This window comes from Pipistrellus hanaki (genome assembly GCF_964339955.1).
Source record: "Pipistrellus hanaki genome assembly, chromosome: 4".
Taxonomy (NCBI): domain Eukaryota; kingdom Metazoa; phylum Chordata; class Mammalia; order Chiroptera; family Vespertilionidae; genus Pipistrellus; species Pipistrellus hanaki.
This window is the reverse complement of record NC_140506.1, coordinates 68,471,910-68,760,267: the sequence shown is the minus strand read 5'-3', so window position 1 is coordinate 68,760,267 and position 288,358 is coordinate 68,471,910. Positions and strand designations below refer to the sequence as shown.

Below are 288,358 nucleotides of genomic sequence, written 5' to 3'. Positions count from 1 at the left end.
GTTATTGTATATTAGATTTTCTGGACTGTTTTCTAAATTTATCTCCTTTTACCTATTTTCTGTCTTTTTGTTATATTTTCTGAGCTATTTCTCTAACTTTATTTTCAATTTTTCCACTGAGTTTTTCATTTGGCCATCATCTTTTTTAATCTCCAAAAAAATATGTTTGTTATCTGAATGCCTTTTTTTCTAACCTCTAACCCAATGGTCCTCAACCTTTCTAATGCCGCGGCCCTTTAATACAGTTCCTCATGTTGTGGTGACCCCCAACCATAAAATTATTTTTGTTGCTACTTCATAACTGTAATTTTGCTACTGTTAATGAATCGTAATGTAAATATCTGTGTTTTCCAATGGTCTTAGGCTCTGCAGCAGGGACCCACAAGTTGAAAAACAGTAGCAGGGTTGCCTATTTCTCAATTTGAGCATGTTGTGTCAACATTTTTAATGTTCAGTCCTACCTGTGTACCCTGTGACTGCCTACATACACGAATTTGGTGGCAATGTCTGTAAGCACAGCCTGGGCCCCAGGAGGATCAGAGAACCAAAGGTGCTTGAAGATGAGAGACCATTCAATTAAGATAGTACATGTCATCATATTTAGGGGTTATTTCTTTTCCACATTTTGCTGTAATTAGTGCAGATATTCTTTTTCTTAAAATGTTTTTATTGGTTTTAGAGAGTGGATGGGAGAGAGAAATAGAAACATCAATGCATGTTTTTGAGCAAATTTTCCTCAGTTCAGATAATCTATTCTGGAAAGTAGGAATGCTAGATTAAATTATAATCCTATATAATAAAAGTGTAACATGCAAATCAACTGAACAGCGGAATGGCCCATCAGCAGGGGCAGGGCTGGCAGCACCAGGCAAGCCAAGGCACGTGCCAGTGGGCAGAGGAAGGAGATGGCGATGGGGAGGTTGGGGAGGGATGGCAGGGACCAGTGGCAACAGATGGGCGATGAGGATGAGAGGGGTGGGCCGGTCACTCAGCTTCTGGCACTGTCCCCCAATTGGTCTGCCCAGTTGCCTCCCTTAGAGGGAGGCCACCAGCAGGGCAATGTGGGGCAGGGCAATGGGGGGGCAGGGCAAGCAGGTGACAATCCTCTGATTGGCCTGCCTGGTTGCCTCCCACAGAGTGAGAACAGACTGCAGCTTAGGCCCACTCCCCACTGCAGCAGATTTGAACATCCCCTGAGGGCTCCCGAACTGTGATAGGGCACAGGCCGGGCTGAGGTCGCCTCCCCAACCCCCCAGAGTGCACTAATTGTCACGTACCTGGCCTCTAGTTTCAAAATATTACCACAAATGTCAGTGACAAAGTTACTATGAAATAACTATAAATTCTTGGAAGGCAAACTCAAAGTAATTTATTTCCCACAGAATCTTGATGAGTTGTAGTTAGTAATTTATGAAGATATTCCTGAACTAGAACATTGTAGTCCAGTGAATAATAACCAAGTAGCAAAAAATATTGAAAAATGGCTTATAAAATAGCTCAGAAAATAACTTTTAGGAACTTTCCAGGTAAAGGTGACTTGGGGAAATTATGGAATCATGCCATGAGGCCCTGAGAGTTTTAGTCTTTTGTTTTCAGTGTATTTACAATTATTTAATGAATTAACTACAATAATTTATGTCTTGACTCTTATTTACATATTTAACTAAAGACTGTATCTAAAAGGAGAAATTTTCTTGGTGTTACTTCTAATTGAAAATATATTCATGGAGTTTGGAATATTTTCTTACTGACCAATATTTCTGATTTACATTAGTCCACATTTGTTAGTGGTCAAAGAACGACTTCTCTGAGATAAGAACTAGCATTAGTTTTAAAATATGTCTATCATCCTTTCCTCCAGCCCAGATAAGACCAAGTTTACTGCTATTTGGGGTTTTTTCCAGATCCCATGTTGCCCAGAGAGGACAAGATCTTTTCTCTGAGAGCTCACATAAAATATAATTCGAATTTGTGTTTATATCACCCACATAAGTATCCTTCAAATAAATGAGGAAGCTTAACCTTCAAGCATCAAAGTAATTATCATTTTAATTTCTCTATGAGACAATAGGTTCTTTCACATTCTAAATACCTGCCCTGTTTTCTCTCAAACACATAGCAGATTGGCATCATAGAAAGGAGAGTGTTATGGGCTAAATTATGTACCCTAAAATTCATGTGTTAAAGGTTTACCTAAGACCTAAAACCTCTGGATGTGACCATATTTAGATATGCTTTTAAAGAGGTAATTAAATAAAATGAGGTCATGAGGATAAGCCCTAATCCCATATGACTAGTGTCCTTATAAAAAGAAGAGATTAGGAAGCAGACAAGTTACAAAGAAAAAACCATGTGACTACCAAGGAGAAGAAGACAACCATCTTCCAGCCAAGGAGAGAAGCCTCAGAAGAAAGCAACCCTGCCAACATCTCGATCTCAAACATCTATCCGTCTATCCTGTGGAATTAGGAGAAAGTCCGTTTCTGTTGTTTAAGCCCTTCAGTCTGTGGCACTTTGTTATGCAGTCCTAGCAGACTAATACAGAGGATAAGTCTTAGGTTCTTAGGTTCATGGCCCAGCCCTGCTCTTGACTTGAACAAATGACTTAAACCACCAAAACCAGTTTGGCTCAGTGGTAGAGCATCCGTCTGTGGACTGAAAGATCCCAGGTTCGATTCCGGTCAGGGGCATGTACGTTGGTTGCAGCACATCCCCAATAGGGGGTGTGCAAGAGGCAGCTGGTTGATGTTTCTCTCTCATGGATGTTTCTAGCTCTCTATCTCTCTCCCTTCCTCTCTGTAAAAAATCAATAAAATATATATTTTTAAAAATGACTTATACCCTCAAAATATCAGATGTATTTCCCAAAAAGGGATATAATGCTTTCAACAAAACCTCCTAACAGTTTTATGGTTTTAAATTCTGCGACTACAATGTCTCCTGCCTTGTCCCTAAATCTATATTCAAAGTCATCTGCCGCCTCATGTCGAACAGGCATCTCAGATTTAATGTAGCCAAAACAGCACTCCTAGTCTTCTCCACAAACACGCAATTCTCCTCTGTAAGTAGAAACTCTAACATTCTATTTGCGAGGGTCAAATTCTGGGAGTCTTGCCTGACTCCTCTTTTTCTGATGCTCCACATCAAATTTCACTGCCAAACCCTGTCAGCTGTCTCTACCTTCAAAACATGCCCACGTTCATGAATTGAAAGATCGATTAAACTGAATATAAAGTACAGAAATTGACCTACTTTAAACTGACAAAAAATAATACAGTGAACACAAAGGACAAATAAAAAATGTCAAGACAATATTTGAAACATAATCTCAGATAAAGGGCTAATATCCCTGATATACAACGAATTTTTTGGAATAAAAATCTTGTAGATAGCTAGGCAAGAGATATGAACAGATGATTCACAAAAGGAATCTAAAAATGCCTCTTCAACATATGAAAAGATGTTGCATTTCATAAGTAGAGTGCAAATTAAAACTATACTGACATAGTATTTCTCACTCACCGGACTGGCAGAAATTCAAAAGCTTGACAATACCGCCTTTTGGTGAGTGTGGGGAAGCAGGCACACTCCTCCATTGCTGTTTAGGAAGTAAAATGATGTCATCCCAAGAAGGGCAATGACATTAACTAACAACATGACATACAAATTCACTGTTGACCCAGCGTCTCACAGCTAGGGTTTTGTCCTGAAGATACACGTTCATTGGTACAAATACACATGCACAAAGTTATTCATTTGCAGCATTGCTTGTAAGTGTAAAACATTGAAAATTTCCTCAATGCTTAAGCAAAGGAAATTTTTTGGATAAATTATTGAACTACACAGTGAAATACTGTACAGCTATTTTAAAAAATGAGGAAGCTCTCTATGAACCGATAATTTTCAAGAGATATTATTAAGTGTAAAAAGCAAAGTGCAAAGGACCATACATAGAATGCCAAAATTTTCATAATAAAGAAGAGAAAACAAGAAAATACGCATCTGTTTTCTTCATTACAAAAAAAGAAATCAAACAAAAAACACAAGAACAACATACCCAGAAAAGAAAGAAGTTGATCACCAACAAGAGAAATGGTGTTAGAACAGATAGAAGAGATGACATCTCTCCAAGAATATCACTGAGTAGTTTTGATTTTTTGAAGCCTTTTTGAAAATCAAATCAAATCAAATAGGACAGAAAAATTGACACTGAAAGCAAACTGAAACAAATGAATCATTCAGTAGCTCAAATGAAATACCTCACAGAAGGGAAGGAAGCAAAGAAGGAAGGGAAGAAGGAAAGGGGTTTCCAGATATAGTAAGAAGAAAAAGGACACCTAAGTTATATGTGAACCTCAGATAAATAACAAATAATTTTTAGTATTAGGATGTCCCATGCTTACACCCCCATCCTCTCTTCACTCCTTCCTTATCTCTATAGCCTCACCTTATACTCCTCACTCACTCAGCTCCTGACACGTGGACCTTTCTGCCAATCATTAGATATGCCAGGCAGCTCCCACCTCAGGCCTTTGCACATGCTTACAGAGGTCACTATTATTGAGAGATTTTGTCTTCCTACCACACTCCTTTTTTCCTCTTTGACATATTTGCTTTTTCTAGCATTTATTAGAACATACATATAAAATAAAAAAGATAATATGTTAATTGACCCTCACAACCTCACATAAGATGGCTGCCTCCATGTGGTCAAAGATGGCCACCACAAGATGGCCATCAGGGGAAAATAGTTGTGGGCGATCAGGCCAGCTGGGGAGGGCAGTTAAGGGCAACCAGACAAGCAGGGGAGGGCAGTTGGGGGGTACCAGGCCAGCAGCGGAAGGCAGTTAGGGGGAACCAGGCTGGCAGGGGCGGGCAGTTGAGGGCAATTGGGCCAGTAGGGGAGCAGTTAAGCATTGATCAGGCTATCAGGGGAGTGGATAGGAGGAAATCAGGCAGGCAGGCAAGTGGTTGGGAGCCAGCAGTCCCAGATTATAAGAGGAATCAGGCCTAAATGGGCAGTCAGGCATTCCCTGAGGGGTCCCAGATTGAAGAGGGTGCAGGCTGGACTGAGGGACCCCCCCCCCCACACACACACACACACACATGCAAAAATGCACGAATTTTGTACACCAGGCCTCTAGTATCTGTACAAAATATAGGTAGTGTATGTGTGTGTGTGGTGTATTTGATGAATGAAGGAATTACTCGTATTGTTGAGCCAGTTGAATGAGTACAGATATGAAGCCCCTGACACTGAGCAAATGTTATTTCTCATTCCTCACTCCCCCGTCTTTATGTGTAGAGATTTCCTCTTTGTAGCCTAGAACCTAAAAACCAGTCAAGAAATTCTGCGAAAATAGTGCAACAAGAGGTTTTCTGCCCTCAAGCTCTTTGCAATTCATTAACTCTGCTTCTAGAGCCTTGAGGAGCTATATTTCTTCCAACTACTGCTCTTCCATATAAAATGGTAATCCCTGGATCATTTTGCTCTTTTCCCCTGTACAAGGGTGTGAAGGTTAGCAAACTCTTCTGTTGATGTAAAATGCATTTAGAAGCAGCATCTAAGGCAATATAAGAGTGAAGATGAATTGAAGTTATTTATATTCAGTAAAGAGGTGTTAGAGAAGTAAGGCAAGAAAAATGCGTCTCTCCAGCAGGGATGCTTTATGCGTGGTTAAGAAATACCCATGAGCCACCAACCACCAACTGAGATTACAGCCTCACATCTTCCCAGAAGCAGCTGGGCCTGGCCACAGGCAGGATAATGAGATATATGCCTACAATTATATATACATATATAAACAATTAACCTTAGCATTAAAGTGATAATGGGTACGTAAACATTCAATTTATTTTTATTTTACAATTTACTCTTGTTTAAATTTGAATTACAGAGAAGCACCTTAATCTTTTCTGGTCTTCAACATCATTTTGCCCTTTTCTAGACAAACATTCAGCTTATTTGCAAATGCAAATTCCATCCTCCGCTGGTCAAAACCTTACCTTTCCCAGTAGTATCTTCTCCTCTAACCCAACAGAGAAACTAGAGTATTTTGAAGCTCCTACCAGCTGGAGAGAATCATGGCATTATTCCAAAATAAAAATGCTCAGCCTCGTAACTTTATTTGAGGGTGGGGATCAGAAATGGTAAAGAAAAAGCACTGACATTTGATTCCTTCGATATACAGATATAGATATAGCTTGTGTTGACACCCTTGGTGTAAGTCTCTGTTGAAATATAATCATAGGGGTTTGTAAGTGGTACGACCGACTCCAGCGGCATTGTATCCACATAATGGGACTGAACCATCACCACAGCTTTTTTTAAAGGATCTTATTTTCACTGATAGTTTGGTTACTCAATGTCATTGTCCTAAAAGTCATTGTAAATCTAATAAATACAAATTTAACAAAAGTTTGAACCATGATCTTCATGATTTAAAGATTTAACTTTTAATCTTTTTATAATAGACTATGTCCAGGCAATTAATTTGGGTTGTCCATAATAATGGCTTCTCTTTCCAACTCAAATGAGTTTTTATATCATTTAATAACAGCGTTTTTCATACTGCTAGTCATGAAATCAGTTTAGTGGGACATAATAAGTAATTTCTTAATAAAATAGGTAGAAAATGTCAGAGTATATCGATAGAGAGGGAAATTATTTTTAGAAAACTTTTGCCTCAGAAATATGTAACTGTCTCTACAGTCTGACTAGGCGTTGGGCTCACTATAAGATGTCCTTACTGTGGCTTGCAATAAAAAAATATAAAAAAAAGTTGTGGCTATACTACTTGCACTTACATAAGCAATTAGAAGATGCCCATGAAAAGAAAATCTAATTCTTATATTAACTGAAAAAAGAAAGACACCAGTAATTATAAATGTATCTCAAGAAAAACAGATATTTTCCTATAAAGAAAATATGTTTCTGACTTCTTAAAAATTAAATCCCTAACTATAAAAGCTGAAGGGTGGGGGAAAAACATACTTACTTAAATAAACTTTTAAACTAAGATTTATGATGACCGGACTTTGTGGCCATTTTGATGACTAATTTGAGACTTTTTATTATAGTAAAATGCAGATAAATTTGTTGTGATTTAACAATATTAAAAGAGGCCCTTTCCAGGGCTTATTTCATTATGACAAAATCCATGATGCATCCTAAGTGGGGGAGTGACATCTCTGGCATCATGGTGGGTGATATCAAAGGTGGGTACTTGATTGGGGCTGCCCTGGCCGTTACCCTTGTCTGGAACCTTCAGCGGCTGCATGTGCTGTGATTCTTCAGAGAATCAGGCCATGGAGGAGAACAGTTTGAATGTGCATGGAAGTCCATGTCAGCAGAAAAAGAATCCAGCCTGGAGGCTGCTCTGGGATTAAATAAAAAATCTGAGAAATTGCCCATGTGGATTTACCCTAGGGATACTCTAGGGGCATTAATTAATTTCCTGTTGGCCCAGGGTGTTCCTTGAGACCCACAGAGATGACCCCCAGACTTCTAACACAGCCTTGTGTGTTGGGGGCCATCGCCTCTGCCAGCCTGGGATACAGTGTTCTGACGGCAACCATTCACCTATTTTGTCCTCATTTGCCAGCATTTTGGGAACACATTTGTCCTTATCTCACACCAAGAAACCCTTTTGTTGAATGCCACCTTTTTTTTTAAAAAAAAGAAATAGAAAATTGGCATGGAATGTGGTACATTAGTAAGAAATATACAGTTGACAGAAGTATCTGCATCTTGATTTAATGCTTTTGGGAAAAGTCTTGGTGTGAAAATTAATCTTGTCCATTAATAAAAATATTTGAAACTCATTGACCAGCCTCTGGAAAACTTGACAAGTCATTTCAAAATGGCACAGACTATAAATGGGAAATAGAAAATGTTGGGTTTTTTTTTTTTTTTGCTGGGAAGGACTCCAAAAAAAGTAAAACACTCCTAAAATTTATTTCACTGTATCTAGATAGTTTTGCTCTCATTCTCTCTTGCAAACAGTCGTATAAGTTTAAAAGCTAAGTTCCTAAGGCCCAAACTCAATAAATAAACCTTCACCAGAGAGAGCCCCGTGAGACAAGATGGTGTAAATATTAGAATTATAACAGTGGTTGCCGGTACAGTTTCACGTGTTTCTCCTGAGAACAGGGCCTCTTGCTGTAGGGCTTCCTGGAGTCCTGGTGTTGGAAAGAAAGCCCAGCTTGACAGCCACAGGGCATGTTTACTATGGTGAACGGAACAATGGCTCCCAAAGATGTCCACCTCCGAACCTCTAGAACCCATGAATATGTGAGTTTACGTCGCGAAATGGATGTTGCAGAGCTGATTACGTTAGGACCTTGAGATGGGAAGAGTATCCCGACTTATGAAAGGGACACAGGAGGAGTCAGGCAGAGAGAGAAAAGACGAGGAAAGGGGATCTCCCCTTAAGACCTCCATCGGACACAGCCTGGCCGATACCTTGAGTGTACGCCCAGTAAGACTGACTTCTGAATTCTGACCTCCTGAAGAGTAACAGAATAAGTCTATCTTGTATTAGTCACTAGGTCTGTGGTATTTACAGAAGCAATAGGAAATTAATTCATTTACTAAACTCCTAAAAGAGGGGTGGGGGACAAAGAACGGGAGTCCCCTCTATCATTTTTACTTTGGGGAGAATGTGTTTGGTCCTTAGAACAGCTACAAGGTTACCACACTCCAATCCCAACCCCATGTACACCTTTGCCTGAGCACGTGTTCATCAGTTGGGAGTTATTTATTCTCTTTTAAAGTATCTTTTTTATTGATTTTAGAGAGGAATGGAGAGAGAAACATTGGTGAGAGGAAGAAAGAAACTTTGATCAGCTGCCTCCTGCATGCCCCCTCTATCCCCTACTAGGGATCCAGCCCACAACCAGGCATGTGCCCTACCAGGAATCAAACTGGTGACCTTTGGATACATGAGACAACACTCAACCAACTGAGCCACATCAGCTGGGGCAGAAAATAGAGTATGCAAAATTTTCTTACTCACCCAAATAACCAGAAAGTTTTCATGACAAAAAAGTTCTTGACATAATATCTCAGAAAAAGTACAGTTTTAGAGAGATAGAAATACATAACAAACTGCATAAGTACAGGTACTACATTTACTAGAACATATGTAAACTACTGAAATTTTACTAGAACATATGTAAACTACTGAAATTTTATAAATACACTAGAGGCCCGGTACAGGAAATTCGTGCACTCAGGGGGGTCCCTCAGCCCAGCCTGCGCTCTCGCTCAGTCCAGGAGCCCTTGGGGGATGTCTGACTGCCAGCTTAGGCCTGCTCCTCACAGGGAACAGGCCTAAGCCGGCAGTCAGACATCCTTATTGCTGCCATGGAGGTGGGAGAGGCTCCCGCCACTGCTGCTGCATTCGCCAGCTGTAAGCCTGGCTCAGGGCTTCTGGCTGAGTAGCGCTCCCCCTGTGAGAGCACACTAACCACAAGGGGCAGCTCCTGCATTGAGAGTTTGCCCCCTGATGGTCAGTGCATGTCATAACAACCAGTCATTTTGCTGTTCAGTCGATTTGAATATTAGCCTTTTATTTTATAGGATCAGGCTCCCATGAATGCTATCTTAATTTCCAGGATTTCTCAGATTCATCTTTGCTTACTTTGGTTCACTTAGAGGTTTTTAAAGCAGGGGGGGTGGGGGGGGAGGAAGAAAAAAAAAAAAAAAAGAGGATAGATTCTCACTGTTTCTCTTTTTAGATCTCTCTACCCATATTACCCAGTTATTTTCTTTATTGGGTCATGTTTACTACTTTCTTTGGACAGAATGGGGTGATTCAGTTGAAGTCCAAACTGATCACACCTCAGCAAACTTAGCTAACTTAAATCGAAACTTGTTAAAATATTTTCTCCATCATTAAAATTTCAATAACAAACCTATGCTATCAGAGACAGTTATTTTCCAAATGCTATTTCTTCCTTTCTATTTTAGAATTTATCACTAAATAAAGACCCTTCTCAGCATCTTATTCACTAATATTAATGCCGCTTCAAACTAGGAAGGGTATGCTATAAATGCCATATGCTTTTGATCATCTATTAATGTTGGACTTTCACATCCTCCCTCCCCCCCCAAAAAAAAAACATATTAAGAAGGAAAGTGAATATCAAATTCTCTAGGGTTTGATATTTTTGCAATTATCTCAATAAGGCAGATATTTCTTTAGGTTCAGTAAAAGGGCTCAAAAAACATAAAGAGAAATCCTGTAAAGTCAAATTTGCATAAATTCGAGAGCTTGCAGTTACTACTTCATCTTATCCTGGCTGTAGGTTTCTTTTTTGGAGGGTGAGTTGGCCCCAGTGTAAAACACAGCTGGAGGTACAGAGAGTTCACACATGAGAGCAGTCACCCTAAACACTTGCAAATAAGCAAGGGCCATGCAGCAAGCTGGCAGTGAAGTGAGAAACAGCCCCTCAGAGAAAGGTCAAGAGATGATGTGTTGTGAAAAATCTCCAGGGAACCGTCACTTTCTTAAAAGGAAAATGACAAAAGTGATAAGTTCCAGAGAATCTAAAAACAAGGGATGAAGGGAGAAAAACATAGAGGAGAACCACCTGCCTTCTTCCTCTGAAAAGCCATTCAAGGTCATTTCCGGGGACCCTTCAGGAGCTCTCCCCTAAAGAACAGAAGAAGAAACCCTTGTCCCAGATTATGGTTAACCTGGAAGAGGCACCTCCTGGTGGGTGAAGCTGAGAAGACAGAGGTCCTGGTTCTCTGAGCTGGCAGCCCAGGGCCCCAGTCTTACTACCCATGCTCCTTGAGGACTCTTTCAGTATTAAACACATACCACCTCCATATGGTCTCCTGGGCAATAATAAGCAAGCTTAAATCCTCATACACAACACACAGACACACAGGCACACTTCGGCACGCATACACACTCACACATGCAATAAAGTCAATAAGACATTTCCAATTGGGGGCAACTTGCCATGTCACAGGCAGGAGATCCTCTTTGTCTCCTCTTTCCCCCCATTTTTTTCTTTTGTCCTCTTCCATTTCCCTGCTCCCCTCAGTGAGCTTTAACGGTATAGGGGACCATGCAAAGCACGTATTTGCACCGCTGACAATATTCTGCGATTGAAGAGTTCTCAAGCCTTACCCCGTACTGTGCTTCTGGGTCTTTTGAGAAACAATGCACCACCTCAAGTCAGAGAGCCCTGATTTGGAATCCAATGTAAACTGAAACCGAGAAAAGTTCTGAATGTTTTTCAAATAAATATGCAAACCCCTCTTCCAACCAGTTCCTCTAGCCTCAAAGAGATAGACTTGAAAAGCTTCTCTTTAGAGAGTAAAATATGTACTCTCTGTCCAACGATGAAAATGCTTTGCTTTAAATATCTCCAAATTTGGAGCATATAAAATATACAGATATTCATCATTTAACTACTCTAAGGTAACTTTATATATTTTGGGCTTTAATCGTTTCTTTTAAAAGCCTTTTTAAAGATACTTGTTTTTGGGAAAGCACTAAAATGCAATGTCATTCTGCAACAGCAGTTTCCCATCAAGTGCTCTTTACTTTAAGTTGTAAAAACAGTGCTGATTGCAGGGCCACAGGCTGCTGAAGAGCTCTCTGCATCATAAAAGCATTCAGAGCCTCATTTGTTATTATCTAAATTATATCTCCTGCCTTCGATAGTGGCAAATTGTAAACCAAACAATTTCCTTTCCTATCTATACCAATAGATATTGTAATAAAATATTTCAGAAGTTTTCTGAAATGTATGATTTGGTGGATTCCTAATCTAAAACAAATCTTTTTGTCTCCCAACACCCTCCCCCCCCCCCCCCCTCCAACAAAGGCCAACTGTGTGCCTGCCTCAAGAGCTTTGTCCCACTCTGCCACCTAGAATAGCACTGAAAGAGATCAGACAAATGACAGAGGTGCAAGCGGGTCTGAATTTCATCACCGAAGAGCAAAGCTCTGCGGCACCACGACTGTTGTTTCTCACATTGCATCATGCAGAGGCATGTGTGTCTCCCTCCTGGGAAATAACAAATAAGCTTTGGAGAGACAAGCCAACTAGTGTTCACCGAGCTAACCCCGCAGTCTGTCACAGTCAGAGCTAACGTAATTTGCCTAATATCAAAGTTTCTGTCAGTTTTAAAATTGAATTCGAGGTCCAAATTCCCTTAGCGGTGACCACAATGGCTTCAGCCAAGTGAGAACGGGGAGCCAGTGGCATTTCTGTCATCTGAAACGGAGGGTCGGAGTGTGAGAACATGATTTCCTGATTCCACTGCAAAAAAGAGGATCGACTCTTGGGGTGGATGCAAGACGTGATATTTGAAGGGTTAAGCTCATAATGAAGGGAAACAAATGAAAAATGTACTCAGCTGACTCTTTGGACTGGGAAGGACTTCAGTTAGAGTCTCCTATACTCGCATGTGTAGTGTTTGGTAGAAGACAGTTGTGCTGGATTTGATATCGGTCTATGTCTAGTTCCTTACAACTGTTGGCATATTCTGGACTGAATTTATGCACTAAATATGTTTTTTAAAAAAATTCAAAGGATTTGAGTTTTGCCATTATTTTGTAAACTCTTTTTTATTGGGTTTATTGGCATGGGAAAATATAAGCTTTATAGGCTTTTACATGGTCCAAAAATGTCCCTTCTGTCATGTGCTTACAGACCTTGTCACTCCCTATCAAGCGGTGGAATCTGTGTCCCTTCCCCTTGACACTGGTGCCCCTGACAAACAGGAGCTATGATACGCTATTTTTGTTGTTTTAAGCCACTAAGTTTTGGAGTAATGTGTTATACAATTATTAGTTAACAGGGGGAAAAAAACTTTTACCTTGTACTTAATTAAGGACCTCTTCAATAAGGGCCTTGCAGTGGGTCTGCATCATCTTTTCTCCCTCCATGTCTCTCCTTCCATGTCAGAACAACCAAGTACTCGTTCTCCCAGGTGGGAGGAATGGTGGATGCTGAGGGCCCAGAGCTGTGTCCCTTTCCAGGCACTGCCCTCAGGGACATAGGCTAAGGCTTTGGTTCCAACAGTATCAGCTCAACCTCTTCCTTTGCTCAGTCTTGCTTCCCTCACTCCCTTTCAGGTTATTCCTGAGTGTCTGCCTTTGTAACCTACAGCACACGAATCTCTGTTTCAAGGGCAGTTTCCAAATAGCCTGAACAGGCCTCAAGCAAAGGCTAATTGCCATCGGAAAAAAAGGTGAAGTCATCTCTGAGATACTGTAATTCCCTGGGGGCCCCAGGAGACAGCAATAACAATTAGAGATACACTGATTCCTGCAATGACATAAAAAAAAAAAAATCTAATCAACTGATTATTACATAGACAGGTAATTTCCCTGACAGTCTTTAAGGTATCCTTTACTCATTCTGACACTTTCAGGACATGATCGAATTTGTCTGAACAAAACTATTTTGGTCTTAGGAAGTGTTGACATTATGATGTTTCAGAAGAGAGTGTGTTTAAAATAAAACACTGTAGCCCTGGCCAGTGTGGCTCAGTTGGTTGAGTGTCCTCCCATGCACTGAGAGGTGGCCGGTTCGATTCCTGGTCAGGGCACATGTCCCAGCGGTAGGCTCAATCCCCAGAGGGGGGCCTACAGGAGGCAGCCAATTGATGTTTCTCTCATCAATGTTTCTCTTTCTCCTTCCTTCTCTCTCTAAATTCGACAAAAACATACTTTAAAAAATTAAAAAAATATTTTATTACCATTAGCAATGGAACAATTGAAACAAGACCACAACCCATTCCTAAATCTTAGTCCTGGATATATAGCAGAAATTGAGTTAATATCTGCATGTTTTAGAAAAAAAAAAAAAAACTTTTTACTTATGAGATTTATATATAAAGATTTTTATAAAGCTTATGAGATTTAAAGGTACCTAGTTACATTTTTCCTGAAAGAAAATTGTTTCATTTTTCTTATTTGCTGTTTCATCTCTTATTTTATTCAACAGTCATCTTCCAGAGTGATTTATTTCTTCACAAAAACTGTAGGGGACAGGGAGAGACAGAGTTCAGAGATTATTGCTGGAGGCTGATGGTAGGGGACAGTGCAGTGATTTAAAGCACAGGACATTATTTTCAAACCAGGTCCTATTTTCTCCTTCAGGCATTTTATAATTAATTCAGGCAAGCTTCAAGCTTGTTTTCTCACTTGACTATCCTGTGTTTGCAGGCTCTTCTATACCTGACATGAACTCAGTTCCCATCAGAAACGACTGATTTCTCCTTTTTCCCAAAGTCCTCCTGAGGCCATTACATCAGCACTAAACACAAGAGGCAGGCTTCCCAATAATCTGCACAGCGTCTTATTGAATTGTTCTATACCGCATTACCAGCTTGGGAAGCAGAACTAGGTACCATTCTTTTTGACATTCAAATTAAGTTACCCTACCCTGCAGTCCACCTGTGGAGGAAAGTATTTCTTCCATCCCTGAGGTCTTCATTCCCAAAAGAGGTCTTGACATTCAGAGGTGCTTACTCAGTCCAATGGGTCTGTTTTGATTACCAACTCTTCAGAAGAGAAAATGGAACAAACACACTACTCTGTTAGAGTACTAGTCCCTTTAAGCTGCTATGACAAAAATACTATATAGACTGTGAGGCTTAGATAACAAACATTTATTTCTCACAATACTGAAGGCTAAGAAGTCCAAGGCAAGGCCCTGGCAGATTTGTCTGCTGAGGGCCTTATTCCCAGCTCATAGATGGCCAAATTCTTGCTGTATCCCTGCTTGGTAGAAGTATCCCAAGGTTCTCTTTTATAAGGGCATTAATCCCATTTATAGGGGTTCTACCTTCAATATCTAATCATCCCCCACAAAGGCCCCATCTCCAAATATCACATTGGGGGTTAGGATTTCAACATATGAATTGTGGAGCTGGGGGTAATATAAACATTCAGTCTATAGCAGTCAATCTTCAGTTGTAGGGGCTGTTGTTACCACTATGCTAAAGCAGTCCTTACCTGCTGAGGAGCGGCACTGCACATCTGCCAGAGATGCTGAGCTCATAGGAGTTTCTCCCCATTCAGGAGAGCAGCATTGGTGCCTTGTGCACCTAAGATTGCTCTCAGCCCTACAGCTCTCTAGAGACACAGCTCTCTATCCTATCCACAAACTCAGTCACCATCCCAAGGTCACCCATGAGGCTACAGAAGCTGGGCCAGAGGTATCCAATCATCCACGGATGTTTCGCCCAGAATTGCATTCCTCCACCCAAACACCACTTACTATCAATACCATGGCCCAATGAGGGGAATCTCCTTGGGAAATGAGTACCTAGTGCTACCTAACTAGGGGCATCGGCGTAGCCCAGGACCCACAGAATCCGTGGTGCTGCCGACATAGCCCAGCTGCCTCAAAGCCAAGGGAAGGTCAGCACCACCCTGAGTCTCTCCTTCAGCTTCAGGGCTCGAGTTCCTGACCTGGCATGATCCTCAGCATTCTGACTGTCTCATCTCCAAAGCCTACCATCCGCAATCAAAACATAGACCCAATGTCCCAACACACACAGGCTTCATTTCACATTACATATCAGTCAGGGGAAGCAGGAGTCTTAAATAACATCACTACACGGCATTTCTCTGATTCAACTCCACTAGGTCTGGGCGACTCCTCCCCTCAAAAACCAGCTCCTTATGTCTAGGAATTTTCACCGGCTTCTCGGAGCACTTCTTTCAGTTTTCACTTCCCTCGGTATTCACAGCTACTACCGCTGCTCACCAGGGAGCTGTCTCTAGTCATGGCTGACCCCAAAGCGTGACTTCCAACTGTAACCCACCGTCTGTCACTGTTGACAATGCCCATGAGAGACACGGCCCTATGGGTGCATGCCAGAGTGCTGCCACTGTGGCTCCTACCTGGCCAGGACATGAACATATGGCAAGATCGCTGGTTGTTCCCAGCAAAGCTGGGCACACTAAGGGAGGTGTCTTCCATCAGTGCTGACTCTGAAGGCCTGGATTGCTGGCACCTCATCTCCAAGAGCACTTCAGCTTTTGCCTTATCTTACCTCAGCCCCTCCCTGGGACACAGGCCAACCCCCTGGGGGCAAACACCCATCCCCTCTGTGCTCCCTCGGAGCTCACTGTGCAATGCAGGAAGCATGACTCACTTGGCTTGCAGGGCCTTAGCCTCACAGGGCAAGGAGCCTGCGGGCCCGTCCGCTGGTTCTCCAGACAAGTTCGCACACGCCTGAACCCTGGGGCGAACACGGCTCAGCCTCTGCTACCAGCATGCAACTTCTGCTACCAGCATGTGGCCACATTTACTTCAGGGATTAGGCATGACGGATGGCTGTGGGCTCAGAGCCTCCAGGTAGAGGTTGTTTCAAGGAGGGGGTGCTGGGGCTCCTTCAGCAGGACTAAATTATACGCTAAGGATCAATGTGAGGGGTGGGAAGCCACCAGAAAGTTTCCTGAAGAGAAGGAGGTCGGTGTAAGGGCCACAGCTCAGTTATACTATCTTTATTTCTCTCCACGTTCATCACTGAATACCCCTTTATTTATCCTTTAGGGCTTACCTCTTCCCTCAACAACGAACACTATCGCTTTTATTTTGTGAAGAGAGAGACCCTCCAAGAGAGAAGATGTCTGTTTTATGATGACCTCCCCCGCCCCCCCCCCCCCCCCCCCCCCCCCCCCCCCCCCGTCCCAGGGATTTAGAGAACTGTAAGTTTCTTTGAGGGAAAAGTTTAAATTTCTAAAATTCATGCAAGGGGAACTGTCAGCTTTATTCCTAATTAATTAAGTCAATTAATTAGAATTAACTCCCACAAACACTGTCAAAAAGCAGATTAAGAGCTGGACATGCATTACGCTTTGACCTCTTGTTGCCGGTTGAGTACCTGGCAGGTTTGTGGAAAGTAGCTTGTGTGCTGATCCAACAGAAATGGGTATTAACTTGCAAGGAAGGAAGGTAGAGAGTTCAAGGACAATCTCAAGCCTTTAAAGTTTAGGACTTTGCATCTTTCTTTCCTTCCTCTGCTCCTATTTGCAAAGTTTCCTTCCTTTTTTCACACATGTGCTAATATATCTTAAAGCACTCCTCCGGTATCATCTTCTCATGGGGTGTGTCTGGGATGAATGACTACTTTGATATCTGTCTCATTTTAGTACCACCTCTCTCAGCTCACCTTACTTTTCTTTCAGATGCTGCAAAATTTCACTTTGATTCGGTTGCAAAGCCCCCAGTTTAGAGCTGGCACAGAGGAGGACAGAGCAAGTCACAGGCTGCAAGCATGGGATGCCCCCATTGGAAAAAAGGTAGCTTTGTCATGGTGGAGTACCAGGCTAGTGGGAGTGCCTACTATGCTCCTCCGGCCCTAAGCCTTTCCCATCAGGTTGACACAAGCTCAGGGCCTGAGATTTCCTCTCTGCTTTCCATTGTCTAGATTCCTCTGGGAAAAGGTAATCTCGAGCCTAAGCAATTATCATTCTTTTCTACCTTATGTGAGATGGGCTTGTTAGGCTCCTTTCCCGATGAGTAAGGGAAACAGGACACAGAGCAGCAACGTGTAAGAATGCTGGGCCTCCGGGGAGAGGTTTTTAAGAATTAAAAGAAGAGGAACACAGCTAGGTGAACTGGGAAGAAGGAACCAAACAAATGGAATAACTATTATGTACCATAACAACCCAATTAAATGAGGATTAAATCATTTCCCCAAAGTAGGTACATATTATTCTTGGATTTTTTTTAAACAGGAGAAAACTGCAGTTAAAGAAGTTAATAATTTGTCCCGTTACTGGCTATGGAGCCAAGATTCCAAGTCGGGACAGCCTAATCCCTCTGCTGTGGTGCCTCCCCGGAGTCCGATCCATCACTTGTATCACTTCCCCCGGGAAGCCGGAGCTGGTAGCGGCCCCACCACCCCTCAGCCTGGGCAGGATGGTCTCAGAGCTCCCTCTGCCGCGGCCTGGAACTGCCCCTGCTTCTTAACCTGCTGGCTGGGAGCTGCTGAGAGTCTAGCTGGATGTGTGTTAAACCAGATGCCTGTAATAATAATTAAAGATAAGTAGCATGATAATACCATATTAATATGGTATTGAGGGCTTGCGCTGTGCCAGACGTGATGCTGAGCGCTTTTCGGACACCGTGCCAGTGAGCAATGCCGTCACTGCTCATTGACATTTGACCATTGCCTTGGAACCGTAGCAGCAGGCGATCTCAGCGAGTGTTCAGTTCGTGGAACCGGCTCATTACCTGATCTAGAAACCAATTCTGCTTTATTTGTCTCTGCCCGTTAAACTCCCTCACCCGTTCCCTCCTGACCCTGAAATGCAATCTTAGGGATGTCTTTGGTTTTGAGGAACACCTAGACCATAAAAGTTTTCTCTGCTCACCTTCAAACTTCATTGAGTCCAGTCCTGCCCAGAATTCTCATAGAGGAACAACATTCCGAACTCACTCGGACTCCCCTCCCCATCACTCTGTGAGGGTCTGCTACACCTGGGATTCTGCCGGGAGGAAGGGGGAGTGAGGATGGGCCCCTCTGCTCTTGTCAGCTCCTCTCCCCCAGCTTGTTTCTGGCCTCCCTGCGATGGGCCCAGGGGTAAGTTTAGGGAAAAGGGGACAGGTGTAAGTTAGTGTCGGTGCCCTTTAAGTATGAGGAAATGTCTGAGGTTGGCTTTTATCCTTGTGGAGCAGTTCCTTGGAGAACCCAGCTGTGACCTCTGGCACAGTGACCCTGAGCAGGCAGTGCCTCACTCTGGCTGGCCACTCAGCACCCCTCAGCCTCTGGGCTTCAAACGCCATACCTCTGTTACCTGTAGGTCTCTCCTCTATCCCTCCATCCTCATGGATGGGCTTGCTCTCTGCTGGGAGGCCCATGTCTGATCCATGGAAAACAACGTCTGATCCATGGAAAACAATCACTTTTGCCTGCCATTTCTTTCTCTCCCCAGAAGACACCCTCTCCCTTTGCTCCACCAGCTCCTGGCTGACCGGGCCTTGGAGTCCAGCCTGAAGATGGTGTGTGCCCCATTAGGCTAAACTGCCTCAGTGGCTCCTGGAAGCTCCTCTTACTTGGCTTAAGGGGTAACACTCTCCCTTTCCCCCCAGTAAGATCTGGGGTGAGGAGGAAAGGGTGAAGTGCAATGGCACAGCTCTCCAAACTGCCTCCAAAGAAAACATCTCTGAACCCTGGTCAGTTTCACAGAGCCTGGCTCACTCCTTAGCACACCCCGCACATGCCAGTAAGGGTACACTTGAATAGTCTCACCCTTTCCTTCCACCACGGACACCTCCTGAGAAACTGTGCTTTGCAGCGACCAAAACTCCTTGTGTGGCCAAGCTCTTGAGTAGCAAATGGCACATGTGCTCTGACTCACATGTCAAGGTGGGTACAAACCCCCACTTCCCAGGAGAAGATTAGGCCACATTGGCTTTTCACATTTTTCTAAGCTATGTAACTGTTCTAGATTTTTTTTCACAGTTACCCCAGCACCCTTAACAATTTCCAGAATGTTATTATAATGGGACTGAAAACAATTTATAATCATTTTAAAGACCATTTAGAAATGTCTTAAAGAATCCCATGATCTCCATTAAACAAGCTTGAGTGGAGGTGGTAGAGGGCATAAAGGGAATAAAAGATGATGGAAAAAATTAAAGTAAATTTTTTAAAAATCCCACCCAGCCAGTGTGGTTAAGTGGTTGAGTGATTGACCTGTGAACCAGGAGGTCATAGTTCAATTCCCAGTCAGGGCACGTGCCCAGGTTGTGGATTTGATCCCCAGTAAAAGGCGTGCAGAAGATAGCTGATGCATGATTCAATCTCATCATTGATGTCTCCACCCCTCTCTCCCTCTCTCTGAAATCAATACAAATATTTATTTGTTTAAAAATCCCCTTCTAGCCCTAACTGGTTTGGCTCAGTTGATAGAGTGTCGGCCTGCAGACTTCAGGTCCCAGGTTTGATTCTGGTCAAGGGTATGTATTGTTAACGAAAAAAAACATTGAAACCTGTAAAGAATTTTTGTGAGTTTATTTGAGCCAATCTGTCGACATCTGTGGGGAAGAAGAACCTCAACGGATTGAGATAATGCTCCGGAGAATGGCGGTTACATTTCTATATTTATACATTGCAATCAAAGGAAAGGGACATAGGTGAGTTACATGAAATTCATTGGTGATAGATTAGGGAGGTGGGACAGAGGGAAGCGGGAAACCTCTGGGACGGGGTAAAAAGTTAAATGATGGACATGAGCTTCTTTCACTGAGATGGACACAGGATACTCTAACGTAATTAACAGTTGACAATTAACTTGATAACAATAACAATGAGGAAATGTCTCAAGGCCATTTGTTGTGCCCTGAGGGGTCCGGGGTAAAAAGGAAGTTACAAGTTACCCAGACGTCTCACAGATATGTTAACTTAGATGCAGGAAGGCAGAGGGGCTCAGTAAAAGATCAAAGTTGATCTTTGTCAGGTGAAATATCTGGGACATGACTACCTACTATATAACCTGTTAGACATTTAATTTTCAAACCGTCTTTTGTGGTTATCTTAGGTCTCTGGGTTTGCAAGACTGCCACGCAGGCCTTCCCTGAGCTTGTCAGGTCAGCATGTGGCTCTTTTCTTTCACAATACCTTGGTTGTGGGCACATCCCTAGTGGTGGTGGGGGGGGGGGGGGGGGGGGCGTGTAGGAGGCAGCTGATAAATGTTTCTAGCTCTCTATCCCTCTCCCTTCCTCTCTGTAAAAAGAAAATCAATAACATATATATATATATATATATATTTAAAAGCCCCTTCTAGTCTAGCCTTCTTCAAACTTTAAATACAACTACCTGAGGCTTTTATTTTTCTCTCTTCATTGATAATATGAAGCGCATATAATCTGGGAGAAATTTTCTCTGAAAAGAGGCATGGAGATAATATTTTCAATAAAATGTATTTTTCCTATTATTATCAATATTAAATACCTATTAATCCATCTCATAGTGTCTCCTAAAGTAATCACAGGTTAAAGAATAATGATCAAGTTGCAGCTTGAATTTTCCACATTCAATACCAATATATTTAGCCAAACTTTATTTTAAAAAAGAAAAAAAAATGCTTTGCATGTTGGCATTTGTTCATTGGCTCTTCTCATTTATTTTCAATGATTAATAGCAGTGTTTGTCAATATAATGAATATACACAATGACTCTCTTTTTTTTTTTTTTTTTTTTTTTTTTTACTGTGTAATACTGTTAAACACCAGTGTAACTATGATAAGATATAAAGCCAAAGCTACAGAGACCATAGCTAAAAGCACTTTTTAGAAGAGGACAGGACCCCTGTCTAGCATCCCGTATAAGCCAAGTTAGCTGCCTCTCTCACTTCTGCCTGGATGCAGGGATCTCAGAGGATTGTCAGTGTTCACCAGGGAGATGGCCTTTGTGAGGGAGAAGCTGTCCTGAGGCTGTGAGCTCCTCCAGGGCGGGGAGTGGATGCTTTACAAAATTCTTTTCCAAATACGGGATGCTTATCTTATCATTCTGAAATGCTATTTATTTACATCTTATCATTCTGCTTTACTTCTATTTCTGAAAACATTCCTCAGAGATGACAGAACCTCCATTGAACTGACAAAGAAGTCATAGGTGTGGGTTGTTTTTTTTAATTTATCTTTATTAAAGATAATTTAAAGTTGAAAGTAATACAGATGTTGTCTTTTCCTCCATTAACCCCCTTCTGGCCTTCCCCACCCCTGCTCCTCACCCCAGGCCTTCACCACACTATTGTGTGTATCCATGGGTTACGCTTATATGCATATAAATTCTTTGGTTAATCGCCTCCCACCCATCTACCCACCCTCACCTTCCTTCTGAGACTTAGGTGTTTTCTTTGGAGGTAGGTTGGAGTGCATGGTGCTCACACATTCAGACTTACACTGACTTTACAGGACTGGTATTTCTCACCACTAAGACCTCGAACCCAAGTTCTCTCTTCAGAACCTCCTTTCATCTCTCCATCACATTCCTCCCATCGAAGAATTCAACACTTTCAATGATCTTGTTCGTTTGTTATTGGTTCCCATGTTTATCTGCCTCCCTCGCTGATATTTAAATCCCAAGAGGACAGGGACCTTGACCTTGTTTGTGGCTGCTTCTCTGAGACCTAGAATATCATCTGGCACAGGTTAGACACCCAACAAAAGAAGCCCAACCACTGACCAGAGGGGCCTTGAACAAGTGACTCCACTGCTCCAGGCCTTGGTCTCTATCCTGGAGTCTCAGAGCTGCCCTAGGTATTTAAAGTTTATTCTAACTGTAAAAGAACATTAATATCCTTATATATGTGCCTTTTTCATAAATTCATGTTATTGGTAAAAGTAGGAAGAGTCCATCTCCTTCCAGGTCACCAATATTGTCTTTCAATTATAATATACTAGAGGCCCGATGCATGAATTCATGTACAGGTGGGGTCCCTCGCAGTGGCCTGAGTGGATTGGACTGCCTGCTTCTCCCGATCATCCAGCCCCCCTGCATCTGCCTTGGGCTCGCGCCCTGTCAGTCCTGATCAGGAGAGGCTTGTGCTGCCAGCCATGAGCCCTGGGTCTGGTGACCATCCCGAGGGAGGCTGGAGAAGGAGCTGGGACTTGATCAGCCCTCCAGGAGGGCAGTGGGTTTCCCTTGCCAGCCTGGGATTGGAATCCATCCCGCCGAAGTTCACGCTGGTTGTTGGGAGCCACCTGGCAAAGGGAAGCAGCCGGGATCGTGCTGGTGGCTGGGGTCTGTCAGTGCCTGGCCCATTCTCTGGAGATTGGACTGCAGGCTACTGAGGGAGGGAGTGGCTGCTGCCAGGCTGGTGGGCAGCCAGGACAGATCTGTCAGCTGAGTGGCACTCCTGCTGTGGGAGCACACTGATCACTAGAGGGCAGCTCTTGCATTGAGTGTCTGCTCCCTGGTGGTCAGTGCGCATCATAGCGACCAATCGTCCGGTCGTTTGGTTGTTCCGTCACTTAGGCTTTTACATATTTATAGATGTCCTCAGTCTAATGTCTCTAGTATCTGAGAGTAATCTTCATGTACAATTGATTCCTTCCCATTCGTTGGTTCCTATTCCTTAAACATTTTATTATAAGCTGCTGACATTTTTTTTTTTTTTAGAACTCCATGAGCAACCTTACAGTCCACGTCTGTGGCAGAAGGGAAGGGTTAAAGTCTGTGCTTAGGGAGTCCCTAGAGAAACCACAAAGACATCTATAAGATAGACAGAGAGACAAGGAAAGGCTTAAACAAGAACAGATCCACAGATTCAAGGTATAGCAGAAGAGAAAGACATGCCTGCTGATGCCTGGAAAGTCCAATAGGACTCATAGACATCATCAAAAGTGAGAGCATGTCAGGCCATCTTTAATTCTTATAACACTAACACAGGGACCTGATATAATAATACTTTGAGTTAAATAATAACAGCCTCTAAGAGAACATGAGGCTGACAAGTCATCATTTCACCCCTCAAGTAATAACCAGAAATTTCCGAAATGTTTTACAACAAATCACAACCATGTGAAGCAAAATGGCTTTGCTGAACATTCAGGGCCCCCAGGCCCGATGTGAGCCTTTTCACCTTAGAAATCAGTGCCTCCAAAAACTTGTTTCTAAATTAAAGAAAACATCAGCAAAGGAGTCAACTAACTTGGAGTCAGATTGTTCTTTAGGCACCTGCTAGAGTTTAGGGTCAATTTATTTACCAGCAGTAATCAGCTTTCTTATTTCCAGAGATCACCTTGCCTGGAGTTAATCTGTAGATAATCAGGATTAAGGAGTTGCAGTCTTAATAATATTTGGTTACCCCCACCTGTTTCTGTGGCAGGTATAATATGAAAACAATTATTTACTGCTAGTGGCCTGGTGCACAAATTTGTGCACATTGAAAGGAAATTAATTAGAAGAAATATTTTAATATTGCTATTCGCCCTTTCTCTATAATAGAAGTGTCAACCAAATTCACAATCAACAATGACAGATGGAAACATGCATGCAACTGGTGCCAGTGGAAATTTTATATATATCTTGCATGTGCGAGTCAACTTAGCCTTTTATACATATAGAATAAACTTGCTTAATTAGACCTACTTTCTGATTTAGCTAAACTTTTTCCAGCCCAATGAAGCACCCCAACTTCTCTTTCAGGTGACTGTCAAAAACACAGCAGTAAATATCAACATGAAGCAGATTATTATTATAGATCACACAGGGAAACAAAGGGTAAAATATTTAACTGCAGCAGCGTTTGACTATATTCTATGCAGTGAGAAAACCTTAAGTCATTTTTAAGGTTCACCACTTCTTACTTCTTTTCAATCGGGTCAAGTCTCTAAGCTTTTTAAATCTCTGTTTTCCAGCTAATGAAAAGAAAACAGATTTCCACCAAGTTTCCTATCTACCTACTCTAGGACTTTTTTTTTATTTTTTTTTTTATATATATATATATATATATATGTTTTATTGATTTTTTACAGAGAGGAAGAGAGAGGGATAGAGAGCTAGAAACATCTATGAGAGAGAAACATCGATCATCTCCTCCTGCACACCCCCCACTGGGGATGTGCCTGCAACCTAGGTACATGCCCCTGACCAGAATTGAGCCTGGGACCCTTCAGTCCTCAGGCCAACACTCCATCCACTGAGTCAAACTGGTTTCAGTGCTCTGGGACTTCTTGAGGATCAAATGAGATGAGGCATGGGAAAATGCTTCAAGACATTTGGTTAAAGTGTGAAATGTTTGCACCTGGCTAATAAAGCAAGTTGTGTTCCTGGGATGAAGAAACTGCAAGGAGGCTAGTCGCTAGGGAGAAGGAGCTGGGTGTTGCTATGTGATGTCATTACCCAGAGAGTAGGACACTTAGCATATTAGCCTTTTATATATAGAAATTTTCTTTGCTCCTCAGCTTTCTAAGCAAGATTCTCCAGCTGAACTGCTCAGTTTCCTATCCTTTGTCTCATGGTTAGGGTAGCAAGTAAATTAAAGAAAAAACTTAGACATTTCATTATTTACATGAAAGGAAGGAAATAAGTGAGGAAGGAAGGAATTAAAAAGGAAGAAAAGGCCAAGACCGGTTTGGCTCAATGGATAGAGCGTTGGCTTGGGGACTGGAGGGTCCCGGGTTCAATTCCGGTCAAGGGCATGTACCTTGGTTGCGGGCATATCCCCAGTAGGGGGTGTGCAAGAGGCAGCTGATCGATGACTCTCTCTCATCGATGTTTCTAACTCTCTATCTCTCTCCCTTCCTCTCTGTACAAAATCAATAAAATATATTTAAAAAAAATAAAAAATAAAAAATAAATAAATAAATAAAAAGGAAGAAAAGAAGGAGGAAGAAAGAAAAAGGAAAAAAGGAAAGGAAAAAAGAGAGGAAGGAAGGAAAGAAGGAAAAAGTTGAGCTCCTTGACAAGGAAACTTCTAGGAGCAACAAGGAGAGGAGGAAGCAAGCCAGAGAATGAAGAGCAATGAGGAGAAAGCCAGCAGGTCCTAGAGATGGATAGCGTCAGCTGGGAGAGGTTTGGAGGAGCAACTGCTGGGCAGTGTGAGCTTCACGGAGCTGAACAGATAAAGTGTTTTCAAGGCAGCCCTGGCTGGGTAGCTCAGTTGGTTGGAGTGTTGTCCTGTACAACAAAAAAATGCAGGTTTGATTCCTGGTCAGGGAACATACCTAGGTTGTAGTTCAATCCCAAGTGGGGGCATGTTCAGCGGCAATTGATATTTTCTTTTCTCTCTCAAAAAAAAAAAAAAAAAAAAAAAAAAAAAAAAAAAATTCCTTTGGTGAGGATTTTTAAAAAAGGTTTCAATTCTGTGTTACATGATGCAATCCCCCTTCAAACAACTTCACTATAGACTCACATTATTTTAAGACATGATAAATAGAAGTATTTCTTTTTTTTTTCTTAATCTTCACCCAAAGATAGTTTTTCCCACTGATTTTCAGACAGTGGAAGGGAAAGAAGGAAACATTGGTTGCCTTCAGTCCTCAGGCCAATGCTCTAACCACTGAGCAACCAGCCAGAGCCAGAAGTATTTCTTTTTATAAGTTATTGACTTAGACTAGACCTTAGAGCAGGAGACAATGTCCATGTTTGGTAGCATGAGAAAGGATCACATCATGGGATAATGGCATTGGAGGCTCTGCCCTTGAGAATGAAAAGTGACTGAAATGGCTCATCAGGAGTAAGACTAATGCGCACCACCTGACCCCCACTTGTGCCCTTCTCCTGCTCCTCTCCTCTCTGTTGGACATCAGGGCTCCCATTGGGCATCACTGCAGTGACTACTGAGCACGGCCACGTCTGTTGGCACCGCCACCACCTCAGACAGGCCCCAGAGGAAACACTCCTAGTACATGCAGCCATATCTGACATTGTGGGTTATTTACTTCTTTCCATAGCTCTTTCTATATTTTCCAAGTAAGCTGTCAAAACAAATTATATGTGTGTGTAGTCCTTTGACATATACACATTATTTTAAAAGAAAGCAAAGAAACCATCTTCCTAATTATACCAGTGATTCAACAATGGAGCGAGTCAATTCAATTATAGTTGCTTATAGAATCAATGTCTATGAATATTACCAAAAAAGTAAAATGAACAACCTTGACTTCAGTAATTTGGAAGTTAGAACTCTTAAAAGCATGAAAGTAGAGTGAACATCAACAGTCCTTAATGGTCTCATCCTCCTCTGTAGCAAGAGAATTCTCCTTCTCCCTATAGTTTCCTTCCTCACAATCCCTCTTTATGCTGCAGCCCAAAAGCTCTATGTCAACACACACTTTGGCCATGTTCAGAGACCTACACTGTCTCCTTATTACCTGCTGAGTTAAAGCTCTATTTCTCTGCTGTGTATTCAGGGCCTTCCATTCCCTGGCCACTTCACCTCTCAGGTCTCACCAACCTCAGCCAACATCCTCCACCCATTGCAGCCCCAGCCTTGTGTACATCCAGGCTACCTCTGCTTCTGCTGGTCTGAGACCCCATCTCCTACCTTCTTCTCACTGCACATGCCCACTACAAGGTCCAGCTCAGGTGACCCATCCTCTCATGCACTCTTTCAGTTGGCAATAGTCCATGCCATGCTAATAGATTCTGTCTCTGAATTCCTTTGAATTGTTGCTTGTATTATTTGTAATTTTGTTTTATTTTTTGGACTCTTCTTCACTACCTAGTTGTCTTGCACAATTTAGCCCTTTAACATTTCAGTATATTATACCAATACTATTTATGATGCTGCCATTGTAATATGGCAGGTCCCTCTACTAGTGCGCCTTACAGAGCATCTTTTAGCAAGGAAGCTTACCTTCAACACAGTCCATCAGGCCCTCGTGATCCATCAGAGATACTTCAGATTCCTATTTTAATCACCTTGGAAGGGACCTTTTACAAAGATTATAAAAAGATGATCAAAAAAAGCTAAGAAGCAATGGTTTCACATTATGAGCTATGGAGTAAAACACATTACTAAGCATGTATCGGGTAAGTATATGCTATTTCTTCGACTGAGTTGATCACTGGCTGACACTGGTGTGGTTCAGGCGTTCCCTTCACAAGCCTCCTTCGTCGGGATCTTGCTTGAGCCTTTGACAAGGGGAGGCAAAAGGACATGTTTATTTTTTGTTCCTGACTTCCTCTGTGTTTTGTTTCTTGGTCTGGTCATGTGCAGGCCAGGTCTTCTCTTTTTGGAAGGCCTGCTGTGTTGTTTTTGATTTTTTGGGTTTTTTTTTTTTTTTTTTTTTTGGGGGGGGGGGGTTGCATGTCTCGCACTTTTTATGTTCAGTGCTAAGCCACATCACAAACCTCAGATAATTCTAAGCCTCTTTCTACGTTTGCTCAGTTTGAATTCTCATTCCGAAAGGTGTCCTCGTGTGCGGATTAACACTGTGGACTCTGGAATCCCACAGCCTGACTCTCAGCAACAGCTGGGCCACTTCCCAGTCATGTACACTGGGGACATTTCTTAAACTCTCAGTGCCTCATCCATAAAAATAGGAACAATTAAGAGAACACACTTCATAAGATTGTGTGAGAGGTTAACCTATGTAAAGGGCTCATACAGAATGTGGCCTCCAGTGAGTGCTATTAGTCTTCATTCATAGGGCAGTCCTCAATGATTCTCTTTCTCTAACACAGCCATTGCTGTTGCTATTAGCTATTGTGAGGATCCATGTAAATCCTCAACATAGGAAGTCTGACACAGGACTTTGGAAAACCACTTGCTGTGCTTGCCTGAGAAAAATCTTCTCTCTGTGCTTTGGTGGGAAAAAGGGAGAAAAGAAATAGCAAGAATGAAGCCACTGCTATTGGTAAGAAGAGAACAGCTCTGGGCTGAGTGTCACCTCAAAGAGTTATTCCCTATTACTCTGCACCGGGGTCAGCAAACGTTTTCTGTCAAATATTTTCAGTTTTGCCTGACGTAAGGTCTCTGTGGTAATACTATACTCACCTCCGCCTCCGTGCAAGCAGCTGCAGCAATAGGCAAGCACACGGGCTTGGCTCTGTCCCAGTGCAACCTGATTTACAAAATCGGGAAAATGGCCCAACTTCACCCATAGGCCTTGTTTTGTGACCTCTGCTCTACCAGGGTCAACCCTGAATTTCCCAGCCAGTGGTTTCTTCCCACCAACTATGAGTAAGGAAGCCGGTCCCTCTGGGAGCCAGAAGAGGGGAGAGAAGCCAGTCCAAGAAAAAAGCCAACAAACTGGACAGTGGAGTTGAGAGAACTGCCGGGGACAAGAGGGCAGCACCTGGTGATACTATAAACTTTTGAACAAACTTCGCCGAAGCCTGCCCTACCTCGGGATTTTATGACTTTATAAGCTGGTAAATTCCCATCATAGTTTAAGCCAAGTTGAGCCGGGTTTCTTATCATGTACAAACCCAAATCGTCTGCTTGCGCAGCATGATTATGGCTGTATTAAACCCATCAGTGGACAGTTTCTGGTGGATGCTCTTGCTGTTCACTTTGTGTTTTATATTTAGTTAAAACTTTTTCCGACTTACTCAGAAAAGGAAATTTAACAACCAAAGCCCATTCCAAATGAATTCAGAGCCATTCATCTAAAAAATTCAGAATACTTTTGTCATTTCTAAAGTGCTTGGGAACATTATCTTTCAAGTATCTATTATTCCTATTTTACTCATAACGCTCTCTGGTATTTTGGTTATATTGCTTCTGGCTTGTAGGATCCCTTAACACTACCCCGTGTGGTTCAGGGCCCACTCAGGGTCCGGTTTCTGGAGAAGGCCACACACTAAAATGAAGAGACTGGAAAAGAGTTAATTTGGGAAAATGGGGGGCCAGGTGGGAGTCCACCTCTAGTGGGAAGACTACCACTAGGTTCTGGCCTTGCTATCCCTTTTATTGAGGCTATGGGATACACCCATTACCCTTAAGCAGGTTTGGGAGACACCCATAGCCCTTAGGCAGGTAATAAGCAGATTATCATATCAGTAAGGATTTACATGATTACAAGATGGGGAAGTTGCCTCAGTTACCATTGTCTCAATTACATAGGGAGTGGTTGGCTCTGACCTTTCAGAGCTTCAAGGTTGACCAGCTTTTTACATCTTTCTGTTAGTGAGACAATGATGGGTTTCCAGCACTGGCTCTTTGGTTATTTTTACGTAATAAAAACAACAAATTCCCCCATCAATCTACTATCCCTCAAAGGTGTAACTCTGGCTGGGAAGGACTCTTTTAAATAAGAACAAAGAGACACTTGCAGTGGCTTCAATAGTCACTTCTTCCTGTCAGATTTCTTTAGTGCCTCAGTCAGCCCTGGGCATGAAGCTGCAGGCTGCTGTGGCCACTGTTTTCTCTCTTGTCTGGAGCAGCCAGCATGGTGCAGGCCACTCAGGCAGTGTCTGAGAATCAAGTCCTCCTAGACCTAGAGGCTCTGAATCGTGAACACAGAAATGGTAAAGGCCTTACTCTTACTATTTACCCCAAAGAGAGGGACTTGCCTGTGAGGTCTCTTAGGGTTCCTCCTCACAGACACCCTCACACACACCCTGGGCCCACAGAATCTCACCGACTTCTTGTTACCACTGGAGACTTTAAGATAAAACGGTCTTCACTTTGCACATCGTTCCCGCACTGGCCAAACGTCAGTACTCAGCAGGTCCCAAATCCCAGATGGGCGGTGGCATTGGGCATCGGGTTTGATCAGGTTATGAGCTCAGTTCTCTGGCTGCTGTAACAAATTACCATCCGTGTAGAAGAATTGTAGGGTGAAGTAAGTCAGATGCCCTTGGGTGAATCCCCACACTAACTGCAGTCAAACTTTTGTTGAGCCCCCCTGGGTCCCCCCCTGGGTCCCCCCCTGGGTCCAGGCACTGTGCTACCTGCTGCTGGTGCAGACATGGGAGTGCGGCTTCCTTCTCCCTGGCACCCACAGTCTGACCCAACGGGTGCAGCACAGTGTGATAAGCAGGGTGGTAACGTTTTGTAAAAGGTAAAGTGTTAGTATAAAAGATGAAATTATCAGTTTGTTGTTGTTTTTTTTTTTTTTTTTTGGGGGGGGGGTAGGGGGGGGAAGGGTCACACAGAGAAAATAGAAAACAAGGTTAAGAATATGATCCTGGAGTCAGATTCACAGGGTCGGAACCTGGTTCTGCCATGCATGAGCTGGTGACTCCGAATTTATGCGTTTCCATTCCCCACGCGGAGGGATGACAGCGCCCACCTGTGGAAGGGACCATGCTGCACCCACTATGCAGCTTTGTCTTCATCATGCACTTCCTGGTTTCCTGCAGCGAGGAGGGACCACATGGCAGGTTGTGGCCAATAGCAAGTGGGGAGAGTGGTGGGATGCTGCTCAGAGGCCTGGCCCCCAAATATCCCTGCACTCCCCGCTTCTGCACACAAAGCCCTGGTGTTTGAGACAGTGACGAAAGGGGCTGGCAACCCTGCTTCCAGGTGAGCCTCTGGGAGCCCGCGTTCCAGATCCCACATGAGAGCGAGGAACAGTCCCGCTGCAGCCTGGGGCCGCTCATCACAGCAACTGGCCCATCCTCATCAGCACGCCACCCGCGGGAGCTGAAATGCTGCAGTGAGATTAAAAGTGTGTGAGAGAGGCGCCCTCAATAACCGGTAGCCACGATTCCTATCATCATCGCCATGATCTTCAGACAGGGCACGCTCCAGAGCTGGGGACTGAGAGGATTAGCTGGGTGGGTAGGAGGTGAGAGGCTGGAGTTTTGAGCAGAGAGGAAAAGATGGCAAAGGGAGGAAAAGGGGGAAGGTGAGAGACAATGGGGGAAAAAGAGGGGGCGAGGGAGAGAAATTGACACGGGTTGAAGAGAAGCAAGAGTTGTCTGGACTGTGGACAGAGCGGCTGCCCTGGCAATGCCTCCTTGTCCGCCCACGTCCGGCCTCCGAGCAGCTGGGCTGCGTGGCCAAGGCCGCTGCGCCTGCCCACAGCTGCTCAGAGCCTCCCCATGTGTCTCCCTCACCTGTTCTCCGTCCAGATGGAGCAGCTGAAGGCCTGGCGCTTTCATTTGTTTTAGCCCCACGGAAAGATCCTTCCTGGATACTTGTTTTTACTGTTTGAAATGTGTTTCTTTAATCACCTTCCGGTCACAGGAGCCGTCTAAGTGGAGGCAGGATCAGAGAGCTCCACAAAGCAGCCGCCAAGCACACAAAGGACAGAGGCGCTCTTTGTCTCCCCGGTGGTGCGGGAACAAAGGACAAATGCGAAGAAGAGGCTGCAGAGGACCTTTCCCTCCATGCCTCTCTGTGTAACACAAGTGTCTCTAGGCCGAGGGGCTCAACCTGTGGCCGCGGGACAACTTTTCTCTGTGCAAAGCCAGCCCGCTGGGAAGCTGAGGCAGCCTGGACCTCTTTAGCAGCATCACCACTCTGACAGAGTGGCCTCCTCCACAGAAGACCTGGACACGTAGAGCACCACCTGTCTGTCTCTTTGCTAAACTTACTACAGTTTACGAAGCTTTGGCGATAGTTATGGTATAGATTTTGCTTACGTGCTGAGAAGGAACCATGTTCACAACTGGGAGACAGACACAAGCTGACGGGACCAAATCAACCTCATTTGTTACAAAAATCTTATCCCACAGAAAGCACATGTCAAGAAAACAGAGCAGTTGATGTTTCCAGGAAAAAGGACCACCCGTGCCTGAACAACAGGAGATAAGTAAAACAAAGAAAACCAGATCCAGAGGGGGGAAATGTGGGCGCATGTGAAGTTCGTGAAACCCTTACAGTGAGATGTGCAGAGTTCTATCCTCCAATATTCTTCTGCCCCAGTCTTCCCCTGCTGCCTCCTGGAGTTGATGGTTTTCCAGATTGACTTGCCAATCAGCAAGCATTTGGGAGCAATGCCCCTTGCCAAAGGCCTCAGCTTAGCTCTAAAAGAGCCCCGTGTGTATGAATTAAAGCGCGTTAGCCGTCATGCCGTCTTCCTGCAGAGGAAATCATATCTACTTCTGTGTATCTGTGAATCAAAACCTACTCGTCTGTGGCACACTCCCAGACGTGCCCAAACAAACCCAGGCTGGCTTGGCTGGGACGAGGGCTAAGCACACAAAGAGATCTATTCATGCCTTTGGACCTATGAGAATCGTGCGGTCCGACCAAGGTCAACAAGATGATCTCAGCCTGATTTCAAAGGTTACCTTTTTTAAAAAAAATCCTCATCTGAGGACATGTTTTCATTGATTTGTGTAGAAAGAGACAAAGGGAGAAAGAGCCAGAGAAACAACGATCCCATATGTGCACCAACCAGGGGCTGAACCTGCAACCTAGGTGTGTGCCCTGACTGTGAATCGAACCTGCCACCCTTCAGGGATGGAAGGATGCTCACAGGTGAGGAAGGGCTCAGAGGTCACTTTTTTTTTTTCCTTTTTTAATATATTTTATTGATTTTTTTCAGAGAGGAGGAGAGAGGGATAGAGAGCTAAAAACGTCGATGAGAGAGAAACATCGACCAGCTGCCTCTTGCACACCCCCCACTGGGGATGTGCCCGCAACCAAGGTACATGCCCTTGACCGGAATCGAACCCGGGACCTTTCAGTCCGCAGACCGACGCTCTACCACTGAGCCAAACCGGTTTTGGCTCAAAGGTTACTTTTTTAAAGATACAGTTCACAACCTTTAAAACAAATACTCAAAAGATAAGAAATAAGCATAGGAGGACATGTACAATCTAATTGGTGGTCACATCTCTTTAAGATATGCATTTGGTGTGATATAGTAAATTGCCTGAAAAGTCTAATTTTTCAAAGAGCCACCTACCTATACTGCAGGATTTTACTCAGAGGATGCACTGTGGGAAACTCCCCGAAATGTCTATAAGTATTATTAATATTTAAATGCACAAATTTCTTCCATGTTTTAGCTGGCATAGTCTCTGGGGAAAGTTTTTGTTCCTTTTTATCCTTTAGCTTCCTTCTTTCTTTTGTTTCCTCTCTTTTCCTATTTCCTCTCTTTCCTACGTGCTTTGTTGTTGTTTTTATCCCCTTTTGATGAAGGGAAGGGAAATACTGTAGAAAGATGCTAACATTCATTGAGTCCCTACTTTGACAGCAAGCGTCTTCCAGGAGTTGTTGAGGAATCACAAGGATCCCTTCCCTCGGCTTCATCTGAAAAATCCTGCCATGCTTCCAGTGAACATGAGTTGGATTTTTAGAACATGTCTAACCGAGATGGATTTTTTTTAAGTAACAATGGCAATGTATGAAGTGCCATGTTTTCAGATGTCAAAGTCCTCTGGATGGCTTACTATATCCAGCCACGTCTAAAAAGCTGCCCCACCTCTGTGACTTGCAGAGCATACGTTTATTTTTTTATATAAAGTACACACACACACACACACACACACACACACACACAAGCATATACACCCCCCTCCCCCCCCAATGCATGTCCTTTCTTTTCATTCTGTAATTTGTAAGCAGAGTTTTATTGGCTGGTTGTTCGCTCTGTTTCTCTCCTTACAGGACTTAATTAGCCTCTGGAGTGAGATGCACCTCATTAAGCAGCCTGGACACGCAGCCTCTCTATCCTCTGAATACCATTCTCTGACCTTCCCCTGCTCCTCCTGCCCTCACCCACTGTCCAACGCGCTCCCCTGGCTGCAGGCCTCAACCCTCCATCTCACAGGGGCCGGGAGCAGAGACAGAGAACCCCGACCCAGGAAGGGGCCTGTAATTGCTTAGTGTTTTCCCAGAGGGGTCTTGTTTTTATTTCTTTATTGATTAAGGTATCACATATTTGTCCTCATCCCCCCATTCCCATCCCAAACCTCTTCCCATGCATGCCCCCACCCCCTGTTGTCCATGACCAATGGTTAGGCTTATATTATATGTATGCACACAAGTCCTTTGGTTGATCTCTCCCCCTTACCACCCCTTCCCCTACCTTCCCTCTGAGGTTTGACAGTCTGATCGATGCTTCCCTGTCTCCGGGTCTGTTTCTGTTCATCAGTTTATGTTGTTCATTATTTCCCCTCTACGAGTGAGATCATGTGATACTAGAAATACATTTATAAGAACGATCTTTATTTTTCTTTCAGATTCAACATCGATGGAACGGGACAGTGGCTTGAATGAAAGCAGGTTGGACTTATTTAAAGGATTGTGTGGAATCTTGAGAAAAGAATGGTGTCCCTTACATGCACCCGTATTTACCTGGACGTGGCCCATGCCCCCTGCATCCTTCCCAGGCGGCCTGAGCCCTTCCAGCCCACGGAGCTGGCCTCGCCTCGCAGCCCTGCTCTTCCGAAGGGCTGTGTGCATCCTCTCCCAGAGACCCCATTCGCTCTGCCCCAGGTTCTCCTACCAGGCAATTCCTTCCTCTCGCTTCATCGTGTTTCTCCCTAGAAAGAACGAGAAGTGTAGCCTTCCTCCCAATACGCTTTGCCCAAATGAACTTCTCAGTGCAAATGTTTCCCTTTTTACCAACACGGTACAAAGAGGAGGCGGCGGAAGAGATGATTTGGGGAAACTCATTTCCCCCCCGGGTGGGTGCAGACAGACCCTCAAGCTCCACAGGTGCGCTCCCTTGACCTTCTGTGGATAATAACAACTCACACCTGTTTGAGCTATTGGTTCACAAAAAAACAAAGAAACGGAGTATCTTATCCTCATCTGGTGAAAGGAAAGGGAGGCGCAGAAAGGTTAAGGGGAGCGCAGACCATGACCGCCTGAAAACCCATCCCTCCTTAACCAGACTCCAGGTGCCGCCCCCCCCCCCCCCCCCCCCCCGCTCGCCTTGGCATGCAGCCGCCAGTGCGCATGCTCGGCGAGCCGCGTGTTGCAGGTGGAACTCGTGGCCGCAGTCAAATCCTTGCTTATATGGAACCTGCGCTCAGCGCTTTTGCGAAGAGCAATTCATTTCAGGGCCGAGGCAGCTTGAGGCGGAGGTCCGTAACTGAGGCGGTTTGTGCAAGCACTGTCCTCGATGGAGCAGGTGTCCTCTGTTTCCCAGGACATCCCAAGGTAAGGGGGGGATCTCTAAGGAAGATACAGCACGGGACATCTCCTAAATGTGCCTGGAAGCAGAGCCCTTGCTCTGCCTGACACCTGGGAGATGCTCGCCTGGGCGGCCTGGTTGTGCCAGCTTTCCCCTGGTGTGCCTGTGAATTAGTTAGAAGGCTTTTCCTTTTTCTTTTCCCAGTTCCAGACCGAGCAGCTCCTCTGGGGACGCCGTGGGGAGAGAATGCCCGCAGAGTGAGGACAGGCCTGGGAGATTCCTGGAAGGCGATGCTCTGGGGTAAGGGAGTTCACCTCTCACTGCCTCGGGTTTCTCATCTGCAAAACGGGTCTGATATCTGCCTGGCGGTGTTATAGGATCAGAGAGGAAGCTAGTGCTTGGTCCAGGGCAGTGGTCGGCAAACTATTAGTCAACAGACCAAAAATATAAACCGTACGATTGAAATTTCTTTTGAGAGCCAAATTTTTTTAAACTTCTTCTAACGCCATTTCTTCAAAATAGACTCACCCAGGCCGTGGTATTTTGTGGAAGAGCCACACTCAAGGGGCCAAAGAGCCGCACGTGGCTCGCGAGCCGCAGTTTGCTGACCACGGGTACAGGGGATGTGCGTGGTCAGTGGCGGCTGTTATTTATTATCCTGCTACCTCTTACACGAAGTAGTCTCATCTTTGGCAGGTTTTTAACATCAGTGCAGCCTATTTCTTCCTCTGTTAAACTAGAATAAATATTCTTCTTCCTATAAAACCTAGCCCAGTGCCAGACACTCAATGGCTCCTCAATATGTGATGTAAATTTATCCTCCCGGCCCTCCCCTCCCCCTGGGAGCGCCCCTCCACCCACCAGCCCCCTCCCGGAGAAAACGCGGCGTTCCAAGGGCAGGACAGCGCACACTCTGTGCGAACCTTCCTTTGCCTTCCGTTTGAGCTCACTGCTTCCTCCTGGGTTCGCTAAGCTTATCCATCTAGTCTCACCCAGGCCGGCGAGGAGCTGGTGGTTGAGTTTCCATTTTTAGAGTCCAGAGCACACAGCACACTGTGATTGAAGATCCTCCCTGACATAACTCGGAAACTAACACAACTAATGTGCTCGCTGAGCCCCTCCTGCTGAAGGCTGTGTCTCTCGCAGGCAGGTGCTAATTATAGCTGACCTGATACCGCAGGCGGAGTCCCTGTAATTCTACTCCTTACAGAGTACCTGTCAGCGCTCACCAGGCTCAAATAGTTGTTCTTCCCTCCTTTTCCTCCCCCTGCCCCACGCCACCCCTGCCCCACAGCGCAGGACTGTGGGTGAGGGAAAACAGTGAGCCAGTTCTGCTTGTGTAAGTTCCAGCAGGGTCTCGGCACAGGGGGTCAGCCCCCTGAAGCAGAGCTGGTGGAAACGGGTTTGTTAGAGCTCCTTCGTGACACTTTGTTTCTGGGCCTTTCCATGGAGAGTCAAAAAAAAAAATGTCTGAACAGATTTTCTTTCTAAGCTTCCTGTAGATGTTAACATCTGGGTTTGATAGACACCTGTATGTACAAGCGGAGTGGTGCATTTTTATCCTGCAGCTTTGCCATCCAGGGCAAACATGATGCCCATACCAACGATTTATTTTTCAGGATTTGAAATAAAATGATGTGCAAAATTCGTCGAAGGTTTTACACATCACCCGGGGCATAGTAGGAGCCAGATAAGTGGTAGCTAAGACAAGGTAGTCATATAATTTTATTAAAAAAAAAAAAAAAAACCACCAAAAAAACCTGTTCTTTTTAGTTCCAACTTGTTTCCAGAATTGAAAGAAAAGTCTGAAAACACTACAAAGTGAAAGTTCCCAGGTTCCTTTTATTCGGGTGCAGAAATGGAGTTACTTGAGCAGAGTCGTGGGAAAGCTACCTTATTACAAGCCGTTCCGTGTGACCTTTGCTGCATTTGAAGACTGTTTATGAAGTTGATACCTAGACATTTTATGTGCAGCTGGTGCCCTCTAGTGGTGGGGGAAGTCTCTAGCCATGTATTGTTCCATTTTAAAGCCAAAGAATTCCACTCTCATTTATCCTATGCCGGATTTAAAAGGAGGGAAGAGAACGCAGAGAAGCTGGAAGGGAAGAAGGTGCTTTGGGGTTCCTTTGGAACTCCGAAGGCAAATCCCAGCAGGCATCGTTGGGCTTATAAAATAAGGGTTTTAAATGCCGGGGAGGTTTCACGTTTCTCCCATAAATGGGGACATTTGTCTGCCAGGTATCTCTGGGAACCTCCGTTGTGTGGGAACTGAGTTTTTCTGGTCTGCGTCAGATAATTCAGAAATGCTCCAAAATGCTCCAATAATTTCTCTTGGCTCTGAGAGACACTGGAGTAACGAGGCAGAGCACAACCGTTTCATAGTCTCTAGCCAGAATGGATAGAATAGGGCCCTCTTGCTAGCTGAAACTCCTTCAGGCCAGCAGAGGACCATAGATCTCCACCTAGGACTCCTCCTATACACACACCGTCCAAAGCCTTTCTTCCCATCAAACCAGCTCCTTGCCTGCAGGACCATCTTTGCTGATGGCCCCCACCTAGTCTCCGGGGCAGAGACCACAGTCACTCTGAGGTGGCATCATCACTTAGCTACGGGGCGTCTTCCATTCACCTGTCCCAGCAACCGCTACCTTAACCCAGGCTTTGATCCTTTCCCGTTGAGAATGTCTTTATATCTTCCAAGTTGGGTTCTCTCTCTCCTGCGAATTCATCTTTTGTGCTGTTGTTAGCTGTTTTTCTTAAAAAAACAACAAAACACACACACACACACACAAATGCTTTCTGATCTGGTGATCTCATGGAAAACTATAATAACATGAAATGACTGCAGCCCACTTCTTCAGCCTCTCCTCCTCTTCCCCACACTCTCAGCTTCCTGTCTCCCCTGTGCTTTGCCCTCTGTGTGGAGGGTTGCAGCGCCCTGGCTATCCTTCATCGCCTGCACATGCCGCCTTTTCTAGGAAGCATTCCCAGCATCCTAATGGCTCCCACCCATGATCCCGCACCATCTGCTTCAGCAGCAATGCCGGTCAGAGCGGTCTTGCTGTCATTTGCTTATGCATTGTCTCCACTTTGACCTCCACCAGAGCAAAACTCCAGGCTTGTTCTTTTATTTTTTATTTAAAAATTACTTTCTGTGTGAATGGTATACAACACTATACACAAAAATACTGTGCACACAGATTTGCTAAAACGAGAGCAGTATAACTGGACATGTTTTAACATTTGTATTGAGATACTAACATGCAACATTCATTTACAGTGTACAATAGAATGATTTGATAGTTGTATATATTGCAAAATAATCCTCACAATAAGTCTAGTTAACATTCATCACTATATGTAGTTGTTATTGTTTTTTCTTGTGATGAGAACTTTGAGATCTACCCGTTTAGCTTCTTTCATATATATGATACAGGATTGTGAACTTGGGTCACCATGCTGTTAGTTACATCTCTGTGACTTATTTTATAGCTGGAAGTTTGTTCCTCTTGATTCCCTTCACTCATTTCCCTCGCCCCCATTTCCTGCCTCTGGCAACCACCAATCTGGTCTCTGTATCTGTGAGCTCGGTTTTTAAGGTTTGTTTCTTCTTTAAGATTCCACATATAAGTGAGATCATATGTTATTTGTCTCTCTGACTTGTTTCACTAAGCATAACCGGCTTATTCTTTTCATATGTCCCAAAGTTGCCTGGCACGTAGCAGTACACATACACAGAAAGAAAAGGGAAGAAAAGGGGTTTTGGACAATCTTGAAGGACAGCTTCATTTTATCTGTAGCTCGGCAGCCAAAAAGAGCATGCATTTCAGCATCTGGTGGGACGCAGTGAGCCTTCCTGCCACCTCTCGCAAGCTGTGTGCCCTTAGACAAGTCATTAACCTTTTTGAGCATGTTTTTCACTGTAAAATGGGGATAATAGTGCCTTCTATACAAAGTGAACACTGGGTTAGGGAATGTGCGTAATGTGCCTAGAAGAACTCAGCAGGGAGATTTTTTATATCCATCGGACATGTAATGTACACATGGATATGATTGAGAGGAATTGATCTTCCTGGAGCAGCAGTGGAAACTCGGAAAATGTAGTTAATTGTCTCTCTGATCTCATGCTGAATATATCTATACTTTCCACCCTGACTCCATGTACCTTTTCACTTGCGTTTGGCATAGCATGATGATGATGTTTTTTTTAAACTAATGGAAGCTTACTCAAGGGGCGATTATTACTTCATGGAAATGTTCGTCTGCCATTCCTTCGTCTCATACCAAGAAGCAGGGGGAGGTGTGTTTTTACTACGAGGAAATTTAATCAGTTTTTCCCCCCCTCTCACCTTCCGTATATCCCTGGGGCCACGTCAGCTGAAAAAACAATAAAATCATACACTCAGACCTCTACTTCATCATCTTGTCTCAGAAACTCCCGCTGGCAGCACACATTGCACATACCCAAAGCGGGGTGTTCTGAAAGAGACAGACAGACTCCAGCTCCCCCTAATTTACTGCCCTCCTTCTCACAGCATCGGGTTCATAAACCATCGCCCGGGTGGCTGGCTGTCTCGCTGTCTTCAGGCTGAGCACGGGGGTTCGGGAAAGAGACAACACTTGCCAAGACCCTGCTGACAAGAATACTTGCCTACACCCTCTGAAAGCATTTAGCCCGGGCAAGGCAGCAGGGGAAAAAGGCCCAGCTTGCCAACAAACCATTACGCAAATCTAAAACTGGGGTATTAAGTTTTGCCCCGTAAGTGTTCTTTCCACGGCCAGCTCTGTTAATTGGTGCTTCGGCTTTAAACCTGCTTCAGCTTTTATGTTGGCAGAAGAGACTTAAGAATCTAATTAGTTATGTTTGTTAGAGAAGTTTGGAATTTTATTCCACCCGCTGTTTTCTTCTGAAATAAAACGGTGATAAGGATTCAAGTTAGGGGAAGACTTTTAAGCTATTGCATCTGGTCCTACTATATCACACAGTGTGGAGATTTATTTATCCTGGGCATACCAGCTCTGCAAAGGCAGACGGAATCATACTCTTTGGGGAAAAGGATGGATGAAACAGCCCAGTGATAGGAAGATAAAAGAGAATAATAGGTCATCTAAAAAGTGCACCTGGTGCTGGGGTGGGTTGGTTCATGTGAATGCTTTAAGATCTGTTTCTCGCCCTGGCCAGTGTTTCTCAGTGGTTAGAATGTCAGTCCAGCACCAAAGTCTTGGGTTTGATTCCCGGTCAAGGGCACATACCTTGATTGCAGGTTTGATCCCAGCCCTGGTCAGGGCACATGGGAGTCAACCTCTCAATCTCTCTCAATCTCTCAATCTCTCAATCTATCTCTCTCTCTCCCCGCCCCCTCCCTTTCTCCTTCCCTCCTTTGTTCCCTCTCTTCCCTCTTTCCCTCTCTTGTTCCCTCCCTTCCTCCCTGTCTCCACCCTTCTACCCCCAACCCATTTCCCCCTTCTACTCTCTCGTAAAAATCCATAGAAAAAATATCCTTGGGTGAGGATTAACAACAACAACAACAAAAAAAAACATACCAAAAACCTGTTTCTCAGTTTGTATAACATTGTGGGTCTCATCAGCACAAGCCCTGTTGGCTTTCAAAGCTGTACTTTTGGGGAGCTCTTCTCTTATCATGGGTCTTAAAAGTTGGGATGGCAGATAATGGGGTTCCAATTTTTTTTTCCTCAGGGAGTAGCTTGAGGTTGTGAATTCTCTCCCAATTTTGGGTCATGGCACAAGGGATGGGATTTAATATGAGATTTTCTCAGTCTCTCCTACCAGCTTCAATGTGGGGTTTTGTGGTGGTTTTTTTGTTTGTTTGTTTGTTTGTTTTTGTTTTGTTTTTCATTTGCCCATTTATAGTGTCACTCAGCTAGCTTTTGCTTTCTCTCTGTGGGATCCCTTTCCATGTCCCACGTGGTTCAGGATTCCTGTTCAGGGTTCCGTGTTCTGGAGAAGGCCGCACACAAATGAAGAGACTGGAAAAGAGTTAATTTGGGAAAATGGGGGCCCAGGGGGGAGTCCACCTCAAGGGGAGGACTACCCCCTGCTCTGGCCTTGGCTATCCCTTTTTATTGAGGCTGTGGGAAACACCCATAGCCTTTTGGCAGGAAATTCCAATCATAGACAATCAGCAAGAATTTACATGTGATTCACAGGTTAAAGTTGCTTCAACTACCACTGTCTCAACTAAACAAAGAGTTGATAGCTGTTTTGCTTTTTTTAGAGCCAGTAAGGTTGGCCAGCCTTCTGTGCTCCCTTTCCACATTTAACCGCCAGTGACAATGTTCATTTCCGGTACTCTCCCAAAGGAAATTGCTCCATATGTAGCTGTACTTTGGTGTGTCTCTGAGAGGAGGTCAGTTCAGGATCTATTATATGTCAACATTGCTTTTTTTAAAGTTTTATTTTATTATTTAAAGTATTATATATAGTAGTACATATGTCTCCTTTTTCATCCCATTGACCTCCTACCCCCTGGCACATGCCCTCACCCCCTATTGTCTGTGTCTGTTGGTTATGCTTATATGCATGCACATAAGTCCTTTGGTTGATCTCTTACCCCCACCTCCCACCACCACCCCGCTTTCCCACTGAAGTTTGACAGTCTGAACCAGAACATATTTTCAATTGCAGTTGACATATAGTATTGTATTAGTTTCAGGTATACAACATATAGATCAGACATTTATATAACTCATGAAGTGATCATCCAGATAAGCCTAGTACCACCTGGAACCATACACAGTTATTACAATACTTCTGACTATATTCCCGCTGTTGTATTTTACATCCCTATGACTGTTTTTATAACTGGAAATTTAGACTTCTTAATTCCTTCAATTTTTTTACCCAGCCCTCAATGCCCCTCCCATCTGGCAGCCTTCAGTTTGTTCTTTTTATCGATGAGTGTGTTTCTGTTTTGCTTTCCCCCCCCCCCCCCCCCAGATTCTACATATAAGTGAAATCATATATTTATCTTTGTCTGAATTTCATTTAGCATAGTATGCTTTAGGTTCATCTATGTTATTGCAAATGTCAAGATTTCATTCTTTTATATGGCTAATAGTTCATTGGATATATGTACCACTTCTTTATCCATTCATCTATTGAGGGACATATATTGGCTGTTGTAAATAATGTTACAGTGAACATAGGGATGCATATATCTTGTGGAATTGGTGTTTTGGATTTCTGTGGATAAAAACCCAGAAGAGGAATTTCTAGATATATGATAGTTATATTTTTAATTTTGGGGGAAACTATACTTACTGTTTTCAATAGTGACCGTACCAGTTTACAATCCCATCAACAGTACACAAGGGTTCCCTTTTCTTCAAATCTTTAACACTTGTTTTTGTTGACTTATTGATGATAGTCATTTTGACAGATGTGAGGTTATATCTCATTGTGGTTTTAATTTACATTTCCCTGTTTATTAGTGATGTTGAGCATCTTTTCATCTACCTGCTGGTCCCCTCTTTGGAAAATGTCTGTTCTCTGGCCATTTTTTTAATCATAGTATTTGTTTTTTTGGTGTTAAGTTGTATGAGTTTCTTTTTTAAAATCTTTTTGTATGAGTTTCTTATATATTTATTTTAAACTCTTGTCAAATGAATCACTGATGAATGTTTTCTCCCATTCAGTAAGTTGTTATTTCATTGGGTTGATAGTTTCCTTTGCTGTGCAGAAACTTTTTAGTTTGATGGAGTCCAATTTATAATTTTTCTTTTGCTTCTCTTGCTAGAGGAGACATCCAAAAAAAGTATTTCTAAGAGTGATGTCAAAGTTTATTGCCTATGTGTGTGGTTTGTTTTTTTCCTAGGATTTTTATAGGTTCAGGTATTACATTAAAATCTTTAATCCATTTTGAGTTTATTTTTCTATATAGTGTAAGAAAATGATCCAGTTTTATTCTTTTGCATGTCTGTCCAGTTTTTCCAACATCATTTATTGAAGAGAATGTCTTTACCTCATTGTATATCCTTGCCTTTTTTGTCATAGATTAATTGACCATATAAGCATGGGTTGCTTTTCTTTTCTTTTTTTCTGGGCTCTCTTTCTGTTCAATTGACCTCTATTCTGTTCCATTCTTCTGTCTGTTTTATGCCAGTATCTTGCTGTTTTGATTACTATAACCTTATAGTATTGTTTGATATCAGGTACCCTGTTTCCCCGAAAATAAGACAGTGTCTTATATTAATTTTTGCTCCCAAAAATGTGCTAGGTCTTATTTTCAGGGGATGTCTTATTTTTCCATGAAGAAGAATACAGTACACATTTATTGTTAACTGAAAATAAAGGAAATTTATTACCTGTATACGGCACGGTTTAGTATGGTAGTTGTCAACACAAACCAGACAAACTGTGAATCCTACAGTATCAAGAATTTACTCATTTATTCAATGACAATCATGTCATCATCTTCTGGAACATCATCATAACAATCCAATTCCTGAATTTCCTGGTGAATTTCTTGTGACTCCATTTCTTTCAGAATCAGTGGACCAAATCTCTCATGTTTAGCAATAGCACTGTCTTTAAATGAGTACTTCTTGTCAAGGTAGCCTGCTCGCAGTGCATTTGCAATGCAACTGTCAGTGATTTTCTCCCATGAATTCTTCACCCAAGTTACAACTTCTTGCAGTTTAGGTTTCACAAAGTTTCCACACTGATTTCTCTCCATTCTATTTTCAATGTAGTCATTAATTTCCATGCACAAATTATCTTTGAATGGCTTGTTTATTGCAATATCAAGAGTCTGGAGATAGGCCGCCATTCCTGCGGGAATCATTATCTGATCTATTTTTCTTTCGTGAAGAAATGTCTTCATGTCTTTAGTGTGGTGAGTGCTGGCTGCATCCCAGACTAGTAGACCTCTTTGGCTCCCTCGCATAACAAGCAACAGCATTAAATTGACCCACTTCCTTATAGCTGCTTGTGTGGCCCAGGCTTTTTCAGTTTCAAGAATAAAAACTCCCAAAACACGTTCAATCTTTTCCTTCTTGCCCTTAGAAATGATTAAAGGTGGGATTTTAGTGCCATCCAGACGAATTGCCAAAATACAGGAAACACGTGCACTTTCGTAAGCAGTGGAGGGAATGTACACTAAGGAGGCACCCTGCTGTTCAATTGTTGTTTGAGATGATTGGCCCATAAATACTGCAGTTTCATCCATAGCAATCATGTTGGAAAGATTGTATTTAGAGAAGTCAGCATCATCAATAAAGGACTTGAATGTGTTTGCTTAATAATTTGAGTATCTTCCAACCTAAACAATGTTGTACCAGTAGATCTTCTTAAAGACAGTTTACTTCGCTGAAGGAAATTATCCAGCCAGTGTTGTGATGCTTTGAAGTTTTCGGGGTCTATGTCAAACTGTGGTGCCATTGCAAGGGCAAATTCTTGAATCTGAACCCTATTCACAACCAAAGCCTTTGCTCTCCTGTCAACAACCCATCCAACCTCCTGTAGATAATTCCAAACTCTATTAGGTGCAAAACATCTTAGACAGTAAATAAAATAGTCAATATTATGTATTCTATTGAAGGCCCGGTGCACAAAATTCGTGTACTGAAGGGTGGGGGGGGTCCCCCTCAGCCTGGATTGCTAGAGGGTGCAGGCCAGGCCAAGGGACCCTACCAGTGCAAGATCAGGACCAGGGAGGGATGCGGGAGGTTGGCCAGTCCGGGAGGAACTGCAGGAGGGCTCCAGGGTGTGTCCGACTCATCTTGCTCAATCCCGATCAGCGGGACCCCAGCAGCAAGTTAACCTACTGGTTGGAGTGTCTGCCCCCTGGGTGTCAGTGCACATCACAGCAAGAGGTTAAGTGGCCTTAGCATATCATTAGCATATTACACTTCGATTGGTTGAATGGCCAACCAGACGACCAGACACTTATCATATTAGGCTTTTATTGTATAGGATAACTTGGCTTAATCATATGCCTATGGATTCAGCTCTAAAGCTAAGGGATCAGGAGGCTATTTTCTGCAACCATATTGGTATCCTTGGGTATTTCAAAACAGCTGGCAGAATTAGTTTTAGATGTTGAACTGGCATAGTAGAGTACCTAATGAGTGCCAGGTAAAACATGCCTTTGCTCACAGCATCATTTTTCTGTGCATCTGGCTTTGGGTAACATGGCACTATTTCTAGCAGACCAGAGTGCATTCTATCTGGCAACTGGACTTGAAAATTAGATATGTCTAAGTATGTAGCTGTAAAACCATTTGAAATGTATTACCCATTTCAATTTCCCATGTATTGCTTACATATTTTACATATAAAGGTGAAATATTTAATTAAAATGAAAAAAGAAAAAGAAATGATTGTTGTAAGAATTTCTTTAAATTTACTCTATTTTCTGACAGCATTCAAATTCAGAATTTTCTTTGAAAAATGGTTATCAGAAAATAATTTCTGTGTTGTGTCCTATGAGACACATTAACAAAGATAGTGAAGAGGTAGTAATTTTAACAGAGGAGACAGTAATTTTAAGCCATTTAAACAGAATTTTAATGTAATAATTAGTCTAGTTTTAGACCTTAGCTCTACCAACAAAATTAAATATCTTAAATTAGACATACTCAATCTGTAAGAAATAGTACAAGGGTCAAATTAATAAAATACATTACAATTTTTCATAGGGATACCTACATAATAAAATTGAGTCTGAATATAAAAAGTAAATAACCATTCTGGTTTATAATACTTTAGACCAAAACTTTTAAATATACCCAGATTCTTCTGATGAATAAGCTTGTTTTCAGTAATAGCAATTAACAAAATCTATGTCAGCCACTTAGTTAAGTATAAATATGTCACTGATCATATATAAAAACTAGAGGCCTGGTGCACGAAATTTGTTCATGGGGCCGGGGGGTGGGTGTCCCTCAGCCCAGCCTGTACCCTCTCCAATCTGGGACCCGATGTTCAACTGCCTGTATAGACCCGATCCCTAGGATCAGGTCTAAACCAGCAGTCAGACATCCCTCTCACAATCCAGGACTGCTGGCTCCTAACTGCTCACCTGCCTGCCTTCCTGATTGCCCCTAACCCCTTCTGCCTGCCAGCCTGGTCACCCCCTGATTGATGTCTAACTCCAATGCCAACCTGATTGATGTCTAACTGCTCCCCTGCCAGCCTGTTTGGCCCCAACTTCCCTCCTCTGCTGGCCTGGTCACCCCTAACTGCCCTCCCCTACAGGGTTGATTGCCTCCAACTGCCCTCCCTTGCAGACCTGGTCCCTCTCAACTGCCCTCCCTTGCAGGCCTGGTGCCTCCCAACTGCCCTCCCCTGTTGGCCATCTTGTGGTGGCCATCTTGTGTCCACATGGGAGCAGCCATCTTTGACCACATGGGGGCAGCTATTGTGTGTCGGAGTGATGGTCAATCTGCATATTAATCTTTTATTAGATAGGATAGAGGCCTGGTGCCCGGGTGAGGGCCAGCTGGTTTGCCCTGAAGGATGTCCCAGATCAGGGTGGGGGTCCCTTGGTGTGTTGGGTGGACATGGCAAGGGGCCTGTGGTGGTTTGCAGGCCAGCTACGCCCCTGGTGACCCAAGCAGAGGCCCTGGTATCTGGAATTTATTTACCTTCTACAATTGAAACTTTGTAGCCTGGAGCGGAGCCAAGCCTCCTGCTCACTCCGTGGCCGGCAGCCATTTCTGTTTGGATTTGTTTACCTTCTATAATTGAAACTTTGTAGCCTTGAGTGGAGGCCTAGGCCGGTAAGAGCAGGTGGAAAGCTTGGCTTCCTCCATTGCCTGGGAAACCCAAGCCTCCCTCCAGCTCTCTGTGGCTGTAGCCATCTTGGTTGGGTTTATGCATACTAGCTCTGATTGGCTGGATGGCATGGCTGGTGGGCATGGATGATGGGTATAGCAGAGTGATGGTTAATTTGCATATTACTCTTTTATTAGGAAGTTTTTTAGTGACTCACTGGCTTGAGTGTGTATATTAACTATTTTAGCCATTCATCTATTGATGGACACTTAGGCTTTTAGGTTGTTTCTATGTCTTGACTATTATAAATAACTAGAGGCCCTGTGCATGAAATTCGTGCACTCAGGGAGTCCCTCAGCCTGGCCTGCACCCTCTCGCAGTCTGGGAGCCCCCAGATCAATGCCCTGCAGAGGGAGGTCCCAGGGCTCTGCAATTGGTGGCAGCCAACACAGAGGGCGGCCCTGCCCACCCAGCCCAGGCTCTGTGATCTGTGCTGTGCAGAGGGCGGCCATGCCCACCCTGCTGGGGCTCTGGGATCAATTGCAGAGCAGAGGGAGGCCCTTCTTATTGGGCCGTGCCTCTTCCATTGATCCCTGCCCGCCCTGCTGGGGCTCTGTGGTCAATGCTGCGCAGAGCCCCACCCGGCAGGGCTCAGTGATGGCCCTCCCAGCCGTGGCAGCTTGGCTCGGCCTCACAATGGCGCTTTGTCCAGAGGTGGTAAGGAAGACATTAGGTCTATCTGGCCTAATTAGCATATTACCCCTTTATTAGTATAGAGCTTCGATGAACATGAGGGTGCAGATATCTATTCCACATAGTATTTTCAATATATTCCCACAAGTGGAACTGCTGGATCATATGGTAGTTCTATTTTTCATTTTTTTGAGGAAACTCCACACTGTTTCCAAGTGGCTGCACCAATTTACAATCCCACCGAGACTACACAAGGGTTCCCTTTTCTCCACATCCTTCCCCAGCATATGTTGTTGCCTGTAGTTTTGATATCTCATCATGGTTTCGATGTGCATTTCCCTAATGACTATGGGTGTTGAGCAACTTTTCATGTACCCAACGGCCATTTGTATGTCTTCTTTGGCAGAATGTAAATTCAGGTCTTTTGCCCATTTTTAATGGATTATCTTTTTTTTTTTTTTTGCCATTGAGTAATATGAGTTCTTCATATATTTTTAATATTTAACCCTCATCAGATACATGGTTTGTAAATACTTTTTTTTTTTTCCAATCAACAGGTTGTCTTTTCATTTTGTTCATTTTTGTTGTTGTCATAGATCATTGTTTTGATGTAGTTCCCCTTATTTTTTATTGTTTGTGCTTTAGGTGTTACATCCAAAAAAGTCATTTCCAGGAGCCATGTAATGGAGTTGTGTTTTTTTCTTATATTTTATTCTTGGAGTTTTATGATTTTGGGTGTTACATATAAGTTTTACTTGGTTTCCAGTTAATTTTTTGTGAGTGGTGTACGATAGGGGTCTAGGTTCATTCATTTACATGTGACTATTTGTCGGTAGTGTTCCTCAGCACCACTTGTTGAGGAAACTGTCTTCTCCATGTATTCTTGGCTCCCTTGTCAAATGTTAATTGGCTGTATATGCATGGGTCTATTTCTGGACTTTTCTGTTCCATTGGTCTTTGTGTCTTTTTATGCCAGTACTACACTGAAATTACTGTGGCTTTATAATATAGCTTGAAATCAAAAGTGTGATGCCTCCTGCTTTGTTCTTTTTCAGGGTTGCTTTATTCAGATAATGCATTGTTAGTGTATAGAAACACTAATTTTTGTGTTAATTTTCTGTCCTGCAACTTTACTGTATTGTTTGATTATCTCTAACAGTTCTTTTTTTGTGGGGTCGTTAGAATTTTCTATATATAAAATCATGTCATCTACAAATAAAGGTAATTTTACTTCTTCCTTTTTAATTCTAATGTTTTGGGTTTTTTTTTGGGGGGGGGTTTTCATTTTTCTTGTGTCCTCCTCTTCTCCCCACCATTGTTCTAAGACTTCCAGTATATGTTCAGTAACAGTTGTAAGAGTTGGCATCTTTGTCTTATTCCTAATCTTAGAGGAAAAGCTTTCAAACTTTCACTGTTGAGTATGAAATTAGCGGTGGGCTTGCCATATACAACCTTTATTATGTTAATGTATATTCCTTCTATACCTAATTTGTTCAGAGTTGTTTTTTTTTTAAAATATATTTTTATTGATTTCAGAGAAGAAGGGAGAGGGAGAAAGAGATAGAAACATCAATGATGAGAGAAAAATCATTGATCGGCTGCCTCCTGCATGCCCCCTACTGGGAAGTGAGCCCGGAATCCGGACATGTGCCCTTGACCAAAATTGAACCCGGGATCCTTCAGTCTACAGGCTGATGCTATAGCCATTGATCCAAATCAGCTACGGCAACTAACTTTTTTTGTTTTTGAGTTGTTGTATTTTTTTTTTATCATGAATAGATGTTGAATTTTCTCAAATGCTTCTATGTCTATTAAAAAAATCAATAGATTTTTTATTCTATTAATGTGATTTATCACATTGATTAATTTGCTTAGGTTAAACCATTCTTGCATTTCAGAGATAAATACCATTTAATTGCAGTGAATGACCTTTTCAATGTGCTGCTGAATTATGTTAGCAAGTATTTTACTGAGAATTTTTGCATCCATATTCATCAGGAAAATTGTCATTTCTGGTAGTGACTTTGTCTGGTTTTGGAATCAGGGTAAAACTGTTTTCCATAAAAGAAGTATTGGAGTGTTTGGTCCTCTTTGATTTTTTTTTTTTTAAAGGGTTTGAGAAGCATTGGTATTCTTCTTTAAATATTGGGCATAATTCACTAATCAAACCATCTGGTCTTGGGCTTTTCTTCACTGGGAGATTTATGATTACTGATTCAATATTTCTACTAATATTAGTCTGTTTATATTTTCTATTTTTTCTTGATTTGATCCTGGTAGGTTGTGTTTTTCTAAGAATTTTTTTTTCTAGGTTGTCCAGTTTGTTGGTCTATAGTTTTTCATAGTTAATAGCCTCTTAGGATCCTGTGTATTTGTGTGGTATTAGTTGTAATGTCTCCTTTTTTCATTTATAATTTTGTTGACTTAGGTCATCTCTCGTCTTCTTTTGGTTACTCTAGCTAAAGGTTTGCTAATTTTATCTTTTCAAAAAACGAACTTCCATTTCTTTCTGGTCTAATCTTTACCATTTCCTTCATCTGTTAACTTTGGGCTCAGTAGGTTTTGTTTGTTTGTTTGTTTTATTTCCTTAAGGCATGAAGTCAGGGTTGCTTTTTTCAGATAATGCATTGTTAGTGTATGAAGTCAGGTTGACATCTTTCTATTTTTTTAATGTAGGCAAAGTAGTTAAAAAAGTCTTAGAACTACTTTTGCTGTGTCTCATAAGTTGTGGTATCTGTGTTTCCATTTTTGTTTGTCTTTGGATACTTTTTTATTTCCTCCTTTAATTTCCTCTTTGATCCATTGCTTGTTCAGGAGCATGAATGCCAGGAAATCATAACATTTCAAGTTTGTCTCTTGCTAGTTTTTTGTTGTTCTTGTTTTTTAATTCATACTACTGGGGGCAGAGAAGATAGTAGTGTGATTTCTTAGTTTTGCTAAAACATGTTTTGTAGCCTAATAATATAGAGCCTATTTTAGCAAATGTCCCATGGACGCTTGAGAAGAATGTGTATTTGCTGGATAGAGTGTTCTGTGTATATATACATTTAAGGCCATTTGGCCTATTGCATTGTTCAATTCTACTGATTCCTTACTGATGCCATGTGGATGATCTACCTATTGTTAAGAGTAGGGTACTAAAATTTCTAATTATTATGTTGCTGTTTATTTCTCCTTTTAGTTCTATTAGTTTTTGCTTTGTGTAGTTAGGTGCATAAATACTTACATTTGTTATACCTTCCTGATGAATTGACTCTATTATTTTATAATGTTCTTCTTTGTCTCTTATTAAAGTCTCTGTTTAAAGTCTGTTTTGTCTTCTATAAGTATAGTTATACCTGCCTTTTTTGTTGTTGTAACCATTTGCTTGAAATGTCTTTTTTCATTCTATTTATAAATTTATACATTTACTATGGTGTGTCTCTTATAGGCAGCATATTATTGGATCTTTTTTCTTTTTATCCATGCAGCCACTTCATATCTTTTGATTGATTGGAAAATTTAATCTATTTAAAGTAATTTTGATGTATAAAGACTTACTATAGACATTTTCTTAATTCTTTTGTTTTGTAGATCCATATTCCTTTTTTCTTATCCTACTGTCCTTTTCTTCTTCTTCTTCTTTTTTTTTTAACTTTGTGTATTTTTAAAATTTTTAATTTAATTTTATTGATTTTCCACAGAGAGGAAGGGAGAGAGATAGAGAGCTAGAAATATCGATGAGAGAGAAACATCAACCAGCCGCCTCCTGCACACCCCCTACTGGGGATGTGCCGCAACCAATGTACTTGCCCTTGACTGGAATCGAACCTGGGACCTTTCAGTCCACAGACCAACACTCTATCCACTGAGCCAAGCCGGTTTCGGTGTCCTTTTTGTTTTTTAATACCTTTTGGAATCATTATGCTTTGACTTCTTTATCATGCTCTTTTGTGTAATTACCACAGGTTTTTCCCTCGTGGTTACCATAAGGCTTACATAAAATATCTTGAAGTTATAACACCCTATTTTAAACTGATAACAACTTAACTTCAATAGCATTCCTAAACTTTTAACCTACACTTCTCTCATTCACCTTTTAGGTTATTCATTTTATAATATACATATTTTTAAATACTTTATAACAAGTAAAATATTTACTTATGGTTATTTTTACATTTTAAATATTTTTTTCAAATTTTTATTTTTATTTTTCAATTATAGGTGACATACAATGATATATTAGTTTCAGATGTACAACTCAATGATGAGACATTTACATAACTTAAGAAGTAATCAGCTCCCAAAATCTGCTACTCACCTGGCACCATTCATAGTTATTAACAATATTATTGACTGTATTTCCTATGCTGCACTTTACATCCCCATGACTATTCTGTAATTACCAATTTGTACTTCTTACTCCCTTCACATTTTTCCACCCTGTTTATTCTCTGTATCTCTGTCTACTTATATGTGTTTGGGGGTTTTTCTGGCGTTTTTTTTTTTTGCTCCACATATAAGTGAAATTATATGGCATTTGTCTTTCTGTCTGTAATCTTATTCAGCACAATCCATGATGTTGCAGATGGCAAGATTTTTATTTGGTAATTGCTGAGTCATATTGCATTGTGTATATATACTACCTCTTTATCCATTCATCTATTGATGGGCAGAGGTTGTTTCCATATCTTTGCTATTGTAAATAATGCTGCAATAAACATATGGATAAATGTCTTTTTTATGTAGAATTTTGGGTTTCTTTGGATAAATACCCAGACATGCAATTGCTTATTTCTTTTTCTGAACTTTTGTTCTGTCCTTTCATTTGAGACATTTTTTTTTGGACTCATTTAGGCTGCTTCCCTGCGATTGTGTATTACCATATTTTTCTGACCATAAGACGCACTTTTTTCCCCCCAGAAGTGGGGGGAAAAAGTCCCTGCGTCTTATGGTCCAAATATAGCCTACACATATACTTTAAAAAAAAAGTTTTTTTACTTGCCCGGCTCTGTGTGCTTGCTGCAGCCACTGTCCATTCCTCCGTGCCCAGAGTGTCTGCCCCGCTCTGTAAACCCCGAGTGGTAGAGGAGTTCCCATGTATGGTAGTCAGCCTCCATGCCCTCGCTGCAGCCATATCTCCATGTCAGCCCAGGTGCGGTGTACGGTAACTGCGTAATCCAAACCGTAATCATCGCCTGTACCCCTTGCTGGCCCGTACTCCGTGCCCGGAAGAATGCTGCGTCTATTCCCCCAATCATTCCTCTCCGCCCTCTGTTGCCGTGCTTGACTACTGGGTAGGCGTACTGTAGATCTCAGCAGAACCTTTACCATAAATCTTCAACTTTATTCTAATTTATTACTGAAGTCTCTCGTTATTGTGTTTTACCGTACATTTTGTCTTTTGCTGACTGTATTTGTTAATAATGGTTCTAAATGGTTCTAAATGCTGCTGTTTACTTTACAGGGTTGATTACATGTGTTTATGACTGTGATGTTGGGTTTTAATGCACATAAAATATTTTAGGACACTATTTGTTTCAGAATCTTTTTTTCTTCATTTCCCTTTTCTAAAAACTGGTGCGTCTTATGGTCCGGTGCGTCTTATGGTCCGAAAAATACGGCATATAGAGCTGCTCTCAGTCCTGATAGTTTCCTAATGTGGCAGGTGTCCTCTAGGGCCCAGTGATGGATGGAGTGTCTGGTCATCCAAGCCAGGCTCTCCTGATGTGTTCACTGTGTGGATTGTGTACACCCTCCAGCTGTAGTTGCACCTTGATTGCTGTTTGCATATCAGTGGGAGGGATTTATCCCTAGGCCAATTACGTAGCTACAAGGACTGGTGGTGACTACTGTGGAGGAGCTACTGTGCAGGAAGCAGGACTCACTTCAACAGGGTTATAGTGCCCCATGAGTCTGCCCGTTAAGTGTGTTGTGTGGTACTCTGGTGTGGTCTGATGCTGTCCACCAGGGACTCTGGCTCTAGAGACTCCAGGGAGATAACAGGATAAGATCAGACCTTGCTCTTCTGGGGGCTACCCAGGATGAGCTATAAAGCAATCTGCAGATGGATGCTACTTATGGAGGCCAAGCTGTGAACTGAAGCTGGTTGCTACTAGTACTGTGCCTGGGGCCATTTAGAGAGAGGTATAGGACTCTCTGAGGCCAGAGGCTGCTTGTTTAGGGTTTGTGAGCCTTTGAGAGGTTTTAGGACAGGTCATTTGTATTGAAAAGCCACTACAAATGGCTTGGGTAGGCCTGTAGGTTGGATGGGACAAGGTCTCAGGAAATCACCAGTGCAGCGTGAACAGTTAGCCCAGTTAATGGAGACTCTGATATGGTGCCATATGCCGATTCTATTTTATTTTATTCTTTTGGGGGGGGGGGCCTGAGGGGGAGAGGGTCGGCAGTGAAGGAACAATGGCCTCTGCCAGTACTGTGGTCTGGGAGAAAGATGCCCCTCCAGTTCTTACCCTGATGTCAGACAATTTAGTTCCTCTATGTCCCTGGCATCTTTCCAGCTGCTGCCCCAGCACTGAAACTCAGAGCAAGTAAATCTGAATTAAGTCTGGCAAAGGTTTTTTTTTTGTTTTGTTTTTTTAAGAAATGCCTTAGACACCAGCAGGCCCTTATCTCACTCAGCCACAATCCCTGCTGATTTTCACAACCAGCAGTTATGGTGACTTATCTATCAGCACTGGAATCCAGGCCTGGGGTGTGTAGGGGTGGGGGAACTTAGGACATGGATGGACCTGGGATCCCTCATTCCTAAGGGGGTCTTCTGAAGCTGAGATAATCCTCCCAATTTTAACCATCACACATGGGAGTGGAACCAGCCCATTACATGTCCCTCCTATTAGTCTCTATGCAACTGCTTCATTTCCTTGGTTATAGGACTTTTCTATTCAGCCTGATTTCAGGTAATTCTGAATGATGGTGTTTCTGTTATTTGGTTGTAATTTTGATGTGGTATGGAAAGATGAAACTATCTTGACAGGAAGCTCCCATTTTATAAACTAGAGTTGTAAATGCATTATGTGTCACCATTACCATTTACAGAATCGAATCTTGACTATATATTTAATATTACCAATAAATTTCAGACTACTTTCTGTTTTTATAACGCTACTTAGCATCCACTTACTTACACCCAAAGAACTTCTTTAGCAGCATTTCTCACAAGGTAGGTCTCCCTCAGCTTTTGTTTGTTCAGGAGTCTACCCTGCTTTCATTTCTGAATAATGGCTTTGCTGGGTATAGATTCTTGGCTGAGTTTTTCTCTCAATATTTTGAATGTATCATCGGATCCTATCTTGGCCTAAAACATTTCTGTGTAGAAAACATCGATAGTCTCATGGAGATTCTCTTGTAATTTTTCTCTTGCTGCTTTCAGAATGATTTCTTATTCCTTAACGTTTCACAGTTTAATAATATGTCCCAATATATTCCTACCTGGGAGATATTATCAATCTATTTGGGGTCCTTTGGGTCTCATGGATTTCCATTTCTTTTCCCAGGTGGGGAAAGTTTTCAGTCATGATTGCTTTAGATATATTTACACACACACACACACACACACACACACACACACACAGACACACACACACACACACACCCCTTTATTGTTGCAAGTATTACAGATGTCTCATTTTTTCCCCATTGACCCCTTCTAGCCCACAACTGCTCCCCTCCCCAGACCTTCACCACACTATTGTCTGTGTCGATGGGTTATGCATGCATGAATACAAGTTCTTTGGTTAATCTCTTCCCACCCACTCAACACTCCTGCCTTCCCTCTGAGATTTGACAGTCTGTTTTATGCTTCTATACTTTAAATACACTTTCTGTTCCTTTCTCTTTCTTCTCCTTCTGGAATTCCCACAAGGCAGGTATTGTTCCTTTTGATGGTGTTCCATTATTTCCAGACTTTTTTTTTTCTTTTTGGTCCCCTGACTGGATAATTTCAAATGTCCTCTATTATAGGTTAGATTATTTCTTCTGCATTGTCAAGTCTGCTTTTGAAGCTTACTATTAAATTTTTCAATTCAGTCACTGTATTTTTCAACTCTAGGAATTGTTTGGGTTTTTTCTTTTTTGAGTTTCTGTTACTTAGTTGAACTTGTTTTGTTCATGCATTGTTTTCCTAATTCATTTAGTTGTCTATGTTCTTGTAATTCACTAAAGAAAATTATTCTGAAATTTTGTCTTCCAGTTCATAGATTTCCATTTCTTTAGGGTCAGTTATTGAAGCTCTATTAGTTTCCTTTGATGGTGTCATGTTTCCTGACTTCTCGTGATTCTTAGTTTCTTACTTTGGTATTTGTGCATTCGAGTAATAGAAGTCTGCTTTGGCCGAAATAGTTCTTCACCAGAAAGCTCAGTTGAGGGTTTCTGGGTGTGTCTACTGGTAACACCCTTGGGGGTAATAGAGAGGGTTATCAGAGTCTTATTTATGAGTAAGTCCACTCCTTGAGCTCTAAAGCCAGGAGAGGGGCAGAGATGTCACTGTGTGAAAACACTTGGGCAGAGAGTCAATCCAGTAGTCTTATCCAAGTGAAGTGAGAGGATGTGTTCCACAACTTACCTATGTTATCTGATCAGGCTTACTAGACATTCGGGACTGGATTCTATACTCAGTAGTAGAAGGGGCTATACATTAGCCTCCATGCCCTGGGTGGGGCCCAAAACATGCACAGCTTGTTGACTGGGGACTTGATCAGACAAGGGTATGCATTAAATTCCCTGGCCAGTCAAGGCCACCAGTTTTGCTCTGCAAATAGGGAAAGCCACTGGCTATGCTCTCTGTTCAGGTGCTGCTGTAAGTAGGGCTGCTGGATGGGCTTCACAGCTTCCCCTGTGCTCTGGTAAAGTTCCCTGGTTGGGTTATGTTTCTCACTTTACCTGGGCTGAAAATTGTATTCAGCAATGAGTGAGGTTACAAATTCGTTTCCCTGAATAGGCATTGAGAGAACCAACTCCAAAGCCAGAAAGATTCTGTTTATGGCCTGGACCCAAGCTGACCCATGCCTCGTTCCTGGCTAAACAGGTTTCCTGGTTTTGCTCTGCAGACTGTCAGCTCTGCGTGCTGGCCTCTCTGCTCTGGTGTTGATGGGCTACTTAGCTTTCCAGGTGTCCCACCAGGCTTTCTGCTTGGACAGGCCTGGAAGCTTCAGTGCATGGTGAGTAGGGATATTCTCAGCTCCAAGCAGCCTCCCAGGTTTTCCCAACCAGACCAGACTTTCTGGTGAGAAGTGAATTACCTCCCCTGACTGTGTGGAGAGGGTAACACTCCACACCCAGCACTGGCTTTGTTCTGTGCATTATCAACTGTACATTCTCACTCTGGACTCTGTTCAAGCATTGAACGGATACTCTGGCCTGCTTTTCTGTGCAGATGGAGCCAGGAGTTACACTCAGCAGTGAGCTGGACGATGACTCAGCTCCCCTGCCTAGATGAGAGCACATTAGGCTCCAGGGCTGGTTAGGCATATCTGCACCCGGCCAAGTCCCCTGGTCAGACTGTGCCACTCGCTTGGTTTTGCAGATGAACAAAGACACTGGTTTGGATAACTACTTAGGTGCTGCGGATAGGAACTCAGTATACCAAGATCCGAATGCTGGTTGTTGTAAGCCCATCCCCATTTCTCTGTTACAGGTTCCCAGTGGTTAAGTTGTGCAGATTCCTCTGCAATCTTCAGGAAGCGAAACAAATGGGTGCTCTTAAGTGTCCCCCAACTCCGGGAGAGCTGGATGTCCACCCTGAGCTTTTTCCCACTAAAGGAACCCATAGGTCCAGGGATTTACTTCTTGGCACAGTACTAGTCTGGCCTGGGGGGAGGGCAATGTGGTCAACATAGAGTCCGTCCTCATCTTTGATGCAGGAAGGTGCCCAACCTCATCCCCACGTTCTAGGATTCTCTCAGCGGTGTCTTGTAATTGAATAGCTGTTAGCTCTTCTTGCAGGGGAGCAAAGTCAGGAACAACCTGTCACCATCTTGGTGACATCATTCTCTTTAAAATATCTTAGGACATGCAGAATGAGTCAGGAAGCGTATTATAATAGTGGTTCTCAAAATACTTTAAAAGGTATTTTAAAAGTGCCTTGCTTGAAGAGTGGCTTAACAATTAGAACATTTCTGGCTTTAATCCTAAAAATTATACTCAAAGGTGAACCTAGTTTATGGTTTCCCAAATTTGGGAGAATATTCAAATATCATAGATATATTCTCATATTAGCAGCAAAGTAAAAAACATTTTTAAAAAAATAGGGGTTAAAAATAAGTTTTCCTTAAAAAAATCCTTAAAAAAATCCTATATAAAAACAAGTTTTCCTTAAAAAAATCCTATATAATAAAAGGCTAATATGCAAATCGACCACTGATCTAACAGCAGAAAAACTTGTTGCTATGACACACACTGATCACCAGGGAGTAGACGCTCAATGCAGGGGCTGCCTGTTAGTCAGTGCACTCCCACAAGGGGAGCGCTGCTCAGCCAGCAGCCAGGCTCACAGCTGGTGAGCACAGTAGCAGTGGCAGGAGCCTCTTCCTTCTCCGCAGCTGCACTAAGGATGTTTGACATGGGGAGTGGGCCTAAGTCGTCAGTTGGACATCTCCCGAGGGATCCCAGACTGTGAGAAGGCACAGGCCGGGCTGAGGGGTCTCACCCCTCCACCCCCGCCAAGTGCATGGTTTTGTGCACTAGGCCTCTAGTATATTATAAAATTAATAGTATATTAGAGCGAAGTCCTTCTGTTATTATGTGAATTAAGCTGAATTCAATAGTCGTAAGATTATGCACCCATAACTTCCTAAAGCAAATACCTAGGATATCCTGTTTTGGAAGAAAATGGTTTACGGTACAATTTCAACCTTTCTCATCTCACACATATAGTACTACATTACTAAAATTCTGTGGCACACCAAAAAGTGTTATATTTTTGCTGATCTGGCTACAAAAATAGGTATATTTTTTACTGCTTTAAATTCTTGACAACTTAAAAGATCTCCTTCATATGGCCTTGCTAATTTTCTTTCCAAAACTTTTTTTCTTCTCTAGTTAATTCTGAAAAAAAGATGTAACTATAAAAGGGCCTTTCCTGGGCATTCAATTAGTGATTTTCTAGTCTATTGACAGCACTATTTTTTTTTTCTTGCTAACAAAAACCCCATATCAATATTTCAGTGTCTTTTACAATACCCCTTCCTGTGCCAAATCAAAACAATAATCTCTCCTCCTGGGATTACTAGGCTCTAAATGGCAAATATAGCAACAACTAAAACTTTGTTTTAAAGATGACGGTGAAAGATAAATTAGATGCAGGTCTCTTCATGAACACAGGCCTATTAACTATCTCTAGTGCATCTTCTCCCCTAAATATTGTGAGTTCTATGAATGCAGAGTTAGCAACTCAGATATCTGAATGTTATAGGTTCCACTTGAAAGATGGTGAAGTTACTCTTCTATAGGAATTCTTGGTAGCCAGTTTAGACAAAGGAAAATGGGCCTTTCTAATATAATATTAATATGCATAAGCTTTAAAAAAATCACTGTACACTTCTGGGAAGTAAGCAGAGGTATTATTTATTTGTTCTATTTACATACTTACAAAATTGATTATTACCCAATACATCATCCTGCATAGAATCTTAAAAACCATATTCTGGGAGTAAAAACCTAAGTTTCTTAATAATTTACACATAACTCATCATCTAGAACCCCGGAAGTTTGGCTTCACAGAACAGGAATTCCTGTTAAGAATTTTTTCTAGTCAAGGAATAAAATAAATCCAACATCATATTAAAGTAATTTAGTTGACCCTGAGTATGTTACTAATTTGCATAATTTTTAATAGGTGTACATAGTACATGTTCATCTGTATGTATTACCTATTTAATATCTACTACCATTTTGTATATATTCACTTATCTCAAATTTCTTACCTCATTAATCCTTGAGAGAAAGAGGAACAGAGTGGGGAAGTAATAATAAGAGATCAGAAGAGAAAACCACTAGTATTTTTTAAAGCTTTCCAACTCCATAAATCTGCGGCACAGTTCAAGGTCCAGAGTTGCTGGACAAACTTAGTAATAGGAAGATCTTGAATTGAATAATCTGAGTACCTCTGTCAACTGAGGTTCATATTAAATTACTCTGCAGTTTTACCTGTTCTCTTTCACACTAATTAAAATGAAGACATGTGTAAGCTTATAAAATTCAGTTAGTAGTTACTGGAGCACTTCAGGAAAAATAAATAAGTCACAAACTCAACCAAAACAATAGCAGTCAAGGATCATGTGGAAGACAGGTTTTCTTTCCTAAGACGCTTGAGAGAGGAAAAGAGCCAACAGCTCCCAGTCCAACTCTAAGAAATGCTACAGTGGGAGAGGTAAGAAGATGAGCAGAAAGAGAAAGAACAGAGGGAAGTTAGATGGTGGGTAAAGGGAACCGCAGTCTTAAATTGTTGGTAAGCACCAAAACACCAACATTAGCAGACCGCCTTACTAATGCTGCTGTGGTGTGAGAGATAGAGTTACTTTTTGTAAAATTTCCCAGTAAATAAATGGGAAGTAGCAAAAGTATTTTAATTAGGAATACTTTCCTTCATCCATAATCATAATTAGTCATCAGGCCATCCCATGATAAAAGCTCCCTTTTCTAATAGTATTTTAAAAGGACAAATACAAATGGGGAGCTTGCTCAGTCTTCCCTACCACAATTTCTCTTATTCATGAAAGATGGAGAAGACATAGATGAGCTGTTCCATAAATACCAATAAAAAGGGAAAAAAAGTATTCTGTCCCTATTATTCCACAATTGGTTTCATCTCTTTTCTCTCATTACTTTGAATGACAGCTTGAATTTCACTGAATACTTAATTCATCTCAACCCCATGTAAAAAACTGCAAAAATATAAAGCAAATCTTACAAGTAATGACAGTGCAGGGATAAGAGCTTTAATTCCCTTTATAAGATTGTGCTAATTCTTTTAACTCTAAAAAAAAAACTGCATAGAAGAGTAAATAAATTACATTTATATAAGAAACTACTATATTAAGTGTTATTTAAACTTGCGTATATAGAGTTTAAAAGTGTAAGACAAACTATTTAATTCTGATTTATATAAAACACAAAAATGGTAAATATATTTGGAAGAAAAACTTTCACTAAGTACCAACGTAATGGACTAAATAAACCAGATTGCATATAAAAGTTTCTTTGAAAAGTTCCATTAAAAGTGAAGGCAGAATTCGACAAAGTTGGAAAAGTAGTGTTTAAGGCAAAAGTAAGTAACCTTAATTAAATAAGAAGCATACAATCCCATAAACAACAACCTTAATTAAATAAGAAGCATACAATCCCATAAACAACAAAGTGATTCCCTCCCAAAATTTCTTACAATGGAAAACATGAATGGAGTAAAAAATAATGGCTGTTGTCAGAATTTACTAGAAAATACTGAATAGCAGTATTAAGAAAATAACTCAAATGCTTCTCATTTAAAAACTCCAATAATTTGTCATTTAGTTGTCACATAACAATCAAAAAGTAAAATGTATTACCCTAATGTTAAGAGCATAAATCTGTAAGATGCCAGAACTTAAAAAAGAAAAGAAAAGAACATAGCAATACTCACACTATGTGTGTACATGATAACCAAAGAGAAAGTTATCCATTCTGTTGTTTGGCCCAAGTTAAAAATATGCAAACAAAATGTGCACCATCTCTCTACAGGTAGGTGTTTTTAGGGTAAATTGTTGAGCACACACTCAGCATCAGACCTGAGATCATGTGCACACACAAAAAAACTTCAAAAAATGATAGATTAATCTTGAATTAAAAGAAACAATGCTTTTAAAGAATATTCAAGGAGCATATCATTAACTGTGTTATGAAAAACAAAATAATCAAGTACACATCAAGTTAAATTTCTTAACATATGAATTTGTACTCTAAATCTGGTATCAAATTGTCCTATAAAAATACTTACATATTTGAGAACTATAGTACATGTAATTAAATGATCATAAAAGGATCTGTTTCATTTGCTGACATGACACCATGGCTTTTTAAAGGGAAAGGAAAAATTGCAGCCCTCAGAAAAATTACCAAAACTGCTGGATCACTGACGCTATCCAATTTCAGAAAGTAAAATGTCTTCTTTACCACCAAGCTCAAGGTGAGGCCATCTCAGAATCGAGGTAAGTCTCTCACACGGTCCTGGGGGGCAGGCGCTGTTTATACATGCCCGCTATAGCTTTGGCTGCGCTGTAGATCATCTGTCGCCGTGACATGCCAGTGAAAGCCAGGTGCCAGTCAGTCCGGCTGACATTTATTAAACTCTTTTCCAGGACTTCACCAACTGTCACCAAAAGGCCTGACCACCTCAGATTGTAGTCCTGGGGAGTTAGACTTTGAGCCTATGGAAAATGAAATTTATATTATTTATTAAACATTAAAAAAAATCATTGGAAATGGCTGAAAGTGACATTTCAAAGTTTCTCAGGTTGCTCTTCATACCGATGATAGATCCTGAGAAACAGATAATACTGCCAACCGTATAAAATTCCAAAGTTATGAAAGAACACGATATTGCACACAGCTAATTTGTTTAAAATATAATAGTCAAGGTCTTAAGTCTAATGACCATATCCAACCAAGCTCAGTGTCAGAGGGTCTACGTTCTACTTCTACATTCATTGTCATTTCAGGTTCATAGTAAAATTAGTACTAAAATAGAAACATTTTTTTAGTTTTGACATTCCTACCAGAAAGAAGGAAACTGCATGCATATTAGACTTTAATCCATTCAGAAAAGGATACTTAATTAATTTGTAGAAGAGTATCCCAGAAACTTTATGTGACTAAGGTAATGCCTATAAAATAATATGCAGTCCAGGATAGCATCATTAATACCTGACCCAACCTTCATCTGTTCCCACTCAAATTACATATTCACCCCACACAGAAATGAGAGAATAAGCCCATTGCTGAGTATCCAAGAATAAGGAAGATTTTCTGTTTTAGGCAGAGTCCAGATGAATATAGTTACGTTTTGTATTATAATTACCTGAGATGCTTTTTAAAAAAAAATTTTTTTTTTTTAGAAAACCACATTTTTTTAATACTCTACCTAAGACCCCTAGTTTGAAACTCCACAGCAGGTTCCCAGAGAAGGAGTACAACACTTAGGAGACTGAGCAACTGAGGAGCTTGCTTACTCCTCCCTACCACAGTGCCCACTGCATGATCAGTATCTCACTGGGTTTCAGAGAAGAGTAGTAGCAGATGGATCACAAAGATCTCCGGAGACACTGTCACAACTGTGCTGCTCACAGGTGACACGCATACCAAGCACCACGGATCTTGTGAAGCTGCAGATCCTGACTCAGGCCCTCTGGGTGAGGGCCCAAGAGACTGCAATTTTAACAAGGTCCCACGTGACACTTAAGGTGCTGGGTCTAGGATCACATTTTTAGAAACAAGATATTGATCTAGAAGCGAAACTCCAACATATGTGAGTTTTAATTGGGGGACAGAGGGCTAATTTATTTGTATAAATTTTTTCTAGACTTCATTAATATGCATGCTGATTGTAATTATAATCCCTAAAAGAGCTGACTTTCATTCCCTTAAGTAAAAAACTCCAAAAGTAAGGGAGAGCTGAATAGCAGGAATAAAAGGAAGACACATGCTTTGGTATCTTAGTTTTGAACCTCATGACAAAAAAAAAAAAAAAAAAAAAAAAATTAATGACAATAGAAACAAGGCAAAGTAAAAGACACTCTTTCACTATCACTCTTCAGAGTTAACCACATCAACAGCTTGTTGTGTATCTTTCTAGGCCTTTTGTTTTCTAGTAGTGTATATAGTTTTAAAGTATATATGTGTGCATATGTAAATATATGGATCATACCAGATACAGTATTTTTACTTGGCAATATGTTCTAAGTTTTGATATTAGTATATACAGTTTTGATGCTTTGTTTTTTGAGCATTATATCTTATTTTTTTCTAATATGTATTCCTAAAAATAAAATAAAAATTATCCTTCTGTAATGGATATTTAGCACAGGGGTCAGCAAACTTTTTCTGAAAAGGGCCAGATAGTGAAAAGTCTAAGCTTTGTGGGCAGGATGGTCTCTACAACTCAAGTACAAAAGCAGCATGTAAATAAATGGGCAGGAGTGTGTTCCAATAACATTTTACAGAACAGGCAGGTATGCCAGATATGGCCGCTTTTTTTGCTAACCCTGAAGCACCCTTATAATGACAAAGTTTCTAATGTCTATCATTCTAGAGCCTTTTGTCACAATAGTGAATAAAATGGTCATAGGGTGAAGAGGTTTCCAAGACACTCCTATATATTAGATTGAAATAATATAAATGCAAAGATAGGTAGAATTCTAAAAGCTCCATGTTTAAGAAGGTGTATGTAAATAAGCTGTGTCCCTCTACCTGGAAGCTTTATGAGAACAGGTATTCTGTCTGCTAGAGAACATTTTCCATACTTAGGATTTTATCAACAGGGTTTGGTTTTATAATCCTAACAGAGAATACAGTTAGAAGCACAGGAGTTGTAGGAAAATTGGTATATTTGAATGGGCTTTACATGAAATCATTGTGTTTCCTTTACCTGACTACTTTGGGGATGGACACTGTGTCTCACTGGGGAATGTTTCGTCTATCTAGTGTTGTAAAACAGAGGCATGTACATCGGCCTTGCAAGCACTTAATTAGACATGCTAAATGGGAATCGGTACAACTGCCTCAGCCCACACAGTACAGGATAGAAGCTGGAGTGATGTTAGGGGCAAAAATCTCCTGCCATAACCCTATGGGGCGTGTAGGCTGGGGCTAATGGCAAATACCTGTTGGGACTTTGGATCAGAGGAGTTCCATTTGCGGGGCATTTTCTACCTTGTTATTAGACATTCTTAATTGAAGCTACACTTATGACTGAAGGACATACAGTGATGCTGCTGCTGAAAAAATGCCCTAATGGGATGGCAGTGACCGGAACAACGAGCTTTCATAGTTCTATTTCCATACAATATTACGGAAGTGGTTTACACAGGATCATGCTGCCTAGGGAATGCAAGGAGGAGATGCAAGCAGAGTCTCTGTGCTCGTGGGACCAATTCCAGAGACACCTGAGGAGCTGCTGGAACCAACTGCTGCATGGACAGTGCCCTATGAACAGTCTCCCCTGGAAGCGCTCCTTGGTTTACAAATGGCAGCTCCAAGGTAAATAGACAACATCCCATTTGGAAGGCCACCACTAACTTAAAGTGAAAACAAATCAGCAGGGTGGGCTGAAGTGCATGCTGTTTTCCTAATAGTGAGGGAAAAACTGAACAGTGGTAAAATCCCCAATGTTTCATTTTCTACTGATTTACAGGCAGCGGCCTGGCCTATGGTCAGGCAGGAGAGCAATGGGAACCTAGCCTGTTAAAAGGATGCTCATATGGGCTGAGGGAAATACACTTGCTAGATTCGTATTGCTGCCTGCTCTTTGGACCAGCACAGTGGCCAAACCTTATGTCCCTTCCAAAGGTAGAAAAGTTTGGGTATAAATGGAGAGAAGGGAAAATAGTTGCTATGGGTAAGAGAATGAATAAATGGTTTATGGTTTATGTAATGAGGGAAATCAAATATTACATTAACAACTCAAAAGGTTCAGTGCAAGAGATGATAGATACTGTCTCTTAGCTTCATTATATATGCATGCCTTGTTTTATTTCACTTAACTTCCTGCTTTTTTTTTTTTTTTTTTTTACAAATTTAAGGTCTGTGGCAATCCTGAATCAAGCAAGTCTATCAGCACCATTTTTCCAAGAGGCTCAGATAATGGTGAGCACTTTTAAGATATGTGCACTGTTTTTTATAGACATACTGATATCATTACATACTTATTAGACTACAGTATTGTGTAAACATTACCTTTATATGCACAGAAAACATTGAGGTGGTCTGAAACCAAATGGCACTATCTCTGAGGCATGCTTGTACAGGTGCCTGAAGAGGTGAAGCCTATATTTCTGACATCACCTTTGTTTTGGGAACCTGAGCAGAGCTAATAGAAGCCTGCGAACCTGAGAGGCCCCACCCTGGGAGACATTTTCATATATGAAAGACTAGAAGTTATTAACAACTGAATGGGAGCTTTCATGACTGTATCTTTTATGACTGTTTGACTATAAGGGGCCTGTGTTTGAAGACCACAGTGATAGACTCAAATACATAGTCTTCATCCCAATTTTTGACAGAGCTCCCAAAAACTCTTGTAATTTCCTAAGTATTAAGAGCTATAAAGATGTATTTCCTAAGTATTAAGAGCTATAAAGATGTATTAGGTTAATGAGATGACTTTGGAAAGCTTCATTGAGGTGATTAATGTTGAATCATATGAAACTACCAATATTTGATTTTTTAAAAGACAGCAATTCCATATGGTCCAACCTAATTACTAAATCGACCATTTTGTCCAATTTTCCTAATTTATTGTTATAAATATGCATAATATTTGCTTGGAATCATCTTCATATTGGAGTTTAATGTTAACATCTACAAAAATGCTTTCTTGCACTTCTGAAAAGAAATTATAAGTAAAAGGTTCAATAACTTCAAAATTCTAAGCATCAATTCGTAGTCCCCATCTAAGCGGTAAACCTATTAAGAGAGCCACAAGTTGCTTTCAGGGATTCTATACACACATCTGCCAATTTATATGTGAGTACGTACATGTATTTTCTTGGGAGATGACATTTGACAATGTGCAAGAGTTCAAATGGGGTAGAAGTTTTATAAAACAGAGGAGAGGAAAAAGTAAAAAAAATGTCATTTAAGAGTAAAAAGACTCCAATGTAAATATGCACTTTTTTCTTGAACAAAATGAAATATAACTAAAATATAGAATCAAAATCATTATACATTTATGCCTCAGTATAGAAACGATGTGAATAGGTAAAGACATATGCCTTTCACTAAGGTTTCTACTTACCACCAAAGAGGAAAATCAAGACAAAGGTATTAGGGAAAATAAAGGAAAGGTGAATATGAAACCAGGAGAAAAGGTAAATCTCTTTTCATCTTAGGGTGAGGAAAATAGCGATTAACTATATAAATATACTACCTTTTCAAAGACAACAAAAAGAAGCTAAAAGGCTATTTCCAACAAAAAATATGCCCACATTTTTATTTTGAAACAATATTGAAAGCTTCCCAGAAGCATCTGAAAATGGAGAAAACTAACCTGTTGTACAAATTCCAAAGGCACTGGTGTGGCTTGTGTAAATGTTTCTAGGTGAATGCCATGGACAGGATCTTCAACTATCAAACAGCCAATATCAAACCATCTGCAACAGAATATGAGTTTCAAGTTATGTGCTAAATAAAAGGTATAAGTAATTATTTTGATAAAATATTAAGACTTCAAAAAGTAAATGTTTTTCTAATCAATTTTCAAGAAGACAATCCACAAAAACAATATATAAAATCCCCCTGTTGGCTTAATTCCAAGAGGAGAAAAATAATGAAGAACAATAATAAAAAAAATAATTGAAAATTATCATGGGAAGTTTTGTGTATTCACTGTTGTGCTAGTGAATACACATTAGAATATTCAAGGTCATCTTTGTTCTCTAAAATACTATCATGGTCCTAAACATGTCCCCTTCAACTCAAATTGCAATACCTATCATACCCACCAAACTTCTTCTATTTCTTTCACTATTAGCGCTGTTGGCTGAGGAAACTTTCGGTTCGCCTCCCTCTTCTTCCTACTAATCTCTCAACTTCACCTCCCTCCCTGCCCCAGGGAAAAAGAAAAACGGCAATCTCTACTGATCAAGTTCAAATAATGCACCAAATTTACTCATTTGAATTTGCAAATAGTTTGCCATGCATAATATTTTTAATATGCCACTTGAAAAAATATAGAACATTTTGTCTGCATAGCCAACTGGAAAAGTTACTAGCAAATTAAAAAATTAAAAAATAAGCTCATAGGGAATAACAAATCCTTTTCTCATTTCTGATAAATCCTTCACAATGAAAACTTTTTCCACTTAAAAGATATTTGTGCCCTCAGTGGATAGAGCGTTGACCTGCAGACTCAAGGGTCCCAGGTTGATTCTGGTCAAGGGCATATACTTGGTAGCGGGCACATCCCAGGAGGGGGTGTGCAAGAGGCAGCTGATAGATGACTCATCGATGTTTCTAACTCTCTATCCCTCTCCATTTCTCTCTGTAAGAAAAGGAATAAAATGTATAAAAAAAAGATACTTGTAAGTTGACTTAAAGTGAAGTCAACTATAACACCACCAACATTTTAATTAACCAGAATCATAAAACTACGAGATGGCCTATCATCACTAATCATCTAGAAAATGCAAACCCAAACCATATATAATATCACCTCATACCTGTTGAAATGGCTTTTATAAAAAAGGCAAGAAATAACAACCTTTGGCAAGGATATAGAGAAAAGGGGGAACAGTTACAAACTGTTGGTAGGCATATAAATTGGTACAGCTACTATGGAAAACAGTATAGACATGTCCCCAAAAAATGAAAAATATATGATCCTACAATCTATTTCTGAGTATTTATTAAAAAAATGTATGTACCCCTATGTTCACTGCAACATTATTTAAAAGAGCCCAGGTATGGAAGCAACGTTAAGTGTCCACTGAAGGATAAATGAGCAAAATGTGGTACACAGAAATATAATTCAGCCATAAAAAAGGACGTCTTGCCATTTATGACAAGGTACATGGACCTTGAGAGCACTATGCTAAGGGAACAGAAAGACAAATATTGTTATGATTTGACATATATGGAATCTAAAAACAGAACACAACATATGATGAGCAGATTGGTGCTTGCCAGAGGCTGGGTGAAGGGGATCAAAAGGTACAAACTTCAAGTTATAAAATAGGTCATGGGAATATAATGTATAACATGGTGACTATAATTAACCCTTTGCACTCCGAACCATTCTGGACATTGGCTAACAGCTACTCTCGACGCTACTTTGCGGCGGAAACGTGCATTTACAGACCCTCATATTATTTAGTATAATTTTGGAACCAAGTAACGTATTATAATGATATTAGACTTATATGAATTGGGTGACATCGAGGAATGTATATTTGCAAAGAAAACAATATTTTATTGTTTATAATTTTGTACAGTATGATAAGTTTTGAAACACTCCCCAATATGCATTGCAGGCTGATTAGTGCATGTTTGACAGTAATAAGTGGTTTGACGCCTGTCTCAAAAAGTTGCGTTGAAATAACTCAATTCCCCGTAATCACTAATAAACTGCAATGTCCCCTGAGAGGGGACATCTGAGTGATATGCTAGAATTCCGATGTCCCCTGAGAGGGGACAGCGGAGTGCAAAAGGTTAATACTGTATTGTATATCTGAAAGCTCCTGAGAAAGATCTTAAGAGTTCTCATTACAAGAAAAAACAAGACTCTTACTTGTCAGGAAGCAATTCTGCAATAAAGTTTTCTACTGACACAGCAACCTGCTTCTCATGGATCACTCCAGTTCGACGCAAGGTATCTATCCGTTCCTGGGCACCCTGAATAACAGTGTAGATTAGAAACCATTTCAAATTATTCATTACTAAGTATACTAATTTATGATTTATATAAGCAATATATGCATACATTTATGTAAGCTCACACACTCATTCACACAACATAGAAGACAAAAGGTGAAAAGTCCAATTGTGTTCCTCTCAGTACTCAGTTTCCAATTTGTATTATTGTTTTGGTTGCAACTATAAAATGGATTAGACATTCTATGTTCTAAATGGTTATTTACTAATATAAGAAAACTTTTTTTTAATGTTAACCTGGCAAGGAGCCCTCCCACAGAATAAATTTTTTTTTTATCAATCTCAGATTTTTAGTTGATTCTCTCAAATTTTCTCTAAGTAGGCAATCATATCAATAGTAAAAATGTTCATTCTTTCTTCTGATTAAATATAACCTTTTGTAACAGTTTTATTCAGGAATATTATCACCATTAATGAAACAAAATTATCACCATTAATGAAATAAAATTGAGGGGCTACAAACACTATGCAGATAAATCAAGATCATGAATTAAATAATCTTACAGAAAACTAAAAACTGGACCAATGAAAACAAGGTTGCTGTTTACTACTTTTATCTGAATCACCTCATAGTGATTATGAGTGATGTGTTAAAAGCAAGATAAAAACTTATTACTAAATAAAATTACTAAATAAAATTAGCCATAGTTAAATACCTATTTTTATTATAGATAGCAGAGCTTAATATAATAGTAAATGAGGTTAAGGGATTAATTCTGTGTTTTCCAATGGTCTTAGGCTCTACAGCAGCTGTTCTTAACCTAAGACCATTGGAAAACACAGATACTTACATTACGATTCATAACAGTAGCAAAATTACAGTTATGAAGCAGCAACGAAAATAATGTTATGGTTGGGGGTCACCACAACATGAGGAACTGTTATTAAAAGGGCAGTGGCATTAGAAAGGTTGAGAACCACTGTTCTAAATAAATGCTTGTAGGTATTAACTACATCTGTGTTTATAACATACAGGGTGGGGCAAAAGTAGATTTACATTATTCTTGTATTATTTTCCATTTACATTATTCTTGTATTATTTTCCATACGAACAAACTGTTTTGCATACACACCAACTGTAAAACTACTTTTACTTTTCCCCACCCTGTATTACTTATTCAACAATGGTCATAACTATGGCTGGCTTTTCAATAAAATTATATAGTACTATATTTTTCAGTTGTTGCCTTTTTTGGTGATTTTGCTGTTTTAAATGGCTCTAGGTATAATGTGGAAGTGCTGTCTAGTGTTCCTAAGCAAAGGAGACTGATGTACCTTATGGAGAAAGTATGTGTTAGAATAGCCTCATCCAGGCATGAATTTAGTGCTGTTAACTATGAGAGTTTAATGTTAATGAATATAATGAATAAAATATATACATTAAGGTGTATTTAAACAGAGCAAACATAAAACAAAGTTACTTATTAATTGGCAAAATGCTGTGATTAGAGGCTCCTAACCCTGAAGAAATACATACTAGTTAAATGTAAAGTATTATTAATAGTGATAGTAATAAAAAAGCTTATGGGATTTGAGGGCTGTTATCTCTTTAGTAATTGATTTTGATGTTAACATTGGGTTAAGAGTATCTTTTTTAGGACTTATTTCTTTTTGTGCTCTCTGCATGTGTGTATTCCCTCCCCCAATTAAAAACCTACCTTAGGTTTCTTTAAAAGTCCACTATATCTTCATAACACTACAGAGTTGTCTAATTAAAACCAAGCTGACTGTTTAAGCTGATCGTTTCATTATGTAAAAACCAACTGCTCCATACAGACCACAGGATTATTCCCAGAATTACGAAGCGATTACTGCTAGTTTCTATTCCTAGAAGGTCTTCCTTCTATCACTCACTTTTAATCCAGCTGCATAGCCCACGGGCTGGGGGGCGATATTGGACTGAACAGCTTCCCCCATAACCACAGCCAAGCCGAAGACCTCCTGGAAGGCGTCTCGGACAGCAGCCACTTTCACTTCTTTATTCGAGGTCACTACAATGTCCAGTTCACCTCCGGATTCTACAAACAGCAGGAAATTTCAATTCCAAATTAAAATAATGAAATTCTCAAAATTACCATAAGTTGACATTTCATTTGCATAATTACTAAGCTCACAGAACAATGCAAGATAGGCATCTTATTCCAACAAGAGCTTAGCACAGAACTACCAAATTTTCCTTAGTTTTAAAAGTGAGAACTAATGTATTATCTAAGGCACATGTGTCAAACACAAGGCCCGCGGGCCAAATCCAGCCCGCCAGGCCTTGCAATGTGGCCCGCACTGCGCTGTCATCACTGCACTCCGCTGTCAGTTTATGACATTGTCAGTTTATGACTGCTCAGTAAACCATTCGGCCCACGATTTAGGCTGGATTTTAGATTTTGGCCCCTTCTCTGATTGAGTTCGACACCCCTAATCTAAGGGAATCTATCTGCAAGCAGAGGATGGCACATACCTTCTAATGGTTCTGGTTATCACATCTGCCACAAATACAGCACCACACTCTAACCAGAAATAACAACTTTTGGCAAGTTCTGAATCCCATGAACTGCTGTTCCAGAACATATTATAGCTCCCCCTGATGACAGCGTGATAAAGTCAAACAGCTTGGGAGATGCTGCACACCGTATTTCTTTGTTGGAAATTTATAAGGTACATTAGCATAAAGATTCTGAGAAGTCCAACAATTAAAAATCATGACTGTAATTACAACCCAGTACTTCCATGCTTAATTTGTTCATGGAACACTTTTTTAGCATCTAATAACAGCTCCTAAAAGATGTTCCATAGATATCTATTTGAGAAATGATGTTAGGGCCATTATGAAAACATTTTCTATTATACTGCTCTACTAATTTAGTTTCATTTTCTGATTAAATTTTAGACATATTTATTGCATCTTAAAGGCTGTAAATCAAAATGGTTTTTCTACTGGTAATTACTAGAGACATAGCTATTACACACAAAATTCTAACACCTTTTGGAAGCCATAGTTGCCAATCCTTCAGCAATCCTAGGAATTAAGTATGTGACGATGCTATGGTTTTCCTAATATCTTCTGGAACAGTTGAAAATACTTTATAAATTTCTGAGTCTTTTTATTACGGATCCCTCCGCCTTTTTTTTATTAGACATTATTACTAAGACCTAAAAGCAATAGCTCACATAGGAGGGAAGAGGAAACGTATTTTTTTTCTCATTTTTTTCCTTCCATATGAGACATCGCTCTTGACTCTAGCTGAGGACTACTCCACTAAGCTTTCACTTAGTGTGGCCTTTTATCGAAAAGGGAGAACTAATTAAAAGAATGTGGAAAGCTAAACTGTGTTAAAATATATTAGAGCATTTCTAATAGCTCTTGTGCCTTTTTGATTCATTTAATAATTTTAAATGATTTCTAGAATATCTGAGTAAAAATATTGATTCCCTGTTTTATTAAGTAAGAATGGTCTTGCTTTTGCTGTCAAGACAGTGTTAGCTTTTCCACACTCAGTATTACTTTTCAAAGCTGATTAAGATTATATGTTGTTATCTAATAATATAAACTTTGTATCTCTTCCTCCACCCTTGAGGGTTTTCTTGTTTTCTGTTTTTTACTTTTTCTTGATGTCATGCAGACTACTGGCTTGAGAAATGGTCTTGGATTATAGTCCTAACTATCATTTTCTAGCTTCATTATCTTGCAGAAGTCACTGAACTTGTTTTATAGGAAAGTACCATCACCTCACAGGACTTGCTCTAAGAATACATAAAATAATGGCTCTCACAATCTAATACAGTACCCATTAAAACAGCAAGAGCTCCAAAAATAGGAGACTATCATGATGTGTTCATTGTCAAACTTAATTATTATGAATATGTAAAATCAATATGCATGATAGGGCCTGATTTCTAAGTCCTTTAGCAGATATAAACTCCAAAAATAATTAAGCTGATTTAATTCCTGACTCAAGGGAAGCAAAGTGGCTAGTTGTCAAAAATTGAATATGGGTTGAATCATATATCCAAGCTCTATGACCTAGGATAACTTAAATCTCTCTGAACCCAGGTTCCTCATCTAAAACCTGAGGAAAATAATACCTGACTGCAGAGCTCTCGGGAGAATCAGTGCCTGGCAGAGCAAGCATTTAATAAATGGTACTTCTTTGACATTTACTACATAGTAAACTACAAAGATAGTCAAGACTCATTAAAACTACTGACTTTTTGTTGCCATTAAAAATCCATATTCAGATACCTGGTACACAGCTTTGGCTTGTAAGTTACTTTAAACAGACCAATATCAGAATTGGTCACTGATATTGCTAAATGATTATATTTTTTCACATACTGGATATGTACATTAACCCTTTGCACTCCGCTGTCCCTCTCAGGGGACATCGGAATTCTAGCATATCACTCGGATGTCCCCTCTCAGGGGACATTGCAATTTATTAGTGATTACGGGGAACTGAGTTAATTCAACGCACGTTTCGCAAAGTAGCGTCGAGTAGCTGGTAGCCAGTGTCCAGAATGGTTCGGAGTAGCTGGTAGCCAATGTCCAGAATGGTTCAGAGTGCAAAGGGTTAAGAATTAAAGGGCATACTGTGTGTCTATGTCAACTGTCTGGAGGATTCTTAGTAATGAAGATTCAAAAATGGATAAAACAGCTTTCACAACAAACCCAGTAATCTACGGTATTATTAATAGATTAACTTCCTCTAAAAATGTTACTGAGTTAAACATAAATATACTTATTTAAAATACATAACTGAAGAAATGTCAAAACCAAATATAAACAAAGCATTACTTCAAATATCAACAGTAAATAAAGTGAAATAAAGCAAGTGATTAACCACATTTACACTTAAAATCAGTCAGTATGCACACTAGTAATTCATATGGTTTTACTCCTCCGAAGTTTATTCTGAGGAGTTTCAAAATGCATTCAATGGTGATAAAGAGATGAATTAAAAATACCAAGACTAAGATTTGACAATATAAGACTATTAAGAGGACATTAAAGAGGATTTCTACCGATTATAAGACCTATGGATTTCCAAGTAATGGCTGACATTAGCACATTCTTTTAAAATATATGGCAGATGCTAGTCTCTCTTAAGTACATACTGATATATGGAGCCATGCCGGGGTCCAGCGTTGTAATCATGCTTTCTACAGAATGTTTTGTTTTATCAAGCACAGTTTTCACCATAGGATTCCCAGCTACGCCCTGCATAAAACAAATTAACATATAAATACCCATTCTAAGCAAAGAAAACAATGATCACCCGCTAATGAAATAAATTATTTTTTTAGGTTTACAATGCATCACAGACCTGTACTTTGTAAAATATATAAAAAAACAACAAAACAAGGTTATATCAATGTTAAATTGCTATTAAATTTCAAAATGCTTACTCTCAATTTCTCTTATCTATCACAGACCCACAACAGACTGCAAACCACACTTTTAGTAGCACTAGTCTGGGACGTATGTATATTGTATCTACATATGTGTGCATGCATATATACTTAATTTCTATGTATATGTTATTTCATTTATTTATCTAAAAGACTAGGCAAAACTTGTCCATCAAGGTCCCAAATAAAGTTTGTAATCAGGTGTCTCCATAGACCCATACTTTGTTCCCTAATAAAAAAAATAAAAATAGTGAAAACATTTACGTATCTATTCCCCAAAGCAGCTACCTGATACTTGATTATAAAATATTCTGCTATGTTTCACCAGAGTCTCTTCTTTGTTCTAGGTCCTGTTTCTTTTGTTCATACCCAAATTCTCATTTTTAAGCCGGGCCTCTGGATTGTGTGGTTTTTTTCCAATTAGAATTAACACTCAATATTACATTAGTTTCGGGTCTACAGCATAGTGAACAGATCTTTACATAACTTACAAAGTGACCCCTCGATAGGCCTTGCACCATCGGATTCTTAAAACCGTGTATTAGAAATGAGGAGCCAGGTCCAAACGCCTCCTTCCTGTGCTGTACTTCTCCCAGGATAAAAGATTCCTGAGAGCAATGACTCAGATGGCATCTGGCTAACAACCATGATTCCCCCTCTTCCAGCCTACATTAAACTAAGGTGATTCAGGAAAAACGATGAGTTTGTTAACAGTGACATTTAAGACTGTCAACCAACCTTATGCTGAACATCAGAAGTTAGTCACAAAACCTGGAGAGTTAAACTGGGTATTCATCTGATAACTGACATGATGACATGCTTTTCACAATGCCCTAGCCAGCTTGGCTCAGTGGATAGAAAGTCAGCCTGCGGAATGGAGGGTCCCAGGTTGGATTCTGGCCAAGGGCATATGCCTGGGTTGCAGGCTCAATCCCCAGTAGGGGTTGTGCAGGAGGCAGCCAATCAATGATTCTCATCATTGATGTTTCTATCTCTCTCTCCTCCCTTCCTCTCTGAAATCAATAAAGAAATATATTTTTAAAAAGTTAAAAAAAAGTGATAGTCCTTATATAAAGAAAGCCTTTAAAAAGCAGAAAAACACCATCTTCATGAAACATGAAAAATGCAGTAAGTCAATCAACATATACTAACACCTAGAAATGTTTAATATATAACTGAACTGCAACCAAGCCGCTAGCAGAATATTAGTGGGGGGCTAGTGGGGGGGGGGGAGGGGTACTCGATGAAGCAATTCCAAATTTCACCAAGAAAAATAAATGGAAAAAATAGAAAAGAAAAAAATTTTTTTAAAAAAAGTATTGAATTTTTTTTTTACAGAGAGGAAGAGAGAGGGATAGAGTTAGAAACATCGATGAAAATCATCGATCAGCTGCCTCTTACACACCCCCTACTGGGGATGTGCCTGCAACCAATGTACATGCCCTTGATCGGTCCCCAGGCCGACGCTCTATCCACTGAGCCAAACTGGTTTTGGCAGAAAAAAAATTTTTTTAATGAAAAGAGAAATCAGCAAACTTATACAACCAAATACTGATGTATCTTTATGAATGCAGAGACCTGAAACTGACCTCCCTCACTCATCAACGAATCCTCTGCCATCCCCAGCTCAGCACGGAGTAGGCTTTCAATGAATATTAATATAATAGTTACAATAACTGAGGAAGTGTAGAACTATTGCAAGGTCAGGCAGAGCAGTGGAACAGAATGCAGAGCCCAGAAGCTGATACTAACCAGCAATTCAGTAACTGAGATAAAGGTGACATATCAAATCTCTGAGAGATTATGTTGGAACAGTCAATTAAGTGGTTAAAAAAAAATTAAAATTGACTTCTATGCCATATAATAAAATAGGTATAGCTACATTAAATTGGCAAGTGTAAAAAGAATTAAGAAGAAACCAAAGAAAAACATCATATATTAATAGTGGAAAAAGTCATTTTTATCATGAAAAAAAAAAAAAGAAAAAAAAGAAGACTGATAGAAATGAGTCCTGAAAATTTAGAAACTTTTCTGTAAAAAAACATTCTTACTACACTATCAGATCTTTTGAATTAAAAAAAATCATCCCCCCCCCCCCCCCCCTCCGAAACTGGTTTGGCTCAGTGGATAGAGCGCGGTCTGGGACTGAGGGGTCTCAGGTTCAATTCCAGTCAAGGCCATGTGCCTTGGTTGCGGGCACATCCCCAGTGGGGGTGAGCAGGACGGCAGCTGATCAATGTTTCTCTCTCATCGATGTTTCTAACTCTCTGTGCCCCTCCCTTCCTCTCTGTAAAAAAATCAATAAAATATATATTTTTAAAAATAGTGTTCATTTGCACATACATTGGGAATTAATCCTGATGAAACAGATGAATACAAAGATCTGCATATAAGAGCACTCATCATAGCTTTGTTGATAAGAATTACAATTAGAAAATGTCAAATCACATTAGCAAAATAAATATGGAAAATAAATGCAATGGCATGTAGGGCAAAGCAGCCAGAAAGAAAACATTTCTCAAGATATGCTATGGCTAGGAAGATATTCCTGATATACCATAGGTAAAGATAAACAAAAGACATCTCTACATGCCACTTCCCCAATTTGACTTTTATTTAAAAAGAGATTACCATCCACATAGATATGCACAAACAAAAGACAGAGGAACTGTAGAAAACTATAGTAAAGAGAATAAAAATCATTTTTTTCCTTTACACCATTTTGTATTTTCAAAATTCGCTCTAATGAATGCCTATTAGTTTCATAAAAGTTAAGCATGGTTTTTAAAGTGAATACAGCTCACCTTGATAAAACCCCAGATTCCACTAGCAGATGCTTCATCCTGATCTCTAACAATTCTGGGATCTTCTTGTTCCTCTGGGAAAGTAATGGCTGACGTGGTTTCAGTTCCTGGGGCCAGAGGTGTCAAACTGGCTTGCTGAGTAATGGGGGCTGGCAAAATACCTAGTTAATGGCAAAAATGTATAACATACGTAATTTATTCCACAAACAATTTCCTATAAAAAGAAGATGCAATATATGAGATGAGCAATTTGAAACAGCTTAAATAATGTGTCTGTACACTCAGGCATTTCAAGATAGAGTTATGAACGCAAAGAATCACCTGAAACTATTTTATAAAATACAAATGAAACAAAATTCAAAAAAACAAATTTCCTTTTTTTCATAGGCTTACACCAACTGTCCTGAAAATGGACAAATAAAATAACAATCAAAAACTACTTCATGCTCTGGCCAGCGGTTAAGAGTGCCAGCCCATGCCCAGAAGGGTCACAGGTTGGATTCCTGGCCATGGGCACATACCTGGGTTTCAGATTCACTCACCACTCTTGGTTAGGGGCATATGGGAGGGCACAAGCTGATATGTCTCTCTCACACCGATGTTTCCCTCTCTTACTCTCTCCCCCTCCCTCCCTTCCACTCTCTATGAAAAGCAATGGAAAAAATATCCTCAGGTGAGGATTAAAAACAACAACAAAAAATTACTTCACATTTACTCGATTTAGCACTTGGATGTGATCAGTATAAAAGATGTGATCTCTTTAGTGCATAAAAATCACTGGTGTAAGTACCCAAGCCCATCACATAAAAGCATATTAACAATTAGTACACTATCTCTATATCCTACTTTAACTAAAAAATTCACATATACATAAACATGGGTATAATACTTTTACTCTGCAAAAATATTTATTTGTAAAAGTTGATATGTAAAATTGGATAATAAAAATTATAGCAAAGTTGTTTCCTTTCCTAAAAAGAGAAATGATGGGCAGAAAATAACAAGGACAAAGTTTTAATATTGGTTTCTCACAACCATTCCAGAGAGGCCAATAGAAGGCATAGCTGACCTACAAAAAGAAATGACCCAATACCACCAATTTACAGCACACAGAAGCTTTTATTTGGTTTTAAATTTTTACCAGGCTAAATAAAACTACTCCTTGGACCACTCAGTCTGATAACTTTTTAAGTAAAGTTTTAAAAAATTCTTAAATTTCACCTTGATGTTTCTGGGTAAGTGCACAAAATATTAGAGCACAGTCCATATACTAATCATGTATGTACTACTATGTTTACAACATATAAAGATCATATACTAAGTTACATCACTTTATTTTAATAATTTAAGTAGCAAAAAAAACATGAGAATAGAAAACTCTGAAAGTCCAAGAAATGAGTTTAAAACATTAATGCAGAGAAACTGGAACCCTTATACATGGCTAGTAAGAGAGTTGCTTTGGAAAATAATCTGGTGGTTTTCCAAGTCAGCAATTCCATGCCTACGTACATATCCAAGATAAATGAAAATATGTCTACACAAAAACTTGTGCACAAATATTAATAGAAGAGGTATTCATAATAGCCAGAAAAGTAAAAACCACCACTGATGAACTGAACAACAAATTATGGTTACGCATTCAATGGCATATTACACAGCCATAAAAAGGAATGAAGTATTGACATAGCTACGTGGATACACCTTGAAAACATGCCAAGTGAAAAAGCCAGTTACAAAAGGCTGCATATTATAAGATTCCATTTACACAAAATGCCCAAAATAGGCAAACTCAGAGAGAGAGAAAGTAGATTAGTGGTTGCTTAGAGCTGTGAGGATTTGGGAGGAAGTAGGGAGTGACTGCAAATAGTTACGCCGTTTCTCTTTGGGGTGATTAAAAAGTTCTAAAATTGTGGTGACGGCTGCATAATTCTGCAAATACATTAATAAATTACACAGTATGCAAATTATATCTTATTATCATTTGAAAAACAAAACATTAGCTATAACCACTATTTCAAAGTATGAGTATGAGAGGATTACCCGTTACTGGAGGTGCAGAAAATGACGGCATCAGGGGTGTCTGGGGAGCTCTTCCTGCATGACCCCTTGTGATGTCATACGCTGATCCAACAGAAAACCCTGAAGTGGGAGGACTGGAAGGGGGCGCAGATGGGAGAGTACTCGGGGCAGAAGGTGAAGTTGGGAAGTGGGGTAGAGGAGGGTTACTGAAGGCGGCAGCAGTCGGTGGAGACACAGGAGGTGGTACAGCGGTAACAAGCGGTGGCGCAGACGGAACTGGTGAAGGAGGCACAAAAGGCAGTGATGCGGAAGGCCTCACAGGAGGAAGGGATGGCTGAGGGGTGGAGGATAAGTGTGGTGGCAGGGACTGCACAGAAGATACATTTGGAGAAGAAAAAGAACTGGTTGCAGCTAGGAAAAAGGGAAGAGAGGAAAAAAAAGACAAAATTGGAAACAATTTCACTTAAGTGTTTTTCACAAAAATTTTTCAAGACTTTTTTCTTGCAAAATGTTTAAATATAACAGACCACATCCCAAGATTTTAAAAATGTGTAATTTAAAATATACAACAAATACGACTTCCAACTCCCATAAGTAAAATAAGTTCTAATATATGCATTTTTTAAATTGTCACAGAAAAGAGAAGTCTCTTCACTATCCTTAAAACACACTGCATGCCGACAACGCCATGTACCTAGCGGAACGGGGGTGGAACACATCGCGGCGGCGGCGGCGGCCGTAGCAGCGGCAGCAGCCGTAGCAGCCAGTCCCGCCGCAGAATTCGGTGGAGGAGTTCCAGGTGGTGTTGTCTCTATTCCACTCTCTTCCATCATTTTCTTTTCAATTATGATATACTGTAAAATTATAAAAATGTAATAAGTATTACACAGTAGTCAAAGCATCTTTTTATAGCTTATATAGTCAGAGAATAATTTTAAAGAATAATCTTTCAGATGGGAGTTTCAGGCTTCTTAGGACATATTCCTAGAAGTGGGATCACTGGGTCAAATAGCAATTCCATTTTTAATTTTTTGAGGAAACTCCACACTGCTTTCCACAGTGGCTGTACCAGTCTGCATTCCCACCAACAGTGCACTAGGGTTCCCTTTTCTCCACATTCTTGCCAGCACTTGTTGTTTGTTGATCTGTAATACTTTCAACAACAAAGATAATAAAAAAAAATATATATACCAAAAACAAAAGAATAATCATTAACTTATTTCCAGATGAAGGGTCTGTCAAAATTCCTAAAAACAAAACAAAACACAGTATGGGAGAATGTTAAATAGGCAATCTGTGACATACTTATTACTGGGAAATAATTTTATGTTAACTAAGTAATTAATCATTATGATTTTATGTTAACTATAATTACTCATCCAATATATTTCAAATAGTAAATTACTCATTTACTTTCTGTCACATGCATGCATTTTATTTATTTTAAATCTATTTTTTTTTTACTGATTTCAGAAAGGGATAGGGAGATGGAAACATCAATGATGGGAATCATTGATCAGCTGCCTCTCACACGCCCCACAGTGGGGATAGAGCCTGCAACCCAGGCATGTGCCCTTGGCCAGCATCAAACCCAGGAACTCTACCCACTAAGCCAAACCAGCTAGGGTGATGCATTTTAGATTTACATTGGGTTCCAGGCAGTATTACATTTAAAATAAAAATCAGTATTTTTGCAACACCACTTCTCTCCCAATAAAGCATTGTATGTGGGCTACTCCTGTTAACATTGGAAAAAAAAATTGCTCAATTCTTGATTTCCTCATATTAATGGCTAAATGATATGTCAGGGTTTTAGAAAAGGTTAACTATAGCAAAAATTTCACGAGATACCAGAATCCTAACAGATGATAATGATGACAAAATATGGAAAAATTACAAAATTTCAAGCCTGTTTTCAGCATAAACTCAAAACTTCTAAATACACCAAATTTGTTTATGTTTTTACTCAGTTATCCTTCACGAAAGGTCAACTACTTGCCAAGCATTGTACTGGTGCCTCTGGAAAAACAATGGATGCAAAAACTGGATACTTACAGTCCAGAATAATACCAGTGTAGAAAGAACTGTAGACTGAGTCGTGTGCTCTGGGTGTAAAACAGTTTTGTATGACAGGAATAGGATTTTGACCTGAAGGTCAGGAAAGGGTTCCCCCAGGTTCTGAAGAATGTGCAGAATTTAATTAAGACAAAAAGAAAGTGAATGTATAGGAAGTATAAAGACCCTAATAAGGTGGAGGGAACAAGGCACATTCAAGAAACCCCATGTGGCACAAAACAGAAAAGAATGAGGACTGGAGACATAGGAGTGCATGCCAGGTTGAACCTTATAAGCCAGGTTAAGGAACTGAGTTTTTTTTTTGTTTTTTTTTTTTTATATTTTTAAAAATTAATTAGTGTTTTATTTTGTTAAAAATGTTTTTTAAAATTAATTTTTAGAGGGAGAGGGATGGGTAGAAACATCTATGAGAAAGAAACATCCATCGATCAGCTGTTTCCTGCATGCTCCCTACTAGGGATTGAGCCCACAATTCCAGCACGTGTCCTGACTGGGAATCAAACCGTGACCTCCTGGTTCAGGGTGGACGCTCAATTGCTCAATCGCTGAGCCACAGCAGCTGGGCAGCATTTTTTTTTCAAGGACAGAAAATCACTATAGGGCACTTAAGCTGGATGTGACATTGTTGTCTTTTAACATTTTTAAGAACTTTTAATTCACAAGAAGATGCAAAAATAGCCGGGACCGGTTTGGCTCAGTGGATAGAGCGTCGGCCTGCGGACTGAAAGGTCCCGGATTCGATTCCGGTCAGGGGCATGTACCTTGGTTGTGGGCACATTCCCAGTAGGGGGTGTGCAAGAGGCAGCTGATCGATGATTCTCTCTCATCGATGTTTCTAACTCTCTGTCCCTCTCAATTCCTCTCTGTGTAAAATCAATAAAATATATTAAAAATAAATAAATAAAATAAAACAGAGCTCATGAGTACCCTTAACCCAGCTCCTCCCAATAATATCGTCTTATATAATTCTAGTGCAATGATAAAACCTAGGAAATTAACATTGGTACAATACTAATAATCAAACTATAGACCTTATTTGGATTTCACCTGTTTTTATATTTGTGCACGTGTGTGAGTGTATGTATAGTTCTATGAAGTTGCATCATAAATGCCAACACAATCGATACAGAACTATTCTGTCACCCCCGGGTCACATCCTGTCACATGTTTCCACCAACCATAAGTCCTGACAAACATTTTCTCTAACATTTTCTCATTTTGTGAATATTACATAAATAGAATCGCACGCAGCATATCACACTTTGAGACTGGCTTTTTCCACTCAGCATAATGCTCTTGAAATCCATCAAATTGCTGGGTGTATCAATAGTTAGTTTTTTGTGTTTTTTTTTTTTTTTTTTTTTTTTTACTGCCGAATAGTGCTCCGTTTTATAAATGTACTTAGCTTTATCCATTTATCTCTTGAAAAACATTTAGACTGATTCCAGCTTTTGACAATTCATATTTGTGCTGAGAAGATTCTTTTGATGACAGTTGCAAATTGGGCCACAGGACAGTCAGAGTAAATGCAGAGAGACCATTAAGAAGGATACAGAAGTAGTTCAAACAGCAACACCCTAGACAACTAGGGAGGTGGGAAGAAGGTGATTCTGACACTCTTGGTTGTCAGAACTAGAAAGGTACTACTGGAATCCAGTAGAGAAAGGCTGGGGTACTGCGAAAAATCCTACAACACACAGGACAGCCCCCACAAGAAAAAAAAATACTTGGCCTCAAATATCAATAATGCCAAGGCTGAAAACCTTTGGCCTATACTAAAGTGGTGATAGTGGAGTTAGAGAAGAGTGGATTTAAGAAATGTTTAGGTGGTGGTGATGGACTGGATATGGGGCAATGACAGGGAGATATGTGACTTGCACAACTGGACAGAGATGGGTATCATTCACGTAGGGAACAATGGAAGAGGTATCTGCTTGGTACCTTTTCGTTATGTAGGTTAGGTTTATGTAGTGTTTATGTTGGGCATGCTGGATTTTAAGTCCCTTGAAACATCAAACGAAAGGCAATGACTTGGTTTGTAGCTTAGAAACCATGTAAGCGTAGGTTCCTTTATTTTACCTGGTCTCTAAAGTCATGTTCTGAGATGATTAAGAGAATGATTACAGAATCTGAGGTGATAAGAGAATATGATCCAACCGATCGCTGAAGAGGAGCCAGGTAGAAGACAAGGGTACAGAGAAGAACAAGAGATGACCAGAAAGATAGGAAGAAAACCAGGAAGACGGTGGTGTCCAACAGCCAGTGTGTTCCAAGGTAGAAACAGGCAAGAGTATTAAAATCTGCAGAAACAAAGAGGATGGTAACTAGAGTTCAATGGATTTGTTAAACAGGAGATGATGTTATGAGAGCCATTGCCATGGAAGGAATGGGGTAGAAGTCGATCTGAACTGGACTGAGGAGTGGGAGGCAAATATGCACGTCTCTTCCCAAAGCTCTCTCTTCTTCATCTTCCCATTTTCCTATTAGCCATTCCCTGTCCTACTACAGACACCACCGAATCCTTACAATGGCTAGTGGAAGTCAGACTTAAAGACGACCCTCATCCCCAACATGAACAAATGTGTTGGCATAAGAACTTGCACAATGACTACAACCCGTAGTATGGAATAATTACTAGTCCATTTATTTCAGCCTTCAGAAAGCTTTACTCTTTGAGAACCAGCTTAATGACAATATTGGGTAAATTTTGCATACATAAATGTAATAACCTTCTCCTACTAAAGAAAAGCTATTGTGGTAAAATAATAACAGTGAAGTGCCAAGAGTGGTTAAAGGTTCTAGTGCTCAAGCCTGGGCACAAAAAAGGAATATTTATGTATCAACATTAAAGTGGATGGCTACTTATACGGATACAAAAAAAAAAAAATCAATGGCATAATGGAGCTTTGATAACCGTAAAAGCACTAAAAGCCAATTATTGTTGATGCATTACAGGTGCAAGGGCTGGTTGGTCTCTACTACCAACGAGCGAGCGCCTGAGCAGGGTCTGAGTTTCCTCCTGTCTTTGCCTTCTCAGCTCCCGATCCCCAAATAAACTTCCACAAATGTTCCCTGAATTAAAATAGCGGCTGACATTAGAAAGACCGGGATGCCCAAATGTGCCATGTTCACAGAAATGTGCACGGTGTCTCTGAAGACTCCTCTGAATGACAAAAACTCTCTTGGAAATAAATCCTGCCAATGTGGGGTACAGGCTTACCCCTGCAAAGTTCGGGAAGTAGGTCCCAGGAGCTAACAAAGAGCAGAGGACCAAGCCCCCGGAGCAGCTTAGGCGCTGACCCGGGACCTGCGGAAAAATAAACTACTTCCTTCCCACGGCGCCCCGTGTGTGGACCCAGCAGAGGCGGGAGCAGCCGAAATTCTGCTCCGGGAGGCAGGGCCTCCGCACAGGCTCTGCCACGTCTCCAGGCCCCGCCGGGCGGGCTAAGGTCAGCGGCGCCCGCGGGCGGGTGTCTCCCGGGGCCCGAGCGCAGGAAGGGGGGGCCCCCGAGGCCAGGGCGCCCGCCCGGCACCTGGACGAGGGCAAAGCGCGGAACGAGCCCCCCGGGACGCGCACCGCAGCAGCACCGCAGCCCGCCGGGCGAAGCACACCGGCGCCCGGACTGCACCCCCAGGCTCCGCAGCCCGCGCTGGGGTGCTGGGGACGAAGGGACGAAAGGCCGCGGGGCTCCAGGGAGACCCCAGCCTCCGGGGGGCCGGCAGCCCGCCCACCGGCGCCCTCATCCGGGGCTGCCGCCGCCGTCCGCATGCACCCAGGTTGCTCCCAGGCTGACGCTCACCTGGGGGCCCGAGAAGCTGTCTGCGTGGCGGCTGAGAAGTGGGGGGACTGGGCGCTCAGGGAGTTAAGACTACGGCTTGGAGGAGACAAGGAGGAGGTACGGAGGTGCTCGCACCGCGCGTCCCCGCCTCCAAGATGGCCACGGAGGCGCACGCCCCTGCGCCTGCCACGTCGGCACGCCGCCCGGCCCCGCCCTGCTCGCGCCAGGCCACGCCCTCATCGCCGCGCCAGGCCCCGCCCCTCCCGCGCCAGGCCACGCCCACGGTCTCGCCACACTGCCCCGGCCCCGGCCCCGCCCCGTCGCGCCAGGCCACGCCCCATCCCACTCGCCGGGAGCCCCGCCCCAGGCCCACGTTAAACTCATCTGAGGATCTGGGTCCGAAAGTCCTGCCCGCCCAGGCGTGGTGCTGCCTTCTCCAGCTGAACTGCCCTCCTTTCCTCTCCGCAGCACAACCCTTATTACCAGGAGCGTCCTGTGCTGGGCTGCCCACAGGGATGGAGATGAGCCAGCCCAGGTCAGCTGGCTCAGTCCCCACCTCCAGGAAGGGCCTCCCTCCAGAAACAGGGAACTAACTTACCCTCTGTGTTTTCACAGATTTCCAGACAGCAGTTGTGTCAGGAGAGAGTGGGGTGGGGACAGGTAGAAGCTACTATACTGATTTTTCCTCCCAAGTACATGCATTACTTAAATAAAAGAAAAGAAAACTAAAGACAAAGATTATCAACAGAAGTCCAAAATCAAGAGTCAAGGAGGGCCAATCTGAATGCTCTCAGAATCCTTTCTTGCCAGTCCTTTTGTAACCTCATATGTTCCACTTAAAACAGTACCTGAAACGGTCGGTGCTCAATAATATAGTACATTAAATAAACTGATGACTGGAGTGCAATGAGAAGAATAAGGAGTTTGAAGTCAGAAGTACTTGGTTGGGTCTGGGACCACGCGAATGCCAGTTGTGCAGTTTTGTGACCTTGCACAGGTCACTCAGTCTCTATACACCGATTTGTAAAATGGGAATAATATTATCTTCCATTTCTTAGGCAGGTAAAAGAAATCAAATAAAATAAGGCACATGAAAGCGCTTTTTAAATTGCGAGCATTAAAAACATGGAAAATTGTTCTCAATTTCCATCAGGAATCCATTTATAGATTTAACATTAATTTACCTCTTGAATGTGACAGTTTTAAACATTCTGAAACACTTCACAGAAAAGTTAATACTATTTATGCCCTGTCTTCAGATCTCACTTTGCAACTATAATGGATTGTTCCCTTGGTGGTGATGCTTACCCTATCCACTGAGAATGTGTGTAGGTGGCTATCTAGGTTACTCTCCAGAAAGTGCTGTTTGGGGTGGTGCTGACAATAGTTACCATCTCCATCCTCTTTGGTTAACACCCTTAGTAATGAAAAGGTCTACTGGTTTCTTCATTCATTCAACAAATATTTATTAGTGGCTGCAGCATGCTGAGCATTGGGTACCAGAAATGCAGCATTGAACAAGACAGACAAGGTCCTAATACTTAAGGAGACTTTGTTAGGGGGCAAGAAAGGAATACTGGGCACTGAAAATGGCTGTGGAAAATATTCGTCAAGCTCTGTTAACCATGCCTGCTTTGTGTTGGTTAAAGAAAGGACAGTCTGACCTGGCTGGGCGTTGTATGCCCTCAGGAGTCAACACTGGACCAGGGAGTCAACCTTGGAGTGAGGTCTATTGTGGAAAGATTAACACTCTTGTTGCCCAAACAATGGAGTCTCCTAGTTTCCCCATGTCGATAGTCCAACTTCCGGTGTAATCTTTGTCCTACCCTAAAGCAGCTGGCTTGGGGGGGGGGGGGGGGCGCGGCAGAGCATGACCTGCTGCTTTCCCATATTCCTGGCAGTATCGGAATAAATAGTCCTTTTCTGAACCTCGGAGTGCATATGGTTTGTCGCTTCCCATCAACCTGATTTCTGCCATAACAGTTTCATTCTCATAAGAGAAGGAGGGAGGAGCTAAGAACAGGAAAATAAGCAAAGCAAATACTGTTTTGTGATGAGCACTTTGAAGATGGTGTGATATACAGCAATTGGGGTGAGCCACTTTGTATGAGATGAATGTGAATGGCTTCTCTGAGGAAGTGGGGTTTGAGCAAACCTGCAAAGAAGCCGGCCTGAGGTTATTTGGACAGAAAGAAAAGAACACTCAAGCTCTGAGGGAGAGGGCTAGACACATTTGCAGAACAGTTAGGAGACTAGGAGTGAGAAAATGGTGAGAAATGCGGTCAGAGAGAAAGCCCAGCCAGATCAGGTCCAGCCTGGTGGGCCATGACAAGGTCTTTAGATATAGTTGGAGAGAAGTGAAAAGTAGGTGGAAGGTTTTAAGCAAAGGACTGACAAGATTTGACTTCTTTTTCAGATCACACTCCCATTGCAGTATGACTTTAAGAGGTGCGAGGATTAAAGCATGAAGGCCAGGAATGAGATGGAGGCGGCTGGGTGTAGCTTCTGGGGCAGGAGCAGGTGCTCCATGTCTGGCACATATTTTGAAGATTGAGTTGATGATTTACTGATGGATGGGATGTGGACTGTTTAGTTTCCAAACACTGCCTAAACGAATACCATAACTATGGCATAAAAACCCCACAAAAACCTGGAAATGTATTCTCTCACAGTTTTAGGGGCCAGAAGTCCAAAATCAAAGGTCAGCAGGGCCGATCTGAAGGCTCTAGGGAGAATCGTTTCTTGCTAATTGCGGTTTCTGGTAACTCTTGGTAAGTTAGAAATAGAAGGAATATTTAAACTGATAAAGGACATCTATGAAATAACATCTATAATAATAAAAGCATAATATGTTAATTAGACTGGATGTCATTCTGGACATCCTTCCGGACATCCTTCCGGACAAAGCTGGGGCTGTGAGGGAAGCCCCGGTCCTGGGTGCCAGAAGGAAGCCTGGGCGACAGCAGGTGGAAGGTGAGAGGGCAGGGCAGGGCGGGGCGATGATGGGCTCCTGATTCCACTGTGGGGCAGGCGGAGTTATCCTCCATTCTGTAACTGAACCCTAGCCCTCACCCAACCAATCAGGGTTAGCCGAGGCAGACACATCACCACCGACCTGAGTAAAACCCCTGGACTGGGCGAAATTTGATCTCTCTTCCGCCATGCTGCTGGCGTGAGTGGGACAGAGCCCATGCTAGCATGGAAAAGGCTCTTTTGTTTATTGCATCGGACTCAGCTCCCTGGTAGTCCTTGGGGATCACGAAGTCTGGGTGTAACAGAAGGAAGGCCTACTCTTGCACGAATTTTGTACATCAGGCCTCTAGTAACAAATATACTACTTAATTATGAGATATTAGAAGCATTTCACATAAACTTAAAACAATGTAGAAAGAGATAAAAGTTTTACATAGCACGAAGAAGCAAAACTATTCTTATTTGCAGTAAACATTCTTGTATGTATCTCCCACACATAGTCCTTGCATCTCTTTCCCTGGCTTCTAGTAATCTCTCCTAGCCCATGCCTTTACACATCTATCCTAGTGGTTTCTATGTTTCTATGTCCAACCATTCTTCTCTCCTAAACTCCACAACTACTCAATAGCTTTACTTTGGTGTCTGATTAGGGGGCTAATTAAAACCCTTAATGTTTAAAAAAAAACAAAAAAAAAAAACAAAAACACACAAAGAATGAGCTCTACTTTCACTGTTTCCATTAAGTAAATGGCAGTTCTGCTTTTCCAGTTGCTCCGGTGAAAAACACCTTGGATCAAAGTTGGATCTGCCCTTGCGATGATGTGAGGAAGATGGCACTTTGCCTCTGTGGCTTTCCTCTGATGTAATCATGGAGATGGAGCTATCTACTGCGTGTCTGACCAGCATTCCTCAAACCTGTCAGAAGGAAGGGCTGAGGAACTGCTTCAGCCAATGGGAGCTGAAGGTGACCTTGACGACTAGTCATGTGATGTGGAAATAAAGACCAGCCAACTGAGAGCGAGGAGAAGCTCTTTCGTCAGGGCCTGCAGGGGAGTCAGCCGCCATCACTGCGTTTGGCAGAGACTCCGAGGCTGGCAGAGGCGTGGAAAGCTTTCTGGTGGAAAATGAAAAGGTGTCAGGGGTGCCCGATGAGAGGCTGTGGGCAGGGCCGAATAGAAGTGGGGCACTCCATGTGATTGCGGGGGGTGCATATTCGGCTTTCTCCGGTTGGACCTAAATTGGAACTGGGGGCCAGCGTATGAAAACTGTCAGCTATTAATGAAGTCCTGGCTTTTGGGGGCTGATTGCTACGGAGGTTCCAAGGCAGGTTGCTATATGTTATGGGTCAGAGTCCTGAATTAAAATATGGACTTTAGTTAATAATTACATAGAAATATTGGTTTATTAACTGTAGGAAATGTATCATTGTGAATATAAGATGTTAATAATAGAGGCAACTGGGAGTGGGATATGAGGCCTCTGCACTACTTTCTTGAGTTTTCTGTGAATAAAAAAATGTCTATAAAATAAAGTTCATTAAAACAAACAAAAAACACAACCTTTGAGATATCCTTGGCTCCTTACGTTCTCTGACCTCCACCTCTGATCCTTTAGCAAATCCTTAGTATATGACCCCACCCCCTCTGCTCTCCTGTTGTCACCTTGGCCCTGACGTTATCATCCCTCACTCGGAAGTCTTCATGAGCTTCCTAACGGCCCACCTGCTTGCACCCTTGCCTCTAACATACTTTCTTGCAGAGCTTTTCTGTGGACTAAGGTGCCCAGAACCCTCCCGCTGGGACCTCTCTGCCCGGATATCCCTCCCCCTCCCTGTCCCCGTTCCCCCTCCACCACGCTGGCCTCCGGGCTGTTTATCAGGTGCATCCGCCCAACCGCACTTTGGACCCTCTGTACTGGCTCCCTCTTCCTGAACACTGATTTGCTTCCTCGCATCACTTCACTCCCAGAGAGTCCCTCCCTAAACACCCCGCTTTATGTTTCTTTTAAAAAAAAACGTTTAAATGTTTCTTCATAACACTTAGCACTTCTGAACATTCCCATCTGTTTGCTGTTCATCGCACACTGTGCGGCGTATAAGTGTCCATGAGCTCAAGGACAACTGTTTCGTTTTGTTCACCACCGCATCCCCAGCATTAATCCCTAGTACTTAGTAGGCACTCAGTCCATGTTTAAGTGAATGAATAAGTAAACGGCTGGAGTGGGGGTCAGCATGCTAATGCTGCAGAGCGCTCTTGTAGTTCTTTTCAAATAGCTCATAATTTCAATTCCATCAAATATTTTTTTTTTTTTTTTTTGCATAGACAATTCGGTTCTTCATTTCCTTTCTATACATCAAATGTATTTCACTTAGACCATTTGACTTGGCCTCAGGAATGTGATCTGAAATGGAAGTTAAGATTCCTTACATAGTTTGCAAGCCTAGGCATGTGCATTGTCTGTGGCTTAATTTTCTACACGTGACAACATCTGTAAACCTTTTGAGACATTCACCCAACCAATGTTTATTGACCGATGCACTGTGCTAGAAGCCATGGACCAGAAATAACACAAATGAATCCCTGCCCTAAAAAACGACCGCAGTCAATAGGAAAGCTATTGCACCCAAAGCATGAAAACCCAAGAAAGAAAATTTGGAGTCTTTTGACAAGTTCACACGAAATGATAGGGGAGAACACCAACCATGAGTCATAACCACTCAGAGCTGCATGAAAAACATCTGCCTTTTTAATACACTATTGGGGCGGGAGTAATGGCCACGGGCAACAAGGACACGAGGCTGTGAGCAGATCTGTTCATGCACCATTGCTTTTATGGGGCAGGCTGTCCCCTTCTGAGACTCTTTTCCCCTGCATCCATGCTGAACTAACCTCTTCTCCAACTCCTTTCTGACCACTTCTGTCTGACAGAATTTGCTATTTTTAATGTTCCTGTCTTCTTATTTGAGCATTAGGGGCCCAGTGCATGAATTCGTGCACCTTGAAAGGATCTGTGGGCTGGAGATTGCGGTGGGCACAGGGGCGGGTCTCGGCCCATCCTCCACACCCCAGCTCCTCCTGTTGCAGCCCCAGTCTCCTCTGCCAGCATCCTGCCCCTACAGCCACTGCTTCCATGTGCTGACGGTGCCAGCTCCACTCGCACCCATTGATGGTATGGAGCGATTGGGGCCAGCGCCAGCAGCAGGTGCAAGTAGGGCAGGTGTCATCAGCAGATGCAAGTGGTGGCTGCCGGCCCCAATTGCCCCTCAGGAGCAGGGGGATGTAGAGAAGCCCTGAGGGGCTATCAAAGCCGGCAGCTGCCACTCCCACCTGCTGACAGTGCTGAGTAATAAGGGCTGTCGCCTGGTGCCAGCAGCAGTGCGAGTGGCAGTTCTGGCACTGGCAGTGGTGCAAGCACGGGGCAGGACTGTGGCACACGGGAGCAAAGAATTATCAGTAAGCACCAGAGGCTTGCCCCAATGACAGCAACCGGCGTCCTGCCTTGGTCTGGCACTCCCGCTCACCTGCTCCATTATCCCACCCAGCCTATGTCCGCCATGTTCTGTGCTCTGCCACCTGCTGCTGATGCCTGCCATGTCCCACATGCCCCCTGGTGGTCAGCGCACGTCATAGTGACTGGTTGTTTGGCTGTTCTGCAGTTCGGTCTTTTATTATACAGGATTACCTATCTCACATGGAGATGATGCACTGGAGTCATTTAACAATGACTGTTTAAATACTATCTGTCAGATTTTATTCCTGCTGTCCCCAGACACAATATGGGAGCCAACACTGGGACTCATCTCACATTCCTCCTATTCAAAAAGACAGGAACTAGCTTATAGCCGACAAATCTTCACCTTCTGGCCTGCAAGAGTCACTGTGTATCACCCACCATTGTCCCCATTGCCTCTATCTTTCCGCATTCCCCCTTCTGCCCTGCTACATTAGATGGGAAGGGTTTAAACTCTTGGCATATATATTTTTTAAAATATATTTTATTGATTTTACACAGAGAGGAATTGAGAGGGACAGAGAGTTAGAAACGTCGATGAGAGAGAAACACCGACCAGCTGCCTCTTGCACACCCCCCACAGGGGATGTGCCCGCAACCAAGGTACATGCCCTTGACTGGAATCGAACCCGGGACCTTTCAGTCCGCAGGCCGACGCTCTATCCACTGAGCCAAACCGGTCCCGGCTTAGCATATTGTTTTTAAAGATGCCAATGCACCTGAACATTCCCTACTTATAGACAAGAGAAACAAACTACCCTTAGACCCTTCTCGAAAGCTTGCATTTCAGTTTCTAAGGACCTAAAAAGCTCACCATCTTCTCAATTTCAATCAAATAAGAGATAAAATCATCACCTTTCCATAAAACTATTTTCATATGTTGCCTTTTCAAGTTCATTAATATCACTTTTATCCAGTAATCAGAAAAGTATTTGACAGCTCTCCATCCTTCGCCAACAATATTCATTAAGACCCCAAATTTGCTAAAGCTTTCTACTGTCTTGTGGACCATGGTAAAGCTCTGTGTAAAAGCACCTTCGAGGCAGGAGTGGAAGCAGGTGGGCCCTTAGGAAGAATTCCAAGTGAGAGACGATAAAATGCCGCTAAGGTTGTAGCAATCACATAGAGGAGGAGTGGCCAGTATGGACCATGTGTAAGTCAGCAATGCGCTGTGCTAGAAGCCAGCAGAAGCGGCAGGTGCAAGGAGGGCCTGGAGTCTATAAGCACAGCTCTCTCTTGCTTAGCAAACGTAAGTTCAGAAGTTTATTTCAGATGCTATACTTTTTTAAGAGTTTGATTTTGTGGTTTTTTCAAAGGTGATCTGTGGACTCAAAGGTACAGAAAAGTGTGCAGTGACAACTTCTCTCATAAGCCTGTCCCCTCCTCAGAGACAACCACAGCTCTGTATCTCACAAGTATATATACATGTTCTTTTCTTGTGTTTTTTGCACAACTGGAAATACACCAGAATATTATAACTTAGTGCTTGATGCATGTGTAAAATACTGCATGAATGCAACACACACATGAATGCAACACACACACTTTTTAAGTGTTTCTTAGGTATTTTATTTTTTCTTGCCATTGTCAATAGTCTCTTCTTTTATTGAATTTTGTAATTATTATTGCTTATATATAGGAAGATTATTTATTTTACTATATTAATTTTATAACCAGTCTCCTTACAGAATTGGCTTGTTGCTAATAGTCAATGAATTAATATGCCCTTTACAATATTTACACTTATTTTTATCACATAAATTTCTGAAATTGAGTAAGGTTTAATTTGCGTCCTAAAATATGGCCAGTTACCTCCAATGTTTTATGGGTACATGAAATGATTGTCAAGTTATGCAAAGCAAATATACCTACTACTTTCATTATTTATGTATTCCATTGACAAATATTTCTTGTTCACTTGCTATGCCATGCACTGAGACATAGAATTAAAATATTCTATAATTAATGTCTTATTTTCCCTTGTGTTTCCTGTAATTTTTGCTTTAATTATGTAGATACAAGGTTACTTGATTCATAGGTCTCCATAACGATGAGATCATCAAAGTGGATTGTACCCTTTATCATTTACTTCACATTTGTCGGACATACCTTTGCTCATCCTTTAACTTTTATGAGTTATTTTATCTTAGATGTATATCTTGAATTTTAAAATATAATTAATTTTGCATTATGATTCACTTTAAGATTTTGTTTTCCTTCCACTGAGGCATTATCAACTTTATTTATATGACATGTATTTTTAGTTTTCACCTGATGTATTTCATATTCTTTTCTGTTACATTGATTTTTTTTATAATCTTTCATTACATTTTTTATAATGTATTGTATGTGTGTGTGCATTGTCTGATAATCTAGAGTTTGTTTTTATTCTAATGATTAACCTTATAATTGTTACTTTATGAAATATATTTGATCCTCTATATAGCATCTGTTGATGCCCTGCTGTGAGTAAAGATGAAAAGAGTATATGCTCATGGCTTTTCCTAACTGCTACCACCTCATGGTAGTTGATTGTGTATTTTTGGTAGTATCCACCTTTATATGTTTAAATCAGACACTTGTGCTACTTGACTTATTGGCTATATGGTTCCCAAGAGCTTTCCTTGTCTTCCAGTCAGTATCTCCAAACCGAAACGCTTACATCTATGCTGAGAGGCAAAGTCATGTCTAGAACAAGCCAGAAACCAAGTTCCTGCAGCAGACAATCTGAGGAAATCTTATAGTTTCAGAAGTCTGGGGAAAGAAGAATATTCTCGGGTGAGGATTAAACAACAACAACAAAAAATGTTGTACATCAGGCTGAAACCAGTTTGGCTCGTGGATAGAGAGTTGGCTTGTGGACTGAAGGGTCCCAGGTTTGATTCCAGTCAAGGGCATGTGCCTTGGTTGTGGGCACATCCCCAGTAGGGAGTGTGCAGGAGGCGACTGGTCGATGTTTCTCTCTCATCGATGTTTCTAACTCTCTATCCTTCTCCCTTCCTCTCTGTAAAAAAATCAATAAAGTTATTTAAAAAAAATTGTACACCTGAAACTAATATAGTATTGTATGACCACTATAACCAAAAAAATTTTAATTACATAAAAGTAAATTCTAAGAATGTAATAATTTAATCTTAGTTTGAAAGTATCTTTGTGTCATTTTTTTGCAAATACCACTAGGGGGCAAGCAAATACCCTTATCAGTAACTAAGTGAAAAGAATAGGCTATTCCCACAGCAACATTTGGGATTATGTCGGCTCTTTATCACTACCAACGCTCCACTTAAAGTGAAACAGCAATCAGAATAATTTTGAGAATTTTTAAACATATTCATGTGAGATTTATTACTTAACTGAAGTTGTCTTATTGTTTCTGGGAATGTTCTCTTTGGGCCAATAGAGGGAGCTCAAAGCTTAAAATTTTTTTCTCTTTCTAAGTTTTCAGAACTTGAATTTTCCTTGATTTTTTTTTTTTTTTTTTTTTTTTTTTTTTTTTAGATCAACTGAAATGCAGGAAATTTACCTGCTTATGTCTACCTGGTTAAAGAAAGTAAATTGCTTTAAGGCATTATTTATTGTTAATAATAGTAAAATATTATATCAACAAATAGTACTTAGAGAATAATTTGCTTGTTTTCCTTTTAACTATACAAAGGATAAGAAATTACTTTAGAGATCCTTAAAAACCAAAATTAAAAAATAATGAATTGTTTTTCTAAAAAGCCACAGATAGCCGAAACTGGTTTGGCTCAGTGGTGGAGCGTCGGTCTGTGGACTGAAAGGTCCCAGGTTCGATTCCGGTCAAGGGCATGTACGTTGGTTGCGGGCACATCCCCGGTAGGGGATGTGCAGGAGGCAGCTGGTTGATGTTTCTCTCTCATCAACGTTTCTAGCTCTCTATCCCTCTCTCCTCCTCTCTGTAAAAAATCAATAAAATATATTTTTTTAAAAAAAGCCACAGATAGTATGCATGATCTAATACAATAAAAATTTCTATAAGCAACATCCTATTGACTTTAGTAAAGGTTAACATTTTTACTCTATATAGGTAAATTTTGTTCCTAGTATAAAAATTTAAATTTCCCTTTAAATTAGATTTTAGATGCACATGTTTTGATACATAGGGGTTTTCATTGTAATTGTGTTATATTATTTTCTTTCATTAAAATATTTTGGGAGAAACCAAGATGGTGGCTTAGGTAAACACCTGAACTTGCTGCCTCGCACAACCACTTCAAAACTACAACTAAAAGAAAAAACGGACATCGTCCAGAATCACAGGAAGGCTGGCTAAGTGGAAATTCTACAACTATAAGGAAGGAGAAAAGCACACTGAGACCATAGCAGGTGCAGAAGTAAACTGCAGAGGTACATAGGTGTGCGCACAGAGAGGGCTGGCAGCTGAGTACATGGTTGTCTTTTCAGTTAGGAGGTAGACACAAGCATGACTGCTCTGACTCGTCAGTTATAAGGTTTTTCAATGATTTCCTAGAAATGGCCAATAAATTTAGCAAGACCCTTGAGGATATGAAAAAAGGACCAATTAGAAATTAAACATACACTGACTTAAATAAAAAAAAAAAAAATTATACAGAGACCTAACAGCAGATTAGAGGACCACAAGGATCAAGTCAAAGATTTGAAATACAAAGAAGCAAAAAACACTCAGCTGAAAAAGCAAAAAGCAAAAAGAATCCAAAAATGTAAAGATAGTGTATGGACCCTCTGGGGCAACCTCAAGCGTACCAACATCCGAATTATGGTGGTGTCAGAAGAAGAGAGAGAGCAAGATATTGAAAACCTATTTGAAGAATGAATGACAAAACTTCCCCCACCTGGTGAAAGAAATAGACTTAAAAGTCCAGGAAGCGCACAGAAATAAAAGAAATAAAAAGAGGACCATACCAAGACACATCATAATTAAAATGCCAAGGGCAAAAGACAAAGAGAGAATCTTACAAGCAGCGAGAGAAGAACAGTTACCTACAAGGGAGCACCCATATGATTGTCAGCTGATTTCTCAACAGAAACTATGCAGGCCAGACGGGAGTGGCAAGAAATATTCAAAGTGATGAATAGCAAGAACCTACAACCAAGATTATTCTACCCAGCAAAGCTCTCATTCAGAATTGAAGGTCAGATAAAAATCTTCACAGATAAGAAAAAGCTAAAGGAGTTCATCATCGCCAAACCAGTATTATATGAAATGCTGAAAGGTATTCTTTAAGAAGAAGAAGAAAAAGAAAAAGGTAAAGATGAAAATTATGAACAACAAATACATGTCTATCAACAACTGAATCTAAAAATCAAGTGAATAAAAAATCTGATGGACACAATAAACTGGTGAATATAATAGAATCAGGGGCATAGAAAGGGAGTGGACTGACAATTCTCTGGGCAAAAGTGGTGTTGGGGGAATGGGAAGAGACTAAAAATTATACACATTTTGATAAGGACAATGCAGGGAAAGGGGGTCGGGCAGAGGGTGGGGTGGGAACTGGGTGGAGGATAGCTATGGGGGGGGGGAAGAGGAATAATTGTAATAATCTGAACAATAAATATTTATTAAAAATAAATTAAAAAATAAAGTTTAAAATATTTTTTAAAAAATATTTTTTTTATTGATTTCAGAGAGGAAGAAAGAAGAAGAAAGAGATAGAAACATCAGTGATGAGAGAGAACTATTGATTGGCTGCCTACTGCACACCCCACAATGAGGATTAAGCCTGCAACCCAGGCATGTGCCCTGACCAGGAATCGAACCATGACTTCCTGGATCATAGGTCAATACTCAACCACTGAGCCACGTCAGCTGGGCTGTAATTATTTTCTAATTTAATTATTAATCTTTGACCCATGACTCACTTAGAATTGTGTTTTAAATTTTCCAATACATAAATATTTTATTTTTTGTTGATTGATTTCTAATTTTATTGCAAGATAAAATTTAAAAGAACATGATCTGTATCATGTCAATTCTTCAATATATGTGGAGACTTGCATTGTGTCTTTTTTCTTTTATGGGTTTAAATTGTATGTGTAGGGTGGTGTATGTGTATGTGAAACAAGATGTTACATGTGATTTTTTGTTGTCTCAGTGTTTCCACGGAAGTCGCATAGCTTGTCAATGCGCACCTTTGCTAGCACTCTAAATGAATGAGAGACGGGTTTTACAACCCTTCTATCCTCACTCACTTCAAGGTTGAATGAGATCAGCCTAGGGAATTGGTTATGTGGTGATGAAGAGGTCAGAAAGGAAATGTTTTTTTTAAGCGAGAGAGCTGGAGAACAATGGTGTTTCTCCTCTCCATCCAGATGTGGTGCTGATGCTGTTCTCATTTTAATCAAGGAGCACATTTCCAAAGAACCAATTAAAGAGCTAGATAGTGCGCTATAGAATTCAGGGGCACAATACTTGGTACCTGTCGCATGACTACATATTCTGAAGGTAAAATCCTGGCTAAAGCGGTCTTCCAGAAGTGGGCTGTGCTTTCAGAGTCCGTTAGGGCAAATGTGGATTTGCCTTAACAGTTTTCTTAAGATTATATGCATGCACTCTAAAACATGCTCTTGGGAAGGAAACACCCCCAAGAGCATGACTTAGGAGGGTTGGGGTGACTTCAACAGAAAGGTGGATGCTAGAAGCTGGTGGCCAAGCTGGGAACATAAAATTCCAATAATAAGGGGGTCTCTTAAAAATTCACAGAAGTGTCTCTTTAAAGACAGAACCAGAATTTGGTGTGGCATACAAAGCAGCAAAGCTTCATAACAACGCACCATATATATGACTCCTAATTTAACTCCTAAAATTCAATGCATATATTGGATTGGAATAGTTTTTTATTACATAAAAGCTGCTGGAAGAACTGAATTTGCCAAGATTACACTCAGGATCAAAGTCCTTAAAAGTTGAAAGATTTGCTGGTTTCTCCTTGCATCTTACAATAGCCAGTTGGACAGTTCAACAAATCATCTATGAAGATGCAAAACTAGATCTTTATCCATACCTATACCTGTATATTATACATTCACTCACATACACATTAGTCTAAGGTTGTCCATTACATTTTAAGTACTATTTTGCTCTCTTGAGCTGGTCAGCTTCATCAAAAAAGAGGCTCTGTGGCTTCTACCTGGGAGTGTCAGCCTGGCTTTCAGCATTCCAAGAACCCAGAGACAGAAGATGGCTGAGATGTGGCCATGTCCAGCATCCATCACACTAGAACTCTTGTTCAGTTTCATCAGAGAATAAACTTTCTATTTTTTGGTGTGATGAGAGTAAAACAGAAAAAGAAACTTAAAAAAAAATCCCATTTACCATTGCAACAAAAACATAAGGTACCTTGGAATGCCCTAACTGGTTTGGCTCAGTGGATACAGCATTGGCCTGTGGACTGAAGGGTCCCAGGTTCGATTCCAGTCAAGAGCATGTATACCTTAGTGGCAGGCACATCCCAGTAGGGGGTGTGCAGTAGGCAGCTGATCAATTTTCCCCCTCTCATCAATGTTTCTAACTCTCTATCCTTCTCCTTTCCTCTCTGTAAAAAAAATCAATAAAATATATTTTTAAAAAATTAAAAAAAAGATATCTTGGAATAAATTTAACCAAAGGAGGGTAAACAACCTGTACTAGGAAAACTATAGGACATTGAAAAAAGAAATAGGGGAAGATACAAACAAGTGGAAGAATATACCATGTTCATGGATTTGTAGAATTAACATAATTAAAATATCCATACTACTCAAAGTAATCTACAGATTCAACACAATCCCTATTAAAATACCAGTGGTATATTTCACAGATATAGAGAAAATATTCCAAAAATTTATATGGAACCAAAAAAGACCCTGAATAGTCTCAGCAATCTTGAGAAAGAAGAATAAAAGTGGAGGTATCCCAATATGAGATATCAAACTATACTACAAAGCCATTGTAATCAAAGCAGCCTGGTACTGGCACAAGAACAGGCATAAAGATCAATGGAACAGAACAGAGACCCCAGAAATTGACCCACAATATTATGGTTAATTAATATTTGACAAAGGAGGCAAGAATATACAATGGAATAAAGACAGTCTCTTCAATAAATGGTGCTGGGAAAAGTTGGCAGGTACATAAAAAAAAAAAAAAAAAAAGGAAAAGAAACTAGATCAGCAACTTACACCAGACATAAGAATAAATTCAAAATGGATAAAATACTTAAATGTAAGTTGTGAAACCATTAAAATCCTAGAAGAAAACATAGACAGCAAAATATCAAACATCTCATGTGGCAGAATTTTCACCAGTACAAGAGAAACAAAAGAAAAAAAAAAAAAAACCCAAACAAATGAGATTACATCAAACTAAAAACCTACCCAGCCAAAGAAGCCATCATCAAAATGAAAAGGGAACCCATGGATAGGAGAACATGTCTGCCAGATTGTTTATTGGCTTAACTCATTAAAGGCTCTTGCACACATTTCATGTTGCCATTTTTTAAAACACACATTGTAGTCATTCTCTTTACTGTTTTGTTGTTGTTTATCCTCACCTGAGGATATTTTTTCCATTGGTTTTTAGGAAGGAAGGAAGGAAGGAAGGAAGGAAGGAAGGAAGGAAGGAAGGAAGGAGAGAGAGAGAGAGAGAGAGAGAGAGAGAGAGAGAGAGAGAGAGAGAGAGAGAGAGAGAGAGAGAAAGAAGGAGGAGGGGGAGGAGAAGGAGGGGGAGGGAGAGGAGGAGGAAGAGGAGGAGGGGGAGGGAGAGGAGGAGGTAGAGGAGAAGGGGGAGGGAGAGGAGGAGGAGGAGGAGGAGGAGGAGGAGGAGGAGGAGGAGGAGGAGGATATGGATATGAGAGAGACACATCAATTGGTTGCCTCCCTTGGGTGAACAGGCCAGTGCTCTATCCACTGAACCAGGACCTCTCTACTGTTTTATTTTTCTCGTGAGTTTATTTCTTCTTATTCATTTACTGCTAGATTAATTTGACTTGGGTTAATAAGTGGTGATAAACATGTGTTCAATCTGACATGTTTATGAGAAATACTACCCTTTACTTTTTATGCCTTGATTTAAAAAGGGTCCATTTATTCAAATATACCTATCCTTTTTTGAATAATAGAAAGCCCATAAAATGATTTAACTCTATTTAGTGTCCCATTTTTCATGTTATTATATCCTAGTATCTTGGGTTATTAAAAAAATAATCATTTTGTAGTTGTTTGATATTTTATTCTCATTTTAAATCATGTTTATCATGATTGATTTTAGGACCAGTTCCTTTATTTTGGGCTCAGTGCTCTTATTTCTGAACCACATTAGCAAGCATCTGTGAGTCAACTGTTTTGTTCCTTTCCCTCTCTCTCTCTCTCTCTCTCTCTCTCTCTCTCTCTCTCTCTCTCTCTCTCTCTTTTTAATTAAGATGTTTCTTTTTGCCCCCACTGTTATTTTTATAATAACTGCTAACATTTTTAATACTATTTACTTATTTGAGAGAGAGAAGCATTACCTTGTTGTTCCATTTGTTTATGCATTCATTGGTTAATTCTTGTATGTGCTTTGACCAGGGGTCGAACCCCACAAGCTTGACATACCGGGAGGATGCTCTAACCACTGAGCTGTCCAACCAGGGCTGCCCTGTTAGATGAATACAGAGTATATCATAGTTCTGGGTTCTGGGTCATTTTTCTTAGATCTGTATTTCTCATAAACTTGTCAGATTGAACACATGTTTATCATTTATACAATGGTACCCCTAGGGCTATCACTGGCCTCTGAGTGATTTTTATGGCAACTTTGAATCTTGATTATTTTACCAAATGAATTGTACACTTTTATTGGATTTTTTTTTTTTTTTTTTTTCCTGTGCATGGCTCTGGATATCCTTTAGCATCAATGGTCCAGAATATATAGTAGTTTATTTTTTAGCTACTTCACAGAGCAAGTAGCCTTTCCTAGCCTTATGGTTTCAGCTCATATTTTCATGTGGCGCAAAACCATTGACTTGTGTGGACTTTAAGTCTTTAGCTTCTAGGACTATAAGACTTAATTGTGGGCCTCATATTCCACCTGCTGATCACAACACATTAGCCTCTACTTCTACTGTTCTAGGTTTCAAGGGAGTCTTTATTTTCTGATATCAGAAGGATTTCCCCTCCCACTTCTTTTTCTTTTTTCTTCTTGCAACATCAGCCATGTATCTACATAATTTTTTCTTATATCTTCTTCCAGAATTGTCAGGTATTTGTAGCAGGAAAGACTCCGTGTTGGCCGAGTTTCGCATGTTCTGGGAACCAGACAAGTCTTACCTACTCTGATTATTCCTTCTACCCGAAACAGTCTTCTGCATCTTTTTGTAGGTAATCCTTGAAGACCTCGCTTTGGAGATGTTCTTCTGGGTCTTTCTTTCCTACACCCTCAGACAGGAACATTCACTCTCTTCTCAGAACATAATTTAATATCTGTCTCATGGCACAGTACAGCCCACGTTCACCATAGCTATTGGCTTACTTAGAATCTTGAGGAAAATGGCTTGTATCTACAGCCATGCACTGCATTATCTATCTACACACAGCATAGGCAAAAAACTACTAAGTGTGACTTATTTGTTGAGTGAGTTAACACCTTTCCACTTGGATTATGCATAAATGAATCATCACACCCAGCATTGTAGGGGGATAAAATAAAAACTATGTACTTAGAAGAGCCTTATTAATTTCAATGAGTTATACAAATCTGAGATATTCTTATATCATATTCTAATATTTGTTGAATCAATGAAAAACATGTGAAAGGTCATGCCTTTATGATTTCATGCAAATGCTGTGAAGAATACTTGAAGAGAAAGAGACTTGAATATTAATTACAACGAATCTTTTACCTAAAGAGAAAGAAACTTAAAATGCTGGAAATAGCAAACCTAAGTTGCATATGATGTTCTCAGAGAACTTGTAAATGGACTAGAGGCCCGATGCACGAAATTCATGCAGGGGTTTGGGGGTCCCCTCAGGCGGGCCTGCACTCTCACGCAATTCAGGACCCCTTGCTCCTAACCGCCTGCCTGCTCTCCCCTAACCACTCACCTGCTTCTCCTTACTAGTGCTGCCATGGACGCAGGAGAGGCTCCCATCACCACTGCTGTGCTTACCAGCCATGAGCCTGGCTTCTGACTGAGCTCCCACTATGGGAATGCACTGACCATCAGGGCGTCTGCCCCCTGGTGGTCAGTGTGTGTCATAGTGACCAGTCATTCTGGTCGTTCCACTGTAATGGTCGCTGGGCTTTTATTATATAAGATAGTATATCACCACATATGAAAGAAACTTTCTCTTTGCATTCAATTTAGAGTAGCACAAAATAAATTAGATTTCTGAGAACATATTCTAGCCGCCACATCTGCTTAGTTATCAGATCTCATTGGCCAAGTACATTTCCTCATTCCCTTTCACCATTTTGGTCCTGGAATCTGTGAAAGTATTTAGTGAAATCGGTCCATTCTGTGAAATCAGTGTTGCTTGAGTAGTTAAATCTTGGTGGGTAAGCACACAGGACCTGGAGACAGGCTGCCTTAGTTTCCAGGCTGGCTCCTCCAGTTTCTAGTTATATGACCGTGGACAAGTAATTTAACCTCTCATTTTGTTACCTGTAAAATGGGGAGAATAATGGTTCTTACTCCTTGTTCAGAGTATTAAGTGAGTTAGGACACACAGAACTTGGAACAGCATCTGGCATGTATGCTGGTAGCTACAAAGATAAAGATGATCTACTACTGGCCAGGCATTGAGGTAAGTACTGGGAATATGAAACTGAACAGAGTTCTTATAAGAAGAAGATGGGAAACTGAACTTGAGCTAAATATATGTCAGAGAGCTTAGATTAATGGTTGGATAGAACCAGAAACGAAAGAAACTTGGCAAAAATCTTGATGTCAACCATCAGATGACCTTTGATGCATTTAGGGGAAATGTGTTACGCTCTCACACCTGCAGAAACAGTGGTGCCGATAACTGCAAACAGAAGATGATCTGAAGTTCATTTCTATTGACTTTGAAGAGCATGATGCTGTCATTAGGGGGCCAATTTGTCTCAGGGTGTCTTGCTGAAGTCAATATTAAAGTGATTTTTCATTTTACGAAGACAACGGTCCATCACAGACACAGAATCAGCACATAGCTTGGCAAAGGGTGCCAGTCTGAATCATTAACTGGTTGCAGACTTCACAAAGCATATGGCACAGAGGACAATCAGCACCACCAAACCCCTCAACATCAGTGTGAAAGCATTTTCATACAGAAAGGGGTGCAAGCCCAAGAACCCGTTCTATTATTGTATTAAACTAAATTCGTAACGTGATGGGAGTTAAAGTTTATGTTTACTTAACACAGCTTAGGTTACATTCTTTGTAATGTAGATACGTGTTCTTAGTAGGTGGTTGAAATGATGATCAAATAATGTTACCATTAATGTGTGTGTGTGTGTGTGTGTGTGTGTGTGTGTGTGTGTTAACATCATCTAAATGCTATCTGTTATGAAATATAGATAGAGCTGTAGCTTCATATTGAAATGGGGGCTTTCTAATATTAGAGATAGTAATAGAAAAGATCAATGAAAACATTAGCATGTAGAATAATTAATGACTCTAAGCTGTGTGTCATTTTTATAATCTTCTATTTGAGTGAAAAATCTTTTTGGAAATGTAGAATGTAATAATTCTGATATTCATTTAAAAGAGTTGTAAATCCCTTTTTACTTTATCCCCCCTTTTGCTTTGACTTTTGTTGCAAACTGGCTGTTAAATAACAGTCAGACATTATATAACTTTCCTTCCGTCCAAGAGCAGCAGAGGTGCCCACTTTTACCAACCAGAAAGCTTACAGAGGTCATGGGAGAAATCACCGAACAGACAGTTGGATATTTCTTTGACTCTCTTAACCAATTGAATTATTTTCCTTAACTTGAGATAAGCTCTAAATATGAAAAATAATTCATTTTCAAAAATTTCTTAGCCAGCAAGGGGAAAAACAGCAATGAGACATAAAAACCAACCGTCTTTTTATGATGTTGCAAAAATGCAGTGACTTCAGAGAGTTGAAGTACAATTTAGAATGAAAGGAATCAAAGTTCAGAGGGAGATTTCTGAAACTCTCCGGGGAAACCTGTCAGATGGGGGCCTACAAACACCGCCCTTTCACCCACAGAGTAAACTATTGTTTCACACATTTAAACATTCCATTTTCTTTTTTCTTTCAGAAGCATGGGATTCTGAACTCCAGCAGACGATGAACAGAAACCCAGAGATCAGTGTGTTTCTAAAGGATTATATTGCTGCCGATGCGTCCCAGACTATTTATTTATTGTGAGAAACTTAAACTCCTTCAAGCTTTTCAGCAATTCACCCCCTTTGTCTGTGTCAAGATGAAGTGGCCCCTTGTTTCCAACAATGGGCCACGTCGTCCAAGTCCCTGGACGTGCACAAAGCCGGGAGGCGCGTCACACTGTGCAGAGGGCCTGGGTTGATGGCCACGGCTCGGTCACCATGGTGTCCCAGGCGGGCAGAGCCGGTGCCACGGAGGAAGCAGAGCCCCTGGGCCAGGCCATCGGCCGGATGGGAGAGTTCCCTTAAAACACGAACACCGCCGGTGACCGCTCATGGGGCATATTTCACTTTATTTATTGACAGCAGCAAACTGGGAACACGAGTCTCCACCCTGCATGAAAGATGCCCACAGATCAAAGGAGAGGATGGGAAACATAATAGGAGGAGACGGCACTGAAGAACAAACTCCTCCCCACAGCGAGAGTGGAGTATTCTTTTTAGAAATGATTCCTTTTGGGTTTCTGCTCCCTTTGTTCCTGGGCACAACAGAATTCCATATTTGGTAAATGAGGCCTATTTTCCAAAAAAGTTGGGATGCGAACAGTGTGAGAAGAAAAGAAGTGGGGGAGGTGCCATCGGGCAGTGCTTTCTCCTACTTTTACAAGAAAATCTCTACTGCAGCTAGGAGCTTCCTCTAGGCCGGGGTTGGCAAACTCATTAGTCCCCAGAGCCAAATACCAACAGTACAACGATTGAAATTTCTTTTGAGAGCCAAATTTTTTAAACTTCAACTTCTTCTAATGCCACTTCTTTAAAATAGACTTGCCCAGGCCATGGTATTTTGTGGAAGAGCCACACTCAAGGGGCCAAAGAGCCGATGTGGCTCACGAGCCAGGTTTGCGGACCACGGCTCTAGGCTCCAGCTGCACTAATCCAGTTGGTCATTTCTCACGCTGCGTTGTCATTGTTAGGTATATGTCTCCTCCCTTAGGGCAGGCTTTCTACGGGCGCATATGATGTCTCTCTCATTCATTATTTTCTACTCTTTTAAAAAACTTGTAAGCCTAGTATTTAGACATCAAAAATCCGTGCAGAGGTATCTTTAGTGAAAAACAACCTCTGTTTTGCTCCAGAATGACTGTCTTCTCACCAGAAGCAACCACCATTGGTTTGTGTGTGCATGTCCTCCAGGAAGTTTTATGTGCACATACAAATGCATGTAACATGATGGTGTAGGCCACTCCAAGATGTGTCTCAGGGGGTGCAGATTAATTTGAGCTAAAAGCAACCAAGGCCCTTCGGCTAAGGAAAAGCTACAGTCGCCTCCCCCTTAGCTATCTAGAAACTTTTCAATTAGGGCCCAGCCCAAATGAGAGTTATCATCAGACAAGGCTTTTTACATACCTACATAGCAGAGTACATTACTAAACACGGAACATGTGCTCTTCCTAAAATGCTCTCCAGGTGCCTCACTATATCCATAGCTCAGCATGTCATACACATGTTACTTTCCTGTTCTGCCCCTGACTCTCTCATGTACATGGGGCTCCCACATAAACGTGGTTAATTGAATTTGGTTACTTTCTCTTGCTAATCTGCCTCATGTCTTGAGGGTAGAGGAAAGTTCTCCCTCCCCCACAATGGCATGTTACAAAACATATTCTGAACATTCTTTATTTTCCTTTAACAGTGTGTTGTTGTTGTTGTTGTTGTTTTTTACAGTTTTTCACATGAGCCTGTGATCAAACTCTTCCTTCTGAGTAACTGCATGATATGCCTGTGAGCACATCTCTGAGTATAACTCTATGTTAAATTTCTGAGATAGAATTCTTAACAGTGGATCACTAAATTTCACTTCCATCAGCAGTGTACCTGATTCTCTTTGTCCACATCTTTGACAGTGCTGAACTACTAAACATGACAACCTTTTCTCATCGGCTAAATGAAACATGGCATCTTGTCTAAACTTGTGTGTTTAGAAATTATGGATAATTAGAGCTATTAAAAGCATGTCTTGGTCAGTGAGGGCTGCTACAACAGAAGTACCACAGAATGGGTGGCTTAGACCACACAAATGGTTCTGGGGGCGAGGAAGTTCAAAATCAAGGTGACAGCTGATTAGGTTTCTGGTGAGAGCCCGCTCCCTGGTTTGCAGGTGGCTGCCTTCTTTTTTATTTTTTATTTTTTTATTTTATTTTTTTTTATTTAATATATTTTATTGATTTTGTACAGAGAGGAAGGGAGAGAGATAGAGAGTTAGAAACATTGATGAGAGAGAGTCATCGATCAGCTGCCTCTTGCACACCCCCTACTGGGGATATGCCCGCAACCAAGGTACATGCCCTTGACCGGAATCGAACCGGGGACCCTTCAGACCCCAAGCCGACGCTCTATCCATTGAGCCAAACTGGTCTCGGCATGGCCGCCTTCTTGCTGTACTTCACGCAGAGGAGAGAAAGATGGTCTCTCTCTCCTTTCTCTTTTTGTAAGGGCACCAATTCTGCCCATGAGGGCTCCGCTCTCATGATCTGATTACCTCCCAAAGGTCCGCCTCCAAATATCATCACGTTGGGGTTCAGAGGTTCACTATATGAATTGCAGGGGCATAGGCATTCAATTCACATGTATATATGCCTTGAATGTATGTATGTATTTTGTAGCATAATTGTAAACAGTTTCATAAATTATTACAGGGCAGAACTGAATGTGTGCTCTGTGCTTTTAACGTATAGAGTTCGATGTAGCTTTTATTCATTACATTTCTTAAGTCCCTTTTATCTGTATCTGTTTGTCCTTTTGGTCTGTCGTAAACTGACTGGAAACTCTAAGTCTCCACCACTATTGTGTTTCTCCTCTCCGAGTCTTCTATTTCTTAGCATTTGGATTTGTGGATTCTGATGGTATATTTGCTTTGATAGCTTACTGAAGCAATGATTGATACAAATTGCCTTTATTTTATTTAATGCTTTCTACCCTGGATTAAGCATAATCTGATATTAACATCAAAATTCCTGACTTCTTATAATATTTCCCTGGTATATTTTACTCATCTCATCACAGTTAACATTTGGGAGTCACTTGTTTTGGTCAATGTGGATTTTATATGTTCAATACAGTTGGATTTTATTTTTTACCTGTCCTTTTTTTTGTTAAAATCTTTTAACAAAAATTGTATACTATTTACATTAGTATATGACATGTATTTTCAATCCTTTTCTACTATTTTGTTTTATGCCTTCTATTTTTAATATTTCTTTATGCCTTCTATTTTAATATTTCTTTATATTTTAATCTTCTCTATTGAATGTGTTTTATTTTCATTTGTTTATCTATGTTATTCTTCTAAAAATTTGGAGGTTTTCTTTTTCTTCCAGTAACTTATAGCTTTCATTACTTGATATAATTCACTTAAATCCTTATTCTTTAATTTATTGCCTTTATGCAGAATCCATTAACTTTCCACTATTAAAATGAGTAATTAATTTACTATCTCCTCTCACTGAGATAGGGCATTTTTCCAACTGTACCATCCTTTTTCTCATTGTTATTTTTATACTTATTTCTTTAACTAACATATTATAACTAGAGGCCCAGTGCACAAAATTTGTGCACTGGGGTGTGGAGTCCCTCAGCCTGGCCTGCACCCTCTTGCATTCCGGGAGCCCTCAGGGGATGGAGTGGGCCTAAGATGGCAGTCGGACATCTTTAGTGCTGTCACAGAGGAGGGAGAGGCTCTTGACACCATTGCTGCACATGCAGGCCATGAGCCCGGCTTTTGGCTGAGTGGCACCCTCACTGTGGGAGTGTGCTGGCCACCAGGGGGCAGCTTCTGCATTGAGCGCCTGTCCCCTGGTGGTCAGTGTGTGACATAGCAACCAGTCATTCTGCTGTTGGGCAGAAACTGGCTCTCCAACATCCCCTGAGGGGTCCTAGATTGAAAGAGAGTGCAGGCCAGGTCGAGGGACCCCACTGGTGCATGATTGAGAGTGGGGAGGGATTACAGGAGGGCTCCAGGGCGTGTCCAGTCCGTCTCAGTCCCAATCAGCTGGACCTGAGCAGCAAGCTAACCTACTGGTTGGAGCATCTTCCCCCTGGTGGTCAATGTATGTCATAGCAACTGTTCTAGCAGTCGACTGTCTGCCCCCTCATGGCCAGTGAACATCATAGCAAGCAGCTGAGTGGTCTTAGTATATCATTAGCATACTATGCTTTGATTGGTTGAATGGCAACTGGACGACTGGACACTTAGTATATTAGGCTTTTATTATATAGGATACTAGAGGCCCAGTGCACAGATTCGTGCACCGGTGGGGGTCCCTTGGCCTGGCCTGCAGGGATTGGGCTGAAACCAGTAGCCTGACACCCCTCGAGGGGTCCCAGGTTGCAAGAGGGCACAGGCCGGGCTGAGGGACCCCACCGGATAAAATTGGGGCCAGGGAGAGAATGCAGGAGGGCTCCAGGGCATGTCCGGCCCATCTCATCCAGTCCCAATTGGCTGGTCCTCAGCAGCAAGCTAATCTACCAGTCAGAGCATTTGCCCCTGGGGGTCAGTGCGCATCATAGCAACTGGCGAATGGTCAGACACATGGCATATTAGGCTTTTATTATATAGGATATCTTTCTTGAGCTATCATCTTTAGATAATACCTTTTGAACCTTCCCATACTGTGAAAAATGTGTCAATCAATATACTTAAGTTCATTATATCTCTTTTTCCTCTCATCTCACCAATCTGTTTTTGTTAGTCACTTTGCTACTTTTGTGTTGTTGAGGTTTATAATACTTATATTCTATTCAAAATTTTTTAATTCCAACTTTTATTTAACATTTATTTTTTTCCTAAAGTGACTTTAGGATAGCATCTTGGAATGTGGCCACCTCACCTGCCCTTCACTGGTGTGTATGGGATCCAGGGCAGCTCCCACATACATTCAAATTGTACTTTTTTAAACAAGAAGTTGCTAGACTTCTCAGGAAGCTGAAACATTTCTTTCTTTCTTTTTTTTTTTTTTTAGCTCATTACCTGGGATGATCAAAATTAAAATGCATTCTCTCTTGGCTTTCCCATTTGACCACACTAATTGTCCCTGCTCTTAGCAACATTCCTCCATCATTGGAGGATCTGGATGTGGCTGCTGTCAAGGTTCACCAAAGATCAGAGCACGTGGGGAGCAGAAATACCTCACCATGCCATATTTTAACTGAAATCTATTTATTTTTCTATTCCTGATACCTAGCTCAATGCCTGGCACAAAATCAATTCTTAGTCAACATTTCTTAGATTAACGGCAAAGGGCTATGTAACAATCCTGGGGCATATCTGTGGTGGGTAGGTAGTTAGGCAGATATGATCAGAGCAAGGAGGATGGGTTAGGTACAGAAGGTCACCTGGGCAGAAAGCCCTGAGTGCCTAGGGAAGGACAATTGTATGCTGGGACCTTGTGACCCTTCTCAGAGTGATCCTTCTCCACTGGCGGTTTGGACCGCCTGACCTTTCCTCCCTAGAGATAACGAGGCCTCAGCGGTACCTGTGTTTCAGCTCCAGCCCAGAGAAGCATCAAAACCAGACAACCACTGTGGAGAACAGTGTGGAGTTCAAAAAACTGAAAATGGAACTCCCATTTGACCCAGTAATCCCACTCCTAGGATTATATCCCAAGAAACTAGAAACACCAATCAGAAAGGATATATGCACCCCTATGTTCATAGCAGCACAATCTACAATAGCCAGAATTTGGAAACAGCCTAGGTGCCCGTCAGCAGATGATTGGATAAAAAAACTATGGTACATCTACACAATGGAATACTATGCTGCCATAAAAAAGAAGGAATTCTCATCATTTGCAGCAACCTGGATGGAATTGGAGAACATCATGCTGAGTGAAATAAGCCAATCAATGAAAGAGAAACACCACATGACCTCACTCATTTGTGGATAATAAAGAACATTATAAACTGATGAACCAAAAGATAGATATAGAGACAGTAAAGCAACAGGCAGACTGTCAAATTACAGCGGGGAGGGGAGGGAGATTTGGGGGAGATAATAGATCAACCGAAGGACTTGTATATATGCATATAAGTACAACCAATGGACATAAAACTCTGGGGAGGGAGGGTATGTATGAGAGGGAGGGGGGCAAAAAAAAATCAATAAAAGCTGCTAATTGATTTTTAAAAAAAAACAGACAAGTGACAACCACAGCCAGATGCACCGAATGACCCCCTGCCTTGGTGCTAATCAGTCAGTGGGGACCACACCCTGAAAGGACACACCTGGAAAACTGTTGACTATTCTATTGAGATCTTCCTCTGGAACCCCCCCTAAAAATTCCACCCTTAAAACCCCTAGGATGGAGGACCCTCTGGGAGCTTGCCATGCACCTTTCCCTTCCTCCTTCCCATCCACCCAGGCATGTCACCTGTACCTTCCTCACTCCCTAGCTCCTAGGGCCCTTCCTTTGCCTCTATAACTTGTTTCCTTAGCCCTTTCTTCTATGAATTACTTCTTCTACCTCTGTGATTAAAAAAAAAAAAAAGTTTTATTGATTTCAGAGAGGAAGAGAAAGATAGAAACATCAATGATGAGAATTATCAATCAGCTGCCTCCTGCATGCCCCTCACTGAGGATCAAGCCCTAAACCCAGGCATGTGCCCTGACCAGGAATCAAACCAGGACCTCCTGGTTCAAACACCAATGCTCAACCACTGGTGCCACACTGGCTGGGCTACCTCTGTGGTTTTATAAACTAGAGGCCCGGTGGATGAAATTCGTGCACTGGGTGGGGGTGGGGAGGCTGCTCCCTAAGCCTGGCCTGTGCCCTCTCGAAGTCCGGGACCCCTCACTCCTTACCACAAGCTCGCTGCTCCTTAGCACTGCCGCGGAGACCGGAGACCGGGAGAGGCTCCCACCACCGCGGCTGCGCTTGCCAGTTGTGAGCCTGCCTTCTGGCTAAGCAGTGTTTCCCCCTGTGGAGCTCACTGATCACCAGGGGACAGCTCCTGTGTTGAGCATCTGCCCCCTGGTGGTCAGTGCCTATCATAATGACTGGCCATCCCACCATAACGGTCGCTTAGGCTTTTATTACATAGATGTTCTCTTATAGTTTGAATCTTGGCTCTGAATTCTGTCCTAGCCAACTCAAGTATCGAGGGTGCTAAACTCAGGTCCAGTCTGATCAGATGGGTCTAACACCTGGTGCCATTCCTGTCGCCCACAATATATCCATACTGTCATGTCTAATTTGCAAATGAGTGATTTGAGCTGTTAGAGAGAAAAAAATAATAATAATAACACCACAAACCTAAAATGGCATCACTCGTACAAAAATCCCATGATACCAAACCTAGATTTAATGCTTGATCTAATGGCAGTTTCAACCTCTCCCAAAAACATAATCTTAATTAACCAGTAAGGTAATGTCACAATCCCTCTCCATCCCCCATAGAAAGAAGAGGCAATCAACAAACCCTTTCTTTTCCCTTCCCCCGGGGAAAGATGTCCTGTCCCCAAACCAAGAATAAACTTTTTTTTCCTTTTATTAACAGCTCCCTTCACAGTCCCTCAGAGCGCTCTTCTAGTTGCCAGCTGAGACAAATCACTTAATAAAGCCAATTAGATCTTTGAATTTATTCTATTGAATTTTGTTTTTAACAATACCCTTGCTGTTACAGTAAATGTCAATGATCTTGTCCCTATGAGTCACAATGTTGTTTCTGAAATTGTTTATTTTCTTATGTCTAAGTGCAGAATCAAAATTCATGACAAACGAAATAACACGGACTTGGTAAAGGAGAGACCTTCTCTTTGGTTATGGAAGGAAGGAATAAAAGAAAATAAAAATTTAAAAATAAATCATCTTTCACATTTGACTTTCATCATTAACTAATAGTGTGATTCATGGTTATTTCATTAATAACTATTAAAAAGATTCACTTAGAAACTGTAATAACCCAGGGAAGATCTCACTTAAAATACATTTTTTGGTTTGCTTTCTTGCTTGATTTTGCAATTTAAATCCCAAATGTTCACACTTCACGCATCTGTCTTGCACAACCCACTCACCCCACCTGCTCATTTCCCTCTAACTAGGGGTGTCGAACTCAATCAGAGAAGGGGCCAAAATCTAAAATCCAGCCTAAATCGCGGGCCGAATGGTTTACTGAACAGTCATAAACTGACAATGTCATAAACTGACAGCGGAGTGCAGTGATGACAGCGCGGTGCGGGCCACATTGCAAGGCCTGGCCGGCCGGATTTGGCCCGCGGGCCTTGTGTTTGACACATGTGCTCTAAGCCATTCCTTTCCTTAACGCATTCAGTCCCTGATCATTTTGGTCTTGACACATTGGCCTTTTAAGTCTGAAGGACCCCTTGGAAATCGGGGCCTTATTGGCTTATCCCAGTAATTTTTCACCATTTGTTTAACTAATAATCAGAGAAATCAAAGGGAAGGAGAGTGTCTTCCTTTTAAGTTTCCTTCTCAAATGCTGACCCTTCTCCCTAATCAAAGGTCTGCACCTCAATGTGCAGGTAAACATGCAACCACTGTAATGTGCCTCCCCTAAACGCTTTCATTATTATCCCCCTTCCTGCTGGTTAGCCCCTCCCCTTAAGCTCTTATGCTCCTAGGCCCCAGCAAGCAGCTCTGTAGGTGATTTTTGCCTTAGGTGTCTGTCCTAATAAGGGAAACTTGCCTCACTCTAAGAGGAAGGAAAGGGAGAAAGGAAAGGGAGAGAAATTGGTACACTCCATTAAATGCATTGCCTACAGTTGACATTATCACCAGAGATTAAACTAAACTTTACCCAGTCTTGTGTCGACCTCTGAAATTTTCAAAAAAATTTCCATTTGCGCACTGTGGAATGGAAATTTACTAGTCACTTGCTTGTCCCCCCTGTCCCCTCGCCCCCAAACCACACACTTTTAAAAGGTTAAAATATAGATACATTGATACTAAATCTTCCAGAGAAAAATACAACAGGCATTAGATGCTTCAGACTTTTTTTATGGTGCTTGACCCAGAACTTCCACTTAGAAACATTTTGATGATTAAGGCTCAAGGGATGTGTGTTACAGTGCTGCCCTATAAAATATACTGAGATTTTGGAAACAGATATCCAAAGGTAAGTAATTAAGTAAATGATATGATAAATTAAATAGAACGGACTAGTAAAAACTGTAAGTCTGCAAAAAGGTACTTACAGTATGATTATTTAGTGTATTTAAGAACAAAATGCTCTTATGGCTATCTCTGGAAGGTGACTTTTTTATTTTTTCTTGTCTAAAACAATTCACAATGAGCAAGTACTGAATTAATAAATAAAAATAAAGTAACTAGTCATAAAATTAACAAATAAGATTAAAGAGTTTGGGTTTGAAATATATTGTAAGACCAGGTAAGTTATTTTCTTTAAAAAAAAATATATTTTATTGATTTTTTTTTTATAGAGAGGAAGGGAGAGGGATAGACACTTAGAAACATCGATCAGTTGCCTCCTGCACACCCCCTACTGGGGATGAGCCCAAAACCAAGGTACATGCCCTTGACCAGAATCTAACCTGGGACCCTTCAATCCACAAGCTGACGCTCTATCCACTGAGCCAAACCGGTTTCAGCATTTCTCTAATTTTTCTTTTTTACCAGTTCATAATCCCCAACAGATGTTCATCAAGTTTTACTAGTATAACAATGGATTTGAGCATATATGCTCTAAGTTATCACTTCTATGAGACATCTCCCAACATAACTGTCATGGAAATACAGAATCAGTTTCATATAGGCTCTTGGAACTTCTCTTTTTAAAGTTCTCTTCTCACTTTTGATCCTATAATTGCTTTCTTGATAATTGAATTAAATTCTTTGTCAAATCCATGAAATGAGTATTTCTGAATCCCTTTTAGAGAATCTCTAAGACTATTGGGTTATGTCCCACACAATGAGAACAGATTAGAAGGTTTAGAGATGAAGATTAATTTATATTCCCAATGGCATACAAGACAGGTGCTGCAATCAAGCTCTAATCTTTGTTCTAAAAAGTGTTAAAACTGCCCTAGCTAGTTTGGCTCAGTCGCAGGGGTCCTCAAACTTTTTAAAGTGGGGGCCAGATCATGGTTCCTCAGAGAGCTGGAGGGCCGGACTATATGAACTACTAATTCCTACTGTAACACCTCGGCTGCGCTCACTGCCCAAAAAACCTGGCGGGCTGGATCAGACTCCTCTGCGGGCCGCATGTGGCCCGCGGGCCGTAGTTTGAAGACCCCTGGGCTAGAGCATCAGCCTGCAGACTGAAGAGTCCCAGGTTTGATTACTGGTGAGGGCATATGCTTGGGTTGTGGGCTCAGTCCCCAGTACCAGGTGTGGAGGAGGCAGCCGATCAATGATTCTCTCTCATTGTTGATGTTTCACTCACTCTCTCCCTCTCCCTTCCTCTCTGGAATCAATAAAAATATATTTTTAAAAAACTAAATTAAATTAAAAGTGTGGAAACCTTTCAAATTGATTGCGCTTTATTAAAAATTTGCAATTATCCCAAGGCCCGACATCTAAGGCTCTTTAGAGCCAAATGTATCTTCATAATCCACTTCAGCTCAGGCATACGTGCTTGTAGCTAAGCCCGAACAGAAGTGAGCTAAGGCTCAGGCAAACGGCCTTTCCCCTGTCCGAGTCTCCAGGACCCGGGGTCCACACAGGTGAGAGTTGGCTAGGCTGGAGAGCACTCAGTGCTTATGGGATACCTTTGCAAACTGGGTTATTAGTCTGCGCTCGGAGGATACAAATCTACAAATCTACGGCAGGAGCCTGGGCTCTTCATGCCAAACCTGGAAGGATTTCTGCTCACACCTGAGTTTGTACTGAAACAGAATTCCACTTCCTGCATAACCCCTTTAGTTTCTGACTGAAGCTTTCAGCTAGGGGAATTCAAGGCCCCACAACAGGAACTGCCAAGTTATCATGAGTTCGGACTTTCTGTATTTCATATTGGCTGCCTCACAGAAACCTTATGATGCTAAGAAAAAAAAATAAAGAGTTGCTCAGTTGGTTGAACGTCGTCCTGTGCACCAAAAGGCTGCTGGTTCGATTGGCGGTCAGGGCAAATATGGAAAGCAACTGATTGATACTGACGGCAAATGACTGATATTGATGGCAAATGATTGATATTGACGGCTGGCCCTCCCTCCTTCCTTCCCTCCCTCCCTTCTTCTCCTCCTCTCTCCCTCTCTCCTCCCCCTTTCCTCTCACTAAATATGTCCTCAGATGAGGATTAGAAAACAAAAAACAAATAGCCAAGCCATAGGACATTATATCTGTGTGGACATGTAAGCTCTGAGCTGTGGTTTAGTTGTGAGAAAGCCTAGCTCCATCTCATGGACATGCTGGGGGGTTGTGAAAAAAACCTTTAGCTTTCAAAAGTGATGAATGGCCATCCTCCATTTTCTTTTAAGTCACGGTAATACCTTAAAAAGTTTGGATTGATCACATCTGATATGGAATCTGGGCAAAACATTATCTGATAGCAGAAGCACAAATGATAGCACTGAAAGGTAACGAGACCAATGAACAAGATATCTGAAAATAACTGCAAAGAAATAAAAAGGTTTACAGTGATAGTCAATCCCTGTTTTTCCTGGGTTTGTCGTACCCATTTAGGCAACTATTTGGATTCCTTGATCAGAGATAAAGGAAATCACTTGACGCTTCAAGTAGAAAGTGATTTATTACCTAGCGGTGTCCTGACAGGGAAGGATTCAGCCACTATTTCCTACATGTTTGGATGAGAAAAGCAGAGGGGAAAAAGTGTAGAATTAGGCAGTTTGAGTGAATTTTACACTTCTCCAAGAGAATAAGCACTAGTCTGGCTCAGGCAGTGAAAACAGCTACTTATTTTAAGAAATACTGTGACCCTTACTTTTAGAAGAGGCGCACGGTTGCATTTTAACATTTTAGAACTCTTCATGGAGTTTAGGACTAGCAGGTGCCGAGGAAAGAGGCATTAACACCTTTTCTCTTGGTTTTTCTACATAAAAGGCAGAGGATTTAAATTAGCCTAGCAGCTCCCAAAAGATAAGAATAATTTCCTAATGTACAATATTCCACACCACACCAAATATATATACCATTACATGAAATGATAAAAATGAAACTTTCAAAATGAACATTTCTTCTGTATTAAAACAGCTGACATGTTAATCCCTGAAAAGTTCTAGTAATACACAGAAGGTCCTTCTAAGTGTGAACCAGTGACATATTCACATATTCATTTACATATTCAAGAAGGAAGAGTTCAGGATTTCTCCAGCACGGAAATCACACGCTCTGAACTAGGGGGTATTCATTTCCTGGATATAACACGATGCCGCAGCCTTCCTTTCTCCAGTCCCACACGCTCTCGCAAAGAGCTTAGAGGTCGCCACACCACTTTACAATCAGCAAGAAGCTAGACAAACTGAAAAGCCAATAACGGTCTTAGCTCCGTCAGAGAAGGGAGGTCACAGCACCCCAACTGCCCCCAAAGGCGAGAGACTGACGGGTGGGTAAAGGGTCACAACTCACCGGAGCAGAGACAGGGCAGGAGCCAGCGGGCAGGAGCCAGCGGGCAGGAGGCTGGAGCTGCTGGGAGCCAGGGCATTGCGGCTCAGGATGAACAAGTCTTTGAGAGCAGAGGAACTCGGGGGGACCCAGTTCTGAGGGGTGCCCATGCTCCTGTAAGTTTTCCCCCAAGAACTCAGAGCAGCTTCTCCCAGAGAATAGGGGAGAAAACTCTCGTACTCCTGGAGGGAGGAGGGGAAAGGGGCCATTTGAAACACCAAGGTGAGCACTTGGCTCTTTACAAGCCTGACTTCAGGTGAAAAGGATAACCCAGCCTCCAGCCCCTCCCGCCTGTCCCACCTGACAGAAGGCAGGGGGTGTGGAGGGGTGGGTGCAGGATAAGGAACACTTGTGAGCTCCCAGCCCAGGGACACTGAGGGCAATGGAGCCCAGGAGGAGGGGTCACTTCTCCTCCCCCACACCTTACCATTACAGAACAGCTCCTGCTCTCCCTACTTTCTTTTACCTAATATGATATGTTCACCTTTCAACAAGAAATGATAAGGCATATGTCTTGGATGCTTTATGGTTAGAGCATCGTCCAATACGCCAAGATTGCGGTTCGATCCCCAGTCAGGGCACATGCAAGAATCAACCAATGAATGCATAAACAAATACAACAACTTGATGTTTCTCTCTCTCTCTCTCTCTCTCTCTCTCTCTCTCTCTCTCTCTCAAATCAATAAATAAAAATTTTAAAATTTATAAGTCATAGTAAAAGGCAAAAGCAAAGTTTGAAGAGACTGAACAAGCATTAGACCAAAATCAGATATAATACAAATGTTGAAATGATCAGGGCAGGAATTTTGTGAAGCTATGATTAATATACTAAAGTAGATTTAGTAGCAAAGTAGATAATATTTAAGAACAGGTGGGTAATGTAAGAACACATGGACATTCTAAGGATGAATAAAAAAGAAATGCTAGAGATAAAAAAACACTGTAACAATTGAAGTTTGCACTTGATGGGCTCAGACTGGACACAGCTGAGGGAAGCATCTCTGAGTGTGAGGATAGAGCACAACAGAAACTTCTCAAAATGAAAAGCAAAGAGAAAGAAGACAGAACAAAAAAACACCCACGATTTCTAAGATCTCTGGGACTACTATAAAAGATCTGACATACACACAATGGGAATAGCAGAAGGAAAAAAGAAAGCCAGGAAGATAAATAATATTTAACCAATAATGACTAAAAATTTTCCCCACATGTTACTCAACCGCAGATGAAACCGAGATAGTTGGCGAAAGAGTAGACCAATAGGTCAATGGAACAGAACAGAGAGCCCAGAAATGACCCACAGAAATACAGTTAACTGAACTTCGACAAAAGAGCAAAGACAATATAATGGAGCTAAGACTGTATTTCCAACAAATGATGCTGCAACAACTGGACATCTACAAAAAAAAAAAAAAAAAAAAAAAAAAAAAAGAAAGGAAAAAAAAATCTAGACAAAAACCTTATACCTTCACAAAAATTAACTCAAAATGAGCCAAAGACATCAATGTAAAATGCAAAACTATAAAACTTGTAAAATATCACACAGGAAACCTAGGCAGTTTTGGATATGATGATGACTTTTAGATACATCTTCAAGGTACAAGCTGTGAAAAAAATAAGGTGGGGCTCATTAAAAACTGCTCTGCGAAGGACACAGTCAAAGACTGAGGACCAGCATGGACAGGGAGGAAAGATTTCCAAAAGACATCTGATTAGGGACTGTTATCCAAAATGTACAAAGAATTTTTAAGGCTGAACAAGAAAATAAACAAGCGATTAAAAAATGAACCAAAGATCTTAACAGACACCTCATCAAAAAGGATACACAGATGACAAAGAAGCATATGAAATAATGCTCCAGGTCAGATGTCATTACAGATATTCAAATGATAACAACAAGATACCACCACACACCTATTAGAACGGCCAAAGTCTGGAACACTAACAACACCAAGTGCTGGTGAGGACGTGGAACGGCAGGGGCTTTCATTCATTGTTGGTGACAATGCAACATGGCACCACCAACCACATCAGAGACAACCTGGCAGTTTCTTACAAAACTAAACATACTTGCCACATTGACCCAACTGCTGCTCTCCTTGGCATTTTCCCAAATGAACTGAAAACTAGGCCCACACAAAAACCTACACATAGATGTTGAGAGCAGCTTCATCCATTCTATCCTTCTCAAATGGTATCAATTTGAACATCATTTCAAGTATGTTTCTCTCAATCCTAGAAAGAATTTGCAGTAGTCACGATAAAAGCCTCATCTATAGCTCTGAAACAATTGATAACGAAGACAGTAAGGTATATATAGAGAGAAGGTAAATGGAATAAACATGGAGACTTAAATAATGACTGTAACTAACCGTAAAATGAGATCGGAATTCTTTATATACAGCAGCAAAATCTGTGCATGGTAAAGCAATGCTTGGGAGAGGTGGTGTGGTCTGCATGTGGTGGGATGAGAGGACAGCGGGGGAGGGCTTGAAGGAGGGGTGAAACGGTCCTCCATGGAGGAGCAAGGAGAAATCAAATCAACATCTGTCTTTAAGTCCCACTTAGGAATGCTGTAAGACTTCTGTTCCAATCAACACGGTAATGGCTGTGTACACGCAACACGCTCCACTTCTGCGTGCTTGAAGTAACAAGACGCTGAGAGCAGCTGAGAGTAAAAATGTCAGGAAGAAATCGCTGCCACCAGAGGATTTGGGTTCTGGCTGATCACCCCAGCCAGCTCTGACTTTAGATAAAGGGCCACTGCTTCTCAGAGCAGTCGCTGGATTCTCCCGATTCCTCTGAGTTTTTCCTTGGAGAACTTGTGTGTCCTTTGCCCCTGAGCTGATTTCTAAGAATATAAGAGCTCTGACTATAAAGTAGGAGTCCAGTTTTTTTTTTTGTTTTTTTTAAAGTGAATAAATCAGGATGCAAACACCCAAGAAATGTCTTCCTTCAAGTCATCACCTTGGGTGGAGACAGATTAGTGTAAGGGAGGCTGTCCTGCATCATTTAAGTCAGTCTGCCTTTAGAACAGGAAATGTGTCTTGTATTCTGTAATATATAGACTTACAGGATAATGTTTTAATAGATTATGCTTCATCTTAAAGGTTTTGTTTAATGGCACTGTGGCTTTTTACTATTCATGTAAATTAATACTGGCTTGCTTTTAAAGTTTAAAGCACTTAATGAAGTATATAATGTTCTTATATTTGTTTATTCAGTTAAAATTACTTAATGGAAACCCATTTTATATATCAGGTGCTGAGCTCATGGAAGAATCAGTTCTCCTTCTGAGGAAAATGACACTCTTAATAACCGAAAGGCATTTCCTCATCATTAATATGGCCACGTGGATTCTCACTCCAAGTTTAAGGATATTCACTGGCAACCACCTTATACTTTTCTTTAAAGGGGAAAATAGCAGTAGTTTGGGCCTCTGCATATTTTTTCCCTTTATTTTTTCCACTTTTTAAATACCTTCTTTCTGGAAACTAACCCTAGAGCGTAAGCTGTCAGGGCCTTCTTTTCACATCTCAGACAAGTAAGAAAACACCTGCCTTCCATTCCAGTGTTTTAAATTATCTTTGTCTAGTGATTCAATGGCAGTTTACTTTCTGCCAGAAATAAAATCTACCAGCAATACAAAAAAAATATTCAGGACTTAAAAAAAAATTGTAGCTATAATTCAAGCAGTTGCTTTTTATCAATGCCCAGCTATTGATATTTAGCGAATAGAAAATTAAAGTGAGTCTTTTTCAAACCAGTGCACTGTGAAGAAAACAGTCAATCCAGTTCTTATAACACAGCCATCCATTTTTAATGGTCTCTGTTAGTTGGGCATTCATCCTGGGAAAAGTCTCAGGTGGGTTCTGTTACCAAGTTAAGAAACTCTGTGTATAGTTATAAGCGATGGCATCATGAAATAGCTCTGTGCATACGTGTATTTTTTTTCTCAATGACAATTCCTTAATAAATCATCATGCTAAGGAGCCCAGGACCCTTGAGCGAAGCCATCTTCTAATTCACTGTTTCTCGGGAAAGCCACTAAGGAAGGGCACTCCTTCGAGGCCAAATTAGTCTGAGGATCTTTTAAGAAAGAAGGAATCCAGTGCCTATCATCGTTTTCTGGTAAAATGAGTCCATCAGAAATGTATACATTTGAGAAGACACATTTCATGGTATTTTCAGAAAGTAAATGCTTATGTGAGTGTATAAGCTTAATGGGCCAAGTTTTTCTGAATGTAAAATTAAAAGGCAGGAGGAAATACACTGTGAGCTCCTTCTGTGAATTAATGTCAGTGGCTTGAGATCATGGTCCCTGCCTGGACAATCGGAACTCAGGGTTACCCAAACACAGTGATGTGCTGAAGGAACTCATATGAGCTTGTTGAGAGCCAACTGTTAAAACTTTTGGAATTCTGCCGAAACCGGTTTGGCTCAATGGATAGAGCATCGGCTTGGGGACTGAAAGGTCCCGGGTTCGATTCCGGTCAAGGGCATGTACCTTGGTTGCGGGCATATTCCCAGTAGGGGGTGTGCAAGAGGCAGCTGATTGATGACTCTCTCTCATCGATGTTTCTAACTCTCTATCTCTCTCCCTTCCTCTCTGTACAAAATCAATAAAATATATTAAAAAAAACTTTTGGAATTCTGCGAGCCATAGAATACACATAGTCATTATTAAAATTAAAGTATATACATTTACAATTCAGTAAGGTATAATTTTAAAAGTTGTGCTTAAAATTCACCAACTTTAATTATTTTATTACCTTTTACTATTAGTTATGTCCTTGATGGTATTTAACAGTTATCGTGTCTATGTTGTGAAAAAACCATATAATGGTGTGCTACAGAGCATCTCTCCCTAATCATCCGGTGGTGTCTTGTTGTATCTTCAAATGGGCCCTGGTGGGAGGAAATGAGAAAGTGCTACAGACAGATCAGTGCCTGTAATTATTTTTCCAACAGCTGGCGGCTACACATTGACCCACAGGCCACCGGAATCACCACGCTGCAATTGAGGCAGAGACGAGGCCGTGGATTTTAGTGAGAGAACCGAAGTGCCACCTTAAAGCAGCCCTCAGAGTTTAAATGGCAGATCATTATTTTCAGTTCCAGGAAACTTCCTCTGGTCCTACGGTATGCGTTGAAAAGTTTTAATCATATTTCATCTAGGATTTCTTCCATTATCTACATAATTAGCTCCACCCCCACGGTAGAGGTTTATTGTGGTTTTCCAGGTTAGCTTCTTTTCCTTCTACCTGGGCTGTGATGTTCCCACCAAGTGGTTTTGTGACTTTTCTCTGCCTGTTTGAGTTGATAACGTGGTTTTCAACTCTTCTGTGGATCTGTCTGGTCTTTCCTGCGTATTGGCGGCCGAGTAGGGGTTTTCCCCTCAGTGGGCAGCCAGAGATCGCCTTTGCCGGATGTCGATCTAAGTGGCAGAAGGCCTCTTGGTTGACGAGTCCAAGTAGGGAAATCTGATCTCAGCCCAGCCTGGACACTACCCCTCCTGCGATGGCAGCCTCTCTCACTGCTGCACATGCACACAGCAGAGACAGTCTTCCCTTATTTCTCCTTGTGTATCTCCCCGGCCAGCTGGCTCTCCCCAGACACTCTCTCCACAGTCCCCCATTTTGCTCCCTGCATGCACCCCTTTCAAGGACTTGCTGTTCCACTGTGGGTGGAGCCTCTTCAGGTAGCTAAGGGCAGCCCTGTGTCTGGACAGTTGTATTTGCCAGGATGGGAATGCAAGCCAGGGCACCATCTTCCCAGAATTCCACATCCAAACATTTCAAAAGCATTCACAATTCTTAGGAAGATAACGTATTACTGGAAGATGCAATCATATTATTATTGTTTTTCTCAATTACTACTCCAGAAATAAAATAAGTATGGAATTTTTTTATAGTACAAAAATAGATCAGGATGTGGTCACATGGACATGTAGGTGTTTCATAATACTCATTAAATGCTCACTTCTCACTTACCATCCTCATAACTCATCTGATTATAACAAACTGAATCATATTATTGGTTAATTTTTCATAATGGTCACACAGCTAACACCAGTATCTACCACATGTAGACATGGAAAGTGCTTTGTATGTAGAAAGTTATTAAATTCTCACAAAATTCCTTGAAATAGGTACTGTTATTTCCAGCATTATACAATATAGAAGTCAAGGCCCGCAGAAGTCAAGTAACTTCCCAAAGTCACACAGTTAGTAAGATACTTTATTTCCCTAATAAATAATATTAATGAGTGACTCAAGAGTAGCTCATGTCATATATTTCCCTGCATCCCTACTGTGCTGGGCACTCAGGCCCTCAGTAAATATACAGTTATTGAGAGAAGAAATGTTTTATTCATATTTGATGCAATAAAGTGTTTCACAAATGTTTTCATTATAAAAGAAAGTATTAATAGGCTACTGAGATTTAAAAAGCAAATCCACATAAGATAACCTAAAGTTAATTCTAAAAGACTTATCAGCCACTAACCTGGGCTCCAAAGATCCAAATATGAATAAAATGTTGCCTCTGTCCTTTAAGAACAAGAATTCTGAAGGAAAAGCAGATACATGAGCAATTAAACATTATAAACTATACTTTTTAAAAATCCTAAATAATAAAAGCCTAATATGCTAAGTGTCTGGTCATCTGTTTAACCAATCAAAGAATAATATGCTAATGATATGCTAAGGCCACTCAACCTCTCGCTATGATGTGCACTGATCACCAGGGGGTAGATGCTCCAACTGGTAGGTTAGCTTACTACTGGGGTCCGGCTGGTCAGGACTGAGCGGGATGGGCTGGACATGCCCTGGAGCCCTCATGTGGTGGTGGTCCCGCCTTGTCTGGCCAACCTCCCGCATCCCTCCCTAGCCCCATTGTGCACTGGTGGGGTCCCTTAGCCTGGCCTGCACTTTCTCACCATCTGGGACCCCTTGGGGGATGTCAGAGAGCTGGTTTTGGCTTGATCCCAAGGGCCAGACTGAGGGACCCCACTGGTGCATGAATTCATGCATTGGCCTTTAGTGTACATATAAAGTACTATGAGGCCACATGTGAAAAAAATATTAATTTTTCCAGTAGGATCATAAGTTTTTCTTCTCTTTAATTAGTAATGGGATAAAACACAGAAATAAACACTACATTTTTTCTATTAGAAAGTTTATTGCATTCATCTATAACACATTTTGTTGATATAAACAACGATGGAGGCTAATACTGATGAAAGTTATCATCTTAGGAGAAGAGATATTTTAACATTGAAAGCATTTTTTTTATTTACTAAAATCAAGAAAACTTAATATAGTCTCATTTTTTTCCTTCAAAAAATTATATTGCTATTTGCTCACATCATAATGAAGCCTGGACTAAATACTAGACTGGAATAAGCAGATCCAGTGTTTGGATGCTAATTTGAAGAGGACCTTAAAAGGGCAGTAAACATCTTTAGTTTATAAACAATCTTTAGTTAATAAACAATTGCCCATCCACACCATGTGATTCACACTTGCGTATCTATGTACATTTCCATGACATAAAGCCTTGAAGACCAAAATACCTCTTAAATACTTATTTTGAATAATAAAGACGTTACCCAGAGATAGAAAATTCGTTGTTTTACAAACTGCAACCTTAGCTCCACTTCTGTGGGGAGGGCCTGCCGTGGGCCTTGGTCACCACATCAGTGCTGAGCGTGCCTTGGGAAGACCAGGATGTCTGCTTGCAGGTGTCCTCACACCACATGAAAACGAGGCCTGGAGAAGTCCTTATTGGTTAGATTCAATTAAAGACACCAGAGAAAACAATGGGGAGGGAGGTAGACTCTCAGTAACAGATTTAAGAATTCTAGAATACTCTGTGGCATTACCCAGACTCAATCCTTCTATCGGTTACAACTGCACATTGAATACTACGACAAGGACTGCTAACTCTAAATGACGAGGCCAAACTGAAGCTCTTTATAGACTAACAAAATGTAACAGTATTCGTTTTGAGTTTATATTTACAAATTTGGTTCTTGGAAGTCCTAGACTTTTTACTTCTGTGATTGCAGTACACAGAACATGTGCAACTTCTAAAAGGTATCATGATTTTAAATTGAGAAATGCACTAATTCAAAATAAGCAGCTGAGATTAATAGCACAAGAACATGCCTATGATAAAACCAATGGTCAGGGACATCTAGGAACCCTTTTTATGACCAATGTGTTAATTGTGTGGCATGCAGATGTGAATGAGTTGTAAGGTCAGTATCCTCTCCCCTCCCCTCTTCCTATAGTGGAATGAGAAAAGAAACAGGGTTTGTTTTTTGTTTTTTTTTCTTATCTCCAGGGAGTAATGGAAAAACTCAAACTTACCATGGACATTTGAAGAGATGATCCTTAAAAAAACAAAGGTGTTTTTTTTTTTTGTCATTTTTTTCTTACCAATAAGGACTCTTTATGGCTATTGACAACAGGAGCCTCCAATAGATGCCTACCCCCTCTCATTGCGCAAGTGTCAGACAGTGGTTAACTGTGGGGATAAATCAATTCTTTCTAAGGTGTATTCCAGGTAAGCCCATCTTTCCTTGAATTAACTTGGGGGTTCCCTAAAAGAAAGAGCCACCAAAGGAGTAAATGCTGTAAGTATGTTTGTTCTGTCATCCCTCTGACCAAACCGCCATCACAGGTGCAGGTGTATGACGTGAAATCACCGGATTTCCCAGCTCAGTGGGGACACTGAGTACAGGGGTACTACCGGCAGGATAGGTGCACAGTATATATTAGTTAACTGACGCCCTGAGACAGGACACCACACAGGGTGTGTTTAAAAGGTTGAAGACCAATGTGTTCTCTTATGAAGCTGCTTCCACTTCCAGCCTTCCAGCCCTTTGGCTTGCTCACGCAGGTCCAAGAAAGAGAAACTAACTTTCTGACATTACACCGGGGGTGGAAATGTTAGTGCACACGGGTCAGGATGCACTGGATGAGCATCCGTTCTGGTTTGCCTGGAGCAGTCCAGATGGAAGCCCATTGCAGGATGATCACTGATAATGTCCGCATTTGCTCTCAAAAGTGTCCCAGTTTGGATGATCAATTATACGATCACCCCAGTGAAGAGCAGTTTGTGGCACTCACTCAGGAACAATAGCTCCTCTTTACTCCCCCCAGCCCCACCCCGTTTAACCAAGACTAAGAACCCACAGACCAAAGAAACTCCATTTTAGAATATTGAAAACTTTGTCTATTTCAATTATAAGTCATTCACCTATGGTTTTGTACTAGTTTAGTAATGACCAATTTTTAATATTGTATCAAAATTCCCTCTAAAAGAAAAAAAAAGCAATGCATTTAATATATTTGATTTGTATATTTCTATATAAAGAAATATACAAATTTCTTTGAATCAAAATTCCCTCCAAAAGAAAAAAAAAAGCAATGCATTTTTATCAAGCAAAAGATAAGTGGCAACAATACAAGAAACAACAGACATATAATATTTTTTCATTAACAATTCAAACACTACAAAACGTAGAATATACAATTTAAAAATGAAAATACAAATTAAAGAAAAATGGGATACATGTCATATTAGCAATGCAAAAGACCAGCTTAAGCATAGCTTCTCTAAATCAACAATTAATAAAAGAAAAAAAAACATTTCAGTCACTTGTAGGGAAAATTAGTAAAAAACTTTCTGCTAGTTCTCTATTACAGCATGTATTACTAATGGTTTACAAAATTGTCTTCGTACACTTAAAATTTACACCCTTTCCCAATCATTCATTATGCACTCATTCAATCCAGTCTGCCAAAAATAAAATTATTCCATTTCCATATTTATGCAATAATTACTGATATGTTATGGATTTCAAGTGGTGAATGTGTATGATGGGGACAGGGATCAGAATAATGTCATGGATCTAACGTGGGCTGTGGGTCAAACACGGAGAAAAACCACCTCTGCCTGATACATATTTACTCCCATAATAACTCTAGTATTGCTAAAATAATTCTAAGTGTACATTTCTTCATTCTCAAAAAAAGGCTAAAGTTTTCATATTTAAATTTTCTACCTCTGCTAGGGTTTTATTCAATCTATCCAGTTATGCCACTTGACAGAATGTTTTCTCCTGGGTTCATGTTACTCCTACAATTCTGAGTCCAACTGAAAAACAAAAACAAACAAACAAAAAAAACACCACACACACCCAAATAATCAGGACTCAATAATATGCCCCTTTCTTCTACATATTTAGTGATTCACACTAAATTTTATGGCAAACTGCACAAGCCTAGATACAGATCTACAATGCGAATGAGAAAGAAAATCTTCAAACTTTAGTTTTTCAAACAGTCATACCCGTGTCCACTGCAACCCACGTCGCTGAAGGAGTTCTGCAAGTTCATGCTCATAGCCAAGGTTTTACAGGAAGTCATGCTTCAGGGGCGCAGTTCTAAAACTAACAAGAATGGAAAATCACAGGGTATCTCCTGCCCAGCCACCCGTACCCAGGGATCTACCGTCAGTCAGCCTCAGCTCTGAGCTTTCTGGGTTATGCCCAGTAACTGCCTACCAAGTTGATTAACATTCACATAAGGTGGCAACTTGAGGATGGAGAAGAACCGAACTGCAGTTCTGGAAAGGGTTCCAGCGGCTACGGAAGGTCCTTTGGTGTCATTCGCTGCTGCTGCTGCCGCTGCTGCCTCCGTCCTCTCGCGTGGGGGAGGGTGAACTGTCTCGGACTGGCAGCAGGTCATAATGGCAAGGGATGTGACTGTTCTTTGGCAGGTCGTACGGGTCCTGGGTCAGAGGCCCGTTATTGCTGAATATTCCTTGGACAACACTCACTGTAGGTTCTGTGACAACCAGGGACACGTTAATTTATTGGCAATGAAAAAATTAATAAATTGAACATGGGATTTCTTGCAAATGGCAAATAAGAAAATATTATTTTTAAAAACAAACGATCCTTTTATAATCACAGACGTGGTTACTCTGTGGGTGGTAGACCCATTGATGCCCACAAATGGTGCTCAGAACCAAAGGATGACTGTATGATTGGGGTCAAGACATCCAGGGAATAAACAGAAATCCTGGATATGAATCATTGTCTGAAAAACCTGGGAAATAAGCTAGTGCAAACCCCTTACCCTACAGATGAGAAGACTGAGGTCCTTAGAAGTTAACTCGGTTCATGGAAACTTAAGTTGAGTTCCAATCTTACGATGGTAAGTTTATAGGGACAGTGCAAAGGGGACTGGCTAATGACCTTTCTATAACAATTTTGTTCACGACGCCTTCCATTTTAAAAAGCTGTCTTAATACTTTTAAAACAGTTATATATCTTCAGTGACATGTCTATAGCATGAAATGAATCACTAGCGACTAGAGTTAAATTAGTCACTTCATTTACAAGTAGTAGAGAATTTTTTAAAGTTTAAATCATAAATACTGATACAGAGATAGAGAATAAGAAAAATTAAATTATATAGCCCTATTATCTAGCTAGTGATAGCACTGATATGTTTTAACTTTCCCCAAATTGCACTTGGAAGAGGCAATCAAAGTATCTCTATTTTTAAATTAAATTCTTATTAATTTGTACCAGACTCACAGCTTAGACTCTTACTGATATATTAGACACATTTAAAAGTAAAATGTTTTAATCCTGCTAAAAGCATTATATTATATTAATATAATGAATGCAACCAGGAATTGGAACCACCTGTTTAATCTAGTGGAACCATTTGTTTTGGCAAAGTTGACACATTAGCTAATATGATACATATGCTATTCCACAAGTAGGCTAAAATATTCACTATGGTTACAAAACAAAAGACGGATGACCATGTGGGAGATAAGGAAAACTTCCTTTAAATTTTCTAAATGGTGTTTCCCTGAATAAATTATACGACATCAATTAATATGATCATGGTAGACACAGCTTACATTTAAAATATGGGCCGTTATTTTTAATAAGGTTTGTATGAAATGCTGTTGTATTCTCAAAGACTTTGAAAGTTTTGCTTTTTAAATTCCCACACCAGGTTCTTTCTTAGGTTAGGAGACTCACCAACTTCATAGACATTCTTGTTGGCTGAAGTTGAGTTATTGATCTCTGCATATGGGGAATCTCTCCGTGCTGGTGACTTCATCTCCACATAGCCACACTCCGAGTTCTTGGGGATAAGTACAGGTGGATCTTTAATAGTCGCATATGGGTTTTCAGAACTGCTTAGGGAGCAGTTACTTGAATTATATTCAGAATTCTTTCCCAAGTCTGTAAAGAGAAATAGCGGGGGAAAAGCAAATGCTATTACATGAACGTTATTTTTAAAATTTTATTTTGCAATTACAGTTTACATTCAATATTATTTTGTAGTAGTTTCAGGTGTACTGAACAATGTTACTTTTTTTTTTCTTGGTGATAATTTACTTGGACAATTTTTAATTTTTTAAATTATTATTACAGAGAGAGGGAGAGAGAGAGAGAGAAAGAGAGAGACATTGCTGTGAGAGAGAAACGTCAACCAGTTGCCTCGCACACGTGCCCTGACCAGGGGTCAAACTTAGAACCTGGGTATGTGCCCTAACAAGACTTGAACACGCCACCTGTTTGGTATGGGATGATGCTCCAACCAACAGAGCCACACCGGCGAGGACTGGGCAGTTTTTCTTTCTTTCTTTTTTTTTAAATATATATTTTTAAAAAATATATTTTATTGATTTTTTTTGCCCTCCTCCCTCCCTTACATACATACCCTCCCTCCCCGGAGTTTTATGTCCATTGGTTGTACTTATATGCATGTACACAAGTCCTTCGGTTGATCTATTATCTCCCCCAGATCTTCCTCCCCTCCCCGCTGTAATTTGACAGTCGGGCAGTTTTTCTTTCTAGCTAGTTTTCTGAATTATATACACTGAAAATAATACTAAGTGTTTTTCACTTATTTTGGAGAGAATTTTCTATAAAATTACTAAGGTGAATGCCAATACAAACATCATGGATTTGATTTCATTTTGATTATTACACTCAAATAAAATGAATTCCATTCTATTTTACTAAGTCTCCAAATTCTCAAAGGCTTTAATTGGGAAACCATTTTGCTGATTAACTCAGGAACACAAGAAGGTTCTATTATCACGGTGAAGAAAGCATTTGTGCTGTGTGGATTTCCTGTAAAACCTCAGTACTGGGCACCTGAAGTCATTACTCAAATTCTTTCTGAAGAGCAGGCCTCAGTGAACACAGAACCACACTGATCTCTTCCTTTTCCCCCCTGCTATTTCCTTTTCTCCCCCATAAGCCATACTTCGAGAGAACTATGAGTGCTTCCCCAGCAAAGAGAAACCTGCACTTCCCCAGACTTCTGCTCTAACCGATCCACCTGTGGTCACTGTCTTGATGTCAGTCAAACATGGTTGTGTGTTTGTTGGAATGAAGACAGCACGTCTACATTTCTCCTACACTGACACTCTTCTTGTGCATGTGGCAAATTATTACAGTCTCTGAGATGTATTTTTTAAATTATGATTTTGATAAATGTATTTCTTCCTCAAATCCACACCATACCTTTTAAGGATTTTCCCATATAACTTCTGTCAAGTCCAAAAGCACCTGTGATAAAGAAAGAAAAGAAATGCCCAGTGAGAACTGAAAGCAAGAGAGAGCTCATGTACTACTTCAAGGTCACGGAGGAAGATGGCGGGGCACCCGCTGCCTTCCCTTTGCAGACCACCAAGGCTGCTGCTTTTCACACCTCTACTCCAGGTCTCCCATGCCCGTTACCCTAGCCCTTAGAATTAAAAATACATGTGTGTCATTCTGATCATTCTCCGGCTCATTTACAGTGACTCGGGAAAGGCGGATTGATTCAGGGTAGCAGCTGAGGCACAGACAAACGAGTGCACTTTCTTCAAGGTTGCACTTTCAGACAAGCTCACCACAACGTTCCCATCACTGAACCACCAACACACTTCATCATCAACAATGCGCCTCACTCTGTTCTTCTTAAGAGAAGGCTTTTACGTCTAACAACTTTAAAAGTACATGGAGCCGAAACCAGTTTGGCTCAGTGAATAGAGCCTCGATCTGAGGCCTGAAAAGTCCCAGGTTCGATTCCGCTCAAGGGCATGTACATTGGTTGCCGGCACATCCCCAGTAGATTGAAAAAGTGTTAAAGAATGACACTCTTCTAGTGCAGGAGGCAGCTGATCGATGTTTCTCTCCCATCGATGTTTCTAGCTCTCTATCCCTCTCCCTTCCTCTCTGTAAAAAATCAGTAAAATATATTAAAAAAATAAAAATAAATAAAAGTACATGGAATGCAAAATTATTCTTGGTATGGAACAAATCAAGAAGATCCAGAATTTCCAATGGAAACTTCATGTGCCTTGGGTCTCACTGAGACAAAAAGCAGAGGTCTATTTGTGACCATTGCAATGACTGTGTGCTCTGGAGTCAGAACAAATCACATTGGGAAACGTGGAACAAGAGGACTTTTCCCTCAGGAGGACCTGGTGGCATTTTACTGAATATCAATTTCGTGTAATTGAGACTTCTTACAAACCTCCCTAATGTTAACTAAACTCCTCAATAAGTGTGTTATAAATAAGTATACTGCAAGAATATCTTAGAAACAATTTTACTGTGCATGGGTAGAAATACACATCTCATAGATAATATTGGTGTAGAATGCAGATAAGAGCTAAAAATGTATGCTCGTTTTGCTTCTCAAACATTTGCATTTCTGAGGTAATAGGGGACTTTAGAGCCCACAGGGATTGGTCGGGTGACTGAGCATACACGGTGTTCACAGAAAGATCGGAGGGGGCGCAGTCAGAGCCCAACTGTAAGCCTACTGTCCCCCTTCCTCCCCTGGAGCTTCCCCCCTTCCTCCCCTGGAGCTTCCCCCCTTCCTCCCCTGGAGCTTCCCCCCTTCCTCCCCTGGAGCTTCCCCCCTTCCTCCCCTGGAGCTTCCCCCTTCCTCCCCTGGAGCTTCCCCCTTCCTCCCCTGGAGCTTCCCCCCTTCCTCCCCTGGAGCTTCCCCCCTTCCTCCCCTGGAGCTTCCCCCCTTCCTCCCCTGGAGCTTCCCCCCTTCCTCCCCTGGAGCTTTCCCCCTTCCTCCCCTGGAGCTTCCCCCTTCCTCCCATGGCATCTTGGACAGGAGGTTGACCTCTCCGTGCTTCCCAGTTTCCCCCTCTCTACCAAACAATATTCAGGGAGGGCCAATATCCAGGAGGGGGGTCAGATTTAGCAAATAAAAACACAGGAAGGCCAGGTAAATTGGATTTCAGAGAAACAACAAGTGCTTTTTAGTATAAGTATGTCCCATGCCCTATATATTTGGGATATATTTACATGAAAAATATTTGTTGCTTATTTGAGACTCAAATTTAACTGTGCTCTGTGGCAACCTTACCAGCGAATAAATATGCATGAAAGGGTTTGATAACCATAAGGTGCCATGCACATCAGTTACTGTATCACCAAGCTTCTCCTAAGAAACAAGGAGCACATGCTTGGAAGGTCACCACCTACTCCATGGGCATCCCGGCAGCTCTTTACGTGCGGTCCAGGGTCCTCCCTGCCTTTGCAGGAGGGCCGTGTGGCCAAAGCTTTTCTTATAATACCACAGCCACACTGTTTGCCTTTTTCACTCTCCTTCTCTCTCAAGTCTGTAGCGGAGTTTTCCAGGAGCCACACCAAGTGTGAGGTCACTGCTGCCTGAATGCAGCAGCAGAATGAAAATCTAGCTGACCTTCACTCAGCCGGACGTTAAAGGGACTGACAAAAGTGTTAAAGAATGACACTCTTCTCACTCTTTTGGGGGGAAAACTTAGTAATCTTCCATAAAATGCATCTTAAGTTATGAAATGAGATCATTATGATAAATTAATAAATAACTACTTTAAGTGTTTTTGTTTAATTTATAATATGGTAAGTGTCAGTGGATATAACCTATGTCAATAGAAATTCTTTGGGGCCATTGATAACTTTGGAGAGTGTGTGAAAGGGTCCTGACTCCAAAACACTTGAGAACCACTGATTTATGATACTCCTGTTGATATCTCCATTTCCTCACCTCCCAGGGCCATGGTCGGCAAACTGCGGCTCTCGAACCACATGCAGCTCTTTGGCCCCTTGAGTGTGGCTCTTCCACAAAATACCACTGCCTGGGCAAGTCTATTTTGAAGAAGTGGCGTTAGAAGAAGTTTAAGTTTAAAAAATTTGGCTCTCAAAAGAAATTTCAATCGTTGTACTGTTGATATTTGGCTCTGTTGACTAATGAGTTTGCCGACCACTGTCCCAGGGGAACAAAGGGGAGCCCACAACCTGGTACCCAGCTGAATAGGGTTAACTCCCAGTTCTACCACTTAGTAGGGGTTTGAGACTTCACACAAGTTACTTAACCTTTGAAGACTCAGCTTCTTAAGTGTAACATGGAGATGCTGCTGCTGATAATAATTCCTACCTGTTATAGAGCCTAGAGAATTAAGTCAGTTACTACAGACAGAGTTGGGATGTCAGCCACAAGCAGGCAGAGGTCCTCATCTCACTTGATCATTCCTGGCACATAGCAGAAACACAATGAATGGCGAATGAATAAGGCACTTGGGATAGTCCTCAGCCCCCTGTGGGGGTGAGGCGGAGGTCGATGAGTCTGTCTTTCACGCGTGTTCCTAAGAGGTAAACCTCTGACTATCTGAGGTGACCAGAAGGTGAAGGTGCTCATTGGGGACGGGAGTCGGGGAATCACCGAGCTCGTTGAGGTAGCCGCCGTGCTTCCAGTCCGCGGGCAGTGTGCCCGTGCAGTCCACCACCGGGCCTCTCTTCCCAGGATTCACATTCTTCAGGTTCACAAACAGCTGATTGTTTTTCGACTATTAAAAACATAAACCACAAAAGACGTAAAAACAGGATCTAATGTGGCACCGCACAATGCTACGGGTCTGGGGAAGCAAGTCCAGGGCATACCGCGGGCTGGCCCTTGAACGAGGCGGGGGGAAGGGGCAGAGGTGACCCTGTCTGACCTGGCGGGACACCGAGGCGGCAGGTGCATATGCCCCTTGGCCCCAACTTTCCTCCCACTGCCTCAGCTTCTTGATTTCATGCTGTTACTCTGTACCAATCAGGTCTTATTTGGGTTTACATACATGGAACTTTACATTGAAAAAACCCCCCACAAATTCCTAGTCGGAGCACTCCCAACCAACACTGTGTGATCTTGTAAGAGTCACAGTGACTCTCAGCAGTTTTCCGAGCTATAAATATGAGGATAAGATCATCTGCTTTGCCTCCCTCCCTGAATGTGAATGAGAACAAATGGAATGCTGAATACGGAAGTCTCTGGGGAACGGGAAGTGCTCTTTAACTATGAGGCACTATAATTAAAATCCAGCTGCATTAACTTAATTGCAACTGAATTAATTTTATTAGCTTGGTTGTCTTCTAAGAGAGAGCTGGAATTAGACAACGGAGACTGGAAATATAATTTGGGTACAACTGGAAGGGAGGCATGTTGGGGATTTCAGGGCATGTGGAAGGGACCTGGGGCGTCCTACAGGAAGTGGCTCGGGTTCTAGGCAGCCCTGGCTCTTCAACCTCCCTTCCGCCAAGTGGGGATAATAACGAGGCTTGCTTCGTAGGATTGACCTAAAGATTAAATGAGTTTCTGTCTGTAAAATAATTAGAAATGCTTGGCACATTGTTTCTGTTTGATCCCTTTGACCTACAAAAATGCAATTTCATGTAGTTCGACCTAAATACATACATATCATTGTTGTTTTTGCTGTTGTTATGAAAGTACAAGTGGCCAGAAAGGGCCCTAGGAGACAGGTGATCAGAAAAGACAAACTTGGCAATTTTACCCAGGACTGAGTCTGCTATATTCTGTTATGAGACATTATTTTAAAACCTCACCCAATATTAGAAACATTTTTCCAAAGGGGAGCGATGGAAACAGTACAAACTGCAGAGACAGACAGACTTTGCCTCACATCACAGCTGTCTCACCCACTAGCTGGGGAGCTGTGTGTGGAAGTGACTCAAAGTCCCCGTTCCTCGGGGTTACTTAGTGGGATAGGCACTTACAGGGCCATTTAGAGGGATAAAGGAGACAATAGATAGAAAGTACCTAGAACAGCATGGCACACAGAGCCCTCCATACCTGCGTGTCCTCTCTCCCCTGCCTACCCTCACCGACCGGAGCCATTGCCTCTCACCTTGGCGATGGTCATCCTGTCCCTGTTGTTGACCCGAGGGGACACGGCACACTGTGTGAGCGTGTGGTAGCTGGGGTTGGTGAAGTAATGGCTGTTAGCATTTCCTCCACTGCCGTGAGGAAGGGTTTCTGCAAGGAAAGGAGGAGACAGTGAAGGTGGCAGGCTCCCCTAACCCTGGGTGGCAAAAAGGGAAGCTGGCTCTGTGATGGGAACATATGTTTGGGCCGCTTCCATACTGCAAACTGGGTGGAATATGCTCCTACTCAGCTAAGCTCCCGGAAGCAGCAGGAGTCTGACTTCTTACCAGCCTCCTTGAAAAGTGTGAAATATCCGCAGAGATGGCTGGGAAGGCACCGCTTTGAAGTTATTTCTGCTGTCATTTTCCTCTTTTTTAAAAAAAACACTTGAGTCCTTGACACGATATTCTGTACTACAGTATTCTGTATGGCTACTTTATGCATTCCCCCACAATCAGTGTATTTGCAGTCATGTGACACCCCGCCAAAATCCTCAGCAATTGCCTACCAATGAATGCATATTTTAAGTTTCTAAATTCCTCTGTTTAAGTGGTTATTTCTTCTGATGATTGAGCGTGTCACCTAAAAGTTTACTTTAATGAGGAGTTGTGACGGAAAGGAAGATTTAAGAGTTTTCTTAAGGAAATGCCATGGTTCTTGCTAAAACCAAAAACCTGTTTCTGCTGTAACTTGGCTGCTGTGCAGTTAATGATTTGTGTGGGGACGGGCTGGAAGGAACTGCGGGAACAACCCAAAGCGAGAGACAGCGGACCTGTCCCTGGTCGCTGGCCTGCTCCAGGCCTTGGTGAAGTTACAGTCAACCCCTCTCCCTTCCCTGTCCCCACAGAGGGCAAAGCCTTGGGACTCATTACCCAGTAAAGCTTTTCCCAGGTTGAAATGCCCTAAGTCTAAAGCAATCACACAGAAGACAACAGTAATGATATTACCACTGTTGACATATAGAACACGTCTTGTACAACGAATCTTTTCCAAACATAACAGTTCCTCAAGGCTGCCTGACAGTAACAATGGACAGCACACCCAAACACCCAGTTTCAAAGAACCAGGTAGGAAAACCGAACTTTTCAAAGAGAACAAAGCCTCTGAGGACCCCAGTCTCACCGGAAATGGTATAGTCTCCATTCATGACCCTCATGGCGGGGGTGTAGGTCACGGCCGGCATGCTCGACTCCTTCCCCTTCTGCTTGTGTCTGTAGATAATGAACAAGGCCAGGAGGAAGAGGACGACCAGGACGAGGATGATGATGCCGGCGATGGCCCCGATCTGGTAGGAGTCAGCGGGAAGAGCCGTGCTGGTTCTGCTTAAGCTGTTCAGATTCCCAACTATGATGACACCCGCTAGAAAAGAGAAAAGGAGATTTGAATAAGGATGACAACGTGCTGTGTAAATGCTTGAGCTCTACTTACAAACATCTCCCACTGTGCTAAGACCGGGATATTTTTAGCTCATAAGATGTTAATTTGGAAACAAAGTGGGAGGGGAAAACAAAAGTTCCTCATTTTCAGATGTTGTTGGCTGGTCTGTGCCCAGAAGAAGGCAGCTCTAAACTTAAAAAAAAAAAAAAAAAAGGCAGGTGTTCCTGAACCCCAAGATTCAACATTAGGATTTAGGAGCTTCTCACCTATTTCAGTTTAAACACATTGGTGATTAATTGGGAGTGGCACTTCATACATTTTTTTATTGTGCTTTATTTATTATACAGTATTAAGGTTATGAAGGGCTAGCTCCTAAATGTCTCAACTAACTTAATCTTATGTCTATCATTAGCATCTTTAACAGTAATTTTCCTTCCAAGCAAGAATAACTCCATTTTAAACCTAGTCCAAGATCAGAACCTGCCTTATCCTGATTTCAATGGGCTTTTATTTCAGAAAATACTACTTATGCAGTTCTTTTCTATGACAGAAAGGTCTGTCCCAGTAATACCTGATAACATCACCCTACAACCATACTCATAATTCAAAACTCAAGTTTTCCACAACCCTTCCTCTTGTTTCATCAAGTGAAGCACTAAAGGTATGTATTCAGGCGTGAGAAACTGGCATCTGAAACACCTGACCCTGATATTCTGCTTTCCTCTAAGCTCTTCCACTGCAGCTTCGTCATCTGAAAATGAGGAAACTGGCCTCCCTGAAGGTGCTCCCAGCTCTAATGTCCCTGTGACTTTATGAGGCCAAATGCCAGACCTCCTGATGAGACAGTCTGCCCCGGAACACAGAGTGCCAAGGACCAGTGTGGTGTGACTACAGCGCATCTGTAATGATGTGACTGTGGAACATAGCATCCTTCGTTAGGACAGTCAGACATAAATCACGATCATGCAACCGTTATTGTAGGAAAGAAATGAACTGAGTACCCACACAGTCTGGTGCAAGATGACTTCATCCACCATACCGTATGAATTCTAAAGCCTTTACACCCATGAGCGCATTATATTATTTACCAACTGAAGGGCACTGCCTGCAGTAAGAACTCTCTGGAGGCCATGCCTCAGAACCGCAAGGGGCACTTTCTCAAAAGCCCCATTCATCCCAGAATCAGACTGGCCAAGTGGGACACTGCATACAAGTACCCCCGAGGATTATGACACACACCTTAGTTAAAAACCATGAGCAAGTGTTTCTTAACAAGCTAAACATATGCCTACCACACGACCCAATCACACTCCACTCCTACTAATTTACTCATGAGAAATGAAAGCATACTAGTATGTCCCTATAAAAAAAACTTGATACACTATTATACACAGAAGCTTTATTTGTAATATCCCCAAACCGGGAACAATCTGAAAGTCCACCAACAGGTGAATGGGCAAGGAAATAATGGAGTATTCCATGCAATAGAATACTGCTCAGCAGTAAAAACAATTGAACCACTGACACACACCACCACACGGTTTAGTTTTAAAATACTTATGCCGAGTAAACAAAATTAGACAAAAATGTACAATATGATCACATTTATATGAAGTTCTAAAAACCGCACTAGTCTATAGAGACAGAAAGTAGATGAGGCTAGGGAGTAGTGCTAGAAAGGAGCGACATGATGAAAGTTTTGGAAGGGAAGGATATTCATTCTCTTTACTATGGTAATGGTTCCATGGATGTATGCATGTCAGATTTTTATCAAATTGTATACTCTGTGTTACTGTACACATATTGTATATATGTATTGCTTTTTATAGGTTAATCATACCTCAGTAAGACTGAAAAAAATTGCAGGTGCAATGGAAAGTTCATGAGCTTTGGAAATCTGGCATCAAAGCCCTGACATGTTCTGTAGCAGCTGCATGACCTTGGGCACATTACTTAACCTCTCTGAGCTTTAGTTTTTTTCATCTGCAGGACAGCAACAATAAGGCATCCACCTGGCAACTACATGAATGGCCAGCTCTGCTTTGCAGTCATAGGGAGGATTATATCAGAGCACACAGGCGAAAACACTTCATGTCGGTGGATGGTGGTCACACAGTACGAGGTGATGGTTATTCTTTATCCTTACCTTGATCGCACCGCGCCCCCTTCCATCCTGGGCTGCAGTAACAGGTCCCGGTGATGTGGTCACAGGTGGAGTTGTTGAGGCAGTCACATATCTGGCGACAGCCGTAGCCATAGGTCCCTGCAGGACACTCTGAGAAGGAAGTGATAGTCCCATTTAGCCCTGGGAACCTGGGGCAAGGCTGTCTCTTACTGTGTGACCCTGAGTGTCTGGAGGCCACCCCTCTCAAGGATCCCTGTTCAGGCCGACTTGTACCACCCAAAGTGCCTGAGAGCTGGCCAGCTTTCATGGTGTGACTCACAGGCCAGGAGACACAGTGTCTCCTCATCACAGCCCCTCATCACAGCTCCTGACACTTTCAGCTTCCATGTACCCCCCTCCTGGATGGGAAGGAACAGAGCCTGTGGAATCCCAACAGAACTGACTAAGGACAACCTGAGGTGACTCCACCAACAAAGCTATGGGATGGAAGGAGACCAGACTGAAGAGTATAAATGAGAGATGCTCCCTTGAGAACAAGTATATCTTACCACAGGCTCAGGGATCCTCCCAATGGCATATTCTGACTTGAATTAGCTAGCCGAAGGGGAAAGGTGGGGGGCAAGTTTTGTTAATTTTTTAGGTAAGAACTTCACTTACCAAAGAATGGCTCAAAATTTGGATTTGCAGGTGGAAGGCTGAAAGACTGAAATAGTGGGATTTTTATGATGTAGTCTTACTAAGTTTGGGCATGAATTTTAAAGATGAGCATAGGCATGTTAGATCTAAAAACCATCATGACAAACTAGTGATTCTTTTGTAGAGTGAGCAGCAGGGGGCAATGTGCTACTATTATCAGAGTTCTCTGTCCAGCTCAGGGTTTTTGTTTATAAATTTGTCATTAAGAATAATCATGGAAGCACTTAATAAGAGTGGTTAGAGTCTGCCATTCAAGTGAAAGTCAGTTTGGAGCTTATTCTGGTTTCTACACATATACAGGGGTGGGCAAAAGTAGGCTTCCAGTTGTTCACAGGGAAAATAATACAATAATTAATAAATAATATTTGAATAAACTGTTTCACATACTCACACCTGTAAACCTACTTTGACCCACCCCTGTATGCATGTGCACATACGTTTAGACATTTGCACAAATGCGCACAATAATCGTATGTACCAAGAGGTGTGCAGGTAATTCTGTGACTCGGTATCTGTCTCATGATTTAAATGAACTAGCAGAGTAAAACTAAAATTCGGCCTTCTCTATCCAGCTGCTCCTTGGACATCACTCTTGTTATATTTGCTAGGCAGACGGATATGCACACATATCCTAAGGTTTAGCACATGTTACTGGGCTGCCCCGTGGTGCTGGGACGTGCTGGTGGGGTGGTGGAGGCCAACGCTTTAGTGCCGAAGTCCTCCTATGCTGCTTTATTGCCGTCCTAGGCTGATCAGTCTTTCCAAGTCACATGGCTCCTGCAGGCCTGTCATCTTTGCTTCATCCTTCCCAAGGCTGCGCCCTCTGGTGAGCAGGAATCTCCTGCTCCTTTTCCTGCCAGTACCATTGTAAAGTGAGTCCCACACAGCTCCGAGTACTAGTATTTATTTATTCCTCGTAAATACCGAAAGTCACAGAGGAAAAGAATAGTGAACTAATCTGAAAGGCTCAGTCTGAGACTAAATGTTCCCAAAACCCAGTGAGGAGATGCAGAGCTGGCAGGGCAGAAATGGGAAACCCAGGGTGGGTAATTCCAACAGAGCACAGTCTCCCAGGATGAGAGAAATTTTAGAACAAAATTTTAAGGCGACATGTTGTCTTGAAGGTTGTTAAGGCAAAGATGAGAAGTCGTTAGTAGAAACAGTGTAAAACCTTCCTAAATGCGATTGTCAGGTGGGTGGCCATGTCTGCACAGGCTCGTTCGCTCACCCAGAGTGGGCTGGCCCCGGGCACCCAGCCCTCCGCCTCCCGCACACCCAGCCCGGCCCACTGAATGCAACTTCCTTCCGTGAGAGACCCGGGCTCTGCCTTTGCCGTAAAGAAAGCTTGACTGGCTCTTTTAAAGCTCTGAGCATCCACGTTCCAAAAATAAGAAGAGTGGAAGAGGGAGCCAGGATGAAGAGATGGAAAACTTGAATTTTGTCTTCAGTCTTGGAGCCACACCCCCTCCACCCAGAGCAATGAGGAATTACTCAGAAGAAGAATTTTGAGGAAAAAAGCAGCAAAGATCCCAAGGTGACCAGGTCTTGGAAGGGAAATCAACCGTGCTGGTGTCCAGCAATCAGCTGAAAAAACGTCAAATATCTTCAGGTATTAGGAAAAGTAAATTCAGGAGGTAGGGGTGGGCAGACCGCCTAGAGATGCGGTGTTCTCGTACTCACTCTGCTCGCAGTGCTTCCCCATGAACCCGGTGCGGCAGGTGCACTGCCCGGAGATGTGGTCGCAGTCGGCTCCGTTCTGGCACTGGCATATCAGCGCACAGTCTTTCCCGTAAAACCCCAGGGGACAGCCTGTGCGAGGAGGAAGGACAGCTGGAGTGAAGAGGCTGCCAAGGAGGAGCACCGCTCTTGCCTCCAACATTTTAAAGACGTTGAGCCACCAGAGAGTGAGTCAAGACAGTAACACGTAAGTCGGCTTGTCACAAAGCCTTCTTTGAAGTCCCAGGAAGGGGTCTTGTGAGGAGGATGGCATTCTCATGCAGGAGGCAGAGTAGTTCCACACCTGGTAGGTGACCCATCACTGGAGGCAAGACTGGTGTCTCCGAACAAGGCATCCTCAACCCTGCAGAGGTCTGGGCATTTCCTTTCATTCTTTCTCGCAACTACAAGAATCCTGGACTCCAATTCCATAGACTGAAATGAGTACTTTATATAAAAACAACCTGAATGCTTTTACTTTGGGTACAGAATGTCTCCAACTCTGACACCTGTCCACCGTATGTGTTCCTCACTTAGGTTATATGATCCCCTTCACTGAAGATATGTGGGAAATGATGAACTTAAACATCCTTGCACATTGCAGGTGCTTTATAACAAAGCAATTTGCCTTCCCACCACAGCACAATTTTCAAGACCCAGAAACTCTTCCACAGCCCTCCTGGCTTCAGTGGCCCGGCAGCAAGAGAGTTTCAGGGCTCTGAGAATCAAGAAAGCTTCAACACTGGCTGGTTCCATGGTTGTTTCCAAGCATCACATGTGCCTTTTATTTCCCCCTTTTTTACAGGGAAGTTTTAAGGAAGCCTCAGCTTTCAGGACACAGAGGCAGACACAGCTGCTGGAATGCAGTGACAGCTCCCGCGGCCATTGTACCCATGTAGCACCCACCCTGTGCCAGATTTTCTCACTCACCCTCACTGAATCCTCACAGGAGTCCAGAAACGCAGGATGGATAATCCCACCCTGCATGTGGGAACCGCACCCTGAGTGCACACAGCCAGCAAATGGCAGGATGGCGGGTGACGATGCAAAACGCAGGGAGGTCTGGCTCTAGACCCCATTGCTCTTCCCACTGCTCTGTGATGCAGCCACTTAAAAGCTCCTCTGCCTGAGGCAGGTCCTGATTTTGGAATTATAAATAACAACTTGCAAGGTGTTTTCCCTAAGGAGCTCAAAAACCTTTCTGTGTACATATACAATCTCAGCAGAATATGCCTGGGACAGCCTTCCTCCTTGCCAATTCTCCTTTTCAAATTATGGCTCAAGGTCTATACCCCTATCTAGAAAGTTCCAAAAGGCTTGTTCAGCCCATTCTTTGTGTCCTCTAATTAGTATTGAACCAATGTTGCTTAATCTCTGGCTCATCTCTCTTCGTCTGCTCACTTCTGCAATTTAAAATTATATACTAGTATTAATGATAATCATAATACATGCCTTCCTGTCTTCTCTCCTTCATTCAATTAAAGGCAAGAGGGCAGAGACTAGTCTTTTGTCCCCCAACAGTGCCAAGATGGGGAGTACTTTGCGTCACATTATAACCTATGACGCTAATGACCTTAGAGAAGAAGAAATGGTCAGGACACTGTGGGATACAAAATGGAAAAAGCAACTAGTGATACTTAAAGCACAATCCCAGACTGGCGTCACCATCTGGGAAGTTGTTAGACGTGTGAGTTCTCTGGTGCCAGTCCAGCACTACTGGATCAGACACGCTGGGAGCGGGGCCAGCTGACTGAGCCGTCGTGTGGCTGGGAAGCTCGCTCAAGTTCGAGAGCCATGGAACTCGGTCTTCTCCAAGAGCACAGAGTACGGCAGGCGGAGGCTTGTCGCCTTCGCTGTCACCTACTCTAACCATGTGCGTTTAGAATACATGAAAGGGCGTTTGAGCCATATAAACAGGGTCTGTTTAAAGAGGAGAAAGAGACTGCCCCCGACAAAATCTAATATAGCAAGCACTGCTCCACCTCATGGCCCTGAGATGACACAGAGACAGAAAACCTGGGACATGGCATCTCTTAACCACATAGTGAGATATCGACAGGTCGTTGGGTAGACCGAGCACTCGAATGCCCGGGGAGCTCATGGGTGCACAGGGAAAGGCTGTGTCCTCCTGGGTGCCCCCCCTGGGGTTCGGGAGGCTGGCTGCTTACGCTGTGTGCAGTAGAGCCCCGTCCAGCCAGGAGTGCACTTGCATTCCCCGTCGTAGGCGCTGCAGAAGGCCCCGTTGTGGCAGTTGCACGTGTGGATGCAGTTCGGGCCCCAGTGGGCGGGTGGACAAGCTGAAGGCACAGCACGCGTGGAGAGCTCTGTGAGATCGAGGCCAGCACCCAGCAGAGGAGGTTCCAACACTCCCCCAACCTCCCCCCAACACACACACACATACACTCCTTCTTGCACATGAGAGGTTAGCAGTGTGCACCAGGACTGGGAAAGCACACTGCTCCACACATAAGGCCCAGATGGCAATGCTGACCATGATAGCAACCAGCATCACTGACAGAGGAATTCATCCACAGACCACAGAGCAGAGCAGGAATCAACTCAAGGTCACAGATTTCATTATTTAACAAGTACACTGAGCATTTCTGTGCCCAGCACTGTTTGGGGAATGAAGGTGATAGTAGAGAATGAGAAAGGCTATGCCCCAGAAGCTTCATTTAGTAGGGGAGGCAGGCAAATCAACCAGCCAACCCAAAACCGGAGGTGATAAGATGAAAATAATCAAACAGGTTAAGGGGATGAGAATGGTAGAGCTGCTTCTTTAAGGAGGGGCTCTCTGAGGAGAGGCTGCTGAGCAGAGATCAGATAGAAAACTGATGTGACTTGAGAAAGGTGAGAGACCAGGGCCATGTAATTTTTGTCTTTGATCTTGGAAGCTGGCACTTGTCAGCCTGTTCCAGGGTTGTCCTCACAAGAGGCTTGGTTTAGATGTTACGGTGCCCCGTTGTATGTAAGAATTGTTTTACTTGTAAAATCTCTTACTTAGAAAGAGCAGAAAATAATGAAACTAAATCTTCAGCTATCTTAGATTCAATATATTATAAAACAGATTTTTAAACTCTTAGAGTTGAAAAAATGAAACTAAATTTTAGGGGGTCATTGCTCATTGAAGGGCCACCAGAACCTCAAAGTATCTGAGAAATGACAATATAAGGTGATGGGGTAAAATGGGGTTATTTACAAAAAACAAAACAAACAACAAACAACAACAAAAAAAAACAAAACCCAAAACAAACAAACAAACAAACAAACTGCAACCAAACAATCTTTTTACTCATACAAACACTTAAAGAACATAACTGCTTAAAAGGGGGACCACCTATAATTTCTATATGGCTATCCAGTAGGAAATATGGCCCAAAAGACAATAAATAAATCTGAAGTAATTTTTAAAAACGAAGAAAGTCTCCCATAATTGTGTGACCATTCACCCTCCCCCCAAGAGCAAGGGAAAAAGAGTATCTCCCACTTGAGTTCTGGAGTGAATCTTAGCACAGATTTTCTGAGTACATGACGCCCATTTTACAGATGAAGAATCACTGAAAAGTAAGTAAGCAAAAAATGCCATTTATTTAGGTCCCTTTCAAGACATTATTTAGATTTAAATATAGGACCATTGCACAGAGCTCTTAAAGGCAAAACAAAGCCAATTAAACTAATTATTCATATAGTTTGCCTGATTAGATAACCACTCATACTTCAACCCTAAAGAGTTTGAAAACAAACAAATAATAAATAGTTGATCAGTTCTTCTCAGATGAGACTTACGCTGAGAGCAGTCACTGCCGATCCATCCTGGGTAACATTGACAAGATCTGTCAATGGGGTTGCAGGTCCCATTGTTGGTACAGGTACAAACTCCTGCACAGTTTTTCCCAAATCTGCCACTGGGACACACTGTAAACAAGTTACAGGTCAGTATCTCATTATTGCGTCTCATCTCACAAAACCCTAGACTCTGGGGACAGGAGGGAACTTTAACGGTCCTCCGCCCAGCTGCCCATTCAGTAGCTGCCCCCACCTAACACCATCCTTCGTCCTCAGTGGACTTGTTTTTACAAACACATTAAGCCACATGCCCCTATTAAAGCATCATGAGTTAGGAGACACCAGCACATTTCTAGAAATCTGATTTCATAACTTTTTGCTCAAGAAGGCAAAATCCTTCCCCAGATTGATTTTTTCATGGGAGGCTGTGCAATTAAAACTGAAGTGTAGTATAAAGTGACCAGACGTCCCGATTTTTAACAATTTGTCCCAATGCATTTTAAAAAGTCCTGATTTTGGGGGGAAAAAATCGAGTCTTTTTTAAAACGCCGCGGGAAGCGGGACAAATTGTTAAAAATTGGGACTGTCCTGCCAAAAGTGGGACGTCTGGTCACCTTAGTGTAGCACCGCTCAGAGAAGAAAGAGGTTTTGCTGGAGTGGCAAGCCAACTCTTCCAAAGCTCAAAGTCATATTTGCAGAGGCTGCAAACACAGCCTCCTGGAGGCATTGAGAGCTACCGTGTTTCCCCGAGAATAAGACATCCTCTGAAAATAAGGCCTACTTATAGGTTTCCTTCTGAGTGAAATATATGGCATCCCCCCGAAAATAAGCCCCCGCCCCTTGTCCCCCCTAGGCTCTGTCTCAGAATGCTGTTGCTAAACATGAGAGATTTGGTCCACTGATTCTGAAAGAAATGGAGTCACAAGAAATTCACCAGGAAATTCAGGAATTGGATTGTTATGATGATGCTCCAGAAGATGATGACATGATTGTCATTGAATAAATGAGTAAATTCTTGATACTGTAGGATTCACAGTTTGTCTGGTTTGTGTTGACAACTACCGTACTACCGTACCGTATACAGGTAATAAATTTCCTTTATTTTCATTTAACAATAAATGTGTACCGTATTCTTCTTCATGGAAAAATAAGACATCCCCTGAAAATAAGACCTAGCGCATCTTTGGGAGCAAAAATTAATATAGGACACTGTCTTATTTTCGGGGAAACAGAGTAGTAGCTGCAGACAGGACCCTGGGGAGCTGAGGACGGACCGCATGGGGCTTGCTCATCACCAGGTGTCCCTCCCAGGCGGCGCCTTACCTTCGTTGCAGAGGGCTCCTGTGAAGCCAGGCAAGCAGTCGCACAGGCCGGTGATGTGGTGGCAGGGCCCACTGCTGTGCACACACTGTGGGCACGTCTGGCTGCAGCGATGCCCATAGAAACCAGGGGAACAGACTGGAACGAGAATGGAAATCAACCATTATCTTTCCTCAAGTAGTTTTCTTTCATATCCCACACTGAGACCTAGTTCAAGTTTTGAGTAAAACATGTTTTTAAATGATACTGAGAATTTTCCAAATATAAAATAACAACCACCAAAGAAACAGGGTTTTCTTTCATAATGAAAAAAAGACCACTAAACTCTGAACTGCCCGAGGACAGGCAAATGACTTCGTCCTCTTTATTTTCCCATTTATGGCTCCAATTAGCTTGAGGTTTGGCATGGAGCTAAAGGCTTTAATAAATAAATGAAAGAAGGAAATAAAATTCTAAATTCTAAGAAGGCCAAAATAAATACTCTCAAGCCATGTCAAATACTCTTGACCCTTCACTTAGTCATGACTGGCAATAAATAGGTCTATAGTCAGAATTAAAAGATGGCTCCTCCTCTGCATGGTCCAGCTTAATGGTTGTGCCTGAAAAGTGAAAAAGCAAAACACTACATAATTAGGTTCTTCCCAAGACAGTATTTGAGATTTAAATATAGGAAAACCGCATAGAGCTCTCAGTACAAAAAGTAATTTAAAAATCAGAATAATGTATCTTATAGTTGGTCCTATATTCCTTTTTTGAAAACACTTACAAGAAGATTTAGTAAAATCTTACGGATCATTTCCTAATTTAAACTTTTTCAATTGACCAAATGTCAGCAGCCCCCGTTTTTAACTCGGCAATGCTATGTCCCCCACAGTACTAACTTTCAGACTACTAGCAGGATGCATGATTTGCCGCAAGGTTTGGCTGATGTTGACTTCTAGTAATTGAAATAAGGCCAATGCCAAATTGCCTAATAAAATATTTACAGGTCAATGGATTTCTGGAACACCATTTGCACGATTTAAGGCAGGATCAAGAAACATATCCCGATGGTGATGCCAATGAGGCAATGAAATCGTTACTGGGGAAAAAACGGCTAACGCCCCATCTGTGAGGTCAGTCCTGGAAGGCTGGAAGGAATCGCAGCCGGGGACGTGCTATGAAGGCCGCTCCGCAAAGGTCAGGGTGCCCATTACACTTCCTCCTGCCTTCAGCTGCCACAGACGTCACTGAGAGGAGGACAGAGATGGCCCCGCAGGAGAGACTGCGCCCAGGGGAACACTTACTCCTCTGGCAGGTGGTGCCTCGGAACCCCGGCGCGCACTCGCAGATGCCGTCGTCGGGGGAGCACGAGGCCCCGTTTTTGCAGTAGCAGGGCAGGGAGCAGTTGGGACCCCAGCGCCCCTCCGCACACACGCTGTCACAGTGGACTCCTGGAACAACACACACGGGCAGGGCTGAGTGAGAGAGAGGCAGGGCGGTGGGTGCCTCCAGGAGGCTAAGTCAGAGGCAAGGACCAAGGTCTTGGTGTCAGAGCTGAGTTATCCCAGCAAACAGCGAGTGGAGATGGCCTAAGGTTTAAAATCCACTTATACATATCAATGTGCCACCATATATTGCATGATCATGTATCACCCTAAGGTTAAAATAATCCCGGGACTGCTTTCTACAGTCATAGAAGAGAAGGAGTAAAACACTTTGGTTTTACTGACTTTCCTCTTTTGGGGGGAGAGAACAAAGGGAAGGCAACATTTATCGGAACGGTTGCATCATTTAGCCCTGAGTGATTTCCTCTCTCCCCCTCCATTCTGTATTTGTACAGGGAAATAGACAAAGTGTAAAAAGACAAGGAGCAATAAAAGGTGGTTATATTGTTTTACATAAAGAAAACCCTTTCCCCGGAGCAATCAAATAAACACAATCTTAGCCCTGGCTGGTTTGGCTCAGTGGATATAGCATTGGCCCTCAGACTGAAGGATTCTGGGTTTGATTATGGTCAAGGGCACCTACCTCAGCTACAAGCTGGATCCCTGCCCCTGGTTGGACACATGTGGGGAGGCGACCGATCAATGTGAGAGAGACACACTAATGTTTTTCTTTATCTCCCTTCCTCCCTTCCACTCTCTCTAAAAATCAACGGAAAAATATCCTCAGGTGAGGATTAACACATACAAAAAACACACACAATCTTAAACTATTTTGATGCCACACTATACAGCACATAAATCTGTGCCACCGAACTCCTCTTTAAACATTTAATCTGACTTTGAGCAGCTCTAGGTGCGATATCACAATCGATGTTATTTATAGCTGTTGTCTAAGTTAATGATTCTTAGGAAACTATGTAGGTGTTTAACTCTCACTCTGGAAATACTGAAACTTTAGAGTCAGTCATGAGTGAACAAAATGCCTAGAGGGAACATAAAGAAAATCCCAAGTTGCAAGAATAGAATATAAACCCTGGTTTTATTGGAATTAAATGGAAGTGTCCTTCATAAGTCTGTACTTGAAATAAGACAGAGGCTTCCTTCTTATATGTCGAATTCTTCCCAACTCAAATAACCGCTCTTTTCACTGACAGGCAAGGAGAATGAACTGTAATTAGTAGAGAACTGGTGATGGCTGGCTTTCAACCAAGTGAAAACACAATACGGACAAGCATGCACACACTCAGGGATACAAAACACAAACAACTTCCCCTCCCCCCAGCACCAAGGATGCTGAGGAGGCAATGTTGATATCGCAAGTTTTGCTTTTCTCAATGGATTAGGAGAAATGTTACCGTGGCCCAAACCTGAAAACAGATGCAGCCCCAAACCAGAACGTGAACACTGCTAATTGGTACACAGCCATTTCTGCTGAAGCACATTTTTCACTTTTGACTGATTTTTCCTTCAGAAAGTCTCCCACATGGTAAAGCAGCCATGGAAGCACACACACCTCACTGTGTCTGGCTTGAAGCAACAATAGACTATTATTTTAGCTTGTACTGCTGGCTGAGGAAAGGAGATTAGGCCTGGTATAAGTTGATAGGTCTACTTATCAACTTATACCAGGGTCCACAGCATAAGATAATGGGATTTTGGCCTACTATGATTTTTTTTTTCTTTTTTGGGGGGGAGTTCACAAATATATGAATTTAAAAAAAAATCAAATCTGTTTTAGAAAAGCTGAAATGGAATTGCAAACTCTACATTCCCAATGTGACTCACCGGCCATAGAATCTTGTCTGGTGTTGTGACTCAGGTCTCTGCAAGGCAGAAGCATCAGATGCACAGAGGAGGGAATCACTTGTATGGGGGCTGCAAACCTAAACTTCTCTTTGTGCAGCGGAAGGAAGTGGCCATGAGAGTAATCTGCTAAAGCTTCACTCCGTTCAAGTTCAGTTCCTGAGCTCTGACCCTGAACGGGACTCCCTCCCCTGCATCAGCAGCTGACATAGGGTCGCCTGCTTCGTGGAGATTCAGACACCCTGGCCATTTTAATCTGGAGCCACCCAGGCGAATCCCAGTTGGATTTTGGAGAAGTCAAAGCTGAGTAATTACTTTGTCAGTCTCAGACTCATCCTGATTTTTGGCATTTTTTTTTTTTTTGGGGGGGGGGGTAGAGTGGGAACGTGGGGAAATAGAAGATTTAGCTATTTATAGTGACATAGTTTATCAGATGCTGCCAATCTCTCCTTCACATTAATCAATGCAGTTAAGATGGAATGGAGTAAAATTTATATCCAAAAGTCTATGCTGACTTGTGCCGTTATAGATTATCATGATTTACATAGGACTTAGCATATTCTCAATCAGAGCCTGTTGAGAAAAATGACTCGTGGGCAGGTTGACAAATGTGAATAAGTGATCTTTTATTTCATATCTGATTCCTCTTCCCTAACAGGTTTGTTCAGCTGATTAGCAAAACCATCAGTCATAATCAACTTTATCGAGGTAATTTTCATAAACATAACAAGGCCCTGGATACGGCAAGGAGATCCATTGCAAAGATAAGCTCATTTCAAATGATTTACCCATCATTTCATTTCTAGACCATCACAGGGAATTCTAGAAATCATCAATCAAATCTCTATCTCCAATCACATACACACGATACACAAATTTCAACAGATCCAAGCTTACTTTTAAATAACTTTTATGACCACAATGAAGTTTTTCCTTTAAAGAAACTTATGACAATTCTATTACCAACTCCCCCTAAGAAGTCTATATTTCTCTTTTTCTCTATCATTAGTAACAATGAGTCATCACTTTGCAGATATTAAAGCCTAACCTGTTTCAAGACAAAGTATATCTCAATCAGGGGGCAACTCCAGGGAAAAGTGTGAAGCTGTCTTCTTTTTCTAATATTTCCTCCTATTGCTATTCCTCCCCTTCAGGCCTCTTGTATCTTTCCCTCCATCTTATAGTCAGGAAAGGATAAGATACATTTATTATTGCTGAGGTGTTACATTTTCTAGAGAATATTGATATTTTAAGAAATATACATGTTAAGAGCCTAAGAAATAAATCTCTAAGTGTGAAATTTCAGGCAATGAGACTTACAGAGGGGATACCAGGGAAAGTGCTACTGATATGAACTCTATGCTAGGCATAGCATGAAACTTCTTCCAGGATAAGAAACTGTAAGTTTCCTTTAATCATTTTTTTTTTGGCTGTGTATGTGTATGTGTGTATTTTATTCATGAATTATTTCCACTGATCTCATCCTAGTCTTTGCCAACTTTCCTAGAGTCCTATAAGACATCGTTTTACTTCCTTGTTTGTCAAAGACAGAAGAGAGAATTCAATTCAGTAAACATTCATGGGGTCTGACAGCTGCTGGCTTGCTGGTGAGAGGTTCTCTGAGAAAGACCTCTAGACCTAGAGTGAGAATGGGCCCAGAATAGGCACGCCCAGCCCTGCTAGGGGAACGTGGTGGGAGAAGGTAGCTTGTGAAGGCAGAGGAGGGTTCTGAGCTAAAGGAAAGTTGGGTGCAGGGCTCAGAAGCTCCAAGAAATATGTGTCTTCTCCTCTCAGAATGGGGCTGAGAGCGGCAGAGCCCTCAGGGCAGCCAGGCAGGGTCAGGTAGAAAAGCCAAAAATGCCTCACTATGGAGGGTGAGCTTCCTCCTGGTGCTGTAACCACACAGAAACTTCCTTTTTAAAATATGATCTTTTCTCCTTTCCTTCCTCTTGATTCAAACTGGCCTCATCCGGCACCCTGACTTGCATGGCCACTCCTTAACCATAAAGCCCTCAGGACAATGAGGTTCTGACCCCATCAAATAATCTTAGGAACAAAGCCTCCATCCAGTCTGTTGCCCACAGAGACAGAGTTTTAGTCAAACTAAAGATAATATCTAGGCCTCAGCTGTGTTTCAGGTCCAGACCCTGAAAAGCAGGATGGCCCCACCAACCACACTGGTGTGAAACCAGACAGAGCGACACCATGGCTGACATCAGGACCAGAGGCAATGGTCAGCGACCCCTACCCTAGCGCTGACCCATCAGTAGAGACCACGACCCTAATTCCACCATGATTAAGGAATGTCCCTTATAACAACCACCCCCTGGAAGCCCTCGGGGAACTAGGTCTTAGAGCAATGGCTTCAGTTTGATACCATTTTTAAAAATAATAAACCTTTATTTTCTTTGCTGCAAACTCCTCTTTGCATTTGATTGGGCCCTGATGCACACAGGAGAACAAACCCCTCTAGTTTGGTAAGAGTGCTAATAGGGACCAGATGGGCAATTCCGCAGGAGATGTGCATAATTAAACGTGTGTTTGTAGAAGGGCAGAAGCTGCTTTGAAGATGAGCCTGGAAGAAGGAAGACCTGTCAGGTGGCTGTTTAGGATTTTCCAGGTTAAAAAAAAAAGATAAAAATCACAAGGCCTTAAACTAAATTAATGGTAGTTAGGATGCAGGGGAAGATGAATTCCAGAGAAATGTAGGAGAGGATGCAGACGAAGGCTGCAGCCCCCTCCCCAGACTCACCCGGGGTCACTGATGAGTTCTGGGAGCTCCATGAAGGAGAGACGGTGCCTGGTTCTGTTCACTACAGTGCCTAGCACATGCGAGGTGTCAAATATCGGCTGAATGAATGAATTAGCACTGTCCCTTTTCGGTGTGACATTCAGGACCATTTCCCAACTGGATGGAGCAACGGTGTCATTCTTTCCTTCCCCAAAGAAGCCATGAAAAGTGGATTGAAGCCAAGAAGGCCGGCATAGTCACATTTTGTGCACCTCACAGGGTGACCCTTCCCAGCAAAGGGGGTGGAGGTGTCTGCCTTGCTTCTTTTGGAGAAGATAAACTTTCATGAGCTTAGGTCTGTGTGTGTTTTTGTTGTTGTTGTTTGTTTGTGTTTTTTTTTAATTTTTGTTTTTATCGACCCAGATTATAAAGCAAGAGAAGAATTATGGGACACCTTGAGGAAATTCTGTGGAATGTTTCTCAGAGTACAGATAAAAGCTCCCATATGAGCTACTCCAGGAAACAACTTTCTAAACTCCGAGGTATCTTTAAATGTGCAGGAATCTCTGGCTCAATGGAAGCTTTTTTTTTTTTTTCTTTTTTTCCCCCCCTGATAAATGCTCTGACACTGATAAGGAGATGTGTAAGGGACTGTTTTTGCCAGGCCTCTGGACAAAGAGCTCTTTCATGGCCTTCCCAAGTTGCTAGGCGATGGCTGAATGATGGCGATAAACTTCAGCTAAGCAGCTCTAAAGAAATGTCCGTGCCTTTAATGCCTGATGCCCGGGCCAGCAGCCTCAATGGGAAATCAGCATTCACCAGGCATTCGTGTCCATGAATGCGGCAAATGAATGAATCATCTGGGGTATCGTTATTTCCCCTTCTCCGCGGTAACCCCCAAACTCCTCGTCTTGCTTAATTGTTTACATTCCTTATGCCAGTATTGAAATATGTGGGGCGTAAGTGAATGAAGGAAATGGTTTCAATTTGATGTCTTGTTCCTGAGCAGTAAGCTGTTAAACATGTATGAGAGTCGAGAGAGATGCGTTAATAATAATTGGGCTTGGTGGTGATAGGAGAAAGGGACTACAGTATTTAGTCGTAATACTTCTTTGCTTTTGTAATCCTCAGCCAGTGAAGGGACGGCACACGTCAGTGTAAAAAGTTGTTGACTGGCGTGCCCTCCTCTGCCCACGCAGTGTCTGCCCCAGAGAACAGAGCAGGCCAGGAGCTGGTGCCACTTATCTTCACGTCCCAGCACCTAAGCACTGTGGGAACACTCAACGACTGTTACATTTGTCAAGTTTATTTGGATACTGCCAATTGTGAAGATCCATTAAAAAATAATCTGCTTTGAAAAAAAACATACCGATAAGGCCTATAAATCAGAGATGTTTGCATTTGCAGCTATAAGACATAAACACCAGAAAGCATGGCCTGCCTTAGGTTGGACCCAGATAAAAGCGGAGAATGGACTGCGAGGCAGGTTGGGAGATCAGGGAAGGTGGGCTTTTTCTGCCTTTCTTTCGGGAAGGCGAGTCCCTCCATCCACCCTCCCTTCAGAGACCCCATATTCTGCTTTTACCCCTCCCCACAAGACCATATAGATAGACAGATGGATGTTCCTGCATACACACTCTCCAACCCACCCTTCAAAACCATAAAGAGCCAGATAGCGTGTCATTTGCACTTGTGACTGACTGGATGCATCACTACTTTTTTAGTCCACTGGCTAAAAACGTTCATTAAAATTCATTTGCACTTGAATTTGCACTTACATGTCACTGACCCTTATTATAACAATTCAGGCATCTCTCAGCTGCAAGAGAGATCAGCCTAGGACAGAGGAGAACCTGAAGGAGCCATTCACTTACTCAGCTGGTCACACTTGCTGTGTTTGGGGAAGCGTGGAAAGGGTGGGGCCCTTCTGAGAGGGGCTGGAACCACTGCAAGCCAGTTCTGCTTGATGAGCAGAGTAGAGAAGCCACAGTCTCATAAACTTGCCTCCAGGTTTCCTCCGCCCAGTGTCCCCCTTCCTGGCAGGGCTTGGATGAGCAGCCCACCTCTCTCCCTCCTCTCCTCCCCTTCTTTCCATTATACCGCGCCCTGCTAGTCCTTTTCTCTTTCCCGACTCCAGGGGCTATTTGGCATCCTAATAATTTTTCTATCCATTTAGCACGTTACTTTTTCTCTGGTATGAATGCATCCCTAAACCTCCTGTAGTCTTTTGCCACTGGTTATACAGCTTCTGTCACAGGAATGCTCCCCTTCAATAAAATGAGACTGGCTTTTCAATGATAAAAGGTGTAAAAGGTGTTTCATTCTTCCCCGTGGTTTTTAGTTGTTGTTTTTGTTTTTTCACTGCAATCTTCCCCTTTTTGATAAGGTAGTCCACTGGCTAAAAATATCAATAAATTAAGGTTTTAAATAACCACATAAAATAGAAGTGCATGCATGTTTTGGTTAATCTATGTGGTAGTACACTACAAATACTTTTTTATGACTATAAAATAGGTCTTTCCATTATAACAGAAATAAATACGAGAAAAAGACAGTCAAACATTAGAAAAGTGGATGAAGTGATGAGGAGTGGTAGGTGAGTTCCCTAGTAAGAAAGCAAGCTGAATCTGTTGACATATCTGGTTAGCACATGACTTCCTTAATTTCTTTGTAATTTGGGGTACAATTCTCCTAACCCCTATCTCTGGCTCCAAACTCAGAGGCTTGGCAACCTCTCCTGCGGTCAGTGGTGTCTCTAGGCTCTCTTGCTAACTGGGTCATGAGATGAGCGCAGGTCCCTGTGTCAGATCTCACCGATTCCTTCCCAAAAGCCTCACTGTCATCCCATCCATTGCTACCCTGTCCGGCAGGTCTCGACACTTCACCTGTAGCCACGGGAGGAGAGGAACGGGAGGAGAGGAAAAGAAGCACTTGCTTCCCTGGGCTTATGCTATTGATTTAACCCTGAAACTGGTGCTCGAATGGAAAGCAGACCTTCCTTTGTGCTGGAAAAGGTCCTTTAAAAGGACTTACTCTAAACAAGTTTGCTATGAAAAGCCGTGAGCCCATCCAGTGTTGGCAATGTAATGATGTGCCTTGTAAATAACAGAGGCTACGCTTCTTTCACTTTTCTTTTGGGTGGGGGGGTGGGGAGGGGAGAAAGCCAATTCTTGGTCCAAGTGTAGGGTACTGTCTGGAACTTCAGGAACTCTCTTTCCTCGACATACACTTGCTTATCCCATGTGTGTTCTGTGAGTGTGGAGATGACCTCTCTGAAACACGTTTCACAGCAGCCTTCCATACTTGCAGACCCGATGCCCACACAAGAGTCCCGGATAAACAAGTCACTGGGACCATGAAGCAAAGGAACGGTGGGCGACACGTGATAGAGCTTCCTCCTTTCGGAGAAGCAGACCAGTCACAGACGGACAGAGGATTACAAGATTACGTTGTGTGACAAAGCCACTGCATTCCCACAGGAGCCCAGAGGTCTAAGGCCAGATGGGGTCATTTGTCTTACCCCATGACCCAGACTGTGGAATGCAACGAACACATTTTCTGACTGGCTTCAAGGCCAAATCCTCGTTCCTGATTTGCTCATGTACGCCTCGTTCATTTCACAGGCTGGTTCTAAATCATCAAAGCAGGTGGATGCTTGAGCAGTGACTGGTGTGTTCGGGAACACCTCACATTTCCTCTATATTCATAAGGCAAGAGTAGACGAGGTGGTGTTTTGCCCAAAACAAATGATATGGCCTCTCTGTAAGGGAATTTTTGAATTTGCTGGGGGTTAAAAAGGCTCTTTCGTTTCACTGTGGTCATTGAGACCTTAGTGCCACTCACTCCATTTGAGAGTTTTGAGAAGCCTGGTGAAGTCACAAAATCTGCTTTAATCCCTGAAATAATGTAGTTTTAACATTCAGTAACTGAGAGCCAAACAGAAACTATGAGAAGGTGGGATGTCATATTGTGAAATCTGAGGAACCTCAGCTTTTGCAAGTCAAGGAGGAACTAGAGGGCCACGGAGTCCTGTGTCTGTGGGTGGCTCCTCTCAATAGAAAATAGAATCCATTACACCAGCCATGGTGTTTCCCACGGTAGCTCTCAGACATTAGAAATCAAGTACAAGATGGTTCTTTTCAGGTTACCCCTGTCAGAAGCCAAAGAAGCTCTCAACAAACTTCCAAGACCTGGAAGACACCACTGAAGAGGGTGCTGATGACACCCTGTGTTCAAGGATCTGAAAACTCAATGTTGTTAAGTTGGCAATACTCCCCACAATGATCTATAGCTTCAATCCTCATTACATTTCCGCCTTAATTCTCTGCAGGAATTAACATGCTGATTCTAAAATTCATATGGAAATTCAAGGGACCCAGAATAGTGAAAACCATCCTGGAAAAGAAGACCGAAGTTGGAGAACTCACACGTCCCAATTTTGAAGCTTTCTACCAAGCTAAAATAATCAAAGCAGTATGATACTGGCACCGCACCTGGCTCCTAGTGTTTAATAACTGTCCTGTTGCATTGCCAGTTATACTGTTTATTAAAAAGTACTCAAAAGTTTGTTTATTTATTTATTTATTTATTTATTTATTTTAGCATAGACTTGAATTGGTGTATAAAAAAGAACATGATTCCAGTGTGTTTGGGCATTTGATGCCATCTTCCATGTCTGTACATCATGAGCAAAAATCATTCTTCTTTTCAGATCCCTGTTAGTCTGTTAAACTTCCTAGCTGAAACCATGAAGTCATATAAATGAGGAGAAATTTGGTTAGAAAATTGGTATTCAACCATATTATGAATTTTTATGAGGAACATTATTGTAAGAAGAACTATGTTTTCAAACTTTCAAATTCTAGTAATGAATATTTTAACATTTGTATATGCACCAGGTTAATATTTAATATTTCTTTCTCGGTAAGGTGAGCTTAATTACATTCTTATGGTTTATTTTAATCATTCTTTCCTCAATGCTCCAAAGTACCACGGAGGTCTTGCTAAATGCTTCAAAGCAATTCACACTTCTTCCCTCTGGCCACTTGAATTCTGACAGCTGGACCTTCCCTGCAGGCTCAGGAGAACTGCCCCCATCCAGTTCAACAAAAAGTCCTTTCTGGATTACGGATTCATTAGGCCTAACAGTAATGATTCTTGAGTAAAAATGTGTCAGCTTACCGAGACGACTCTATTTTCATTCTTTCTGTGTGTGTGTGTGAGTGTGTGTGTGTGTGTGTGTGTGTGTGTGTGTGTGTCTGAAATAGCAAGGAGCAGCGTTGGGCGTAGGTGGGCACGTTTCCCATTTCCTGGGCTCTCACCTGACCATCCGGGGAGGCAGCGGCAGTGGCCTGTGGTGGAGTGGCAGCCGTCTGCATGGCTGCAGTCACAGCGCTCCGCACAGTTCAGCCCGTACGTGCCGTCCTGCATGGGAGACAGCAATGAGGACAGGGAAACAGACAATGGGAGAGAAAGGGGCCACAGTCCCAACACCTCTCAGCTACATGCATTATAAACACCTCTTTCCTTGCCTTCTTGGCCCCCAAAATAGGGGCTCCAGGAGGTCAGTGTTTTAAAGTCCCTCATACCTTAGTTTATGTCTGACATACGGTTGAGACATATGAATGGTGAAAGGAATAATACTAAGATGCTGATATGCATATATGCAGGTATATGTAAATATGCCAACTAATTAAAATAATATTTTTATCTTATCATAAACCACAACTTGTAAACATATTTTTATTTTGCTCCTAGTAATTTTTATAAAATAGTTCAATGTTTTATTCAAGGCATTCTATTCTTAGGTGGAAAAGAAGGAGCCTTGACCCACTTAGAGAAGCTCCAAAATTTTAAAAAGTATTATAGCTCTAGTTGAGTTAAGCTTTTCCCATAGTTGCCAATGGGATATATGGAGCTATAAAGAAAAACGTAAATCTTTTGTTATTTTTCCTAATCAGTAACCGCCTTTGGACAAAGGAGCCTAGATAAGATGAGGTGTTCTGATTCAGGATTCTGGGAGGATGAAGTACGCGTTGGCACACCCTCCTACTTGTCTCTCTCCCCTCCCCCAACCCCCCAGGCCTCTATCTTCTCACAGGCTTGTCCTTGTTACTGGCCAACGGAGATGTGGATGTGATCACTTAGTTTGTGGGAGAGGAGTGGGAATCTGTGCGTTGACATGCTCTGTTCTTCATGCCAGGCCCTGATGAATGGAGGGAAGCACTACAAGCCTCCCCCGCCATCCGCACTCAGAAAAGCGTGGGTGGCCCCGGCCAGTGTGGCTCAGTTGGTTGGGTGTTGTCCTGTGCACTGGAAGGTTGCCAGTTTGATTCCCGGTCAGATCCCCAGAAGGCGGCATGCAGGAGGCAGCAGATTGATGTTTAGCTCTCTCACGCCTCTCTCTTCCTCTCTAAGAATCAACTAAAAATATGAAGCAGAAAAGCAAAGAAAAGAGAAGAAAAGAGCAAGAGCACATAATTGCAAAGAGGGAGGAATCCGAGAACCAGCATGAAATAGACAGTGGGTGTCAGATGCCATAATCATTTGTCCAGATTGTTAAACTTATTAAAATAAAAGAAATAAACCACTTTTTAGGCCCCACAGTTTTATGGGGTTACATAGGATTTAGCCCTGTTACCATACGAGCCACCAAACCACAGGCCTTGCATCTATTATAATATACAAAAAAAAAAAAAAAAAAAAAAGGACAAGACTGTGCCGGAGGCTCTGCTTTGTCCACAATTGGACTGGGAATGAAAGGCGCTCTCCTCGCCCACCTGAGAGCACTGGTGGATGAGAGGCGGCAAAGCTGACTCAACTTTATCCTAAGAGTTGGTGGGGCATGAATTGGCCCAGGGCAGATCCTCTGCTTTGGGAAATGGGTTGCTTAATGCAGAGTAAGCCTGAGAAAGGCCCTTCGTGAGGGGCTGTGTTCAGGGGGCACAGTGCCATCTTGCTATCAGTTGTCCTCCCGGACGCAGAGAACACACACCACGGAGAGAACGCTTAACAGCTCAGGAGAAAAGAATTGTGGAGGGAAGAAAGAATGACAGAAAAGAGGGAGAGAAACAGGAAGAAGGGCAAATCAGCAAGTTACTAGAGAATGCACTTTCCACTGGCACCCTCTGTCGGTATGTGGTGACCGCCACAGTGGGGGACCTCTAGTGACGAATATCTCCAAAGCGGGTCAAGGGAAGAGTTAGGGTCGAACTAGGGAAAGCTCTGGGGATTCTTGTGATTCCAGAGCTATTTACACTAAAAAAAAATGGGCCATTTCCAAACCTTCTTTTACCACCTCAATGAGCATGTCTGTGACATCGTCACCACCCCCTTCAGTTCTCTGCCACTCTCCTCTCCAAATGCTGGAGGTTTCCCATTACAATGGAAACACAGTATTTGGAGAGTGGAGAGGCATACACTTGAGTGTTGAGCAAATGCTATTGATTGACTGCCAGGAAGAGATGGGTGTATAAGAACAACAACAAAAACAAACAAACAAACGAACAAAAAAAAATAGGCAGGGAGGTGGAATGAGGGGGGAGCAATGGCAATTAGGGGAACCTGAGTAGAGATGGAGGAAAATAAGAAAACGATTCTTGCTGAAACCGGTTTGGCTCAGTGGATAGAGTGTCTGTCTGCGCACTGAGGGGTCCCAGGTTCGATTCTGGTCAGGGGCATGTATATTGGTTGCGGGCACATCCCCAGTAGGGGGTGTGCAGGAGGCAGCTGGTCGATGTTTCTCTCTCATCAATGTTTCTAGCTCTCTATCCCTCTTTCTTCCTCTCTGTGGAAAATCAATAAAATAAAAATAAATAAATAAATAAAAACCCGATTCTTACAAAGCTACCTAATCAATTTCATGTCTACCCCTTTTCTAATCCTATATCCATCCTAAGTTCAGGTACCTTCATTCTTCTCATAGTTACTAAGGTTTGGTTTGCACTCAGGCACTTTATTTTTTTATTTTTATTTTTTTTAATATATTTTATTGATTTTTCACAGAGAGGAAGAGAGAGGGATAGAGAGTTAGAAACATGGATGAGAGAGAATCATCGATCAGCTGCCTCTTGCACACCCCCTACTGGGGATGCGCCTGCAACCAAGGTACATGCCCTTGACCGGAATCGAACCCGGGACCTTTCAGTCCCCAGGCCGACGCTCTATCCACTGAGCCAAACCGGTCCCGGCGCACTCAGGCACTTTAAATCAGGAAAACTGCAAGGAACAGGCTAACCCTCTGGCATGGGCTCCCAGGCGTTCCCAGCGGGGGGACTGGTTTGGTCCTACCTGGCAGGGAAGTTCGCATTTCAACCCGCGCCATCCAGGTGCACACGTGCAGGTCCCGTCCAGGGTGTTGCAGGCCCCGCCGTTGAGGCACTGGCACGTTAAGTTACAGCCAAAGCCCCACGTGCCGCTGGGACAGCGGGTGGAGCAGTCCACCCCATGCCAGCCTGCCAGGACAAGAAGGCCAGAGCACAGATGAGGAAACAGAGGCAGCAGGGCGTTGTGCCGAGCCTACTTTCCCAGCCACTTTCCCTTTAGAATAAGGTGACCAGACGTCCCGATTTTTGACAATTTGTGGGTTCCGTCACACAAATACCAACATGAGAAGCTCTCCTGGGCTAACGGGGGAGGAGACATGGAGTGGGGGCTGCTTTAATGCACAGTGGTGCTGAGTTGTGGTCAGGTTAGAAAAATTGAAATACTTATATGGGAGGGAAAAGGAAGGTTTGTATTTGAAAGAACAACCTTGTCTCTAATGCAGGACCCCCTTAACCATAGACACTGAGTACCTAGGGTTCTAACTGCTGCAGGAACTCTGAATTAGACATATTCTGGCCCTCTCGTGAAATCGGTGCTTGGCTGCATTTCTCATCACGACTCCAGGTCAGTGAGCTTAGGGGCATGGACACATGTCTGCTTGGCTTAGTCATCTCCAAAATGCAGAGACTCACAGAGTTTTGGAGCTGGCAGCAACTTCAGAGATCATCTCCTATGCATGAGCCTCTTCCCTGACTCTTCAGAGATCATCCCCTATGAATGAGCCTCTTCCCTAACTCTTCAGAGATCATCCCCTATGAATGAGCCTCTTCCCTGACTCATCCTGGATCATCCCCTATGAATGAGCCTCTTCCCTTACTCATCCTAGATCATCCTCTATGAATGAGCCTCTTCCAATACTCATCCTAGATCATCCCCTATGAATGAGCCTTTTCCTTGACTCATCCTGGATCATCTCCTATGCAGGAGCCTCGTCCCTTCACTCATCAGAGATCATCTGTGAGCCTCTCCCCTCCACTCATGAAAGCAGGAGAACCCCTGGCTGAAGGGCTTGTTGAGATCAGACACTGAATTTTGGCACAGCTGGACCTAGGACCCCAGTTAAGGTTTCATTCCTGTGACTTTAGGAGACAAACGGACCAGGACCTGAAAAAATACTCTATCACCCACTTACCTGCCTTGCAAGTACACGAGCCGTCCACAGGAGAGCAGACAGCATCGTTCTTACAGCCACAGAGAGAGGAACAGTTGACCCCATAGGTTCCCAGAGGGCATGGGGCAGAGCAGTCAGTTCCCTAGACAGGAGCAAACAGGAAAATGCATGCAACTCTACCCGCTGAAATAAGGCCAGCACAAATAAACAGAAATATATCTTGGTGATGCTAATTATACTCCCGCTCCAATTTTAACACATTGTATATTACAAAGTCGCTATAATGTCACCACCATACAAATTTAGAGATTCAAGGGCAATGTTAACTGGCCAATGTTTATGATACAGTGTTGAATAACATCCCAAAAAAGCCTGCTTGCCTTCATTAGTTTCCTTCATAGCAAATATAAAACCTTTTGTCCTTGCTCAGACAAGTAGATATATCACAATAAACTGCAGCTGTAAAATTACTGTCAGCAAATAAACATAAATATGAGCTATACATTAAATTGCAATGCTTCCCAGACTTCCTTGTATAATAAATATATAATATGATTAGTGGGCACAGCAAAGGAAACAGCCCACATGATTCAATTTGTTATCTGACAGCAAGCCTTAAAGGGACATAGGTTACCAGAGGTGACTGGAGGCGACCTCCTTTCAATACGGAAGAGACTGCCCTAGCCGGTTTGGCTCAGTGGAGAGAGCGTCAGCCTGTGGGTTTGATTCCTGTCAAAGACATGCGCCCTGGTTGCAGGCTCCTCCTTGGCCTGGGGCCTGGCCAGGACTCGTGCAGGAGGCAACCAACAAATCGATGTGTTTCTCTCACATTGATGTTTCTCTCTGTCTTTCCCTCTCTCTCCCTAAAAATCAATGGAAAAATATCCTCGGGTGAGGATTAACAAAAACAAACAAACAAACAAACAAACAAACAAAAACAAAAAAGAAAAGAAAAGAAAAACCACAGAAGGGACTCTTTAAGACAAGGTGGATCCAAGGCCTCAACCAAAAAACTGTGACAGGTTAGAAAACCTTGTAAAGATCTCTCAGCTCAGAGAGTTTATGATCCTCTTGTTCTGCATGAAATGCTTTGGAATAATTATCAATTATCAACATCCTTCAGAGTTTAATGTTCTCTTTAAAATGGGAGGAGTAATAAAAAAACAACCTATTTTCCTTTAAAACAAAGATTCCTGCTCCATATCTAAGAAACCTTAGCAACTGGGCAAAATTCTGCTCTATCGGCATACATAGGCATTTTTGTAAGTTCTAGATTCCCAAAGAAACCAAAAAACTTACGTACTACTAACCATCACATGGCAATACATGGAATTAAGACAAAAACTGTTGACAACAATACATATCCTACTTGGAAAAGTAATTTTATACTGCCCATACAATAGTAAAGTTAATTACGTAAGGAATAATTACAATACAGCATACTTCATGACATATATTAATTAAGTAGTTAACCCTTGGTGCCACATTTATATTGTAGTTCTACCGGCTTTCCCAATCAACATTCTAATAAGGCAATTCCTTGTGTCGCTCCTTAACTAGTTTTCATGCTTTATCTTGTTTACGATGGGACTGATTTTAGCATGTTCACTGTACTTCAGAAAAGGTCCCATAAATCATGGTACCAATACGAGCCACATCACACCCTTGTCTCCCTCCTCCAGAGCCGAGCCACTTACTTTGAATCCCGGGGCACAGGTGCACTTTCCAGTCACACTGTCACAGTCAGCCCCGTTCTGGCAGCTGCAGATCTGCTGGCAAGCTTCCCCGTAGAATCCAGGAGAGCATGTCTCGTTACAGTAGAGGCCTGACCAGCCTGGCTTACAGGCACACTCTCCAGACATGGGGTGACAGCTGAGAGCATGGATGAGAGGAGCAAGTCACTTTCAGGGAAATGTGACACCCAAAGCCCATGCAAATGCTGCTTTGGTTGTGATCACTCATCATGTGGATAATCCCAAATGCAATACGAGTAAATTTAAACTTCATTCTCAGGCATGGTGTGATTTAATTAATTGGCTCAACCAATTAATGGAAGGGCCCTACAGAAACGTTGCATAAAATCAGCATCATGATCTGGGAGGATGACTACCACTGCTGTGTCCTTTGGTTTGGAACTCATTTTAATTTTCATAAATCAAAAGCACTGATTAAAAAAAAAAAAAAGGTTAATACGATGAGAAGGACTCCATCCAAGGAATGATACCTTATCAGTTAATCAGGGTGATGTCCAAGGAACTCCAAAAGCTGCCACCTTTTCAGCCTGTTTCTTCTCTAAGCTCCCCATACCTGGGGGTGGTGCAGCTGTCTCTACCTGTAACAGCAGCCACACGGATGGGCCAGGCAGCCGGCTGTCGCCCCACAGCAAATGGATACATCAGCTGTGCTAGGCTGCACGCCTCTCTGAGCTTGACACAATAGGGCACTCTGTGACACTCAAACACATGTGCCTCTCAGCAAGGAAAATCTTAACAATGGAACTAGCTCTGCTCACAATGGAAGACTGTTCAAGATGGGCATCCTCTCCAGAGAGAAAACCCTCCCCTTACGTAGGGCCAACAACAAAATCCACTGTGGCATCCAGACGTTTGCAAAGGACCTTCCTTGGAGGACTGTGGACAGATTTTTCTACTCTTGGAAAGAATGATTCTCTAGGATGGATGGAGACAGAGGGAGGAACTCCAGCTGTCCCACTACCTGGGTAACTGAAGAGAAAACACACAACTTCTCTGAGCCTGATGTCCTCATCTGTCAAATGAGGGTCTCAGCCACACCCTGGTAGGTTGGACAGTTTGCTCCCATTTTCATAAATTTATTTAGTGATACTTTTAGGCCCCTATTACAACTAAATTCCCACAAGCAAAAACCTAGGCATCTGTCACAGGCCTTCCTAAGGAAAACATGGCATGAGGCAATACCTAAGTACAACTCCATATTTAAGAGGGTTATTAGGATATAGAAAGTTGGAATTTGGAAGACAAGGGTCTGAGTCTCAGGTACACTTAGATCTACACAGATTTAGTTACCTGATATTTATCCTGGGGCAAACACCTGGCATCTCCATGGACCTCAAACTTGACACTTCAAAAACTAAATATTTGTTCTTCCCTTTCTTGATTCCTCCTTTGGTGTCTACTCACAACTGTACCCACTGAAGTAATGGCACCTCCAGTCACTTAGTTGTTTAAACTAAATCTTGGAGTTTTTCTTGATAATTTCCTATCGCTCATCTCCCATACCCACTTCATCACCATGATCTATCCTACCTCCAAAATATGTATCTTGAATCCATCTATATCTCTTCATCCCCACTGTCACCATCCTACTCCAAGCCGACATCATCTATCTCCTGAACTTCTGAATAGCCATCTACCTTTCTCCCTGCTTCCACTCATGCCTCATCACCATAAAGTAGATCATTCTCCTTAAAGTTTTCCAAAGGCTCCCCACTACACTTAGAGTAAAACCTATACTGTTTAATATAGCGAGTGATTACATAATTGTCAAAACTAGGACATTTTTAGAGTGAAAAAGGGAATTACTAATAATGCTGTTTCCCACCCTGCCTAGCTCCCTTCATCTTCCCCGCCCAGTCAAAGCTTAAATAGTATATCTTCCTTATGGGGACATGTCCTGATCACTGTCATTTAAAACAGGTCTCTCCAGCCGAAACCAGTTTAACTAAGTGGATAGAGTGTCGGCCTGCAGACTGAAAGGTCCCGGGTTCAATTCCGGTCAAGGGCATGTACCTTGGTTGCGGGCACATCCCCAGTAGGGGGTGTGCAAGAGGCAGCTGATTGATGTTTCTCTCTCATTGATGTTTCTAACTCTCTATCCCTCTCTCTTCTTCTCTATAAAAAAATTAATAAAATATATTTAAAAAAATAAATAAAAATAAAACAGGTCTCTCCTGTCATTCTTTTTCATAGCACACTGCTCTTACTCACCACTGCCTATAAACTTGGGTTTATTTTTACTATCTTTCACTGTCTTCCTTCCCCTCTAGACTTTGAGCTAGGTGTGTTTTGTTACTTGTTCCTGGTGAACAGCAGGCCCATCTACCTATCTATACTAAAAAAAGGGTAATATGCTAATTAGACTGGATATCTTCTGGACATCCTTCCGGTCAAAGCCACAGTGGCAGGGGTCAAGGAAGAGATGGTTAAGGGTGATCAGGTTGGCAGGGGGCAGCAGTTAGGGGGCAAACAGGCTGGCAGGGGGGAGCAGTTAGGAGGCAATCAGGACGGCAGGGGAGGGCAGTTGGGGGTGATCAGGCTGGCAGGGAAGGGCAATAAGGGGGTGATCAGGCTGGTAGGGGAGCAGTTAGGGGTGATCAGGCTGGTAGGCAGAGGTGGTTAGGGTGATTAGGCCAGCAGGGAAGAGGAGGTTAGGACTTGGCAGCTCCTGGGTGGCCCAGGAGCAGGGACTTGCCGACTCCCAGGGAGCCGGTAGCGAAGCCAGGAAAAGGAAGGCCTATTCTTGCATGAATATCATGCAATGGGGCCTCTAGTCTTACCTAATAATTGAGATACATGTAAATTGACCATACCTCTGCTATGCCCACAGCCAATCAGAGTGAGTATGCAAATTAACCTAACAAAGATGGATGTTAATTTGCATACATACCTAGGTCCTGGAAACCTCCTTGGTACCCAGGTCACTCCCAGGTGCCCATCAGGCAGAGGCTTTAGGCTTGGAAAGGGGCCAAGCCTGTAATCGGAGGGGAAGGGGCCAAGGCTGGGATCAGAGGGGCTGGAGGGTCCCCTTCTCAAGCCCAAAGCCAGGGATGGAGGCTTTAGGCTTGGGAAGGGGCTGAGCCTGTGATCGGGGGAGCAGATGAGGGAACCTAAAGCAAGGAACTTTGATAGCAGTCTGCTAAGAAAGCTAGGTATGAAAAAAGAATTGCTATTACTTAGGATAGAGCATAGATCAAATGTTAGCAGGACCAATAAAAGCCCATATTGTGCAAAAAGCGGAGACAAACTTAAATTTAGTTCAGTAAGGCACTACATCTGAGAAGAGGAAAATAAATAGTTCGAGAAATGGATTGATTAAAGTAATTTACCTTATCTAACCATACTATAGAAAAGGACATCTCGTGGAAAATATTTTACATTAAAAGGAAGAAAATAAATTTCATGGTGTAGACATAAATGTTAAACAAAACAGATAATCTGGGGACAGGAAATTGAACTAAGCTAGAGGCAGACAGAGAAATTGATATTCAATGCCCCCCAGTGAGTATTAGTGCAGCTCACTGGTTCTCGGATTGATTGACACCCAAATTAGTATTCTGCAATTTGTAATTAGGTATAGGAAGCCAGAGCACTTGGCAGGCATTTGATGTGTTCTCGTGCAGGCAGCTTAATTGGTAATGAGATAGATTTACGTGTTGATGTGAGAGCAGCAGATTCAAGGCTGAAGGTTGGTATACTCCTATCTGGTCTCTGTCTATAGAACAGCTTGCTTTGTGTATGTGAAAACAGGATTATACAAATACAGGAACACCTATCATTTTATACATGTATATAAAAATAGATATCCATCTTCTAGTAAAATGTTCAGTTTAAGAGTTAAGTTATTATAAATCCAGTACAATACTGGCTAAAATAGAGTGAGTTCTATAATTTCCTTTTATTCATTTCCTTAGATGTTATTAATGTTCAAATATAATCAGGTGGCATTTTCAAATAGGCATATCCTGATTGCCCACAGCTATTAAACATCCTTATTAACAAGAGTTAATATAAATATCTCATGTGGAATCTTACTAAATCTCAAGTTTTATTTTCACATATAATCTTTTATTATCATTTTATTTTTATCAATTGTAGCTGTTACCAAAAAATAAAAATCATTCCCAACATGGAAGTTAGTTTTCAGTTGGAAAGTCCACAGTGACTTTCTTTAGGCTCTATAATAGTACTGTAATTTTAAATGCTTATATCATGAATAAATATATTTAGATTCATTTGAACCCTATGATAGATGGCAAAATTAAAATGGTTACAACTCTGCCCATCAAGAGGTAGAATTCATTGAATCTGGATTTGGTTGTATGACCTGCCTTGTCTAAAGGAATATTAGCAAACACACCATAACCAAATGTTGGCTAAGTGCTTGCACATTGGAGCTCATTGCTGTCTCTTGCTGCTTGTCACCAACTAGAGAAGCCCAGGCTAACCTGCTAGATGCTTGAGACTTAGGGTCAGCCACCCCTATCACCCAGTCAAATGTTAGCTATGTAAGTGAAGAATTCCAGCCTAATCAGGCTCTAGTTGATCTGCCAACTGAACAGAGGGAGACCAACAAAAGAACTGCTAAACTGAGCCCAGCACAAATAATCATGAATAAAAAAAATAAAAAGCCACAAGCTAATAAATAATTGTCTTATATCACTAAATTTGGGATAGGATTTTATTTTTAAATCAGCAAATGCTGATACAAGCCTCTTCCCAAATATACTACTGTAATATATGTCAATATGTATATCCATATAACTCAAAATTTACTGAGACAAACTAAACTAATAGTTTGCATTGTATTAGTTTAACTCATTAATTATAATGAAAGGTTCTAAAATATACATAATAAATTATGTAATAGAAGCTCTACTTGCATGCTTAAATGATAAAATGAACAAGCTTGACTTTCAAATAATAAAAATATCATATGACATTTAGTTCAAAGGAACCATATGTTTCCAGGAATTTTACATTGAAGTTAGTTCAAGATATAAAAATCAGATGGCTGGCTCCAATTGTGAATTCAGCATGATAGAGTTATATAATCAACATTCAAATGGTTTTACTAGAAATCTGTAAAAGCTAATTTTTAAAAGTAGCTTTCATTATTAGGAAAGCACTTCACAGGCTATTTGTTTTTTAATCTTCTGATTGTTATACTTTATTAGACAGGTTTTTGTGTTCTTTTGATCTATGTGATTGTCAAATAATTTCATGTACAGTTGGTCCTCCTTGTCCACAGATTTTGCATTCCAGATGCAATCAAATGCAGATAAAAAATATTTAGGAAAAAAACAGAAAGTTCCAAAAAGCATAACTTAAATTTGCTGAATCCACGTGAAAAAATGATGTGTAGGCATACCCTGCCATAGCTTATGTGCAAATGTAAATGATATGCAAATATTACCTATGAACTGTCCAATTGCACCTGCCACTGCTATCATGGTTCCTAACAATAAAACCAACATTTTATCTGCTCTTCCAATTCTTCTCCTAGTGGAACTCCTTTGTATAGGTTTAGTAATCTATTTTATTTCAGGCTGTCCCTTCACACAATGAAATAGCAAACTGACATTAAAAAACTCTTTACTGTCACTACATGAGGTTTACCTTTGCTGGGAAAAGCTTTCTGCAGGAAAGGTAGCCAAATTCAAGACTTGTCCCTAAATTTTGCCAGCCCCTTAAATATTGGAGAGGATAAAAACAAACAAAATCCTGTAGAGATTATTTATTTTTACTTCCCAATGTTTGTTTAGCCTTGTTTATGGAAACAGTGGCAGGATTTTCCAATAAAGAAAACCAAAAGTTGACTAAAGTAGCTCACAAAGTTGCTTGAGATCGTAAGAATTTACTTCTTTGATGTTCCCCACTGAAATGTATGCCAGCATGTCGGTATGTGCGCACGCACTTGCGTACAAACACACCCACACATGCATGCAATGCAAAAGTCCGCTTTTTAATTTCCAAACAATGGCTTTACAAAAGAGACCAACCACAGGCCTGTGTTTACTTTTAACTTTTGTGCATTTCAGATTTGATGTGGCCAGGAGCTATCTTTTAGAAACATAAATGAAATAACAGCTGTGCTGAATGCAAATAAAGTAATTCTTGTAACGTCTGAGCTGCTGAATAAGGCACAACATTTTGGTCAAACTCAGCTTTCCCAGCAGTTTACAAATGAACCCCAGAATTCTAAGTGATATGTATCTGGTCCTTGGGGAAGGAAGAGGAAGTCGGGGGGCAGGGGTGCGGTGGTGGAAAGATATTTTCAGGGGTAGACAAGGTACAGTAGGGCGGGTGGGATCATGGTTTCCTGTTCTGAAATTCTTTGAGAGATTTTTGAGCTAAGAGACCCCTGTGAGTTCTATGTCAGGGTAATCAATTCTGAAAACATATTTCACATGTGACAGCCACATGTGAAGCACTTTCACAAAAACGTCCGCCGGTACACTTCCTCTCTACACAGATGTTCTTTCTGTCCAGCAAAAGATGCTGCCGTGAGAATCACTTTGTGAGAGACTTTTACATACTACACTGGCTTACCCCATATCTCTCACCGCACCTTTGCTGCTCAGGGAATGTCACAGAATCCCTCTCTCAGGGAAACGTTCCATTAACCTCAGCAAGTTTAATGTCTGCTAGTCACCATTAGTACAGAATAGGATTTGCTGTCCACCCACGACCATCTCACAGTGTTAGCACTTCTGATTTAGACCACCTCCCACCAAGCACGGAAGTCTTCCATTCACTCAGTGGTTCCTGCCCTGGACAACTCGGAGAGAGGAACGGTCTTGGGGTGGGAATCTCTCTGCCAATCTCTCCATCCAGGGGCCATGGGCCCTCACCTGTGCGTGTTGTCCAGGTGGCAGGGGCAGCGCTTGTCACACCTGATGCCGTAGAGTCCGTCGGGACACAGGCGGGCCTCGCAGTGTTCGCCGGAAAAGCCCGCCTCACAGAGGCAGGAGCCGCTCACGTGGTAGCACTTCCCCCCGTTGACACACCGGCAGGTCTCCGCACAGCGCACCCCGTACCTGCCCACAGGACACTGGTCCTGGCACCTGTCAGGCGGAAGGCAGACGCGGAAGGTAGATTGGTTAGTACCTCGTGAAACAGTCGATTCAGACAGACTTTGTTATGCGTAAACTGAAATGACTTTTTGGACTTGGTATTTATTTAGTGATTACTCCTATACAGGTGTGAAGAAGAGTGTTTAGATGAATTATTCTGACTACAAGCAGTAGTAACAGTAATATGAACTGATAAAAGAAGTAACGTAAACAAAATAAGGAACTTGGGACATGAAGCATGTTTTATACATAGTGCTTGCCAAAGGGACATTTAACATCCTAGTAGGTACCAGGAAAGGGAGAAAAGAAACTGTCCAAATGTCAGTCCCAGTCTATGATCAGAAAATTAAAACACGTGTTTCCTGGTTCCAAAGAGAAACCTGTAGGAGATTCTAAACTAAATTTTAATCCTGTTGGCTTTCACATCGACATTAATTTTTAATCTCAGTCCTGCGTTTAAAGTTATGTAACTAATAAACAAAGTCCTCTTTAGATCTGGGAGGTGTGAGATACTGAAATAAGATGTCGGCGATTCCATCCTGGGAGCAGAAGCGGGCAGGTTGCAGGAAGGTGTGGAGATTCCTAATGCAAATTTTTTATTGGACAGGTTATTGTCTTCTGTTGGGGAGAAGGGCTGCCAAATAGCAAGGAAAAAAATATCAGACCTCAGAAGTTCACTTTATTGTCCAGCCTGAGAGGTTCAGTGGTGGAGGGTCGACCTATGAACCAGGGGTCACGGTCCGATCCCCAGGCAGGGCACATGCTCAGTAGGAGGTGTGCAAAGAAGGCAACCGATCAATGATTCCTTCTCATCATGGATGTTTCTATCTCTCTCTCTTCCTCTTTGAAATCAATAAAAATATTTTTAAAAATTCTCTTTGGTGCCTTTAAAAAACATAACATTAGAGCTCAGTCCCAGAGGAGGGACATGCTCTGGGAATCCGGACCAGGGAGAAGCGGAGTTGTTGGAGGGAACTGTGATAGAGAAGAGAGTACCCATTGCTCCAGAGAGAGCAGGACTAGTTCCCGGCCAGCCAAGCCTCCCTTCTACTGGGCACGGTGACTGGATGGAGCTTTCTGCAGCAGGAGTACTTGTAGCCAAGGAAAGGGAGACAGAGTCTCGTCTAGCCAAGTGCTTGCCACAAGTAGGGCAGCACTGCGAGTCTCAGCAGGCGCTTCCCAGGCCATGCCAGACCCAGAGTCTAAAATGTAGGTCAGCACTGCCCTGTGCAGATGGATGTAATGCAAGCAGCAAGTGCAAAACACATTGAAGCGTACTAAAAGGCAACATTTCCCACATGCCCGCCTATGTTTAATGATAGGGTGTGGTACGAACAATACCAGGGCTGGGCAGGAATTCTATTTAAGTGTAGAGGATAAATCTTGACAATCCTTTGATGCTTTTCTGGTTAACTTTGACTCTTGCATATATTTAATGGGATAGAGACAGGGAAAAGAGCCTCTTGCAAACTGGTTTCACAGACATCTTTAGGTGTGTGTGTTAATAGGCAAAGTCTTTGAATCAACTGCTCAACAAATTATTTGGTGAATTCCTGAGTCATTGCACTAACATTTAGCATAGAATCAGACATGTGTTTTAAAGTTACACAGGCGTCTACCTATTTTTAGACCAGAGCATTTTTTTAAAGGTATTCTATTTTTACCTAGTAAGAAGCTTTAATAAGTGACATCACTTAGTTTATTCCTTGAAGATGTAAACTTCAGAGAACGAAGAAATACTGAGGTCCTATAATTTGGCCCCATCATGGCTCTGCTAAATGCTAGTAAGACAACTTTGCCACCTGTCTGTCCAGGTTTCATTGCAAGTTAGTACCAAAAAAGTAAAAGAGATGGAAAAGGACTTCTCCCTCTGGCATGGATTTGAAAACAAACCCGAAATGCTAAGTGCTGGACTGTGTGATTGTAACTGAGTGACTGTAGTAGAAAGCACAGCTTTTCAAGTGGGTGGACCGGGTAGAGATCGGAGGCCTGGAAAAGAGTCAGCTACGAAATGACAGGGAACTGGTGTGTCTATTTTATCATATCTTGGCAGAGACTTCCTTTTCTCTGGGAAAACAATATCCATAATAGCTGGTCCTGGCCATATTTATCTTCCTAACCTATAATTTCAATATACTACTAGTTTGTGTTATAAATGGCAAACAGCCATTTGAGTTTTACTTCCTAAAGTAGCCAGGATGTAAAGCTTGGCTCATATTTCCACTTCTTTTCTGTCAACATTGCGCTTGTAGGAGAATCCTGTTAGTAATAGGTATGCCCATTTCCGTCTTCCAAACCAAAATGATAGGGTATCTTTCTAGAAGTAGACATTTTCCATCTTGAAAATAAACACGATCACGGAGTAGCTTTACCTTTCTGATTGGCTGAATGTGAAGTCTTTCTCAGGCAGTCTTATCTCTCTTTTTGGCCCCTTTATGTAAAAAGTTATTTCCCAGCTAATTTAATGCCCCTACTGTTGCTTTTGTGGTACCAAGTGGAACAAGAAAAGCTATCTTAGGAATCAGGAAAACTGGAAATACATTTTCTTAGGAGAGATGACAGAGAGGTGGATAAAAATAGAGCAATAAATATTGGCCACAGTAGAAATATTTTTGAATAATGCCCGGGAATTAGGAAAAATAGAGAAGAATAAACAGAGATAAACTAATAAAGCATGATATCAATTCCCAAACCAATGAGGGTCACAGAATTGTTTTAATACCATTTCAATAATGATATTGCATCTCACTGTGAACTTGTGAAGAAGAAAGTGAGTTGGCATAGAAGGGAGTGGCAGCTTCCTTGTCTCCCTGTCCTTTTGAGCGTGTCCCTCCCAGAGTGACTGGAATAATTGGGCCAAACGATGATATAGTGAAAGAATCGCATTCCTCACTAAGCCTGGATGGATGAATCAGGCTCCTGCCTTTCAAACTTCTCGGGAGAACATATACCAAGCGCTGCGAAAGAGCCCGCTTCCCACAGCCCTAGAGAGAGGGCAGGGTTCCTCTGCAGAAGAGCAAGCTGCATCCCCCCAATTTCTGTCTATAATTTCTGACCTGCTTTCTCACACATTCTTCTTCGCTTCGAGGGCAATATGGACCCAGGCGTGGCAGGACAGTCTTAGTTTGCATCTTAGCAGAGTCCAAAATTAATCCAGGAATCTGTCTGTCCAGCTGACATTAGGGAGCACCTATGATGTGCACAGACCCCAGCGAGGCCATCGAAGGCCTCAGAGATCCTCAGACAACCGTTAGCATTAAACACACTCTTTTAACCCCTTCAGAAGAATTTTTGGGAGGATCTGGAAACCAACTTCTCCTTGCTCTTGCTTGGCTGTGACATTACATTTCCCTTATGATAATATCCTCTCATCCTCTCCACATACTATTACTTAGGCTTCCCATGAGCTGCTCTGCCTGCTCCAAGGTGCCTGTTTTGTTTTCCTGTTTGCCCTCTGGCTGGGAAAGCTGCTCCTACATCCTGCTAATGCCTGGCTGGCATTGCATGTGGTGGTACCTGCTCCTCCAGGCAGCCTCTGGCCTAACCTCAGTCATCAGGTTACTGCTCACTGCTCAGCACAGGGGAAATAGTCAGAGATTCTGTGCCCGTTCCTTATACCTCCTGCCACAAACTGCCCCATAGTCACACATGGTTTTCCTTTCATAGTGACAAATGTGCTTGTCCTCACTGTGTGTGCATATGCGTGTGCGTGTGCGTGTGCGTGTGTGTGTGTGTGTGTGTGTGAGAACTCTAGAAACCAGATGGGTATAGACTAATTGAAAACAGAGGTCACACCATCAGTTCATCAATAAAATAAAATAAAATAAAATAAAATAAAATAAAATAAAATAAAATAATAATAGTTACAAGAACAACAACTCAAGAAGCAAGTTCCTTCTTCATTTTCCTTCTCTTTCTCTGGCTCTTCACCTTCCTTGCTTCAAGTCTAAAATTCACCTGAAAATGAGCTGCCATTCCTTTTCCTTATATTCCAAATAAGATGAATATAAGCCTGCCTTATATCTTTGTGGTTTTTGTGTTGCCTCGAATTTGAGACTTGAATCCCCAGAGGGGGAAAAAATAATTACATTTAAATGTTTAGTACAGTAAAATATTGCACAAACTTATATTTAGGATTCTGCTTGGTCCTGTGCCTCTCCTTTCCTGACTCATCTTTCTATAATAAGATGTTAGTGACACACGGATCCAGAACTCATCTAGCAACCTCCTCTATTCAGAATATAACCACAACCCAGGATGCAGGTCACAAAATGTACCAAGTAGCCTAATTACATGTTATAAAAACCAGGCACTAAAGGTGTCAGCAAGTCATAGCATCAAACAATTAAAGAAAAAAAAAAAGCATTAATTTTATTGACAAAATATGGAAAAGCCCTTAATGAAATTAAACATATATAACTAATAAAGTTCCTAATAAAAATAGGGATTAAAAAGCCCACTTGAGCATGAAAGACAGTTTTCTAAGAACCAATGACAAACATGAAACTATACTGAAGCCATTGCGAATAAAATTAGGAACAAAAGAGGAATTCCCACTTTCACCTCTTTTTGTCAACACTGATTTAAAGGTTTTAATTAATTCAATAATACAAGAAAATGAAATAGTCATTATATATTGAAAAGAAGAGACTGACTTACCTTTGTAGATGATGAAAAAATTTTAGCATTTGCTAAAAATAACAGTTAACAAAAAAGATTGGTAGAAATAAATATAGGGTGGGGTAAATGCAGGTTTACAGTTGTTTGTATGGAAAATAATACAATAATTAATAAATAATAATATAAGAATAAACTCTGCATTTCATGTACTCACAATTATAAATCTACTTTTGCCCCATGGTGTATTCAAAAGTAAGCTTTCTTTTATCCAAAAATGCCCAATTAGAAACTGGATTTGGATTTTTTTAAAAATTACAAAATGCTTAGTAATACAATTTAACAAGGAAGTAGAGAATCTAACTGGGGGAAAAACATTCTACCATATGTTATTGAAAGTCATAAAACTAGATCAGGCTTTTAAAAAGAAAAAAATTTAAGGAAGGAGTTTGAAAGAATTCTTAGGTCACAGAAACCATCAAAAAGTGATGATAGCTAGCCCTGGCTGGTGTGGCTCAGTTAGTTGTAGTGTCCTCTCATATACCAAAAGATTGCAGGTTTGATTCCTGGTCAGGGCACATACAGAAGGCAACCAATTGATACTTCTTTTTCACATTGATGTTTCTCTATCTCTCTCTCTCCTTTCTCCCCTCTCTAAAATCAATAAGCATATGCTCAGGTGAGGATTAAAAAAAAAGATAGGTAATATTTGTACAGTCCTAACATTATTCAAATTGAAATCACTAGGATTTATACAGTTCATAGAAATCACTCAACTATAATAATAGTTAATATTCATGTTTCAGCATAGTTCTAAATGCTTTAATGTACTTGTTTAACCCTTATAATAATCCTAGAGGAAAGTACAATTATTACTTGAACATCATAGAGGAGGGCACAGATTCCAAAATCTTTGCTTTCAGGCATTATACTCTTTTACTTTTCAAGTCTCTTTTCTCTATTTTAGATACATATCCAATGAGCTTGATTATCTTGGTTTTCAGGATACCATGTGGGACAGGGGAGCCCCGTAAGTCCCATTACATCTTACTGTCACTAGAGCACAATAAAATGACTGACATTCTTAATACAATTCTGAATCATAAGGAGGTAATATTATGTGCAACATATTTTTAAAATATTCCTAAGTACACATCCGATTTAAAAATAAACCTGTCCAAAATTGTTTACAAGGTTAAGTTTGTTAAGTTTGTTGTTTAAAGTGGCTGTCCTAAGCACTCATCTGTTTGGAATGACACATTCATCATAGGTTTAGAATGGCTGATATTTTTATTTCTAACACTTTCTCTGTTTCTTCAATTCATCATCGCCATCAATGATTCAGCTCCTATGCAGTGAGCTGGGAAAGAACATTACAACCCTCTGCTACCTGAAGGTGTCATTACCTGGAATATTATAGAACAGTCAGACACACGGTAATGGAGGTGTTTGCTGGATCTTTCGAGCTTTCTCCTTTCACGCCATTACAAACAGAAATACAAGACTGTCCCTTACCGTTCCCCCGTGTATCCTGGACTGCAATGACATTGGCCTGTGGCGGCATCACAGGACCCTCCATTATGGCACTGACATTCTTGTGAACAGTTCTTTCCAAAGCGACCCTCCGGGCAAGGCTGACCACACACTGTGCCCTGCATTCAAAGAGACTTGGTAAATTAGATGGGCCGCCAGCCAGGGAAGGGCCAAAGGAGGACGGGGGAAAGAGAGGAAACAGAAAGGGAAGGAGGAATATGGGAACAGAGCTGCAAGAGATTTAGGGGATTTTAAAACACAGACTCATCATCTTAAAAAATGTTAGAAATTTTAAACTGACTTATTTACTCAGTAGGCCTAAATCTCAAGACACATTCCAAGGTGGCAGAATAGTAATCTTAAGAAAAACTCACTCATATTAAAAAACTAAAGCTTAAGATAGAGTCACATTAGCCGAAATCGGTTTGGCTCAGTGGATAGAGTGTCAGCCTGCGGACTGAAGGGTCCTGGGTTCGATTCCAGTCAAGGGCATGTACCTTGGTTGCCTGCACATCCCCAGTAGGGGGTGTGCAGGAGGCAGCTGATCGATGTCTCTCTCATCGATGTTTCTAACTCTCTATCCCTCTCTCTTCCTCTCTGTAAAAAATCAATAAAATATATATTTTTAAAAAAAGATAGAGTCACATTAAATTATTATGCTAACCTATGGAATTTATAAACCCTTCTAAGTTTTCTTCCTTGTGTCTTACAAGTACAATAAGTCAACAATACTTATTGAGCATCCATTACATAAACAGCAACATCTGGTGCAAATGAAATATCCAAATGCTTTACCATATGTTCTGGAGAAAATATACATTATCATTGGCTTTCTTTCTTATAATGTTGCATAATATAAGACTGAAAGTTTGTGTGCCTGAATTAATAATAACATCGCCTTAGAAATATATCTAAAGGAATGAACCTAAGACATTTTATTTAAGAAGAAAAACACTCCTATTTTCTGCAGGTTCAATAAACATTTTTGGGCCAAGATCAATAGGAAACCTTATTTCCTGTTAAGAAAAATCAAGAGTATCTTGGACATGTGTCCCCACCCTAGAGGCCGTCCACCTTGGCATATTTATTCCTATTCTCTGTGGAAAAGAATAAGATACGGTACCAATAAATCTAGGAAATACTCTACTATTTTCTACTTTACTTGGCCTTGTAGCTTATCTATTTATTGGGATTTTGGTGGAGCAAACAATATATTGCAAATAACAGGAATTTTAAAAATGTTTTTAAATGTTGGAAGCTGTTGTTTTGTTCTCCGCCTCGCTCTGTAAAAAAAAAAAGAAAGAAAGAAAAAAGCAGACTGTGGGCACTCTGAAATTGGAGGCTAGTGAGCACCAGATGGTTTTGTAAATGTTTATTCTGGAGAGCATAAGAAAATACATTTCCTCTAACTCCTGGCTACCCACAAAGGCAGTTGGTGTGCTAATTAAGTCTCCTCTGGTGGTTTCTATCTACCTACAAACAGAGAAAGTTCTTCCACAGACTCTTGGAACCGAAAAAACCTTTGAGAGATTATTCAAATCAACGCCTAACTGGGAATCATCATGTGCCAGGCATAGCACTTAACTCTGAGAATCAAAGATAAGGTCACAACCCTTATTAACTGACAATGTGGTGAAGGGGACAGATGTAAAAATAACTCTAATCCCTCCATGAGCACACACATAAACATGACTGAAGGAATAATACACAAAGGATCAATCTGTGGGAAGCAGGGGTTCTGGTGACAATTCACCTCTTTCAGGGACTTACTCAAACTACTCAGCTTGTAACAATCCCACATAAACTTCGGAAACGCTGTTGAAATGTTGTTTATGAGTACGGATTAATGTGGGCAAACAGCTTTAAGTAGGACATTAATTCTGGTTGACATATATATGTGTGTGCATGTATAATAGGAAGGTATATTCATCTTTGAAAGGCACCTAGGATGATAGCACAAATAAAATATTTAAAAAAGAAGTATAAGATGGAAGCTTAACTACACACAGAAAATGATGATCTGAGCATTCCATACAGAACCAGGCAGGGGGCCCAGAGTGTAGGGGGGTGCTCCTCTGGGCTGATGGAGATGGCCATCTGCTCCCCTACTGGGTGGGGCTCACTATGCTGATCATGTCCACCTCAACCAAGAAGAAAAGCAACTCTACATTTAATGTCTAATAAAAGTCCCAGGAGTATAAAATCTACAGCTCCTCATTCAAAGAACACATAGCTCTCTCCAGCAAAATCCTTCCCCTACCATGGACAAAGCAAGGACCAGTATTGACAAAAGGCTGAATATAAAAAGTAAAAGTAGAGGAAGAGTCAAAGATAATTCAACATTTCTACCTTGGGCCACTAAGAGAGAAATACTGGTTTTAACTAGATTTTCTTTTTCTCAAAGTAGAAGATGAGTAGGCTTAAGAAAGGCTTGGGTGTATAAAGTTGGTTTTATTAACAAGGACTTTGATGGGCCTGCTTGAACCACCTCAGTGCTCCTTCCATGATCCCTTGTCCACCTTATCATCGGTGCCCAATAAAAGGCCCCTCACTCTCACTTTATCACTTCATGGAACTTCTCCAGGCTCTGCCTCCAGAATCAGACCTTGTCTTACCTACCATTTCTAACTCACACCTTGGGTATGGTATTTGGTTTCCATTTGTCCCAGTGGTCTGAACTTCTTGACCTCTCCCTTATTTTCCATAATTTCCTGGGAATTGGACTCCAGCTCTCCTTTGCTCCATGCTTACAACAAGGGTAATACCAGACTAATTCCATCCCATGTCTGGCTCCTAAGCCTCCAGCTTGGGCATCACCTAGACAGACGGTGGCTTCATACATAGTAATCTAGGTTGGGGTGTCTAGCAGGATAGTGACAGACACTTGTCTAGGAAACTTAAGATTTGGAAAAATCAGCATATGACTGTCAAAACCATGGGTCTGGATGAGATTTTTCAGAGATTTATATCAAGAATAGAGAAGAAGGACAAAACTGAAACCTAGAGAATAATACAATAAAGTGATTTGTATGAGGAGAAGGATTAGGAAAGGAGATCTTTAGTGAGAGGTAGGAGAGAGGGTTATCAGGGAAATGCAGGAAAAAGAGATTAACAGAAGGAAGTGGATGAGAAGCAGTGTCAAAAGCTTTGGAGAAGTGATGCTAATGAGAATGGAAGTGTGGAATGAGAATGGATTTGGCAATTAAGAAGTCAATTTACCATACAAGAGCAGCTTCACCCCCTTATAGAGATAGAAAATGATCATGAAGTAAATTGCTCTTTTATTTTTTCTTTGCTAATAAAGGAAGCAGACATTGGTTATTCACTCAGGCAGACTTATGCACAAACCATCTCAGAGGAATAAGAACTAGTATTATTTCCTCATTTCAGAGAAATCTAGTTAGTAAACCTGTTTTGGCATTGTGCATTGCACATCACATTGAGATTGTGTGATGCCACATAAAGAAAGAGTATCATGGTCAAAGTATGACAATTGTGGAAGGTTATAACTTCCTCTTGGATTATGATACTAAAGGCTCTAAAAACGTTCTGCAACACTTGGGAAATCTGGTTTCCCTGAAAGTATCTCCAGATTGATATGACAAGATAACTTTTTCATAAAACACTTACTCTGTTGAAAATAACACTCTCAGAAAACAACAGTGATCAACAGAACGTAATTATGAAAATGCTTATTTAAGTATGCACAATGCTTAACAGCTCTGGCTGCCATATGTAAGAGGAGCTATTTCCCTTTTATATCCTGAGGGGAAATGCAGGACAGACGGCCTACTGTCTTTTCCATGAGGGCCCTTACTGCACTTCAAGTTCAGGACTGAATCACCCTCTGCCATCTCTGGACAGGAAGCGTTCCAGCTTTGAAGTGGTTGGGTATTTCCAGTTTTGGAATCTTTAACCATGAGTGTAACTCTGTTTTTGTGCTAACGTCCTCCATGTGTGTTTTCACCTGCATGTCCTGAGACAGGTGACTTGCGGAGGGAGGAGGGGAGCTTACCAGCCAGCCAGGAGGGCAGGAGCACTCCCCAGTGACGTGATGGCACACTCCTCCATTCTGGCAGGGGCATCTCTGCTCACACTGCGGACCATGCTTGCCAGGGGGACAAAGATCCTCACAGCTGAGGGATTAATGGGTGACAAAGGACACCGTTATTGTTTCAACCACACAAGCCTTAGGTTCACAGACACAACAGCATCCAGAGTCCTTTCTCTGTTCAATGTTGTTCATTCTCTGTTCAATGTTGTTCATTTCATTAACACTTAGAGCGCTGATCATATTGGCTGGAAGGGTCTTTAAGGGATAACCTGGCCCTTCCCCTTGTTTTAGGGTATTGTCTGATAAAACCATTTCAATTTGGGGAGAATCTGTCCTCTCTGAGAGCACCAAGAACGACTCGGGTTGGCAAAGCACTCCTGGTGTCAGGAACTTTCCATGTAACTTTCTTAAAGCCCACATGCTGGAAATCTACTTTTGTTTATGCGTTTGTTCTAACCTTGAAGGAGATTGAAATGTTTGCACATTTCCACTCTGTGCACATATTTTTCATAATCAATTTTCAGCATCCTCTCCTTCAGATGGACCGGTTTCCATGCCTTAACCTCCTGTGCCACATTGTATGAACCAACCTTCTTCTCTAAGCCTTTGTCTTTTTTTCTCTCTGGTGAAACTGCTCCAAGTTTTCAAAGCCCTATTCAAATGTGGCCTTAATGAGAACCCACAGAAGCAATATTAACAATTAAATCATTTGGGATGGTCATTCATTCTTCTGAAAATTAGGGCTTTCTAAGCTAATGCAATTTTTCTCCAGCTCTACTTTATAGCCCCAATACTGTCAGCAGGAAGTATTTACCTAATCAGCCCCATTTCCCCCCAAGTTTTAGTTCTATGATTTACAAGTATAATTTTCTCAGTAAGGGAACAAGATTTTTCCATCTCCTACTTTTTTTTTTTTTTTTTTTTTTTGGCAAATTCTGCCTCTTACTCTGTTTGCTATCACAGATGCTCCTCAATTTACAATGAGATTACATCCCAATAAACCCATCATGAATTGAAAACATAACTTCAAAATGCAGTTACTATACCTAACCTACTGAACATTGTCACTTGCACAGCCTACCTTAAATGTGCCCAGAACACTTCCATTAGCCATCAGTTGGGCAAAATCACCTAACACGATGAACATGCTCTAGAGTACCAGAGGTTCACCCTCGTGATCAGGGAGCTGTGGCTCAGGGTCACCAGAGACTATCACACCATATCAGCAGTCCCAGCGAAGACCAAAACTCAAAATATTCACAGTGCGGTTTCTACCGAGTGTGTATCGCTCCACACTATCCTAAATTTGGAAAATTGTTAAATTGGAGCATTGTCAAGTTGGGGGGAGAGCATCTGTACAAAGCAAAGACTGTCCTTCCCACAAAAGTAAGTGGAGGTTAAGTGCCGAAGTTGCTTTGTGATCTCCGGACGGAGTTAACTATCCTATACAGATGTGATGCGTAGGCTTTTATATTCACAAAGCAACATATGTGCCTATGGGCATTCATTAACCCAGTTCTCCTTTTATCATGAGCTATTTCTAACAACTTCTTCCTTTCCTCTTTTCTAAGGCACTGAACCCATCCTGTTTTATCCAGCTAGTTAATTTGCCATACAGAATAGGAAAACATAGACCATTAGCGCCAGTGGTATCAAAGGAATGTGATTGTGGGAGTATTAAAGTAGAACTTCAAATCTGCCCCAACAACCCCCAACTGGCCATCCAGTGCAACATCCAGGCCCACTCTATCTTTGTCCTGCGGAGAGCAAGGCATGGAAGCTGGCCCTGAGGCTCTGCTGGGCTCTGGTGCTCAAGGGTCCAACTGCTGATCCCACCTCTGTGCCTGGACGCCTGCCCTCTCAGTGACTCTTCAGCAACAGAAACAGAAGCACAGGAATAAGATGGCAGCAGGGACGCAGGGAGGGGATGGGCTCTGCCACGCAGCCCAGCAGCCTGTCACTTACAAAGCTCCGGTGTACCCGGGTGGGCAGCGGCACTCTCCTGTGACGTGATCGCAGGTGGCTCCGTTCTGGCACTGGCATCTCTGGTGACAGTCGTTCCCGTAGGTGCCCTGCTCACAGCGCTCCTCGCAGCGCCAGCCCCGGAAGCCCGCGGCGCAGTGGCAGGCCCCCGTGATGGGGTTGCACAGGGCCCGGTTTTTGCACTGGCACCGGCTGCTGCAGTGCGGCCCCCAGTGATCCCCATCGCAGGCTGAGGTTGGGAAAGAAACACGGAGGGCATCAGAGTGTGGGAAGGGTCATGGCAACCTCTTCAGAATGAGTTTTCCTCTCTCTCTCTCTCTCTCTCTCTCTCTCTCTCTCTCTCTCTCTCTCAGAGAAAACGGCTTCATGATCCCTCCATCGCCATTCCTTAGCTGGGCCTCAGGGCCCCAGCACCCACCCAGGGCAATGCCTCAGCACTAAGTGAGCCACTTCCCATCACTCCGCTGCTGAAGCTTAACTCCATGAAGTTCTAACTCCATGCCTTGTTCAGCCTGTTCCCTGCCCCCAAGTGTGGAGTTTGGTGTGGTTGGCTAGGGCAGGGTGTGAGCGGTGATGGGGGGAGTCGAGGTTGGCCTGGCAGGTAGGAATGGTCGGCTCACACAGGACGGTTATGCATACTAAGAAGTTGGATTGCATCTTTTGGACAAGGAAGTGGTAGTGAAGGGTTTTAAGCAATGAAGAACACTGCGGGTATGTTTCCTAGTAAGGTCACCGGCTAATATGTAAGGAAAGGGCAGGAAGGAGCTAACAGTGAGAGGATGGCAAGAGGTCAGGTCAGTGAGGTGATCACTAAGACCAAAAGGGGACCCACAGGCAGAGTGGAGGCGTGGACTGGCCCTGCTCTGGGTCTGAGCTGAGCTCTCTCCAAGCTGATCTGTTTTCAAAGTAGCCGTTAAAATATGTGACTGGGACGTAAGCAAAAAGGCAGGAAAAGGTTTGACTAAAATGTTTAAATTCACCGACTTATTTTAAAAATAAGACAACAATGAAACAGAAAATCGACAGTAAATAAAGAAATAAACAGGCCCATTAAACCAGATAAGTCAAAGGCAGAAAAAACAACAACAAAAAAAACAACATTTGAAAGATAGATTTAAAAGTACAGTTGCAAAGAAAAGGAAGAGTGGCTGTAATTCAAGTCAATGAGTCCTAAAAGGGGAAGAGGGAAGGAAAAAAACCCTCAACCCCAAACAGTCTAAAAATTATAAAGGGTGATGATAAGCAAAACCTACTCTTCATATGCATTGCCTAGCCAGTCGTGGATTTATTTATTAATTAGATGCTATAAAAATCACAAGGGAAGATGCACCCTGCCTAAAGCTCTTAGGATAAATTGCTTTTATGGAAAAAAAAAAGTGTCATTTCATAAAAATTTTGTGATTTCAACAGACCTGAAATGAACTATTGAGGAAAAAAACAAGTGAAAATTAGGCACATGGCAAACAACAAATTAGACATACAGGATTCATCTTCTAATATGAGAACCTAGCTTTCATTCCATACTATCAAAAGGTTGAAATGAATAACTCTGTTTTTAATCAGTATGGCTTCGGTCTCATTAGTACTTCAATAAATATATTTTAACACAATTAAAAACAATGAGAGAGAATTCTTGAACCTAAAGCAGATCAAGAAAGCAATTTACCTAAGAACTCACAATTTTCTTTCTGAAAATAAGATTAGGTGGCCTTTCCAAGATGAGATTTAAGCCTGTTATTCATATGAGTTGTTTCTTTTATTGCTTATGGATATGGATGAAGAATTTTTTTTTCAATTCTAACTTTTTCAACCTAGGATTTTTATTTTATTTTATTTTATTTTATTTTATTTTATTTTATTTTATTTTATTTTATTTTATTTTATTTTAAATTACGTAGTATGTTCCTTTATATTCTCTCAGTGATCCCAGTTAGGCGAGCATCTATCCTGTTTTTAAGGTCCACTAAAATGAATTCCATAGTCCCATATAACATGTTCCCTGGCCCATTGATGTTAAGAGTAAGAAAAAAAAATCTTTATTCCTGTAATTTGATCCCTTTTCCTCCTGCACTCCTTACAGTATAGTCAGTTCACCACTGTTCTCTGTATTATAAGTGATCTTATCCCTGGAATCTGAATGCATCCTTGAACTTGCTCTTGCTAGACTAAATATTATAGTCCCAAAACTTTTACTTATTTTTTTAAAGTTTATTCAATTTCACTCATTTTCTTTGCTAAATTCTCTCCAAGTTCCCATATCCTCTCAACTTCCAGGAGCCTCAGATACTAAGTACCTGCTTTTCCCCTTATGTATAATAGAGGATTCATTGATTGACACAAAAAAATAATTTTAGCTAAAAAATTTCCTTGATAAGGGCATCAAGATGATGTCAAAGGCTTTAAAAAAAAATCATGGTGCCACTGTGATACAAATGGGCCGAGCCCATGTGTTTTACAGAATGTCTGACAACACCAGGTGAGGGGCAGGAAGAGGTACAGGGGTCAGAGCTGGTCTCTCCTCTCCTCTGACCCATTTCCACATCCCATCCAAATGCTTCTCTCCTGGCAGAGCAGCCAGGCAGAGAGAGACCAGTTAATGTTTTCTTGGGATTCAATTCAAAAACAAATGTGAAAAGCCTGAATATATCTCATGATAGAAGCAAGTATATAGCAGGGATTGATAACCAGCAGCATCAAAGAAAGGGTTTCAGGCTTTTAAAGGAATATTATCATGCAGACATGGTTAATTTCCTGGCTCTATCTAAGCACTGTGGTATGCTTTGAAGTGACAGCTTCTCCCCTTGGGCTGTATTTCCCAAAAAGGCCCCTGATCCATGGAGGCTGTGTTTCCCTAAAAGGCCCCTCATGCACGGACCTCACAATGTATTCACTGGTCACCCACAGGGGCAACGTTGGGGGGAAATTCGCACACAGAAAGTTTCAGACAAATAGGAAGTGGAAGAGCGGGACACAGAAGCCTGGCTTGAATTAAGGCATCACTGAGACTTCCTTTCTTCATTTGTCATATTTAACCACGTCAACACATCCATTTTTCAACGGATCCCAGCGAGTTACACAGTTCATCGCACAAAGGCCAGCTTTCTCCCCTGGTTCCTACAAATTCAAGGGTGTGTTGACTGTCTATCTAGACCATAGGCAGAATGAGTTCCTTATGTCTAGCACCAAGCTTAACCAATTATCCTGAGTTCAAGTACTGTGCTTGGAAAGGCAGTCTTGAGAGACTCTGAACTCAAATCATCTGACTTATTTTACTAAAACCTCACTCTGATCTCAAGGGGGAAAGTGCTTTACTCCTTAAGAAAAAGCGACTGGATTGGTTACCGACCACTTAGGAAAATGTAATTAACATTGAAGTAGCTTGGAAATCATAAAAGCAAAAGGTAAATGAACAAGATTTTGTTTCAGATGAAACTGAAAAAAACCAAAATGCAAGTAAGAGAGCGATGACTCATTTTCAGCTCTTACTGTGCTAACAGCTAGAGGTGGGCTGTCGGATTTGGTGTGCCCAGACTCCTGCAGATGTTTCAGGAGACGATTCATCAGGGTCTCAGACGTGAGCACGGACAGCTCGCTCTATTAAGCTCTCAAAATAACTTGGAAATAAAAGGAATTTTATACTACAGTCCCCGCTACAACCCTTACTGACACCTTGTAGAACACTGGTCCCTCTCACCCTGCAGCCCTATGACATTAGTCACCACAGGCTGCATCCCTGGGCTGGGCGCTGAAACTCACTCCGTTGTAACTCTTGAGTACCTGCCCTGTGCCAGCTATGGTACTAGGCCTAGAGTTGATAGGAGAACGAAAGAGCACCTGCTTCTAGAACCTTGCAGCTTAGTGGCGGCGGCATTGGGATTCAATTCAAAAACAGAAGTGAGCCAAAACTGGTTTGGCTCAGTGGATAGAGCGTAGGCCTGTGGACTGAAAGGTCCCAGGTTTGATTCCAGTCAAGGGCATGTACATTGGTTGTGGGCACATCCCCGCTAGGGGGTGTGCAAGAGGCAGCTGATGGATGATTCTCTCTCATCGATGTTTCTAACTCTCTGTCCCTCTCTCTTCCTCTCTGTAAAAAATCAATAAAATAATATATATATATATATATATATATATATATATATATATATATATATATATATATATATGAGAGACAGCCTGGGATAAGCAATCAGGTAAGGATAGACAAGGGGCAACGGAAACCATGGAAATGATACCTAACCAGCGCTGGTGAGTTGGGAAGGCTTCCCAGCTAAAACAATGTCTAAGCTTGGACTTAAAAGCAGAGTGTGCTGCCAAAACCAGTTGGGCTCAGTGGATAGAGCATCAGCCTGCGGACTGAAAGGTCCCGGGTTCGATTCTGGTCAGGGGCATGTGCCTTGGTTGTGGGCACATCCCCAGTGGGGGGAGAGGGGGGTGCAGGAGGCAGCTGATCGATGATTCTCTCTCATCGATGTTTCTAGCTCTCTGTCCCTCTCTCTTCCTCTCTGCAAAAAATCAATAAAATATATTTTATATTAAAAAAAAAGCAGAGTGTGCCATATTTAGGTAAAGGGTGAGGATTTGTACATACAAAGAGGGGGACTAGCAGGGGAGGGAGGCTGCAGGAGGTATTACTTCAGAGAGTGTGATACATGCAGCTGCAAAAGGCCTTTAAATAGCAAATGTCTATGAACACCTTCCTGGGCTTCTGCTCTGTTGTATCATGGCCATTATCATCTTACCACATGTAACAAGAAGGAAGTATAAAAAAAATAAGTAGAGATGGAAAGATATTAGACATGTCCTCTCCCTCCATCTGTCCTCCCCAGTCTTCCAAGCCCAGCCCGGATTATTCTGGCCTTCAGGTACATTTCTGAGATGTTCTCTGAAAAGAGAATTATATAAATTCTATGACATCCACTTATATCTCTTCATGACTCTCCAATAAGACTGAATTTCACAGGCGTTTAGACACACTGACACCCTTTCTCGATCTTAACAGTTGTCAACAGAAGGTTTCATGGCAGCCCCTGGTTGACAATAATGGTTAGATGCATTCTGATTTCAGGGATATCAAACGCAAGACTGCACAACCTGAGGCATGAAGCAAGGTAATGGTAAAGATGAGGCTAATACAATGATAATGATAACCTTTCCCTTTTTGTGAGAACCAGCACTCTTTTCGTTGTTGTTTTTTTTAAAAAATATGTTTTTATTAATATTTATAGAGGAAGGAAGAGAATAGAGAGATAGACACACCAATGGGAGAGAAACTTCATCGATTGGCTGCCTCCTGAACAGCTCCATCTGTGGCTCAAGCCTGCACCTCTGGCATGTGTCCTTAGCAGGAATTGAGCATGGCCTCCTGGTTCATAGGTTGATGCTCAACCACTGAGCCACACCAGCTGGGCAGAAGCAGCACTCTTAGGCTCTACTACAGGAGAATAGGTTGCCACATCCATTTTACAGATTAGTCTGGAAAAGTGTATCTAAAGCCCTTGATTCATAAATTCCTTTTTTGGAGTTTTTCCAAAATAAATAAATATATATGTGTAAAGACAATAACAATGTACCCTGATTAACTAATAATAGTTATAGTGTACCCATAGCCACCGTTCTAAAGCACAGTAACCTGATGGAATCCTGTTATCTACATTTTAAAAAATATGTTTTATTTATTTCAGAGAGGAAGGAAAAGGGAGAGAGAAACAGAAACATCAATGATGAGAGAGAATCATTGATTGGCTGCCTCCTGCATGCTCGAGCCTGTAACCCAGGCATGTGCCCTTGACCAGAATGGAATCCAGGACCCTTCAGTCCACAGGCCGACACTCTCTCCACTGAGCCAAACCACCCACGGCCTGTTATCTATATTTTCTAGATGAAGAAACTGTGACCCAGTTGACTTGCTTAAAGTTACACAGGTAGTGAGCAGTGAGGCACAAGAACTGTCTTCAGAGCCTGTATTCTACATTTTACTCCTTCCAAAGCTATAAGGATGCTTATCCCAACACCTTTTATAATAACAAAAACTTTAAAAAACAGCTAATTTTCTAGTAATAGAAGACTATTATTTTTGGTACAGTCATATAGTGGAATACTATGCATCAATTAAAGTCGTTTTAGAGAAGAATATTTAATGAATTTGAAAGATGTTAGCAATATCATAATTATAAAAAGTACATTAAAAACAGTATGCTCCACATGATTCTATTTTAGCAATATATTAAAATGAACCAGATTAAATTGCCATTAATTTAGGGGGAGAAATGGCCAAATATCAGCAATTATAATGTTTGTATCTAATATCTGGAGAAGGAATGAGGAGAGGGATAACAAGAAAGACAAGGACAGAGACAGAGAGACAGATATGGAAGAGCTCCATTGTCAAATGGTACCACTGGGTAGCTCTGGATCTTAAGAGCATATATGGTTTTTCTTTTATTTCTTTGGATGACCTACTGGTAGATGTTCTACATTTTCTACCTGTCTCCTTTTGGCCCATGAGAAGAGCAAGCAACACATTAGATTTCAAATGGTTTGATCCACTGAGCATTTATCCTGAGCCAGGTCCTATGCTCCATGCTTTACACACCTCTTCCCAGTCCTCATAGCAATTCCAACAAGGTGGGCATCAGTATCACATTCAGCCATCATGATCACATTAAAGCACAGTGAACATATTTCAGATGAGAACATATTGGCAAAATGTCCATAAAACACCCAACCAATAAGAGATGGCATCAATATTCAAGTCTAAGACTTCCTGAAAACAAGTCCAAGCACTTTTCAGGAGACTATTCTGCTCTGAAGTAGTGAAATTACAGATTTTTGTTAAGCATATCCCATAATTATGTTTTTTGTTTAATATGATTCATTAAAGCAGAGCAACACAGGATAAAACTTTTCATGAGCAAGCCTATGGGTTCAGCCAGTGACTCAATACTTAGGGACACTGGAGGTAGGAAACTATCTCAGTAGTAAGAACAGAGGGCATTTCTCAAAGAGAAAATTAAGGAGATGCTCAGATCCAAAGAGCTCTGTGAGTTGATAATGATTCTATGCAAACAGAAATGCCAATGAGCTTGCGGTGGAAAAGGTATTGATGCCATTAACTTCCAGAGTCCACAGACCTGAAAATGAGGCCCACTTATCACTGGGAATGGCTGGCGCTTAAGATACATCTGGTGATGGATGAAGGTAAATGTACATCACTATAGCTTTCACAAGAAGAGAAGCCTATACAACTATCACAATTCTAGGCACATTTTCCTCTCCCGACCCACTTCAAACCCTTAATCTAATGTTCCGTGCAAAGGACAGGGAGAGAGAGAAGAGTTTTCAATCATGTGTCAGCTTTATGCTGCTATTTTATTTAAACTTCACAATAACACTCAATGTTACCAGGTATAATTATTACAACATTTCATGTGCAAAATGGACTCATGATAATTTGCTCAAAGTCACTCGGTACTGAAGGGGCAGAAGCAATGGATAAACCCCAACCTCTCAAGACCTCCCTCCAGAGCCAGCATGCAGCCCATCCCCAGCGAGTGATGCTCATCAATGACAAAACCCACATCGGTGCACATTCACTGCTTCTGCCTGGTTCCAAAGGGGACCTTTCCAGGACAAAAGTCTTGATAAGGAATGCCCCAACATGTCCACAGCCACACAAGGTATTAACAAAAAAAGGCACGGGGAAAATCTCTGAACAAAAGGGCGACAGTTTAGTACATCTCTTGTCTTTGTGTAAACAAAGAATAAGGAGCACATTTAGAGATAAACAGAAATGGCAAACTGAGAAGGAACAAGGGCATGCTAATATATTGTTTCATCCTAAGGACTCCATCAAAAAAATAAAAAGGAAGGGAAAGGATGAAATAATTTTCTTATTGAGAAAAGAGTGATGGAGTCATGTTTACCCTCAGGTTCACCTTGTTACAAAATTCACTGATCAGCAACTGGCTCAATGCAGTGATCTAACGTCAGACAGACTGAACTCCAACCAGGCCATGGGCACTTCAGAGCCATGGGACCTTGAGCAAGTCCCCCGACCTTTGTTACACTACGTTTTCTTTTGTAAAATGGAGATGGTAGAACACACTAATTACAAAAATGTACTTCTTATGTGTGACACGGCACAGACCTAGTAGAGGCAGAAATTGTTCCATGGTTGGCACATTGGAACATTTCAGGAAGGACACTCAAGAAAAACATCCTCCAGTGCACATGAAGAAGGAATAGCAGGCCTGTCCTTGGTTTGTACTATTTGTTTGTCTTGCATGAATCATTCATGCCCCAAAAAGACAACTTGGTTCTCACAATGCGAATTTCAAAAACAAATTTTCCAGTAGCTCCATGAAGTAAAAACAAGCCCTGGTATCACCCTTTTCATCTGTTTTTACAAGGCCAACTGGAAAAGGCCCGGGTGTGCAATAAAACCCTAAGTTTTACATTGCATTCTTAGTTGCCAGTTCAAAACAGGATTTAGAAATTTCCCACTTGCTGAAAATTAATGTGTCCAGAGGTATAGGCCGTGAGGCCCAGACATGGGAAAGGAGAAACTGACAAACATACAAACAATTGTAGTCATCCTTCCTTAGCATAAAAAAAGAAAAAATCAATGGTCATTAATAAAATCTGGAGCATCTGGCCATATTAGTATGTACCAATCCCAATGACTTAACTTTTCCTCAGGTAATCTTAAAACACATTTTGAAATATAAGACGCTTTTTAAAAGCAATTGATTCTGAATTATAGAGAACAACAAAGGTGCCTAATTCTGTGCACTTGTGTTAGGTCTAAACAAACTGGATGAATGAGCAATTCAGTTTTTATTCATTGTTTTTTTTGGTTTGGTTTGGTTTCTGGGTGTGTGTGTGTGGGTCTTCATTTAATGCCTCCAGGATCTAAAAAATCAAATTATAGAATTATCTGAAGTTCAAGAACCTTGTGGATACTTCTCTACCAGATACGCAGGATAATGTATTGAATCTTGGAACTCAAGTTTATCATGGGGAAAGTGATGCCAGCTGATAATACCTAACTACCCTCACCAGGGTTGCTTTTTGAAGTAACTAAGACTGTAAGTCCTCTTAACATATAAATGTCAAGTATTTATCAGAATACATCAGTCAGCTGTACTAATTTGAAAATATATTTTTATGTGGAATTTTGCCATGATGTTCTCCATTGACTTTAAACAGGAAAGTCTGTGCCTATGAGAGAAATTACTAGGGAAGGAAATTCAACCCTTCATATTCTACCATACAGGCAAAGCACAAATAGGTTGCTTTTAAGAAACGATCTCCACAGAGTGTGTCTTTTAGAAGAGACCGGCATAATATTCTGTTGTCTCAAAGGGCAGAAAAACAGTTCTTCCTGAAACACACACCCTTTCTTCCTAAGCCTGGGTCCCCTGGTGTCTTTTATCTCCTGTGATTTTATTCCCCGTGCTTCAGGCTAACAAGGCAGCGCTGTGTCATTCCTTTTGTTAATGTAGAAGAAAAGATCCTCATTCAAAACATCAATGCTTTGGAAATAAAACAACTCTGGAAAGCCTCTCCATCCATGAAGAACAACAACAAAAATGTATTTTCCAGATCCTCTGAAAGCACCAAAGCCCCATGTCCTTCACATGTCAAAACGCCCCACTGGAGAGCTGACACGGTGCCAGCATCGCTGTGGACACGACCAGGGCTGTTTATATGAATATCGCTCAGTGCTGAGGGAGGACCTTTTTCCTTCTTTTAAAAAATGTTTGCTATATAGATTTTCAAAGCAACACTATCTTGTTAATAATTTCAGTGTGTATTTCTCTCAAATTATGAACCAGCAAAGGGGGCATGAAATATTTATTCTTCCGTGTATCTAACTACAGATGTTGATGTCTCTATGAGAACACAATGATGAACCTGTTGGTGGTGCAGGGAAACCTCCAGGACACATACTGTAGGCTGGGACTAGGTAAGGTATTTGGTGGTGGTGGTGGGGGGTGGGGGGGGGAGGGATTACATTTATTCCACAAAGTCAAAAGAATAATAACCTCAGGGGCCACCACAGGTTGTCTTGCTTTAGAAAGTCTTGCCATAGTTTTGGTCTTTGCTCATTTATTCTTTCATTACAAATGTGTTAAGCATCTTCTATGGCTACTAAGTTGTTTGTTGAGCACTTACTACTTGCTCCTGCCTAAGACATGTTCTATGGTTAAGATTTCTGTATTTACTAGAAGAGACTGGCCCACAGTGAGGTTTATCACAAACAACACTAGTAAGTGTTGCTGTGTGTAGGTCCTCAAGGAACCCAGAGGACCTATGCACATTGTACCATTGGGCAGAGGGGGGAAAGCTTCCAGAGGAGGTGGGCCTTGAGGTGCGCACTGAAGGATAAGCAATCAGGACCACCTCTGGCAAAGTACTTAGTATCTTCAATCTGGATGTTGAGAGGCCAGAGGGCAGAGGTCTTAAATGTTCTGTTTAAAATCTCATAGTAAGAAAACCAGGCCTCAAGCCCTCAATGCTAAGTGGATGGTCTGAAAAATTTACTATCATTTTCTTGAGAAAAAAAAAATTAACTATAGAAGACTATAAGTAACACTATAACAAAGGCCCATGAAACCACAACCTAGAATTAACTATTGTGAACATCCCATCACATTTGCTTCCACATTTAATGCAAGAAATAAAACATTGCAGATCAAGTTCAAGTCTTCTCTGACTCCTTCTGCCTGGTTCTCAGTTCTTTCCCTGCACTGTTTGCTTTTTGATTCAGTTGTTGAGAGATATGCATTTATTGCCATTTTCTTGTTCATGTTTTTTTAATCTGTTTTTCCCCTTTTTCTTCTTCAAGAAGACCCTTTAACATTTCATATAATACTAGTTTGGTAAAATGATTTAAAAAGTGTGTATGTATATGGGATTGGGGGGAGGGGGAGATTTTGACCAAAAAGGAAAAACTGTGGTTAGTTGGTTTTTTATTATTTGCACTGAAGAAGTTTTCTAGTATTTTAAAAAATGCTTTGACAATCACAAGCAATAAGAAACCAGATTAATCATAAAAGATGTGTGTGTTATGTGCCGTTGCGTCACCTCTGACTCCTATGAATGAGTGAGGTCCCCAATGTCCTGTCCTTAACAGCCCTGCTCAGCTCCTGCAGACTGGTGGCTGTAATTTCTTTTATAGAGTCAACCCAACACATATTTGGTTTTCCTCTTTTCCTGAGGCCTTCGTTTTTTTCCAGCATTATTGTTTTTTCCAAAAAACCCTACATTCTCATGATGTGCCCTGTAGGACAGCTTTATCAATTTGCCTTCAGTAATGTTTCTGGTTTAATTTGCTCTAAAAGCCCTTGTTCATCACTCTGGCAGTCCCATTCATAGAGCTCTCCCCTAACATCATATTTCAATTGAATTTAATTATATAATAAACCAGAGCACTTAATTTCAGCCAATTATCAACATAACCTCATAAAAGAGTTATATGTGTCTCTTCTAAAATTGGGTATTAATCTACTGCATTTTATGAGTGGGATAACAAGTGAGGCTACAGGATCACCTAATACACATAGTATCATTATTTCACTCTAAGCAGAACAACCAGGAAGCACATTATTGCCAGGAGAAAATGGTTGATATGTGATTTGAAATAACTTGTAGTTTGAATTTATATGCCTTATTCCTTAGTTTACACATCATTTGGGTACAAATTAACAGCTGAGTTCCATACTGTCATACAAAATGTGCACCTTGAAAAGTAATATGTGAAAGTTTTGATGAGAAATTGTTAAGCATTCTCACTCATATTAAGGCTGACTTCAAAACTTCTTATAGTCCGGGACCACCATTTCAGGAGTCACACTCCATATGAGTTAGAATCTTGACGCTTATACTACGACCTTTCCTCTCTTGAGTCTGAGGAACTCCCACATCTACATCTTCCTCGATGTTCATAGAAACTACATCTATTGCATCTCTCCTGGAATCTAGTTTCAGGGCAGCTTCCAGTTAGTGGGCAAGGAAGGGAACTTCTGCTAAGTCACCAAAGATTAGTGAGCCTTCAAGATACCAGCCGAGGTGAATCCTGAAGCCACAGGAGCCTGAACTGCCTTAAGGCCACTGGAGGAAAGACTTGAAGTCATGCCCTTCTCTAGACCGCAGCAGTCGCCAACTGGTGGTTCCTGAGGTACGAAAAGTTGGCGACCACTAGTTTAAAGAAACCTTTGGAGCAGTGGTCGCCAACTGGTGGTCCGTGAGATCTGAAAGGTTGGCAACCATTTGACCATTTCTTAACTTCTTCAATTACGTTGCTTATATACAGGATGCCCCCCAAAATGTATACATACTTTAAGAGCTGATAGTGCAAATGATGTTTCTTTCTTTTCAGATTTAACCCATTGGAATTTATAATGTATAATAAGTGTGTATTATACATTATACACTTGCAGATCACCTGGTCTCACTAGGGAGAACTGACTTTAGTGGGGCCCAAGTAGATGCTGCATCAAGGAGACAATTGTGATAACCAATATAAGAGCAATTCCACTACTGGGTACTTACCTGAAGAAACCTGAAACACTAAAATCAAAAAACATATACAGCCATATGCTCATTGCAGCCTTATTTACAATAGCCAAGAAAAGAAAGCAACCTAAGCGTCCATCAACAGAGGAGTGAATAAAGAAATGGAGCATAAATATACAATGAAATATGAATCAGCCATAAAAATGATAGAAATAATGCCATCTGCAACAACATGAATGGACTTAGAAGATATTGTGCTGAGTGAAATAAGTCAGACAGAGGAAGACAAATACCATATGGTTTCACTTCTATGTGGAATATTAAAAACAAAAATAAACAAGTAGTACAGAAACAGTCTTATAGATACAGAGAACATTTTGATAGTTTCTAGATTGGAGGGAGTAGAGGTGGGGATGGGTGATAAAGTAAAGGGAATAAGAAGTACATATTGGTAGTTACAGAATAGTTATCAGGATATAAACTACAGCATATGCATTGTAGTCAATAATACTGTAATAACTATGTATGGTGCCAATGGGTACTAGATTTATTGAGGTGATCACTTTGTAAATTATATAAATACCTAATCATTGGACTATACACCTGAAACTAATATAATAGTATACATCAACTGTAATTGAAAAATGAAAAATTATTTTAAATAAATAAATATATTTAATTACTAAAAAAGATAAAATATCTAGAGCTTCCAAATTAAGCAAAATATAGTAGATATTTTAAGTCTGTAAGAAGAAAGGGAAAGATATGTCTTAATATAAACCAATTTAGCCTCTAATTAAGAAGAGGATGGTGACTTGGACTTGGGTGGCAACTCCATCAACCTGATTTCTAAACTAATTCTGGCAGAGATGGGCATGTTAATAAGAATGAGAAAAGGTTAGATTTGGTCATATTTTGAGGTTGAACCAATATTTTTTAATAAATTGATGTCAAGGGATATTACACGAAACAACATCATCATAACAAGAAAATCAATAAATGATGTGGAGTAGGGTTAAATAACATGCCAGCCTAGCCTTGTCTTCACACTGATTAGCATAGGAACATAGACATCTACAGTGCTCTTAACTGTGCCAGAAGCAATCAATGTAAACCCGAATTTATCTGGTAAGGATGGACATCCATGGTCCGATGTTGGAAATCACACCAAAAACAAAACAAAAAACCCACTAGGGCTGCCTGGGGAGCCGCCTGGCAAGTGACGATGGGCAGAAAGGCTTCTTAATGAAGAGCGTCCCCTGCAGGATGAAATGAGCCACAAAAAGCCACCCCATCCACTGTCCAGTCCAAAGGCCAGACTGTGGTTAAGAAGTCTGGTGGTAGCCCCGTGTGTCACACAGAAAGTGAAAGCACCATTTATTCTGCCATTATTATGCTGCCAGGCACAGCGCAGAGCACTGGATGGGTATTGTGTCATTTAATCCTCACAAGAAAATGGAGTAGGTATTCTCACCCTTATTTGAAGTCTGAGAGAAGCGAGGCTCAGAAACAGAGCGGAGAGCAGCTAGGACTGCTGCCATTCAGTTCCAACCTGGGGCTGGAGGAAGGCGAGCAGGAGGTGCTCTGCCCCTTCAGAAAGGAACCAAGCACAGCCCAGATTTCAGGCTCCCCCAGAAGGCAAAATCAGCGGTTTCTGTTTGTAACCTCCATAAAAATATTTGGGCAATCCATCAGTGAAACTGCTTTAGGGCAGTTCTGCTCAACCATTCTGAATTCAATCCTAACCCCCACCATCAATGCCCTGCCTCCGTGCTCCTGAACACCAATTATCTACTCTTATTCTTGCTGCTCCATCAACCTACTTTCTAAAGTAATTCTGACAGAGAGATGGACATGTTAATGACCTGCCTCCAGGACTGGGCTCCGAGTGCCTTCTCTCCCAGACAATATTGATCAGACTATTGTGCCCAGTCAATAGTCCTTTACAACAAGTCTTGCTGGGGAATAAGTCAGCTTTTGTGCCTACAGTTTCTGGCCTGTAACAGCCTTCAAATGGACTCCCCAATTCGAATATCCTGCAGGCAAAGTCTTTCTACTTACTCAGTGCTTTACGGAGTGCCTTCTTTATTTATAATAAAAGGCTATCAGTGTTCCTAATGTAGTACCTGAAAGTGTTTAAGCTAGTTTTGCCTCTTAGGCATGTTTCCACTACTTCCAAGTACATTTAATCAGAAACGCTATCGATGACAAAACAACTCTAGTTTTGATTTTCTAAACCAAATTCATTTCCACTTTTTTGCCTCTATTTGGTCCTAAGGTCAAAAGAACAAGAATTTGAGAACTACTTGCTGGCTGCTGGCTGGTTTAGGACTTTCCCAAGAGTTTTCAATGTGCCCTACAGCCAGAGGAGAAATAAATTTCTTTATAGACATTAGAAAATCATAAGTGGAGTATATAGGTTGGGAGAACAAAAGTGTTACTGTAACTCATACAAAAGCTTTAAATGGTTTCCAGCACTAAGAAAGGCCTTGGGAATTGCATGTATGTAGCTATTGGAGTCAATCACACACAGAAACATGGACTTGAATAGGGTTGTATATATAATCTGGCCAATGTTCTTAATATTGTAAATGAGGAAATTAAAAATCACAAATGAGGCCAGCCAAACTGGTGTCCTTTGGAATTCCCCATCTCTAATGTTAGTGTACCCATATCATCTTTCAGAAATTTTATTTTAATACTTGTCTGGTGTGTTCAACCCCTGCCTCCTGCTCTCATTCTTCTCACTGCCCCTTGTCACTTTCACTAAAACCTCCTTTCCAACTTCAGGAGGCACCATGCCCCTATGGTTGAAGTTAACGGCTCTCAGTGAGATGTGAGTCTGTCTCCATTGTTTACCAGGTGTAACAACTTAGGCAAGTCAATTAATTTTTCTGCACCACCATTCTCTCATCCATAAAATAGGACTAAGAATTATAACCATTCCATTGTCTGTTGTGAGCATAAACTGTCATTCAGGTAAAGCCCTTTTACTGATGCTTGGCACGTATTAAGTGCTCAATGAAAGAGAACAGTCAATGCCATCAACGTGACCCAACTTCTGCTCCCCTTAGTATCAGCAGATGACCTCCCCTCCAAGTTTACCAAGAGAATGAATGAAGATCACCAAATATGAACTCCCTCACCCACTAGCACCTTTGACACTAGAAACCTATGGACAACCCTGCCCATCACTGTTTCCCGCTCATTCTGCTGGGAATGGGAAGTACTTCTTCCTGCTAATCAGTTCCTGGGATCCTATCCACCCCCGCCCCCCAATCGTAACATAACGAGCCTTGTTTCCTCAATTAAATGGTCTCTCTCAACTCAATCTCCAGCCTCCATCCCTTTTCTTTCACCATCCTCTCAGCTGCAAAATCTTTTTCACCTTAAAGTATAAACGAAAGCAAACACAAAGCTTCCGTGAGTCTTCATTGCCTTTCGCTAACTCCCTCTTTGCTCCTCCTGGTTGGTTTCTCAGCTAACTTTCTGGAAGAGTAGTCTATATCATCTTCTTTTCCTCCCCCCTCACCCACAACAATACACGAGGTCCTTCTTGCCCTATCCCACCCAGAAAACCTCGCACTACATTACCCAGCTCTGCTTAGGCTTCCTCAATCCACCGCCATGACTGGGGACATTTTCTTCCTCACAATGAGGCATTCACGCTGCTCTCTACCTTTCTCCAAGCATGAGCTTTCATCTCACATTTGCTTCCTTATCCTCAGCATCCAATACAGTTCCTTGCACACAGTAATCACTCATGAATACACAAATGACCTTCTCGGAATCATAGAGAATCATGCGGTTCATTTAATCTAATTAAATGGAACAAACATTTACTGTGCTCCAACCACATACCAGGCACAATGGAGCCTGAAGAGATTAATAACACACAGTCCCTGCCCTCCAGGAGTTGTTTGTCATCCAGTGAGGGAGGAACTGGAATAGCGGACTGACGATGGGACAGAGAGATTGATGAGGGATCAGGGTAAACAGAGAGAGAGAGAGAGAACAGGAAAGAGAGGAGAGGAGAGAGATGGAGGTAAGATAGATTAATGCCATATAGGCTAGGGTATACATTAGGATGCCAATAAAAGTAAAATATGTGTGTGCTTTTTAAAAAAAATCATTTCATCAAATTTAAAAAGAAGCAATATGTCCAAGTCTAGTCAAATAAATCTTGATTTCACCCCTGGGGGAACAAACTCTGTATAGTTCTCTGACACACCTGGTTTTTTATACAGAGAATACACTGAGACCAGGAACTCTGACTATATATCACATAGAGGAACCCTGCCCTCCACTGACAAAGTGAGCAGATTAAATTTCCAAGGGAAGCCTTAGTGAACCTGTACATGGGAAGGTATCTGTTGGTCCCTTAATCTCCCAAGTATATTGGGGGAAAAATACAGAGAGATAGTTCTGGGTGACAGTTATCAATTTACTGCCATCTGGTCATTTTAGCCTCTTACTGTAAATAAAGTACTTACTCTTCTGGATGTAATGATTGATCCTGATTTTCAAGAGGAAATTGGGTTGCTACATGAAACCAAGGAACTCTGATATGGGGCACCTCTTCGTCATGCCCACTAGGGAAGGTTAACAGAAAACATCAATAATTTACTTAAAGGCAAGATAACTGAGAATTCGGATCCTTCAGGAATGGAGGTTGAAATCACTCCACCATGTAAAGAGCCCCAAGCAGGTGGGCTCTGGACTGAGAAAGGGTGGGCACACAATGCTGAATGGAAGAAGGGAGGTGCATATACAATGACAGCCTTATAACTAGTTACAGAACAGGGGCCTGCTGTAGTTTTTAATAGTTTCTATTTGCTTGCTATATGAATACACTCATTTGTAGATGTTGTTTTCTTTTTCCTCTCTTTTCATTTTTATGTTATTTTATAAACAAGTTGTTGGACATTAACTTTCATATCTAGGTAGCAATATTCAGTGGAGCTCTGCATGAATTTGAAGAGAAATTGGTTTAATCAACAATGGATACACAACTATTGGGACTTGCATCTTGTCATTTGGGGAAAAGAGTGAGAAGGTCTTGACTTAAAAGATAAGGAGCTGTAGCTTATTAGGTGGAAATATACAGTCATTTTGCTGATATATAAGAATTAAAATGTGTGTAGAAGTGTGCAGAGAGGAGCTGAGTAACCAAAGGCAGGGATTGCAATGGCTACCTCTTTATTGCCTCTCAGTACTAAATTCATCCTTCATTGCGGGCTCTACAAAAATGGATCTGGGCCCTTTAGATATTCTTCCTTTTCCAGCTAGCTGAGTGTGAAGCATTTTCTTTAGAAGACACAGAAGAGACATCCCAGGAGGAAAGTTGTCCATCACGTTCCAGTATGCTAGCTCAACTGACTCCTGAAGTGCATGTGGCTTCTGCAGTTCCAGGTCTTGCCCTGGAAGCACAATGGGACTGGCTTCTACAGCACCTGACTGCGTGGCAGCTTTCATAGAGCCCCGTTTCTGCACAAGAGGCAGCTTCTGCAGCCCAGGGCTAGGTTCCTGCACCACGGGCCGCTTGTCTGGCATCCAGCTCCTGCAACACACTGGCCAGCAGAACCCATGAGCCAGCAATCGTCCCTGGGTACCCCCTTGGGGTTTTGTGAAAGTAGATACTTCTCTATCCAAAGCTTTCCCCAGCGTCCTGTAGGGCAGATTTCCAGCAAGTTCTGTGAGAGCAGTACTCCGGCTGCCTCTCTGCCATTCAGTGCGCTGTGGATGTGCCTTTTCTGACGAGGTCTGGATCCCACCCTGGGTGGGGCTTCCTTTGGGGCACTTTATCTCAGCCTGAAGAGTGAAGGCTGCTCCTTATGTCAGCTATGCTTGCACTGTCTTGAGTGCTATTTGCTTCTTACCAGCCGACCCCTCATTATTCCAATCCCCTGTGGTAGTTCATAAATCTTTTTAATAAACTCTCCCTGTTAAAGTTACTATGTGTCCCAGTAGAGAATTCCCAACACACCAATTTTCATTTTGAAATACCATTTTCCAATGCTCATTCTAGGACTGAGGCAGGAAAAAACACAAAATAAGCTTGGAGTATCCTGTAGTACAGAAAGTAAGGAAGTGCTCAAAACAAACCAACAGAAACAAACAAACAGAATGAAGGGGGCATGTCAACAGCACACAGGAGCCACCCAAAAGAACACCCAATTTCCAAAGCTGGAACAACTTGAGAAAAACAAACAATCAAACAAATAAGTAACTTACTGTTGGTGTATAACCCAAAATATCAATAATTATACATGAGCCCATACTGATATAAATTAGTGATTGAATGAATAGGAGAAAGACAAGTCGTCCTCGAAAAGAGCTCCAAATAACATAGGTAGACACTCACTCCTCAAAGACTAAAGCTTACTAGTAATTCCTGTCCTTCACCCTTGAGGGAAGGCTAGACTTAGTTACTTGCTTTTTAAAGAATAGATTAGGGAAAGCGGAAAATAGTAACTTTATGTGAAGAAACCTGACAAACACTATAAATCAGCAAGTGATGAAGGTTAACCAAGTGATGATATCACCAGGGATGTCATATGAATGTCATGAAACACCTGATATGATGGCATGAGAAGGGCATATCAACTTTGTAATATTCCTTTCAAAATCCATAATACCATCATGAAAAAAACAGCAAACACTGACTGAGGAACATTCTACAGGATACCTGGCCAGTACTTTTCAAGGCTCTCGAGGTTAGGAAAAACAATTACTGAGAAACTGTCACAGACCAGAGGAGTCGGGGAGGACAGGGCAATGAAAAGCAGAGTGGTGCCCTGGATTTGGATCTGGAACAGAAAGAGACATCAACAGAAAAACAGATGAAATCCAAATGAAGTCTGGAGTTCATTTAACAGTGATGTACTAATAGTTTCTCAGTTTGACAATCTAAAGGTAAGACATTAACAAGGGGGAAACCTGGATGCGGGCATATGGGAACTCTAGTATTTTTGCAAATTTCCTATAAATTTAAAATGGCTCCAAAATAAAAGTTTTACTGGAAAAAAAATTATTGTGGTATCTGTCTCCTGATTGGACCCTGACTGATACAAGGAACTACTCTGATTGTCAAAGCAATTATTTTATGGATCTAATATATATCATCAAATATATATGTAAGAATAACCAGAGAAGAGGTGACATAGAAATAAAATCTTTGAAAATTAGATTATTTTAACTCTGTTACTAGGTAGATTACTAGCACATGCATTTTATTGCAAGAATTATCTGGCCAAGAATAATAAGTAAATTATACAACTCCTAATTAGTGACAGTAGAGTAACTGCCACAGACAAAATCCAGGTAACAAGACCCACTGCTCTAGCTCAGAATAGCATTCTCTTTCGTGCTTAGAAAAGGTGTCAGAAATGCTTTTCTCTGAACATCTTTGAAGATGTCAAATAACTGTCCATGTTTACTTATGCCTTTGATCATTATAAATAAACCAAAAACAAGAGTTGTAGGGAATAAATAAGAGTCAAGTCAATAGCACCTTCCAGGATTAAAAGAACATGTGTTCTCTGAATTCAAGGGGCTTTCTTCAAAAGGGAGTCAACTCCGAAATGATACAGTTTGTTTTTGAGAAGGCCTAACCTGCAAAATAAAACACTATCTTATATTCCAGGAGGCCTGAACCAGTTCTCAAGGATCTGAAACCCATGCAGGCTTTTGTTTTGTTTACACACTCTTAGTCTGATCTCTCAGCTTGACACAGGCTGCAGTCCTTAGGAGACAGAATATAAATACAGCTGAAATTATTCCACAGCATTCTTGCCCTGGAACTAGCAACAAACCTCACTTTCCAAATGACGAATATATCCACTCTTCTCTTGCCCACTAGTTTACAGAATAATGTTATTTTTCCTCAAAATGTGTAGGCACAAATGATTTTTAAGCTGGAAAAGTTCATGAAAGCCACATCATTTTTGAGGTCAGTTGGCCAGAGAAATGGACATGAGCCAACCCCCACATCCCAAACATTTTGCCTCAACGGCATGTGAACAGAATGCCTACTCTTCTCCCGATCTCCAACAGAAGCAAACAAAACCTTGCAGTACAGTTATGCACTGGGACTGGAAGTCTATCAGGGGCAGAAACTCACTCTCTCTCTCCCTCTCTCTCTCTCTCTCTCTCTCTCTCTCTCTCTCTCTCTCTCTCTCTCTTGTTTGTGTGTGTCTCCCTCCTCTCACCCGGCTTAAGATACAATGAAAAGGCTCTTTCACACAGAATGTTCTGTGCACAGACAGCACGAGGGGCAGCCAAGAGACCACAAAACTGAAACAAGTAGTTCTAACAAGATAAACAGTCATCTCCCCATTCCAATGTGAGCAAAAATTTTAAACCTGGCTTCCCTAGACAGCTGGAAGTCCGTTTGGACTAGATTCAAAAAACTGTTTTGTAGCAATGAGGACACCTCTGTGCTGCCATGAGAGCCTGCTAATTTTTAAAACTATTATTTCCTTTCTCTAAGTATGAGGGTCCGTTCTTTACAATTTAGTTGCTTTTTGAGTCCCTCGCACATTTTTCAAGGCAAATAGTGTGGTGAAGGCCTGAGGTGGGACAGGGGGCTGGGTGGAGGGTGAATGTGGGGAAAATAGGGGACATCTGTAAGACTGTCAAGAATAAAAGATAAAAGGAAGTATACACCATTACACACACAGCAACAAATTAGCCAGAAAACTTAAGTTTTAACTGTGAAATTTAGAAAAGCAACTGCACTACATGACATGCCATCATTTAATACTCATAACAAACAATGTGAGATTTTAAATGCAACCTGCTTGTAGTCCAAATATTGTTATTTTAGTGTTGTAATTTTAACGAGACAGATGACACATTATATATGTCTAATACCAAACTGTTCATGAATTTTTATTTATTGCCAACATTTCTCCCCAAAGTTATCTCAAGCAAGTGCTCGTTATTTGCATCTCAAAATGTAGAGACAAATCGGTTAAGCATTGAAAATATCAATTCTACTTCTTCTGAGTTAAGACCAGCAAGTAGTAAATTTTAATCACCAAGCAAATACCATAGATAAATCAACAAGTGAAAACAGAAGTGAGACTACAATAGCTATGTCACCACGACTGTCCTACTCTGGCAAATGCATTGGTATTTACGGAAGCATCAGCATCAGATTAACTGAGCACCTTTCTTTGTACTCAGTTAACAACAGCTCTGTATCTAATAACTTGCACAGATTTAAAGGAAACTCTATCCATGAGTTGGGTGGGGAACCTGCACTACACTCTGCAGAGGGTGAAACGGGAAACCCAAGGCTCAGGGGAATCTGCAGACAAGGGGCCCTTCCAGCACAAACATCCCAAGACAGACAACAGCAGGTGGACACTCACCACTGGAGCAGTTGGTGCCCCCCCAGCCAGGCTCACACTGACAGGTGTTTGGAGCAATGCAGCGGCCGTGGACACATTTATCTGCACAGTGGGCTGTCGGAGAGAGAAATCAATCAAATGAGGAACGTTGGCACGAGAAAAACCCCCCAACAACACAGCTGTTTCCCATCCCGGTCTCAAGTATCACTTAAAAACAACATGCACGCTTGATAATTTCCTTCAATCCATGCCTCAGCCCTCTTGCAGTCTGCGGTGGAACCAAACAATTCCCCTTCCTATTTTGATAGCTCCAAATAAATTCCTTCATTTTTGCTATTTAACTCTACTTCATGCTGCATTAGGAAAGAAGTTTCAAGGGAAACTGCCTAATCCAGTTTTTAAAAAATGATCAGTGATGACCAAATATATCCTCTTTGTTTCGGGAGATGAGTATGTGGCTGTGAATGCAGAGGCAAAGCACAAAGGAAGACATCAGGGATCCAGGGTGACTGAGCAGACAGATGTATCCCTGTTACCTTCACCAGAAACAATAGTTAAACCCCTCTGTGCACACGTTATACACAACTGCAACACAGGAGAACTACATGCCCCTTTCCTATTAGAGGAGAATATTCAAAAAATGTCACCCAGGTCTTAGGAAGCAGTAAATCTAAACTCCTCTTTCATTAGCGACTATCTTAGCTCTGACCCAACCTCTGTAGGTAAGGGGGATCATTACAGACATGAGTGGATGGATGGTCTGATGATTTCCAAAGCCAAGTCCATTGGGATGACAGAAAAGGCTCTCAAAAATATTACTCTGTGCTGAACATTAATGAGCATTACCTCCAACCTTAGTGCCACTCACATTGATTAAATATTTTTAAATACCTGGATATATGAGTAATAGTGAGAACAATTTGGAAGTACTTGGGGTTAAGATACTGCAAAATTTTATGTAAGGATGAGATAAGGTACCACATGCTTTAGGGTACCACATGTTTTAATTGATGTATTATTACAAGAACAAAACAGGTCTACTATCCAAACGTAAAATACCAATAAGCAAAATAAACCTCATCTCCAATTCCAACAACTAGTAACATTTTTGGGTAGGTGGAAACTTTCAGGAATTTTTTTTCTTATATATATATTTTTTCCCTCAAGGAAAAAAACAAATAAACAGAATCATAATATTTTTCAATTTGCCTTTTCACTTAATGTAATAGGAAAATCTTTCCATGTCATTAATATTTTATGTGATTTATATACTGGATGTGTGTGTGCCTATGTTTTCTATATTGCTGCACCCAAAATGAAAATGATAATCACTTCTAAGTTTTTTATTTTAAAAAAAAGGTTTAGACATCAGGGAATGACATTATGGGAGAAGAAACAGCAAAAGCAAAAGGTGGAAAGAAAAACAAATGAAAATGAGGTTTGTTTGGGTGCATTGTTTGGAGCACTAGCTTTGGAAAATGACAGAGAAAAACCTTGAAAACCAAACCAAGGTGTTAAGACTTTATTCTGAGAATTATCTGGAAATATTCTAATGAAAAAATATAAATTTATTACCAAAAAAAAAAAACAAACACAACCCATCAGGTAGAGGACAGCACAACAGAATAAAGTGACCACAAATTTCAGGAAACTGAGGCTCACTTACATCACCAGAATACTTTTTGAGCTCTTGAGCAATTTAGTGAGGGGTGCCAGGCCAGGTGAACTGGGGATGTTGGCCCAGAGTAGAAATTCTGATACTACAGTTGGAAGGAGATGCTTAGGAACTTCACCATATTTGTTTTAGATAATTACATATTTAATTGTAATTAAAAGCGAAATCGCCTTGAAACATGTACAATGTGCTGACTAGCTGCCAGGTTAAGCCAGCATGTGCCAGCCTCAGGGCTCAGTGTCTCCTGCTACATCCATGCATGTATTTGATACTGCAGATATGCTGTTCATTTGTAAGGTCATAGCTCTGTCCTAGTCTTTCAGATTTAGACATGCGCAAACAAGCCAGAAAACTATCATAACTAGAGTATGCAAAGATTAATTTAATGCCACAGGAGGCTCAGGTCTAAACATACAGGACATGGCCTTGTATCCAGTGACTTGGATTTCAAATGAGCATTGTGTCACACTATTATGCGGTAGAATGTACACACAGGACATTCCCACTTACAGAGAGTGTTAGCACCCCTGTAAATAGGTACATGTGAAATTGCGCACTCGTCTTATGTATTGGCAACATCTCTACTTGAAATATATAGTGATCAGCTCTCAGACCCAAATTTACCAATTTCTCTTTCTTTAAAGTATTAAAACAAGTTAAAAATTCTGTTTGTATGGCTGGAGAAGTTTTAAAAGTCGGATGCTATTTGCCTTTAACATGAAACAAGAGTTTTTTTTTAATATACTGTATTTAAAAGAAAACACAAAAATTGGACATAGTAGTTGATTTAAAAAAAAAGTATTACTCATATCCTCGAATTTCAAATTCTTGCATTTATTTAAAAGAGTCTTGTTCTCACCAATCACTTTAATACTAAGGAAATGTTAAGGTAGACATTTATTTAGTAAAACACTATTTTAGAACATACAGATGGCCAACAGGTACATGAAAAGATGCTTGACATTATGAATCAGAGAAATATAGATCAAGACCTCATAGGTATTAAAATGGCTATTGTGAAAAAGACAAAAAAAACAACAAGCGTTGGTGAGGATGTGAAGAAAAGGAAACCCTCAGAATGTCAATTGGTGTAACCACCATAAAAAGCAGTATGGAAGCTCCTAAACAATTAAAAATATGACTACCATATGATCTAGCAACTCCACTTCTGGGTATTTACCTGAAGAAAACAAGAACACAATAAAAAAAAAAAAAAGGAAATATGCACCACTATGTTCATGGCAGCATTACATGGAAGCAACCTAAGTTTTCATAGATGGATCAATGAATAAAGAAAGTGTGGTGTATATACACAAGGAAAAATTATTCAGCCATAAAAAAAGAATGAAATCTTGTCATTTGCAATAACATAGATGGATCACAAGGGCATTATGCTAAGTAAAATAAGTCAGGCATTGAAAGACAAATACCATATGATCTCTCTTATATGTGTAATCTTAAAAAAATCCAAGCTCATAGATACAGGGAAGAGATTGGTCATTGTAAGACACCGGGGTTTGGGGATAGGAAAAATGGGTAAACTAATTTTTTTTTAGTTTAAATAAATTAAATTTAAAAACCTACTACTTTATTTTGTTTTCAAAATTTAGGCATCCATATAAGATTTCATTTGACAAAAGAGTCAATTTCACCATTTGAAAATTTGAAATCTAAGACACTGGATTACATACCAGTAAGAGCAACCTGGTATTTCATATCTACCTGGGAAGAAGTGGTTATGAGAGGAGAATTTGGGGGTGTTCTATGAGCAGGTCTCAGTTTGTTGCTCTATATCCTTTCATTTTTTTTCACTTCTTATCTTCCTTTAACATTCTTCTACTACTCATCTTTCTCTTCCCACAAACTACTTCTTTGATATGCATAGTTTCCATAGAGGCTGCATAATAAACCCTGGTTTTAATTTAGTTCTGTGGAGATCCCAAAACCTGGTGTGACCACAAATGATTTCCACTGTACCCTCCTGAATCAACTAGGAAGAAAGGTAAGATTGAGCAAGCAGGCCTAGCATCTGTTCTCCAATATTAAAGTGCATATGTTAAACCTGTGCCCAGAGGGTCACGCATCAGAATTGCATGTGCTTCAGAATGCTTTCGGATGGCTGAATAACCGTATGATGCTCTCATGTTTGATTCCTGATGGTACAAATTTTATGTTTTATGAAATTATCATCAAGACGTTCAATTATAGTAGAAGAAAAAAACTCTAGGAGGGTAACTTTAAAATGTAGGTTATTTTTAATGAAACCCTTGAACTAACAAACTCACATTTGGTCAAAGTCTAAAGCAAAATGTGAATAAATAGCAGAAAACAAATTTATCTGTATGTTAGGAATTGGAAGGGAGAAGCTGCTTTCCTAATGATTTCCTTCCTTAATTAAAACTTAAAGCCAATGGAATTATCCCTGAGCATTGAAGCCTAAAATCAGTTAATGATCTAAATCATGAGAAATGTTGGTAGGGGTTCTAAAAGGAAAGGATTATACTTCCATGCTACAGAATCTACACACAGCATTAGACTCTCACACAGTGCCATCTCTGCCCCAGGCCACTATCCCACCAGCTCTGGGCTCTCCACATCTAGCATAGCCTTCACCACCACCTTTATGAGCAGCAGGAGCCACGGGAGCTAACAGAGGAGAACAGAACAAGCAGTAGAACTCTCTGTGTTCTCTGTTGTCCAACTCCCCACGTTGCAGGAACACTAACTGGCATAGGTGGTGACAAATACGGACTCTCCCCTCTAGGAGATCAGCCTCATCTTTCTTCTTTAAATGCCCCCTACTTTGGGTGCTGAACTTCCAAGACTAAACTCCACATAAGAAACCAAGGTAGTTTAATCCATGAATTTGTCCTATAGAAAATCCCAAAGTGAACTAGAAAAGAGAAAGGGAACAGAGGTCCCCCTTAACAAATGTTCAATAGCTCACATTTCAAGAACAGAAGCAAAAGACTCATCATAAAGGGGTGGCTTTGGGCATTAATGGCAACAGTCATTTTATTTCTTGGTCATGTCCTTTCTTCTTAGTTGGAAAAGGTTCATCTAAATCAGGAAAAGATTATATATGGCCTATATGATTTATTTCTTACATTCCTCTTTAAGAAAATCATTAAGTATCACACTCTGAGTTTTCAGGAGTTGTTTTTTGTTGTTGTGTGTGTTTTTTTTTGTTTTTTTTTGTTTGTGTGTTTGTTTGTTTTTTAGAGATCAGATATAAACTGAATCTCTGGGCCCACAATAATCACACTGCTGCAGACACACTGAATGGCAAGGGGTGGCCCAGGCATCATTTCCCAAAAACTCTGGAAGGCAAGAGACAATGGTGAGAAGAACAACCCACATTGTTGAAGTGAAAGCTGTGGACAGACTGTCTGCCTGATGAACAGGTGAGGACTGACATGATGACCCTGGAGTCTTTTCTAATTATGCTCCTGTTTCAGTCTCAATTCCTTAATCCATTTAAATCCCATTACCAGTGCCACGGACCTCATTGCTTTCACTTGCAAATATTTGGCTTTAATACTGAGAGTCACTAACTACACTCAATAGTTTTCTCTTCTGCCACATCCATTTCCCTTTGGATTTACACCAAGGGTGTGGCAAAAAGGTGAAAGTCAGAGTGGGCAGTAAAAGACTTCTCTATAAGCCAATTATATCTTTAAGCACAGTACCTACAGTCATCCTAAATAATATAATATAATCAATTAGTTTAAGTTAATGTGAAAAAATGTTTCCATCATCAGAGTATCTCTTGAAAATAATTGTCCAATAAACCACAAACCTTCCAGCTAACCCAACTTTCCTCAGAAGTTCCTTTTATCATGGTCTTTGTTTTTGCTCATTTATTCTGCGTTGGCATTAAGGAACATGGATAGAGTTAAAAGTGCCTTTACTGAACATCAGTCCCACATTTTTCAGACAAGGAAGCAGAAACTTGAGAAATGGAATGATGTTCCCAATCGATATAGGTGCCTGACTCCACAGGAACAAAACTTATGCTGGGTTTTATGGGAGGAGGGAGATACAGGGGTGAAAAAGATGGTAGCAGTTGTGCTGGGCCAGAAACTAAGACAGATGTATTAGATGGCTAGGAGTCAGAAGTTAGAAGATTCAAATGACAAAGAGAGAGAGAGAGAGCAGAGAGTTAATTTCCAAGGTACTAGTAAACTTCATTCCCTCAATATTTTTGTTAGAAACTAACTATATGCAGAGTCTTTACAAAATCTAATTGTTTCTACAAAATCTAATTGTTACTACAAAATCTAATTGAAGTACAGACAGAAATAATTTTGTGCCCATATTTCCAAATTATACACTCTACTGTGTTTAATATTTAGTGATGTATTATAAATACATCACTAAATATTAATCACTAAATAATATTTAATATTTAGACACACTGCTACTGTGGATCCAAAGACAGCAGATCGGGAACTCCTGGTCTGCAGAGAAAGTCACAGAGGTCCCTTGAACTCCATAAACACAGAGCAGAATGCAGGGGAAATAACAGAAATATGAGCAAAATACTGAGAGAGCACATTTAATTATTCCACTTATATGAAATATTCATATAGTTAAATCTATAGACAGAGAAAGTGTATTTGTGGTTATTGAGGGCTGGGAGGGATTAGGAGTGAATGTGGGGTTGTGGCTAATGTATACAGGGATTTTTTTCTTTTTTTTTGAGGTGAGGAAATGTTCTAAAATTGTGTGATGATTGCACAACTTTGAATATATGAAAAAAGCCATTCAACTGTACATTTTAAATGGTTGCCTTGTATGGTATACTATGAATTATATAAAGCTGTCATAAAAAATAATGTGGGAGCTATGGAAGGAAGCAATTGATTCCAACTCGAGTAAGATAAAGGTGGGTCTCCTGAAAGAGAGAACATCGGAAAGTGGACACCTTTGTAATAAAATTGTAGGGAAGAGTGGCCAACAGCAGCTGCCTCATACCCCATTTTCCTTCCATTCCATCCCCAAAGTTGCAAAACCCACTGCTTGGGGTCAAGGGCTTTTGCCTCACAGCTACCAGGAGTTCATATGCAGAGCCTGCATAAATGGTGATCAGTCATGGGAAGCGAGAGAATACTGGGAGCCCACACATTTGCACTTAGTAAATGTAATGAAAAAACATCCATATCTAAATTCCTTCCCTCCATTCCTGATAGGGCTTTCATGATTCTTAAGGACAAGTACTAAGAGTAATTACTAGCAGTGTCTTTGGTAGACATTGATAATATACCAAATTAGCCCTAACTGGTTTGGCCCAGTGGATAGAGCGTCGGCCTGCAGACTGAAAGGTCCCAGGTTCATTTCAGTCAAGGGCACATACCTTGGTTTTGGGCACATCCCCAGAAGGACGTGTGCAGGAGGCAACTAATCGATTTTTCTCTCTCACTGATGCTCTATCCCTCTCCCTTCCTCTCTGTAAAAATTCAATATATATATATATATTTTTTCAATGTATATATATCAAATTATATACCAAACCTTACTAATAGAATGCCAGTTTCACCACAGAGAATAATGTGACCAGTAAGAAACTACATTTCCCAGCCCTCACTCTGGATTGAAGTGTCCATATGGAAAACAGTGTATGGGGACAGTAAGTACAATTTCCCTTTACTCTCTCCTTCCTGGTGCCTGGTGTGTGAGCAAAATGCTGAATCTGCAAATACCATCAGGCAGCTCTGAGGGAAGGGCCCAGAGGATTATGAAGAACTTTGCTCTGAATTCCTTGCACAGATGAATGAATATCATAAAGCACCCACTTCCAGACTTCTCATTACAGAGAAACAATACTAGCAAACCCTATGTATTTACCAGTAACTTTCTATTTTTCAGATATTTATTTATTGCAGCCAAACATAATTCCTTCTACCCTGCCTCCTTGGGAGATATTTCAGGCGAGTCAGTTCCTAAATTAAAAAAAAAAAAATCATAATATTATTATTTTAAAAAATGCCCCAGAAAAAGCATTTTTTATATGCTTCCCTGTCTGGGAATACATCTATTTCTGATTAAAATTATCTGCAAGACAGAATCAAAAAGGAGCTCCTCCACCCTGATAATGGGCAAATATGGAAAACCTACTACTAATATTATACTCAATAGTAAAGGAATGAATGCATTCCCTCTGAAATTAGGAACAAGACAAGGATATCTACTCATTTCTATTCAGCATCGTACTAGAGGTTGTAGCAAAGTGTAATAAGGCAAGAACAAATTTTAAAATCCATATTTGGAATTAAGAAGTAAAACTGCCTTTATTTAAAGATTATGTAAATATACAGTATGTATGTATGTAGAAAATCAGATGGAATCTACTATTAAAAGCTACTAAAATAATGAGAGTTTAAGAAGGTTGCATATAAAAACTAACATACAAAATTTAAGTATAGTTCTATATATTGGCAGTGAACAATTAGAAATTGAAAATTTAAATGCCATTTACAATAGCGTCAAAAATATGAAATATATAGGGATAAATATGAACCAAAAGGTGAAAGTACTATACTGAAAAACTAACTACTGCTGAGAGAATTTAAAAAATGAAACAAGCGGAGCTTGAAGATGGCGACCGAACAGATGGACTTGTTCTGACCCCGGTCCCAAAACAGATAGAAGCAACATCTGAGTCGCTCAGGGAATGTTGATTAGCAGCTAAGGGGCAGCGGATCACTCTAGGAAGGTAAGGAAGTGTCCGCTGGACAATTTTTCCTGACCAAGCGGCCAGCACTCCCGACTTCTCCCGGAGCTCCGGGCTCGGCGCAAAGGCGGCGCCACCCTACCAGGAAGGGAGCAGCTTCACTGAGGCCTGGAAAACCCACAGCCGAGGAGTCCATCGAGCACCTGTGGCGCCCCGATCGGAGCAAGCGCGTGGATTCAAGGAAGCTCTTCAACCACCCACAGAAAGGTCAGAGTTTGCGTGGCTAGGCTGAGAGTTCAGGCTGCGATAGCCCCATTGCTCCCGCGAGGCCCCGCCCCCAGAGCGGCCCTGAGCTCCACGGCCCCACCTATTGATATATTGTAGCACCAAAGCGCCGTGAGGCCCCGCCCCCAGTGCGGCCCTGAGCGCTGCGCCTGGGAGCGCCGCGAGGCCCCGCCCCCAGTGCGGCCGCGGCCCCGCCTATATTGTAGCCCAGGAGAGCTGCGAGGGCCCGCCCCCAGAGAGAAAGAGGGCCAGAGCAACCAAAGTCTGGGAGGTCAAACCAGTAACACTGACACCTAAGGGCTGAACTACAAACTGCCTTTTTTTTTTTTTTTTCTTTTTTCTTTTTCTTTTTTCCTTTTTCTTTTTTCTTTTTCTTTTTCTTTTAATTAATCAAAAATAAATGGACACAAATAACTAAGATATAGCCTACCTAAAATTAAGGACTACCTTACAAAACTGAGGTGCAGTGGAAAGCTGGGAACTGCAAGACTCTCTGATCCAAGAACCAGGCATACCAAATACAATAACAGAGGAAGTGATTGAACTCTACTGGACAATTTTATGCTAATTATACTATTCTTTATTTTATTTTCATTTTTTACATTTTTTATTTAATTTTCATTTTTTACATCTTTTACTTCAGAAACGATTTTTTTTCTTTTTTCCTTACTTGATTTTACCTTTTCAATTATTACATTTTTCAATCTCTATCTTCACTATTACTACTGCTATTTTGCAATTTTTTTTTCTTTTTCTTTTCCTCCCCAGTACCATTTTACTTCGTCTTTATTTTACATTGGGAGTAACCTTCATTCTATTTTAATCTCTACTATAGCATCATTCAACCCTATCTCAATTCGACCTTTACCCCATCACTCTCTTACTAAACTTTAACCTTTTAGTCTCCAGTTTATCCTATCCCTTTCCGGCTTTAGTTTTTCCTCTATTCTTTCTGTATACCCCCTGCTAAAGCTCTCACTATACTCATAGACCTAAGTTCCAACCCCTGATACAAGTGTATAAATATCACTCTCTGCACTATATTAACTAGTTAAAACAAAACAAAACACACACAAAAAAACGGTTCTACTTTCTATCCTTTTCTCATTGTTTGAGTGAAGGTTGATTATTGTGAATATTTGTCCTTTTCAGTGAAATTGTTATGCTTATTCCAGTGTTGTTATTGTTGCTTTGTATTTTTTTTAAATCCTCTGTTTTTGTTTGTTTCTTTGACTTCTGTATATCATAACCTTACTTAATAATAGTGGATATTGTATTGTAGTTTGTATTAATCTCCAAGTATTGTTACCGGCATTGGCTGGGCTCAGTGGTTGATCTATGGCAATTTTCTCCACATATATATAGTTTGTTTCCCATTTTTTTAGTTTGCTTCTTCTCTCTCTCTCTCTCTCTCTCTCTCTCTCTCTCTTTCTCTCTCTCTCTCTTACTCTCTCTTCTTTTTCTCCCTGTTTTCTAACTTCATTTTGTCATTACTTTATTTCTTCTTTGACTTTTTTTTTTTTAATTTTTCTTTATTTTATTTTTACCTTCCTTCCTTCCTTCTCTCCTATACCCTAATTTGCCTATCGCTAGGGGTTACCTTTATTAGAGGTTATTAATATTGTAAACACATTCCTGTTAAGTGCCTCTCGTGTTGTACCTGGTAGTGTTGTATTTTGCACCTATAAATTAACGCAAGAGAAAGAACACCACATAACCAGACATCCTGAAAAGAGATACCATGGGAAGACAAAGAAACACCCCACAAATGAAAGAAAAGCAGGCATCACCAGAAAAGGAAGTAAACGAGCCAGAGGCAAGCAGCCTACCAGAGCAAGAGTTCAGAATAATGATTATTGGTTGGCTAAAAAGAATGGAAGAGAAATTTGACAATAACCAAGAAGAAATGAGGAAGAACCATCAGGAATTGAGGAAGAACCAAGAAGAAATGAAAAATGACATCGCTACCATGAAGAACTCAATAGAAAGCATCAAGAGTAGACTAGATGAAGCGGAAGACCGCATCAGTGAGCTAGAAGACAAGATGGAAAAAAATACCCAATTAGAGCAGCTTCTAGAAAAAAAGATTAAAAAGCAGGAGGAGAGCCTACGGGAGCTTTGGGACATTACAAAACAAAATAATATTCGAATAATAGGGGTTCCAGAAGGAAAGGAAACTGAGGTAGACGTGGAAAAAGTATTTCAAGAAATAATGACAGAAAACTTTCCTGAGATAGAGAAGAAAAAACCCACACAAATCCAAGATGCTCGCAGAGTCCCAAGCAAAATGAATCCCAGAAGACAGACGCCAAGGCACATTATAATTAAAGTGGCAAACAACAACGACAAAGTAAGAATCTTAAAAGCAGCCAGAGAGAGACAGAAAGTTACTTACAAAGGAACCCCCATCAGACTAGCAACTGATTTCTCAACAGAAACATATCAGGCCAGAAGGGAATGGGGTGAAATATACAAAGTCATGCAAAGGAAGGGTTTGAATCCAAGAATACTGTACCCAGCAAGACTATCAATCAAAATTGAAGGGGAAATCAGGAGCTTCACAGACAAAAAAAGACTGAAGGAATTTATCTCCACCAAACCAGCAATGCAAGAAATGCTAAAGGGTCTACTGTAAAAATAAAGAAATAGGAATTGAAGAAGGAACATGGGTATAGAATAAAAATGCCATCAAATGAGTACCTATCAATAATAACCTTAAATGTAAATGGATTAAATGCTCCAATCAAAAGACATAGGGTGTCAGATTGGATAAGAAAACAAGACCCTTACATCTGTTGCCTACAAGAAACCCACCTCAGAAAAAAAGATGCACACAGACTGAGGGTGAAGGGATGGAAAAAAGTTTTCCAGGCAAATGGAAAGGAAAGAAAAGCTGGGGTAGCAATACTTATATCTGACAAATTAGATCTCAGAGTGAAGGACATAACAAGAGATAATGAAGGCCACTTCATAATACTAAAGGGTACAATCCAACAAGAAGAAATAACCCTGGTAAATATATATGCACCCAATACAGGAGCACCCAAATACATAAAAAAACTGCTGGAGGACATTAAGGGAGAGATTAATAGCAATACAATCATAGTAGGAGATTTTAATACCCCACTGTCACCCTTCGACAAATCATCTAAACAAAAAATCAGCAAAGAAATATCAATCCTAAACGACTCACTAGACCAGATGGAATTAATTGACATCTTTAGAACATTCCACCCCAAAGCCACAGAATATACATTCTTCTCAAGTGCACATGGGACATTCTCAAAGATAGACCACATTTTGGGACATAGGCAAAGTCTCTTCAAATTCAAGAAGATAGAAATCATATCAAGCATCTTCTCAGACCATAGTGGCATAAAACTGGAAATTAATTACAATAAAAATAATCCAAAGAAATCAAATACATGGAGACTAAACAACATGCTATTAAACAAGGACTGGGTTACCAGAGAAATCAAGGAAGAAATTAAAAACATCCTGGCAACAAATGACAATGAAAACACAACAATCCAAAATCTATGGGACACAGCAAAAGCAGTTTTGAGAGGGAAGTTCATATCCTTACAAGCCTATTGCAAAAAACTAGAAAAAATGGTAACAGATGAACTAACTCTACAACTCAAAGAGTTAGAAAAAGAGCAACAAGAAAAGCCCAGTGTAAGCAGAAGGAAGGAAATAACAAAAATCAGAGCACAGATAAATGACATAGAGACCAAAGAAACAATACATAAGATCAACAAAACCAAGAGCTGGTTCTTTGAAAGGATAAACAAGATTGATGGACCTCTAGCCAGGCTAACCAAGAAACAAAGAGAGAGGACCCAAATAAACAAAATCAGAAATGAAAGAGGTGAAATAACAACAGACCCCACCGAAATACAACAGATTGTTACAAAATACTACGAACAACTCTATTCCAACAAACTAAACAACCTGGAGGAAATGGACATATTCCTAGAAAAATACAAACTGCCAAAACTCAATCAGGAAGAATCTAAAAATCTCAATAGACCAGTGACGTGGGAAGAAATTGAAACCGTCATCAAAAAGCTTCCAGCAAACAAAAGCCCAGGGCCAGATGGCTTCACAGGAGAGTTTTACCAAACATTCAAGGAAGAACTAAAACCTATCCTCCTCAGACTATTCCAAAAAATCCAAGAGGAAGGAACACTTCCGAACTCCTTCTATGAAGCCAACATCACCCTAATACCAAAACCAGATAAAGACAACTCAATGAAAGAGAATTACAGGCCAATATCCCTCATGAACATAGATGCCAAAATCCTCAACAAAATTCTAGCAAATCGACTCCAGAAGAACATCACAAAGATCATACACCATGACCAAGTAGGATTTATTCCAGGAATGCAAGGATGGTACAATATCCGCAAATCAATAAACGTGATACATCACATAAACAAATTGAAAGATAAAAATCATATAGTCATATCAATTGACGCAGAAAAAGCATTTGACAAAATCCAACACCCTTTCCTGTTAAAAACTCTTAAAAAGGTGGGAGTACAAGGATCATACCTCAACATAATAAAAGCTATATATGATAAACCCACAGCCAACATTATACTCAATGGGCAAAAACTAAAACCATTCCCTCTAAGAACAGGAACAAGACAGGGATGCCCACTCTCGCCACTCCTGTTTGACATAGTTCTGGAAGTACTAGCCATTGCAATTAGACAAGAGGAGGAAATAAAAGGCATCCAAATTGGAAAAGAAGAAGTAAAGTTATCCTTATTTGCAGATGACATGATATTGTACATAAAAAACCCAAAAGACTCCATTAAAAAACTAATTGACTTAATAAATGAATTTGGCAACGTAGCAGGATATAAAATTAATGCCAAGAAATCCATGGCATTTCTATACACCAACAGTGAAACTACAGAAACAGAGGCTAAAAAAGCAATTCCATTCACCATCGCACCAAAAAAATTAAGATACCTAGGAATAAATTTAACTAAAGAAATAAAGGACCTATTTGCGGAAAACTACACGACACTGAAAAAAGAGATAGAGGAAGATGTAAGGAGATGGAAGAACATACCATGTTCATGGATTGGTAGAATCAACATCATCAAAATGTCCATACTTCCTAAAGCAATCTATAGGTTCAATGCACTCCCCATTAAAATACCAACGACATATTTCACTGACCTAGAAAGAACTCTCCAAAAGTTCATTTGGAACAATAAAAGACCCCGAATAGCCACAGCAATTCTGAGAAAGAAGAGTAAAGTAGGAGGGATCTCAATACCAGACTTCAAACTATACTACAAAGCCACTGTTCTCAAAACAGCCTGGTACTGGCACAAGAACAGACAAATAGATCAATGGAATAGAATTGAGAACCCAGATATCAACCCAAATCACTATGCTCAATTAATATTTGACAAAGGAGGCACGAATATACAATGGAGTCAAGACAGTCTCTTCAATAAATGGTGTTGGGAAAATTGGACAGACACATGCAAAAGAATGAAACTAGATCACCAACTTACACCATTCACAAGGATAAACTCAAAATGGATACAGGACTTAAACATCAGACGGGAAACCATAAAAATACTAGAAGCATCCACAGGTAGCAAAATCTCAGACGTATGCCAAAATAACTTCTTCACTGATACTGCCCCTAGGGCAATGGAAGCTAAAGAGAAAATAAACAAATGGGACTACTTCAAAATAAAAAGCTTTTTTACAGCAAAAGAAACCATCAATAAAACAACAAGAAAGCCCACGGTGTGGGAGATCATATTTGCAAATATTACCACTGATAAAGGTTTAATCTCCAACATTTACAAACAGCTTATACAACTAAATAAAAGGAAGATGAATGATCCAATTAAAAAATGGGCAATGGACCTAAACAGAATATTTTCAAAAGAAGACAGAAGGAAGGCCAAAAGGCACATGAAAACATGCTCAAAGTCACTAATTATCCGAGAGGTGCAAATCAAAACAACAATGCGGTACCATCTCACACCTGTCAGAATGGCCAACATCAACAAATCAACAAACGACAAGTGTTGGCGAGGTTGCGGAGAAAAAGGAACCCTCGTGCACTGCTGGTGGGAATGCAGACTGGTGCAACCACTGTGGAGAACAGTGTGGAGTTTCCTCAAAAAACTGAAAATGGAACTCCCATTTGACCCAGTAATCCCACTTCTAGGAATATATCCCAAGAAACTAGAAACACCAATCAGAAAGGATATATGCACCCCTATGTTCATAGCAGCACAATCTACAATAGCCAGAATTTGGAAACAGCCTAGGTGCCCGTCAGCAGATGATTGGATCCAAAAACTATGGTACATCTACACAATGGAATACTATGCTGCCATAAAGAAGAAGGAATTCTCATCATTTGCAGCAACCTGGATGGAATTGGAGAGCATCATGCTGAGTGAAATAAGCCAATCAACGAAAGAGAAACACCACATGACCTCACACATCGGTGGATGATAAAGATCTTTATAAACTGATGAACCAAGAGACAGATATAGAGAAAGTAAAGCAACAGGCAGACTGTCAAATTACAGTGGGGAGGGTAGGGATATCAGGGGGAGATAATAGATCAACCGAAGGACTTGTATAAATGCATATAAGTACAACCAATGGACATAAAACTATGGGGAGGGAGGGGATGTGTGGGAGGGAGGGAGGGGGGCAATAAAAAAAAATCAAGAAAATATGTAAAAAATAAATAAATAAATAAATAAATAAATAAATAAAATGAAACAAAACTACCAATCAATTACAGAAAACTCCATCCAACAAAGGCAGAATATGTATACACGTTCACACTAGAGAGACAGTCCTTGTTTATGAATCAGATGACTCAATATTTTTAAGATACCAATTCTCCCCCAAATAGATCAATAGATTGCATACATACCAATCAGAACCTCACTAGCTATTTTAGTAGAAAATGACAAGCTGGTTTTAAAATTCATATGTAAAATCAAAGTACCTATAACAGCCAAAACAACCTTGAAAAGGAAAAATAAGTTTTAGGACTAATGCTGCTTGATTTAAAGACTTGTGTGTGAAGGGGATAATATTTTTTTAAAAAGTTAATAGGGGCAACCAGCCTGGCAGGGGAGAGCAGTTAGGGGTGACAAGGCCAGCAGGGGAGGGCAGTTAGGTGGGTCAGGCAGGCAAGCAGAGTGGTTAGGCCAGGCAGGCAGGTGAGCAGTTAGGAGCCAGAGGTCCTGGATTGTGAGAGGGATGGCAGTTGGACTTCCCCCAAGGACTCCCGGATTAGAGAGGGTGCAGGTTGGGCATGAATTTCATGCACCAGGCATCTATGAAAATAAACTGGGATATATAATCTCACACTATATACAAAAATCAAAATGAATCATAGTCATAAATGTAAAATCTACAAAAGTATAAAACCTTTAGAAAAAAACATAGGATAAAATCTTTGTGATGTTGAGTTGGACAAAGATTTCTTAGATATAGCACCAAGACACAATTGCAAAAGAAAAAAAATAAAATTTTCCATCAAAATTAAAATCTTCTGCTCTTTAAAAAAACACCATTAAGAGAATAAAAAGATAAGTCAGACTGGAAGAAATACTTTTAAAAATATTATCTGATAAAGAATTTGTATCCAGAACATATAAAGAATCTATATGTATATAGAAAAGCCAAAGGGACCATCCAACCAGCTGACCATTAGACCATCTGACTGGTAGTTATAATGCACATTGACCACCAGGGGGCAGATGCTCAATGCAGGAGCTGCAGAGCTGCGGTGACTTGGCAGCTGCGGTTCTAGGGTGACGCACCCAGAACCAGACAGGAGGGAGCCCGATTCTGGGCTCTGACAATCCAGGACCCCTAAGGGGATGTCAGAGAGCCAATTTCAGCCCAATCCCCACAGGCCAGACCTAGGGACCCCACCAGTGCACGAATCTGTGCACCAGGCCTCTGGTACAAAATAAAAAAACAAACAGTTCAATTATAAATAAACAAATGGCAAAAGATTTGGATATATCATCAAAGAAGATGTACTAATGGCAATTAAGCTTATGGAAAGATACTCAATGTCATTAGTCACTAGAACATCTCAAATTAAAACTATATGTATATATTCAAATGACAAATTAAAAAAAAAACTGTATTAAATGTTAGCAAGGATGTGAAATAAGTGCAACTCTCATACATTTCTAGTGAGATTTTAAAATGGACACCACTTTGGGAAAGTTTGGCAGTTTTAAAAAAATGTTCATGGACAGTTAGATGGTTTCCAGTTTGGCTATTTCAAATAAAGCATCTCTGAAGCATCGACTGATTCAGCCATAATACTCCGAGGTATTACACAAGAAAAATAAAAATACATATTCATACAGGGACTTGTAGAGGAATTGTCAGAGCAGCTTTATTTGAAATGATAATCCAGACAAAATGGGTGAATCTCAAAATGGCTATTCTGAGTGAAATAGATTAGATATAAAAAAAATAGCATACTGTATAATTCTACTTATATAAAGCTCTAGAAAAATACAAACTAATCTAGAGTGACAGAAAGCAAATTAGTGGTTACATGCAGAAAGTGAAGGGCATGTAGGGGTAGATGGGAGGAATTACAAAGGGGTCTGAAAATGTGTTTGTATGCTATGAATAGTTAACTATCTTAACTGAGGTGACAGTTTCATGGCTATATATATGCCATACCTATGAAATTATACACTTAATTTGTCTAGATGTTTTATGTCTTTGTTACTCAGTAAAGCTGCTTTAAAAAATAACTAGAGCCATGACCAGTGTGGCTCAGTTGGTTAGAACATTGTCCCATGCACCGAAGGGTCATGGGTTCAATTCCTGGTCAGGGCACATACCTAGGTTGTAGGTTTGATCCCGGTTCAAGACGCATACAACTAGACAGTGAGAAGAAGTTCCAGGGAAGAACAAAGGAAACTCTCTATATACAAAACAGGGCAGATTTATTTTATTTTTACAAAAATTTGAGCTAACACTAAAATACTATACATACTTTTCAAATTCAGTAAGAGTCTGTGGTCATTGATGGATGGGCTCTCCAAATGCTTATGAAGGTAATGGCTTTAGACCTTCCCAAAAATATTTGAGGAAATGCTAATACTAAAACTCACAATGCAATGTTCTTCTAAGTTTTTCCTCTACAAAGTGAATGACACAGACAAAAAAGTTTGTGTTGAAATAGACTATTGTAATAGATTCCACACAAGGGATTGAAATACCATCTGTGGAGCACATAATCCTATTCATTTAATGGAAAATGGAAAAAAGTATTTAGCTTAATTCCACACATATACAGGCATTATCTATTTTGGCCACGACTCTGGCATTGTTGTCTCTTTGGGTTAAATCAGATTTAAGTAATAAGGAATACGATCCTAATGGACCGTAGTTTCAAAAAATTAACAGGCACTGGGATAAACTCCCACTTCTCTAAGCACAAATTCCTAGCAGCTTAGCCTATAGCTGATGATACAACTGCAAACTGATTCAATTTGGAAAAGATTTCAAAATCATCAGCATACACTTTGCAGAAGAAATCAGATGGAAGGGACCTTCATTTGGGATAAATCACTTCCTTTGGTCCTGTTATGTTTATGTCTGTGGGGAAAGAATGGTGACTCTACGGGAAGTGCCACACCAGGATCTGTTTTTAGAATGGCATTCCTCTTGGTCCAACCACTCTCTACAGAGCCACGAATTCTTTCACAAATACCCCCTACCCACAGCATGTTTCCACCACATGGCATTTCCCCCAGTCATCTTGCTGACACTTGTTTCCAGATACTATTGCTTCTGATTATCCAATGCATCAGAACCGCACGTTAATAATAGAGGCTCGCCCCAGGGGAAGTTAAGAGGGCAGTGGTAACCATTGAGGCTACCATTTTCCCATTCAGTGCCCTCGTCCCTCCTCCCTCCTCAGTGGTGATCCTCCAGACATTTCCTTTTGGATCTGGTGCCCTTATGTTCTTTCTATTCTCCTTTCCTGTCTACATTAGCTTGTGAATAAATGGAATTCTCATACTCAAGGGTCAATGACTAATAATAACAGCTATGCTTTTCCCCTGGTCAAAGACATTTGCATTTCAGTATCAAGGCCTTAAGCCAATGTGTAAATTAAGTGGTAGGATTTCTTCAAAAAGGGCAGAATTAAGGGTCTGAGAGGAAGCACCAGGACCTTTGCTACTAGAACATAAATTGAGATGCTTCCAGGAACTAGGTGGGATCAAAGAGATGAGTAAGCAGGTCAGGGAAAACTCATAAAGCACTTGTTCATTCTAAAAATTTTGGCTCCAGGGAGTCAAAAGGTATAAACTCCCAGTTATAAAATAATGTCATGAGGCCCTAGCCAGTTTGGCTCAGTGGATAGATCATTGGCCTGCTGATTGAAGGGTAATGAGTTCAATTCAAGTCAAGGGCTTGTACCTCGGTTGTAGGCTCCTCCACAGCCTGAGCCCTGGTCAGGGCTCTGCAGGAGGCAACCAATCAATGTGTTTCTCTCACATTGATGTTTCTCTCTGTCTTTCCCTCTCTCTTCCACTTTCTCCAAAAATCAGTGAAAAAATATCCTCAGGTTAGGATTTAAAAAACATTAAATAAGTAAATAATAAATAAATAAATAAATAAATAAATAAATAAATAAATAAATAAAATAATGTCATGAGGATGTAATGTAAAGCACGATGACTATTTATATATATAAAAGCCTATGTGACAATTATGATGGAATGACCAGAACTACTGGAATGTCCAGTTGCTATGATGTACATTGACCACTGGGAGTAGACACTCAATGCAGAAAGCTGCTCCCAGTCTGCAGACCCCGATTGCTGATGTGGCCTGCCAGCCAACCTCCCAGGTCCCTTCCCAGCCTGCAGGCCTAATTGCCTGATTGCCTGATTGGGGCCAGGGTAGGTGAAAGCAGACCAAGCAGCAAGGGAAGGAGGAAGTGGGAGAGGCGGGGAGGTAAGGAACCACACAGGCAGTGAGGGAAGGAGGAGGCCAGGAGGCAGGAAGGCAGGGAGGCAAGGAACCTCCATTAGCCCTGATTGCCAACCAAATCTAGGGGCCCTGCCATGCATGAATTTCATGCACCAGGCCTCAAATAGTTAATAATACTGTATGGGATGCATGGCTCATGGACACTTCTCCAAATGGCCCATGGGTTCTATCAATGCTCTATGCAAAAACCTCCACTCTGTCCAGCTCTCTGTCCACACTCTCAACAGTGGTGAGAGTGAGCTTTGGCAGATGTCTACTGAGCACATGCAGAAAGCTGGCTCATATATGTGGGCCAGAAAGAGATCACAAACTTGAGCTTTATCTCCACCCTTGGGAAAGCAAAAGGGAGGCTGTCAACACTTGGTCAGGTGTGTTGCAGGATGCAGAAAAGGTATACAAGTTTAAGAATTCTGCCACAAGAGGGAGCATAAAGGGAGCAGGCTTATCAATAGGTCTGAGAAAGCCTCAGAATCCCTAGCAGATCTGAGAGAGGTATTTACCTTCCAATATTAGTCAAGACCAAAGGTGGTGACGTGAGCACACAATGCAAGACTTCAGGAATATTAAATAACAAGGAAATATGACACCACTGAAGAGATACAATATGTACCAGTAACCGACCTCAAGGACATGAAGATTTATAATTCACCTGTCTAAGAATTCAAAAAAGCTATTTTAAGGAATCTAAATGAGTTAAAAGAAGACACTGAAAAACACTCAACAAGATCAGGAAAACAATGCATAAACAAAATGAGAAGTTTAACAAGGAATAAGAAATAATTTAAAAAGACCAAACAAATTCTGGATTTAAAGAATGTAAATAAAAATGCAATAGAAAGCATCAACATAAGAATGGATCAAGTAAGAAAAGAAACTATGAAGTAGAAGATATTTTGATGCTATCCAGTTAAAGGAGAGAGTGAAAAAAAAAAAAAAAAGAACGAGAGTGAAAAAGAGATCAACCAATGAATTTTATCCATAACCCATGGACATAGACAATAGGGTGGTAAAGGCCTAGGGTAGGGGGCAGTTACAGGCTAGGAAGGGTCAATGGGGAAGAAGAGGACATATGTAATACTTTTAACAATAATTTTTTTTTAAAAAAGAGTGAAGGAAGTTGGTTACATAATCTATGGGATAACATCAAAAGAAGCAATTGTGAATCTCTGAAGGAAAAGAGAGGAATAAGGGAGCAGAAAGTTTATTTAATGTACATATTAAACTTATACAATGGTATACTTCAATTATATCTCAATAAAACTAAAAGACAACAACAAAATTATGATCCAAAGAGTCTCTGATAAAGTTAAATATTTATAATTGCCAGTCTAACGTTATATAAAAGCAAAGCAAATCCCTTAAAGCATTTTTTTTCAAATAAGTCGATTCTATAGGCCATCAGTTCCATCATGTTCTTTGGGGGGACTAGTGGGAGGTTAGGGAGAGATTAGGAAATTCCATGGTAAAATAGGTTTGAGACATGCCTTTACTCCAAGCATGCTCAGAGCCTTTAACAGACTACCTTAAAGGGGATCCAGCACTACAATCTAACTGGATAAATTTTGCAGGACAATTAATTATTCAGTGGCTCACAATAGGGGCATGCAACTACCAGGGCCCAAATTTCTAGAAACCTATTTTCCTCTCTGCATCAACAGATAGATTTCATTTGAGGTGGCACATTTCATTTTCTGACCCTCAATTACATGCTAACTACAATAAATTAACTGAGTTATTTTTCGGCTTAAACAACTGCCATATCTTTAGACTTGCCATAACGGCCTCTGGCCCTCCAATGTGCCCAGCTGGCCTGGGAGGCCCACCTTCCGATCATGTTGCCTCCTGTGACCTTAACTGAGAAGGCTTCTTCCCGTTCTCTGTAGTGGTTCTCTGAGAGCTTGACCTGATATCTTTCAAGAAAGCAAACAAACCATACACACTTAGAACTTGAGCTACCACTGAAGCTTGAGGAAAGAATAGTGTCTGTGCAGTTTTGCTTATATCAGTGCACGGGTCTTCCTCTCCCATTAGTATCTCTGTGTGTGGCCCAGAGGGATGTACTAAGTTTATGCTGGATTATCTGTAAAAGTTCGGACAGTTGTGCTATCCCAAACTAAAAAAAAACAACAAGTTCTGTTACCACCTGGTCATGCAAATGTTTTGTGGTTAGTCGCTTAGATCAAAATGTGTTTTTGCCATTATTTTTAAATGACTTTGCTCTAAAAGGATTTGAACCAATATGCAACAAAAATGGCTTCTCAGTTCTGAGCTTTTATAGTAGCTATTATCTATCTATATAAAGAGGCTGCATAAATTATTAGGCCTGTAAAAATGCTATCTGCCCTGCAAAGACTACAGTTGCAAAAACTCATTTTCTAGAGATAAGGCAAGAATTTTCATTGTTTCTCTCAGCCCTCTATGGGACCCTAAAGCCAGGCTTCCTTAAGCAAAAAAGAGCTGCAGATGTGATTTCTATTTGTTTAGACTGAGTCATGATTTCTGTCTGTTAGAACAAGGCTATCTTGAATTTATAGTGTTTTTTTTAATTATTATTAAATTCATGGTTTCTATTTATAAAATCCTAACAAGTGGCAGACATTGGCCATTAGAGAGGCCACAAAGGTTTTCTGCATTGTTTTCCAGTGTCCTATCTTCCCTGCTAGCAAAGGCCAATGACTAAAATTGGGAAGCAGAAGTTTAGGTTCCAATAGATGTGTAGGGGGAATTGGAATTTCTGCTGGTGCAGTGTGTGGACAAGGGGCCTTTCCCAGTATTTACTGGTAGGTTCCTCTGAACCACATCAGGCTCCATAGCAACAGAGCGCTGGGTCCCATGGAAACATGGAAAAATCCACTGCCACTGGCAGAAAGGGCATCAAGGGTGTGTACACTGAGGAATATACCATCTGATCGCTGTCAGTTCAGGGCTCTTTGGCTAGCCTAAAAGGATTGTCTCACTATTAGCTGTACTCAAAAGGGGCTGCATAAAAGAGTCTACACCCTAAGGTTGTTTGAAAATATTTTAACAAGGTCACAACTTTATTATTAAACAAGCCTGTAAGATTCAAACATACTCAGAGCAGAGAGCTCAGGTTGCCTTCAACTTCAGAGAGGTGGTCCTCCCCTCCTAACCTCTCTCTGTGCTCCTCTAAAGTCCCCAAGAGCCCGGCTTGCCAACACAGCACCGCCAAACGCTAAATCTTCACAGCCTCATACAAGGCATTCTGTCGGCACTCTAGCTCTTTTCATCCTGAAAAACCTGCCCCAACTTTTCAGCAGCCAAAGACCAAAATGACATGATGACTAGATAGAGAATTAAAGGTGTCCTTCCGTGACTTCCAAGTCAGAGAAACAAGTATCTGCTGCCCAGCTCTTCCCAAAAGCCCAATTTGCCCACGTCTGAAATATCCTTCCTATCAGGCCCTCCTATGGCTGATGCTGAGGCAAAAGGTAGCTGTTGAATATCTTTCTGCATTCCCAAACAAAATTTCTGACAATATAATCCTGAGCTAGCTTAGCAAATATTCCAGTTCACAGAAGAAGCTCATTTTCCTGGGGACCAGAGCAGGAACAGTACATAGGACCCCCAGTTAAAGGGAGAAGCTATTGTACGTGTAGCAAGAGCCTGTGGGCCAAGTGCATGACTCAGGAACCTCAGCTGATATCTCTATGACTCAAAGGTCCAAAATGCTATAGGATGCCAGACAGAGTCTAATATAAGGATGGCAAATGTGGGCCCTTGGGTTATACCAAGAACAAGACAGATCACTAATGAGTCGTCTATCTGTTCTCTCTCAGCACAAATATGGCCTCAGACTTCTTCTAAACACAAGGTTCCAGGTAGCCACTTCCAAGAGAAGGTACCTTCTCTCCCAAAAGGGAAACTGTTAGTTTTGGTCTAACAATATTCCAAAATAAAAAAGAAGGGGGGAAATGTATGGATTATATGGCAAAATACCCTTATGCAGCCCCCTAAAAGTGCTACTTCTGTGGCAGATTGTCTCCTTGAAGAAACACAGTCCTGGGTAAGTGAGCTGCAGATGTCTCTAAGTCCTTAACCCACATTTTGGGTTTAAACCCTATTACTTACTGAAGCATGATATTCAAACATGAATAAAGTTTATCTGCCAGAATTATTTTTTATGTAAACACCAAACACAGTTCTAGTCCCCTTATTTGCCTACAGCCAACTCAGTTTTTCATAAAGTTGGCCAAGCTAAAAATCAGTTGTGAATATTCATTCACTGCATGGTAATCAATTGTCACACTCATCTCTGCTAAGGACAGGAAATCATATACAGTTCCGTGTGTGGGAGTTCAGGCTTCTTATTTACGGTTCCCAAGTTCTCTTAACGAGTGCCAAAGACATGCAGGGCACATCCATGGGAACTGATCTTCTACTCAGAGCTGGTCGACAAGGCAATCGAGCGGGTGACCCAGCCCCCAAACCTCTCCTGTGTCTTCCTTGAAAGTCACACTGCCTGCAATACCCCCATTCCAGCTTTGATTTGAAGTTAGTATTTGACCTCTTCCATCAAACAAACATAGACTAGGAGTTGTCTACCACCAAGGAAACATTCGCCAGAATGTTCCCTTCCTTTGCAGTAGCACCCAGCGGGAGAAGACGGCATCTGGGCAGAAGATGGAAGCTGGATTGGAGAAGGGCCATGCTTTTTGTCCATTCTGATTCTGTTGCAAACAGCCCTGCTTAAGATGATTTACTTTCTCTCTGATCAGCCAAGGTGAAGCCAAGGACATTGGAGTGAGAATGTACAGTCGGCCCAATCTTGGGATCAACCAATCCTTCCCACAGAGGGAGAGTGGCCACTTTCCACTCTGCTGCTGCTTTTCCTGTGATCCTGCCCTAGTCCCATGAAACCAAACCTATAGGCAATCTCCACTTGCTAACAGGGCGGGTTCCAAAGAGGTGTTTGGAAGTCAGTTTTGTGTACCTCCAAACACGTTTTCTAGAATTCTAACTTGTAAATAATGGCTAGGTGCCCAGGGCAGCCTACAATACACATTTGTTCCATAATTTACAGCTCTGACTTTCAAATGGTGTTCCACCACGTACTGGTGTGCTGCAAGAATTTTTAAGATGTGCAATACCTGATTATTTAGTCAGAGGCACTGACCTCTTTTCCCTTAGAATGTCAAACAACAAATGACAACAGCCAACCCGACAATAGCCATCTGGTGTGAGTGAATCAAAGTTATACCTTTTTTTTTTTTTTTTTGCCATATCGGCAAAAAACATAATATATTTTTTGATGTGCCACAGAATTTCAGTAGTTAGTTCCTGTGTGCCATGAGCTGTAAATGGTTGAAAATTGCTGTGGAGATCACGAGTGTGGGTCTCAACTCCTTCCCATGTGCCAGCGCATTCACGTTTCAGTTCGGGCTGCCTAGCTCCTCTTGCTGCCACAGGACTGGAGACTATTCCTCTCTCCTCAGAGTTTCATGGTAGGGGGTCATAAAAAAAAAACAGGAGGTCGCCCTGGCTCCAGACCACCACTGGAGTTGAAAACAGTTGAGCTCTTAGGAGAGGGGATCTGTGGAACTCTGAGGTGAGGATGAATCCCTGTGATGCTGGTGAGAATAAGGGGCTTCAAAGAGCCTGGCTTCTGCTGACTTTTCCCTGACGTGTGTTATTCAAGTCCCAGTCTCAGACTGTCTCCTTTACCAGCCCTGAAATCAGCCAGTTTCCCTCTCCACTGCCACCTGTTGTTTCTAATCAGCATTTCTGTGGCTCTTTGAGAAACCAATCAGTCTCACTTCATCCCCCAGCCTGTTCCTGTCACTGAAAGGAAAACACAAATGGCACCAGGAAATAATGTCTTAAATCTCAGTGATACAGGATACAGCATCTAAAACAGACAACGGTCACAGTATGTTCCATCAAGGCAGTAATCAAGGACCATGTTTTCTGGTATTTAAAAAAAACTTCAGAAAACACAAAGAAATATTATGTAGCCCTAAAAAAAGAAATCCTGTCAAAATGCTGCAACATGGATGAGGTTGCTGAGGATATTATACTAAGTTCGTCATTAAAGGACAAATACCACATAATTTCTAAACGTAATAAAAAATCGCAATATGAAATAGCTAAAGTAGTCAAATACTCGACACAGAAAATAGAAGTAAATGGCTGCAGGAAAGGCAAAGGGGGGCTTTCAGTTTCAAAAGACGAAAAAGTTCTAGAGCTCTATTGCACAACAATCTGAATATACCTAATACCACTTAAAGATTATTAAGATGGGCCCTGGCTAGGTAGCTCAGTCGGTTAGAGCATCATTTCAATATCCTAAGGTTGCAGGTTTAATCCCAGTCAGGGCACATACAAGGAGCAGCCAAAAAATGCATAAATAAGTGGAACAACAAATCAATTTTTCTTTCTCTCTCTCTCTCAAATTAATAATCTAAAAAAGTTTTAATGATTAAGATAGTAAATTTAATGTTATATCTTTGTTTTTACTCTAATCTAAAAATAAAAGAATAAATAACTTCACATACAGAAGAGACCACAAAAATTTAGTGTGGTGATTGCTAAGGAGGGGTAGAGGAGGAGGGATGTAGTGGAGGGTTCAGTGGGGATAAATGGTGATGAAGGAGACTTGACTTGGGGTGGTGAACACAGTACAGAGTACAGATGATATGCTGTGGAATTGTGCACCTGAAACCTGTATAATATTGTTAACCTGTGTCACCCAATAAATTCAATAAAAAAGGGGGGAAAAGTGAACCAAAAAACATGAGATGCCAAAATTATTGGCTTAGAAGTTAATCAACTTTTAGTCTTGTGAATATTTTAATTTTAACATAGAAATGTGTAAAAGAATCAAAATATAGAGTGTTTATAATTTTAGATTTTAAAATATATTTGTAATATTTAAAGGCCTGTTAGAATAAGAGGGCAGTCTTCTAATTTCACTTTTTCAATGTGTAATGCAATAATTGATTAGAAATGTTATTTTAAAGTTGAAATCTTACAAATAGAATATTACAACATTTAAAAGAACTTTGAATAAAATCCAGGATTTGAAGGAAGAGAACACATATATTGATCTAAGCCTCGCCTGCGAGTGTGTGTGTGTGTGTGTGTGTGTGTGTGTGTGTGTGTGTGTGATGTCCATGTGCTGTTCTGAACAGCCCTGCTCAGCTCCTGTAGATTCATGCATATGGCATCTTTTATGAAGTCAGTACATATCATATTTGTTTTCCCTTTTTCCTGCTGCCTTCTCTTTCAAGGGAACCTCAAAGAGGTATTAGTAGCTTATCTGAGGTCACACAGCTGAGTGGTACTGTCACCTGGCACTGCAGATTCTTAAGCCCAGATGTGTCTGATCATTCCTAGTGCCTTCAGATTAGAACAGACCTTATCTCTCTCTCTGCTACTCAACACGAATGTCTCGGCTCAGAAAGCAAAGATGCCCTCCAGCTGTGTGTTGAGCCAAAATATTTGAATAAAATCATTTTTAAAAATCTCTCTTCTACATATCCAATGCACAATGGTAAAAGACCTCGGTTGCAAACTGCATGTTGTGTGATAGTCTAGGATTTTCTAAAGTGTATCATCAAATAACAAACTTCTCTCAAGACATCTCAGAATGAATTGGTGAGATGGAGAGGGGAGGGAAGAGAGAAAATGTCAATTAAAAAAATCCACTTTGTGACCCATGACTATAGTCACTTCTTATTGTGACAGCTCCTCTACTTTTAATAAGCCTCATGATTCTATTCACCAGCAAAGAACACGTTGGCCTCCCAGAAGTTGATGCAGTACTCTGGTCATCTGCTGTGGGAAAGTTTCGTCTCTGTTCCCTTCTGTGACCTAAATCTAATCACTCCTCCACCCATTTCCAAAGAGACGTGTACTGAAAACGGTGATTAACATTACTATATCTGGCCTCGAAGCATCTATCTATAGCATCTGTTTTCTCCTGGAGGGGAAATTCATTTGGGGATTTTCGATAGGACAGAGGGACAGAGTAAATGCTTCCCTCCTTACACAGACCAAGAAAGCAGCAGCCGAAAGAGAAAGGCAATGACCCACAATGCCCTATCTCCCCAGGCCTCCATCTCTGCTGCTGTGAACAGAGGCAAGCCGGCACTGGGAAAATAAGCGAACCCCATAGAAATGAAAGTCTTACTTACGGACACACATTTCCCTGCTTTCATAAAATCCAGGACAGCACTGCGATTTGCGCCTATACATAGTCTTCTCCCCATGTCGATAGGCTGTCCGATAACTGATTCTATATAGAGGAAAAAAGCACAGTTACCTCTTTTGACCTGCAATTAGATTAGAAATAAATAATGTATATTTCAATACAGAGCTATTAAATAGAATAAAGGTATTAAAAGCAAAGTATTTAATGACTGTTATCAAATTCCTTCCCAGTTAGCCAAACTCGCAAATATATCTGAGCTTTCATTACCTGTGCCGTGTACACTTAAACCAGTTCAGAATGTCAGTGCAGCTGGTATAGTAAATTTGGTCAAAGGGATGTGGGTACGACTCTTGCACAGTTACTGAGTAGCTGAAAAGAAGAGGAAAGATAAAGAATCAAGATTTCTCTTTCTTACATTAATTATATGTTATGTAAAAAAAACAAAAACCAAAAACAAAAAAAACGCAATCACAGGCTAAATTAGCCCCATTTGCAATTCCATACTGACTTAGAGTCTCCATGTTTTTTACAGGTTTTTATTTGAATCAGAACCCAAACTAAAAATATATTTAAAAGATAAGAGTTCATGCTATAAATTTCAAAAGAAATTCTCTTTTAGAATTCACCATAAATTCTGATATTCCTAAGTTTTAAAACATATCACCATATTTTTTTCTGTATTTCATTCTATCCTCTCACCCCAGGGGTCCAGGGATAACCAAAACCTTTCACAATAAAAGTTTTCAATCTAAGTCTGCATGCAGATAATAAGAGTAATCAGCAAAGAGACACTTTGGGTATTCATAACAGCACATTTTGCTACTGACTCTGGAATGTCAGGAAGAGGCTATTTCCTGGGTTGAAACTTGCAATAATTTGCTTCTGGTGCCTGCCCCACTTCTCAGACAGTGGAAGCATATGCACAGCCTCTGGATTAAAACTACTAAAGACGTCTCTAAAACCAGTAAACCTATGGCTGACACAATTAGTTTAAAATGATCATACCAGACCTGTTGATATTTAGGCAGCCTGTTTTCCAATACGTTTTCACTAACAACTTCTGATTAAAGGAAAAGCATGCACTCCTATGGGCCTAAGAATGTGGATGGAAAACATCCATGAAATACATGTATAAAGAACTGTCAGTGTTCAATCCCATACTTCATTTTAAAAGAGCTTTGAGTTCCTGCCTGCAGGAAGATCTAAAGAATCCTCCTTTCCATACAGTTTATTTTCTTTAACATTCTCTTAAAGACTTCCACTGAGCTGAAATCACGAACTCAATCACTCAAGTTCACTAAAAGAAACTAACAACTAGAGAAGGTACCGAAAAAAAGAGGTCAACATTTCAGCAGCACGAAAAATTCAGATTAGATATAGAGCAGAACCTCCCAATTTGAAAAGCTGTGTGGTGCAGGCCCCACCAACAGTGGCCTTCCTTTCCCCAGCTGGTCTGTCAGTCACTGTGTACTTAGGCTTCCATTGGACACCCATGAAATAATCATACTATCCACACTTTTGTGTTCATTCTTTGGGACATTGCAACTTGATTTCTAGGCAAATTTAGGGTTTCTCCGCAAATCTTTGGCAGCTGCAGTAGGTCTATAAAAAGCTCATCGGATGAGAAGCCAGTGTGATAGTTCTAATCGGACACTGGGAAACTGGATGGCCTTCAGCAGATAACCCCACTTCCCTGGGTTCTGATGGTCAGATTTTAAAACCACGAGGTCAAGCATGGTCTGAAGATCCCTTCCCATGTGGCATTCTGAACTTCTAACCCGTTTTAGGATTATTTCCTTTTACTCTAGTCGATGACACCCACTGTTACCTGCAAGAACAGGTTCGGAGGAGAGTAGAGTGTGCTGTTACCTACATCTGCAATATAACTCCTTTTGGGTAAAGCAAGAGGCCTCCATTAAAATATAAATGTTCTTAGAATTAAATTTCATATTAAGCTATTAATATTTTCTTCAGACCACTAGCAGTGTCCTGAGGTTCAGATTGATGCAGACTCTGAGACTTCCTTGCCAACTTTTTGTCCTTCCCACCCAGCTGCTTGTAAATAGCTAAATGTTGAGGCCTGCCGCACTGTTTCTCCATTCCACTGCGATGAAGAGCACAGAGAGTGAATGCCCCCTGAAAGGGCTGTTGTAAAGGTGCGGGGCTACATTGCCCGTGGGAAAAACAGAGCAGCTTTCCACCGGTGCTGCAGGAATAAAAAAGAAACCACTCTAAATTAATGCCATTTGGGGGTAAAAATCGTTCTATGGGGCTCTGCCGTATTAATTTAGCAATTTAGCTTAACTAAATTAGTTTGCTGGAATTTTCCTAAATTTTCCAAGGACATGTTATGTTGTTAAGGTTTGAATGCCTTCGAACAAACGTGATCACCAACAAACAATCCCGGCCAAATACATCCCATTTGATGTGGCTTGGAGAACTGATGCCACAAGCACACAGGAAAAATATTTCTACTCATTTCTAGTGGCCTAGAAGAGTGCTTACACAAGAGGACATGTGCAAGCACAGGAATTTCCTCTTCTTGCCACTTGCTGCTCTCCAACAGTATACATCTGCAGGATGCTTCTCTCGTTTGAATACACAAAAAAGCTCTTCTCTATAAAAGAGAAATCAAGCCATTTAGGATTCCAATTCAATAAACTTATTGAACCAATTCTATGAAATTCCTGATATCAAGAAGCTCTCAGGAAAGTCCAGCCTTTAAATACTAAAAATAATGGGATACAGCTTTAATGGAGATATGTAGGCAGTTTGGGGAAAATAGGACTATAAAATTCACTTGAGCATTTCCCTTCTATTTTGATTCTTTGCATTCAAGTTATTCAGAGGCTTACACTCAATTCATAACTGACTGAATATAAATTACAATTTGGCCTGAAGCTGAAGCTCCCACTTAAGTTTATAGAAGAAGAATTTTAAACTTTGTCGACCCAAATTTATTGTCCCTTCTGTTGCTGTTTTTTTTATATACATTTTTTCTTTTCTACACCGTCTTTCTTTTTTTTCTTTTTTTTTTAATAGTATTATAGTCACACAACAAAGTTTGGAAAATAATTTTTAAGAAAGAGAGAGATGAGAGAATTCCATAAGTCTTCCATCACCATCAATAGCATTTTACTGTATTTATTTCGTCTCTAGGGGATTTTAGTTTTAGTTTAGTGTATTTTCTTTTTATATTCTTATAGTCATGCTATGCACCTGAGTTTGGAGCCCATTTTTTAAACTTCAGAGTTCATGTCATAAGAATTTTCCATGTTAGTAAACAGTCTTCAAATTCTGATTGCCAACTACTCCCTAAGTGCCTACACCTAATGTACTCAATACCCACCGGCTGCTATTCCATAAGCTGTCACTTTTCCAGGGGCCACTTTCTGGAAGCTGTGTGCTGGTACCGTGAAGGGTACCCTGATCATTGGCCCGCCTCCTCTAGTCTTTATCACTGCCTCTCTGGCCAATGCCTCAGCTGCTGCTGGAACTTACACAGCACCTCTGCTAACACTTTCACATTCATGAGCAGCTGCTCCCAAAGTCGCAGAGCAGGATGGTCTAGCCCAGTTATTTTCACACGGTGTGCTGCAAGAATGCTTAACATATGCAATACCTGAACTACTTAGTCAGGGGCATGACCCCTTTTCCCTTAGACATGTGGTCTGCAAACTGCAGCTCGCGAGCCACATGCGGCTCTTGGGCCCCTTGAGTGTGGCTCTTCCACAAAATACCACGGCCTGGGTGAGTCTATTTTGAAGAAGTGGTGTTAGAAGAAGTTTCAGTTTAAAAAATTTGGCTCTCAAAAGAAATTTCAATCATTGTACTGTTGATATTTGGCTCTGTTGACTAATGAGTTTGCTGACCACTGCCTTAGACTGTCAAGTGAGAAAAAAAATGACAACAGCCAAAATCAGTTTGGTTCAGTGGATAGAGCCTCGGTCTGTGGACCGAAAGGTCCCAGGTTCGATTCCGGTCAAGGGCATGCACATTGGTTGCGGGCACGCCGGGGGTGTGCAGGAGGCAGCTGGTCAATGTTTCTCTCTCATCAATGTTTCTAGCTCTTTATCCCTCTTCCTTACTCTCTGTGGAAAATCAATACCATATTTTCTGGCGTATAAAACGACCGGGCGTATAAGACGCCCCCCTAATATATAATGACAATAGCCAATACAACAATAGCCATCTGGTGTGAGTGAATCAAAATTATACTTTTTTTTGTGTCAGCATAACATATATCTTTTGGTGGCTGCAGAATTTTAGTAATTAGTTTATGTGCTATGAGATGAAAAAGGCTGAAGATTGTTGACCTAGTCCAATCTCGTTTTCATCACAAATGAGCAACACTGAGTGTCCCAGTGCTAGTGGGTAGTCTAGACTCAGCACTAATATCACGACTCCCTGGACACTCCCTGCTCCTCTGTCTCCTTTCAAATGTCACTAGGACATCTAAAGCTTCTAAAGCAGAGAATGGGGGGAAAATTGTGGAATGAAAGGAATCTGATCTCAATCCCGGACTATTTTAAGCATCCAGATGCAAAACCCTTTATCTCCTGCTTGTTTGTTTAACCTTCTCAACACACTGAAAACATATCATCAGTGTGATGTTAACCTATAAGTATTATCCAGGGAGAAACCCCAGCAAGATTTAGTTTAAGGTCGAAGAACATGGAGGAAATAAGCCATCACCAGTTGGACACATTCCAAAGTGGTTAATTACATTTTATCTGCTTAAATTATCTTGTTACTGAAATCAGATATGATAACAATCATCATTTCTTATCTCTGCTTGCTTTAGATTGCTGCTTCAATTACTATCAGTTCTGTGTTCCACCCCCAACAGGTTGGCTGAGCAAAGAACAGCTTCTCTTCATTTGTGCCTTCCTTAGAAGGAAGAACTTGGACTCACAGAACAGAAAGAGAGGATGGGGAGAAGGAACAGGTGATTCATGGAATTACTCATGTTCCAAAAGGATGCAGTGCAGAATTCCTTTGATAACTATACCTCTTGGGTATTTTAAATTACTTCATTTTTCTTAATTTCATTTTAAGTACAACTTCTGAGAATCAGCATTGCTGCATTAAAATGAGGCATACTTTTAATTGAAAATAAATCGTTTCTAGGTCTGAGGTGGGGCTAGAGACCCCACATTTCCCACAAGCTCCAAGGTGAGGCTCATGCTGCACTCGGAGAAGCAAGCCTCCAGGTGACTCCATGGCTCCGAACCATCGGGTACAGGTGGGTGTTAGTACAGGAAAGTCTGCAATGAGCCCTCTTCAGCCCTACTGGTAAGACTTGTGTCCCTAAGCTAACCATCCTCTCCCCTTTTCCATTCAAGCCCATTTTAGTTTTCAAAAATATACAAGAACCTGTCACCTGCACCTTTATTTGATCATTTTAATCCATCCTCCATTCTCCATGCTTCTCAAAACAATCCCACTTTCCTTTTCCTTTCTTCAAAGAATCATTTCTAGCTTTGTAACAGAAAATCTATCCATAAGAAGATTGTAGCTGTCAATCCTTCTAGCAGTTCATTCAATATAGGAAAAAAATAAAAGTCAGGAAAAAAATCGCCATCATTTCCCGATTTTTTCATGCTCAACCTCCCGGTCCATTAGTGACTATGTTAGAGGTTATCTTAATTACTTGTGCAACAGTTGGATTATATTACAGTTAAAAATGAATGTGTCCCTTGCCTTTCTGCCTCTCTTTCTCCTCCCTCCCAATTGATGTCCATTATTAGTCATCTCCTATCAGAAGGTGAAAGCTCCTTCGAGAATTATTAATAGAAGGCAGTGTTTCAGACACTTGGGATCATCAGTGGTGAATAAAACAGTGCAAGTAAGTGTTGGCAAATTTGGTCAGATACTGAGCAAGGAATCAGGACAAAATGTGTATCTGAAGTCTTGGATTCTTTTCTCTTCATAGCCTTTCCCTTGGAGCACCTGTCGGTTCACATTTCATCATGCTCCCACACCCACATTCCCACACACTTCCAGGCCCATATTCCAAATTGGCCTTATGAACACAACAGAGCAAACTACTTGAGTCCCTTCCCTCTCAAATCGGCTCTCTTCCTTTTATCTTTCCACATGTGCAATGACACCGTCACTCTCACACAGCCTTTTCTGCTTCCTTCACATCCTGTCGTCAATGTTTTACCAAGACCTGATGATTTTTATTTCATGGCATCTTACAAATTTGTTCTTCCTCCTATTCCATCACTATTATCTTCCAGGAAGTTCAACCACAAGTGGACTCTCCCTTTTCTGAATGTGAGATGTATTTTTATTACTTTAATAAATATTATATGCTTTGTTAATGAAACGTTTTATGAGTGGTGCTGTAATGACTATAAAGATAATACACAGATCCTTCCCCTTACATTCTGTATGATATAGTTAATATCACAAACAAAACTTTATTACATATACATATTTCCTCTACAGCTTCAAGTTTCATAATAATATATAGCTCTATTGATAGATCAGGGAAATGTATTTTTGTTATCCTGATTGTAGTACTGCCCATGGGGATGGGAATGAGCCCTCACTGAAGAATAAAGCTGTGAGTGAGGAGCCAGTGTGCCCTGGGAGAGCAGAGCTGCTGTGCTGGACAGGCTCTGAGCTTTGTGCATCCTACCAGTGGGTGATTAGAGTGTGTGCTCGGTGGGGGAGTAAATACGGTGCTGATGGTGACAGCAAAAAGAGACCAAAAAGCTTATGTCAATGCACTTACAGAAAATAAAAGCACATATTCCTCTCTAGTACTTGACACCTCCTATTTGAAAAACTTGCATTTGCAATGTTATTTCTGAATAAAGATACTTTCTTAGCCATGCAAGTAGCACATCAGAGCTCAGTAGACTGCATTCGATTGTGCTGCACTATCACATGGTTTGTGCTAATTCTGTGTTCCAAAGGGGACCATGAGATCCCCGAGAACAGCCCATTGTTTTGTTCTTTCTCTGTACTTCCTACTGCAGATTGCCCAGGTCTGGACATGACATCATCTGCTCTCATATAATCTATCCAGTCTTGTCCTCCTCCAGTCCTGTAATGACTCAAACCTTTTTAAAATATATATTTTTATTTTTAATATATTTTTATTTATTTCAAAGAGGAAGGGAGAGGGAGAGATAGAAACATCAATGATGAGAGAATTATTGATTGGCTGCCTCTTGCATGCCTTCCCCTGGAGATCGAGCCTACAACCAAAACATGTGCCCTGTCTGGGAATCAAACCGTGATCTCCTGGTTCACAGCTCGATGCTCAACGACTGAGCCATGCCAGAAGGGTTGTACTGACTCTAGTCTTGCTGGGCACAGGCGTCAGGCCATCTCCATTCCTAGAACCCCTCCCGATCACTGCCACCTGCTCATGTCAGCTCTTCAGAAACATCTTAGGTGACACCACCTCCAGGTAGCTTTACCAGTGTCCCCAGAAATGTCTCCCTTTTAGGCCACCGAAAGCACTTTTTTTTTTTTTTTTCTGCCTTACATTTTAAGTGCATTATTATACACTGTCTTCCACTGCTTACTCATTGATTTCCATACAGAAGTCCAACTCCCCCAACTTATTGTAAATAAAGTTAGAGCAGAGACAGGACCTTAGGGAATTCATTTTAACTGAACGATTAATGTAATGTTTTCCCTGACTCTTACAAACTTATAATTGCACCTGTGTAAGAATCAATATATCAAGTTTCACTCCCCCACATAATATATATTCTATAAGACCAAGATGAATAATACTGTCTGATTTATTAGCTATAACTGATTTTTACATAAAAGTAACTTTACAATCATCAAATTCTAACCTTATATATCTGACTGAAGATGACAGTATATAAAGAAATGTATTAGAAATTATTTCTAAGATTACTTTCAGAACTATTACCTTTCCCAATGGCTGCACACATTAGGGTCTTCAAGATTCAGAGATGATCCTGTCTTTATCCAGTGGCATAATAAACAGAAAAATCCCAAGTATGTGTTCAAAGAAATAACCATTTTTCTGATGAGCACCCTACAAGAAAAAAAAATCCAAATTAGAGATGCATTAAAATGACCCAACAGCAGCCATTTGGGACCAATTGTCACCAGGGCTGAAGCATGCATAACAACCACGTATTCAAATAGACAGGTCACAGATTTCATGGTCCAGGGGAGAGAGGTGTTTCTTATGTGGTGCAGGGTGGCCACTGTTTTGTAAATTTCTACAATGTGCAAATCATCATTAATTGCCATCACAACAAAAGCCCTTCTCATCCATGCCAGCTAACATTAAAAGAATCTACCCGAACAACTCAAAGCAATACGGGCTTCCAGATTCTCTCATCAGGCATATTTCCCTTCTGGAAGAAGAAGGCTCACAGTAGAATTTGGCCTCATTTGTCCCAAAGCATAAATGATGAAACAGAAGCCTCATTGACTCAAGAGAGAAGCACCTTAGGCTCAAACTGAGATCAATGTGCCCTGAATACTCTATCCTAGGCACTGTGCAAAACTGGACATAAAGCACAGATCTAGTTCCTGTCTCTGCCCTTTAAGAAATTTATACTTTAATAATTATGACATATATTTCTTACATGTAGTGCTTCAGTTTCCCTACCTGCTGCCATGAAACAAAACCAGTTATTTTACAGCTATTTCTATAAATAAGCTATTTATACAAAGATGTGCAGAAAAAAAGCATAAAACTATTTTGAGGTCAGTGTTAGAGAAAATGAACCTGGTATTACTGAGAGGAAGAGACCATAATAGAAAAACAAATAACAACATGGTGTTTTTGTAAAACAGGGCAGCAAAAGGGAGAGGAGAGGGAGGAGACATTCCAAGCAGAGGAAACTGAAGATGAGGGAGGGCCACGCACTTAGGAGGCTCAACTTAATTCAGTGGGAGAAAGAGGCAGAGAAATAACATGAGTTATATAGGCCATTGCAAAGTTTGTGAACTTCATCCAAGGTTAAGGGAGACCTCAGAAAGGGTGCGGTGACACCAGATAGATCATTCTGGCTGCAGGGGAGAGTGACCTGAAGGAGGAGACCCTTAGAGGGAGATCAGGTAGGACATGACTTGAGGTGAACAAAGGGAGCTACATTGGAGTTGCAGGGAACTGAGATATTTTTAGGAAGTAGAACCCACAGGACTCGGTGACTGAACGTGAGAGTAAAAGAGAGAGAAGGGACTGGGGTGAAGGTGGACCCTCTCTAGATGGGAAGCACAGAAGCCCTCCTCCTCTGGAGGCTGAAGCTTTAGTTCAGTTTTAGATATGTCGTTTGAGGTTCTTATGAGATATTCAAATGAGGTCACCCACAGGCATTTATTGAATGCCTACCATGTGTGAGGTCAGCTCCAGAGTGTAACATTGTAATGGTATATGCGAGGACATCATATCCATCTCTTCGCCTCCAGGGACTCAGCATTTAGTAAGAAGGAAAAGTTTGTCACACTATGTAAAAGTATCCTATATAATGAAAGCCTAATATGGAAATCAACCAAATAGCCAAACAACCTGTGGAACAACTGGTCGATAACACATGCAGTGACCACTAAGGGGCAGATGCTCAATGCAGGAGCTGCCCCCAGCCTGCAGGCCCCAGGCTAGCCAAGGTGGGTGCCAGCAAGGGGGCCCCTCTCCCATTGCCTCACGGATAAGCCCTGATCGTCGGCCAGGCTTAGGGACCCTACCCATGCATGAGTTTCATGCACCAGGGCCTCTAGTTTTATATAATCTAGTTTTATATAATCATTATACAGATAGACTTGAAATAAGAAATCACTGATCCGTTTACCAATTTAAAATAAGCAATAACTAATTAAAACTAACTAAATAATTAATTAAAATTAACTGTTTATAGATAAACTAGTGAAACTAGCAACAACAGGCCAGATTATATGACCCATGCAGTTTGGCATTTTGAGGCGTTATACTAACTTTCCACACCATGAAGTTACCAGTCTTCAGCACTTGGGATCCAAGTGTATTGAATAATAACCTTATGGTTTAAAAAACTAAGTTATCTTAAAACAAACACATAAACAAGAATAGCAACAAAAACCTAATGTTAAGAAACAGTTTATCCTGCAAATTCAAGGGAATATATCAAATGAAGAAGTATTAAATTATTCAAAAGCAGGACTGTTTATAAGGACAAGTACATCAGGTACTAATATTATGACAAGTTATCTATATCTAACCCCTCCCCCAAGATTAAAACCAAATAAAATGTTTGATTGGAAAAAAGAAAAACTATATTATTAATTTGTAGAATAATTAAAAGATGGTGCAAGCCATTGGGAGAGGTTATGAACTTTTTAAAGGGGATTTCAATCCTCATGAAATAATTCCAACATTTAAAGCATTTAAAGCAAAATATGGCTTATATATTGATTCAAATTATTGATATATCTCACAAACTAACCATCAGGAAGTTGTAAAACCTGAAGCCTAACATTATATAACGAAAGCTATTCCACTGAATAGGGATGAATAAAAAGTAACGATGACAATAAACAACAAGAGCTAACATTTCCTGACTGATTACCGCGAGCCAGATGCACTGCTGAACCTTTTATGTGATTTTCCCATTTAATCCTCACAGTTACTTAACCTAAGAAGTAGGTATTTTTATTGCCTCATTTCCCCAGTTGAAAACACATAAATTTACTGCTAGTGTTTTCCTCATCCATCAAAATAAGTAAACCTTTAATACATTTTATGGGAACAAATAAGCATGGCAAATATCTCTCTTGTCTCCTGGCTTTATCTATGTCAGGCTAAGTATTTCCTTTCAATGAAGTGTGAAATGTGTATATTCATTTTCATTCTTTCCTCAAAGGCGAAACAAGGGCTTGGTCAGCAGTAATCTGCCAACTACTCAAAAATAATTACCCCTAGTCGAAAAGTTTATATCCTGCATCACCATCTCAGATTCAAGCCATCCATTTCCCAATTAGAAATGTTTAGTCTGTAAAGTTAGAAATTGCTGCAAGCAATGAATCAAACTGCCCCAAAATAAAAAAGAACAACGTGGTGTGTTTTCCTTTAATATAAAGATTTTAGGATGAATCTTTTGGTAGTCCTTCTTGTGTTGCACTTGACGCATGGCTTTCTGAAGGTTTTTACTTCTCTAAGGGGGTGGGTGGCAGGGGGGGGGGGGGAAGCAGAATTTAGCCACCTCGTTGCTTTTGAAATTCGACATTAAAAAAAAAAAAAAATCAAACTGCATTCCAAAGCTGCGGGCTACATTCATGAAAAGGAAAATATCAGTACATTTAAAAAATGTATTCATGCTCCATTTGGTTCCTTATTCCCAAAGTATTTTCCAAATTAAAATTAGGAGATTAACTGAATTCTAGAATAATTTACATTAAAGTATAAAATGTCAAATGCAAAAGGAATTGCTAGACTAAGAGGCTGGAATCATGCAAATTCACACACACACACACAAAAAAACCCTGTTGTGAAAATAATCCAAATGTCTGGATAGACATGGAGGCACCTTGGGATGAGAGGGGTGAGGCTCATTCTGAGGCGCCTGTAGACCACGGGGGTCGAAAGAAGGGGCAGCCAAACTGGAGGCCCAGAGGTTAGAAATCGGAAAAGGTGTCAGCAGGACAATGCTTCCTCTGAAACTGAATGCGCTTCGCATGCCAGGTACCTGGAGCAGAAGGCTGCAGCTTGTCTTGTCTTCTCTGGACTCCAGGCCCAGACTGGGGCTTCGGTACCATTAAATCCTCCCCCTCGGCATTGCTGGCTCAGCACTAGAGGCTGTGGAATTGGAGGACAGGAACCCGAGCCTGGAGACCTCTTCCTGTTCTAGCTGATGTGACCGGACCTTGGGCACTGTGGCCACGGAGAGGTCACCCACTTCGAGGGCAAAATTTCGGGGACCACCGGCCACGCACGTTTCTAGGCTCCTGCGAAGAAGGAGTGGCGCCCACGGCTGCTCTCCGGCTCCCTGGGGCTTGTGCTGTGCATACGCAGCCACGTGGGCCGCCACGCACTGAGCTCTGCACGTGAAGCCCTGGACAGCCCCGCCTCCCCATCAACCTACACGCCGCAACTGTGTGCACTTCAGCTGAGCTGCACTTGCTCAGTCTGGGGCCTTGCCCTGGGCCCTTCAAATATCAATAGATCCAAGTCCCATTAGCTTGGTGTCAGAGGACGTGGGCTGACCACGGACTAGGTTGATCTCAGGACCTCCAGGGTGCGCGTGGAGGCTTCAGAAATGGTCATTAAACTATGTTCCAACGGTGGAAAAAAAAGATACACACACACACACACACACACACACACACACACACGGTGGGAGAAGACAATTCATAAACATGCCAATGAGCTGTAAAGAACTATAGAAATGCATCATTTCATTATGTTCAGAAACATGGATGATCCTTTTGTTCTGTCTAGTTTAATAAAGGTAATGAAAGACTATCAAAATAACATGCAGGGTGGCCCCCCAAATGCACACATTTTGAATGATTATAAAGTGAGTGTTTATTAACATAAGTTCATTTTCAAAATTTAAAAGAATCTACAGAACTGAATAATTATTTTGTCGATGCCTGTTTTCAAACTGATGATCATTCTGGCGCAGGCACTGCTGACAAAGCAAAGCAATGGAATTGCAAACATCAAGAATCATTTTGTTCCGTATTTGTGCACCCTAAACTTGTCGACTGTTATTGGTTTTGTACCCTAAACTTTATCTTTTATGTAACCCCATTAAAAAAAGTCTAGTAGCACTTTAGGATAAATTTTCTTTGTTCAAAGCTTAGTCTGGCTTCACCCATTATTTCAAATCAGAAAAAAAAAAAAAAAAAAGGAATGAAAATTGAGTTATCAGTTGTTAAAGTGTGTATACATTTTGGGAGGAGTGTCCTATATATTCTTTCCCTAGTTTATTTGTTCTATAGGTTTCCATGTGGGTACCTTTTTCCTTTATGTCAACCCTGAAGGAAGAAAGGTAATACATTTTTCTCCCTCATTCCTCTCTTTTAAGCTGTCATCTTACACTATAATCTTCCACTTTGCAGCACAACTAAAAACAAAATACCATCTTTAAATAATAGATTTATTTTAATTTTTTAAAAAAGGTGACACCATGTCAATTTGCTTTATTAAAATGGACATTTTGAAAATATTCAAAACTCTAAATTGGGTGGAAAGCTACTTCAGCCACCCAGCCAGTCTTCAGTCTTCAAATAACTTTTCTCAAGGTTCCATTTGACAAAATTTAAAATGTAAAAAAATAAAGAGTCATTTGCATGAACCCCCTACCGCCAAACTTGATTGCATTCCATATCATTCACTTAATTATTATGGAAAAATCAAAACAGAAAATCAGTATAACTGATTAGCGTTGCTAAAGTGCTGCTATTAGAAAGAGGAAACACAGCAGGCAGAAGTTAACTCTTGCTGCCAACTAGGAAGGCAGGCTTTGCTTACTTACCACGAAAACACACGGTAAATGCTCAGGATGAATAAAGTCCTTACAAGACATGAGTCTGGCCTCTGATGATAGGGAGTAGTTCCTCTATCAGTGTGCTAGGAAGAAATAAATAATGGGGCGTTGACTAGCTGATTTATTTTTGTAACAATAGAGGGATAGATGATTCCAGACAATTCTTTCTGACTCTAAAATCGATTTCCTTCCTAGAAACATTAAGGGCACAGAGAAATAACTTGGGTGCCCTCATCCAGTTTTTTTCTCAAGCTCATTTCTCTAAACTCCTTTCACAGTTCTCTAAATGAAAATGAATTTCTTGATTAAGAATAGCTACTTTCCCACAATCCACCCTGCAATCTCCCACCCTGTACATGTTATTTATAAAGGATGGACTAGCTTTAACCTGAAAGGCCGCCCATGTGGGGGATAAGGTAATATGCTGTGTTCTTCCTGTGTTTTTCTTTGAGCCTGTGAATAGAGTATTAATAACAATATTAATAGAATATTGAATATGTCAAAAGAGTAATGCTTGCTTGTTGCCCTGAGAAAATCCCAGATGAGGACTTCCTTGTAAATACTACTTGCTGGTAAGAAGAAATCCTAAGGCACTGTCATGATTCCAGTTTTCAGCATCCAAAGCTAGTTATTCTAATAGCGTATTATTTTCCTCAAACGTAACCATTCATGTGAAGCAATACAAGTGTGATACATACTTTTTGTCCCAGGGGAGAGGGAAGGGCTCATGTCATTATGCTAATATTAAATACCACAGTGAAGATATTCCTCTAAGAAAAATTATAACATGTTATAAGGGCAGTCCCACAGCATACCTTGGAAGCTGCTACGAATATAAGTTAAATGAGTATATCTATTGGCATTCATAAAAAAATTCTCAAACCCTATTTTATAAATTGATAACCATTTCATAAACAACCAAAAAAAATCCTTTAAATATTAGCATGAAGTGAGTGTTCTAGTAACAGTTCTGGCACTTCACATCAAACAAAAAATTGAGCAAAGCCCTGGGGATGACAGGCACTGAGCTACCCCAAGGGAGCTCAAACCCCACGTGGAGAATGGGCACAAATGGACCATTTCAATATAGTATGATGCAGCCATGATTAAGGCCAGAAAATGCTGAGGCAGCACAGAGGTACAGCTTCATCTACGTAACCAGCCAACCGTAGCTGGGGGAGATCCTGGCTCCCACTTGTCATCAATTTTGGGAAATATTCTACAACGTCCCTATGAATTCATCGTCCACAATATATGGAACAAAATCCACAAACATATCTCACTAATGAGCTATCATGCAAGCAATGGTGAGGACTATTCTGACTTAAGGCAGGGTTGCTGCCCTTGATAGTTCCAAATTTAATAGGAAGGAAGATCATAAATGAAATATGATTATTTAACAAATGAGTCAATATGGAAATAAACTGCTAGAGTTTGAAGAGGAGGGAAGACATCAATGTGAGTAGCAAAGGATCAAGAAAGAGGCCACCCTTGAACAGAGCTCCCAAAAGAAAAACAACCAGAAGTCACTGCGTGCCTCCTAGAGCCTTCTCACCTTACATATGCAATCTCATCCACTAAGACCACGTGTTTCACCTGAAATCAGACAATGAAAACAGAGAAGAGAATTCAGGGAGTCTGGCTGATGACTTGAATGTCTGAAATCTGACCTCAGCATAACCTCTGGGCAATAGGAAGGATTTGGGTGAATGAAAACCATGGGCCATGATGCAAAGAGAAAGGTGTGAGCCAAGTCTCAAGGGTGGAGAGCAGAAGCTCTAAGAAATCTTGAGAAGTGGTGCTAGAAAGGGAGACAGACTTGGTGAGCAAGGGTTTTGAGCACCAGACTAAGGAGGTCAGATGATTGTTTTGTCTGCAGTGAAATGCACTTAATTCTTTGAGCGGGGTGCATTTCTTTGTGAAAGAGGTGTTTTGGAGAGAAGGTGTGCAGAATCCAACGGAGAGGACAGAGACTGGGGGCAAAGAAAAGTGGGTGAGGTTAGTGCTTCAGGTGTGGGGTGAGACTGCCCACCCCAGGGTAGTGGCCTAAGGAATGAGAACTATATGAGTATATACCAATAAAATAAAATAAACAAAAGAATTGGTAAGACTGAGGGAAATAATAGAAAATATGCTGATATTTGAGACAGCTACTTGGGGTTTAAATTATTCTGAATCCCAGTTCTGTTTTCTCGGTTTAGTCTATCTCCTACTGGGAAAACAATACACCTCTCTTTTTAATAGAAAAAGAAACTTCAAACACTACTTCTTACCCCAGAATTTGGTGGATAAAATCATATTTGTTTTCCTAAACTTCTCAAAATTTAATATTCCTCAATAACATACCCATTCATTCTTCTCAACCTGAAGAGTCCTAATTTGGGGGGATCTGTACACACACACACACACACACACACACACACACACAGCCCTTTTATAAAATTTTCTTTTTTTCTTTTTTCAACAACTATACATTGGCAGCCCTAATTATACCCAATTGTGATAGCCAGATGCAAGTTTTTAATGATTCCTGCCTTGTGTGAGCCTGTTTCACAATGAATAGAGAAGATGTGTGCAACCAATTGGATATGGCAAAAATGACAGAGTATACTTCCGAATCTAGGTCACCAAAGGCAGTGCACTTTCCATCTTGTTTCTCAGTCGCCATTCTGTGGGAAGCCAGCTTCCCGGCGTGTCATCAGAACTAAAGCTGCCCAATGAAGAGATCCACATAGAGAGGAACTGAGGACTCTTGCCAACAGCCCGGTGAGTGGATCTTCCATCCTCTGTCAAGCCTTAAGGTGACCACGGCCTCTGCTGACACAGTGACTACAACCTCATGAGAACCTGAGCCAGGACCACCAGCTAAGCTTTTCCCGAATTCCTGAACCACAGAAACTGTGAGGTGATGTTTGGTGTTTTAAGCCATTAAGCTTTGAGGTAATTTGTTACACAGCAATAGAGAACCGATATGCCTGTATTTCAATATGTCGATATCCAAAATGTTTTGTTTGACTTGCAAAATAGCTCTCAATAATGCCCACTATTTTGCTGGATCATCAGTGGCAGTAGCATACAAAAGGAACCACCTGCAGTGTATCTGAGAACTCCTGGCAAGACTCCACACTTCTAATTCCAATTTAAGTAATTTTGTCCCTCAAGGCATAGCCCTGGCAATGCTTGTGTTTTGAGGTTCACCTGCTGTTTTTCCACACAAAGCACTGCCCCAGATTATCCTGAAGCCTTCAGCATTGTACTGCCCAGAAGAATTGACCTGCCTCCCAGTAACCCGGAGAGTTCATCATGTGCTCTGTGCTGGCTCACATATAAAACAGTGAATAAGTGCATTCTAAACTCCTCTCCTGGTTACCTTTTCACCTACAAATAAATTCTCATTTCATTTTCCTGCAGTTGAACTAGTTTTCTATGATTATTTCTGATTAGATGATATATGAAATTGAATTACTATTTTTTAATTTTTTATTTTGAAATAATTTCAAATTTCTTTGAGAGCTACAAAAATAGAATAAAGAATGCTGTTCACTCAGACTCCACTTTGCCACATTTATTTTGTCACTCTCTATATACATACACACATACACACACCCACATATATATCTATATATGTGGGTGTGTGTGTGTGTGTGTGTGTGTGTGTACTTGTAGGTGAGGGGATCCCTCAGCCCTTCATGCACTCTCAGTCCTGGAGCCCTCAGGGGATGTCCAGTTGATGGCTTAGTCCTGCTTTCTGCAGGGGATGGCAAGCAGTCGGCCCCTCCCTGAAACACCCCACCGCTGTCACTGGTGGCCTCCCTCTGCTGGAGACAAACTCGCTGGTGGCCTCCCTCTGCTGGAGACAAACTTGGCAAGCCAATCTGGGGATGCCAAGCGACCGGCCCTGCCCTTTTAATCACCCCTCTGCCACTGCTGGTCGCCAACCCCCCCATTGCTGTCCCCTTCCTCTGCCCACTGGCATGTACTTTGGCTGGTCTGGTGCCACCTGCTCGCTGGTCTTGCCCCTGCCCCACCCCCCCCCATGACTGGTTGTTCTGCCGTTCTGTTGATTTGCATATTATGCTTTTATTATTGTATATAGGATATATATAATATATATATATATATATATATATAAATATATATATATATATGTCATAGATATACATATTTTTAACCACTTGAGAGTAATTTGTACAAATCATGTCCCTATACCTCTAAATACTTCAACATACATTCTCTAAGAATAAGGATATTTACCTATATAATTCTAATACAATTATCTAAATGAGGAAATTTAACATTGATGCAATACTACTATCTAATTTACAGAACCAAGTCAATTTTCATCAACTGTCCTAGTAATGAAATTATTTTCACACTATTTTACAATTTTAGTAATGTAATTATTTTTACATTATTTTACATAGAAAATTTTCAATGCCTTTGCTATAGAACATGCATTTATTCTTTCAATCACCAAACATTGGTGAAGACCATCTTTGCCCTCAAAGAGTTGACAATCTAATGTGAAAGTAGTGTCATCTGGATGATAATGACAAGGTAATTTAATAAGTGATTAGGGTCTAAAGAAGGTTACAAAATAAATATTCAGAAAGTATTTTCAACTGATGCATGGGCACAAGAGATGGCATTATTAAAGATTTTGCTGAGTAGATGAAATAGGGGAGGTTGTATCCAGAAGAAGCAGTAAGAGCAAAGGTAAGAGAGAAAGGCAAATGGGCAAGATCGTCTGAAACACAGAGCAGAGAAAGGAGTGGGAGAGAAATGTTGGAGCCAGGTCAGGAATGGTGTTGAGTAACATGGTTTAAGGTAAAATGTCCAAGCACTTCATGGGACGGCAGGTAGTCCAAGAGTGAACAGGTTTGAGAAAAATGAATGAGAAAATAGAACTTGATCAACCCAGGAAGAAAGGGGGACTTACTGCCTTCTTTTTTCTTTCAACCAACATTACTTATTACAGAGGGTGAGCATTTTGGGTTTAACCAATCCCCTGACACAAGCAGGGGAAAAAAAAATCTAATTGCTACAAAATAAATGACAAAAGAAGGCAATTTCCTTTAGAAAGAAAAAGTCAACATGTAATAAAAGGAAAGAGGAAAAATTAATTCTCTGACACGCAGCAGGATGCTTGAGTGTCATCAGAAACTTGGGTCTTCCCTCGAACATGGGAGTGGAACAGTAATGGGAAGCCTAAGTATTCACATGGCCCTCTCTACGGAAGGTTCTTATCCATGCTGTGTGCTGCTTTAGTAGGAAAGATGACAGCACTCACTCTGCCCCACCACTGACATGACCGGGGGCACCTGCATGTCCCCTGCTCTCCTAACTCAGTCATTACGTAACCCTCAATTCCCGAGATACTCACTATTAGGACACAGCTGAGCAATCCAAATCTAGCCAGCCTTTATCTCAAAGGCCATTTCTTAGAGACAAAAACACAGGGGGGCAAAGACCCTATGAGGAAAAGAACTTCCAGGGAACCAAGATTTTAGAAAAAATCATCTATCCAGATTCTATTAAAACACACACACACCCCCCATTCCTCTATTTTTTAATGCTTCAAAGTAGATATTGTAATTTAGGTTTTTCTAATTCATTTGGCTCCCAACACTATATATGTCCTGGGTTCCACAGAGCTTTTGTGCTGAAAATATAGTTACGGTTTAAGGCACTATGGGATCCAATCAAAATCTTTCATTTTATGGATGAAATAATTCAAGTCCCAAGTTATGATGGCTTGACTATGATCATGGAGCAAGTACATGGATGATCGAAAGCTAACACCCAGAATCAGGTATCTTAACTCCAGTCTGATCACTTCTCCATCAGGTAAAACAGTCTTTCTAAAAGTTTTCCATCTCGCCGAAACCGGTTTGGCTCAGTGGTAGAGCGTCGGTCTGCGGACTGAGGGGTTCCAGGTTCGATTCCGGTCAGGGGCATGTACATTGGTTGCGGGCACATCCCTGGTAGGGGGTGTGCAAGAGGCAGCTGGTCGATGTTTCTCTCTCATCGACATTTCTAGCTCTCTATCTCTCTCCCTTCCTCTCTGTAAAAAATTAATAAAATATATTAAAATAAATAAATAAAATAATAAAAGTTTTCCATTTCTGTGCTGAAGCAATAAATGCTTCTTGAAATGCAAATTCGTTAAAAGTTAGATTCTCCAAGTGACGAAACTATTTCCTGGTCAAACTGAGAATCTGAATTAGAGGGTACATAAGGTATTTCCACATTTAGACTGTACAGATGTTTCCAATAATCAATGAAACCAGGACTCCGCTGCCATTCTTCCCAGGGTTACTCAGCTCTGAACCACTAATCCAGACCAGGATGCGGAGTGACCACAGACATCTCCCGCAGTGGGCATTGCCACAAAAGTGTCTGGACACTTTTATCCTTATGGTTTTAAGCCCACAGGGTCAAAATCTTTGAAGATATGAGGCAAAATGTGAGGAAACTGCTGAGGAAGTCTAAGTAGGCAGAAGAAGGTAATTATTCAAAGTTGCATTTGGCCAGAACATTTAGGAGAAAATTCCTGGGCAGCCTTCCCTTACACCTCCGCTTCCTCACCAATCGCATATAGATGCAAATATACGAAGCCACAACCCAAACCCCAACTTTATGACTCTTAAAATAGGCCTTTGTTTTGGTAGATAAAGTGCCACATGCTGAAGTAGCAACACCACTTCCTGTGAGTATCTAGACAGACCTTGTATTCAAGAAGTGACCCTGTCTGACCCTGAGTAACAGTCTGAGAACAATCTCATATTGATAGGAAAATGAAGAGCCATTCTCCATACTACTTCCTTCATTCACACTATTCATAATTCTTTCTTCTTATTTCTCTGCATACTTGTCCTTTTTTTTTTTTTTTTTTTTTTTTTTTTTTTGCCATTTTTAGGGAAATCCGGGACCTGGATGCCATGGGGAAGGAAAGAATTTGAGACTGAGATAAATTCTAGTCTGACTCAGTGTCAAACTTTGATCACTGACGAGTCACTCACTCTCTCTCTGCTTTATTTCCCTTTCAGGAATATCAGCCAGAAAATGCAAAATATATGGCCAGGGGAACTTACAAGGAGAGCTGAGTTTTCTACTTGCCTGTCTTATATATCATCAGAAGGCCTAAGACTCACTAACTTTCGTGTGAACATAGCTGTTAGCAGGAAGCTGGGCCGATACTCTAATTTTACAGATGATGATGCTCTGGTCCAGAGGAATTGAGTGCATGCTCCAGGTCACAAAGCTATTTCATGAATAGCTTCCGTTTAGGCTAATGTTAGGCCAAAATTCAAGATTCTGTGAGCTTGTCATGCACAGTGTTATGAACTGCTACATACAAAGAGAATAATGATGAACTTACATTTGTTTCCTGGGGCTGATGCCAGTCTACATAGAGTGAAAATATACAAATTATAAACCCTAGGGTTCCTATCAAAATTTAACACTAAAATATTGAGGAAATGGCCAACATTCTAATAAGGCAACTTATGAATGCTCCTTCTCATTCCAAGGAGGAAGGTGTTCACAGTACATTATGTCTACTCAGTCTATTCATCCAAGGAGTAGATTAGACACAGGCTTCATAAAACTTTAGTTAATGGCTGTGGCGAAAGAGTTTAAAGATAAATGGACAACCTCAATTTCTTCAGTGCAATGGTGCATTTTTGGTTCTCTGTGCTATCCTTGGTACCTAGAACAGCACCTGGCAGAGAGGAGGGCAAATGAATGAAGGAACTTAGAAAATAAAAAGTATAGTGAGGATGTGAACTTGAACAAAAAATTTAAGAAAAAAACCACACTCACGTTTAAAAAAAGATTTTGGTCTGGTAAGACTTCTCTAGCAATATTTAAAATTGGTGAATTGAAAAAATAAAATTCTGTTGAAAAAAACATATTTCAAAAATATGTATTTCAAGAATTAATAATTTTCATGTATCATGAGGCAGTTGTGCATTCCTATGTACTTTAAAATACTTCTCTTTGTTATTCTTTAAAAGTTCTCAGGATGGCTGAAACCGGTTTGGCTCAGTGGTAGAGCGACGGTCTGCGGACTGAAAGGTCCCAGGTTCGATTCCGGTTAAGGGCATGTACATTGGTTGCGGGCACATCCCCAGTAGTGGGTGTGCAAGAGGCAGCTGGTTGATGTTTCTCTCTCGTCGACATTTCTAGCTCTCTATCTCTCTCCCTTCCTCTCTGTAAAAAATCAATAAAATTTATTTTAAAAAAATAAATAAAAGTTCTCAGGATGAATTTCACTTGTCAGTTTCAAATAGGGCATAGTTTTACAACTTTCATGGGCACTGCAGTAATTATCTCTTACTCTCAACCACTTATGCTTGATCTGCTTATTGGAAGTGTTTTGTTTTAAATTTATTTTTCATTATTTTTCAGGCTTAAGTGAATTTCCCAGTGGAAAAAAATGTTGCAACAGTTATCATCTTTTACCTCATGTACAGATTTTACAACTTTTTAAAAACACATCATTTGGCATTTTTATCTGCTTTCCAAAGTACTCTTAAGTTCATTTCAGCCAATGATGCCAACTGTACCTACTTATTATGGTCCCATCATTTTAAATTGTTTATCATTTTTATATTTTAGCAAAACCATCTATCAGAAAAGAGGAAATGGTCAATTTTTGGTTGGATATTCCTAAAAAAGTCAAGTTTTTTTACATTTCATTGTAACATTGGAATATGAAATAAAAAGTTGAGAAATATATATCCCTGTCATTTATGACTAACTTAATTTTATTCCTCATTCTAACTATTATAATAGCAGGTAAGTCCTTTAGTTTAACTTCTAATGGAAAAGATAAATAGGTTTTGCTGATAGTAAGTTTTTTTTAATTATTTTTCTTTTTATTGAACTTATTAGGGTAACATTGGTTAATTAAAATATATAAGTTTTGGTTGTACAATTCTAATACATCCTCTATTATATTGTATTGTGGGTTCACCATACCAAGTCAGGTCTCCTTCCATCATTACTTATCTCCCCTATACCTGAAATGAAGAAATACACTAGAAGGAATAAACAGTAGGTTAAATGAAGCCTAGTATTGAATCAGCAATTTAGAAGACTAGATATCAGAAGACACCCAATTAGAGCACGTGCGTGTGCGCTCACATACACACACACACACACACACACACACACACACACACACAAAAGTTACAGTGCCTTCTAGAAGAAGAAGAATGGCAGGAGAGTGGAAAAAAAGGAGGAAGAAAAGGAGGAGGAGGAGCAAGAGGAAGAGAAGGAGGAGTTGGAGACAAGAAGAAAAAATAGAAAAATATAGTTATCCTATATAATAAAAGGGTAATATGCAAATTGACCAGTCACTATGGTGGTCAGTGCGCTTCCACAGGGGGAGTTCTGCTCAGGCAGAAGCAAGCTCATGGCTAGCCAATGCAGCAGTGGTGACGGAAGTCTCTCCAGCCTCCGTGCCAGCACTAAGGCTGTCCAACTTATGGCTTAGGCCCACTCCCCATGGGGCCTAAGCCATTGGTTGGACACCCCCAAGGGGTTCCAGGCTGCAAGAGGGTGCAAGTAGGGCTGAGGGATCCCTCTGAGTGCATGAATTTTCATGCACTGGACCTCTACTATATATATAAAAGGCTAAGTGAGCAATTGGTTGATATGACATGCACTGACCACCAGGGGGTAGATGCTCAACACAGGAGCTGCCAAGCAACAGCAACTTTGCCCTCTCACACTCTTGGGACCCTTTGGGGGATGTTAGACTGTTGGTTTCAGCCCAATCCCCACAGGCCAGGCCGAGGGACCCCTCCTGCCGGAATGACCCCGCTCTCTCCACAGACGCCCTTTGAGCCCCAGCACTGCCCCAGGTGTGGCCGGCTGGGGAGGGATTGTGGGAGGTTGGCTCCAGGGCATGTCTGGCCTGTTTTGCTCAGTCCCACCCTGCTGGCCACCTTCTAATTATTTTCCTTTCAGTGTGCATGAATCTGTGCACCAGGCTTTCTAGTAAAGAATAAAATGGCAATCAATATGTACCTAACAATAATCACTTTAAATGTAAATGATTTGAATGCTCCAATCAAAAGACATATAAGTGCTGTCTACAAGAGACTCAACTCAAAATGCAAGATACACACAGTCTAAAAATAAAAGGATTTAAAAAGATATTTCATGCAAATGGGAAGAAAAAAAGCTGGGGTAGCAATACTTATATCAGACAAGGGGGACTTTAAAACTTATAATGAGACAAATAATGACACTACATGTACTGATGGAAACTTGGGCTACTTCTAAATCTTGGTTATTATAAATAACTAGAGGCTCAGTGCATGAAATTTGTGCATGGTTAGAGTCCCTAGGCCTGGCCAGTGATCAATGCCTATGGGGGCCTTCAGCTGCCAGCTAGGGCCTTCTCCTCCCAGGCTGCTAGCTGCTAGACCAGGACCTTCCTTCATTCTGTGCCACCCCCCTATGGTCAGCTCACAACTTAGCAAGCAATCAAACTCCCCATCTCCTGGTCTAACTCGCAAAGGGGCACTTGCATATTCACCTTTTAAATATATAGATGCTACAACGAACATAGAGATGCATATATTTTTTCAAATTAGTGTTTCTGGCTTATTCAGATATATTCCCAGAAGTGGAAATCACTGGGTCATAAGGAAGTTCCATGTTTAGCTTTTTGAGGTAACTCCATACTGTTTTCCTCAGTGGCTACACCAGTCTGCATTCCCACAAACATTGTAAGAAGGTTCCTTTTTCTCCACACCCTTATAAACACTTGTTTGTTGATTTATTGAAGGTAACCATTCTGACAGGTGTGAGGTGATATCTCATTGTGGTTTTAATTTGCATTTCTCTGATGTTGAGCATATTTTCATATGTCTATTGACCATCTATATCCTCTTTGGAGAAGTGTTTATTCAGTCCATTTGCCTGTTTTTTAATTGGATTGTTTGTTGTTTTTATGGTGTTGAGTTGTATGTGTGTTCTTTATAAATTGGAGTATTAAGCCCTTATCAAATGTATCATTGGCGAATATGTTCTCCCATTCAGTGGGTAAATTTACACAATTTAATACTACTTGGCATAAAAAAGAAGGAAATCTTACTTTCTGTGACAGCATGGATGGATCTGGAGAGTATTACACTAAATGAAATAATCCAGTCAGTAAAAGACAAGTACCATATGATTTCACCTATATGTGGAATCTAATAAACAAAATAAATAAACAAATAAAATAGAAACAGACTCATAGATACAGAGAGCATACTGACAGCTGTCAGAGGGGAGGTGAGTTGGACAGCTGGATGAAGTAAGTGAAGAGATTAAGAAAAAAAACCTCATAGACACAGACAACAGTATGGTAATTGCTGGAGGGAAAAGAAGTGGGAGGATATAGAAAAAAGGGAAGGGGAGATAAATAATGATGGAAGGATACTTGACTTTGGGTGGTGAACACACAATGCAATATACAAATGATGTATTATATTATAGAATTGTACCTTGAAACCTAAATAATTTATTAACCAATAAATTTATCCAATAAATCCAATAAAAATTTAAAAGGGAGAAGAAAACTAATAAACAGAGAGAATCAAATGTTACTTAATTTTAGAAGAGCTCCCAGGCCAGTCTAGACATTGTTCTTCTTTGCTCCCATAATCCTTAGGACTCTTGGGAGAAGATGATATGGATTTTGTCAGAGTAGTTACACACACTATTTTATTCACCATTTTCTTACTCATCTCTCCACTAGGTAGTGAACTTCTTAATGTCAAAACAGTACACTGTTCATCTGTACATGTTCTTGCCACATATGGAGCACTTAACTTCTTGACTACTGATTGACTGAATGAATGAACGAATGAATGACCCACAGGAAAAATAAAGCTCAGATTATATAAATCAGTTGTTCTGGATCTTGAAATGTTTTTCCCAATATAAAAGGAAAAAAAGGTCACAATTGTCCCATTTAATTTCTAAACTATACAACTGTAAAGGAAAATCCCAGAGTTGCAACAAAATGATTGCAATATTAATGATTATAAGTAAAGGAAAACAATGAAAGCTTTGCCATAAAAATATTGTTTTAATTAGAGAAAAAAATGTATGTTGTTTCTGAAGAGAATCTATGGATACTTTCAAGGGCTTAATGAATAGTTATTCTATAATTTCATTTAAAAGCCTGAGACTTTCTTTTCATTGGCATTCCTTTATTCTCAGTAAGTAGCCCTGCTTAAACATGCGACAGGATCCTTTGGACCTGGTATTCGTCTCAGCTGTGGGCAAAGCGAGGTGACCAGGAGCATACATTTGGGAGCTGCAAAGGGAGGGTCCAAGATGAGCTGGGAGTCAGGCAACAGAAGTCACAAAGGAAGATACAGGAATCAGGAGCAAAAGAAAAATGGAACCAACTTTTCAAAGGCTGTGCTAAGAACTCTTTGGAAGAGTAGTGTCCTTGTGGTTGAAAAGCACAATCCCTTTGGCCTGCCAGTGCAGGCTGGCAAAGAGACCCAACTCAGCAAACTTCACCAGAAAAACAATGTCTGGAAAACCCCCAAAATGAAACCTCAATAATTAGCAGTTTATTACAGTCCACAGCAACTGAAGAACTGCCCTGCTTCAACATGTTCGTGGAATATAATATAAATACAGTTTACAAAAGGGAAAGATAATATTATAAAGTGATTTAAATATATTCTTGAAATATAGACAGAAAGAGAAAAAAAAGGGATTCAGATATATTTTAAGGTTTAATTTTGAGAAGTAACTAAGTTCTTTGGTGGTCTTCGAAGAAGGTCACATTGTAAATACAAGTAAAAGAATAACTGCAATTGCAATGGACCCTAAATGTACATGTGTTCATTACCCAAATGTGGCAAGGAAATGAAAAGCACAGGTGGGCATTAATGCACTAAGAATAATGTTAAGAATAAATAAACTGTAACATTATTATCACAATAATTACAGGTTTCATGCTGAATCACCTTTATTTTTAAGCAGATTTTGATAACTCTTTATGGCAATTTGAACCACAGAGGCTAAAGGTATTTTAACTAAAGCTATGAGTTCTGGATTCTGCACAGTCATGGGCTTTGCAATTTATGAAATTATCTTTAATCTCTTCCCTTCTTCCATTCTTTTTCTTTTAAAATGTCATTTCCCTTTTGACTTTAATGTAAATTCTCTTCCTTTTTAATTTCAAAATCTCTAATAGCTATATCTTCACATTATCATAAATACTGGAAACCACTGGTAACAGAAACCATTCAATATTAAGTTAACCCCATCACACTGAATACATTAGTATCCTTCTTATGAAGAAGCAATTACTATAAACTATATTACTGTCACTTGTTCAAGGTTTTTAACTTTCTAATCATTTAATTTAAAAAGGGAAAATAAAATCTAATGAATTTAAACTATGCATAAAGACTATCTTAATAGAAGAATCTATGGAGGATGGAAATAGTTTCCTACATGAATTTTATTTTTTCTGCCTTGCTAATTTGATAGTGTTTATGATTCACTCCTATGAATCAAGGTCAACATATAAGCCTCTGTAATTGTCTGAAATTCTTATTATTACATAAGCTTCCTGTCAACTTATTTCTCTCTCTGCACTAATTTATCCTCTGAATGGGAACACATCATATCTAGGACATAAGTAAATATATTCTTTAGTCTATTCACTAAAACTGCACAGAAATCTCTGATGGAACCCACTTTTCACATTCTTCATCTGATGCATATATGTTACCTTTGCCTACTGGTCATCTTTTGACATAACCAATCACATCTGCTCAACTAAACTCCTTGAAAGCAGAGCCCATGTCTTTGTCTTGTCTTTTACACTCCACTCCTCCCTAATTTCTACCTCTCCCCCATCTAGGAGAACATAATACATACTCAATAAATGGTTAACTGAATTAGATAAAAACTTGGGGCTACAGAGCACACAACATTCACATCATCTTTAAGGCTGGAGGGCAGTCAGGGGATCATATCCTGTGGGTCATAGACAGTTGATATGAGTCCAGAGGCTTGAAATGAGAGGCTAATAACTGAGAACGGGATCTATACCTGGGGGAAACAATGAATCAGTGGGACCCTGAGTAACTTGGAGAAAGGATCCCTGATGTGATCTATTCCTCCAGGAGGTGGTGTGTTAGCTCAGAGCCATTCTTGGTTGGCCAAGTAGCCACTTCATCTCATAAAGGCATTGCCATGAATTTATAGAAACATTCCCCCAACAATAGAATTGGAACTAAAATATAAACTGCATTATTCCAGAAGATCTTTGTTATTATTAAGGAAAATATTTTAAAAAAACTAATATGAATCTTATTTAAAGGAAAACATTGCTTTTATCATAACTGAATAGTCATGAAAACAGTGTCTTTGCTTGAACCACAGTTCTTTTCCACTGTACCTAGGATGTCTCACTCTTTGCTGTGTACTGTATATAAAGAAGGTTTCTTAAAGCACATTTTAATGTGGTAAAATCTGAGTGTTCACATGCCTACTTTCATCATTGGCAAGAAATATGATTGACATCAATGACATAAAATGTCTTAAATGCATAAAGAGGATAAAAAATGAATTATAAATGTTAGGTATTGGATAGGAAACAAATATGGAGGATCATTAATGGTATGGCTTTACATGACATATGTGTGTATACAACTGTTAAATATAGCATATTCCTTGTCAGGGCTAACCAGAAGAGCAGGTCAGGTTTATGCTTTACTGATTAAAGAATTGAATAAATTAAATCTTGATTATGCTTTATGAATCATATGCTTCACTAGCTCCAAGTAAGAGAGCTTAACTTAAGAATCTAGTCACCTACAAATTCTCTTGGAACATTCTGAAAAACCTAAATTATACATTGTCAAGGAAACAAACCAATAATTTTATAAAGTGGGATCCAAGGCCTTTTCAACATGTCTGTCCAAATCTCTATGTCTATGGCCATACTGGATTAGAAACAAACAAAAAATAATCTCTATAACATACATGCAGCTTCACAATCTACATAATCCAACAGTATTGCAATGTAGAGACATGTCAGAAATGGGCTAAGCACTTGGCTGTCTTTCCTGAGTACATGGTCACGGAGAACCAGCTCTGAGCCACCAGGAAGAGCTCCGAAGGAAGTTTGAGCCATGTTCTCTTACTATGGAGGACATGTATTTCCTCTGCCTGTCCCAAGTCATTAAATTCTCAGATTCATTTTCTTTAATGATGATCCAGACTCATGTTCATCATTAGAAAAAAGAAAGAAGGAAAAACACGCTTAATGAAGACATTTGCTTTAAGAAGCTGCCACAAAGACAGGTCTTTTCAGATGTAATTACATTTTTTCCACAAAAAATGTATCAGATTAAAATATGGTAATTGACCATGGTTTCAGGCTATTTGAAACCTTAGCAAGATTGAAAGCAGAGGTTAATTTCTTGCTATAAACAGTATAATTTGAACCAAAGAGAATCAGGGAGCATTTTCTAGTCTCCCAAGCACGTAAAAGCTAAAACTGTTTATTTATATCCAAGGTACTTAAAGGAACCTGATTGGACCCCAGGAGTCTGCATATGCTTTGTATTGGAGTGAAAATGGCAGCCCAGAAAAAAACAGAACTGTCCTCCCCAAAACTGACCCAACCTTTCCCTGGGCCACTGCAGACTTAAGAAGAAAGCCCTTGCAGAGACGGCATTTTTTAGGACTTCGGTGTGCCCAACTCAAAAATCAGCGTGATTGGGGGTTTAATGAGGCACTTTGTTATTCCCTGCAATAAAAACGAAAAAATAGAGACAGAGTTCTTCAGGCTTAATTACCACATCTGTTATTAGGCACTTTACCATGATTGACTGGAGTGTATGTCGGACACGGTGCCAAAAAAGCCTCCCCATGAAAGCAGTTTCCTGCTCGCTGCCTGAATGGCATTGGTCTCTGTTACAACCAGGATTTCCATGGCAAACAAGCAAAGCTTGGCTCGCACAAGCCCCCATACCAGCTGAAGGCACTTTTTCCTGGTGCCCGCTAAGCTGGGAGCAGGGCCTGGGCTGCTTGCTCTGCCTTCTGTGTCTCTCCAGGTAGGGCTCCATCCCGCTTCCCTGCAGCCCAGGATAAAGGGGCACAGGTGAGAGGAAGGAACGAGGTGAGATAGGAAGGGCTGAGCTGTGGCCTGTGGCGATGCCTACTTGCAGACATTAAAATCAGGAGTTCAGATGTGATGCTGCAAAGGAAAGGCATTTCTGAGCTCCCAAGGTCTCTGTGGCTAAATGGGTAGCAAATATGCAACCCCGAAGCCAGTTTCTCAGGAGACCTAGTTCCTTGGATGTCTTGGGCTCTCTGAACCAAATTGGACTTTAGGCATTTTAGTGTCTCATTCTGTGACGTACTTACTGGAGTCATACTTAATCGTTCCTTGTCCCCAGTAAAGCTGCTCATGGGTTCCTGCAAGTAGGTGTATGCAGGGAATCTACTAATTAAACAGCTCATTTGAAGAGGATTGCCTTCATAACGTAGGCCATCATTCAACTTTTCTGAAGTGCAGAATCCAGACACCCACAGCTCTCCATACCTCTAAGTCAAGTGACCATGCAGGCTGTTGCGTGGGGACATTGTTGACACAGAAAACCACTCTTCAGATCAGATGTACAAGGACAGCAAGCAAGCAACCTCATATCTGAATACACACCAGGTAGGAAAACACACACATACTCACCTAACCCTGGTTGTTTTAAACAACAGCCCAATGCTACAGAAATTGTGTCAGATGGTTGTAATGTAATTAATGAGAAAAGGCTATCAAACAAATACCCTATGAATACATTCTCCTGGAACAGTCACGTATAAAGAACAGTGTCCTAAGCATTCTCTCTCTGTGCATTCTTTGCCCTTTGAGAATGGGGTTGTATACATTTATGATGCACTACTCCATTGCTTTCTTGTTTAAGGCCATATCCATGGTGTTTAGATGTGTGACTACTTTTAGTGGTATTTTGTGTACAGAATAATATCCAGAAATAATGAGTAAAGTATGAGAAATTGGCAAACAAAAAAAGGTTTTCTAAAGCTATTAAAAAGTCTTACCAGCATTATAAAAATAAAAATAGTTTGTGTTTTCTAAAAAAGAATGAACATTTATAAAAGCCATTGTTTATGCACTTGGAGAAGTGTACATGGAACACCTTTTCTGACTTGGGATAGACTCTCAGCTTACTAGAGGTTCGCCATAGGGCCAACCCACTCTTCAACTGTCTGTCCAGCTTCAGGGGAAAGGGGGTTTTAGGAAACGGATCTCAGCCTTCCCAGACAAATGACGGTCTGGTGTGGAATCTCATACACTTCCTGCAAGTAGTGATTGCTAGAGGGCCCTCTCTCATTCATTCCGGGGACTTCTTAAATCTGGCCTTTCTCTCCTCAGCCCCTATGAGATAAATGATTGAGGCTCTTTTCAAACTAAGCCTTTCCCTCACTCTCTCTTTTTCATTATCCACAAATGAGCCTTTGTGATCCCTTGAGGACAGAAGGAAGATAAGAGAGCACAGCAGAAAGTGAAATTAACCTTTTCTGAACTTATAAAAAGACCACTCTTCAAGTAAGTAAAAAAGAGCCATTTCAGAGCCATTGTCTTAAAAAATAAATTTCCACCAGTAATGGTTTTGTGGTATTACAGAGAAAGAAGTTATGTGTGAAAATGTCTAAGAGCAATTTGGCAATAATTTTTTAGATATGACACCAAAAGCACAAGCAAAAAAAGAAAAAAACAGAGACATTGGACTTCCTAAAAATTAAAATTTTTGTGTATCAAAGAACACTAACAACAGAGTGAAAGGCAACCCACACAATGGGAGAATATATTTGCAAATTATATATCTGATGATGGATCAAAATCCAGACTTACAAAAACAAAAAACAAACAAAAACCTACAACTCAACAACAATAAAACAAACAACCTAATTTAAAAATGGGCAAATAACTTAAATTGATTTTCTTTAAAGAAAATATACCAATGGCCAATATGTGCAGGAAAAGATGTTCAATATCACTAATCATTAGGAAAATGCAAATTGAAACCACAATGAGATACCCCTGCACATCCATTAGGATGGCTACTATTAAAACACAAAACAAACAAAAAGCAGAAAATAAAAATGCTGATGAGGTTGTGGAGAAGTTGGAACCCTGTGCATTGTTGGGAATGCAAAATGCTGCTACTATGTAAAACAGTATGACGATTCCTCAAAAAATTAAACAGGTAATCACCAGCCCTAGCTGATTTGGCTCAGTGAATAGAGAATCAGCCTGCAGACTGAAGGGTCCTGGGTTCAATTCTGGTCAAGGGCACATGCTCCAGTTGTGGGCTCAATCCCCAGTAGGGGGCATGCAGGAGGCAGCTGATCAATGATGCTCATCACTTATGTTTTTATCTCTCTCTCCCTGAAATAAATAAAAATATATTTAAAAATAAATAAACAAACAAACAAACAGGGAATCACCATATGGTGCAGCAATTCCACTTCTGAGCATACACTCTAAAAGAACTGAAAGCAGGAATTCCAACAGACTTGTACATGAATGTTCATTAACAGCATTTTACAATACCTCTAGAGTGGAAATAATACAAATGTCCATTAATAAATGATTAGATAAACAAAACATGGTATCTATATATATAAAAGGCTAATATGCTAAGTGTCCATTCAACTGGTCGCTATGACATGCACTTACTACCAGGGGGCATACACTCAACACAGGAGCTGCCGTGATGCGCACTGGCCATTTACAGAGAAACGGCATGGCAGACCTGTCTCCCACAAAGCAACACTCGGCTTCCCCCAAGTGGGACACAGGCCCTGCCACCACCCTGGAGCAACACCCCACCAAAACACAGCCAACGCTGCCAAGACCTCAATGGCACAAAACGCAGCCCACAGCCCAGTTCAGCCCAGAAATGGTGGCTGTGGGCACTAGGTAATGATATCACGTAGCAACACCCAGCTTCCTCTCCCTAGGAACTAGCCTCCTTGGAGTTTCTCCAGTCCAGGAACATGATTTACTTTATAGCCAGGTGGAAACACTTTATACTTGAACCAAATGTCTGAGAAGCGTTTTCCTATGCCTCATCTCATTTGATCCTCACAGGAGTTCTGGAGTAGGTAGATAGGAGACTCAGTGGAATCCTGTTTTCTTTTCATTAGCCAGAAAACAGAGATTTAGAAAGCTTAGAAACTTGACTTGACTAAAAAGAAGTAAGAAGTGGTGGGCCTTGAAAATGACTTCAGGTTTTCTCACAACTCAAAATATAGTCAAACATTGCTGCAGTTAAATATTTTATCCTTTGTTCTCCTTGTAAGATCTACAATAATCTGCTTCATGTTAATATTACACTGTTGCTGACAATTACCTGAAAGAGAAGTTGGAGTGCTTCACTGGGCTGGAAAAAGTTTAGCTAAATCAGAAAGCAAGGCTAATTAAGCAAGTTTATTCTATATCTATAAAAGACTAAGTTGACTTGAGAGTGAACGATACATATAAAGCTCTCACTGGTGCCAATTGCAAGTGTGTGCTTCAATCTGTCATTGTCGACCCTGAATTTGATTTACACTTCTATTATAGAGAAAGGGAGAATAGCAATAATAAAATATTAATATTTCTTCCAATTAATTTCCTTTCAATGTACACAAATTCATGCACTGGGACGCTAGTATAAAATATTAATTAGCCTTAAAAAGAAAGGAAATTCTGACACATGCTACATTGATCCATCTTGAAGACATTATGCTAAGTGAAATAAGCCAGTCACAGAAGGACAAACATTGTATACTAGAGGCCTCATGCATGAATTTGTGCACTGGTAGGGTCCCTCACCTCAGGCCGATTGAGGCCAACCAACGTGGGGCGGGGGAGCCATGGGAGTTGGCTGGGGAAGTGACTGCAGGAGGTTGGCAGGCCACTGGAGGTTGGCTGTAGGAGCACACTGACTAACACGGGGCAGCTCCTGCATTGAGTGTCTGCCTCCTGATGGTCAGTGAGAGTCATAGCTACCAGCCAGTCATCTGGTTGTAAGGGTCACTTAGGGCTTTTAGATAGATAGATAGATAGATAGATAGATAGATAGATAGATAGATAGATTATACATACATTTCACCTGAGGTATCTTGAGTAGTAAAATTCATAGAGGCAGAAAGTAGAGGAGTAGTTGTCTGAGGCTGGGGCCAAAAGAAGTGGGAGTTGCTGTTTAATGGGTACAGAGTTTCAGTTTGGAAAGATTAAAAAGTCCTGGAGATGGCTGGTGGTGATGGTTGCACAACAATATAAACATACTTAATGCCACAGAACTGCACATTTAAAAATGGTTGCCATGGTTAATTTTATGTTATGTATATTTTACCACACACACACACAAAAAAAAAATCTAGAAGTAAGTTAAGTTCAAAGGAGTAACAGATGTCTGCCCAAGATGTAAGGACTTCTGTTTGCATCTTTTTATTGCCCACATGCATGGTTAAAACAAGCATTCACACATTCTTCCAGGAATCACACCTGGAATTGTACTCTAGTCGCTAGAACTTGAGAGTGGAAGGAAGCAAATGCCAGCAAATGTAATGGCAATGTGCTCCTGTGTCCGGGCAGCCCCAACCCAGCCTCCTCGGTGGCCAGAACATCACCTCTCTCGGCTCTCCAAGAGGCTGTAAAACCGGTGATGGTTTCTCCAGAACCCAGACACAGAAACCAAAATAGAGCAACTTAACTGTCTCTCAGCAAACGGAAACCAAAGGGCATCCAACCCTTTGAAGCCATAGTGCACCTCAGAACGCAGCTCTCCACTACTGTGGGCCTGAATTCAAAACCCTGACTTGATTGTTTAACTTGGAATGAATGGATTTAGGGATTAGGACTTTTGTGTGCTACTTACTTTCTCAGAAAAGTTCTAAGGAATTTGAGGATTTAAATGGACTGTCTTCCCCAATTTCAATTTTAAATTTCTCAGGTTGGACTTTCTGGGTCTTGAAGTAGCTTTGTTTAGAGATTTTATTCTCCCCTAACCCCTCTAATTGCTAATGAAGTTAAGATAACATAAAACAATGTGTTTGGGTTTGGTTTTTGTTGTGTGTGTGTTTTTTATAGAATGCAGATTTCAATCCCTTCTGGCAGGTATGCCCTCAGACCAGCTGTTATTAAATACCTATAAGGAGAAAAAAGATTAAATTATCAAGTCACAATGCACTTCCCAACAAAGCAGGCCACAGCTGGACCAGGGCTCTGAGCAACTGCTCCGCCAGGAGACAGCAAGGCTGTTGTCCTGCAGGGTCTGCTCAGGTCACCGCATGTGGCGTGGATTAGAGAGCCCTGCTTCTCTTACCCAGGCAGCACTGGGCTTCCACACCACACTCCTGAACTGGGCTCTGTGACGGCATGTGACACTCCTCAAGGCCTCTAGAAGTGTAGAAGGAGATATCAGACTTCACAAAAAATTGTAAAGCTAACCATTTTCTGTCTTTTAAAAAAATATTTTGTAGGTTTAAAAAGGAGAGAGAGAGGGAACAATTCATTTTTACATGTTGTCTGTCCTAATGGGCTGGAAGAAAATGCATCCATCATAGACAGAAAGAAAATTTGGATTTGGTATGAAGTTCGCTCCACGTGAGACTCAGCTAGATCCCTGCTTTAAGAGGAAAGAGGCACAGCCAGCTCAGCGGAGGAGCCCCCAGGAAAACAGCTGTCCCCACAGGGAGGAGCAGAGAGGCGAGCTGTTTATGTGGCAGTTGTGCTTCTTCCATTTGGTGTCTGGCTCCATGGCCGTGCCAGACAGCAGCTCAGGCAAAGTGGGGGCACTGCCCTCACCTACCCCACTGTCACCCACCCACTCAGCTGCACCCTACACCCTAGACACGGGCGAGAGGCTCCCTAGTTAAGTTCATGGAGTTGGAAAAGGCCTTATGTCCTCTTCATCTCTTAAATAAGGAAATGTGCACAAAAGAGTCTGTTGGGTTTTTTTAAAGTGCCTAAGATCAAACTGTGGCAAAAGCAGATCTCAAGACAACAACTTTTTGCTCCAGAAGCAGAAATCTTTCTACTATTCTGGGCTGCCTAACCAAGCTCTGGGGAGAAAAGTAAGCTCCCTCACTCTAGCACAGCGATTTTCAACTGGTATGCTGCAAGAATTTTTTAATACTTTCAATTTAATTTTTTTTAATATACTTCATTTAAAAATAATTAAATAAAATTCAGAGAGGAAGGGAGAGGAATAGAGAGAAACATTGATGAGAGAGAAACATCGATCAGCTGCCTCCTGCACACTCCCCACTGGGTATGTGTCTACAACCAAGGTACATGCCCTTGACCAGAATCAAACCTGGGTCTCTTAAGTCCATAGGCCGACGCTCTATCCACTGGGCCAAACTGGTTAGGGTGCAAGAATTTTTAAAACATGCAATATCTGACTATTTAGTAAGGGCACTGGCCTCTTTTCCCTTAGATTGTCAAATTAGAAAAAAAAATGACAAGCCCAGCTGACATGGCTCAGTGGATGAGCGACAACAAGAAGGTCACAGTTTGATGCCCAGTCAGAGCACATGTACAGGTTGCAGGATCGATTCCCAGTGTGGGGCATGCAGGAGGCAGCCAATCAATGATTCTCTCTCATCACTGATGTTTCTATCTCTCTCTTCCTCTCTCTTCCTCGCTGAAATAGATAAAAATATATTAAAATATATCTATAAAAAAACGACAACAGCCAACACAACAATAGCCATCAGCTGTGAATGAATCAAAATTATACCTTTTTTTTTTGTCAGATTGGCAAAAAATACGTATTTTGGTATGCCGCAGAATTTTAGAAACTAGTTTATGTGTGCTATGAAATGAGCAAGGTTGAAAATCACTGTCCTGAAGCATGTATTGGTTTCACACAAAATAATAATAATTGCTATTAATAATAATAATAATGGATTAATGATGCTGGCCTTGATATTTGCCTCACTGTTAATGCTTTTCATTGGCATCAAGACTAGAAAACAAAAAATTACCTCAAATCAGTTCAGTTCCAAAAATGGGCAGTTAGCTACACTCTGGAGTAATGCTGAAACTTCAAATGGTGATTCTACCACCCCCTCAATTCACATAAAATACATTTAAGGTAAACCTTGAACAGTGCCAATGAAGTGAAACTCCCTACACATCCCTCTCTCCTTAAGTAAGTTGGCTTCATCTGGACTCCTTTCCTCTCCCATGAGTTCCCCTTTGGGCCTTCAACAATGATTCTGAGGCCTGATACAGACCACCTGCAAGCATCTTCCCTTTCCCTAGCTGCTCAGCTGCCAGGAACTGCTGAGCCAAAACGAATGGGTGGGCAGCCAGCGCACACAGCTTTGTCTCTGTGGGCACAAGGTCCAGAGCCAGGCAGAGGCCCGGTCACCCCCTCGCATCTCAGGGATTTCACCATGGAAGAAACTGCACTGTGCTTCCCAATATACACTGAAGGGGGGTTGCTCTGCCTGGGGTTTCACTTGTGATTGGTCCAACTCCTGGACAGAGAGTGGGAAGCTGTTTTGTTCTGAGAACTTGGTGACAAAACTCTACTGGCTTCCTCAGCCCTTTCTATTCCCACTGACACTTGGTTCTGAAAATCAACCTTTCGGGCTTGGTTGCCATCCTTCTCAGCAGTGGAGCCTGACACACTCACCATCACAGAAAGTACAGAGGACACACCAGCCACCAGCGCATAAAAGCACTGCTGTCTCCCTTACGTGCCCGGGAGTGAATACCATGCCACAGGGCCCTTTGTTACATGGCCTGGTTTTCACAAATAGCACAACCTGGACAAGAAATGAAAATGCTCTTCCAAGTTCTCTGGCTAGACAGCAGTTTCCTTAGGTCAAGCTTTAAGAAATCCTTCTTAGAGAGAGACCATCAGTGTCCCTGACTGCCACCCCTGAACGCTGGACAAATTGGGAAAGACCAGCATTTCGTCCTTAGGGAGAGAGCTACACGTAAGCGCACAAAATTCTAAAGCAAACTTAAGGGACCACTTTCAGAAGGTCTCTGGATTTCATAACAATACAATATCTTCAACCAAGAACAATTACGCTGCGAGGTAAAAACTGGACCTGAAGGGGTAGCTTAGGGGATATAAAAAAATTAAACGCTACAGCAGCGATGGGCTGTGGGAGGCCCTCTGGAGGTCCCGGTGGCTGCACAAACAAAGCTTCCATGCAGCCTTGAAAGAAAGGCAAGGGGTCTTTTTCCAGCCCTGGTTTGGCCGAGCTCCAATCATAAGCTTTTCTGTTTTTGTATTTGAATGTCGGAAGAAAAGTGCTTTTGCTCCAAGCTGGTCTTCACCGAAATAAAAGTAGGCCATCTGGCCAGCAACGCTGAGGAACCCCCTGTACCTGAACCTCTGGCTGTGCACGGGCACAGTCATCACTCTTTAGAAGGATCTCTTCTCGTTGCCAGGAAACACTCACCTTTCCGGGTCTAGGTCACTGTCTTCCTCAGTGATGTGACCTCCATTACATCCCATTCCTTCGCACCACTTTGATTCCATAGCATCCAAACAAAGAAGAACTAGAAGGTCATGTCCAAAACCTGAACGTCCCAAGTCTGCATTGTCCCGGCTCATCCTTCATGCCCTCTGACAATGGTTCTCACTTGCTACTTACTGACTGACTGTGGCCCTGCTCATTGGCACCTCCCCTAGAGGAAAGATTGTGTCTTGGGGAAGTTTTAATCAAGCAGCAATGCTACCCTGGCCTCAGTGATATATGGAGGAAGATAAGGTCAAAGACTGCCCATGCTAGTGAGGATTAAGATTGTGGGTCAGGTTCGCTTTTACATGTTATTTTTATGTTCCCATTGTTCTGAATAATCTCAAAATCAGTCAGGTCCATAGATATTTAGGTTTCTATTCCACTTAAAAAAAAAGAGGGGACAAGGTCTACGTGTCTTGGTCTTCCCACGCTGCTATAGCCAAATGCCTCAGGCCAGGTGACTTCAATGACAGAAATTTATTTCTCATGGTTCTGGAGGCTAGGGGATCCAAGAGCCAGCTGCTGGGCAATTCAGTTTCGGGTAAGAGCTCTCTTCCCAGCTTGTAGCTGGTCCCCTCTCTCTGCATCCTACATGATGGAAGGAGAGCACTGATGTCTCCTCTCTTCTAATAAGGGAACCAATCAGCCTTACTGGGTCAGGGTCCTACCCTTATGACTCCATTTAACCTTTATCACCCCTCACAGGCCCTATCTCCAAATACAGTCACTTTGGGGGGAAGGGTTTCAACATAGAATGATGGTAGAAGCAGGGAGGACAGACACAATTCAGTCCATAGCACTATGCGGGACCATTTGGGGACAGAAAGGTGAATAATATAGATCCTATGTGCTCAAGGACCTTACATTTTAGAATCAGTTTATTCTAGAAATAGAAAGGTTCTCAATGTTTATGTAGTCTCTCCCCGCAAGCTCCAAGGATTCCTTCTAGTTACACGTCAAGAATGTACCTCCTGATGAGATGGTTGGCTATCAAACCCTAATTCACAGAAAGGGACACAGAGGCCCTGGGAGTGAAGATGGCCTGCGGCACTTGTGATGAGCTAACACAGTGGTCGACAAACTCATTAGTCAACAGAGCCAAATATCAACCGTACAACAACTGAAATTTCTTTTGAGAGCCGAAAACCGACTTCTGCGCATGGGCCACAAAGTTTCAGTCGCACGGTACGTGCGCACCCGCATGTGGTATTTTGTGGAAGAGCCACACTCAAGGGGCCAAAGAGCCGCATGTGGCTCTTGAGCCACAGTTTGCCCACCACTGGGCTAACATAAAGACATTAAATTTAATCTGTGGCTGTGTCTCCAGAGGGAGACTAGATGTGCTAAGGTCTGTGCCATCAACCACATTATTTGTCACTGGACTCCTAATATGGACCGTACTGCTCAGATAAAAGTTTAAAAAGGCTTCTTGATTCAGCATCTGGAAGAAGCATTATCTGGAAGCTTTTGCCCAGCCAATACCAGGACTGTAGTTTGTTAGAAAGAGAAACTGCTGTTTTCCTGAATTATGAACCGAGTTTGTATGCCAATAAATTCAACAAGTTCAATATACAAAATAGTATGACATATTAAAGAGAGCATACACCTGAGATGCAACAACCAGAATTCTGCAATAGCCTCACTGAATTACAAACAGAAGTGACCGACAAATCCTTGAGTAGAAATTAATCATCAGATACAAACAAATAAATAAAATTTACTGAACATTTACCATGTCATATAGTGTTCCAAGTCCTTGTTGGTTAGTATCACAGTTACTTCTCATATCCACTCCACTAGAGAGCTACCATGTTTATCCCCACATAATTAATATAGAAAATGAAGTCTAGAGTAACTGGCACAAGGTCATAAATAGAGTAGTCAATGAAGCGAACCAGGATTCAAATTCACTGAGTCTGGTTCCAGAATCCACATTCTAAATCATTACAGTCTAGCACACCTGTGCCTTCACTTTTCAAACACATTTGTCCACTGCACAAAGCAGCCAATGATTGAAATGTGTATCAGAATGCAAATCCAAGAGGGCAGGAACCTTGTTCATCTTAGGTGTTGTCCTTCCCTTTGCATAGAAAATCACATGGAACACAATAGGCACTGAATAAATATTTGTTGAATAAATAAATAACAGATTACATGTTAGATTTAGTAAAATTACTGCAATAGTCTTATTATATTGTTTTCCCATTATTAATTTCATTTTCTACTCCTGTCATTAATGATAGTCCTTTGCTATCCATTGCCTGGTGAAGTTAAGCATCTTTCAAAAATGTTCCAACTTGGCTTCAGCCTACACTCCCAACCTTATTTCTTAATATTTCTTATACAAACATTCCACTCTGACCATCTCTGCCTGCTCCTGCTCATGCCCACCCTTACCAGCGCCATGTGCATTTCTACCCATTGGGGAACTCTTTTTTTGCTCTTCTCTTATTACATGAAGCTCACTTATCTTTCCAAGTCCCATTTCTTCTACGAAGTCTTCTCTCCAAACCCACAGTGATTACACCTGGTAATGAGATGGATTCACCTGAAATCTATCACCTGCTTCCTCATCCTTTCCTGTCTTCACCAGCACACTAGCAATGTGCCGAGGGCAGGGGCCATGCCTTCTCACTTTTAGTGTTCTCTCTAACATGCAATAAGGACTTGGCTCACAGCAGACACATTGTGAACACAGACCAACTGGCTGATGCAGTCTTATCTAAATGCAAACCCCCTTTTTAAAATAAAACATCTTAAAAGTTTTTAAGTAAAATTCACATAACATAAAAATTCATCAATGTACCCACATTGTGCAACCATTACCACTATCTAGTTCCAGGGCATTTTCAGCAGCCCTAAAGGATGCCCCATACCCATGACAGTGTCACTCCTCATTCCCCCTCACATCAGTCCCTTGCAACCACAACTTTCTGTCTCTGTGGATTTGCCTATAGTTGGTATTTCACAGAAATGGAATAGCAAAATATGTGGCATTTTGTCTCTGGCTTCTTTCATTTAACATCAAGTTTTCAAGGTTCATACATATCATAGTATATATCATATATCATTCCTTTTTATGGGTGAATAATATTCCATCATATGATATATGACACTTTGTGTATCCAGTCTCCAGTCATCAGTTGGTGGACACGTGGGTTATTTTCACGTTTGGATTATTGTGAATAATGCTGCTGTGAACATCTATGTACAAGTTTTTGTTTGAACACTTTTCCTTCAGCTGACATCTTACCAGGGAAGAATAAATTTGTTAACTAGGAAGCCTCATCCTTATTCTACAGTTGAGAAAAATAACTTTTAAAAATAAAATACTGCCTTCATTAATACAAACAAAAAAAACAAAACAAAACAAAAAAAAAAAAAAACACACACACATTCATTCCCATGAGTAATTTTAACTGGTTTGTGTGTGTTTTTTTGTATTACATAATATTTAAAATTCTTTATAGCTTATATTTTGTATCAGAAACTACACTTTCTAACTTCTGTATTTAATTATAGGATCTTAAGCATTAGGATGATTCTTTCATAAAAACCATATGCAGGCCTTATTCTTAAACATGTTAATAATCTCCGCTATTTTAACATTATTTGCTGTTATAATGATAATGAATGTTTATGGAGTGCTTACTATGTGCTTACCATTATGCTAAATGCAACACTTGTTGAAGTATATACTGTTATCATTTCACAGGTGATGAAAAGAGGCTTACAGAGCTTAGGTAGCCTTCTGAAGGCCATGAAGCTTTAAGGGGTAGAGATGGGTTCCCGAACCAGGTTGTCCCATTTCATACAGTAAATAACAAGACCAGTCAGGAGTAGACTCAGACCAAGAAAATCATATATCATCTTACTATTTTAATCACATGTTTTTATGTGAATCAACAGTTAACCTTTAAGTTCAATGCCCAAAGAAAGTATCCAGAATGGGTACTCAAACCTCAGATAGATGTGCTATAACCATTTCAAAGCCAAGTTTCCTGAATTTTCCTTCAGGAGAAAAAAAAAAAAAGCTCCTGTTTTCTCTGTTAGAGTCTACTGGCTCCAAACAGCAAGCTGAGATGTTCTGTAGTGCAATGACCCACACGGATGATGACCAATGTCCTGCAGAGAGAAAAGGGACCACAAGCCACTCCCATGCCAGAAGCATTGTTTTGCTTATAGGGCTGTCCCACTTTCACAGGTACTGCTCCTGGAGCTCAGGAAGTGATGGCTGAAATGAATGAGAGAGATGATCCAAAGGCCTCATATTACTTTGTCCCAGTTAGAAAAAGGAGAGTGAGAAAAATAAAAGCATTCCAATTTGGACTTCAGAAGAAATGTCATCTAAAATTTCAGAAAAACATCCATGTCTATAGTCTTTTTCTGATTTTTCTGAACCGATTATAAAGAATAGAAGGAGAGTAGAGTTGAAATGAGATTTGCTATTTGGCCAACTTGGAAAAATGGTTCTGTTTTAGATTCTAAAGTGTAGGGTTCTGTTAACACTGTTGACCTCTAAGGCACTGAAGTTGCTGTATAAAAAAGTAAAACAATCAACTATGACAGTGCTGGTCCACGTTTTCTGACATAAAGCTCTTCCAGCTATGGAAGTAAGGGTGAGTTTGTAGATGTTTAAAGTTCCAGCCCTCCCAGCCCTGCCAGGCCCCAAATTATGCGACAGTTAAATTTCTCAAAATTGCTCATTTTCCATCAGTGTGAGAGCTTTAATTCTACATTAAACATGATGCTTTAAAAGTTTTTGAACTTTTTACTGAAGCATAAAATACGTTCCACAAAAGAACAGAGATAAAAATGGAAGAGCTTGTTACATTTTCACAAAGGGAGCATACCCTGATGAAACAGAGCAATGTTAGCATCCCAGACTTCCATTCCGACACAAGACTAAGTCCCAGCAAGCATCCTATGCCAAAAAAGCATTAGTATTAAACATGCGACTTGGGAATAAAAGACAACATATCACGTGCCTGTTTTTTCAAGGACAGCACAGTCTCATCTCTTACAAGCACCAAAAAGAGAGCCTCTCTAAGTCACAGGAATGGGACCAATGAATAGGCCTAATGACAATGAACCGAAAATCAACTCATCAGGTGTATGTTTAACACAATCCTTTTGCCACCTGCAAAGAACAGCCTCCTCTCTCCCCTCTTCACTTCTAAAGCATCTGTATCATTGGTAAAACCAAATACCCACTCAGTAAAGTATAAACAAACAGCAAGAGAAGAGTGGAGTGGAAACATAATGAAGAAAATAAAGCTAGTTGCCTCTCTGCAATCCACTTGCTTCTCCTGCTTTAATGGATTTACAATGATAGTCTATAATCAAAGTGCAATGACAGACTTAATTACATGAAGCTCTAAGTGACCTCTGGCAAATCACATGTTGCCTTCTTCTGGGTACAAACTCTTTAAGCCTAATGCTCCCAGTCAGAAAACCTCTTATCTCAGAGACAAAAGGATTCCTATGGCAATGAGTACCGGCTGCCTACACCCTGTAGAGATGCTCTCTGCAGCCCATTACATCCAGAAAAGGCTTTCTCCATTCTGCATCACTCAAGGCTGTATTTTTTTTTTTTTTGAAAGCCACTTACAAATATCCACAAGAACTACAGACTAAGTTTCTCTTTGAAAAAAACCCAGAGGCAAAGACTGAATGAATGGCATACTTTTTCATGAAGAGAATAATCAGGCTAAAAGAACAATCTGTGCAAAAAGTCTGCGACCTTCGCTGGGGCTATGACCTTGAATTTGAATCTTCTTCTGACACACAGAATGTAACTGATTGTTGAGCTCCAGATTAGATCTTTGCAGGAAATTTTGCAACCCTTTCCCTCCAGGGCTAGAATCCGGTTTAGAAGTTGGGGGCGAGGAATGGCATCTGGGATGTCCCCCAACCTCACAACTGTCCAAACAGATCAACAATTTTCAATGGGTTTAACTCAAAAACGTCAGCTTCAAAATTGATATCTGAATCTAGATTCCAAAGGAAATTACTAATACATTGTATATATGGTGACTACACCCAAGAACAAAGAATCATTCTCTGAGGTCACAGGCCTTGATTTAGGTGGGCTTGCAGAGCCGATACTTGTCTTTGATGAACCTGGAGAAAGAAGCTGAGATATGTCTCTTGGCCTATCATGAATAGAGAAAGAGCTTTCTCGTTTTTAAAATCAATAATAAAACTCTGCAATACGATAAGCTGGTGGTCATAGTAGAACACAGTTCTTCCTTGGTCAAAGATCAGCTGGGGGAGTTCACACAGACTTGTGTTCCCTTAACACCATGGCTCAAGCTCCCAAACCAGCAGATTAATGATGCTTCCACAGAATTACTTTTTCCTTCCCAAATCCTACCTCATTGCTGCAAGTAGTTTAACTCTGAAAGGCCTTGACCTCTTTTCTTTGTCTCTCCAATTCAAGTGTGTCTGTTTCCTTGGGGCTACCAAGCTCACTTGGATGGTTGGCCAGAGCAGAATGGAGCATCAGCCAACCCCTGAACAATGGGCCCCTTTCTCCGGCTGTCACATGAACAGCGTTGTGTTACAGCCATTGTCCCTCCAAGCAGAGACGGAGAGGCACGGGTTTTCACAGACCAGTTATTCTCTGTGATCCAGTCTGACCAAGTCACTAAAACATTAAAAAAGAGAGAAAAGAAGTCATGCCTTCTGAATGGAGTATAGCCCTAACAAAAGTTATGGTGCATCTGTGGACCACCAGCGTCAGAATATCTGGACCTTACTGCACCCCTATTGAACCCAAATCATTAGATGGGAGCCATTATCTACTGGTGACTCTCAGGCCCCTAAAGTTTGAAAACATAGGCTAAACAGAGGCCTCAAGTTTTCCTGTCTTCACTAATAACGGACTGCTTTTGCACATCTATCTGTTCAAGGGGTATACTGAAGATGGGAGGAGTTCTGAAAGGGCTAATACTTTATGCCATGATAATCAAATCTTACTGCGGGGAAAACATTTGGGGAGAAGATAAGTGAGGAAGATGAGGGTACCGAGGACTGTGGGGACGGAGACAGGAAATTAAATAATGATAACAGTGGGGTCAATGATGAGCATAAAGTGGGAGATGCCAGGAGAGGAGAGTGCTGAAGCAATCTGGCAGAGGCTGGAGCCTTCAGAAGAGGATGGATGGTGAGCACTTCTTTCAGAAATGAAGTTCCCAGTGGTAGGATGAACAGATGGCTCTTTAAAAGCTAGCAAGTTTAATATTTAGTTTTAAGGAGTAAATTTTCTCCATAGTTCCAAGCCTTAAAAGTCAGCCACTCAGAGGCACATGTTTGGTGATATTTTATGAAGTAAAGGAGATGTAGGGTGGACCATTTCATCCTAAAAGAGAAAGTACAATAGTGTGACACAGTGGTCCGCAAACTGCGGCTCTTTGATCCCTTGAGTGTGGCTCTTTCACAAAATACCATGACCTGGGCAAGTCTATTTTGAAGAAGTGTTGTTACAAGAAGTTTAAGTTTAAAAATTTGGCTCTCAAAAGAGATTTCAATCTTTGTACTGTTGATATTTGGCTCTGTTGACTAATGAGTTTGCCAACCACTGGTGTGGCAAGATCAACTTTAAATTAAACTTCTTATAGGAAAATATGAATTCAGAACTAGATGGTGCTACATGGACTACAGTGTGGTAATTGTGGGAGATAGAGAGGTGGGTGGAGGCTATGTGGGGATAAATGATGATGGGGAAAAAATAAGATAAAAGGAAGAAAACAGAACTAGATGGTGCTGGCAGAAACACAACCCCTGTCTCCATCCCCACACCCAAGAAGTCCCATAGTTGCTGAAAATGTTTTTTTGTTTCACACTTTTGCATGGGATGGGCACTCAGTTTTTGCTTGAACCTCCATAGGGTGCCCCACACCACATCTGGCTTATATACTGAAATAATAGCAGTGTAACATGAGGGGGTCCTTTAATGCCCATAGAGCTCTGGGAACAGGCAGAGTCTAGTCCCACAACCCCATGCATGGCTGTCATAAATGATTCTCCAACGTTAACTCACCCCTACTGTGAAATGATTTAGTCATTATTGTTTGAAAATGTCTTGCAAATTCCTGCTGCCACATGTTTGCTGAGCTCACTCCCCTGTTTAAAATACTCAACTCCTCTCTCCTTCCAGGCCCGAGGCTTCCAGGAAACCTCCGAGCACACCAGATGGAGTCCTCTCTCTAGAATGAGTTCTCAGGACTGCCCACTTGGTCCTTACACAGTCAGGTGTATTTTCTTTATCTTTTATTCTTTTAAGGCAAGTATCTTGGTAATTCCACATCCTATTTATTTCTATGCCCTGTTCACCTAATAACTAACTCTTGGAGCAAAAATAAAACTCAAGTCAATTAATTTTTGAAAGAACACAAAAAAACATCTTGTCATCAATCCCTCATCGAAAAAAAATAAATCAAGTACCCTTCTGAAGATATCAATGAACGTAGATATTTAAAATTTTCCATTTTAATTGTAGAAATAACTCCTGGGTCTAATTAACCTTCCTATTTTGTTCCATGAGGAACAAGTTAAATTTGTGTGTTTTGATTTTCAATTTTCCATCAAAAATTATTATTTTTTTTTAAAAAGAGATAGCCAGAATCGGTTTGGCTCATTGGTAGAGCGTCGGTCTGCGGACTGAAGGGTCCCAGGTTCAATTCCGGTCAGGGGCATGTATGTTGGTTGCGGGCACATCCCTGGTAGAGGGTGTGCAAGAGGCAGCTGGTCGATGTTTCTCTCTCATTGACATTTCTAGCTCTCTATCTCTCTCCCTTCCTCTCTGTAAAAAATCAATAAAATGTATTTTTTTAAAAATCAACGTACTAAAATAAATAAATAATAAAAAATAATAAAAGAGATAAACCCGAATCTTTACCAGAAGGCATTTAAAAGATCCATTATGAAATGGTCACCTGTGGTGAGGTTTTAGAACTAACCAGATCTGTGCAGCAAATCCAGGTCAGCCAGGATGTTAATGACAAGGCACTTAGTCACCCTCTATGATGGGGTCTCCTTGCTCCAAAGATAAGATGTTTTTAACAGATGCTAATGTCCTGCACATCTACCTATCAAGATGAGGCTTTCCATACTGAAATACTGTATTCTTTGTCTTAGAAAGGGGGAAGGGTACAATTTATGGCCCTCTGAGTAGAAAATTGAGGAGGTTGAAATGCTCCCCATAGTTTCTTTATCTAGAAGTATAAATCACTGGAAATGAATAGAGGAAATCACTAAAAATTAACATAGATAATAACAGGAAATATTATCACATTCACACTTCAGACTGGCTAATGGTGCAGAGTATGCATCATCAAATGACATTCACATGCGACTTGCAGTTTTGCAAATAAGTTGAATAAAGTAAAATAGCACTGGTTTGTATCTTACTTTTGTCCTCATACTATGAGAAATCCTCTTATTAAGGGCTATAAGTTAATCCTCTGCAATAACTATTTTTAAAAAGCATTAGGATGATCCCAGTGAAAAATAATATTAAATTGTGAAGAAAAGAGAGACATGAGAAATACAAAATCTTGGGAAATTCAGAAAAATAGAATGAATAAATGAAGACATTAGGGAACTAGGTAAGAAACTTATAAGAGTACAGCCAGATGCAAGCTTAAATTAAGGTTTAAAGAGTTCATTCTGGAAAGAGGATTGAAAAATGAAGACAAATCAACAGAATCCAATGCATCTCACTTCATTCTTAAAACTAAGCTAATTTTTAGAATGAAATCCTGGATACACATCCTTGAGAAATTGGGATCACTGGCATTAATTTGGCTTTGTTTGAAGTCTAAACAATCTAGACATTTTACTTCACGTATTAATTCTGTTAACATCCTGCCCTATGACATTGGAACTCGCATATGTCAGCCAGTAAGTGAACTTTTTAGATGTTGTTTATTTTATGGTGGAGCTGCCCATGAGCCAAAAGTTCCATTTTGCAGCATCACCAGCTCTGTCATTACCCTACATTTTTTTGTTCATTTGTTCAAATATTATTGTATATTCTCATTAATTATGAAAAATGAAAAAAATTAAGAATTAAAAAATAATAGTAATTATAAGAAAGTTTTGCATCATAAACTTAATATAAGTTAGATAAAGATAGAAGTTATTAGTCATGCCCAAAATGGCAAATCTTTAGTCAGAATCAGACATTTATTGACTATGAGCAGGTCAACTGTTGTTCAGATAAGAAAAATAACCAAAATTATAGGAGTTTAAAGAAAAAAATTAAAACATTAAACACTGAATGCTATGTCTAATGGCAAGGTGTAATTTAAAATTTTATAATAAATTTGGCCCTCTACAGCAAGCATCCTTTATAACATGTAGGCTTTTGCACAATCTTTGGACCAATTTCTAGAAATGCATACTATACTAAAGTAGAAAAAGCAGTGCCAAACAAGTCACCATTTTTCCCATCAAATACAAAAACAAATACAAAGGTGTTTATAAATTGAAAAGCACAAGGCAAAAGTTGTTTATTTCTATTGGCATTGACACTTTTATTTCTGTGCCCTGACACCGTTATTCACAACCAAAACCATCCCAAAGGTGTGATAAACTCAGGCTTATCATAGTGCTGCCATAGTGACATTAATTCAGTGGCATCTGGTGTTTCATAAGTCATCTTAGGCTATTCTATCTTGCCTTTTTCCACTCCAGGTTACTCATTTTCTAGACTATGTCTAACCAAACTGTAAATTCTTAACTGGCTTCTCCACAGCCCTCAGTCTGTACATAGTGACTGTCCCAAACACTTGGGATGCTAAGGAAATGTCAACTACTGTTCATTCATTTGTTCTTCCCTTACATTTTTTTTAGGTATTTATTATGTAACTACTATGTGCCAGCCATTTAGATAAATAGGAAATGATCATCTCACCACCCAGGTGTAGTCCTCTCCAGACAACAAACATAGTTGATTCGATATGATAGAGAATATTAAAGCTATCCACAAAATAGAGTAGGAATCATATGAGACATCTCGTAAGTTTATGAGAATTAGAAAATGTTTCAGACGGCATGTCTTCTTTGAACTGTATCTTGAAGGATAAATGGGTAGTAAATAGTTGATTAGATTGAAAAGAGGAGCAAGGACATTTCTGGCAGACAGAACAGCATACACAGCTAGGTGATGGAGGAGTGAAAGCAGGCAATGTGTTCTCCAAGGAAAAGTAGTGAGATCAAGATCAGTGGGGCTTAGATGCTTGGAGAACAGGGAAGCAGACAACACAGAGAAGACAGTGCAAACCTGGACATTTGTATCATATAACTTTCTGCTATAAGCTAGTGTTTCTCCAAGTGTGATATGATGTCACCTCCCCCAGAATCACTAGGGGATCTGTTAAATGCAGATTTCTGGCCCTTGCATCTGGGGTACAGCCCTGCAATCTGCATTTTCAAGAAGCACCTGGTGACACTGATGGTCACCATCTGGGGATTCGCCATAGATTTTTAAACGAGGAAATGACATGATCAGATCTGTATTTTAGAAATATGCTATTAGGCCAAGGAGATGATCATGAGGGAGGTAAAGCCATTGCTGCTAAATAAGCATGTGACTTGGGTTTGTATTAGAATCATCTGGGGAACTTTGGTAAAGCTGCAGACTTTTCATACTTCACCCAAGACTTACTGCATCTGAACCAAAGCAGCGGGGGCTGGGATTCATATTAGGTTGAACAATATTGAATTTCCATTTTATGTAGGTCAAAATGTCAGACTTTGGCAATTTCTCACAATTCAATCTATTATTTTTAACAAGCTTCCTCCATGCTTGATATACATCAAAGTCTAAGAATAGCTGATGAAATACAAGCAGAACTAAATACTTTTCCTTTTTTTTTTTTTAACTAATTATTTGTGTCATTACTTACTTTGATTAACATGCAACAATAGAAGTGACATATTTATGTACTCAAAGCAAATGTTTAAACAAAGAAAGTTTAAAAAACAACCATCAATGAAGGCTACTAATTTAAAGATTTTAGAGCCAGAAGGAACACTAAGTTATCCAGCTTTTCCCCCCACCTCCCTACACAAGTTTATGTTGAAGCTGATGGGGGAGAAGAACCCTGCTAGAAATTATACTGAATATTTTGTTCAATTTTTCAGCAATGCATGTTCTTCACTTTAACAGCTACTAAAAGAAATGTAGCTAAAAATATTTGAGGTTTAATTTATAGGGTGCTAGTGTTACATGAAGCCCTAATATATGTGAAATGGGGGGGGGGTAATAAAGTAAATACTCATGCATATCCATTTTTTTAAATAAAGCTAATGAACCTCACATAGAACCTAGAGCAATGCTTGGAATATAATAGATGCTTCATAAATAACTACTGAATAAATGATTGACCTCTTAAAAAATAGGTTAAAGGAAGTATATTAATGCAAGGAGTTTCTAAGGCAGTGTAGTTTACAGATTGTAAACTAAGTGTATATATCCCACCTGCTAGCCTGTCCCAATCAATAACCCTTTGGCACACAACCATTATCCCCCCTCTACAATCCCAGCCCTGCTACATACACTTTCTTTCCTCCAAAGGGGCCCAACAGAAAGATCATATCTGAGGTAAATCTGACAATACATTATGTTCTGGGGGGAGGCAAACCCAAATGAGCATGGTCTTCAAAAGCCATCCAAAGAGAAATAATAGCCAACATATTGGCAGCTAATAAAAGCTTTATTATCCTCATACTGCAAAAGTTACCAATATTAGCCTAGTTATGACAATAGCTAATACTTACTTGCTTATCATCCGCCAAGCTTGTTAGCACACCACATGCCTTATACTCATTTAATCCATTTAACAGCCCTCTGGTATAAGCACTGCATTATCATGCTGGTTTTATAGATGAGAATAGAGAGGTTAAATAATGACCAAAATCACACAACTGGAAAGTGCAGAGTTGAGAGTTGACTTCAGGCTACCTGGTCCCAGAGCTCATGATCTGCTCAGCTCTCTGAGCTCAGAGCACCAACGCAAAAAGCACCCTGCAAGCTGACCTCTTGGAGCAGTCCCGCCAGGAAGAAGACATTTCTGAAGAATATGACCTGGTCCCAGTCTTTTCATCCATAAGGAATGAAGCAAGTTGGGAAGACCCCACAGAAAGTGAGACCCAGGATATGAAGGAGAAAGGGAAGGAGAGCCAAGAAGGAATGTGATTCTCCTCTGCCTTGGGAACCTAAAAACTTTTGGACTAACCAAATCTTTAATTTTCCTCTAAAGAATTTGGGTCCCTGCCCAGCCGGAGTGGCTCATTGGCTGAGCATTGGCATATGAACCAGGAGGTCAGGGTTGATTCCCAGTCAGGGCATATGCTCGGGGTTTGGGGTTCAGCCCCCAGTGGGGGACTTGCAGGAGACAGCCTCTTAATGATTCTTTTTCATCACTGATGTTTCTATCTCTGCTTCTCCCTTCTTCTCTGAAATCAATGAAAATAGATTTTAAAAGAATTTGGATTTTCATGTGAGGATATTTTTCTAAATTTTCATTATACTTCATTTACTCAGTGGGATCATTCTAACTTCCAGAAAGAAAAGAGAAAGAAAAAAGAAAAAAGAAAAAATATTTCCCTAACCCAGGGGTAAAAGTCCTAGATCAAAGGAATTTAAAAGAGCAACATGACATAGGTCTTTCTATGGTAACTATGGCTTGAAGAATGACCTCTCCCCAACCTCCTCCAACATTCCTTGAGGAACTAGGCATGCATGCAAGGAAGAGACCCTCTGGTCTAAGCCACCCAGCCTGCTATCCTGACCCTGACAGGACGCTGAGAACGGGGGATGTGGGACTGCCCCAGGTCCATGGGCACCATCTGAATATCAAGTACCGGAGAAAGAAAAGTTAAAAAACAAGTCAAGATCCCAGAGAAGGGAAGCTGATCTCAAAGGAAGGTCCTGCGAAACTACTTTTCATTCTGTCTTATTGCTCCCAAGCTTCTCTACACCCATCATCACAGAACGGACAAGGCAATACAGGGCAGAAATTATGTAAAATGAAATGCATGGTGTGGATGTCTCCCCATGAGAAATACTCCAAGAAGTCCCTAAAAGCCCCAAGTAACAAGACCAACTGTAAACAATAACCATAAACCCTTGTAAACAGCCTAGGCTGGGCCCATCTCCCAGACCTCATGCAGAACCGGGGTATCCTGGAGAAGGAAAACGTGTCTCCCCACTTCTCCCCTCCGCTCCCCCCCCCTACACACACACACACACACACACACACACACACACACACACACACAAGAAACCATCGACCATCCTGCCAAAGTCCAGCGTCTGCAGCATTGAGCGTGCCCAACTCTTACCCAGGTCCAGAGATCCTGAGATTCGCAAAGCAAGCCTCTTCCCCTGGTTTTCACCGGATGCCAGCCAGGAAAGAAAACCTGTCCCGCACAGAGTCTTCGCCTCCAAGCTGCGTCCCAGGGGAGAACCACACTGGGAAGTCTTGGTTCAGGTTCAGAGGTGGAAATGCGGGAAAGGAGGCTGGTCTCAGCGCAGTTTTGCGCACCAGAGAAAGTACTCTGCTGTAAACTTGAGTAAGGTTTTCCCTTCTGGCCCGAGATGCTGCAGGAGGAGGGGAGTAACCCGAGCCCGGCCTGGATGCGCGCAGTTGCCGCTGCTGCAGCTGCCGCCGCAGGGGCAGTGGCCGCTGGAGGGGGCGTCGCTTGGCGCCGTGCGCGGTCCCCACTGCAGCCAGCCAGGATCCCTTGGCCGGCCGGACTCTTGCGCCCCGACCGCAGGTCGCCCTTGCCGTGGGAGGCTTCCACCGTCCGAGAGTGACCCCGCCAAGTGTCCGGGTCACGAAGTTGGAAAACCTTGGGGGGTCACTGCAGCGGGTGGCGGAGTGCGCCTCTGAGCCCGGACCACATCGTCCAGTGAGCGCCTGCGGGTCAAAACCCGGGAGGTGTTCTAGACCCTTTAGGAGGGTTTGGGGGACTGGGGACAACGCCCGAGCCACCAGCCGGAGCGGATGGGCCCGTCCCCAGCAGTGGCAGGAAGGGATGGCAAATGTGGGACAAAGAAAGGGGTGACCTAGCGATGCCCGGGTGTGCAGGGCGGCACAGAGCGGTGGGGAAGGTGGGGCCAGGAGTGGGGGGATGGGTGGGACCCAGGGAGCCTACTTTACAAAGAGGAAGAACTCCGGACCCGCAAGGAAATATCTGCGAGGCCTCACGCAGATTTCTTGGGGAAGGGCTCCCTCTGCCGACTCCTCAAGGAGGTCCCGGGACAACCCAACGTTAGAAAGTTAGAACCAAGAAAAAGTCTTTTCTCAATTGGCTGTGCGCCAATTCTGGAATCTACTTCTCTGACTGCCCGCCTTCTTCTTCCTTGCTAAAGAATGTCTCCTGACGACCCACACAAACATGAATTTCTAATTGCTGGGAAGAAGTTCGTTCTTGTGGTCTATCCTCCCCCAACCTTCCAAACAAAAAGTTTGTGCTCCACATCAACCCCACATGACCCTGTCCTACCACGCTTCTCTTCTTTAGATGAACATGAACTCTTCTTTCTCTGGATAGAGACCGCGAATGCACATGCGTCCCCAGTCACGAACTGCACCTGCACGTGGTCCATCCTAAAAAAAAAAAAAAAAAAAAGTGTGCTTCTCCTTGGTCGTCCTGAAGACAAACAGGCATCCCTGCCTCCTCTTCTGGTTAACATTTTTCTTTAAGGGACTAACCCTGCCACACTTAATAAAGTCTAGATAGGAAGGTCAGTCAGGATCCTTTCCTGTCCAGGACCTTCTCCTCCAGGGGTGCGAACTTTGGTCAGAGTGGCCCAAGAACAAATAAACCAAGAGCTGATTGATCCCCTGGGACAGCGTTCTTGAGATTAGCCATTGCCCTGGGCGTTGTGGCTCATGGTAGGAGCTCCTCTCTTACACTGAAAGGTCATGGGTTTGATTCCCTGTCAGGGCACATACCTAAGTTTCAGGTTAGACACTCTCCCCATCCCGTGGTTTTCTTCTATCCCCCTGCCCCTCTATCTAAAGAGAGTTGTTTCATATATTTTGTCTAAGTTTTGCTTATTTAGGGCAGGAGCATAAGTCCAATCTAGTTACTTCTTGATTGCCACAAAAGAAAGTTGTTTTTCCTTGATTTTTTTAGGAGCTACTCTTTGTACAAATTCCCTCCCATTTTTGGTGTGTTTTAATTTATGTGTATTGAATTGGGTAGACTTGGTTTCTGTTGCTTTCCTTCAAAGAACTCTGGATGATATACTGCAATGAAACACATGAAACATTTCAGATAAAGCTTCAACAGCCTGGATTAATGTGAGACTTTTCTACCTTTATTTTAAATACTACAAACACAATTCATATAATGTGAGATTAAATGGGCTTCTTTGTTGTTGTTATTAACTATACCATTCTGTTAACATGGAATTTATATCTATTAAAATTCCAATTATTTTTCACATTTGCTCTTAAGCCATGCTTTTTTTTTTTTTTTAAATATATTTTATTGATTTTGTACAGAGAGGAAGGGAGAGAGATAGAAAGTTAGAAACATGGATGAGAGAGAGTCATCGATCAGCTGCCTCTTGCACACCCCCTACTGGGGATATGCCCGCAACCAAGGTACATGCCCTTGACCGGAATCGAACCCGGGACCCTTCAGTCCCCAAGTCGACGCTCTATCCATTGAGCCAAACCAGTCTTGGCTTAAGCCATACTTTTAAAAATATTATTTACACTAGTTGGGATTTTCATAGTAATCTTACAGGACCATTTACACAATCCCATGAAATTCCATCGTTCTATATCTGATCCATTTTAGAACTTGTTGAGATTCTGATGGAGCTAATTCTTGTCCTAGCATCTTAGTTAACTAGCTCGCAGTCGAGATATGCGAAATTTGACTAGCAAGCCACCGGGCTTTTGAGAAAATACTGATTAAACATGTGGAAGCAGCTAGAAGTCAAAGGCAGCCCTAGCTGGTTTGATT

The 288,358-nt window shown here is 41.0% G+C and overlaps 2 protein-coding genes and 1 pseudogene across 3 annotated transcripts; 1 reads left to right on the top strand and 2 right to left on the bottom strand.

Moving 5' to 3' along the window:
- Nucleotides 1-61,268: 61,268 nt before the first annotated feature.
- Nucleotides 61,269-85,719, bottom strand: PRRC1 (proline rich coiled-coil 1). Its single transcript, XM_084881721.1, has 9 exons — nucleotides 85,581-85,719; nucleotides 80,399-80,558; nucleotides 79,726-80,115; nucleotides 77,686-77,846; nucleotides 74,588-74,690; nucleotides 71,333-71,496; nucleotides 69,336-69,439; nucleotides 67,098-67,200; nucleotides 61,269-62,262 (listed from the first exon to the last, which is right to left on the bottom strand). Exons 2-9 carry the CDS (start codon nucleotides 80,535-80,537, stop codon nucleotides 62,053-62,055), a joined length of 1,374 nt encoding a protein of 457 aa, XP_084737847.1. The 5' UTR covers nucleotides 80,538-80,558; nucleotides 85,581-85,719; the 3' UTR covers nucleotides 61,269-62,052.
- Nucleotides 85,720-103,778: 18,059 nt separating this feature from the next.
- Nucleotides 103,779-128,112, top strand: LOC311621034 (BBSome complex member BBS5-like; annotated as a pseudogene). Its single transcript has 2 exons — nucleotides 103,779-103,805; nucleotides 125,582-128,112. The product of its transcript is annotated as a BBSome complex member BBS5-like (transcript).
- On the bottom strand, nucleotides 127,489-285,729 carry MEGF10 (multiple EGF like domains 10). The gene is made up of 25 exons (XM_084881395.1): nucleotides 285,716-285,729; nucleotides 241,243-241,371; nucleotides 233,604-233,705; nucleotides 233,320-233,420; nucleotides 205,503-205,595; nucleotides 183,589-183,835; nucleotides 181,585-181,705; nucleotides 177,552-177,688; nucleotides 171,198-171,410; nucleotides 164,287-164,461; nucleotides 162,611-162,731; nucleotides 161,443-161,606; nucleotides 158,475-158,577; nucleotides 148,479-148,625; nucleotides 147,196-147,330; nucleotides 145,873-146,001; nucleotides 144,255-144,383; nucleotides 142,051-142,179; nucleotides 139,696-139,824; nucleotides 137,295-137,531; nucleotides 136,156-136,283; nucleotides 134,691-134,814; nucleotides 131,504-131,548; nucleotides 130,004-130,210; nucleotides 127,489-128,786 (listed from the first exon to the last, which is right to left on the bottom strand). The coding sequence occupies exons 2-25, from the start codon at nucleotides 241,353-241,355 to the stop codon at nucleotides 128,605-128,607; spliced, it is 3,411 nt and encodes a 1,136-aa protein (XP_084737521.1). The 5' UTR covers nucleotides 241,356-241,371; nucleotides 285,716-285,729; the 3' UTR covers nucleotides 127,489-128,604.
- Between the last annotated feature and the right edge of the window lie 2,629 nt (nucleotides 285,730-288,358).

Bases quoted from the DNA above. Each gene is read 5' to 3' on its own strand.
- PRRC1 (XM_084881721.1), bottom strand. From the start codon at position 80,537: ATGATGGAAGAGAGTGGAATAGAGACAACACCACCTGGAACTCCTCCA. The intron at 77,847-79,725 runs GTAATCCTCTCA...GCCATTAACTAG, and splicing joins TTCTGCACCTCCAGTAACGG to GTATTTTGCCAGCCCCCATT. The intron at 67,201-69,335 runs GTAAGAGTCTTG...ATTCTGTTGCAG, and splicing joins GCAGAATTGCTTCCTGACAA to ATGGTTTGATATTGGCTGTT.
- MEGF10 (XM_084881395.1), bottom strand. From the start codon at position 241,355: ATGGTTATTTCTTTGAACACATACTTGGGATTTTTCTGTTTATTATGC. The intron at 233,421-233,603 runs GTAATGAAAGCT...TCCTCTATATAG, and splicing joins TTTAAGTGTACACGGCACAG to AATCAGTTATCGGACAGCCT. The intron at 177,689-181,584 runs GTAAGCTCCCCT...CTTTGAATGCAG, and splicing joins CCTGCCCTCCTGGCTGGCTG to GGCACAGTGTGTGGTCAGCC.